The sequence below is a fragment of the Camelus bactrianus genome, chromosome 1 (genome assembly GCF_048773025.1).
Source record: "Camelus bactrianus isolate YW-2024 breed Bactrian camel chromosome 1, ASM4877302v1, whole genome shotgun sequence".
Taxonomy (NCBI): Eukaryota; Metazoa; Chordata; class Mammalia; order Artiodactyla; family Camelidae; genus Camelus; species Camelus bactrianus.
Genome location: NC_133539.1, coordinates 7817331 through 8104859, shown reverse-complemented (window position 1 = coordinate 8104859; position 287529 = coordinate 7817331). Strand labels below are relative to the sequence as shown.

At 43.5% G+C, this 287529-nt stretch overlaps 7 protein-coding genes, 1 long non-coding RNA gene and 1 pseudogene across 27 annotated transcripts; 7 read left to right on the top strand and 2 right to left on the bottom strand.

Annotated features, from left to right (window-relative positions):
* Positions 1–20971: 20971 nt before the first annotated feature.
* SETD4 (SET domain containing 4) lies at positions 20972–42401 on the bottom strand. 12 transcript variants are annotated; one of them, XM_074358332.1, is made up of 11 exons: positions 42278–42401; positions 40298–40465; positions 36298–36393; positions 33336–33373; positions 31140–31228; positions 29165–29594; positions 26971–27145; positions 25462–25543; positions 24629–24709; positions 21988–22111; positions 20972–21192 (listed from the first exon to the last, which is right to left on the bottom strand). In XM_074358332.1, exons 2-11 carry the CDS (start codon positions 40368–40370, stop codon positions 21058–21060), a joined length of 1323 nt encoding a protein of 440 aa, XP_074214433.1. In that variant the 5' UTR covers positions 40371–40465; positions 42278–42401; the 3' UTR covers positions 20972–21057. The 12 variants fall into 12 exon arrangements, 10 of the variants coding, with proteins under 10 accessions (XP_074214433.1, XP_074214223.1, XP_074214284.1 ...); XM_074358122.1 differs by lacking the exon at positions 42278–42401 and adding an exon at positions 41827–42087; XM_074358183.1 differs by lacking the exon at positions 42278–42401 and adding an exon at positions 41603–41820.
* On the top strand, positions 22928–23047 carry LOC123617353 (5S ribosomal RNA; annotated as a pseudogene).
* A 7566-nt stretch (positions 42402–49967) lies between the features above and the next one.
* LOC105070208 (carbonyl reductase [NADPH] 1) lies at positions 49968–55753 on the top strand. Its single transcript, XM_010956524.3, has 3 exons — positions 49968–50384; positions 50965–51072; positions 55050–55753. The coding sequence occupies exons 1-3, from the start codon at positions 50096–50098 to the stop codon at positions 55484–55486; spliced, it is 834 nt and encodes a 277-aa protein (XP_010954826.2). The 5' UTR covers positions 49968–50095; the 3' UTR covers positions 55487–55753.
* A 533-nt stretch (positions 55754–56286) lies between these two features.
* Positions 56287–62383, top strand: LOC141579046 (carbonyl reductase [NADPH] 1-like). Its single transcript, XM_074373553.1, has 5 exons — positions 56287–56291; positions 56968–57139; positions 57205–57320; positions 57920–57993; positions 61947–62383. The coding sequence occupies exons 1-5, from the start codon at positions 56287–56289 to the stop codon at positions 62381–62383; spliced, it is 804 nt and encodes a 267-aa protein (XP_074229654.1).
* Positions 62384–104204: 41821 nt separating this feature from the next.
* On the top strand, positions 104205–110701 carry LOC105070206 (carbonyl reductase [NADPH] 3). Its single transcript, XM_010956523.3, has 3 exons — positions 104205–104798; positions 106243–106350; positions 110219–110701. The coding sequence occupies exons 1-3, from the start codon at positions 104510–104512 to the stop codon at positions 110653–110655; spliced, it is 834 nt and encodes a 277-aa protein (XP_010954825.1). The 5' UTR covers positions 104205–104509; the 3' UTR covers positions 110656–110701.
* A 5164-nt stretch (positions 110702–115865) lies between these two features.
* On the top strand, positions 115866–211857 carry DOP1B (DOP1 leucine zipper like protein B). 5 transcript variants are annotated; one of them, XM_074357761.1, is made up of 37 exons: positions 115877–116042; positions 121513–121677; positions 145636–145817; positions 146196–146366; positions 152672–152861; positions 154549–154647; positions 154993–155116; positions 156806–156915; positions 157490–157604; positions 158758–158878; positions 160391–160510; positions 162830–162932; positions 163533–163724; positions 165765–166449; positions 168174–168445; positions 173345–173497; positions 174175–174275; positions 175588–175778; positions 178349–179978; positions 180460–180571; positions 181182–181370; positions 184074–184196; positions 186206–186340; positions 189801–189856; positions 191301–191405; positions 191504–191570; positions 193367–193511; positions 197562–197644; positions 197878–197987; positions 198111–198257; positions 199251–199312; positions 199827–199955; positions 207114–207250; positions 208866–208918; positions 209143–209304; positions 210582–210711; positions 211215–211857. In XM_074357761.1, the coding sequence occupies exons 2-37, from the start codon at positions 121540–121542 to the stop codon at positions 211464–211466; spliced, it is 6894 nt and encodes a 2297-aa protein (XP_074213862.1). In that variant the 5' UTR covers positions 115877–116042; positions 121513–121539; the 3' UTR covers positions 211467–211857. The 5 variants fall into 5 exon arrangements, 3 of the variants coding, with proteins under 3 accessions (XP_074213862.1, XP_074213803.1, XP_074213919.1); XM_074357702.1 differs by having other exon boundaries at positions 197559–197644; XR_012504089.1 differs by lacking the exons at positions 210582–210711; positions 211215–211857 and having other exon boundaries at positions 115870–116042; positions 197559–197644; positions 207184–207250; positions 209143–209227.
* An 8840-nt stretch (positions 211858–220697) lies between these two features.
* Positions 220698–222282, bottom strand: LOC123617321 (uncharacterized). Its single transcript, XR_006725421.2, has 2 exons — positions 222141–222282; positions 220698–221569 (listed from the first exon to the last, which is right to left on the bottom strand). It is a non-coding gene; the product is annotated as an uncharacterized LOC123617321 (long non-coding RNA).
* MORC3 (MORC family CW-type zinc finger 3) lies at positions 222210–259202 on the top strand. 3 transcript variants are annotated; one of them, XM_074357957.1, is made up of 17 exons: positions 222210–222350; positions 230610–230682; positions 232469–232601; positions 233511–233725; positions 234287–234434; positions 235705–235852; positions 237499–237627; positions 237826–237948; positions 241250–241347; positions 245348–245452; positions 246897–247019; positions 247126–247200; positions 248209–248254; positions 249816–249979; positions 252696–253581; positions 255043–255200; positions 257732–259202. In XM_074357957.1, the coding sequence occupies exons 1-17, from the start codon at positions 222312–222314 to the stop codon at positions 257883–257885; spliced, it is 2817 nt and encodes a 938-aa protein (XP_074214058.1). In that variant the 5' UTR covers positions 222210–222311; the 3' UTR covers positions 257886–259202. The 3 variants fall into 3 exon arrangements, with proteins under 3 accessions (XP_074214058.1, XP_074214111.1, XP_074214086.1); XM_074358010.1 differs by lacking the exon at positions 222210–222350 and adding an exon at positions 222789–222829; XM_074357985.1 differs by lacking the exon at positions 222210–222350 and adding an exon at positions 223047–223300.
* A 7625-nt stretch (positions 259203–266827) lies between these two features.
* CHAF1B (chromatin assembly factor 1 subunit B) lies at positions 266828–285950 on the top strand. Of its 3 annotated transcripts, none has more exons than XM_074357568.1 (14): positions 266828–266946; positions 267733–267868; positions 268318–268450; positions 269975–270092; positions 270478–270581; positions 273975–274071; positions 275255–275339; positions 276744–276837; positions 278116–278185; positions 278286–278377; positions 280389–280530; positions 281317–281748; positions 283275–283369; positions 283902–285950. In XM_074357568.1, the coding sequence occupies exons 2-14, from the start codon at positions 267743–267745 to the stop codon at positions 283991–283993; spliced, it is 1680 nt and encodes a 559-aa protein (XP_074213669.1). In that variant the 5' UTR covers positions 266828–266946; positions 267733–267742; the 3' UTR covers positions 283994–285950. The 3 variants fall into 3 exon arrangements, 2 of the variants coding, with proteins under 2 accessions (XP_074213669.1, XP_010954821.1); XM_010956519.3 differs by having other exon boundaries at positions 280383–280530; XR_012504037.1 differs by lacking the exon at positions 283902–285950 and having other exon boundaries at positions 280383–280530; positions 281317–283021.
* The last annotated feature ends 1579 nt before the right edge of the window (positions 285951–287529 follow it).

Below are 287529 nucleotides of genomic sequence, written 5' to 3'. Positions count from 1 at the left end.
AAAAAGCCCCCAATTTTTCGACAGGGAAATGATTTTGCATATTAAGATCAACCTTCACAATACCCCAGGCAGCCACGAGATGTACACAAATAAATTGTGATTAATAAAAATTTCACAGCTCTGATATAAAATTATTCCTTCAATCATTTAGAGTGGATTTAATGTTACCCCTGAAATAATGTCATTTTTTTAATTCAAGAAATAACATTGCACTTTTATTTAAAATTAAAAAGTTGGGTTAAAATGAAGAAGTGATGTCTAACTACCTTCCCCTCTACTCACAACCCAAAAGCCCACAGCTAACAGTTGTGCGAACTGCAAGTACTGTTTGATGGGTGTGGCTTTATAGATTCTGTTGTTCTCTTCTGAATTTCACTCGGGAATATATTTTCAATAAGAAAGACATCAAGCAAAGACTGTGTGGGCAGCCCCTGTGTCACCGGTGAACAGAAGGCACCATGCCACTGCTCTTCGCAAGCCAGCATGCTGGAGGCATCTGCGGTCCAGCTGTATTCATTCTTCTTTACTTTTTTCCAAAACAATTATTTCAAATTTACTTTCAGGCATGTGTTACCAAAAGAAATCAGATGGCTTGAATATGACTGTGTCCCTCATTAGCAGGGAAAGCCACCTGCAGATCTCACCTTACTCATAACACTCAAAAATCTGTGAATTCCATTTATTGTGATTTTTAAGAAAAGTGGTCATTATTTAAATGTATTTATTATAGGATATGCCTGCTGAATTGTCTGTGGAATACAGAAGGGGAACAAAATGAATGCAAGTTTTAAAAAAATAATCTGCATTTTAAAATGCATTTTAAAAATAATTTTCAACAATTACATTAGCAATGTTAATTTCTTGCCTGTAAAATGACTCATTTTTGAGATCTTTACAGGCTGCTCCACTCAACATGTGGATAAACGTATTTCTAAAAGTCACCCCAAAAAGGCACAGTGTCATTTGCTTTATCTTCCTACAAGATTTTTTTATATTTTCTAAAAATCGGAGTTCCTTCACAGGATGTGATTATATCAGATTATACACAGCTATAGAGCTTGGATGTGAATGGCATCCACTGTATGTTGCAGTGGGTTGAACAGTGTTGGAAGGCGTCAGAACATGCCACCCCCAAATAAGCCACTTTTGACACAAGGACTCTTTGGAGCTGAAGGCAACTGAGAAACAGCAAATGCAGGAGAAACTCTCTGCCCTCCTCCTTTTTGCCTAAAATCAGGGCGTAAACTTCCAAGCGTAAAGGTAACCCTCCCCCTGCTCCCATACCAGGACTGACTCTTCGTCACCAGAGACTCCATCACTGGAAGCTGCCAACTTGGTCTGCATAACAAACCCTACTAACTGGCTCCTATCTTCCATTAGTTTCCATATACATTTACCTTCCCACAGTTTACTCTTCCCCCAGAAGCTCAAACCCCTTTTCCTTTGTCTAGTCACTTCTCTACAATTTATCACCTTTTAAAAAATAGCATATAAGCTCTGAAACCTAACTATGTCTTGGGATTTTCACATGTAGCTGTTATATGCATGCAAAATAAATCTTTCTCCTGTTGATCTGTCTTTTGTCAGTTAATTTGCAAGCCTCAATCACTGAACCTAAGAGAGTAGAGGAAAAGTGTTTTTCTCCCCTACAGTGTCCTCCTCCCAACAACAAAAGAAATGTCCAAGTCCTAAGCTCTGGTACCTATGACATGACCTTATTTGGGAATAGGTGTTTTTACAGTTTTACAAAAGCAAAGGATCTCAAAATGAGACCATTCTAGATTAACCAAGTGTACTCTAAATGCAATGACAAGTCCTTCTAAGGGAAAAGAAGCAGAAACAGATACACAGGACTCCAGCCTCCAGGACTGCAAGAGAATAAAGTTCTATTGCTTTAAGCCACCAAGCCTGTGGTTTTGTGTCACGGCAGCCACAGGAAACTGATACACATGTGTTGTGGCAAGAAAGAAAGCGCTGGCACAGCGCTCTAGGTTTTAAGGGAGGTAAAGAACAGGGCCTCCTCACTGTCAGTCCAGCCCCTGGAAGAAGAGTTTGCATTAAGGCCAAAAGAGTTTGCCTGTGGCCAGAGCACGCCCACTGGGGTTGCTTCGTGGGTACCAAATACCAGATAAATAACTAGGCCTTGTTCAAAACCAGTGACAATCCTCCAACAGAACCACCGGAGGAAGTACACGTTTGATTAGATCTAAGCGGAGTCAGCAAACGTTTTCTGTAAAGGGCCAGACAGTAAATATTTTCCGCTTTGTGAGCCATATAGCCTCTGTCTCAACAATTCAACTCTGCTGTTGTAAATTCTGCCACAGTCAATCGGAAAACAAACAGACCCGGCTGTGTCACAATAAAACTTCATTAACACACTTGTGGGCATATCCCCACAGGAAGGGAAAGCAGAGATTCAGATACCTTCACATCCATGTGCACAGCAGCATTATTCACAGAAGCCAAGAGCCAGAAACATCCCAAGTGTCCACTGACTGACTAATAGATAAACAAAACATGGTATATACATGCAGCAGAATATTATTCAGCCATAAAAACGAAGGAAATCCTACCATTAAACTACAACATGGATGAACCTTAAGGACGTGTTGCTAAGTGAAATAAGCCAGACACAAAAGAACAAATACTACATGATTCCACTTACACGAGGCATCCAAAGGAGTCAAGCTCTTAGAAACAAAAAGTAGATTGGTGGGTCCCAGGGGCAGAGAGGAGAGGGAAAAGGGGAGGTGTGATTCACTGAATACAGAGGTGAAGGTTTGCAAGATAAATACGTTCTAGAAATCTGTTGCACAACACTGTGAATACAATCAAACACTACTGACCACACATTTCAAAAACGGTTAAGATGGTAAATTTTATGTTTTTACCATAGTTTTTTTTAAAAAAAGCAATGATGCAAAGTGAGTAAGTTCTGAAGATCTAATGTACAAACTGTGACCACAGCTAACAGTACTGTATGGTATTCCTGAAATTTTCTAAGAGGGTAGATCTCAAGTGTCCTCACCACCAAAAAAAAAAAAAAAAAAAAAGGTAAACTATGTGGGTGGATATGTTAATTAGCTTGATTGTGGTGAATCTTTCATAATGCATATCGAATTACCAAGTTGTACACCTTACATATACACAATATTTGATTGTCAATGGTCCCTCCATTAAGCAGGGGGAGCAGTGAAGTAATAACACACAGTATAATAGATGATCCTCAAAAACATTGTGCTAAGTGAAATAAACCAGACACAATAGGACAGATGGCGTATGTTTCCACTTCCATGAAATATCTAGAATAGGCAAATTACAGAGACATAAAGTAGATTAAAGGTTACTGGGCGCTGGAGGGGGAGGGGAGAACAGAGAGTTACTGTTTAATGGGTGCAGAACTTCTGTTTGGGGTGATAGGAAAGTCCTGGAAATAATGTGCTCAATGTCACTGAACTATACACTTAAAAATGGTTAAATGGCCAGTTCTATGTTATACCTATTTAAGCATAATTTTTTTTTAAGTCTGCATTTAGAAAAAAAAATTATTTACAAAAATAGGGGCTGGCTGACACCTGATCTAGAGTTTTCTGTAACACGTGTTCTGTAACATGTGTGTGTTGTTACTCCAGAATCATCTGGGCGTAGTAGATACGAGGTGGTTAAGAACCTCCTGCGAGCTCTGCAGCCCTGGGTCAGTGAGTTGTGCCATTTCCTGATACGTATTTACATACACACATGGGGAACATGGAGAAAGCCACATTTATTTACGTTGGGTTGTGTGACCTTCAAAGGCCTCCAAACTATGTATTTACACTATGCTTCGTACCTAAGAAGGTAACGCTTCATACACTGTGAAGACTTACGGTTCGGGAGACCCATCATCATTCATTTCCTGGCCCTCCAACGTGTCCTTTCCCCTCTCTGGGACTCAGTTTGATCAGACGGTTCTAATTTGCTGCTTACACAATGTCCTGCCCCGGAAAAGCCTGTAGCTTCCAAAGGAGCCGGAGTGAGCGGGCTCCCACCACCCCGTGGACGACTGCCACCACCCTCAGGCATATTTTCATCCAGCAGGATAAACATCCAAGTAGAAAGAGACATGAAACACGAAGCTTGAAGTCATAACTCAATGTGTAACAACCTGTAAACCGGCGCAGGCTTATTAGAAGGCTAATAAAAATAAATCATGGTCGTGTCTTTAAAAAGACTTCGCATGTGTTGTGGTTCCTTCTCTGGCGTACTGCAAATTAACTGTGGAGTGCTACTTCCTGTTGGGGTTTTTTTCCCCTCAAATATAAAGGGTTATAAGGCTAAAGAATGCAGACATGCATCATGTCTTCAGAAATCATTTTAAAAAAAGATCAAATGTAATATTTTCTTTCAACGTGGACAACTGCTTTGAGATTTTCCATTCAAGCAGCCTTGAACACAGCCTCCAGCGTTTGCCAATTACTCCTGACAAATACCATTTGGGCCTGAGTGATGTTGTAAGTGAAATAAAACAGTGGGAGGAAAAAAACCAGAACATGATAAAAGGCATTTTTTTTGGTCTGCTGAGAACTTACTGTAAGTTATACATTCATGAGGGAAGGCCTCGCTTCCTGCCAGTGACGGGTCCCCTGTGACGGACAGTTCTAAGGTGACTTTTGTTTGACAGTAATAGGAAGAGAAGACAAAACTCAGTTTTCATGTCCCTTCAAAGGGAGTCAGCTCTTTTTTTCTCTCACAAAGAAAAATATGTCTATAAACAAAGGAAGGGACACCAGGCGCTGTTACCAACCCCCCTTCCAATTCCCCATAACGAGAGCTAACGGGGGAGAGCAGAGCCGTGGAACCGGCCTGGCCCAAAGCTACCGGCCGCCCCGGCTGGCTCGGATCTGCGCGCGGAGCATGTCAGAACCTGCAGGGAACCGAAGCCACAGGAAAGCGAAGGCACAGCCAGTTCCGAGGGCAGTTGCCTCGTCCTCCCCTTGCCGGATCCCGCCTGAAATTTCCTCCTCTTCTGAAGTCTTCCTGTCCCAGAACCCACGGATGGCCTAAGACGAGCGAAGTCTGTCCTCACCCCGACCGCCCCCGTCTTCAAGACTCCAGGGAAATGCATCACTACCCTCGACCTTAGTGTCATAGGGAATCAGAACACAGCTCATGGAAGTGGCCAGAAAGAAGCTGTGCGGGCATAAAGCCTACCAGGACTGTGTGCAGCCCTGTCTCTCCTCGAGCGTGAAGGGGACTTCGCCTCCTGGCCCCCTGACCTGAGCCATCCCCACGTATCAGGAGGAGGAGAGTGCACGGCGGGGATGAAACCGAGTCAGGGACCGTGCTGGCCCCTAGAAAGCACGCAGGCCCCGGAACTGCTAAGTAAACACGTGGCCCAGTCCGAAAGCCCCCGGACTCTTCAAGTCAAGGCCCACCAGCCCCCAGGCACCTGCAGTGGACTAGTGAATCCATAACCACATCGCTACACTGGGATCTGTTTTGTCCCCATGAACGTGAACCTCAGAAGTGTGTGCTAGGGAGACCGGGGTTCCACAGCCTACTGCCCAGCAGCACCCAGCACAGGGTGTGGGTGAGGAGCGAGGTGGCTTCTGGCAGGCAACCTCCCCTGGCACTTCAGAGATATTGGGGAACAGCCATCCCCCAAAGTACAAGGGGCAAAACTATGATACTCGCTGAGAAACTGGCCACGGGGGTCCTCCCAGCAGAGCCCCGGGGCCCCGCCTCACTCTCTGTAGGTGAGTGGCTCCAACGGCATCCTCGTGTTAAGGACAGCTGTCCCCCAACAGTGCTAAATGGCTTGCTGATGGTCAGACTGACTGGTCCAGGAGGCTGGTAATTCTTTACCAAAATGGTTTGATCCCTAGAGCCAGCCCCACTTCTGAGGCACTGCTTCTCCCGCAGGCCCAGGGTAGGGCCTGTGAATCTGCATTTCTCACAAGCTCCTGGGCGCTGCTGATGCTGTAGGTCTGCAGATCAGTCTTTATGAAGCAGGGTTCTAAGGCAAGTGACCCTAATAAAAGACGCTGACAGTGCTTGTTTAGTTTCCTAAGGGATATTTTTGGTGGCAGTGGCCTCTCCCACAGACTCCTGCCACTAGGAAACTATAAAAGAAAGACGATGGATTCTAATGGCTGCCCACTACCAATATTTTGCACTTACTGGTATCAGAAGCCCTGCCTTCTAAATATAGAGACAGAATATTTCCTCTTTGACACAATTTTTGCTGATGGCTGTGTCCATGTGAGCCATGGCTCCCAAACTAGGCTGCGGGGTGGCTCCCTGGCCTGAATATTGAACCACAACAAGTCACAAATAGCTCATTATCCCATCCTGAATACTCTTAAGCAGGATCTGTGCCCCAAACAGCCAGCCACCAGCAGTCAGGTAACTCCACGCAGAGAACAGTCACCAGCACTTTTCTCTACTCTTCCAATTAAGGGGGAAAACGTCGGAACCCTAGTACCCGCCCCAGCCAGGTCTCCCCGGCGCGCTCTAGCTGAGGTACCAAAAAGAAAACAAACACCCACTCAGGGCAATGCTGGAGTGTGTATAAATAGCAAGAGGTGTGGAAGGAGGAGAGAGTGAGAAGGGAGAAACCATTACAGGAGCTCCCAGATCTGCAAGCTGAATTAGGCTTGATCGAAGGACAGGTAACAGAGGCAGCGGGCAAGTCCAGCGGACCAAAGAAATGATTTCAAACGCGGCCCCCCGCGCAGCCCCTATGCCATGTTGTGCTGGGTCACCTTCCTTCCCCAGGCGCTGGGTTCTGGAGCCTGTCAGTCACCTGCAGACAGAGCAGTCCAAGGACACCCTGGCATTGTTTTCACTCTACCCTGAAGCTCCATCCTCAGACCAAACACACGCCTCTGACAACAGACAGGCAGCCCTCCTGTCGGTGGGGAGAAATGGCGCCTTTCCAGCTCGCCACACATGGTACCACTGTCTAATTCTACACACGTCTGGCAGAAGAGGGGTTGCAGGAGTGGACCCCTTTCTTTGTGTGGGTGGTCAATTTAAACTCCTTTAAGCGACCCTTGCTCTGTTTGCCTGCATGTCAGGGCTTGTCTACCTGCTACCAAGGATGATAGAAATTAAAACCTGCTACCTGGTGTGAAAAATTCTTTCCTTCTCAAAACAAAGTGCTAAATAGCACATCTATTCATCGCTTGTCTGTAGGCAGAGACCAGGCAGTTTCGGCAGCTTATCACCCACCGCCTCCTCTCTCCTCCACCTCTGAGCCCATCACACCTGGCCAGGCCTGGTCTCGGGCAGCCATCACCTTGAACTAATGTTTACCTACCTGCCTATGTTTCTCACCCAAGGAGATCCAACGGCCCACAAGAGAATATCAACTCTGCATTTTATGCCAGTAGCAGTACACGGAGTTCTTTTTGCCTTGTCTGGGTCCTACTAACATCTGAAAAAAACGACACTCTTGCCTCATTTTGGCTGTATGTGGGTGACCGGACTCAGCATTCTCAGCTCAGCGGTCCTCTTACACCACCTAGTGTACAAAGATGGAAGTGTCTCAAGTTCACTGCAAAGTACCACAGATCAAAAGACCCATCTTGTATTTTTCAGGCACCCACCATAATCCTTACAGGTGTAGCTTGTTTTCAAAGCAGCTGCATGAAAAGAACTAAAATGTATTAAGCACCTGTTGTGGTCTGGCCACTTATATTTAACTGTACTAGTTGAACCGAATGTTAAAGCATTTATGCTTTGGATTAATCTGTACTCGACATGGATTGCTACTATTTTTTTAATTACTTAGGTAGCATAAGCTTATGTAAAGGTATAGCAGTTGGAACTCTCTACCCTGCCTCCCAAAACTGTTGTAACTGTAGGCTTGAAAATCCAGAATGTTCCAGCTGGGAGAAGTTAAAGGGGCTTATTCCTATAGCCCAGAGACTCAGAAAGGGAACTTTGGGGAACATCAAAGTCACCTGGGAACTTTAGGACCACCAGGTTCTTGGCACACCCAAGACCAATTAAATCAGGCCCTCTGGGGTGAGACTCTGGCATCAGTAGTTCTTAAAGCTCTGCAGGTGAGAGGGAGGTGACATCAGCCAGCAGAGGGCTAAGAGGTCCCAGAGTTCATCTCACAAAAACAAAAAACAACTACAAACCAACAAAAACAGCCCAGGGAAAGCGCTGGACTACAATGAACCTGCAAAAACCCTGCAGAGCTCAAAAACCGAGGATGGCCATGCAGAAAAGTACAGGAAACATTCCACCTGTGTCACCCATCCTCAAGTCAAGAGTGGTTGTGTGCCAGGGACATCCCTTCAGGGGAATTTCACCTTCCGGAGGAAAGGAAACAGGAGAACCCCAGCAAGCCTCACTCCTGTGGATGTCTGCAGCCTCTGCTGCTACGGTCTCCCCCAGTCTACACCAGTGCTGATCCAGCTGACGGAGCTGCCCCGAGTACCCACCACTGCGTCCACTCCACAGGGGCCCCATTCACTGCTGAGCCCCACTGTCTGGGATCAGGACCTCACAGTGCATCATCATATACAAGATGGGCGCCCCCACTGCCCTGAGCCCCGCCCTCTGGGTCCCAGGTCTCACTGTGACCACTACCAGTACCACACTGCTACTGCCCTGATCCCCACCCCCATGACCCAGGTCATCACTCTGAACCATCACTTCCAAGCCACACTACCAATGCTCTGAGCCCTGCCCCTGGGTCCCAGGTCAAAACTCTTAACTGTCATTGCTCAAGGAACTGCCACTGCCCTAAGCCTTGCTGCCCAGATCCTAACACAGGGTTTTAATAGGCCGCGTCAAGGACGTGTTGCCGCTGTCCTACAACTGCCAACTGGGGCCAAAGCTGGGACTTCAACCCACATCCACAGGCCGTGCTGCTACTGCACCCTGTCCCCTGAGCCCTGGGACCAAGCCACAGCTGCACTTTGTCATCCCAAGGCCTGTGCCACTGTTCTGTCACCCCCCACCCCCGGCCAGAGTCACTGTGGCAAGACTCAGAGAGCCAGACTTGGTTCCACAGGTGATGTGCACCTGTCTACACCTTAGACACCAGGGCCACTGCCTCAGCAAGTGGTCCCAGGATGCCAGCTCTGCACGCCACACCACAGCCAAGAGGGATCCCATTAGCTAGAACTTCCTCCCATGGGAAAAAACTGAACAGCAGTCTCCTGCAACCTTCACCTTCAAGGCTCCCAAGGCCTTGGCTGCCACTGCGGCCCGCAGGACCTCTGGAGTCTTGGCCACAGAAGACCCTGCAGTCTGCACCTACAGTGACCTCAGCTGGCAGAGCTGCATGGAGACTGTGCTGCTGTGCCTTCCAAGAATGAAAGACATCGCATCCCACCGGGCTAACACCTTTGCAGCCACCTTTAGGTGGAAGTCTTTCCCACTGATAGGTGAATGCACCCTCAAATGCATGGACATCAATGCAAAGCCATCGGAAACATGACACCACCAAAGGAACATAACTTTCCAGTAACCAATCCCAAAGAAATGGAGATTTGTGAGTTACCTAAAAAGAAATTCAAAACAATTATTTTAGGAAGCTCAGCAAGATTTAAGAGAACGTAACTTAGGGAACTCAGGAAAACAACACATGAACAAAATAAGAAGTTCAACAAAGAGGCAGAATCATTAAAAAAAAAAATAGAAATTCTGAAGCTGAAAACTACAATGAATGAAATGAAAAAGACAATAGAAAGCTTCAACAGGAGGCTCAATCAGGCAGAAGAAAGAATCTATGAACTCAAAGACAGATTTCTTCATATTATCCAGACAGGGGAGAAAAAAAAGTTAGATCGAAAAAGAGTGAAGAAAACCTATAGGAATTGTGGGATGCCATCAAGCAAAACAATGCCTGCATTATGGATGTCCCAGAAAAAGAAGAGAGGGAAAAAGGGACAGAAAACATATTTAAAGAAATAATAGCTGAAAACTTCCCAATGGATAAATGGATAAATTCCTAGAAACACAACTTACCAAGAATGAATCATAAACTAATAGAAAATCTGAACAGACCAATAATGAGCAAGATTAAACAGGTAATCAAAATCTCCAAACAAATAGAAGCCCAAGAGCAGATGACTTCACAGGTGAATTTTACCAAACATTTAATGAAAAATTAATACCAATCCTTTGCAAACTCTTCTAAAAATTGAATAGCAAGGAAAACTTCCAAACTCATTTTACAAGACCAGCATTACCCATATACCAAAACCAGACAAGGACACTACAAGGAAAAAAAATTACAGGTCAATCAAGAGAGAATAAACACCGATGCAAAAATCCTCAACAAGATACTAGCAAACTGAATTCAAGAACACATTAACATGATGACACGCCATGATTAAGTGGGATACATCCTTGGGGTACAAGGATAGTTGAACATATGAAATCAATAAATGTGATATATCACATTAACAGAATGAAGGATAAGAATCATATGATCATTTCAAATAGATGCAGAAAAAGCACTTAACAAAATTTAACATCCTTTCATGATAAAAACTCTCAACAAGTCAAGTATAGAAGAAATGATCCTCAGCAAAATAAAGGCCATATATGAAAAGCCCACAGCTACATCATACTCAATGGTGAAGTGCAAAAGCCTTTTCCTAAGATCAGGAACAAGACAAGGATGCCTACTCTCGCCATTTCTATTTAGCATAATACTGGAAGTTGTAGTCTTAGCAATTAGGCAAGAAAAAGACATAAAAGGCATCCAAAACAGAAAGAAAGAAGTAAAATTATCTGCTTGCAGATGGCATAATATTATACATAGAAAACCCTAAAGACTCACCAAAAATCTGTTAGAACTAATAAATTCAGTAAAGTTGCAAGTTCAAAATCAACATGCAGAAATCAGCTGCACTTCCATACACTAATAACAAACTATCTAGAAGACAAGTTAAGAAAGCAATCCTATTTATAATAGCACCAGAAACAATAAAGTACTTAGGAATAAATTAACCAAGGAGGTGAGGTCAAAGACCTATACAATGAAAACTATAAGACATTGTTGAAAGAGATTGAAGAAGACAAAAATAAACAGAAACATATTCCATGTTCATGGATTAGAAGAATTAATATTGTGAAAATGTTCATACTACCCAAAGTGATCTACAGAGTCAATGCAATTCCTATCATAATCCTAATGACATTTTTCACAGAAATAAAAAAAAAAATTCCTAATATTTGTATGGAACCACAAAAGACCCTGAATAGCCACAATAATCATGAGAAAGAACAAAGTTGAAGGTATCACACTTCCTGATTTCAAACTATATTCAAAGCAATAGTAATCCAAAAAGTATGGTACTGTCATAAAAAAAAAAAGTCTCATGGACCAATGGAACAGATCAGAGAGACCAGGCATAAACCCACCCATATACACTCAACTAATAAATGGTGCTGAGAAAACTGGGCATCTACATGCAAAAGAATGAAACTGGACCTCTATCTCACACCACATACAAAAAATAACTCAAAAGGATCTAAGACTTAAATGTAAGACCTGAAACTATAAAATTTCTAGGGGGAAAGACCTTTGACATTGGTCTTGGCAGTAATTTCTTGGATAAGATGTCAAAAGTACAGGCAACAAAAACTGAAATAAACAAGTGGGACTGCATCAAACTAAGGCTTCTGCACAGCAAAGGAAAACAAGCAATAAATTTAATCCAACCTATAGGATGGAAGAAAATATTCACAAAACATATATCTGATAAGGAGTTAATATCCAAACTATACAAAGAACTCACACAACTCAACAGCAAAAAAGCAAATAATCCAATTTTAAAACGGGCAAAGGACCTGAATAGACATGTTTCCAAAGAAAACATACAAAAAGTATATGAAAAGGTACTCAACATCACTAATCATCAGGGAAATGCAAATTAAAGACACCTCTCACCTATTAGGATGGCCATTATCAAAAAGACAAAAGATAACAAGTGTTGATCGTGTGGAGAAAAAGGAACCCTTATACACTGTTGGTGGGAATGTAAACTGGCACGGCCATTATGGAAAACAGTATGGCAGTTCCTCAAAAAATTGAAAATTTAACTATCATATGATCCAGTAATCCCACTCCTGGGTTATATCTGAAGGAACTGAAATCAGCATCTCAAAGAAACAGCCATACACCCATGTTCACCGCAGCACCATTCCCAATAGCCAAAAAGTGGAAACAACCTAAAATGTCCTTCAACAGATGAATGAATAAAGATGTGGCACATATATACAATGGACTATTACTCAGACATAAAAAAGAATTACTCAGACATAAAAAAGAAGGAAATCCTGTCATTTGCAACAACATGGGTGAATGTGTAGGGCATTTTGCTGAGAGAGAAGCCAGACTGAGAAAGACAAATACTGTATAATTTCACTTATACTGTACAATTTTAAAAAGCCCATTTCATAGAAAGAGAGAACAGAATGGTGGTTGCTGGGGCTGGAGGGAGGGGAAGATGTCAGCCAAAGAGTATAAATTTTCAGTTATCAGAAGAGTAAGTTCTGCAGATCTAATTAACGCACAACATGGTGACCAGTGAACACGGTATTGTGTACTTGAAAGTTGCTGAGAGAAACCCTTATGCATTCCCACCACACACACACACACACACACACACACACACACACACACACACGAGTCAACTATGTTAAATTGATGAGGTAATGGATGTGTTCATTATCGTGATCTCCGTAATCATTCCTCAATGTGCACATCTATCAAATCATGTTGTACACTTTAAATATATACAATTACGTTTGCTGATTATTCCTCAGTAAATTAAAAAAAAAAAGTAGCTCCACATGGGATTCCAACAGCTAAGGGTAGGAACCGCTGCTCCCACCTTCACTGTCTGAGTTTCAGGAGGCCTGTCACTCAGTGCAGTGGGTCCCAGAGGCAACCTGAGAATCAGAGGTCTGTGCTGTCCACCTCTTCACACCCTCTACTTGTCCTGAATGCCCTTTTCTCCTAATCAGCTCAGAGTCTCCCTTTGTGAAAAGGGCAGAGTGAGAACTGCAATTGTTAACTGTCCTAGAAACTGCTAGGTAGACGCCATGCAGTCCTAGGTTTGGGCTCTCCGTCTGGCTCCAGGCACCAGAAGGCTTCCAAATGCTCAGGGCCAGAGCTGCATGGCTGGGCAGGGACCCTGGGGATAACGGGAGGGCCAGAGATCGCCCAGGGACAAATTCCTCAGGACAGGAGATGCCTGCCTTGCGTGATCGCCCTCCTCTTCCTGCCCCTCTAACAACATCTGTTGCTCTTTATGGGATGTGGGTCTTCACGGTGACTGGGAGGGGCTGGAAAACTGAACTTTGACCATAAAAGGTGAGGCTGGAGGGAGAAGGCTTGGCCCACAGGGACTTCTGGGCAGGCCTTCTTTCTTCCCAAAGCTCAGCGCTGCCTGGTTCCTTGTGGGCAGGGAGGTCACCCATTATAACACAAAAACAAGACAAAACCAAACTGCTCTGAGGTGACCCAGCCCCACCCTGGACCCTAGGCTGCCCATCTTTGGAGGCAGAAATAGGTATAACTGACAAGTGGTAGACTTGAACTCAGATACTCCTGGGGTCAAATCCCAACCGTACGATGTGAGACACGTCACCTGGCCCCTCTGTGCCTCAGTTTCTTCGTCTCTAGTAAGAGACGTAATACCACCTTTCACTCCAACCCTCTGATGCTGCACATATTCAAAGGCCCACGGTCAGAATCGCATGATCTAGGGTCAGGTCTGCCTAACACTTCACCTCAAGAGCCCGTGAAACAACCATTAAATGCCTGGGACCAGGGGCAGCAGTGGGGGCTCAGGCCCTCCGTTGGCATGGTCAGTGGTTTGCAGACAGCGAGCCCTGAAACCACCCAGGGGTTCACTGCAAATGTACATTCCTGGACCTACCCCTCCACCGGAGAGTCTGATTTAGTGGGTCTGGGCTGGGCTCCTACAACCCGGCCATTTCTGACGCCAGAGGGAGGGGACCCCGTTTGGCAAACATGCTCTTGATAAAGGCTCCACCTGCCTGTGACCCAGGACAGCCCCCTCCTCAGCCCGCATCACTCCACGCTCACCTGTGGAAGACTCTGGGCCACGTTACTTCCCTCCTCTGAGCCTGCTTCCTTTTCTATAAATGTGGCTAATAACCCCCTTCCTCAGGGTCAACCTGAAGACAGGATCCCTGGGCCCTGAGTCTGCTCCCCCACGTACCAAGGAGCCTTTTTTCCTGTCAAGAGCAGGCAGTGGTCGCACCAGAAGGGGGCGCACTTAGACATAGCAGGACTCCAGGACCTCAGCCCTCCCTCCCAATGTTCTTCCAAGGGCGACCATTCCAGCTACAATTTGATTTGACACGGTCCTAATCAGGTGAGGTCAGGTGCCCACCTAAGCCTGCCTGTCTTGCACAAACCCAGCCACAGGGGCAGGAACATTAGGAACGTGGGGCCCAGAGGATGACTGAGGTTTGAAGCCTCAGTGTGTGACCTCAGCAAGAACTCTACCTTTTCCACAGTTTTGTTTCCACATTTACAGAATCACTGATCCTTGTAAGGATTACACAAGGCGATACATGTAGCACGCGGGGCAGAGGGCCTAACGCTGCCAAGGCTTCCCCATCGTCCTCAGATCAACAAACTAGACCTGCCTGTGAACAAGTGTTGGCCAAGCATGGGAAGAGGGATATAATGCTCCAACAGGAACTAACCCTACTTTTTTTTAAAATAGCTTTACTGAAATACAACTCACATGCCATACAATTTGCCCGTTTAAAGTGTCTCATTCGATGGGTTTCAGTATATTCACAGAGTTGTGCAACCATCACCACCATCCATTTGAGGACATTTTCATCACCCTCAAGAGAAACCCCCTCCGCCTTGGCCATCTCGGCCCAATCCCTCTAGCCCCCACCCCACCGCAGCTACTGACCTACCTTCCATCTCTACAGATTTGCCTGTTCTGAACGTTTCATGTAAATAAAATTCTATGTGGTCTTTGGTGACGATATTCTTTTATTTGGTGTAATGTTTTTAAGGTCCGCCCCTGTGCTGCGTGTCAGTACTTCGTCCCTGTCTACAGCTGAGTAATAGTCCATTTTACGGGGAGCCCACGTCGTTTATCCATTCATCCACTGGTGAACATTTGGGTTTGGGGCTGTTATGAATAACACTGCTACGAAGATTCAAGTTCACGTTTTTGTGTGGACATAAGTTTTCAGTTCTCTCAAGAATGAATCTAAAAGGGGAATTCTTGGGTCACAAAATAACTCTATGCTTATTAACCTTTTGAGGGGCCGCCGAACTGTTTTCCAAAGCAGCTGCACTGTTTTACTTTCCCACTGGCAGTGAATGAGGGGTCCGATTTCACCATGTCCACAACGCCACCTCGTGCTACCCACCTCCTTTATTACTGCTGTCCTAGTGGGGCTGACGTGGTCACCTTCCATTTGTATTGAATTTTTTATTTTGGGGAGCATTGTTTTGAAATTTACTCATAGCCTAATGTTAAAACTACATGGAAGAAAATAAAATTAAGTAAGAAAATATCCCCTCAAGGAAAGGTTACAACAGAATGACAGAGACAGAGAAGTGCCCCCTGCAAGGCAGGAGGGAAGAGCCCCCGAGCGAGCAGACGGCACTGTTGTACGTGGGACACTGCAGTGTTGCCTGTGGTACCATGACACTGGGGTCTGCGGCACCTGGCAGGGATGGAGCAAAGGACATCAGGCCTGCTTCTTCCCTCCTAATCTTCCTGCTCCCTTTAATTCACACATGACTTCCTGGATCTGTAAAGCAAAGCTCTTTTCCAAGTAAACCAACATGGCGACATCCATAACAAAGCTCCACATTCAAATGTCAGCCGACAAATGAAAATAGGTTTGTTATTCTTTCTCCTCAGGACAAACTCTACTGCCCAGCACTAATCTATCACCCAAAATGTAGCTGCTGTTGACCAGCTGAGGAGCTAAAATAAATTCCCCATTTCTGTCCCCCACTGGCCCCTCTAAGAGGGTGTCCAGGTGCTTCAGTGAAAGCCATGTTCACAAAAGTACAGCTCTGCTTTTCTAAAAGGTTATTATCAGTCTCCACCTTCAGGCAGAGGCACTTAAAGTGCCCCCGTCTGAGGACGGCCTCCTCTATTTTTAGCTTGAAAGATTCGAGGAATGCCTCAAATTATCCCTAACTTCTTGCTGTCTGTCCCCTCAGGCCAACTCAGCAGCTGGAGGTTTACCACCCACAAACTCCGGAAGCAGATACCAGCAAGGTGGATGTGTTAGGAGTCTCAGACAAGCCCAAGGCCTCGTAAAGAGAAACCAAAACACAGGAAGAAGGAGAAAAATGGCAATGGGGGCGGGGCGGTGGGTCAGAGAGGGGAGCAAGCAGTCCTGCTGGTAAAAGGCCTCGCAGGCTGCCCCGCTGCGTGGGCGGACACGGGCTGCTGGCCCTCGCAATCGTGCGCAAGGACAGGCCAAGGGAGGTGGTGTGTGGCCTGACTGGGGTTTACCCTGAGGGCCAGCTTGTCAACCCACACGTTTCTTGCAAAGAGTCTGAATGCATACATACACCAAGCACTGCCTGCAAACTGAAAGTCTTACACCGCTGTTTTCAAATAAGCCTGGATCGGTTGTCGATGATGAAACGCTTCTCATCTTGAGTAGTTCCTTTCTGACACTGACCACTTTTTCTAATCCCAGATGACTGAAGTACAACGATTACCACGTGGGTCTGCGAAGTTTTTCGTGTTAAGGCAGGGCTTTACTTTGGAAAGGTGTAAATCACCATCAAGTAGAAATTAACATGTTTAGGTTGTAGAAAAGGGAACCTTCCTACACTGTTGCTGGGAATGTAGTTTGGTGCAGGCATTATTGAAAACAGTAAGGAGATTCCTCAAGAAACTAAAAATAGACTTACCCTATGATCCAGCAATCCCACTCCTAGGCATATATCTGGAGAAAACTCTATTCCAAAACCTAATGTTCATAGCGGCACTATTTACAATAGCCAAGACATGGAAACAACCTAAATGTCCATTGACAGATGACTGGATAAAGAAGCTGTGCTATAATTATACAATGGAATACTACTCAGCCATAAGAAAGCTAAAATAACACCTTTGCAGCAACATGGATGGACCCGGAGATTGTCACACTAAGTGAAGTAAGCCAGACAGAGAAAGAAAAATACCATATCACTTATATGTGAAATCTAAAAAAAAAAAAAAAGGACATAAATGAACATATTTACAAAACAGAGACAGATTTACAAACATAGAAAACAAACTCATGGTTACCATGGGGGAGAGGAGGTGGGGAGGGATAAATTAGAAGTTCAGGATTTGCAGATACTAACCAATATATATAAAATAGATAAACAGCAACATTCCACTCTATAGCACAGGGAACTATATACAAGGCCAACTTGTAATGGCCTATAATGAAAAAGAATATGAAAAGGAATATATATATGTATAAATGAATCACTACGCTGTGCACCAGAAAATAACACATTATAAATCGACTAGACTTCATTTTTAAAAATTTGAAATATGTGCATATTTAGGTCCTAAATGCCCACCAATAGGGGACAGAAAAAAATAAACGATGTTGCAGCACAAGGTCAGCACACTATGGCCAGTGACCTGTCTTGGTGAATCAAGTCTTACTGGAACACAGCCAAACACGCCTGCATATTGTCTACGGCTGCTGTACCGTGCAGCTGGGACCAAGACTGTATAGCACGGAAAGCTTAAAATATTTACTATTTGTCCCTTTATAGAAAAAGTTGGTGGACTCCTGGTATAGCATATCATGAAATACACTGCGGCTACTTAAAAATAAAGTCAACACCAACTACATATATGAACAGGGAAAGATGTTCAAGCTATAATAATGAAGATGTTTTATTTCTAACTCTGACTCCTGAGGTGAGCGGGCCGGTTCACTTGTTTTTGCTGCCCCAGGAGAGGAATTAATTCGCGTTCTGGGGAAGGATGGAAACCTGGCAGGGAAAGCAGGAGGGCTCTGGGCAACAGACCCATGGGGCTGGGGCAGCCTAGCACAGTGAGGGGCCGTTGCTCCCCAACCTGAGCGCCCTGGTTTCTCTGCAAGGCTCTCCCCAGCCCCGCAGGCCGGCCAGGGGTCCCCCAGGCCAAAGACTGTCAAGGGCTGAGGAGGCAATACCCACCCCATTCCCACCCTGGTTCTGAAAAGGATAAAATATATATATATACTCTATAGTAAGTAAGGATCCAGGTCCAAATATGCCCGTGGCCTTGGGTCGGTCTCCCTACTCGGAGCCCCAGAATCAAGCAGGCGTCAGCAGACGCACAGCTGTGCCGGTGGGGCCGGGCCCCCCAGGGGAGAGGCCCACCCAGGAGAGACCCCAGGAGCCGAAATGGAAGCGCTGAGCAGGGGGCCAGTCCTTCTCCCCGAATTAGCAGTTGGGTAAGCCCTGCCTCAGGGACGCCACAGGCCAGGAGCTCGCTGAGGGGAACCGTGTCCTCCTGGAAACCCCGAGTGTCCCCGAATCCCCGAAGGCTCCTCCGACACCCACCTCAGCGCGTCCACACCGGGCAGGCACGCGGGCCCAGGAGCTGTGTCCACAGAGCAGGAACGAGGCCCTCGCTTCCGGGGTAGAAGCCTCGTCCGCCGGACCAGCCGACAGCGCCTGCGCGCTCCCGCCATCCTCGGGGAGGGGCCGCGCGCGGACCAGGCCCCTGCCCAGGTCGCGGGAGGAGGGACGGGCCAGCGACGTTTCTAATCGAGACTCTTACGTCGTCGCACCGCAGGGAGAACGAGGCCAACCCGTCTGCAGTCCCCTCAGGGAAACCTGCAGCCAAGCGGCCGACGCCCAGCAATGCTGGGGTGCGAGAAAGCGGGGAGCTGCCTTCTGCACGCGGGCGGACGCCAGCTGAGGTTGGAGGAACAGGTGTATGCTCGCGTCAGGACGGCAGGGGAAATTCTGGCCACAAACACACCACAGCTGTGAACCGTGTCCCTCCGAGTCAGGTGGAGGGGCATTTTCACTCCACCACGTCCTAAGTTTGTGATCTCGGGCCATTTCTTCACCTCTTTATTTGTAAAACAGGGCAGTTGTGAGGCTTCCATGAAACACTGCACATCAAGGCTGGAGCAGAGTGCTGTACTCAGTTAATATTAACGTTATGGAACCAAATTTTGGTCTGCTCACTTACACGCAGTGAAGCCAAGCTGCTGACACCGGGTTGTGGTGAAAGAAGGTGCAGTGTTTACTGCAGGCACCAGACAAGGAGTCTGGGTAGCTAGTGCTCAGCCCCAGCTCCCTGATGGGTTTCAGGGAATGGTTTTTAAAGACAGAGTGAGGGATGGGGGTTGTGGGCTCCATGATGAGCTGATGAACATTCTTCTGACTGGTTGGTGGTGAGATAATCAGGAGTCAACATCATCAGCCTTCTGGTTCCAACCAGTCTGGGGTCTACCTGCTTGTAGGCAGCATACAGTTAACTTCCACCTGGTGGGGGTTTCAGTAGCTGCAAAACAGCTCAAAGGACATGGCTCAGAATATTATCTAGAGCCCTTGAGGAGGAAGGAAAATCTTTGACTTTGTTTATTGGCTAAACTATCATTTTGTGTTGCTTGGCTGTTTTCCTTTTTGTTCCTGCATTTTCTCACTTCTCTGGTTAAATTTACTCTTTGGAACTTGGGGAAGGCCTAGGAAGCTAAAGTTTTTCTACAGACAAGAGGCAAGCAAAAGACATAGTGACAGGGGGTGGGGCTGTTTGTTCTGGGAAGACCCCACAGGGTCCTGCTCAGTGTCACCAATATTTAATAAATGTTACTATCACATGTTTTGACAATGTCCAGCTTCTATATTAAGCACGTATTTGTTTCTGTGATGTATGGTAACACATGCTCTGACCCTTCACAGTTAATTGGCAGGCATGAGAACACTGTGAAAAGTATAAATCCAGAGCCAAGATCTAAAAAGTACTAATTAGAGCACATTTTATATAAAAACCATACTCAGAGTCAAGTTGACAGACTGAAGTACATTTATTATTAGGAAAAAAAGGCAAAGACTCTTAACTCAAAATGACCAACTGAGCAAAACATTATCTCCTATTCCTCCTAATACCCGCATTTAAATAACAGAAAAGCAGCAGAATAAGAGCTATCCACCCCTCCAGCCCCCCAACAAAAAGATGGTAAAGGGGCATCGGCTGACAAGAGATTTAAACACATTCTGGAAAACTGTCAATGCGGGAGGACTGGAGAGGCTCCACATGTCTCCTGTTTAACGACATCAGCCTAATTTTCCATGCACAGAAATCTGTCAGCCAGCACTGGACGGTCCCTCTCATGATCTAAGCCCTGGTCCTGACAGCAGTGAGGCAGAAAACAGGAGGGGCAGCACCACTTGGGCCTCTGCCTGATGCAGGTGCTGGCTCCTCAGCCCTTCTGCTGGGTCAGAGCACGAGGGACCCCCTTTCCAGCCCCACAATCTCATTTTCAGATGGAAAATCAAGGATGAAAACTTCAAAGTGAGCCGCTTTAGCTCAGAGCAGCTGGGGGTGGAGCCCGGCTGGGACCCAGGACTTCGGTGCGCCCCTCCCATTCCCCTTTCCAAAGCCACCCACCGCCACAGGCCCCAACCCCTAAACCTGCAGCATCAGAGCATAAAACAGCACGACTTCTTGCCCTTTTACAGCTGCTGAGTCAGATGAGAAGCAGGACACCCAACAGAAGACCACACACAGAGCCCCGGGCCAACTCCTGGCCCCTCACAGCCTCCTCTCCTGTTACAGTTGATACTTTCCTCAGACTGCTTCCTCCAGGGCTGTTTACTCTGAGAGCACCTGAAATGCCGTCAGGACAGCACACCCATCCTCACCTGCAGGTACTCTCCAACGTCCCGAGCAGCCAGCACGCCACCCCGCAAACAAAGAAAAAGCAGAATAGGATTAAGTATATAATTGTTTAATAAAAACTCTTCATTGACTGTAAATAATTCTATATAAAATAAACTTTATTTTAAAAATGTTTAAGAAGTCACACCCAGCACAGGAGGTGATCAGATGCAACTGGGTGAGGTTACGTAAAAGCTGTTTGCAAACTGCTTAGGATCTCAGCAGAGGCCTGGAGAATCTTCAGCTCTTCTGTCCACAGCGTTTCTACCAAAGTTAATTGGTTTATCAAAGCCGATTCTTCATCTTTCATATGAGAAACCTGGAAGTTATTATTTTTATTTTTTTAGTGTAGTAAAATATACATAAACATGAAATTTAACATTCTGACCATTTTTAAATGGACAACTCAGTGGCACTAAGGACATTCACAACGTTATATAACCATCACCAGTATCCCATCCCCAGAACTTTTTCACCATCCCAAACAGAAACTCTGTACCCACTGAACATAGCTCCCTACTTCCCCTTCCCCAAGCCCCTGGTAACCTCTCTTCTACTTTCAGCCCCTATAAATCTGCCTATTCCAGGTATCTCATATAAGCAGAATCATACAAAATTTGTCTTTTAGTGCTCTGGTTTATTTCACTTAGTACAATATCTGCAAAGTTCATTAAAATTAGTTTTTAATCCCAGTAATGTCTTCATTCAAATAAGCTGATTCTTCATTTAATTAACAAATCACTAAATGAAAAGGAAAGAGTGCCTTAAAAATTTACTACCAAGAATTCATGCAATAACTTTACCTATTAAAAGGTATAGATACATGTTAACAGTCAAAAATCACAGAGATTCAAATATATGTATGTATATGCATGACTGGGACATTGTGCTGTACACCAGAAACCGACACATTGTAACTGACGGTACTTCAATTAAAAAATTTTTCATTTTTAAAAAATTAAAATGAAAAAAACACAGAGATTATGTCAACATCCATTTATTAAGGCATTAACAGCACCCTAATAAGGTGGACTATCCTTATCCAACAAGCACAAAAGAACTTCTTAATCAAAACACCTCTTTAAGAAGAGAATGCAATATTCCAGAAGCATACCTTTTGGAGCACAGCATTAGTCTCCTCTATGAAATAATGACATATTTTCTGGGCTATGTCCAAACTTGTCTTCTCATTTGTATCTGAAATTATTTCCCCAAGAAGTACTTTTTTCCAGCATGTACTAGAATCAAAATATTCAGTAAGATCATTTCAGCAGGTTCTCAAAAAATAAAGAAGGCATTTCCACTTCAACACAATGCACATTCTCGTCTCCTATTTTTTTCAGAAACATAGTAACTCATTCCATCAGCACATTTCCTCAAAGCTCCCACCACATGTGGTTCTTGTGTTGAAGCAGACAAGGTATTTAAGAAAGAAGAGGGAACCCTGAGGATAAGAAGAGAAGGGCCTGGTGCTCCTGGCAGGGACTGAGTGACAGCATCACAATCCTGTGTCTGGCACGTAAGTCAGCAGAGTCACATGCCCTGGTCACGGGACTAGAACAGGGGACAGACAAGGGGGTGAGTCCACAGCCAAAGGACTAAAGACCAAAGAGCAAAGGCAGCAGTTTTCCTTTTCTGCAAGCGAGTCTTTCCCAAAAAATGGCAAACTGAACAGGACATGTTCCACAAAGTAAAATGCTCTGCACATGGAAGGAGGGATCTACAGTGAAGCCTTTCTCTCCATGCAGGTCATTCCAATTTTATACTAAAAAAGTCTGTAGGAAATGGGGTTCAGTGGGCTGGGGGGGCCAATTCTCTGCAGGCAGAAGAGGGCAGGCATCTGGGGGTAGGCAAGAGGGAGCCACAGCGCGATGCCGAGTCAGAAGGCAGCCAAGCCAAATCTACAGTCTGGGGAGAAGCACCAACCAGGGAGGCGGGCAGGGAGGAGGCACAGAGTCTGGATGCAGAGAATCTGGACACGGAAGTGGTTGAGGAGGGAAAGGCCAGGGGTTGGCCACACCATCCGAGTAGAGGTCACAGGGAAATTCAGAACAGTCTACGGCCAAACCACCCTGAATTTACCCAGTCTCATCTGATCTCGGAAGCAAAAGCAGGGTATGGCCTGGTGAGTACTCAGATGGGAGACCACCTGGGAATACCAGGTGCTGTAGGCTTTAAACAAAAAAAAAGAAAGAAAGAAAAGAAATTCAGAACATCAGACAAGCCACACAGGAAGTCAAGTCTTAGAAGTCTTTAGTTTTAGAGACGATGGTGGCAACCCCAGAACAGAGGGGTTCTCAGGAAAAGAAGTAAGGAAAGACATTAGTCTGTGCCGGGCACAGTGTTCTACGTGCAACCACTATCTGTTTTAATCTTCACAACTGCCTAACAAAGAAAGCACTGTTATACCCACGGTAGACACAAAGAAACTGAGAATCCACAACAGTGAAGAACTCACCCTAAGTGACAAAGCTAATGAGAGGGAGAAACAGCATCACACACCCATCAGGCAGAATCCCAAACACATGCTTTCCCTGCCACACCACTCCAGACAGTCAGGAACAACTCAATGGGAAGAAAAGAGGCCTCGGGGGGACCTCTGGCAAACATCCAGTAGTTTTAATTTGAGGTTGACGTGTCTGAAAAGGATTCATACCTTTTCCCAAGAAGGATTTAAAGAAGCTGACGTGGCTACACATGAGATAAAATAAAATGTAAGATGAACAGAGAGAGAAAAGAAGACAAAGGGAAGATGAGAGCAGGAAAGATGAGGTACAGCCAGCAAAGAGTCAGTGACAAACTGCATGCCTTAAAATGCTGCACACTTGGATGGACCACAGATCTGCCTCTGAGTTTTCTAGCGAGCAATAATCTGATCTGAAACGTATCAGATACAGAAACCACAGTGTCTGTTACACAAAAACACACCGCCTGCTGAGAAGAGACACAACTATTTTTCGTGCTGAGACCGGGCAGTAGTTTTTCTCCCTGAGTCCCTGCAAAAAAAGGAAGCAAGCAATGTCATCAACAGTGACGTCACAGGCAGGACTGAATGGGCACCAACTACTTCTAGGCATTATCACATCTAATCTCCCCAACAGCTGGAGGATGGGGTTCGACCACCTTCAGGAAGTCCTCCCTGAGCTTTCACTAAGTCGTAGGCATTATTCCCCCAACTCCCTGACCAGAACCCAGGCTGCAGGAGCTCTAGGGCTGGGCAGTGCTCAGCTCTATGTGCTGATGGTCCTTCCCACGCTGAGGGGAGGACCGACAGCCTCTCGGGAATGCTAAGGAGCCTGACCAGGATGCACATCTCCACCAGGGGCTCTTCCACCTGCCAGCCCCATGGAAACTTCCAGGCCTCTCCCTGAGCAGGGGTCAGGGTGGTGCCTGTGGTCAGGAGCTCTGTTTGTTCCCGGGAAAAACCCACCTACTCAAGAGACTCTCCTCTGCACACGGCCAATGCCCATACTTTCCAAAGTGTTTACCCTGAATGACGAGCTGCAGGTCACCAGGGGGAAATATCTGAGTACAGACCAGTTCTCAGGACCATGTACTCTGATTATGACTAAAATCAGAGTTCCAAAAACAGTGGAAACAGAAGAGACACACAAGATGGGCAAGCTACATCAAGAATAAGCAACCCCAGTATTCAATGGCATTCCTTTCTTCTCTGAAGTTGGGCATTTGAATGTAAGCCAAAAAAAGCCAAAGTTATGTCCAAATAGTTCATGACCAACACACACGGAACTTACAATTCTTCAGCTTCCAGACATAACAGCTTAAGAGCTGTGAGTAATCGCCAAGACGGTCCATCCCAGCCAAACGTCAAATTTCTAAAGTAGGAAAACGAATCTGTCACTTGGTACATCTTTAGACCATGGCAAATGGCTAAAAAGCCAAACACTTTTTAAAAAGGCCACTAAACGTTACCACCATCTTAGTCACAAAGACAAGAGAGAAAAATAAGTCTGCAAATACTCAAGAATAAAGCCTGAGTAACAAAAGGTTCTTTGTGTTAAGAAAAAAAGGAAAACACTATTTTTATTGGGTAAGAAGCTGAACTTGGATAAGGGGACCAGGCTGAGATGAATGATGAAGAATCTAGATTATCCTGAGGCTCAAACGGTGGCCACCATGCTAGCTGGCTCTCACACCCCTGCTGTGTTGTTTAGATAATTTTATCTCTAGAAGAAAATTTGAAAGGAAGGGTCTCAAATCCCATTTATTGCATTTGGCGCAGAATCGCCCAGGCACCCCCACCCCAAGAGCCCATTGCTGGGTGACCGACAGCCAACCTGAGCTGCAGTAGCCCAACGCCACACACACCTATCAATCCAGACGGGGCTCTGCTGGAACCATAATTTAATATTTCAAGCGTATATCTTATGTCCCCAAAAAAGTGTCCTGACAGGCATCTCACACTCCTCGTGTGCCCCATAACAACCATCACAATGGACTGCACATAAGTCCTCAATAAACAGCTACCTGTCACCTGATATGGGTCAGGAGGTAGCTCACATCTATGTAAGGAAACCCTAACCCTCCATTTTTTTCATCAAAATTCCTTAGAGTGAGAAGCACTTACTCTATAAAGTCATGATCCTTTAAAATGGAAATCTTTTTGTTCATCTGCTTATCTGTCGATGGAAGATATTTAACAAGGGTATCTACATAAAAAAAGAAAAAATCAGCCTGAGATTTGGGGTATAATTCAGACCGTTCCTTCTCAGCTCACCTTCTTGCCGGTCAGCAATCAAGGCACGTGTAAACAATTTTACCTAATTCACACCCAAAAAAAAGAAATCTATTCTTCAAGTCCAACTCAATGAGAGCATCATTCAGCCCTTGAAAAGCTACAATTCCAAGGCAGGGGACAAGACACCCACTGCCTCAGCTCCCACTCCCACTAAGCAAACCAACCGGCAGAATCAGGGAGTGAAGACACCAGCAGGACGGCTGGGAAGTCACGGCCACTGTGCAAAGTACAGGCCCTGTGCAAACAGATGTTTCCAAGATCAAGTTTTTAAAAGTCAGAATTCAAAACTCTCTGAGTATTAGTAATTGTAATCATAAGCAACTGAAAATGGATATGTAAAAATTAACAAAGTTCTTTGGGATAGTAGGGTAAGGAGGGATTTCCTCTTTTAAATTTCTTCTTGTATTTATTTTTTAAATGCAAAAAATAACTAAAGTGTAAGTTTTGTTCAAATTATTTAATAAATCAGCATTTCACGGTCAATACGAAAGTTATTTCAATAACACGAGGCTAATCTCAAAGCTCTCTTTCTAAGGGGCCAGCAAGACCCAGTTTTCACTTTTCTATTTCATTTTGAGAAACAACATTATTTCTCTGCCTATAGGATAGAGCAGTAACTCCTTGACCAAGTTTCTATTTCCACTAGAACTCATATTAAAACTATTATACAGTCAGTAAATCTCTAACCATTTCTTCAATGCCTAGAAAACTGTTTCTCTGCTGCTTCAAAAGAAAGGGGGAAGAAACCAGCCCTCTGGGTACTACTTTTAATACTGTATTTGGAGTTTTCATAGCATAAACTTGATAGGCAAGTCATTACTTTAGAAAGAGTAATACGAATGATGACGGTGGGTAACAAAAGACCCGGAATTGAACCCACGCTTTATCACAGCATTAACCAAACAAGAACTGGCTACCACCACACTTCTCCTGTGATCCGTGCGGTGCCTTACGCACAGTGGGTGCATAAGAAATATGTTTCATTTGCTGCTCTCTAATCCTATTCTGTCTGTAGTGACAGTGTCTCGGTACAAAAACTTCCGTTTCTTTCCGTCTGTTAATACTCTAATTCCCCTAGCAGTCCTCCTCATCTTCCATTCTATGGTCTGCCCTGATGCATAATAATTTTCTCAGTTCTTATCCTCAATATCGAGCAAAGCTTTGTTGTTTTCACTTCCACACTGAAATTACATGGTCAATAAAAATTAGCTTCGCCTTACCTAGGAGAAAATACGATATGCATTTTAAGAGTTTGCCATTTTTATAAAAACTTAACCACAGATGGGGAAGAAAAACTGTATCATCTTAGTGATAAAATGATACAAAGTTAATTCTAACCTTCTGAGACATAAACACAAGCATGAGGGTTACGGACAGGAACAAATCCATACTCCAGGAGCAGACGGTGGTTATCGTGAGGACCATAGCAGATGAAGACCTCTTCGTGTTTTCTACAGCTTGTAGCCGTTCTAATTTCATAACAGCGAGTTTCCTCATTAAATGCTGCTTTTACCTAGAAAGGAAAATTGTAGAAGAGTTTTTTAAAGCAAGGTAGAAAACTAAACAGATTGAGTGATGGTATAAATTTACGCCCGATGCAGCTTTCAAGCACTCGTGGGGAAATGATCTCCATGCAGAAAAAATGCCACGTCCGCACATCCGCCTCTTTTATTGGCCTCGACTTCGCCCCATCAGTGAGAGAGGGAGTCCCACCTGAGGGCTCTGATGGCCGGACACGTGACACCTGACAACGGACAGTTGAGTGACAGCAGTTGTAGGTCACACGTACAGCCCAGGGTAGAGGGGAGGACATGGCAGGCCATAGGAGGGCTGCGCTCAAGAGAAGAGTGACCAGCAGGGGCCACGGGAAGCAGGCTTGAAGGAACAAGAGGTGACCCCTGGTTCCTGTGGGAAGATGTGATTTGCTTGTTTGAATAGTTTCGAGGGCTGGCAGGGAGGTGAAATCCATCAGATGGAGGACCAGGTGGCATGCACCTAGTCCAGCTGACAGGGCAACTAGCCAGGTGGGAAGCCTTGCCCGCTGGGAAATACCCAGTGACAGCAGAGGAACTCACAGTCAGGGCTCTGGGGCCCTGCGAGGCCCAAAGATACCAAGGCCGCACGTGAAATTCCAGGTCCTACAATACACAGCCCTTGGGCAGCACGGTATTGGTGGATACCGTCACATGGATTTAGTGACGGTTTTGTTAGTTAAGAGACATAGAGGAAAAGACAAAGAAGACCTAACTGCTCCCACAACAAGGAGTGGGTGCAAGCACCAGGGCCTCCTTACTAAACAGCAAATCCCAGCGAGATAGAACTCCTTCCTTGCAGCACCAGATTAGGGCCACGGTTTGGAGTGTTATGTCAAAAGCCAGCCGTGGCGCACCTTCCACCAGGGGTTGGCAATCTTTTCCCATAAAAGGCCAGAGAGTAAGCATTTTAGGCTTTGCAGGGGCCCTGGGACCACATGCCCACAGGCTACACTCAGCTGTGAAAGCACTGGTTTAGAAAAAATGCACTAACAGCTGGATAAAAATAAAGTCACACCCATGGGGACTGAGTCCCTGTGTCCAGCACCCTATGTACTGCAACCCCTGACTTTATTTCATCAACATCAGCCACAGAAACACCCATCTAACTTCAGGCTCCTCTGCTTAATTTTGTTAGAGATGCAGCTTTCTACAAAAGTAACGAGCGGACAGGCAAGGAGATGGCCCTAGCCGAAGAAAGCAGTAGGGTCTCCCCACGCTCTCCTCTCACAGGCACGTGGTTAACCAGATGGCTTTGACCTTCATGTGGGTCGTGAAGAGGACAGTGTGAGTGCGGGTCCCCGCCAGTGTGCCTCCCAGCACACCCTGAACAGGTTATGGGTTAGCTGATACACAGACATCCACTGCCCCAAAGCCAGACCTTGACCCCACTGTGTCCTGCAGATACAATCACCTCCTTAATGTGCCAGAGGGGAGATCTCTGACTCCCAAAGCAGGACTCCTTAATGATGTCCCACAAATATCCATCCATTCAGAAAATATTTAGCAAACGCCTACTAGGTGTCAGGCCGTGGGGTTACAGAAAGGAACAAGGCAAGGTCCCCATCCTCTAAGACTGCAGAGCGCCCGGCGGAAGGAGTGAGTCTGTCAGTGATCACAGCAAGGGTCAATCCTGACAGCGATGCCACCACGTGACACAGGGAAAGGGACAGGAAAGCAAGCGAGACTTTACTCCCATGTATGGAAAGAGGAAGGGGGCCGCTGCACCATGGCCGGGGGTGGGGGATCAGGTCGGGGGAGCTGCTGGTTCAGGCCATCCAGGGAATACAGCACCAGGCTCTGTGGGCGTGGAGAGCAGAAGGGGAAAACAGGGCAAAGGAACAAAGCCCTGGGAGGAAGGACGGGAGCACACCTGACGGCGGGAGGTTGACCAGCGGCACCTTTCCCTGGGGTTTCGCTTACGATTCCACGTCACAGGTTCTACACGTTAGAGTCCCTCCTACTGAAACAGAACACGGGTCCCCTTGTTAGCGGCTCACCTGGACGCGGGGGCTGTGGTTCAGCAGATCCAGGTAGGGGGCGAGCGCGTAGGTGTCTGGCTCTGCAGAAAGGCAGGGCCTCGGCGGGCGCTTCATGTACACAGCCCTGGTGTTGACGGTGCACCAAGCCCACAGGAGGGCGCTGTGGCTAAAGATGCTCTCGACAGCCTGGGAAAACAGAGGCTGCAGGGAAGAGAAAAAGCCTCTGGAGGAGGTAAAGAACTCCCGCACATGGGTTCTCTGCTCTCTGGCCTTTGCTTTCAGAGGTCTGGGAAGAAGATTCACCACTTCCGGCTCCAAACAAACAGGGCAGGTGTAGGCCTCTGGTAACACCTCCAGGTAAGGCTTCCAGGGCGACTGATTCCCAGCATGCTTTTCTGAAACCAGAAAGGCGCACAGAGCCAGCAGGGGAGACGGAGGAGGCTGCCACCTTTTCAAATGAAAAGCCAGAGATTAAAGGGATTATTTTCATTCAAAATATGGAGTAAGCAAAAGATACAGACATCTAGTGCCTAGTTCTGCCCCCAGAGGGACTGTGGCCAAGCTGGCAGTACACTCCAAGTTTACTTACTGCACCCAAGAGAGGGCCTTCCTTCCTCAAGGCCTCCCTCCCTGGACCGCACCCCAGTACAAATGCTGTGAACAAGTCACAGTGATACAAGAACGGCTTCAACTAACCCAAGTTCCAGCTTTGTTGGCAAGAGATTCTTTTTCGAAAAACCTCTTTGCTTCCAACTTGGTTCTTCAGTTTTAAAGCTTCTGCTGAAGTCCACGTGTTTCTCTTGGTTAAGGGTATAAAACTTGGGAGGGCGGGGGGCAATTGGTGGAAAGAACCTAGAAGTGACCCCTCCAACACAGTAACCACTGGGTACATATGGCTATTTCAATTTTAATTTTTTTAATTAAATAATATTGAAAATTCAATTCCTCAGTCAAACAAGCCACATTTCAAGTGCTCATCAGCTACATGTGGCTGGCTAGTGGCTACCACACTGGACACTGCAAAGTGAAACATTTCAATCACTGCACAAAGTTCTATTGTACGATACTAACCTAGGCAGACATCTGAATATGCTCATTATATACTTGTTACAGTTCTAAAGCTCTTGTCTTAAATTTATCCATCCTATTGCAAATTATACACTGCAGTATTTTTGTTACCAATAAAAAGATCTCATGTTGCATGAATGTATTCAGAAAGGTTTTCATTAATCCTTCAAAGTACAGATTCCATGCATTCTATCCAAAATTTCAGAAGGATACAGAAAATGTTAATACTATGAGCACCCTTGCCTTTACTCAGGCCAATGAAAATACATCAGCCCTCTTACCAAAGTAAGCCAGGGGGAAAAGGGTCCAGAACTTACTCTGGATTGAGAAACAATACAATCTTTCAACCCTTCTAATTTAGAAACCCCTTATGCTGAGAATCTCACTCGCTCTGTTCTCAGAAGTCCCCCAAAACGGAGGCCCGCTGTAAAAGAAGCCAGAAAATAGTTCTCAGCTCCCACATTGACCTCCTCTCTTCTATGCCAAATAAAACCAACTCTTTCATACTGTCAACAGCTCTTCATAGCTAAAAGAAATTTCAAGTAAGTACAATAAGGGTAAAAATTAAAAAGGGTAAATAACATTCGTCAGAACCTACTCTGATGGAGGACAGTACCATGAGTCAAGGCACTCAGTCATCATTTATGTCTATTATCCCATTTAATCCTCATTTTCTAGTAAGGTTAGATCAGGATTCAAACTCACGTCCCAGGCAGCCTACTAAAAACCTTAAAAATGCAGTTTACAGTGAATTAAGAACCAATTTCACATAACAGAGTAAACCTTTCAAATCACTTCAGATACTGATCAGCTATACACAGGGACTGTGTTCTAACGAACCATGTCTTGGATGATATATTTGCCAATGACAGAGACTTCAAAGGAGAAGCACTTGTCCCAGATGAGCAGGTGTGCAGTCACTTACTTAGCAATGTACGCCCCTAAGTAGCTTCTAATCACGGTGTCTGTGGTCAGCAGGCAACTCTCAGGCAACGAGATAATCATCTGTCCCGCCTTACCAAAAAGAAAGTGAAGTTTAGAACATCCATACTTTGGGAAGGACCTGTGTGAGTCTGTTAAAGGCCCTGATTGCACAATCATCTACTAAGAACGCAGGAGAGCCCAACCACAGACCACCAGAGACTGGCTCCCCAGCCTCTGAGTCAGCAGATGCAGGCAAGGCCACTCCCACGCCAGGTACCACCCCAACAAGACACCCATCACCAGTCAACCTTTCACCAGAGAGGAACATGTAAATACTCTGACAACTCAAATCATATTGTTCCTTCATGTTCTTAGGCCAGGAAATAGTATGACCTACAGGCAACAGACAGAAACTACTCAAAAAAATTCTTCCAGGGAAATCCACGTGTCCAGGATTTGTTCCCAGCAACGGCCTGCCCCCCATACAACCTGCGCCAACTAGCTGAAGACAGGGCAGCCCACCCAGCATCAGGGTCTCATTTTACCACCTGCAAAAGCATAATTTTCAGTTTCTCCCACGGAGATAGAAACATAGAAAGAAAAATTAAGATGTCAAGGAATAGACACCAGAAACAAATCAAGCACTCAGAAGCCAAACATAAGGGATCCTGCTTTTTATCATAACTGACATCTAATTTCGTTAAAAATCTCAGCCAAAAATCCTCTGGGTTCAATCTCTGGTCTCCTCATTTGCAAACAAGGACTGAGCTGGGATGACCACTACAATCCCTTCCTGCTCCGGGATCCCATGACTTTCCGATTCAAAAAACGGCCATTTCATAAAATGTCCTATACCTTGACTGGGGTAAATTTCTTCATCGTCAAAACTCATCAAACTGGACACAATATCTGTGCATTTCACGATGTGTAAAATATGTCTGAATCTTCAAAAAGTCTTAACAAAAAAGCCACATTTGAAAGTACTGGTAAAGCAACTGCCAATTATCATTTCATGATCCAAATAAAAACCACACACAGTCACTGCTCTATTCACGAGAGGTATATTTCTCCTCCCCAAATTCTGCTACAGAATAAAGTCATATACCTCCCCTCAAAAACCAAAATATTGCACAACGTGAAGTACTTAATACTACCGAACTGTATACTTAAAAATGGTTAAGGTAATAAATTCTATGTTATGTATATTTTACAAATTAAAATGTTTAATAAAAAAAACTAAAATAGCATAACCGAATTACCACACTGAAAGCTACCACTCTTTAGGCTAAACATACGTACATAGCTGGATTTTATATAAATTAAGGAATTAAAAATAATTAATTTTTTGAATAATAAATTAAAATAATTAAAAATAAATTAAGGATCTAATTTCTAGCTCTAAAAAAATTGTACATCAGGTGTCCTTTAAATAGCACAGAAGAACTAAAAGAGACCTTGGGGCGCATCTGCGTCATTGACCTCCTCGCTTACCGGGTGAGGAAACAAGCCCAGAGGCTTAGGAGCCTTGCTCGGCGGAAGGCAATCCCAGGAAAGGCTCGAGGGCCTCCTCCCGCTGCTTGCTGGGTGGCTGGGCTCCACTTACTACATGATGCTCAGATGTGAGCAGCTCCCCCTCCACCCCACCCCCAACACATTTAAAATATGATCAGATTTACAAAACTTCTTGTGCCAGACTGCTGACTGCCTACCCAAATGGGCCCTCTCTCCTCCTCCACCCTAACGCGACCCCATCTGAAGGGCATGGTGCTTCCGCAGCCGGCTGGGGCTGTGCACCTGGTTGCCGGTAGATGAGACAGAGCTGGAATTTCCTGGATGAGAGGAAGTGTGCCCTTCTTCACCCCCTTGCTCTGTCCTGCTGCTCAAGCTCTGGGAGCTCCAGCCTGGACTTGAGGGTGCGGGGCTCCCTCTAAGGATGTGCACAGAGATGGGTGGAGTCCCTGCGACCCCCACACCAGCCAGGTCTGCCTATCCAGGCTTGTTTACACCACAGCAAAGTAAACTTCCGCTCTGTTACTCTGGATTTGTCTCATTAATGCAGCAAGATTTAATTCTAACTGACAGAACTATACTCAAAAAAAAAAATCCTGTATGTCTAAAATATTTTTACTTCATGTGATCTGAACCACAAAAATTAAGCAGCAAAATCTACTTTGGGTTTGAAGAAAGAAACTCTCACCTGTAGGGATGTTTTGCTCATCAGGCCTCTTCCTGTACCTAGGAATGCAAAGAAAGAAAAAGGGTAAATCCTACTCTATCTTAAGATCTTAAAGACACTGTTTTGAATAAAAAGATGTGGATGAACTTCAAAATTACAGTAAGCCAAAGCTGGGAGTCTCGAATCCTTTGACTCCCAGGGGAAACAGAGGATTAAGAGGTTGTTCTGGAAAACGTCCCGACCTCCTTTCCGGCTTATAATCTTTGAAAGGCAAAGTCAGCTTCAGTGTTGGCATCTAAAGATTGTCAACTTTATACAGATCTGCTGCTGGGTCTCTTACAGGAAACTTTAAGCTGGACCCTCCCCCGGGGGGCCTACCTACCCCACCAGCTGGGGTTGAGGCTTCCTCCTCATGCCCACCCAACCTCAGAGGCTGGACCCTCAGGCCACTTTTACCCACTACCAGACCCAGCTTTCCCCAGTAGTGATCTCCAGTCTTTGACTGACTGCCTAGTAAAGCCCACTCAGGTCCCACAAAGCCTGCTGACCACACCCACCCCTCCCCAACCAGGCAACCCATTAGCCACGCTCTCTTTGAAAGGATGAGCTCAACAGGGTAGGTCCAGGGCCAGCTGCTCCCTGCAAGCCAGGGCCTTGGCCAGAGCAGTTACAACAGAACCTTCACCAGCTGTACTGTCAACGCCACCGACATGCAGAAGTTCACCCCTCCCACGCCCAAGGCTGCCCTCCTACTGCACCGTCGGATATGGTTTTCTGGCAGGCAGAGGTCCAGTATGACCTACAATTATTACAGGGAGTCTCTACTCCTCAAATTCATAGTTCTTGACTTTCTTCTCTCGGCTGGGAGGGAATACAATTCTGCAAAGATCAGTGCCTGCGGGACCAATGGGAGCTCCTGGTTCTTGGAGAGAGTGCCCGCCTCCAGTCCTGAATCAGGTGTCTGGCGAGTTTGATTTGATGAGTCATCTCCCCACCTAGAAGCATACAGTCTGCTCAAACACAAGGTTTTGGTTTAAAGAACTTATTTAATTTCTTCTCTGTGTCCCATGATGGAGTTAATCAGCCCAGTGGGTCAGAACCCTTTCTGAAACCAATTACTAAAGGGAGGGTTTTTCTCTGCGGGATCATCCTTTAAAAAATTCATGTGCTAATTTATGTGGAAATTTCTCTCTGAACAGATATGAGAAGAACTTAGCATATGGAATAAATCTGGAAGATACCTATATGTCTATAATATAATGCTCAACAGACAGAAAACAGATCACAGTAATCTGCACCTGCTAAGGCAAGGTGGGAAGAGGCCATTAGGATCTTACAAAAGTAAAGCTTATTACAGACTTCTCACTGCCTTATGATTCTGCTATCTGGGAGGATTTGGCCAGTGCTTTTGGCCAGTGCTTTTCCTTTTGTTAAAAGGAAATACTCAGCCAGTTCCCAAAGCATAAATCAGGTCAGAGTCTAGAGACTGAATCTTGCCTGCAACTTAGGAGCCTTGCCCTGCCCTCCGCAAACTAAGATTAATTCCCTAGAATCCTGTACACTTTGTCAGACTGCCATAAACATTGCCTCCAATCACACTCTGATTAAGAGCTAGAGATACAGGAAGCACTTAGGGAAGGTGTTGTGGACTAAATGTTTGTTTCCCCCAAATTCAAATGTTGATTTCTTAACCCCCAATGCAATGGTATTAGAAGGTGGGCTTATGGTAAGTGACTCGGTCATAGGGTACAGCCCTCATGAATGGGATTTAGTGCCTATACGAGAAGAGAGAGGAGAGCCTGCTCCATCTCCCAGCTCTCCACCACATGAGGACACAAGAAGACAGCAATTTACAAAGCAAGAATCGGTCCTCACCAGATGCTGAATCTGCCCGGACCATGATCTTGGACTTCCCAGCCTCCAGAACTGTGAGTGAGAAATTGTTTAAGCCACCAGCCTATGACAATTTGTCACAGCAGCTCAAGCTAAGACAGGATGCTCCTTGCCCCCAGAACTGTAAGCACTGGGTTCTGAAAAGCACTGGGTTCTGACCACTGCCGAACCACTTTGCTTTAGCTCCTCCATGACCACGAATCTGGAGACGGGCCCAGAGAAAGCTGTTTCCACTTTTAAAACTGGTAACTTTTCACTGCTCCAAATTATAGACAGATTACTTACTTTCAGGCATTCCATTTAAACCACATGCCAATTCCTGCTTAATGATTTTAGATCTACCCTTCTTAAGGCAAAGTGACATCCACGCAAAGAGCAGGCAGGCCTTAGGCACAGCGAGTCCTCTCCTGACACAATTTCCTCTTGGTCATCTCATTAAAAACTCCATCTAGCAGATACTGACCACCATATATAAAACAGATGAACAACAAGTTCCTACTGTATAGCACAGGGAACTATATTCACTACTTTGTGGTAACCTATAACGAAAAAGAACATGAAAAGGAGTATATGTATCTACATGTATGACTGAACTATTGTGCTGCACACCAGAAACTGACACAGTATTAACTGTCTATACTTCAAGGAGAAAAAAAAAGAAAGAGCTCCATCCAGTAAAATGTAAAAGTATGGTTTTTACTTACTGTTTCTTGACACACAGAAACAGAAAGTTAAACACTCTGTCAGAGGCTGACAAATACAGTTCACCACCATAAAGTACAATCATAAAATCATATAGCTCTGTTTGGTATCCTCATCCCCGCCTTCGTCTTATTTGTCTACTCTCATTTCTCTTTTTTTAACTTTTAATTTCATTTCACCATTTTGGAATTTCTCTCCACGAGCCACGTTAACTCATTTTTAGAAAAAGGTAACGATTAAGTAAATATTACAGCTACAAGGCAAGAAGCCTAACACGCAACAGAAGATGTGCTCCCAGAGAGAACACAGCCCACGTGCAAGAATCACCCCCACTTTCCCATCACCTGTGCCCACGTCTCTCACGTGCGAGCTGAATGCCAGACCTCACCTGGAAAACGAGCAGGTATTAAATTTGCATCTTCAAACTTCCTATCTTTCAGCCACTTCTTAAGCTCTATAAATTCAGGCTTGTAGCTCTCATTCACTAATCAAGAGCGGAAAGAAAAACTGATGATTAAAATCACTATATAATTAGCGTTTCACCGTATAAAATCACAATATAATTCCTTTTCACCATTTAAAAAGTAAATCTCTGATGAACCGTCTCAGTCATATAATAAATGGGAATAAATTTTAAAACATGCACAATTAATGTAAAGTAAAATAGAAAAACCATATGACCACCTCAAAGATGCGGGAAAAGTGTTTAATAAAAGCTAACATTTATTCCTGATAAATACTCGCAGCAAACAAGGAAAAAAGGGAACTTTCTCAATCTGATAAAAAATTTCTAACAAAAAACCTACAGATGACATATTCAATGATGAAAAACTAAGTGCCTTCCCTCCAAAATCAGGAACAAGACAAGGATGTCTGTTCCCCCCACTTCTGCTCAACACTGCACTAGTGGTTCTAGCCAGTGCAATAAGGAAAGAAAAATAAATAAAAGGCATCTATTATGAGTTGAATTGTGTATCCTAAAATTCATATGATGAAGTCCTAATCCTCCGTACCTCAGAATATGACCTTATGTAGAGACAGGGTCTTTACAGAGGTAATCAAGTTACAATGATGTCATCAGAAGGGACCCTGATGCAGTATGATTGGTGTCTTTATAAAAAGGGAAAATTTAGGCACAGGCATAAACAGAAGGAAGATGACAAAGGAACAAAGGGAGAAGAAGCCAAAAAGAGAGGCTTAAAACAGACCCCTCTCTTACAGCTCTCAGAAGGAACCAATCCTGCTGACACATGCTTCATAGATAAACCCTAAGGGCATTTCAATAATTTTCAATAAATGAAATAAGATGTTCACAAAAAGACAAATGCTGTATCATTCCACTTATATGAGGTATCCAGAATAGTCAAGTTCATGGGACAAAAAGTAGAATGGTAGCTGCCAGGGGCTGGGGGGAGTGGGGCATGTGGGGTTATTATTTAATGAGTATAGAGTTCCTCAAGAATTCTGAAGACTGGCTGCACAACAATCTAAATGTACTTAACATTATTGAACTACACTTTCAAATTGTTAAAATGGTAAATTTTATGTTACGTATACCTTAATACAATTAAAACTAAAAAATTTTTAAAGCTCTTAAATGAATAACCTAAGCAAATGGAGAGATACATCTTGTGTACGGGTTGGAAGATTCAGTATTGCTAAGAAGTTAAATCTCCCCAAACTAATCTATAGATTCAATACAATCCTAAAGGAAATTCAAGCAGGCATTTTTGGAGAAATTGACAAGATGATTCAACTATTCACATGGAAATGCAAAGGACCTAGAATAGCCAAAACCACTTTGAAAAACTGAGTTCAAAACTTATTACTATAAAGCTACAATAACTAAGATTGTGTGATACTGTTACCAAGACAAAGAAGTCAATGGAACAGAAAAGGCAATCAATGGAGAAAGGATAGTTTTTTCAAGAAATATTGCTTGGAACAGTTGGATCTCCATAAGCAAAAGAAATGAACTTTATCATATCTTATACAATTTACAAAAAACAATTCAAACTGAATCATAGACTTATAACACTAAAAATACAGTTACCCTATGATCCAGCAATTCCACTCCTGGGCATATATCCAGAGAAAATTCTAAATCAAAAGGATACATGCAGGGGGAGGGTATAGGTCAAGTGGTAGAGTGTATGCTTAACATGCACGAGGTCCTGGGGGTTCAATCCCCAGTAACTCCTCTAAAACTAAGTAAACCGAATTACCTATCCCCCCACTGCCAAAATAAAATTAAATTAAAAAACAAAAGGATACATGTACCCCAATATTCATAGCAGCACTATTAACAATAGCCAAGACACGGAAGTAACCTAAATGTCCATCGACAGATGACTGGATAAAGATATATCTATATAGAAATAGATTTGTGGAATACTACTCAGCCATTAAAAAGAATGAAATAATGACATTTGCATAGATGGACCAAGAGATTATCATACCAAGTGAAGTCAGAGAAAGACAAACATCATATGATATCACTTATATGTGGAATCTAAAAAATGATACAAATGAACTTATTTACAAAATAGAAACAGACTCACAGACACAGAAAACAAACTTATAGTTACCAAAGGGGAAAGGGAGGAGAGAGAGAAACTAGGAGTTTGGGAGTAGCAAATACAAAATACTATATATAAAACAGATAAACAACAGGTTCCTACTGTTTAGCACAGGGAACTATATGTAATATCTTGTAATGACCTATAATGAAAAAGAATATATATATATGTATGTATAACTGAATCACTATGCTGTACAGCTGAAACTAACACAATATTGTAAATCAAGGATAATTCAATTTAAAACATAATAATAATAATTACAAAAATGCACACTATATGATTAAATAAAACCATAAAACACAGACAAATCAATAGTGATAGAAAGCAGATCAGTGGTGGGCTGGGCATGGGGGGAGAGAAGGTTCAAAAGGGGCAAGATGAAAAGATCACAAAGGGAAACAAGGAAACTTCTTGGGGAGATGAATGTTCATTATCTTAATTGGGGTAATGGCTCCCTGAGCGCATACATATGTCAAAATTTATCAAATTATACACTTTAAATATGTGACATTCATTCTATGTCAATTATACCTCAATAAAGCTGTTTTCTAAAAAATGCATGATCCAAAACACAAAGCTCCCAAAATATTTTATCACAACTTAGAGAACATATTTTACAGTATGAGTATTTAATCAATGAGCATTTAATAAGCAACTACTACACACAGCACTATGTTAATCACCGTGGAGAACATTCAACATATTCTCCATCCTCAATAAGTTAACATTTTAGTTGAGAAACAAGACTTCCACGAAAAACAACTGGAAAACCAGTAGGTCTTAAAGAATAAGATCCAATATGCACAACAGCAGAGTGACAGCAGTGAGAAAAGGAAATGGCATGACCAAACATAAGACCTCAACTCAGTGAGAGAGAAACTGAACAAGCAAGGAGAAGGGAAAAAGGAAATGGGGGGGCGTGCTCAGAAAGTGGTGAGCAGAGAACATAACTTCCAACACACGGAGTGGCAGGGTGGAGCCAGGTACCAAATGAGCTGATGTCAGGCAGGAGCTGGGATAGCAGACAACAGGGAGTAAGAATTCCTGGAGGCCCCTAAGCCAAAAAGGAAAGGAGACACCAGTCCCTTATCAAAGTGAGACTGACAGCCCCAAATGGAACAACCAGCAGGGAAGAAAAACAAGGATGTGGTAAACCAGCAAAGAGCCAGCTGAAATCACCCCTGGGTGGAACACAGAAGGAAAAGTTTACTGAAGAAAGGCCAGGTGAGGGGTGGGAGCGGGTATCACTCAGTGGTACAGCGTGTGCATTGTGTGCACGAGGCCCTGGGTTCAATCCCCACTACCTCCATTAAGCGGAAATAAGTAAAAAAAGAAGGAAAGGCAGGTGAGAATTAGTAGAACCTGGGCTACAGAAGGCAAAGGATAGTCAAAGATTACCTCGAATGGTGCTGCCATGCTTGGGGTCAGCTAGGAGTGTTATTAACTTTTACCAAAAGTAACAACTGCATTTATGTACTACTTTCTAGTTGGCCAAGCACTTTGACTAGTTTCAGACTAAGTAACACTGAACTTGAAATGATAAATTTATCTCCAAACATTGATATCCCATAGGTAGTTAGAGGTTAGGAGAGAGACGAGGACCGGAAACAGAAACCTGGGAGTCAGCCCCAGTGAAGACATAGTTGAATTAAGATATCCATATTCCCACAATACAAGGGCACTATTAAAAAGAGTATTCTTTAAGAAGTGTTCTCTTTCAACATTGCCCATGTGCCTTTGGGAAAAGCTACGTGTGTCTGTTAAAGCCAATCAACAAACGATCCCTTTTTTCACCACAAACTATACCTCTGCTAGATTCGGGGTTTCTCAAGAGTTTTCTTCTTCTGATCCGGCTTGTTCTGCCTCCTCTTTTCTTCATACTAAAATTGCAGTTTGTTTAATTGCCCAATCTAAAATAAAAAGCATTTTCTTTGCCTTCCTTTCCAGTTGTATGATAATCACTGTTCTCTGTACCTATAGGGATTTAAACATACAAACGTGTATTAGTTGGTAAACCATCTCTCAGAAGCGTTTTCTGTACAAATTGTCTATACCGTGAGCTAAATCATGACCCCTGGTGCAGTAACTGAGTGCCCATTATCTTGGTCTCTCTAAAACAGTTTTATCTTGAGGTCCTACTAAATGTTGATTAATCATGGAAATCCTCATAACTCATTTCTTAATTGTGTGCTTTGGTGACGTACACATCTCAATGCAAATCAACACTTACTGCATCAACCTAAATGTACTTTGAATATAAGTAGCCATGAAACCCCCATCTGCTATGAAAAAAGAAAATCCTCCCTCAGTGTAAAGTAAATAAAAGTTTGTTCTTAAAGCCAAGATCCTGAACTAAATTTAATTAAACAAGCAGTTTGCCAAAGATTTGGGAGAAAATGAGAGCCAAGGGAGCAGATAAAGCACAGAGATAATTATAAAACCTAAAATGACTATTAGTTTCTACATGTGTCTTTCTTGGAAGCATAAAATTCACTAAATACACGGGCATAATACACGTAATAAAGTATTATGAAGCCATTAACAGGAAATAGGTGCTAAGAGGTAAAAATGTCCAAGGGGTATTTAAGCGAAAAGATAAAGTTGCAGAACAAAAATTCAATGATCCTTTACGGGTTTGCTTTTGAACACATTATATATGTTTATAAAACAAGAGGATTTAAGGAAGATATTCAAAAATGTGCAAGGGGAAATGGCTTTTACCTTTACTTTGTATTCTCCTATTCTGTGACTTACATATGTATGAGTACATAAGTACCATAATATGAATACTATTTATGCGCATACATGTGCGTTTTAACCATACAGTTGTTTTGAAAAACTGTTACTAAAAACTACCAGACAGAAATGAGTAACAGGAACTCCAGGCCCTGCCACTATCCCACTCCAGCACTGGAAGGTTCAACGATCCACCCCAAGTTGGCTGCGCGCGGGTCCCGGGTCCGACAAGCCAGCCTTGCACGTGGAGCCAGGGTGGCAGCTCGGCTAGCGGCACTGACTGCCCTCGCTTCGCAGTCCTCAGACCCCGGAGACACCCTCTGCACCTCCCCGCACCCCCGCCGCATTCCGGCCGCTGCCGGAGAGGCCTCAGACCCCGCAGGTTACAAACCCCCGGCCTGAAGCTCCTTCGCGTCCCCGGAGCGCCTCCACAGCGGCTTCTCCGGCCGACATCTGCCAAGTGAACGACTCCCAGATGATGAAGGCCTTAATATAATGCGCAGCATCATGCCAGGACTGGTGGGAGTACGCTATCCGAACTCGGTTCACCTTTTCACACCAAAAAATAAAACAGAAGGGGCACAAGCCGCTCCTGTTACCTGGGCAACGGGAGGCCCGCCCCGGAAGTCGCCAGGGCTCAGGGAGGCACAGCTCCAAGACGGCGGCGTCAGTAGGTGGGCTCAGGTCACGTGGAGACGCAAGCCAGCACGCTGGTTTTTCGCAAGTTAAAGAAGTGCACCCAAGCAGCAGAGGGACAGGCTGAGCTCCGTCAGGCCCGCCTCGAGTCCCCTCTGACCCACGTCCTCAGTCGCCAGGCGGAGCTGTCGCTCTGCAGCGGGCCTCTGTCCCACCCCCCCGCCACAATCCCAGCCCCCAACACCCACACACCGGCGTGCGCATGCGCACTGTTTTCCGGAGCCGCCAAAGTGAGCCGAGGTCTGGCTACTCCCAACCGCGGAGCTGAGGGTTAAAAAAAAAAAAAAAAAAAAACAGTGGCCTGTGTAAAGATAATCTGCGCTCTAAAAAGTGGACCTACGGAGTCTTTCCTACCGTAGTTCCAGGCTAGGAACCGCCAAGTGCACGCGTCCCAGGCCTGACCCCAAGGGCAGACCCCACCCCGCCCAACTTCCGTCTCGCCCTCTGGCCTAGCAAGCCTGGGCCATTCCCCGCTTCTTGGCTGACTTTGCCTCGGCCCTCTGCCCTCGCCTCTCCTCGGGGCGGGGCTCGGCCTCGCCCAATTGCTGGGCAGCCCAGCCCCACTTAACCCTGCTGGCCCTCTTGCCCTAGCTGTCAGAGGATCAGCTTTACAGGAGAATTCCAATTGGCTATGATTCAACTCCTCCCTGCAGGAGGTTGGTTTCTGCCCCCTCCTACCCCCCCCCCCACCCGACCTTGATTATTGACTTACTTCCAAAAGAGCCCAGTGGAAAAGTACCTTTACAGTGTAGAAATATGGCAAACACTGCCTTGACCAAGTGGTTAGAACATAATCAGTGATGAGTCATGGTGATAGCATGTTCCCCAGATACAGAAAGGGTACTTCACCTCTGTGGTATTACTCTCCAAAATCCATAATCCCACTTGTGTAACAGAGAACTAACCTGACTCCAAATTGGAGCTACACTTTTCACTCTAATTTTTTTGCTCTGTTGCCTGTGCTTAGTCATGCTGACTCTACACCTTTGTGTCATTAAACAGTAAACAAATGTTATCTATAGCCTGAGATATACCTAACAGCCTTTTCTCAAGGCTCTGCCTCCCAGGCTTGAACTTTAAAGGCATAGCACTTTTCATTCATATAGAGATAAAAAGTTACAGAACAGAAAATAACATTTGTCTTGTTGAAGGTATACAGGAGCATCATGACCAGGACTATGTGGAGAGCTGCAAGAACAAAGGATTAACACATCTCCCCCGGAGTGTGTTCCTACCAAGAGGTCTGCAACAACCAGCCACACCCCCTCCCCTTTTAGTATAAAAGCAGCCTGAATTCTAACTCGAGTGAAATGGTTCTCTAGTATACTAATCCACCATCCTCTCGGTATGCTGATTTTCCAAATAGTTGCTATTGTTTGCCCCAACACTTAGTCTCGCAATTTATTAGCCTGTTGTGTGGCTAGCAGTACGAGCTTGGACTCAGTAACAGTTCTTCCTGGAAAATAACATCAGACAAACCCAAAAGCACCTAACCAGTCCAGCCAGCCCTTGTCTGTGGATTCAACCAATTGCAGATCCAAAATATTAGGGGAAAAAAAAAAAAAAAAAAAAACTCCAGGAAGTTCCAAAAAGCAAGACTTGAACTTGCTGTGCACCTGCAACTGCTTATATAGCATTTACGTTGTATTAGAAATTATATAAGTAATCTATATACTGTATAGCACAGGGAAATATATACAGGATCTTGTGGTGGCTCATGGTGAAAAAGAATATGACATGAATATATATATATGTTCACGTGTAACTGAAAAATTGTGCTCTATGCTGGAAATTGACACAACATTGTAAACTGACTATAATTCAGTAAAATAAAATTTTAAAAATAGAAATTATATAAGTAATCTAGAGATAACAAAGTATTTGGGAGAATGTGCCTAGATTATATGGAAATACTAGACCATTTTATATGAGGGATTTGAGCATCCTAGGATATTGGTATCCAAGGGGGCATCCTGAATACCAAGGGACAACCGTACTCATAAAAGCTGTCAAAGGTCATGAAAAACAAGTAAACACTGAGAATCTGTCATAAAGCAGAGGAAACGAAGGAGACATGACAGTTAAATGTAATGTGATATTCTGGAGGGAATCTGGAAATAGAAAAGGGATATTAGAGGGAAAACTAACGAAATCCAAATAAAGTTGGAGTTCAGTTCACGCTACTGTTCCAATGTTGTTTCTTAGTCATAACAAATGTACCATCATAGTGTTACCAAACTGAACTTGGGTCTGCTCATCCCCAGCAAAGCCAATTTAGTGAGCCCGGGTTGTGGTGAAAGAAATTATACCATTTATTGCAGGGCCCAGCAAGGAGTATGGACAGCTCATGCTCAAAAGACTGAACTCCTCAATGGTTTTCAAGGGAGCACTTTTAAAGGCAACATTTGTGGTGAGGGCTGCAGAATTCATGTCTTTCTTCTGATTGGCTGCTGATGCTTTGGAAATCTCAATCATCAGCCTTCTTGTTCCAACCAGCCTGCTGTCTAGTGCTTGTGCTCAGCCTGTAGGGGTGGTGAGTGGGTGTCTTAGTTTCTGAAGAACAACTGAAAGATGTCTGTCAGATTCTTACCTTTGAGGAGGAACTGGGACTCTGTTTTATCAATGAACTATTCTCACTTTCTCCTTTGTTTTTCCTTTATTTCTGCATTCCCTAACTTCCCTAATTAGTAACTGTCTGCTCTTTGGAACTCAAGAAGACCTAGGAGACTAAAGCCTTTTTCTACAAACAAGAAATGAGGGACACAGAGGAGCTTTTTTACCTGGGAGGGCCCCACAGGGTCCTGCTCAGTTTCAATAGTAAGATGTTGATAACAGAGGGAATTTGATGTGGGGTATTTGGTAAATCTCTATACAACATTTGCAACTTTTCAGTAAATCTATTCTAAAATTTAAAGTTTATTGGGAAAAAAAGGGGGGGGGGGCTGGAAATAGATGGTCCCAGATTTGGACCCAAGATTCACTAATGTCATTAAAAATCAAAGCTGTTCCTGATTTTCCACAGTACCATCCTCAGAGAGTCAGCAATTCACCACTTAGTTTGTTTCCTCATGATCTGAAGATAGCTGCTGCAGCTCCAGGCATCACATTCTCACACAAGTACATTTAAGACAGGAAGAAAAGGGGCCAATGAAACAACCATTTTCCTTTTATGAGAGAGAAAAATAATGTATACTCCCATTTTCCAGATGGGAATTGGCAAAGATTCTCTTCTTGACCAAACTCTAGCTAGGCTCTTCTAAGCCTTCTTTCTTCTTGAGTAGAACTCAGCCTGGGCCCATAAAATCTACTGACGGAGCACAACTGACTTCATCCACTCCCCTCCCCCTACATTAAAAGATGTGAACATTAACATAGTTTCTACAAGCTCAGTGCTGCTTGCCTAGGATGAACTCAGCCCCCTTAATGAGCTCCAGGCTGCCAGAAGAATTTACTATTTGTTCTAGCCAACAGCTAACAATAGGTCCTTTACCACCCTGTCGTAGAGCATTTACTAAACAGGACTTAAAATCTGTGAATTCTTCCTCTGTCCATTTGAGATATAGCTATATCTCCTACAACTCAGGACCTGAAAGCCATTCCTTTGAAATGAAATTAGAAAGGATAGGGCCTCTGTGTCCCAGATTCTGTGGAGCCCTGATGGGCATTTACACTTACCAGCCCTTTGTAATTTTCCCCTGACTCTACTCAAGCCCCTATATCCCCCTCCACTCCTTCAATCTCCCTTTAAAACATCCAGTCACCTCTGTAAAAACCAACTTGAGATCAATTCAAGCTGGAACCCCCTTCCCTACTACAATAATACAGTACTGATTAAAATCTGTCCTTACCACTTTAACTAGTTTCTGACTTTGTTTGATAGGATTAAATAAATTACTTGGAGTTAGAGATCTACGGAGCAGCTCAGCCACAATTTGATTCTGGGACTCAAAGTCCATGCTCTTACCCTTTAGGAAGACTTATTAAACAACCTAAACAAACATAAAGTATAAGAAAAGCCAGGGTCAAGTAGAGTTCTTTAAGGTTAAATAGCCAACGGCAAAGGAAATTATAGGCGCCATGGAACTGTGTACCTTAGGACAAGTGTAATAACTGCTTCAAAACCAGTAGGTAGTAAACATGTGCGTTTATTCCACAAATTAATAGATGTGATAAAATTCTCCAATGATGAAATAAAATTCATATTTTATGGCAAGATGAGAAAAATTTAAACATAAAATTTTTCTCTGCCCATTTGGCCTCCTCCCTTTCCTTCAGTGTGTATCTTGCACCTGCATTAACCAGACCTCCTTAGGAGATAACATTCCTTCTTAATCTTTCAAGGGGCCACGATAACCCATAATCCTCTACTCCCTTTGTAGATCTGGGTTTTGAAAACTGTCAATAATACGTCATTTAACGTACAGCCCTCTGCCTCAAAAACTTATGTAACTGTTTGGACTTCTAATGGGCAGAACAGTTCTCAGAGCTTTCTGAGACACTATTCTCAGGTTCAGATCTCAGTCTGACTGGAATAAAATTTTCCATTTCTTTCTTAGATCGACTATTAGACTTTCTTAGTTTGACATCATTGACACCATATGGCAGACAGGATGATCTCAGACTTAACTCTGACAACTAAGAAGTATCTAAGTTAGCCATTAGCAGTGATAACAATGATCTGGGATTTCCATCTTTAATCTTTTGTTTCATTTCTCAAATTGTTCAGAGCCCAGACAAGGGGCTTTGTATGGGAGGGGTAAGGGGCTCAAACACACCACCAGGATCAAGACTCAAATTTGACAGATGGGAAAAAAAATAATAAAAAATCATCCAAGGAGACCTTACTTCACTGGCCTTAAATTAGCATGTTTTTCAAAAAGTTTTCCATAGTGAAATCTGTCAGTTCTTTCTTTTGTGATTCTTCTCCTGTTCTTATGCATACAGAGTCATTTTCCCATACTGAAAAATATAAATTTTACTTACATTTCCCTATACTTGTTTTATGTTTTCACTTATAAAATGATAAATTTTGAAAATGAGAAATCACCTTCTGTCTCTCTTTAGAATTTAATTGGCATATATTTTAAGGTGAGTATCTTCTTTTGTTTTCCTTTCCAATCATTACTCTCTTTCCCCAGTACTGTTTCTGCGGAAGTTCTTTCTTTCCTCCTTTAACTGTTAGTGCCGCTTTGATCATGCCAACTAAAAACTGTCACTTGTCATCTTGCTGTGGAAGAATGAAGTCACTAACCACTGCAGTCACTCACCTTCAACATATATGGAAAGGAGTTCAGGGTGGAGATCAGGAATGACGTGTTCTGTGCTCTGGGGAAAAAATAGCAGCGTAGGCCTCCAGATAGTTAGATAATAGGAGAGGATTTTATAAGCCAAATTTCTTGCAGTATCTCGTACCTAGAAAAGCACTAAAATCCTTAATGGAAATATCTCCTCCTTGTGACTGGCAGCAACCTTCTTATGACCGGCAGCCACTTTCTGCCAAAAAGTGTGCTTGGTTGCACGTAACCCCCTTCACCCAAATCACATATATACTGACCTCCCCACTTACCTCTTCGGGGTAGTTCTTCAGAGCTATCTGAGAGGCTGTCTTTTGGGCTATAGTCCTCATTTTTACCCAAATAAAACGTAACTCACAGCACTCAACTTGTGTGGTTTTTTTTTCAGTTGACAATCATATACTCCATTCTTATTACTGCATTATATTTAACATACTGCATTTTCTGGAGCATTCTGCCCCATTGATCTGTCAATCCCTGTGTTGGTACCAGTGCTAAAATGATAGATAAATCAGGCTGAAAATCAGGATTCATGACCCTCTTAAAATTTGCCATTTGAAACAGCAGGCCCCTCACCTTGCGCAAAATTCCCTGCACACCATGTGCTATCGCTCAGTGCTTCTGTTAAGGAACTTAATACACCCCGCTTCCTTCTGACACTGACTCACCCCAGCTATGGAAGAAAGAAGCTAGTGATGGGGAAAGAACAGCAAGTGACAGAACCACAACACATTTGGATCAGGGAACAAATCCTAAACAAAGCTCTTCATTATCCTGAGTGAAAAAAAAAAAAATGCCACAAGTTTACATAACGTACCACAAGATCTATGTAACATTTTTGAAACAAAAAAATTTTAGAAATGGAGAACAGATTAGTGGTTCCCAGGGGATTGGATTGGGAGGAATGGGGAACAAGAGAGAGGTATCGCTGGTTATGAATGAACAACAGGAAGGATCATTGTGCTGATGGAAATGTTTTCAATCTTCTTGAGAAACAAGTCTCCATAGGTGATAAAATGATACAGCTACACTCACGTGCGCGCACACACACACACACACACAAGTGAAACTGAGGAAACATTAATATGTTTGGTGAATTGTTTTATGTAAATTTCCTGGCTAAGCCATCATACTGTAGCTTTGCAAAATACTATTTGTGAGGAAAACTGGGTGAAGTTAAGGAATCTCTGTGTTATTTCTTACTACTGCATGTGAATCTACATTTATCTCAATACAATTTTAAGTCAAAAAAAGCAAAGATCTTTCCCTGATTCTTAGTTTTGTGTTTTGCAACTAATTGGAAAACTGCCTTCAAATTGCAACATAATTGGAAAGAATCTAAGGCATGGCTGGTTCAACAGAACTTTCTGCTCTGATGGAAAGAAATATCATACAGGCACCTGCATTGTTCAATACAGCAGTCACTAACACATGGGACCATTTAGCACTTGAAATGTGGCTAGTGCAACTAAAGAACTGAATTTTAAATTGTATTATTTTGATTAAATTTACATTTGAATGGCCACTTGTGGCTACCAGAAGTGTGTGGACAGTCACCTGCCATTTCAGGAAACAAAGGATGTTGGGGCCATCAAGATATCAGCCTCAGCAGTTGCCCCCAAAGGTGCACCCTGAGGGGATTCAGGAGGGTGAAAAACAGGATACTGGCCCTAGGTAGTTATGCTGCATATCAAAGGAATAATTTCAATGAGCACAAACTCCTGCATCTTCCCATACATTGAAAAGCACTAAATTCATTAACTTCGGATGTCTGCTTTTCTTTAATTAACAGTAACCTTTTGAAGTTCGAACTACCTGGGGTGTTTGGCTTTTTCAAAAAAATAAAAATAAAAATAAAACTCCTATATATCCTGGGTCTTCCCTTACCTCTTCAAAACAGTCCCTTAGGGCTTTCTGAAAGGCTGTATCCAAAGCTTAAGTCCTCATTAAGTCCCCCAGATAAAACGTAATTCCCAACTTTTAGGTTGTACATATTTTTTCAGTCAAAAAGAGATGGCACCAAAATGAAAATAATCTCATAGGCCTCTAATTCTTCAGTTTAAGTAGTATACAGTAAGGAAGGAAATTAAGTTCTCGCCACTGAACTAATTTATGAACTTTCTGAGGATCCATTTCCTCACTTTAAAATGGGCAGAATCAGATGCATTCTGGTAAGCTGTTCCAAGCCTGAGAAAGGACCACTTCCCCCCTGCACACTGGGGGACCTGGATACAGGTAATGTGACGACTCTGCAAGCGTCTAGGGAGGTAACCCTGCGATGGTTAGTAACCACTCTCCACCAACACGTGAAAATGCGCGGAGGATAAGCCAGTGGTTTTGCTGTCACATACTAACAGGAGAAATCAACACACATGTGATCTCTTCTCATGTTCTCAGCTTATTCCACAACTCTAGGTTCCAAAAATTTCAGTTCGACTTACATTTTTTTAAACACCAGTAAAAAAAAGTCCGTAAAAATTAACATTTCCTCAAGCGCAGGTGGGATTAGATAAATAGTTGGGTGAATACGAGGAAACCCTCTTAGAGAACAGAGGATAAGGGTTCTGTTTAAACACACTCAACAAGGCCAATGAGAATGAGTCTCTGCTGCCAGGCGGGCAGGCGCCCTCAGCGCCTCTTCAGCGGGACTGACGCGCTCACTTCAAAGGTCTCCAGAAGCTCTCCGCTCCCCTGGGAGGTCCCCCGGAGCCCTGGCCTGAAGGGGCGGGGCTGCGCCTGAGCCTGCGCCTGCGTACTTAAGCCAGGAGGCTCCGCCGCTGGGTCCAGCCAGGGCACGCTCGGGAGCTGCCGCGCGGTTGGGGAGAAATCAACCCGGTCCGCTCTGCGAGCGGCTGCACCGCTCGTCCTGTACCTGACTATGTCGTCGACCACCCGCGTGGCACTCGTGACCGGGGCCAACAAGGGCATCGGCTTCGCCATCGTGCGCGACCTGTGCCGAAATTTCTCGGGGGACGTGGTGCTCACGGCCCGGGATGTGGCGCGTGGCCAGGCGGCGGTGCAGCAGCTGCAGGCCGAGGGCCTGAGCCCGCGCTTCCACCAGCTGGACATCGACGACCTGCAGAGCATCCGCGCCCTGCGCGACTTCCTGCGCAACGAGTATGGGGGGCTCGACGTGCTGGTCAACAACGCGGGCATGGCCTTCAAAAGTAAGGGACTGGGAGCTCACAGGCAAGGCGGTCAGCCCCGAGCATCTCCCTCCAGGAGATCTGTCCAGATCTGTCGGGGAATCGCTGCGGTGGGGCTTCTTCCGCCTGCCCGGTCCAGAATGACAACCTAGGGAGGGAGATGGGAGAAGGGGTGCAGCTAGAGCAAAAGCTGCGGGGAATTAAACGCTTTCTAGACAGAGGGAACTTTATGTTTCTTAGGCTCTGAATCCTGGGGACCTTTGCCAGCTTGTCCCACAGCTTCTTTCTGATTGGACTTTAGGGCAGTTGGATGAATTTTTAATGCATTTTCAAATAAACAAGAAAATTGCAAAAGCTGGTTTGCAAAATTGTAAAAAGAGATCCCATGTGCGCACTTTTTGCACAGCCTCCCCCAGGGCATCACCTTACAAAACTGCAGTATCAAACCCAGAAATTCACATTGGCACAATGCTATTAACTAGCATTCACAATTCAATACGACAAAATTCAATAGATTTCACATGCAGTATTTTTTTATATGATTCTATGGAATGTTACCCCATGGCTAACCATTCACTCTATTTTCCTTCTCTACTGAAAGCTGCTGATACCACACCGTTTCATATTCAAGCAGAAGTGACCATGAAAACAAACTTCTTTGGTACCCGAGATGTGTGCACGGAGCTTCTGCCTCTAATAAAACCCCAAGGTAAGTCTGACTGGAGCCCAAGCTGCAGTGTTTCCGACCTCCAGTTTCATCTGCTGCTCCCCCACCCCATCTCTCATACTCATCTACACTGGCCTCTGTGCTGTGTCTCCACCTGGCCAGGTGCCCATCTGGTGGCCTCAGGTCCCTTCACACACTTGTCCAGGTCATTGGGGTTCTCTGTCCTGCTGGTTTTGTCCAGCTGGCCCTTTTATCTCTTACAGGTCTTAAAGATCTCCTCCGGGAGCCCCTTTTCTTGCTCTCTGCCCATCACAGGGGGAATTCCCTTAGAATCCCATACCAGACCATCTCTCCCCACTCCCCCTCTCAGTGATCTTACTCAGGCTAGTGGAGCCTATGTTACCACCACTCATGAGGCCCCCTTAAAATCTGTCACTTGCCTACAACATTCCCAGAGCTCCAGACATACAATTTGTCTTCCTGCCTGTCCATCTTCTCCTCATTCTCACCCTTCCTCCCTTGAATCCCCCCATCGACAACAGAAATTTCCAAAGACTCTCATCCTTTCCCCAAATCATCTTGGCCACTGACCCCATCATCCACCCACCAGGATCCTGGGGGCCACCATGCCTGCCCCCAGCTGTCATTTACCAGGTCTTAAGAGTTGTCCTACTGAGTTTCTCCTCCATCCCAGCTCTAAAACACGCCCGCAGCTGTCATTTCCAGACAGTTGTAAACACTCCCATGAACACCCCCCCCCACCCCCGCAATGAGTCATTTTCTTTCTGCGCATCCTCTATATACTGTGCTCTCACTCCCCGCCCAGAAATCGTTCAGGAGCGAAACCCAAGCCCTCAGCATGGCTTGTAGGGATCTCTGATATCTGACCTGCCTAACTCCAGGTACATTTAGCTGCACTTCAATATGTTCAACGTTCCAGACAAAACAAATGCTCATACTCCTTTCGTTTAGACTACTGTGATACTTACCCCAAGGTAATGGGCCAGAGGGGAACCACCACTTTTAGAAAAGTTAAGGAGTGTGGCTTGAAATTGAGTGCATGCGTTTACAGTTTACAGTCAGCTTCTGCCCTCCTTTCCCCATCCTGTCCTCCTGGGAAGTTGTACTACTTCTAAGACTTGGGTCACTGGGGCCTCAAGTCAGCTCTTTAGAAGGTCACCTTATCCCTCCCCTCGTCCCAACACTTGGGGGCAGCAGTGAGTTCCCGGTGTCACCACTGCACCTGCTGGTCCTCTTGGACCTCCTACTGATGACTTGACACTGACCATTTCTCCGACTTAGCGGGGCCATTTCTTGCTGTGTCTGGACTTTGTCCAGGAGGAGGAATGGGTGCTCTCGGATTTGCTGAGGCAGCCTCTGTTTAACAGTTTATCTTGCCTCATGAAAGCCAGAGTTATTGGAAATTTAAATACATGCTATACATATAGTAAGAGCACAAGGTTTATTTACCTTTTGAAATAGGAGACTTCTTCTATTTTGTTGGGGAAAAAGCCACAAGGATTCATCTTATCCTGACTTAATCTAGCGTGTGATTCTGTTCTGAGTAGTCAGACCAGAAGGGTCAACATCTCACCCAGCTGTGGGGAGCGGGCTCCACGTGCTGCTCTAATCCTTGGGGACGTGGTCGGTGGGAGGGACTGGCGTGGTGCACACTGGAAGATGAAGCAGCCACATCCAGGAGTTTATTGCCTCCAGAGAACTTTGGATCTGCTGATCAAGCTTCCGTAATACGAGTTCCTGTTTTCGCCACTGACTCTAGACTTCCTGAGATAGACTGCTTAATACAGAATGAAAAAGAGGCTGTCATTTGGTCAGTGATTATAAGCAACCTAGAAGAAGTTAATAGCGTTTCCCTATCGACTGCCCAGGTGCAAGACACAGGAACACATGTCAAGGCCCTTTTACTAGCATAGCTGCGTTTCCTGTGTACCCGTTAACCATTCTGACTTCCTCTCCTGCAGCTTTCTTCTTTCTGTTTTGCCTCTCCAAATTTTGCGTTTTGGAGTCATGAGATATGTCATTTTTGTTATGAGAGAGGCTGATCATAATTTTGAGAGTGAAATTAAGTAGCCTATTTATAGAGGCTCTGAATGGTGCTCACTGCAGCATTCTGACAAACTGGTTCCATTCTGTCTTAAGGACAATGGCATGTCTATGAGTTTCCTAGTTGCTTCTTACTCCTTACATCTTCCAGGTTAGACGAAGGACATGGAATAATTGACCCCTTTCTAACGTGTCCATCTTAGAAGAATGCCTGGAAGATAATAAGACAGTTTCTCTAAATCACTTCATTCCGGAGGATCACTGAGTAGCAGTCCGAGAGCCATTTACTATCTGTTGATATTTCCTGAACTCCCAAACCTTTAGTAGGATGGAAATCAGTGAGCCACGCAATTTCTGTTGGCACCTCTTTTCCCCATGCATGGGTCACAGGTTCACATTTTCGCCCGTGCCTGGCATTTTTGGTTGGAAACTGGACAATGCAGGATTTTATAGCTACTCCTGCTATTAGACATTCCCTCCCTCAGGCTTGTGAGTGTTCATTGCTATTGTTCAGTCAGTGGCTGGATTACTTTTTGCAGTCAAGTCTCCACCCGCCTCCGCTTGCAGTGGGTGAAGCCTCTGATGTCGCATCTCAGAAGGTACAGCCTGGCTCAGACCCGCAGTCACCCCGGATGACAGTGGGGTTAGCAGGGCTCTCTTCTGCTGTCGCTTTCCTGGACCACACCCAGAGCTCGTAAGCTCCACTGCTCGCTGGCTGATCGCCCTACTGTTTTGAACAGTACACACCAGAAACCGCTCCTCAGATTGATCCTGACCCAATTAAATTCAGGCTCTTTTGAAAGGGTAGTTTCTGTGGTCTGTGTTTGAGATCAGTTCTCAACCTAGGAGGGCTCTCATCAGTATCTCTCTCTAGTTTACTGTGGCCAACCTGCTGACTCATGTGATTTAACTCATATTTCTAACAAAGCTCCCGGGCTCCCCCTAATTGTTTCTCAACACAGCTGCCATTGTTTCTGAGAGCGCCCTTAGGATTGAACTTACCTGTACACTGAAATGAAATGACTTCCTTTTGGGAGGACTGGAGACCGCTCAGCATTTATGTCCTGCCTCTTTCTCGTGTGCAGAATCTCTCAGCCACTGTCTGAATTAGGGGAGGGGACGGGGGCACACTTCTCTCTCAGTGGCACTCCTGCTGTAGGAGCTGGGAGGGAGGGGTGGGCATCTCTGGTCTTAGCTCGCCTCCCTTTGCGTGATCCTTCTGCCTTACAAACAAGCTGCGGCAAGGGCCGTCTAGGCCCCAGTGTTCTCACTATGCCCAGCCCAGGGTAGAACCTTTGTCCCACAAGTGAGGGCCGTTAGGTGAGCTGAAAGTGGAAGCCCTCACCTCCTGGATGCACGTGCCAGGATCTGAACTTCTGCTACAGGTGGCTGAGGAGCAGGATGAGAACGCTGATGTCCCACCCACCCTGGGAGCACACCACAGCCCGGCAGGTGCTCGGATGCACCATGAAAGTGTGGCCAGAAAGGGGGAGGGGACAGAGCAGGCCATGCTGGAAATACCAGAAACTCTCTATTCTGACCTGACTTATTGTAGATATTCTGGAATAAATGTTTCTTCATTTTTGCTGCATGCCCTGAGGACCATTTCCACAGACTTTAAATAGCTGAGTTTTTTAAAATAATTTTCACAAGTTTTTCTGGGTAGTAGATTCACAGAACTCTTTCCCTTGCCATTATTTATTTATTGAGTTCAAGTGAAATATTTTATTCCTATAATTTTTCAAACAATAAACCCCCAGATCCTTTCAATCCAACGTTAGAAATAACAGGTTGTTACAATAATCAAACAGATAAAACCCAGTGAGTACCCCACTCCCAAAATACGTTCTCATCCTTCCCTCACATCCTCTTACAAGAAGAAAGTCCTGTCCCAGATCGGGTATTCATCCTTCTTCCGCTCGCTTTTCCATGTAACGATGTGTGTTTTATCTCAGGCAGAGTCGTGAATGTGTCTAGTTCTGTGAGTGTCATGGCTCTTAAAAACTGCAGCCCCGAACTGCAGGAGAAGTTCAGAAGTGAGACCATCACAGAGGACGAGCTGGTGGGGCTCATGAACAAGTTTGTGGAAGACACAAAGAATGGGGTGCACAAGAAGGCGGGCTGGCCTGATACTGCATATGGAGTGACCAAAATTGGTGTCACCGTCCTGTCCCGGATCCATGCCAGGAAACTGAGTGAGCAGAGGAGAGGGGACAGGATCCTCCTGAATGCCTGCTGCCCAGGCTGGGTGAGAACTGACATGGCCGGACCCAAAGCCCCCAAGAGCCCGGAAGAAGGAGCAGAGACCCCGGTGTACTTGGCCCTTTTGCCCTCAGGTGCCGAGGGGCCTCACGGCAAGTTTGTTTCCGAGAAAAAAGTTGTAGAATGGTGAGCTCAGTCACAGCCCTGCCCATGGGGCCGATTACGCTGCCTGTCCCAGTTTCACCAAAAGGACACTTACACTGTCAAAAATATCCCTATTCAAAAAAAAAAAAAAAAAAAGAATCAAAATATCACTATCAAGTCCTCACTGGGAGATGGCTACTAGTTTTCTGAAGCCTTTTGTGATTTCTTCTGCGATCCAGAGGAAGGAAAAGTGGAACGGAGGACAGATAATGAATAAAAATCAATAGATGAATAAATGGTTTGTTGCAAAGGACCGTATGTGCAGACTGGTAAACGCTGAACCGTCTCATTGATTCTTAAGTGTTGAACCAGGCTGGGTTGACGTACGCGGGTCTAGTATTCCGTCAACTTTTCTCTTTGAAAGCTTTCAAGACAAACATCTGGAACCAAAAAGTCCTGCCTCTGCCACCTTCCTGGATGGCTTTGAGCAAAACCCAGCATCTGCTGTATCCCCTCAGCTGTAACGTGGGGATGATAGTCATAGGGTTGCTGTGAAGCTTACTTGCACGATTTGGGTGACAATGTTGAAAACACAGTGAAAGTGCCGACTGTCCTCTGTCATGAGTCCCCTGGGTCCAACACCACCCACAGCAGTGACCAGAAGCTTCGTACTGCCCATCGCTCAGCCTGGCTTCCCCAAGGCCCCAGGGATTGTCCACCAAGTTCCCTGCCCTCCCAGAAGCACACCATGGAAAATTCCCTAAAAGTAACACATGATTAGATGTACCACTTACTAACTTCACATGAAACAAAACCAAAGTGTAGGCACCTTTAGCAATCCTGAGGATGATGTAACTATTAAAAAAAAATCCAGCTACTGGCTTGGCTTCATAAACAACATCCCACCGTGGGGACACACAGGGAATTCCAGTGTCAGGCACGCTGCCCACCAAGACAGTCTAATCACGGGACCATTTCCCCCAGTTCCCTGTCTGGAATTACTCTTAACAGATGTGGGGGAACTACATGCTCAGAAGCAATCACCCTAAGTACTTTTTTTGCATTTTAGGAAAAAAAGCAACCATTCCCATTCTGCAGTGATTGATGCATCCAACAAAACACAATTACTCTGCATTCCTTTTTCTCCTTTTGGAAATCTCCCTAATAGTTTTGATCCACAGCCAGAAATCCCTAGCCCCCTACTGACCCTTAGCCAATCAGTTTTGCCTGGGGGGAGCACACCTCTTCACCCTGCAAACCACTGCGCATCTCAGGGGTGGGATCAGAATATAACCCTGTCCTGGTTTGGCTCAAGATGGAGCACCAGGGAAGGGGGCAGACAAAGAATTTGGTCTTTAGAAACCTCCTGGAAGACGTGGCCCCTCCTTGGAGAAAGGGCAGGAGGCAGAGTTTATTTCTCTACGAGCCATAGCACTAGATCTTACAAATCAGCTCTTCCTGGCTTTGCTAAGTTTTACCCAGCCCCTGCCCCTTGCCTTACACACCAACCGCCAAACCCCTGCCCAGCCCCAAACCAGCCTCTGCTTGCCCAACAACAGCCCTGCACGTCCTGAAAGCAACCGTGTCATCCAGCACCCCCGTGGTGCCAGTTACCGGGGCCAAGAAGGGTATTGGCTTCGCCCCTGCGCACAACCTGTGCCAGCAGTTTCTGGGGGACGTGGTGCTCACGGCCCAGGAAGTAGTGCGGGGCCAGGGGGCCGCGCAGCATCTTCAGGCCGAGGGCCTGAGCCCACGGTCCACCAGTTGGACATCGACGACCTGCAGAGCATCTGCGCCCTGCCCGACTTCCTGCGCCAGGAGTACAGGGGGCTCGACGTGCTGGTCAACAACGCGGGCGTCGCCTTTAAGAGCACCTGGATGTGGGCTCAGAGGGCACAGCTCCCGGGAGGGCGTCCAGCGTGGGCGGGGCGGGGCTGTTGCCTGAACCTTGGCTGTGGGCCCCATAGCTCCCGTGGGACCTAGAACCCGCTCCCAAGGGAAGGAGGACGGGCTGGAAGCTACAGTGACCTCTCTCACTGGGAAAGCAGAGTCTTTCGAGATTTGCAAGCCTTTCCAGCCACAGGGCCTTTGCAATACCTTTGATCAGATTTTTAAGGATTGCCTCCATGTTTTGGTAGTGTCACTTAATTGGGCTTTGATGCAGTTTGGAGAATTTTTAACTTATTTTGAAATAAACAAACAGTTGCAAAGAAAGCTGCATAGAGATCCCATTTGTGTTCCCTTCACCCAGCCTCCCTTGATGGTGCCACCTCACAGAACTATAGCACCAGCAAACATGGAAAGTCACATGGGAGCAACAGTGACAATCAACCTCAGACAATAATTAGATTTCAACAGATCTGACAAGGAATAAAATCGTATCATTCTATGCATTTTTACCCTATGGCTCGTACTTATTAACTCTGTTTTCCTTCGGCCCTAAAAGTTGACAATCCCACACCTTTTCATATTCAAGCAGAAGTGACCATGAAAACAAACTCTTTGGTACTCGAAATGTGTGCATGGAGTTTCTGCCTCTGATAAAGCCCCAAGGTGAGTCTGATTGGAACCCGAGCTGCCGTGTGTCTGGAAAAGTCTGGGCCCTGCCCACCTCAGGTTTCATCTATAGGCCCCCCTACCTCTGGCGCTCAGCTACACTGGCCTCTGTGCTGTGTCTCCACCTGGCCAGGTGCCCACCCAGAGGCCTCAGGTCCCCTTACACATGGTCCAGGTGATTGATGCTCTCCGTCCACCTGCTTCTTGCACAACTGGCTCTTTCTTCTCTTTCCAGTTTTAGCTCAGAAGTCTCAACTTACAGGCCCTGTGCTTGTTCTGTGTCCATCACAGCTGGAGTTCCCATAGGATTTCATCCCAGACCTTCTCTCCTCCGACCCGCTCTCAGAGTGACCTGATTCAGGTTTGTGGAGCCTAGACAACCATCAGTTCATTAGCTCCCTGGAAGTTCTTCTGTGTCTCATCAGCTGGGTTTGTTTTTATCCTACCCTTATAGTGCGTTATACACACTGGTTTCTAGATGCTAAACCATAGTTTGGTCTTTACAAGCTCAGGAGGTCCCCAAACCATCCTCAGATTCAGTAATTCACTAGAAGGACCGAGAACTCAGCAAAATGCTGTCATGTACAAAATGTCAGTGAATTTAGAAATGTAGAGGGATTCAAATCAGCTATGGTAAAGGTCTCATGGCACAGGGTCTAGGAAAGATCAGACTTGGAGCTGCCCGAACAGATCCTGGGGACAGCACGCATGCCTCCCCAGTAACGTATGACAGTACACGAGGAGTACTGCCAACCAGGGGGCTCACCCAAGCCTTGATGTCCACTATTTTTGGTGGGAGTTGGTCACATAGGCATGGCCCACTGCCTTCTTGTCTGACCTTATCCTCGAGCCCCTCCAGAGGTCCAGCTGGTACCAGGCACCAGGTACCAGGCACCACCATAATCACGTGTTAACACAGATTATATACCCTGACCCTAGAACACCAAGTCAACAAGGACAGTCTTCTCAGGTAGGACATTCTAAAGGTTTAACATTACCTCCCGGATACTCGGGCAAAGGGCTGAAGCTTCATTTGACCAAGCTTAGTCCTTTGCTTACAGAGACCATCCCCTGGGTCCTTCAGCAAGGCTGAGTCCTTCTTAGATACTCTCCAAGCAGAAGAATCATTGAAGATCTAAATTTACTACAAATTTTTTTTAAAACAAATACAACAATTGTGTTAGAAATATACATAACGTTTGGAGGAGCCAGTGTGGGGGAGGGGTAGCTTTTAAGCAGCAGAGTATCTGTCCTGTAAAGCCAATCCTCACATTTTCATGTGTGAGGATTCACAGGTTGGTCACTTGGTGTTTAGACCTTTTTAATACAACTGTTTGTGCAGAACAACTTACTATTGTTTAGAGATAAACTGAGGCATACAAAATTTTAAGGTTTATCTGAGAAAATATCTATTTGAATCGGGAAGTGCCAAACGAGCAGCGGTGAGGATGGCTTCAGCAACAAGTACCCAGGAAGAGACCATCGTGAAGAAAAGGCTGAAGCAAAGTAAGGAGATGATGGATTGTCTGCAGTTCCTGGCCTAGATGGCTGTTTGTGTCTGGTGGTCCTTAGGTTTTGATTTTGGAACCTTGAGATGTTTACAGGCTTAGATTTTGGTTGGCTTACATAGGCCACTAGGGTACGAGAGCCACTCAGTCTAAGGGCCTCCTTGTTTAATTAATTAACAGCATAGAAATTAATTGATAGTGAGCTACATCCAGTTCTCCATCGGGCCAGTCATCTTTCATCACCATTACATCCTGATGACACTCTAGCTCAGGCTCCCCAGTACACATGATCATCACGATCAGTATCATCCAGTGATTCCGTGCCTCCAGTTTACCTATGGTGGTTCAGTATAATGCAAGGCCAGTGACACTCCACAGGATGGTACTACCTGTAACCTAAGAGAACATGACTGAGGAGTTGCTGGCACATTGCTAGAGTCCTGCTCAGTTATTCACAGTTGGTTCAGTTCATCACTGCATCCTAGGACCACATCTCAGAATGATGCCACTCAGATTCCAAGGCTTCTGTTCAAGCTTGTTAGGTCCCAAAGCAGAAATGGTGTTGACAACATGTGGCTTCACCCTGTCAGGCATCTGGTATAATTGAGCTAAGAGACAATATTATCTCCTGCTCTCAGCCCCACCAGGCACCAATGTGGTAACGATTTCTCTTGTTGCATAACCCATTTAATCATTCACCCTCATTTCTATTTCCTCCTGCTCCCCACTTATCCTTAACATTTAACCAAACTTTCTCACCTTTTAAAGGGATGTTAAGTTTGGCCACTCTGCTCCTCCTGATTGTCCACAGCAATACAAGTCTAACAGTGTCTTCCCATACTCCACCCCCATCATGTAGGTAGGGTTACCCAGGCCCAGAACTAGGGGGTTCCCTCTACCACTAACTAGTCAATTCAGCTGCATTTGCTGTCATTCCAGATCTGCCAGATGGGCTGAAGACACAGTCCACTCCATCAGGCCCTTAGGAATTCTGGCATAAATATTTAAATCTATAGGTAAGTTCCTTCCTTAAGGATTATCCCCTGACTTCCATATCCACAATTGCAGCCCTTGTCCCTGGACCATGATAACAGGAGGAAAAAAGAAACTTGAGGTGATGTGGGGAAAAACTGTGGGTTAGCCCCAGCATCCTCCCCACCCCCCCTTCCTCAGATCCCCCAGAGAAGCAGAGCGATCCGCCCAGTGGGGACTCTTCAGAGGCCCCCCTCATGCTGAGTTGACCATATGCCAATGTTCATCCCTAACTGGTCATGTTTGAGACGACTAGTTTCATTTCTGTGTCAAACCACTACTCTGTGGATGCAAGTGTGTTTCTTGGCCTGAGGAATTATAACTTGTCAGTCCAAATTGGGGCAGTGTCTTCTGTTCCAGTCCCATTAGAACACTCGCACAAGTGGATCCACTGCCAGGCTGCCAAGCCAGGTCCCGAGACAGCATCTAATCTTGTCAGGACACGTTTGTGGCTTCCCAGGGCTACTGCCTGCAGCCAGACTTGCCAGCTCTGGGCCAGGCCTTTGCTTCAAGGATTCTGTCACTGACCCAAGGCAGTCTTTGTCTCTATTGCTGGCAGACAAACTGGTCCCTGGCATTTTGTGCCTCAGAAAATGCAAGAGTCACAAATAGCAAGTATCCCATCCCGAGGTAACTACAGCACCCCTCACCTCATGGACCCAAAGAGCCACTTCAAATAAGCACCCTGAGTATCTACTCAATGGCTCCAAGCCCCTGGCAACCCAGGAAGTGGTTCTGTTGATGGGCATTAACATGCCTACCTCAATTCCTCCCAACTTCCCACTTGACTTCCACAGTGCCGTGCTCCTGTGGGTGGCCCTCAGATAGTCCGGTGTCCCCTGCGCCTCTCTGTGCTCACACAGCCAGGACTTGAGTTACCACTTCGCAGTTGATGAAAACCCAAACCCAGAGACAACAGCATGCATTCAGCCCCCTGAGCTGATTCAAGTTCACCTTCCTCCCTCCAAGCCTCCCAAACCTGATGCTGTCTGTTCCTCTTGGAACCACCACCCATAAACCCATCAGCTCTTTGCTGGTCAACAGAGACCTGTCAGAGAGCACTGCCCAAGGGACCAAAAGATCCTCAGATGGTCCCAAAGGAGGCCACTACTCCTCAGTGCAGTGAGGACTCCTAGTCCCTGAGCATCTTCATTTTCATTTCTCACAGAAATCTGGGCACTGCCCTCCCCATTAGAGCATTTCTTTCTCTGACATCACCCTAGACATTAAGGCTTGGACAGATTATGAGACCAGTTCCTGTCCCTCTCTCATAGAGGCAGCCTTAATTCATCTCATAGAAAACTGGTAATTGGCTCTCAAATGGACATTTTGCCTCCAACATCCCAGCGAGTTGGGTATTCATCATTCTTGTACATACCTTTCTACATAATGATTTGTGTTGTGTTTTAGGCAGAGTTGTGAATGTGTCTAGCAGAAAGAGCTTCGTAGCTCTTGAAGACTGCAGCCCTGAACTGCAGGAGAAGTTCAGAAGGGATGCCATTACAGAGGATGAGCTGGTGGGGCTTATGAACAAGTCTGTGGAAGACACAAAGAATGGGGTGCACAGGAAGGAGGGCTGGCCTGATACTGCATATGGAGTGACCAAAACTGGCGTCACTGTCCTGTCCCAGATCCATGCCGGGAAACTGAATGAGCAGAGGAGAGGAGACAAGATCCTCCTGAATGCCTGCTGCCCTGGCTGGGTGAGAACTGACGTGGCTGGACCCGAAGCCCCCAGGACCCTGGAAGAAGGAGCAGAGACCCCTGTGTACTTGGCCCTTTTGCCCTCAGACGCTAAGGAGCCTCATGGTCATTTTGTTTTCGAGAAAAAAGTTAAACAATGGTGAGCTTAGTCACAGCTCTGCCCATGGTCCTGCATATATTTCCTGTAGATTTGACCAAAAGGACACTTACAGTGTCAAAAATATCTCCTAAAAAAAATCAAATATTTCTATTGAATATTCAAGTATCACTTTGAAATGGCTACTAGTTCTGTGAAGTCTTTTCTGATTTCTTCTATGATCCTGGGGAAGTAAAAGTGGGATGGATGACAAATAATGAATAAAAATAATTAGATGAATAAAAGGCTCTTTCTAAATGTCCACTTGTGGAGACTGGTTATATGCTGAACCGGCACAGAAATCTAATAGACCAAAAGGTAGGTCTAGAGAAGTGACCTTACAATTCATGTGCACAAACATTATAGGTAGTAAGGGCAGACGGGAAATATTTTCAGCTTTTCAGCTTAGTGGTCTCTGTTGGAACTACTCAGATATGCTCTCATGGCATGAAAATTACATGAGACAATATACAAGCCAATGTGCACAGCAAGATTTGGCCTGCCAACTTTTGTTCCCCAGCCTCCAGTATAACATGGACAACGCCATCAAGAGGAGACATCCGCTCTGGTGTCTTTAAACACCAGCGGCATTGTGCTTGTATGAAAGATACAGCCTCAGGAGAATGTGAGACGATGGGGAAGTTCAGTGTGGACCAGTATTGATGGATATGCGAGGTTACTGTCAGATCTCTTCAGGGTGAAGGTGTTACTTATGTGGGGATGAAGTGCCAGGAGGTCTGCAATATTAACCAGGTTCTGCGTAATATATGCAGAAGATAAACACATAAGAGAGTAACATATCCATAATTGTTGGACCTCGTGTGGAGACATACTTGTGTCCACTTAACTTTTGCATTTGAAAGTTTTGAAGACGAACATCTGGAATCAAAAGGCTCTGCCGCCCTCAGGCATGACCTTAAGCAAAATACTGCATCTGCTCTAGCCCCTTAACCGCAAACTGTAAAGGCACTTTTAGCAAATTTGTGGATTGTGTAACCATTGAGTAAAATATTCCAGTGAATGACTTGGCACCCAGTAAACAACCCTCCCACCTCGGGGCACACTGGAAATCCCACAGAGCCAGGTACTCTGTCCACACTAAAGTCACAGGACCTATTTCCTTTAAAACTCTCTCCTGCCTTTCTCTTAAGAGAGCAAGGGAAGTTACATCTTCGGAAGCAGTTGCCCTAAGCAATTTCATTGCCTCTTGGGGAAAAAGCAACCATTCCCTTTCTGCAGTGGCTAATTGTCCCATTCCAAAACAATTACTCTGCACTCCTTTTTCTCCTTTTGGGGTGGTCCCTAATGGCTTTTGTTTATCTGCCAGGAATCCCTAGCCTCCTATTTACCCTTCATCACCAGTTGTTCTTGAGGGGAGTACACTGCTCCACCATGCAAACCTCTGTGTGTCTCAGAGTTGGGATCAAAAGGGAGCTGTGTCTCAAGTTTGGCTAGGGTGCAGCCTCCGGGAGGGACATACCCTGGAATTTATCATTAGGAAGCTTCTGGAACATATAGCCTCTCCTTGCAGGGAAGGAAGGAGGCGAGATACCGGATCTGGGGCACCCACAACTGGGAGAAGCCCCAACCACAGGCGCAGAGGCAACCAGGTCCTGGCGTGGAGTCTAGGTGGGGCAGCCCTAGGCATTGTTGGCACTTACTCAAGCAGCATACCAGAAGCAGCCCAGATCTCTGGCGGTGGCTACTCCACCACAGTTATCTCCCGATATATGCCAAGAGTCCATGCTGACTCCACCTGCCCTGCGGTGTGGCGGAGGCTGGGAGCAGTGATCAGCTGTGAGGGACAAATGGGACTTGCACCCAAGGCTGTGTCTGAGCAGAGTGAGGGATTCCATCGCAGGCACCTGCACAGGCATTGCGTTAAGTCAACTCGGACTTCTGTCTGCAGCCCACGCAAGCTGAGAGCCCACTTGCTTCAGGGCTCCCCACTTCTGGGGCAAGCGTACTGGTGTGTGGAGAGGGGAACACACACACTTAAAGGGAACAGACCCAGCGTGGGCCCAACCCTCACGACTTCTGCTCCAGCAACTTGGGATCAGACCTTGCACCCAATAGTGCGGTAATGGCCACCTAGCAGAGGAAAAGTCCAGCCTGGCACCCTGGCTCCAGCTCTAGCTCCTCCATCTCTAGCCCCACCCCTTACCAAGGTGATAGTTCCAGCACACTCTGCGGAAAGACGTGACCTGCGCCCACATCCAATCAAGCTCTCCCGCCAAAGGCATCGGGCACACACAGTCTATGCAGCGATGCTCCCGTGTAAGAACCACAAGAGGCAGCTGCAGTCAATTTCACCTAAATTGATAGAGGCAGAGAAAGCTAAGCAAACTGAAAAGGCAGAGGAACTTCTCTCAATTGAATGAGCAAGATAAAACCCCTCAAAAAATAAATAATGAAACAGAACTAAACAATTTACCAGATAAAGAATTCAAGGCATTGGTCAAAAACGTAATAACAGAATTAAGGGAAAGATTAGATGTACACAGGGAACACTATAACAAGGAAGTAAAAAATATAAAAAGACCCAATCAGAAATGAATAATTCAATAGCTGAAATAAAAAGTACACTAAAGGAATGAGTAACAGACTATGTAATACGAAAGAAAGTGTAAGTGATCTGAAAGATGGAATAATGGAAATCACTCAATCCAGAACAGCAAAAAGAAAAACAAATTTTAAGAGATTCCCTGGGGTAACATTTAGCGTAGCAACATTCATATTATAGGGGACCCAGAAAGAAAAGAGAGAGAGAAGGGGATGGGAAGTGTATTTGAGGAAATTATAGCTGGGAATTTCCCAAACCTGAAGAATGAAACAGAAATTATTTTTAATTCATTCATCTTTTAGTTTTTACACTAGAATTGTGGTTTACACACCACCATTACAGCATCCCGGTATAATGTATTTGTCTGTACATTTACCCACCATTGAGTTTCTTATGTTCATATGCTTTTATGTTGCTGCTCAGCATCCTTTTGTTTCAACTTTAAGACCTCTCTTTGGCATTTCTTGTAAAGCAGGTCTAGCGGTAATAAACTTCCTCAGCGTATTTTGTCATTATCTCTCCTTCATTTTTTAAAATTGACGTACAGTTGATCTACAATATTGTGTTAGTTTAAGGCGTATCTCTTTCATTTTTGAAGAACAGTTTTTCCAGGCATAGTATTCTTGGTTGGTAGTGTTTTTTTTCCCCAACACTTTAAATACCATTCCACTGCCTCTTACTTGCAGGGCTTCTGCTAAGAAGTCTATTCAAGGGAGACTTATGGGGGCTCCCTTGTATGGGATAAGTTGCTTGCTACTTTCAAAATTCTAATTTTGACAATTTGACCACATTGGGTCTCCATGCAGAATCATCCCACTCTGGGTTCATCCTATTTGAGGTCTTTGGGGCTTCATGAATCTGTATATCCATTTCCCTCCCCAGATTTAAGAAGTTTGGGGCCATTATTTATTTAAATAAGCTTTCTGCCTCTCTCTCTCTCTCTTCTCCTCTTGGGACTACCACCGTGTGGATATTGGTTTGCTTGATGGTGTGCTGTGGGGCCTTTCCTTTCTTCACTTTTTTCTTTTTGGTCCTCTGACTGGATAATTTCAAGTGACCTTCTCTGAGCACACTAGTTCTTCTGTTTGATCAGGGATGCTGCTGAACTCCCTACATAAGATACTCGTTTGTATTCTTCAGATCCAGAATATCTGTTTCTTTTTTTAATAGTTTCTATCTTTGTTAAACTTCTCGTTCTGTTCATGTAGTGTTTTCCTGATTTCATTCATTGTCTGTCTGTGTTCTCTCGTTCACTGAGCTACTTTAATATGATTATTTTCAATTCTTTGTCATGCAATTTGTATATCTCCCTTTCTTTCGGAGGTTTATTTTGTGCATTTGATTATGTCATGTTTCCTTGGTTCCTTGTATTCTTTGTCACTTTGTATTGGTGTCTTTATTAGAAAAAATAGCCACCTCTCCCAGTCTTTGCAGACTGGCTTGAAAGGGAAAGACCTTCACCAATCAACCTGCCTAGAGATTCTGGGAGCCTGTCAAACTTTTTCTATGAATGTGCTTTCTCTGGACTCGTATGTGTAGATTCCAAATTAGAGGACTTCTTGGTTTCTTCCCTGACCCCCTACCCACCCAAGAACCTCTCTTCTCCCTCTGAAGTCTGACTACTGTGCTGTGGCCACAGTGTTGGAGGCATGATCCACTCCTCTTCCCTGTGGAGAAGCTTCTGTTTCTGCACCTTCTCTCAATCTCACAGAGCTGTGCCAGCCACAAGTCCCTGCCCCTTTCCCTTTGTCCTTAACTGCACCCAGGTGTCTAAACTATTCTGCTTCCATCAGCAGTCCACGTGAGGCAAGAAAGAAACCGGGCCCTTGAAAAGTGCACTGAAAGACCAGAACATTTGAGGCACACTCCACTCCATCCTTCCCCACAAGGAGAATTCAAGGGCCATGGCACTCTCTCTCAGTGCTGAGCTGTGCTGGCTTAGGGGAGGGCCGACACGGGTAAGGTGAAGTTGCTCTCCTTGCTCATTTCACTGCAGCTTCTCTCAGTTTTGTGCTCATCTGGAGTATTGAAACTGCTTAACCAGATTCTGGACCCCGGTCAGATTGGTGTTTCTGTGGAGGAAATGAGGGCGGGGGCTCTCTATCCTGCTGTCTTACTGCTGTCCCTCTTGAGCCTGCTAGCCTACTCTGCTGATTTTGTCCTTGACAGCCTCCATAACTGTGTGAGTCAACTCCTTAAAATTCCTTAAAGTCCCTCTCTCCCTCCTCCCTCCCTCCCTCCCTCCCTCTCTCCCTGTCTCTTTCTCCCTCCTCCTCTCTCTATATGTACTCACACACTATTGGTTTATTTTCTTGGAGAATCCTGACCAACTGAATAATTACATGTGGCAACAGGCGCGATTAAGTTAGGATTCTGAGCAAAGGCGCTTATCCTGAATCACCCAGGTGGGCTCTAAATGCCATCACATGTGCCCTTGTGCAATAAAGGCAGAGCAAGTTTTGAGAAAGAAGAAGAGGAGGCATTGTGGCCACAGAGGCAGTGACTGGAGCGATGCAGCCCCAGGCGAAGAAACACCTGCAGCCCCCAGAAAGTAAGACACCCATATCCCTAGGATTATTGGCTGTACCAATGTGTTGCTATTGGAGAATAAGTAGCCCAGAAAGTTCCTTGCCTTCAGCCAAGGAACACAAACAATCAGCAATGTCTCTTCTTTTGTGTGAGCTCTTGGTCTACGTGGTAGGGTTCCCACCTCTCCCTGCAGATAGAACATGCTATCCAGTGGTACAGAGCACTGCTGGCTCTTCAGACAGTTCAAGAAAGGAGAGGCTACCACGTGGACCTCAGCCCAAGAGCAAGTGACTTTGAACCACCCACAGGAAGGTGGGCTGATCTCTCTTGACCACCAGTGACCTGTGCTATTTCTGAAATACAGGACCTAAACAGAGTGAATCGACTGTGAGGAAATCAAAGAGAAAGAAGTGGTAGGAACAAGAGAGGTTTTGTGCTGTGCTGGCTGAGTTAACAAACATGCTACAGCAGCAGTGTATCAAAGAGGTTGTTGGCGGAGCCACGTGGACAACGTGGTGATATAACAAAAGCAATTTGCAAAATTGTTCTGTAACTTGTTCTGGAAATTCTTAAAAAGCCGGAACCTCTGGCTTCTGCTTGAGTTCGGCCAGTGGAGCCCCAGCTCCTCCCCACTGGGCCCAGCAAAAGCTAGCTCGGTTTTGTGCTCAAGAGAGAAACTGTGGGCACAGACTATTTCAGCAACTGGTCTAATTTACAAATTTTTATCAATCTATGCCCACATCCCAGGCTTAATAATTCCTGCCTTTAAACCCCCTGATGACTACCTCTTCCACAAAGCAGAAACAAAGACAAAGACAAAAAAATACTTCATAAAACCCAAGTGCTCAAACTATTTGGAGAGGCAACTTGACTGGATTCATTTGCCCAGTAGCACCCTTGCCTGGCGAGTTTCTAATAAATTCAGCTTGTGGGTTTTTTTTTTAATCTCGAACGTTTTTATGGTGGCTTTTTATGGGGAGCTTTAACAGACTTGGAGGTCCTAGTGACTATCTAGCCAAAATCTCCTCCTCCTTGTTGGCCCAACACTCCACGTCAGTAACAGCATACATCCTAAGACCCACTGGGTGCCCTGATCTGAGGTCCTCAGACGTCACCGTCAGTAAGTCTTCAACATCACGTCCGGGCTCCCATTCGTTTTCATCGAGCTGAGATTATTTTAAATCCAATCATTATCCTTTAGGAGTTGTTTAACTTCCTATACCATTCTATTCACATTCCTCGTTGGACATCTGACAAAGCATTCATTTACCACTAATCACTCTTTTTGCCTCTCTGCCATAGATGTTTCCTGTCTAGAAGAGGAAGATTTTAGGGTGGGAGGCATACATAGTTCTGACAAGTCTACCTCCAAAGTGGCCCTGAGGATAAATGGTGAAAGGTCTGGGGAGTCTGGCTTCCCTTCCCATCTTTTTCTTGGGTCACCCATTAAAACTTCACAAGTGCTTTCTTTAGTCTCATCTATATGTAAGAAGTTGGCTCTAGAAGAAGTCTTCTCTTACCACACTCCATCTTCAAGGGCCATTAATTTGTCACATCAGTGACTGGAACTGGCTCAACTTCAAGTTGAGGGGCCCAAGACATGGGTTACACGTCCTCCTGACTGCTAGCCAATACCTACTAACAAGACTACCATTCTTCCCGGCAGAAGTCCTGACGCCTTCTTACATGTAGTTTCCCTCAATCTTAATACCTGCTATTGTCCCTGTATTATTTCATAATCCCACCAGGGTAATATGGATTTGCAGTGGCCACTTTGAAGAATTTCTGGTATGACAAAAATTGACCATCTAAAGGGTACCCTAAAACAGAGACAAACCAAAACCCTTCATAAACTTGGTCAGCATTTTTGATCGGTGTGAGGAAACTTCAAAAAGAAAATCAGATCCAAACGGCACCCTTACAATATAGCTTAGGCAAAGATAATGACAAGAGTGAAAAACTTACAACTGTGTATTCATTCGAGTCACCATGAGCAAAAACCAATATGTGTACCCTGCATAAAAATCTACCTCTTCCTCCCTTCTCTGTGTCCTCCCTAGCTTCTGCTCTCTGCCTGACTCTGACTCCCCTTTCTGTCCCTCTGGTCCACCTGAATCACCTAAATCTCAGTAGTCCCTTGGAGTCAGACAACTGGAAACCTTCAAATAGATTTGAAACCACTGCATGCATTAGAATTCAGAGCCATTAATGATTCTCCTAAAATTTTACTGAGAAACCCAGAAAAGTCTTATGAACTTATAATCCTGGACTGCCAGGCTTATATCAGGTAGTTCACACACTGGTGGGCTCCCCAGATGCTAAATGGAAAACAGTCACTAGCATGAGGTTACAGAGAACTTCAGGGACCCTGAGTTCCACGGGACAGCCAACAGGTCAGCAGGCTGTCACAACAGGACATACTCTTCTAAAGATCACATCAGAAATGTTCCCTGTAACAATTTCCTGGGCTTTTAGTTTGGTGCAGCCACTGTGGAAAACAGTATGGAGACTCCTCAAAAGACTAGGAATAGACTTACCATAAGACCCAGGAATCCCGCTCCTGGGCATATATCCAGAAGGAACCCTACTTCAGGATGACACCTGCACCCCAATGTTCATAGCAGCACTATTTACAATAGCCAAGACATGGAAACAGCCTAAATGTCCATCAACAGATGACTGGATAAAGAAGATGTGGCATATTTATACAATGGAATACTACTCAGCCATAAAAATGACAATGTAACACCATTTGCAGCAACATGGATGCTCCTGGAGAATGTCATTCTAAGTGAGGTAAGCCAGAAAAAGAAAGAAAAATACCGTATGAGATCACTCATATGTGAAATCTAAAAAAAAAAAAACAAAACAACAAAGCATAAATACAAAACAGAAATAGACTCATAGACATAGAATACAAACTTGTGGTTGCCAAGGGGGTGGGGGTGGGAAGAGATAGACTGGGATTTCAAAATTGTAGAATAGATAAACAAGATTATACTGTCTAGCACAGGGAAATATATACAAGATCTTATGGTAGCTCATGGAGAAAAAAATGTGACAATGAATACATATATGTTCATGTATGACTGAAAAATTGTGCTCTACACTGGAGTTTGACACAACATTATAAAATGATTATAAATCTATAAAAAATGTTAAAAAATTTCCTGGGCTTTTATTCAGTTTTGTAAACAAGATAAAGATGAAACCATCGGGCAATTCAGAGACAGATTAATGAACGTATTTCACAATAGTTGGCATAGACACTGGAGTCAATTTCACTGTAGATCTTTTTCTGTCATTTGTAAATGGATTAAAAACTTAATCGATTTGCAAAAGCAAGTTAGAATGGAAAATAACTCCCTTACCTCAACTACAGCAGCCAGCAGAATACTTTTAGAAGGAAAGAGATCAAACTCAAACTCAAACTAAAACTCAGAATAAATGGAAGATTCTCCAAGTTAAACAATGACATGTTTTCCACAGAAGTAACTGCTGGGACCCATAAATGGGGAGATTACTCAGGTAAGTGCAAGCAAAAAAGAAATGGGAAAAAAATAACTATCTTGTATTAGCTATGAAATAACAAAAGAAAATTAAGATGCCCAAACAAAGAATTCTCTGACAAAAAAACAAGCACCCAGTTCCCTGCTGATGCCTACTCTCGGGAAGTTCCCTGGTATTCATCAGGGTCCCACTGTCCCACTGATTTCTCCTCTAAGAAAAGGCAATCTCTAGACCTCTTAATTCAAGAAAAAGAAAACGTAAGCCTCAATTTAAAACCAGAAATCTTAACATGGTGGGGCGGGGACAATTCTGGGCTGCTTTATTCTGTCTTCGGGCATATCTAGCTTACGCCTTAAAGAAGGTCTAAGAAAGGGTGCAAATAACCCTGCATGGTGTGGTTCAGAGAATGACAGGAGAACCAGACAGTGCCACTAAGGCCAACATCTCCTTGCCTGAGAAACTCACAAGATTGGACAGGCAATGGGTTAAAAAAAAAATATATATATAGCCCTCCTGGACAGAGGAATGCCTTCTCAAGGCAGAATATGTGCAATTGTCAGGGAAGAATGCTGTTATTTCCATCCCTACCGTCTTTTCAATGATCTTTGTCATTAATTAAAGAGATCTGGAAAACAACAGCATGAGAAAAGTTCATAAAAACAAGGCTCTTCAAATTGTTTTCTTGGCTTAATTGGGTACACTTGGTTCTTGGTCTAGAAATAGACTATCAGCTCAGTGTTTGTCAGTGTTGCAATGATCAAATACGTGGTTCCAAAGAACCTTAAACATTGCCATGTAGCTGCTGTTTTATCAGATGATCTTATTGACAGAAGCTATAACACCTACTGAAACTCAAGTGACCTCCACCATAACCCTCTACTTAACTCAGTGGTGTAGGTATAGACTGGCCATCTAGGCTAGGATGTGGGCTGTCCCATAGACACGGTTGAAGTATGATCCGATAATTGTGACTGAGAGAGAGAAATGTGAAGCAATTATATCTCGCCAACTAGATGCAGAAACCAAAACCTTAAAAAACAGAAAGACTGAGCTCAAACAGCTCAAGCAAAAATTTGCTTGGTGGATTCATGTGTTTCCAAAAGATAAGCTAAGAAATAAACTGTACAAATACAAACCATTCTGGCAACTCTCCTAATTTACAAATTCTGACCAACCCCAGTTTATGTCTCAATTTCTAATTCCTGCCTCGTGACTTATAATCCAAGCAAAACCTTGTGAAACCCAATAGCTCAAGACCTTTGCGCAATCTATTGGATGAAATTCATTCAACCAGTGGCTTCCTTGCCTGACAAGTTTTTGAAAAACAGAGGCCTTTTATTATTATTTTTTTGGTGACTTATCCATCTTTGTTATTTTTTTTAATCGAAGTAGAGTTGATTTACAATGTTGTGTTAGTTTTTGGTGTACAGTAAAGTGATCCGGGTATACATACATATATTCTTTTCCATATTTCACATTTTCCCTTTAGTAACCATAAGTTTGTTTTCTATGTCTGTGAGTCTATTTCTGTTTTGTAAATAAGTTCAACACAGATTTCTCGGATGCTCCTATATGGGGTCCTTGACAGCTCATTGGGTAATATTCAGGAAAAAGTAAATAGGGCTTTCTATCCTCTTGAATTTGCTTTCCTCTGTACTATTTATAGCCAGTGATTCTGGGATGGGGACTACAAGAATGAGGAAACGGTTTCCTCAAACAGCACACCCCCTTACTTTCCCAAATTCTCTAACAAGATGCTGCCATGCAACTCAAAACTGAGACGCAGAAGTACAGTAGCCACTGTCAGTAATGGAGCCATGATGCTTCCACCAGGAGTGCTGGAGAAGAGTGTTGAAACCACCAGCTTATAAATCACCAACGCAAACCCACAAATGTAGGTGGTAGGAAAATAAGTCAGCATAACTGATTTTTTTAAACTAAGATTTCAAGAAGTACCTCTCCAAGTCACTGCTCCCATCTCTCTCCCATGTGATATGACCTGCTTCCTGGGTGGGTGAGAACTCTGTGTGTGAACCAGAGGAAGGACACACAGGGTGGAACCATCAGAGGTAGCAAGGTCACTGGAGGTGGGGTGAGGCAACATGGTGGTGTGCAGCCTGAAGCCACCATCACTGTCCACATTATTAGTGCTGTGGATGCTGGTTCCCACCCCCACCCCATGTCCAAATTCAGCATCCCTAAAGCACTGCTGTACTTCATGCACATCCACTCCATGCTAAAAGCTTTGAAGGGCAGCTACCACTGGAAATATAACCAGGCCCTTGGCAGGGCTGGTCTTTGGACAATTATAAAGGACACAGAAACAGACTGCTTCTAGAAAAGTGTTGGTTTGCAAACTGGCCCCCATACACAGAGGGCAAGGAGGAACCAAAGAAAGAGGCAGACCATTCCAGGTTGGTAGGTGGCAGGTTTAATAAGCAAAGCAACTCACCTGTGAGGCTCGCCTTGGGCCGTAAGATGAGTAGACCTCTGCATTCTCCTGACAGTACCTTGAAAATTTCTGTAGAGACCTTAACTGGGTTCAGTCATGTGCACAGACCAGATGATCTCAACGCCTTACTCTCTCAAGGCTGTGTCCTTGAAAACAGCTCCCACCGTGGGAACGGTGGGCAGAGCAAGCAGTCCAAGGACAGGGAGGGGTAGAGAGCCTCCAGTTGCCTGGGTCCAGCTGGAAGGAAGATCAGCTGGTGGTCACATCACGTCAATTACCTTCTCCAACAGAAAGCTGCGAGAATTCTTGAATTCTTGGAATCTGTGCATTAACTTACATCTCCAAGAAAGAGAAGACGACCAAGCTCTATCCTGGTGTTCAGGAGGAAGATCACAAGTTTCAAACAGAAGACACAAATCCAGGACGCAGTCTACAAGAACGTATCTCCTGCAAGATTCCAGTTGCTGATTTTGGAGAACACAACTCTGAACCCAGCTTATGAAGTCCACCTAATGGTGTGGACCCTCATTCACTACAAGGTGTAGAAAACTGACAAGGAAAATCACAGGACTCTCAGAATTTTTGACCAATAGGAACTGAAGTTTCAGAAAAATGTTCTAGGCTCCAAAGGACTCCTGACCTAGCCTGTTGCCATTTGGGTCCAAGAAACATCATAGTGACAGCATTGCAGTTGGGTCAGAGCGACCTCATTCTCTGAAGCAGGAACATCTGCTTCAGTGCAGGTAATCCCACAGCAGAATTCAGGTAGTTGATTTGAACTCCAAGGGTCACTTTAGGTCAGCACTGTCAAGACCAGCTTTTGGGAGGTCTTGGCCTCTCAAGGCATCATCCCTGACGAGAAGCTCCTCCTCCAGATGACCAGTGGACAGAGCTCCGCAGCAGCCAGCTTCAGCTGGCGCAAGATATCTTTGATTTCCCAGCAGGTGGCATCTCACCACAGATCCAGGGATCGCTGCTGCTTGAGACCACCTCCCTGGCTCCATCAAGATGCACAGGCTGGAGACTCAGGATGGGAAAGCACAGGACACTGGCCCCCAGATGGCTAAGGTGCACATTCAGAGGAATGATTTCAATGAGCCCAGGCTCCTGCATCTTCCCACACATAGAAAAATGCTAGACTCCTTAACTTGAGATATTTGGTTTTCTTTAACAGTAACCCTTTGATGTTCTGACTACCTGATCTCTGTTGCAAAAATTCCTATATATCCTGGCTTCTCCCTTATATCTTCAGAGCAGCCCCTTAGAACGATCTGAGAGACTGCCTCCCGGGGTTGAAGTCCTCAGAAAATCCACCAAATAAAACATAATTCTCCAAAAAAAAAGCACAGGCTGACCTGAGCACAAAAATGACCATTCTGACATTCACAGGGTCCATCTCCAGCAGCTACTTCCCCACAGACCAGAGGCACCAAGGGGGTTTTCTGCCCAGGTCTCCACGCTAACAAGGTTCATGTTTTCAGCACTAGATGGAGATCAGGGTCTTCAGTGCTAAGGAGATTCCAGGGGTAAAACCTGGAAATGAAGTCCAGGCCCCAGCTGTGCTGGCCTCTGTGAAGTATGCCTCGGGCTGCCCGCTTCCTCCCCTGCACAGTCAGGGTCTCCAACCCTGCAACCAGCAGTCCAGGGCCTCTGCCGACAGCTGTGACATTATCTGCCCACATGACCACGAGGCTATCACCATCCCAGGCATGGTGGCTTTTTCAGAATCAGTCTCTTTCAGCCCTTCTTGGATTCCTCCCAAGCCACATTCTTCCAGATCTTTGTGCTGCTGGCTGGGACTCCGTGTTCTCATTGCCCCAGGATTTTGCCACCCACTGGGGCTCTGCTCCCATAATCAGCCTGCAGCACCACCAGAACCCTTCTCTAAGGCATCTCCAACCATGTTGTGCCTCCAGGGTGTTGTGAAGCCAGCACACCCTCCCCATTAATCAGCTCAAAAAGTCAAGTAGATAAACTGAGTCCCTGCAGGGACTTGCATGTCTCTGATCACAGTGACACCCCGAGTCCGTGTCAGAGCTGGCCCCAGGACACTGAAGCGTCTCTTGATGCAGATTTCACTGTCATGTCTGTTTCGACAGACCTAGAGCTTGGTCATGCTCATTAGCTTATTTTTATTTGTAGGCGCTTGAAGATTGTTTTCCTTTATTGAGTCTTAGGGTCTTAGATTTGCCTCAGATTTGACCCACGATTGGCTGAGACTTCTGGCCATGTGCAGAACTTCTTCCTCGATTGCTAAAATCTCCTCCATTACCCTTTCTAAAAGCTCTACTCAGAAGTTTTCAGCAGATGAAATGACTGGGGTCAGTCTCAGAGAAAGGACTGACTCTGTCATTGTTGGAATTCTATTTCTCTCCAGGGAAAACTATTTTCCCTACTCTGGCTGAGAATTAGGGAAGAGAATAAACATGAACTTCAGCTGTCCTGAAGGAGCTCTCATCATCAACTCATGGAAACTCAAAATGCACGGCACAAATAAACCTCTGTTCTCAGCTTCATGGCCAGATGCCAAAAAGCCACATGAGAGTAAAGAATCAAGCTTTTTTTTTTTTTTCTGTCTTTTGGGCGAGTGTGAATCAAGATGTCTAGCCTTCTCATTTCATCCTTTGGTAAGTTGCTAGGGCCTTGGCCAGGCCCCTAGTGGTGCAGCCTGTACCCAGGGAACCCCATTCTTCTCTCTCATCACAGAAGAGCATCTGGAGTTGTCCCCAGGAGACTTCACTTGCTGTACTGAGAGGCCACCGTGGTCTGCCTGTGAAGGAAGACGTGGTGGTACGTGTCGGTCTTTTGATACAATTCCCAGCACCTCCGCAGACCCAGGCCTCCCAGTGCCATGGTGTGGGAAGGCCTCACTGGCAGGCAGCTCCCAAGGCTGCAAAACATTCTAGACAGCTTCCCGGCTGGCACCAGACCTCAGCTGGCTGCCCACGCACAGAGGGAAAGGCTGGCCCAGCGGGAGAAGCCTATTCTCCCAACAAGGAAGGGCTTATTCGATGGAAGGGGAAGAAGAAGAGACTAGAAGTTTCCCTCTCTTCTGGCTCTTCCTCATTCACAACCTCTGCAGTGTTCAGAGAAAGGCCCTTCTGTTCTGGGATGCGGAAGAGCCAGTGGGTGACTGGCCGTTCCTCACAGAGCTGTGGCTCTCTGCCTGCTGCCCTCAGGAGGATCTTGGGGCCCAGCCAACCACCAGAGTTGGCAACAGAAGGAAGCTGGTTTGTGATGGTCCAGGGGATTCTTGAAGACAAAGTATAAAACCAATCCCAAATTCCTGGAGCTAAGCTACTGGCTCTGTCTTCTAATGCTAGACACACAGGACATGTGTAAGAGCTATTCTATTTGTTTTATTTAACAAATCTCTATGACAGGCTTAAAAATGACCCTCCAAAGGTATATTCGCTTCCTAATTCCCAGCATCTGTATTGCCTTATGTGGCAAAAGAGTGACAATTACTTACAGGACAAAAGATGTCATTAAGCTAAGGATCTCTAGAGAAGGAGCTTATCCCACATCATCCAAGTGGGCTCCAAATGCCTCCAGAGATGTCCTTATGAAAAAGAGGCAGAGGAGAAAAAGAAGTAAAAGGTATCCAAATTAGAAGGGAAGAAGTAAAACTGTCACTATTTGCAGATGACGTGATGCTCTATGTAGAGAATCTTAAAGTCCCCACCCAAAGTCTATTAGAGCTAATAAATGAATCCAGCAAGGTTACGGGATGCAAGGTTAATATACAGAAATCTGTGCATTTCTATATGCTAATAATGAAATATTAGAAAAAGAAAGTAAAAAAATAATCCTGCTTAAAATTGCATGCAAAAAAATTACCTAGGAATAAACTTAACCAAGGAGGTAAAAGACCTATACTCTGAGAACTATGAAACACTGATTTAAAAAAAACTGAAGATAATTCAAAGAAATAGAAACATACCCCATGCTCTTGGATTAGAAAAATTAATATTATTAAAATGGCCATACTACCCAAAGCAATCTACAGATTTCATGCAATCCCTATTAAAATACCCATGACATTTTTCAGAGAACTAGAACAAATAATCCTAAACTTTATATGGCCTCACCAAAGACCCTGAATTGCCAAAGCAATCCTGAGAAAAAAGAACAAAGCTAGAAGCATAATCCTCCCAGACTTCAGCCTATACTACAAAGATACAGTGCTCAAAACAGCATGGCAATGGCACAAAAACAGAGTCACATAGATCAATGGAACAGAATAGAGAGCCCAGAAATAAACTGACATACCTATAGTCAGTTTGTCTACGACAAAGGAGGCAAGAATATACAATGGAGAAAAGACAATCTCTTCAATAAGTGGTGCTGGGAAAACTTAACAACTACATATGAAACAATGAGATTAGAACATTCCCTTACGCTACATACAAAAATAAACTCAAACTGGTTTAAAGACCTAAATGTAAGGCTTGAAACCATAAAATTCCTGGAAGAGAACATAAGTGAAACACTTTTTGACATAAACTGTAGCAATATTTTCTTGGATCAGTCTCCTAAGGCAAAAGAAATAAAAGCAAAAGTAAACAAATGGGGCCGAATTAAACTTAAAAGCTTTTGCACAGCAAAGGAAACCACTGAGAAAATGAAAAGATGACCTATGGAATTGGAGAAAATACTCGCTAACAACCCAGCCAACAAGGGGTTAATATCCAAACTATATAAACAGCTCATACAACTCAACATCAAAAGAACAAACAATCCAATCAAAAAATGGGCAGAAGATTTGAATAGATATTTTTCTGAAGAAGACATGCAGATGGCTAAGGCACATGAAAAGCTCAATATTGCTAATTATTAGGGAAAGGCAAATCAAAACCACAGTGAGGTATCACTTCAAACCTGTCAAAATGGCCATCATCAAAAAGTCTACAAATAATAAATGTTGTAGAGGCTGTGGAGAAAAGTGGGAATGTAAATTGTTGGGAATGTAAATTGATACGGCTACTATGGAAAACAGTGTGGAGGTTCCTTAAAAAACTGAAAATAGAACCACCATATGATCCACCAATTTCACTGCTGGGTATATATCTGAAAAAAATGAAAACCCTAATTCACGAGAAGATATGCTCCCCAATGTTCACAGCAGTAACATCTATAACAGACAAGACACGGCAGCAACCCAGGTGCCCATCACCAGACGAATGGATGAAGAAGATGTGGTACATGTGTGTGTATATATATATAGAGAGAGAGAGGGAGGGAGTAATATTCCATTGTATATATATTGTATATAAAATGGATAAGCAACAAGGATATACTGTACAGCACAGGGAATTATACCCATGATCTTGGAATATAATCTGCAAAAATACTGAGTCACAATGCTGTCCACCTAAAACTAATGTAATGCTGTATCGACTATACTTAACAAAAGAGGCAGAGGGAGTCTTCACAGACACACAGAGGGGAAAGCCATGCGAAGACAGACACAGAATGAACTGTGGCACAGCCACACCTAACTTAGGCTGCAGAATGTGGTCTTGAGCTGGGCACCCACATGCCTATCTGAAACCTAGTTGGTTTTTAAAAAAACGTTCTATGACTGAAAGAAATAATACTCACCTCTCCAACCAACAAGGGTCCCAGCCAGTCGCTGGATCCAGCAGCAGGAAATAGCTCCCCATCACTCAGGACCTGGAAGTGAGTTAACAAGTTACATCTCCCACTCAACACTCACCGATTATGCAATCATGAAATACAAACAGGGAAGCCGTGATCAAGATGCCCAGTGGGAAGCGGGAAGAAAGGGAAACTCACAGAGGCCAAGACACAGGGCCATAGCAATAGAAAAAAATCTGGGGCAGAAACCGTGAGGATTCCAGCCCTGACAATGATTCAGCCCAGTTCCGTACTCAGAGATGTTCTTGCTTTTCCATCCCCCGCCTCGGCCACATCAGAAGTGACCGTGGGGGAGGACGCTCCCTTGGAGGTACTGCAGCAACAGACCACCAAAGCCTTTTGCAAGCGGGGCTTCTCGGTTTCCTCAGAATACTGTTCCTTCAAAACCTCAGTGGCTTCCAGAATACGGGGTCCCCCACCTAGAGTCTACACCTGCTCCTGAAAACCACATAGGCAGAGCTAGAGGCCCTCTCGTGGTTCTGGCTGGGGAAGTAATGCATCACACACACCTGACCCTAACCGCCACCAGCTTCCCAAAATACCAGCTAAACACAGCAAAAAGCTTGTCCATCGATAATAAGCTATCGTGTTACAATGAAAAACACTTAACACAGCCTAACTGCACGGCTCTTAAATGCATTCTTTTCCATTGTAATGGCTTTTCTCACCTGTTTTACTTCCTTATCCTCCATTCTAGGCTGTTCTTAGCTTTTCCAGGACTAACTGCACAGCTCAAGGCGAAAAACAAGGGCTAAATACGGAAAGTACCGCAGAGACCCTGTGAGGACGAGCACTCGGTTGCAGAGAGAGGTTCACACCAAGGAAGACACCGTGACGCCTCCTTTGGCACCAGCTACATCCAGAATGCATTCTTCAGGTGACCCTTGGCGAGCTCCCCAGAACACCTGCACAGGGTTCTGATGCTCTGCCAAGGGCATGTGACTGTCACCGGAGACTCTAAGGGACCATGTACAGCAAGTGTTTATTGATTTATGAAAATAAATATCCTTTATCCTGATAAACATTGGCTTATCTAGAAATGAAGAGCATCATTTTCTATGCTGTTTGGATATTAAAAACCAAGAAGGACTTATACAAAAAAAAATGTGAACTGGGCATTGTTCTATGGGATATGGCTTCTTTTACTTCTGATTAATTCCATGTGGCAGTGACTATCCCAAAGATATCTTCTGGTTGGAATTCTTAGACCCATGCAATCTCTTTCAATATATTGGTTTCCATATTTAGCCCCTCACCCTCTTCAGTGAATGGCATTATCTTGGTGGGCATTCTAAAAAGTAAGAAGCTTGCCGGGAGGGTATAGCTCAGGGGTAGAATGCGTTTTTTGCATGCATGAGGTCCTAGGTTCAATCCCCAGTACCTCCATTTTAAAAGTTTGAAGAAAAAAAAAAAAGAGGCTTGGATGGGAAAATATCCCTAATATGATGGATTTCTCTTTAATCTTTTTTCTCTATCATGTGACAGTCAGAGGGGAGCCTCCAAATTTCAGGACTCCCACTCGATTTATGTTGGAAGCTACAGGCAGAGCCCTCCCTGATCCAAGCTCCATTCCCTTTCTGCATGTAAACTTGCCAGTTACTGCCTGGGCTCATGTCTTAGAGGATTTTGCTAACAGCAGCCCCCATCCACCAATATTCTGAGGTTGGTGATCCATGATCTGCTTTCTAAGTCATCAGAGGGCACAGTGTATTGAATGTTTTGCCACAGCGCAGCAATGGTCATCGGCTCCACAGACATCGTCTACCCACCCACTCGGCTAACACCAGCTATTTCGGCATTTCTACAGAGCATGCATTTCTGGTGCCAAAGTCTGAGCTCGTTTGGGTGCGGGCTAAGCTGATGTAACAAAGAGCTGTAATGCAGCTGCTTAAACACCACAGGCATCTATCTGTTGCACATGCTAGCACAAAGGTAGGACAGGCCGGGAGCCTGGGGCCCTGTGGTCATCCCAGGTCCAGGCTGGGGCTGACTCTGCATCTCCAAATGTGGTTTCCACCATCTACGTCCAAGGTTGTCACCACCCCTGTTGTATTTTTCCCACCAGCAGCAAGATGGAAGGAAGATGCCCTGAGTAATGACTTGTTATGGCTCATAATTCTTCTAATTATCTGGGTGGCTACTGGGGTCTGGGCCAGCCTGGCTGGGGCCAGGGAATCTGGGAGGCCCCACTCCCCGTGTCTGGAACTGTGGTAGGGTTTCTCTCTCCATGAGGTCTCTCAGCCTGAGCTTGTATCCCAACTAACATACATATTTTAAAAATTTTATATTTAAAAAACATCACATATTGACTCTCACAACTCAATAATGAGGGCAGACAATGCAATTAAAAGTTGATCAAAGGTATAGATGTATAGATGTTTCTCCAAAGGAGATGGACAAATGGCCAATAAGCACGTGAAAAGATGCTCAGAGTTATTAGCCACAGGGAAATGCAGATCCAGACCACAATGAGATGCCACTTCATACCCACTAGGATAGTGAGGGTGAAAAGACAGACAATAAATAACAAGTGATGATCGTGCAGGGAATCTGGAGCCCCTACACGTTGCTGGTCGGAATGTAAAATGGTACAGCTTCTGTGGGAGACAGTTGGGCAGCTCCGCATAAAGTTAAGCATAGAATCACCAGAGGACCCAGTAACTCCAGTCCTGGGTGTACACCCAAGAGAGATCAAAGCATGCATCCACACAAAACCCTGTGCATAAATGTTCACAGCGGCATATCCATAACAGCCAAAAAGGAGAAATAACGCCAGCATCAACTCCAAGTGTTAAATGAATAAATAAAATGTGATATCCACACAATGGAACATTCCTTGACAATAAAAAGAAACCAGGGACTGATACTTGCTATAACACAAACAGACCTTGAAAATACCGTGCTGAGTGAAAGAAACAAGTCACAAAAGAGCACATTGCATAGTTTCATTTGTGCTGTGTCCAAAATAAACAAATTTATTGAGACAGAAAATAGACTGTTGCTGCCTAGGGCTGGTGGAGTTAGGGGGAAAGGGGGAGTGACTGCTACTGAGTACAGGGTTTTTTTTGTGGGTGATAGAAATGTTCCAAAGTTGATTGTGCTGATATCTGTGAATATCTGTGAATATACTAAAAGTCACTGAGTTGTATACTTTAAATGAGTGAAGTTATATGATACGTGAATTATATATCAGTAAAACTTTGTGTGTGTGTTTTTTTAATTCAATGAAAGGTAAGGTTAAATGGATCAGAAAATGGAAGAAGGAAAATTGCTCAAGAGTTGACAACTGGTAAAAGCAACTGATGTATGATGAACCACATGTTCCCCTGTGTCTCAGGTTTTATATACATTTGAAAAACCTCCGTGATGAAAACTTTAAATAAATGAGTTTCTATTCTTGAAAGGAAGGAGAGAATATTGTTGGAGAGAGTTAGCAAGATGTCACGATAACAGAAAACAGAACTTTTCAATACAAGTTAAGTCTTTTATTCTTCAAATAATCACCTTGGCAAGCCATGCACTTACCACAGGACTGCGTCCCCAGGTCAACGTTTTTTTCTAGGCTATGTCAACCTTTTTAATTTCACCAGATGTGGGGAGTCTATCTTTTAAGGATAAACTTAATCTTTTAAATTTTATTTTTTATTGAAGTGTAGTTGATTAACAATGTTAGTTTCAGGTGGACAGCAAAACAATTCAGTTATACATATACATAAATTTTTTTCTCAGATTCTTTTCCGTTATATGTTATTACAAGAAATTGAATATAGTTTCCTGTGCTGTATGGTTGGTCCTTGTTGTTTATCTATTTTATATATAGTAGTGTGTGTCTGTTAATCCCAAACTCCTAATTTATCCCTTCCCCCAATTTGATTTTTTAATGTTTAGTTTTTGAAAACATTTAAAGCAGTTACTGTACAGAATGAGTGATCAAGTCAGAAAGTACTATTATGAAAGATTAAAAGGTTTCATCTAAAACATACTGCAATTGGCATGTTGTAGCAATGAAAAACCTGCGGCCATAGGTGAGTTATTTAACTCCTACTTTTCAATTTTCTCATCTATAAAATGGGGGCAGTAACAGTTATCTCATAGAACTGAGGACTGAATGGAAAAATGCTAAATATTTAGCCATTATTACGTTATGACATACCACTGATAAATTATAAACCACTAGGTCTCAGCTGACTACATCTGACTGCAAGATCTTTTCTGAGTTTCAGTATAAAGATCATCTGTTTTTATGCCTAAAATCTTATTTTCTGTTGTTTTAGGAAACTGTTTCCCATTCTGTAGGAAAGTAATTCTTTAAACTATGCAAGGGTTGTCCGTTAACTTTTGTAAATTATGGACTGTAAGAAGTTGGAGGAAGAGAGAACACATACATACATTTAATGAAAACCGAATCTGCATGAATCAACTGATAAAATTAGTACGTATTGCTGGGCTGGGTTGAAGCACAATTTAGCAGAAGTTTACTTCAATAAAGTTGGATTAAATATCTAAAGATGGCATTCCTTTCATTCCAGTTCCATGTATCTTTATTATTTTGTTCCTCAGTCCACATGCTCGCATCTGAGTCTGTTCTCTTTTTCTATCGCCTGGAGCTTCATCCTGCCCATCCCTTCCCTTGGGCGCTCCTGTCAGGGTGCCCTGTCGTTACTTCTGCAGGGATAAGAGGGCCGTGGTGTGTGACTGCAGGTGTGCCCACGTGAGTTAGTGTGTGCACTTCACCTAAAGGAGGCTGAAATCACGGGCTGTCTGGTTAATTATCTACTTAAGATTCAGAGAGCATATTAGAATTTAAGATGTCCCAACCATAAATCATAAAAAGAGAAAACCAGATCTCATGACCCCCCTGATGGAAGTACACATATATTTGAAATAGCCATACTAAGTAATTTAACCTGGATTGGATCTTGCCTGTTGATATAGAACTATTAGTTTATAGGAAATAAAGGAAGCCAAAGAATACAGAGGCAGCAACAAGCAAACTCCAGACTGCGGGAAATTCTACAGGACAAATGACATGCTTCTCTCTCTCTCTTTTAATTTAAAAAAAAAGTTTAACTAAAGTATAGTGAGTTACAATGTGTCAGTCTCTGGTGTACAGCACAATATCCCAGCCATGCATCTACATACATATATTCGTTTACATATTTTTTCCATTAGATGTTATACAATACATTCCCTGGGCTATACAGAAGAAACTTTTTTTAAAATCTATTTTTATATATAGTGGCTAACATTTGTAAATCTCAAACTCCCAAATTTATCCCTTCCCACCTGCTTTCCCCAGTAACCATAAGATTATTTACTAAGTTTGCGAGTCTGTTTCTATTTTGTAAATGAATTCATAGTGGCCTTTTTTTTTTTTTAGATTCCACATATAAGATATATCACATGGTATTTTTCTTTCTCTTTCTGGCTGACTTCACTTAGAATAACATTCTCCAGGTCCATCCATGCTGCTGCAAATGGCATTATTTTATTTTTTATGGCAGAGTTGTATTCCATTGTGTAAATATACCACATCTTCTTTATCCAGTCATCTGTCGACGGACATTTTGGTTGCTTCCATGTCTTGGCTATTGTATATAGTGCTGCTATGAACATTGGGGTGCATGTATGTTTTTGCATTAGAGTTTCCTCCAGATATATACCCAGAAGTGGGACTGCTGGATCATATGGTAAGTCTATTTGTAGTTTTTTGTCCCTCTCTCCTTTTTTTAAGTGACAGGAGAGCATTGGTGAAAGAGACTTAAAACATACTAATGAAACACAATATGATTAATCCTAGTTTGAACAAACCTCTAAAATGACTGAGACAATCAAGAAAATTTAAGCACTGACTTTTTAATCAATACAGATTAATTACTAACTTTGGGTGTGATCATTGTATTTTTAAGGAGAGTCCTAATCTTTCAGAGGTACATATTGGATATTTAGGAGAAAATAAGATGGCTTTGACTTTAAAACACTGGAATGGAGGAAGGGGTAGAGAGAGGTATTTATGAAAAAAGATTGTCAATGTGTTAATAGTTCCTGAAGCCAGGATGACAGGGCTATGGGTTTCCTTACATAACCAGAAAAGGAATTGACTCTGTTTTCAAATATCCATAATAACTTTGCTAAATATTAACCATTAACCGGAGAACGTTGTACTAATTAGCCAATTCTGCTAGGAGAATATTTTTATTAAGCTTATCCAAGTAAGGTAAAAACAATCAAGCCAATAGCAATTAGACTAGTCCTTGGGTGGGTCTTAAGTCAAGAAAAAATAAGAGAGTACAAGTTTTAAAATAGGACCTTCATTTGCCTTCCAGATATGAGGAAGGCAAGATGGGACAGAGTGGAGTCCAACTGTCCCCTCCTGCCCACCGACTAGAAATTCCCTTGAGCCTTGATTCAAGAGTATTTCCTTCAAGTCTGCCTGTTGTGGAATTAGCTGGCTTTGAAGAATTCAAAAGCCTCAGTTTTTGAAAGATACTTTGAAGATGGAGTTCCTAAAAGATTTAGGTGAGAATGGATAAAGAAGATGTGGTGTGTGTACACACACACACACACACACACACGAATATTACTCAGCCATAAAAAAGAATGAAACAATGCCACTTGCAGCAACATGGATGGACCTAGAGATGATCATAGAAAGTGAAGTCAGACAAAGACAAATTTCATATGATATCACTCATATGTGGAATCTAAAAAAAATTGATACAAATTAGCTTATTTACAAAACGGAAATGGACCACAGACATAGAAAACAAACTGATGATTACCAAAGGGGAAAGCTGGAGAGGGGGAGGATAAATTAGGAATTTGGGATTACCATATACACACTACTATATGTAAAATAAACAGCAAGGACCTACTGTATAGCACAAGGAACTATATTCAATATCTTGTAATAATTTATAATGGAAAAGAATCTGAAAAAGAATACATATGTGTAACTGAGTCACTTCACTGTGCACCTGAAACTAACACAACACTGTAAATCAACTCTACCTGAGTTAATTAATTTAAAAGATCTAGGCAGTGTTGGAAAGCCTGTTGGCAGATGACAAGAAAACGTTTGCATAGCAGGACCACAAAAAATGGAAATTGGACTAGAAACCACAAAGCAAAAGACTGATTTGGTGCACACACCTGTTGGGGATTTCTGTGTACCAAGGAAGCTGCCGAAACAAAAAAAAAGACACAACAAAACACTGGGGAAAGCCTTTACAGCCTCAGGAATACAAGTCAGTATCCTTAATAATATAAAAAGCTTTCACAAATCAGTAAAAAAAAAAAAAAAAAAAGAAGAAGTGGGGAGGGGAAGGACTATGGTGGACCTGGTGACTAGCGCTTGGAACTTCTTCCAGCCGGTTTCTGCGTGCCTTCCTCTTAACTACAGAGGCCAGAAAGGGAGAAGTCACTTGACAACTCAGCTAATGCTGGGTAACAAAGCACCCCCATACTTAGTGGCTTAAACTAGCAACCGTCTATCATGATTATAAAAACATCTCTTTTTTCCGATTTTAAAAATATCTTAGACAAGCATCATACATATATTTGGGTCAAGTGTTAAACATCTCGGATTGCTTGCATCTCAACATTTTAAGCTTGCCTCTCAGGACCCACCACCTGCTGTCTTCAAAAAATAAACTGCTACAAAAACAAAAACTGCAGCTGGAAACATAGCTTAGGAGATTTAGGCAATTGTGATGTATGCACCTTATTTGGATCTTATGGCAAATTAAATATTTTTAAGTGAGACCATTGTGGACATTTAAACATTGGCTAGATATTTGGTTAAGAACTGTTAATTTCCTTAAGGTAAGATAATGGTATTGTGGTTATGTTTTAGCATGCGTTATCTTTTCCACATTAAAACACACACAACTCCACTGAGTTGCCCAACAGACATTTTACTATGAGTATACAGAGAGTGAGCGGTGATGTACTGAGAAAGAAGAAATGATGAAAGCTTTCCAGGAAGGAAATTATATATTTGGCCGGAATCTATACCAAGTAAGCTGAATGATCAAAGAGCTGACAGAATGTCCTTGAATAAGGATCAGTGACAACCAAGTCCCCAGGCTGACAAAAGTCCCAGAGGACAGAGTGGGGTGGCATTTTCTGAGCCCCTACTATGTGCTGTACCTTTCCTTCTGCCTTCAATTTCAGGTCCTGATACCTGCGCTTTTTCGCTTTTTAAAAACTACTTTCTGATGGATTTCTGATTTTCTAGTATGCCTTAACTTTATTTGTTACGCAGCTTGGTTTTGTGGAGTTGGGAAATCAGGGTGTAGATCTACAACGAAGTATTTCCTGTAAAGCTAAATATACAAGGTACGGTTCTTTCTTACCTGAAACAAATGTTTGCAGCAGCCAAAGACTGGTAAACTGGGACACAGCTGGGAGAATTAGCGAGGAAACTCCCCAGCCAGGGAGGTGGATGTTCATATCAGTAGCTAACATTTATCCAAAACTATGCAGGTGTGCCTTTTTAGACATGTTTATGCAGGTTTTGTATAATTTTCATAACACTTCCATGAGCTGGTGCTATTATGACCCCTATTTTACAAAGGAGGAAACAGGCTTCAGATGTAATAGGATTGTAAAGAAATTAGTGAAACGCAACGCACCTGGTCTGTGTGCTGAAGCCTACCATCCATTCACCCTTACTGGGTTCAAGATAAGTGAACCTAGTTAAGGTGAAAACCCTGCCACCAGGGTGCACCAGAAAGAGTGAAAGGGCGCCATCTGGTGACCATCTTGGTAGTTGAAAGCATTTGTTGGTTTTTAATTACATGGTGTTTAAGATACATAAGACAAACAATACAACACGGATCAACCACCACACAGCCTAAAAGCTTTAAATTTTTCTTTACTTATTTTAGATAAACACACGCACACTGATTAAAAATCAAAATGAACAGAGGGATATATGCAGTGAGAAGTCGGCCTCCCCATCCCCCGGCTACCCAGTTGTCCCCAGAAGCAAGTGCTGTTACCAGTTTCTTATGTGCCCTTCCAGAGTCTGTTTAAATCAGTATTTTATACAAAATATTTTATTTTTTATATAATAGGCAGAATAATGCCTCCTCCCCAAGAGACCCACTTCCTAATGCCCAGAACCTGGGGATGTGTTACCTTACGTGACAAAAGGGAATTTGTAGATGTCATTAAGGGTGAGGGTTTTGAGGTGGGAAGATTAGCCCTGATTATCCAGGTGGGCCCAGTGTCATCGGACTAATCCTTAACTCTGAGAACTTTCCAGGCTGGAGTCAAAGGAGATGTGACTATGGAAGAATGGTCAGAGGTGAATGCTGGTGGCTTTGAAGATGTAAAAAGCCAAGGAATGCAGGCAGCCCCCGGAAGGTGGAAAATGGAGGAGAAGGAGAAGGAAGACATTCTCCTCTAGGATCGCCAGAAAAGAATGCAGCCGGACTGATGCCTTGATTTCAGCCCAGTCAGGACTTGCACCAGATTTCCTACCAAGAGAACCGTGGAATAATAAATCTGTGTTGTATTAAGCTGCTAAATTGGCAATAATTTCCTGCAGCAAAAGCAATAGAAAGCTAATATACACCCTATATGGTACAATGCTTTTCTCATTTAATATATATATATTTTGCATGTACATATATTTATTGAAATATAGTCAGTTTACAATGTTGTGTCAATTTCTGGTGTACAGCATAATACATGAACATACATATATTTGTTTTCATATTCTTTTTCACTATAAGTTACTAAAAGATATTGAATATAGTTCCCTGTGCTGTACAGTAGGACCTTGTTGTTTATCTATTTTATATATAGTAGTATCTGCAGATCTCAAACTCCCAATTTATCCCTTCCCACCCCCTTCCCCTCTGCTAACCATAAGTTTGTTTTCTGTGTCTGTGAGTCTGTTGCTGTTTTGTAAATAAGTTCGTTTGTCTCTTATCATTTCTTATATTTTGAAGCCTCTTCTCTCTCACTGCATTTAGAGTTGCCTTATTCTTTTTAATGGCTACATAGCATCCCATCATTTGGCTATTAAACCACTCATTTAAGAATAATCATTAGGCTGTTTGAGTCTCATGTAAACGAGTTATAAGTAAGTCTGTGATGTAGGACTTCCCAGTTTGTCTCATCTGATAGCACACACAGATATGCTCATGTTGCTGTAGGACATGGAAGGGAATTGGAGGCACTGAGGCCACACACACTGAGCTTTGATAGAAAAGATGACTATCTTATATTACATAATTATAAGGATAAAATACGAAGCACTTGGGAAAATATTACACATTGAATTTGTATAGAACTTCCAGTCTTTTCAATTTTTTAAGCAAGAAACTTGATTTTTTTCCTTCAATTTTTTATTTTTAATATCAGACTGAATGCTTGCAACAGAGTTAATTCTCATTGTTCAAAGTAGTTATGTTCTAAAAAGTAGCTGCAAGCCACCATGGAAGACAGTATGGAGGTTCCTTAAAAAACTAAAAATAGACTTACCGTACGATCCAGCAATCCCACTGCTGGGCATATACCCAGAGGGAACTCTAATTCAAAAATACACATGCACCCCAATGTTCATAGCAGCACTATTTACAATAGCCAAGACATGGAAGCAACCTAAATACCCATTGACAGATAACTGGATAAAGAAGATGTTATATATATACAATGGAATACTACTCAGCCATAAAAAAGAATGAAATAATGCCATTTGCAGTAGCATGGATGCTCCTGGAGATTATCATATAAGTGAAGTAAGTCAGTCAGAGAAAGACAAATATCATGATATCACTTATATGTAGAATCTTAAAAACATAATACAAATTTTATTTACAAAACAAAAATAGACTCACAGACACTGAAAACAAACTATAATTACTAGACGGGAAAGGGCAAGGGAGGGATAAATTAGGAATTTGGGATTAACAGATACACACTACTATATATAAAATAGATAAACAACAAGGATCTACTGTATAGCACAGGGAACTGTATTCAATTTCTTCTAACAACATGTAATGGAAAAGAATCTGAAAAATATATATATATGTATATTTATAACTGAATCACTTTGCTGTTCACCTGAAACTAACATTGTAAATCAACTACACTTCAACAGAAAATAAAATTTTTTTAAAGTAGCTGCAAATACTGAATTAGTGGATACTGAACTATTGCTTCTTGGGGCAGTTTCCTGCAAGCCTCTGGTCAGAACATTTTTTCACCAAAATTCCATCTGTGTTACATGAGATCATTTGCCAACCTCCTTGTAAAACAAGGCAGTTTTATTAACATTGAAAACCTGCTCTTCCACGTAACCCTTTCCTTTCAAGGCCTGCAAGCCAGCAAGCGCTAGCCAAAAAGGACTGAACAATTTACGTGATCCTGCATAATGTGACTGTAAATTTCTTTGGCTTTCAGCCTCACAATCACGCTCTCCACTACACTTTAAAAAAATCAGTCATCATCTCTCAAACCCACGAATTTAGCCACCTTTCCATCTTTTCCTTAGAACTTCATCACATAATGCAGGTGTTACCTGAGCACTTTCCAGAGCATCCTCATGCACAGGTCGGTGAATTTCCTCTCCCTTTTCCTGGATGTACCATATTGTTGATCCAATAACATTGGACTCACAGTATAACATCCCTGAAACTTGAAGGTGGCAGAATATGCCACTCCAAAATACGACCGAAGGCATTCGGGACATGCTACCCCAAAATGTGCCACGTTGGTAATATTGATCAGTTGTAGCTGCAGGCACTTGGGAAACGGCAAATGTGAGAAGAGGCTTTCTGTGAATTTCCCTTATTCAGACAGCCCCTCCCAAATTGTCCTCAGTCTCCTCCCGGGAAGACTGACTCTCGTCCCAGGAGAGGAGGCTAGCAGTCGGCATCTCACCCGGACAAATGTCGTAAACCATCACACCCCGATATCTTCCCTAAAAACGACTTACTTTCCCCTTTGAGGCCTATATCCCTGTATCCCTCCTTCTTTATTAAGATGGTATTTAATCCTGAATTCTTACTCATCTTCTCTGGGTATCTCCTATAAGGGGGCATTTTAATAAACTTCTGTTCATTTTTCTCCTGTTAATCTTTTATTACAGGGGTCTCAGCTAAGACCCAGAAGAGAAGAGGGAAAATTATTTTTCCTCCTCTACAAACTCATGCCTGAAGGAAACCTATCTAACACGCGTATTTTCTCCATAAGGCACCTTAAAGCCTCCTGCACTTGGGAACATGAGCAGCACTTCAGCACTGTGCCTGGGCCACATCACACAGAAAAATCCACAACAAAAAGCACAAAAATGCCAAAAATATGGCAGTTAGTAAACCATGAAAAGGACAATTATTTACAGTATGAGAGAAGAAACAAGAAGGCAGAGTTCCCCATTTCTCAGCCTCAGCTGGAAACCTGCATGTTGGGCGAATCAAACTTTTCACCATCCTGGGCATGTCTGCAAGCGACCGTGAACGCACTAAGCAGGACTGGGGGGCGGGGGGTTTACAAACAGATTTAAGCAAGTAGGAAACTTCACACATAGGGGTCCACAAATAATGAGGACTAACTGTAGGTGCAACTCCTGATCAAGATGACTTTTTAAAGATGATCTCTTCAGGTTTTTAGAGTTACCACTGATGAGGGACTTCTTTTGCACAAGCAGGTAGTAACAAACAGGAGACAGCTCCTCCCCAGTTTCCAGAAATTGTCTGTTCTCACCATTAACGAGATTTCAGATAATTCAATCTCTTTGACTCATAGTTTCAGGAGAACAAGCTGTCCTTTAAATCTAGTGGCTTTTGTTTCTATTCATCGATTTTCTTATGATATTACAAATGGATTTTAAATCCAATCAAGCTTTTCCATTCCAAATCAGCACTCTCCAGAAGAAAGAATGTGAGCCACAAAAGCTCATATAACTTTAAATTTCGTAGTAGCTACGTTCAAGTAAAAACCAACGGGTGAAATTCATGCTAACATTTTATTTAACCCAACACAACCAAAATACCATCACTGCAACATGTAATGAGAATAAAAAATCACAGTGAGATCATTTACAATTTTTTGTACTAAGTCTTTGAAATTTTAACATGGATGCCACATCTCAGTGCAAACCAGCTATATTTCAAGTGTTTGATAACCACGTGCGGTCATGACTGCCATACTAGACAGCATAGTTTTATTTCAAAATAATGATGCAGTCCTTCCTGAAGCATGTGACGATACTACTCTGCTAACTGTATAATTCTTCTTTAGGACTCAGTTTATAAGACTGACTAGTGACTGCTAGTACACAATTTCTAAACTCTAAAAAAAATTTTTTAAATGTCCTTTTATTTTTTAAATAGAGGTACTGGGGACCTCACTCATGCAAAGCTCATGCTCTACCACTGAGCTGGACCCCCCCCCCAGCCCCTCAACTCTTTTTTAAAAGCTGAGTTTCTGCTTTCAATGCACAAACATTTTCATTATACATTTATATATGTACACTATAAACCAAAATTTCAGAAGCAAAGAACTGATTGAAATAAAGAGGCATTTATTTGAGGTTTGTTTGGACTGCGGCCTGGGAGAGATTCAAAATGCACTTGAATTGTGTTCCACTGGACTACAAAAGGGAGGAGGTTTATAAAGGCAAAAAAAGTAAGGCCACAGTTAGTTACACAAACTGACAAGAATTATGAATGGAACTGGGAAAAAGTGAGATTGCTTATTAAGCAAGGACAGTTTGGGGTGAATGGTTACAAAGTTACAAGGGGGAACCTTGAGACCATGAGGTTGTAGCCAGCAGATGTGCCCTTAGGTTTGGTACATTTCAGAAAGTTCAGGTTCTCAGGGGTGTGGGGACGTGTCTGAGACCAGGTCCTCAATGGCCTCTCTTTACCATTTTGTATGCCTGAGCTATGATTCATCAATTATGATTTCAACCTGTCATCAACACACCCACATATAAAGTATATTTTCATACAGTCCCTGAAATATTCTTTCAGTTCAAGTGTTCAAATGCCAATTAACAAAAACAAAAACTAGAGTTGACCCAATCTTTACCTAATGATTGACTTCAGATTATTTTTGGACTGTCAGTCTGGGGATTCAGATGACTTTCCAGCTCGTAGTAGCCAGCCAAGACTGTCACCTGACCCCTGCCTCTTATTCATTGCCCTTTGTAGGCTCCTCCCACATGAGATCAGAGTTGGCCTATGTGACTGACAGACACGGCAAAGCAATGTTACGTTACTTGTGAGACTAGGTCATAAAAGACACTTTGGCTTCTGTCTTTCTCAGTGTCCCCTGGATTGCTCGCTCTGGAGGAAGTCAGCTGCCATATTTTGAGGATGCCCAAGCAGGCTGTGGAGAGGTCCACTTGGCTAAGAACTGAAGCCACCAACCAAGAGCCATATGAGTCAGCCACCTTGGAAGGGGTCCTCCGGCCGCAGACAAGCCTTCAGAGGGCTGCAGCCCCGACGGGCATCCACCTGCCTCCTCATGAGCCTTGAGCCCGAACTACCAGGCTAACCCATGCCCAAATTCCTGATCTACAGAAACTATGGAAAAACAAATGTTTCTTGATTTAAACCACTAAGTTCTAGAGTAATTTGTTATGCAACAGTAAGCTTCTAATACACAGCTTCCATCTTACAATTAAAATTGGTAAAGGGGAACTTATCTGTAATATTCTGTTTATATCTAAATTATTTAAGGGATTGGAGACTTACAGCTTCAGAAATCTGCTATTTCAAAAAATATGTATATTTTACATCAGCCACTTAACACTTTAAATAATTTTTAATTAAGCATAGATGAGTAAAACAGAATATTGAGATGTTTTATTAATTAAAATTCTGAAAAACTGCCAATATTTGCATTTATATGTAGTTTTGAATAACTGATTTCTAAAGCCACAAAGTCTATAATGGATTTATTGTATCAATTTTACTATGTTCAATTAATACCTTTAGAAATAAATATTTCTATGAACTATACGCTCATTATAAAATTCCATCAAAAATCAGACTTGCTAAATGTGAAGTCCAAAAGCTAATAATACACTACAACATAAATAAACCTTGAAACAGAATGATATAAGTAAAATAAGTCAGTCACAAAAGAACACATATCTTATGATTCCATTCATCTGAAATGTTCAGAATAGTCACATTACAGACAGAAATTAGGTTAGTGGTTGCCTAGGGCTGGGGGAATGGATGTAACTACTAATGTGTATGGGGTCATTTGGGGCTCATGACAGTATTCTAAAATTGTGGTGATGGTTGCACAATTCTGGGAACATACTAAAACCATTGAATCGTACACTTCAAATGGGTCCATTATTCAGTACGTGAATTATCTCTTAATAAAGCTGGGGGTTTTTTTAAGGGTAAGTTCAAAGAACAGGAGTCGCTAAATAGCAGAGGGTAAATGTATCTTTTGACAGCAGCACAAAGATTCTTTCCCAAGGAATACAATGTCTCTGGAAAATGGTTGCTAAAGAATCCTCTCTTCTATATACCACTGATAATTCGGTGTACCCATCACCAGTTGAAACAGAGAGGAGCAGAAAGCAGTGAAAGTGTGCCTACCTAGATGTTTTTAAAAAAGTCCACTTTCAAAAGGGGTCCCCCAAGCTTGGCTCTACAGTGTAGCAAGCCTTGTGTTAGTGCTAAGAGCTTAAGATTAAAGACAGAATCTTTAATTAAAGATTTAGCTATCTTTTTTTTCAAGACAGGAAGGGACAAAGGGAAGAGAAAGTTAACAATCCAATCAAGTTCTCTTTAGAGGCACTTAATACCAGATAACAAAAATAGTAAAGCTATCATATGTAATTTCTATGATGATAGAAAAAAAGTGTGACTATAGGAACAAATTATAGCAAAATAAAATTAAATGTTATGTATGTAGGCAAGAATCCTTATTCGTGATGAACAAGTGGGGACAAAGCCGTTGATTAGACTAACTGAAATGAATCAACAGAAAGGTTAAAGATTCTGTGGCAGGTTGGATAGTGTCCCAGCAAAATTCGTGTCCTCCCACAACCTCAGAATGTGACTCTATTTGGAAAAAATTCTTTGCAGATGTAATTAGTTAAGATGAGGTCATGCTGGATTAGGGCAGATCCTAAATCCAATGACTAGTGCCCCTTGAAGAAGGGGAGAGGACACACAGAGACACATATGAGGGTGGAGGCAGAGATTGGCGGGACGCTGACGTCAGCCAAGGAAATCCAAGGACTGCTGGCAACAAGCAGAAGCTGGAAGAGGCAAGGAAGGGTTCTTTGCTAGAGCTTTAAGAGAGAATATGGTCCTGCCAACATCTTGATACAGGACTTCTGGCTTCCAGAACTGTGAGAAAGTAAATTCCTGTTGTTTTAAGCCACACGTTTTTTGGTACTTTGTTATGGCAGCCCCAGGTAAGATACAGATGGCATGAAGTGTAGCCAGCAGACCACCAGAGGGCACTGTCTTCTGCCACATACTACATACTTAAATTTGGGTGCAAATAATTACTGAGGTTTACAGAGAAAGGCATATAAACAGTGTTCAAATATAATTTAAACACGTGTACATTTTCAGTGATGGTAAACAAGCTAAAATTTATCACTTCAAATAATTTGCAACCATTATTGTCTTGTTAGGTAATTTGTGACCTTTGCAACAACTTGGCTGGCAGCTGCTTTTAAGGAACATCCTTGTCTGGCCATCATTTCACACCCACAGGAAGTTATCTGTAGGATAAATTACCCCAACAATTTCCCTTCCAGGAAGAGGTGTGTATTATTTTTATGTTGGATGAAGTTTGGGTACGTGGGTAGGGGCGCAGTGGTAATTAGGCTTTTTTTTTTAATGGAGATACTGGGGATTGAAACTAGGATCTCATGCATGCTAAGCACACACTCCATCACTGAGCTATAGCCTCCCCCCTTAGGAGGTGTGTATTTTTAATTGCAATAGATAGGACCTAATTACTCTCCAAGGAAGTAATACTTATTACTCATGAGGAAAGAATAAGAATGGCTGGTTTCCCAGCCTTGGCAATACTGTTCCAGAGCAAGCAGGGACGCCCTTCGACCCACACTTCCCGCCTTGCCAGCTTGGGTGCTTTACCGGCCTCCCAGGAACCCTTCCCCAGCCGAGCATAGGCGTGGCTGATTCCCCTTCCGGGCAAGGAGCCCAGCTTTTCAGATTCACACTGAAACCGGTTCACACCACATCTGCAGGAAGAATGTCTTGCTCCAAGTCAGCAGTGTTTACAATAAGCAGCACCGCTTTCCCCTGGATCACCATGAACACAGAGGCTACAAACCAGGTCCAGGGCGCCAAAGGGACAGACACCATGGTGGCCTCAAGAATAGCCCTCTTACTCACATGTGTACATTCGACTCATCTTTGACAAGAATACTCACTGGAGAAAAGACAGTCTCTTCAATACACAGTGCTGGGAAAACTGATTATTCACATGTTTTTGAAAAATGAAACTAGACTCCTAGCTTACACCACTCACAAAAATTAGCTCGAAATGGATAGGGCTTAAATGTAAGCCTGGAGGCCATAAAACTCCTAGAAGAAAACATAAGAAAAAAAGCTCCCTGACATGAGTCTTGGCAGTGATTTTTTTTTGGATTTGACACCTAAAGCATAAGCAATAAAATAAAAACTAAGCCAGTGTGACTACATCAAACTAAAAAGCTCCTGCACAGCAGAGGAAACCAACAACAAAATGAAACCTACAAAATGGAAAAGAAATTTGCAAACCATGTCTCTTATAAGGGGTTAAAATCAAAATATGTAAAGAACTCATACAACTCAAGAGCCAAAAACAAATTATCCAATTTAAAAATGGGCAAAGGGCCTGAATAGACATTTTCCCCAAAAAAAGATACACAAGTGATCAACAGGTACATGAAAAGGTGCTTCACATCACTAATTATCAAGAAAGTGCAAATCAAGATCATGAGCTATCACATCACATGGGTTGGATGTCTATCATCCAGGATGCAAGAGATAACAAATGCGGAGAGAGGGAACCCTGTGCACTGTCGGTGGGAATGTAAATTGGTGCAGCCACTATGCAAAACAGTACAGAGGTTCCTTTAAAAATTAAAAATAGAACTACCATATGATCCAGTAAATCTACTTCTGGGTATTAATCCAAAGAAAATGAAAACATTATCTCAAAGAGATGTGTGCACCCCTATGTTCATGGCAGTACTATTTACAACAGTCAAGACATGGAAACAACCTAAGTGTCCACTGATGGATGAATGAATAAAGAAACTGTGGTATATGTTCAGTGGGATATCATTCAGCCATGAAAAAGAAGGAAATCTTGTTATCTGTAATAACAACAACTTTGAGGGCATCATGCTAAGTGACATAAATCAGAAAGAGAAAGAAAAATCTCATGGAGGATGTCATATGTGGAATCTAAAAAAAAACCAGATGCATAGAAATAGAACAGATGGTGGTTGCCGGTTGGGGGGGTGGGAGGGAATGATGGAGGGGGTCAAAATGTACAAACTTCCAGGTATAAGATAAGTAAGCAGTGAGACATAATACACAGCCTGGTGACTGTAGTCAGTACTGTATTATACGTCTGAAAGTTGCTCGGGGCGTAAATTTTAAAAGGGCTCATCTCAAGAAGAAAAATGTGTAACCATGTGAGGTGATGGATGTTAACTAAATTTAGTGTGGTGATCACTTTGCAATATATCAATCAAATCGTTGTATTGGACACCTTAAACTTATGTTGTTTGTGCATTATATCTCAAAGCTGGGGAAAAAATATAATGACCCTCCTGGATGGTTTAATAGTAATATGACATGAATGGACCTGCTAGTGGTTCTAACCTTGGTACAAGTCAAGACAGTGATGCAGTAGAAAGAAGATTAAACTGGTACCTTGAAGACTTGCTTCCATCCCCATTCAGGCATCGACATGCAGCATGAACACTCATGTGCAAAATAACTGAGTTGGACCAGATGATTTCTGAGATCCCTAACAATAATCCTGCTTTAAGAAGTACTATAAACATGTCCACGGCAGTTGCAGCATCATTCACGAGAGCCCTGAGGCACAAGCAAACTAAGTAGCCACTGACAGACAAAAGGATAAAGAAACATGGACTGTACCTACAGAGGAATATTACTCAGCCTTGAGAATGGGAATCCTATCCTACGCTGCAACCTGGGTGAGCCTTGAGGGCATTATGTTAAATGAAATAAGCCAGTCAAAGAAATACTGTGTGATTCCCACTGGGAGGTGTCTAAAGGGGTCAAATTCAGAAAAGCAAAGTAGAATGTGGTTGCTGGGGGCTGGAGAGAGGGGGACTTGGGGAGTTTTGGGTCAAGGGGAAGAGTGTCAGTTATGCAAGGTGAGAAAGTTCTAGAGATCTTTCACAATGATAGGCACATAGTTAACACCGCTGTATTGCACACTTAAAAGTGGTTAAGATGGTATGTTTTATGTTACGTGTTCCTTACCACAATAAAGGATAGCCAGCCCACACCTGCTTGCCCTGCCTCCTCTCTGACTAGGTAAGCCCTGCTGGGACCTTGGATGGCCCCGTGCTCTGCACTCAGATGTGCGGCACAGGGAACAGGAGGGTGGGATGGCAGCGAAGTCGAGATTTGCCTTCTCCCCGCCACCTCCATGGCACTCCCAGCCCCATGGTTCTGACCCTGAACTACTGTATTTTCCACCCCCAGGAAGGGCAGGGGCTGAAGAACTGGGGATGAATAAGAGGCAGAGGGCAGCTGCCATCTGTCTGTTGACCTCTTCATTTGGGGCAGGAGCCTGACCTTAACCTTGCTTCCAGGAAGACAACGGACCCCATCCCTGCTCGGGCCCGCCTTCAACCGCCCAAATGCCCTGAGGAGTACAGAGTCCAGAGTGCTTCCTTTACGGAAGGACGGGAGACGGGTTTTCCTGTCTGCACCTCTGCCCTCATGGTCAGCTGCCCCTAGAGAAGAAGTGATGGCTGAGTCATGGCTGTACTCAGCACCCCTCCCGTTATCCGCAAGGACCTGAGTAAGGGCTGTAAGCAACGACTGTGGTTGTAGATGACCACCCCCTCCCCCGCACTCCTGTCTAGCACTTGCCAGTACTGCTCTAAGCACTTTTATAATGTTAACTCATTTAATCCTTACCAAATCCATAAGAGTGAAGCACTATAATTACTCCCATCTTACAAACGAGCAAACGGAGGCACTGAGAGGTTGAGAACCTTACCCAAGACCACACAGTCTGTAAGCAGCAGAGCTAGGAGCAACTCCATGGGGAGCTTTCCCCCTGTCTGTTCTCTCTTGTTCACACTCCTGGAACCTAACAGGTGCTCAAATACTCACTGGAGGACGTGGATGAAGGAATGCCATGGACGTCCAGTGCCCCAGATGGCAACACATCTTTTGGACAAGAGCCCAGAACATACCATGTTGCTGGTGAATGCTTTGCTTCGAAACCTAATGATTTAGGAAACACAAAGGGATGGTAGCCTCACTGAGTGAGAGCAAAGCCAGCTAAAATAGTATCACAGTTATCAAAACCCGTCAGAACCCATGACTTGTGAACAGGTGCGCAGAGCTGTTTAGATGGCTGGAATTTGGATCGGACACAAGACCTTACTCGTCACTTCTGCTCTGGTCCACCAAACAGATCAGATTTTCTAGGAGAGGAATGTGTCAAGCAGATTTTCCCCGTTAATTCATTTCTGCTCAACCCTCTGGAAAGTATCAGTTTTCTTCCTCAAAGCCGTTTTTTTCTTAAGATTTGTTCACAATTCAAATTCTTTGTGGGATGCTGTGCTGGGCACAGGTGAAGGGCGTTTTCACTCAGTCCTCGAGGCGAGGGGGGACTCCTCTGTGTTATCAGTACCAGTTTCTGGTTGCTGCCGTAACAAATTACCACACATTTCATGGCTTAAGACAACACAAATTTATCAATTTACAATTCCAGAGGTCAGAAGTCCTAAAGTCAAGATGTCAACAGAGCTGTGCTCTTTCTGAAGGTTCTAGAGGAGAACCCATTTCCTTGTTTTTTTCCAGCTTTTGGAGGTCAGCCTCCCTGGCCCCTTCCTCCATCTTTAAAGCCAGTGATGTGAGCATCTTCAAAGCAGTCTCAATCTCAACCTCCCTCCCTCTCCTTGCTTTTGTCTCATATCCCCCTCTGCCTCTGACCTCCCTGCTTCCTTCTAATAAGAACATTTGGGGTTACATTGAGCCCGCCAAGATAATCCCAGAATATCTTCCCATCTCAAGATCCTCAATTTAATCACATCTGCAAAATCCCCTTTGCCATACAAAGTAACATTCACAGATTCGGGGGACCAGGATGTGGACATCTGGCAGGGGTGGGGGCGGGGGGACAATAACCGATGCCATCTCCAAACCCTTTCTTCTCTTTTCTCGCAAAAATCCCAGCTCTTTTTTGAAGATTGTATCACTTTTAACCAATTAACTCTCCTCATTATATAACCCAATGGCTCCCAACCTTTGCTGCATTTTGGAATCACTAGAGAGATTTTAAAACTCCCAGTGATTGGGTCACACCCCAGCACAATTAAATCACAGTGTTTGGGGACAGAGCCACTTTTTTAAAGATCCCCAGGGGATTTTAACATGAAAAATTTGGGAACGACTGATATGAGCAACAGACTTTCCCCCAACCACCCTACATGCCCCTTCATTGATAATTTGTGGGGCCCAGTGCAAAATGAAAATAGGGACCCTTCCTCGCACGCGCATGTGTGTACACACACACACACACACACACACAAATCAAGAATTTCAGAGCAGTGACAGCAGGGAGCGCACACCTTGAGGCCAGCACTTTGCTCAATATCTCCTTCCCTCCACGCCTGTCCTTACCTAGGAGGTCAGTAGCCACATGCAGGATCCATCCAGTATCCCTTGACCTCCTTCACACCAACACAATTTCCCTGTCCCCTTCATGCGGTTCATCCCTGCAACTCTGAGACCCCAATCTCAAAGCATCCCACACTGACCCCCAGGACCCAGATCGGCTCCAGTCTCCAGCCTTCCCCTCCAGGGCTGCCCTCTGTTCCATCAACTCTACTGTTTCCCCCTTATTATGAATCTCCGAACTCCTAGTGTCCTTACTTCTAACCTTAGAGGCCACAGCCCTACACTACAATCTGTTCTTTGCAAACACCTTTCACTGTGTTGTGTGACCCTGGCAAAACACTAGCCCTCCAACTTCACTGGTTGCACAGGGGGCCAGACGATGCTGGGGGGGAATTGCAAGAGGCTGATGGTGCTGTCTTGACATTTATAACCACAGGTCTCAAAAATGCTGGAGAGGCTGTGGAGAAAAGGGAACCCTCCTATACTACTGGTGGGAATGCAGTTTGGTGCAGCCACTGTGGAAAACAGTATGGAGATTCCTCAAAAGACTAGGAATAGACTTACCATATGACCCAGAAATCCCACTCCTGGGCATATATCCAGAAGGAACCCTACTTCAGGATGACACCTGCACTCCAGTGTTCATAGCAGCACTATTTACAATAGCCAAGACATGGAAACAGCCTAAATGTCCATCAACAGATGACTGGATAAAGAAGATGTGGCATATTTATACAATGGAATACTATTCAGCCATAAAACGACAACATAACGCCATTTGCAGCAACATGGATATTCCTGAAGAATGTCACTCTAAGTGAAGTAAGCCAGAAGGAGAAAGAAAAATACCATATGAGATTGCTCAGATGTGGAATCTAAAAAAAAAAAAAAAAAAGAAGGACCTAAATACAAAATTGAAACAGACTCATAGACATAGAATACAAACTTGTGGTTGCCAAGGGGGTGGGGGATGGGGAGGGACAGAATGGGAGTTCAAAATTTGTACATACTGACAGGCATATGTAGAATAGATAAACAAGATTATACTGTGTAGCACAGGGAAATATATACAAGATCTTGTGGTAGCTCACAATGAAAAAAAATGACAATGAATATATGTATGTTCAGGTATAACTGAAAAATTGTGCTCTACACTGGAATTTGACACAACATTGTAAAATGACTATAATTCAATTAAAAAATGTTTTAAAAAAAATAACCACAGGTCTCAAATGGGCCCCCAACTCTGCCCCGTGATGCTGCCTAACTCCCTATTAAAGTCAGTTTCCCACTCTGCAAGATGACTGTTTTCCTCAACTCTCCCAAAACATTCCTTCTTGTTAATGATCTCAAATCACTCTCTTTCAAAGAGAAAATAATGCCCTCAAGGGAAGCCACTTATGGGGGTGTATAGCTCAGTGGTAGAGAGAACACCCAGCACTCATGGGTCCTGGGTTCAATCCCCAGTACCTCCATTAAAATAAAAAAAAAACAAATCCCAGTTACGTATGCCCCTCCATAAGCTAGTTAAACAATAAAAATTAAATATTTTTTTTTAAAAAAGGAGAGCCACTTAATGTCCCGCAACTCAACCCACACACGCTGCCTTCCCTCCTGTACAAGAGATGCCCTGCTTCCAAGGCCAAGCCCCATCTGAGCCCTGGACCCCATCTGCATTCACCTGCCTACACATTTTGCTCTTGAATTATTCTTTTTGTTTCTGTCGCCAGTTTTTATCTCTCTTTGACATTACTATTGTATGAAAATATGCTTTCACCTCTCTCTCTCAGCTTTAAAAACTCTTTTAAAAGAATTCAAGTCATACAAAGTATGTTTCCTGACTACAACAGAATTAAGAAATCAGTAACAGCAAGATTACTAGAAAACCCCCAAATCCTTGGAAGCTAAAAAAGATGCTTCTAAATACCCTTGGTCAAAGAAGATATCAAGAAGTATTTTAAACTGATTGAAATTGAAAACACAACATATCAATGTTTACGGGAGGCCACTAATATAGTACTTACAATGTAGCACTATATTAGAAAAGAAAGATCTCAAATCAATCATCTCAGCTTCTGTGGTTAAAAAAATAAAAGATATTTTTGAAACTAGAAAAAGAGCAAATAAAATCCAAAGTGAGAAGAGAGGAAACAAAGATTAGAACAGAAATAAAATCTGAAAAAAAATCAAGAAAAATGTCAAAAACCAAAATCTTCTTAAGGAAACAAAAATGATAAAGTTCTAAATAGATCGGGAAAAAAGTGAGAGACACAAATTACCAATATCAGGAGTGAGAGAAGTAACATCATTACCCATAATCAGGATTGATAAGGGCACATTATGAAAAACTTCATGTCAGGGTCAACAGCCTAGTTGAAATACACAAATTTGTTGAAAAACACGAATTAAGCTCACTCAAGAAGAAACAGAAAAGCTGAATAGCCCTGTATCTTTATTATAGAATTCCAAATAATCTTAAGGGGAAAAAAGAAAATACTGGCTGAGTCACAGCAGGGGACGACACACAGCAGGTGCCCACCTTTGTGACCTCAACTGTCACCGTGATGGAGTCAAGGTGACAAGCCCAGGCAGCTTAGCCAGCTGTGCCCTGGAAAAGCTGAGTCATAATGAGATCACAGCTCTCCATAAATCTCAAGGTCCCTAATCAAACATATTTGGATCTTTTTTACGCTAAAGAAGGTGGATGAGGGAGTTCTAATTTCTTGTCCACATCGTGACACACCTTTGGGGATTCACTTTCAGTTGAATTTTGTTGGCACAGAGTTCACTGAAAGAATATATATATATATGTATCCTCTTTGGACAAACCTAAAATGCACACTTCGCACCCACAGGAGTTATGTAAGATGAATAAAAAACATTCGGATAAGAGGATTGGCACACAGTGACAGTTGCATAAACATTCTCTCCCACTTGGGGGCGCACGGGGAATCCCACAGAGCGAGGTACCCGGCCCACACCTGTGCATCTACTCATAGGATCCTTTTTCTCATTCCCTCTTGAGTTTCTTTTAAGCAAGGAACGGCATCTACGTCCTGAGAAGCAGTTGCCGTGTCGAAATAATTTCACTGTACTCAGGGAAAACCAAACATTCTCATTTTGCGGGCGCACGCCCAAGAAAATTACTCAGCACTTGTTTTTCTGCTTTTGGGGTTCTCCAACAATAGTTTCTTCAATCCAACTGCAGTGAAATCTCTAGACGCTATCGACCCACCACCGTTGTTTTGCTTTGAGGGAACCACCTCTCCAACCCCAGACCACCGCTTGGCTCAGACGCGGGAACAAAAGGGCGCAACGCGGGGAGGGGGCGGACCCGGGAATGGGGCGTTACGAAACCTTCAGGAATAGACAGCCCCTCCTCGGAGGGGAGGGACGGAGGACCAGAGCCTCGTTCTCTACAAGTTACAGCGCTGGATCCTAGAACACAGCTCTTCCTGGCTTCTCTGCCTGTGGCCGGGCCTCCGCAGCGCGCACCGCCGGTGGCCCACAGTCCAGTCTGCTCTCCACCCAAGGGCACCGCGCGCCGGGCACCCAGCCATGTCATCCTACACCCGCGTGGCGCTGGTGACCGGGGCCAACAAGGGCATCGGCTTCGCCATCACGCGCGACCTGTGCCGGCAGTTCTCGGGGGACGTGGTGCTCACCGCACGGGACCCGGCGCGGGGCCGGGCGGCCGTGCAGCAGCTGCAGGCCGAGGGCCTGAGCCCGCGCTTCCATCAGCTGGACATCGACGACCTGCAGAGCATCCGCGCCCTGCGCGACTTCCTGCGCAAGGAGTACGGGGGTCTCAACGTGCTGGTCAACAACGCGGGCATCGCCTTCAAGAGTAGGTGCGGGGTTGGGAGGCCCCCGGGCGCTCCGAGGGTGCGGGGCAATGAGCCGCAGGAGCCCCCCCAGCCATCCACTTGAGTGATCCGGAAAGGCAGCTCCCGCCCTCGGGATGCTTGCAGCTCTCGCCTTCCGTGGCGGGTTCTCGCTCTCCGGAGTCCCGGGAGCAGTCCGCCTCGCGCAAGACCGGCGCGGCTGCCGGGCACAGCGCGCCCCGCCCGCCCACTGGCCTGTGCGGGCCTGTGCGCAGCCTAGGGCCCTCCCAGAACTGTCAACTGCTGCGCTTTGCTAAAGAATCGGTCTCCAGGGAGGGGACCACACCCTGCTAAGCTCATCAGTTTTCTAATGCAAGAAACATTTTCTCTGCCAAGGGTCTCCACACTCACTTTGCGCTTTCGCTTTCCTTGAAAGGGCGCATTCACAGACACCGGGAGGCATCTGCTCCGGACAGGAAGTGAATCTCGGAGACACAATTAGCGCGCACTTGCACGTTAGTGGACTTGAGAGTGTTTAACGGAGAGCTTTGATAGGCTCCGGCAAAAAGGAAGCGAAAGTCGTTCCCACCCCCAGGGAAGCTTTATTTGTTGTCAAACATAGAAGTGTGGTTTTTAGTAGCATCTTCCCTTGGGGGGGGGGGGGGGCGGAATTAGAGCTTACTTAGTCTGCTACTCAAGTAAGAAAGTTATTGATCTGCCAAGTGATGGGGGTAGAAATAAACAGGCCAGCCTCACTTACTGCGTAGTGGGGAAGAGAAACCCAAGAGGCAGAGCGTAGGGAAATGAAGCATTGTGAAGCGTTAAGTTCATCCCCTTGGCCTTGGGCACTCGCCAGCGCTGTGCACCCGCAACTCCGTCTGGAGCGCAGCGGGAGGTGGCCGGCACCCCACCCCCAAGCCGACGGGGCTGAGGGATTGGTGGATAAATACCCGGCTTCCTGGACACCGCACGGAGAAACACTCGTGTCAGCTGGAAGCTCTCGCCGCTCCAAGTGTGGGCGGTCGACCCGCCGCACCCGCTGGAACTGCACAATCTCCCGCCTTGCCCTACACTCGCGGAATCACAATCTGCCTAATAACAGAATCCCCAGGTGCCTCCCATGGCCCTTCAAGATTGAGAACTCCTGGCTTTGATCACTGCTGCTCAAAGGGTGGCTCCCAGAACAGTAGCTGTAGCGTTACCTGGGAACTCGTTACCAAAGCAAATTCCGGAGCCCCACCCCGGACCTTCTCGAGCCCAAACTCCGGGGGCGGGGCCCAGAAAGGTGTGCGCGCACCCGCCCTACAGGCGACTGAGATGCACGCTTGAGGGCTGAGACCCACAGACCCAGAGATTTAAAAAATCACTTGAAAGGTAGCTTGTTCTGCCTTCAGTTAGAGAGAGATCCGCTTTGTCAATGACTTTCCGGGGGAAATGCATGACTTTGTTTTCTTCTCTTTTTGAAAGTTGATGATCCAACGCCGTTTGATATTCAAGCTGAGATGACGCTGAAGACAAACTTTTTTGCCACGAGAAATGTCTGCATAGAATTACTGCCGATAATAAAACCTCATGGTAAGTTCAGCCGTGTTGACTGTCAGGCTGCATCCTTGTAGCAAGGAGTGAGCCCCTGGGCGGTCCCTCAGGAATCACCCAGGGATGCTATTTCTGTGTGTGGGGGGGGGGGGGGACATAGAAAATTGCATTGTTTTCTCATAGTACCTGGCTCCCTCACCTGAACGTTTCAGCTCTATTGAAAGATATGTGTGATACATGGCGATGCTCTTAGGTCCTGTGTCATGAACTCAACCCTAGAATGATAAGGTGTTGCAAGTCCCAGAAGGCCTCTTGCCTTTGAGCAACTTCAGTGAGTCCTTCTCGGCTCCCCAAGGAGATGGGGAAAGGGTCTGTTCTAGCATTATTATGAATTTTCCTATATTCCTTTTTCCTTGCACCAACATTTGTCAAGCTGATTCAGAATATCCCCCCCCCCCAAGAAAATTTATTAGGAAATATCTTGCCCATGCTTTCAAATATTCAATAAATAACATTTACTACTTTTCCACAAAGATTTGAGTGCCTACGGTAACCCAGGCATCACGCTGGGTGCCGGGGATACAGTAGGAAGCATTGTGGACACAGTCCTGTCCATGGAGCACTGAGTCCAGTGGGGGAGACCATCGCTGACAAAGAATCCTAAGTGTGTAAATGACAACTGTGCTGGCAGGTGGGGAGAGAAGGCTTGCTTCCTTGACGATTTTCTTTCCCAAGAAGTCAACTGTGATTCTTAGGAAGAAAAACTCTGTGGTTCTTAGCAGAAATGTGCTTTTCTTAATTTAACATTTTGAATAAATATGATCTCTAGTGCAAAAATATTTAAATCTAAAAAAGATGCATGGTGGTGGGAATAGCTCAGGACTAGGACATATGCTTAGCATGCATGAGATCCTGGGTTCAATCTCCAGTATCTCCATTAAAAAGAAAGAAGGAGAAGGAGAAGGAGAAAAGGAAAAACTTTACCAAAAAAATAAAATAAAATAAAAAGACGCATGGTGAGAGTTCCACCCATCTACCCATCCACAGCCCCCCACAGATAATTCTCTTTATTGGTTTCTTAGTGGGATGGGATCAGAAAGCCCATAGGTAGAGTTGCAGGTACTCACTCAAGGAAGTTTTGCGTCCAGGGACATGGAGTCGATGAGTGCCCAGGGCCGAGGATGGGGATTTTAAACGGAAATCTAAGCAAACTTCAATGCATATATTTTTTTGCTCCCCTTCTTACAAAAACAAACAAACAAAAAACCAAGAAAAAGGACATTAAGAACAATGTTTGCCACCTTGCTTTCTTCTCTTATTACATCTGGGACTCTTTCCAGATCAGGACAGAAAGCTGTCTTATTCTTCTTTACAGCTGCATAGTATTTCCTTGCAGGGTGTCTTTTACCAAGTGTCAGGAAGGCTTCCCCCTCTGGATTTTAAAATCACAGAATTTAAAAGCTGCAAGGTATTGAAGAAAACTTACATTCCTACACCTTCACTTTACAGAGAAAGAAGCTGAAGCCCAGAGAAGTGAACATGGCCAGGTAGTAATAGAGCTGGAAACAATACCCAAGTTTCTTGCCTTCAACCTTCAATCAAATCAGGAGAGTTAATTCCAGTGGGGGAAGGATTACAGAGCCAAATGATTGCAAACCAAGCCACTTCGAACGATAAATGAAGGCTTTGGGGAGGGTGGGGGCCCACGGATCAACCCAGAGCTGGTGAATAACTGTCTTTAACCAGTTTTGCATAAGAGTAATTCCCAAAGCGAGAATCTGGCTTACAACACTTGAAAATATTAGTGAGTTTTCAATAAACCTCATGTTTACCTGGAGAGCAAAACGCTGATCACCGTTGCCTCCTGGTTTGTAGGCAATCATCTTCTCCCCATACAAAGCTGATTTAAAAGCCACTCTTTATTTAGCTTTATAATCGCTTTAAAGAAAGTTATCCAGCTTGCTTATTGGTTCAAGACTGAGTGAATAGGTTAATCCACTGTTCAGCCACTAGATGGAGCTACTTGCCCACCTTTCCCAGAACGCGGAGAGGATTGTTTCTGGACCTCAGCAAACAGTGGTGGTGGTGGTTTGGGCTCAGCTGGGCTGACTGAACCCATTTAGCTGTTGCGACTGACTGTCACCCCTTTGCCTCCGCCCTAGAGGTGTGCCCTGAGATCAAAAAGGACACTTCTTCCTCTTAGGAATTTTTTTAGTTCCACTGAAAGCATAGAATAGCTCCTGTAATGTGTTTTCCTTTACTTCCTTTCCTCACTGAATTTAATTCCTTGTAGCAGCCAAGTGCTTGAGAACAAAGCTGCATAGAAAGTAATGAAGAACACAACATCCCTGAAGCAGAATTCCTGGCCAAAATATTGAAGTGAATCTACCATAAAAAAAAAAAAAAGCCAATCCAAATTGGGGGAAGTACTACAAAATATCGGCTTAGACTCTTTAAAAAGATCACTGTCACCTGCTCCAGATTAAAACAGACTAAAGAGATAGGACAGCTAAATGCAATCTGTGGTCCCACACTGGGTCTTGGATAAAAACAAACCAAAAACTTATCCAGGAAGATTATTGAGACAATTGGGGATATTCGAATACAGACTTCAGACAATAGTGTTGTACCCTGATAAATGTCTGGAGTGTGACCACATTTTCGGTTCTGTAAGAGAATGCCCTGACTTACGTACACTACAGGGTTTAGGGTGAATGTTTTCGATGTCTGTCTACAACTAAGAGAAAGAGAGAAAGCAAATGTGGCCAAGTGTTAACAATTGGTGCACTTAGGTGAAAGGTAGATGGGTATTTATTAAACTATTCTTGCAACTTCTCTGTAGGTTGCAAAGTTTTCAAAATTAAAAGTTGGGAAAGAACTTATGTTTTACCAGAGAGAGGGAGAGAGAGAAGGAAGGAAAGAAAATGCTAAGAGTCTTAGGTACCTGGGGGCTCAGTGAGAGGCTTGTGTTAAAGGACAGAGTGAGGGCATCCCTGTGTCAGGCTGGGCCCACAAGGATATCTAAGCATGCGTGGAGCTGGGGGAGGTACCCTGCAGATGTGTCCCTGTGGTGAACACCACTTAGAAAATGAGATAAAATCCAGTTACCCTATTGGATGCAGAGGCTGTGGATTCAGGATAATATGTGAGAAAAGAACCCTCCAAATTTGGTGTTTTTTGATGTTGGACAAAATGTAAATTTACATGTTTACTAGTTTGGGGATTTCCACCAATGCTTCAAATTGTTTTATGGGTTTTGGCCTGTGATTTTTATTTTATGAACAGAACCATCTCTTCAGTAGCTGTGAATCATTGTTAATATCAAGAGTAACTCATTAACTAATTATAGTTAATTATTTAACTATGGGCTTAAAAAAGCAATGAAAATCAAAACCAGGATGGAGAATCAACCCATTCCACATGTGAAGGTACCATCATTAAGGAGATGTGTGTGTGTGTGGGCAGAGGGGGCAGGATGTGTTTTATAAAACTACCTAGTAGGGGTGGGTATGGCTCAGTTGGTAGGTAGAGCACATGCTTAGCATGCACTAGGTCCTGGGCTCAATCCTCGGCACCTCCATTTAAAAAAAAAAAAAAAAAAAACTGCCCGGTGATTCTCCCACAGACCCACCTCCTGCGCACCTAGTGGAGAATCGTTGCTCTTTAGCACTTGTTATAGACGAAAATGCGTTCTTCCTTTTGGCAGGATAAGGGACAAAACGTTAAAACCCACTGGTGCCTTCCTGAGTCATGTCTTACTGCCTTTTGGAGGTATTTTTTTTGTGCCGTATAGAGTTATTTTTTTAATCAGCAAGTAAACATGCACCATGACTCAATCACGTGTTTGTCAATAGTCAACCAATGATGGTTTACTTGTGCCATGCTTCCATATTTTATTTTGTTTCAGGCAGAGTGGTGAATATCAGTAGTTTACAGGGTTCCAAAGCCCTTGAAAACTGCAGTGAAGATCTTCAGGAGAAGTTCCGATGCGAGACACTCACAGAGGAAGACCTGGTGGACCTCATGAAAAAGTTTGTGGAGGATACAAAAAATGAGGTGCACGAGAGGGAAGGCTGGCCCACCTCAGCTTATGGGGTGTCCAAGTTGGGGGTCACAGTTTTATCAAGAATCCTGGCCCGGCGTCTGGATGAGAAGAGGAAAGCAGACAGGATTCTGCTGAATGCATGCTGCCCCGGGTGGGTGAAGACAGACATGACTGGGGCTCAGGGCTCCCGGACTGCAGAGGAGGGGGCTGAGACCCCTGTCTACCTGGCCCTCCTGCCTCCAGATGCCACCAAGCCTCATGGCCAGCTAGTCCGTGACAAAGTCGTCCAAGACTGGTGAATATCTGCTTTGACACTTGATGTTTAATAAACGCTTGTGGAATGAACGGATGGATCCTGGCATTGTGGTTCAATTCTATTTCTGTACTCAGGGACCATCGATTAGAATCTCCCTGTGAGGAAGTGTCTAGTTCTGGACTGGAGCTAAGCAATTTTGCTATACCCAGACGCTAGCCTGAGAGGGCGATGAACCTAAACCAGTGGTTCTCAAATATTAGAGGGCGTCAGAATCACCTGGAGGGTGTGTCAAAACATTGCCCAGAACTGGGGCCCAAGAATGTGCATTCTAACAAGTTCCCAGGAGCTGCTGGTGTTGGGATGGCACTGACAGACACACTAGTCTAGTGAGAGGTCTCAGGGCTGGGGAGCACGTCCCAGCCCTTTTCCAGCTGTCCCTTGCTGTTTCTAGGTTGTCAACTCGGTAAAAACAACAAGTGATTCTCTGTTTCCTTAGCTCTGTGAGCCTGCTTTATGTCTCATTCTGTTTTATCATATTTGAGTACATTTAAAATGGTTCTTACACTTATGAGGTTGTATAGCTTGAAGCACTCTTAAAGGAGGAATGTCCTTATTTTGTGGGGATATGATTTCTTCCATAATGGGCATTTGGGTTTTGCCTTCCAGAATGTCTGCGAGATTGCCCTGCCACTCTTTTCATCTTGTTCGTGCGAGGAGGGCAACTTTGTCCAGGCCATCTCCTTGCTCTGACTCATGCGTGTTCTCTCCTTAACCTGTTTCCGCTCCCCTCTGAGCTACAGCCCACGGTGATCTTTTCAGATGCCTCCCTGAGCCCCTTTTGTAGTCCCTCTGACAACAGGCAACTCCATGCTCACTGCTTTCAAATGGGATGGGTTTTGCAACCAGCCTCCTGGGTTCTGGTTATACCCTGTAGAAAAAAAAAGAAGACTTGGAGACCAGAGGACCTTATGAAAGAGAAGAAATATACTTGCAAGGAAAGTCTGCAAGGGATTCAAGACTCCAGAAGGTATGGCTAGCCAAACAACAAAAATACGACAGGTGCACAATGGGCAAAATACAAATGAAAGATGTCACAGATTTACCCAGTTTGCGATGGGCTGTTCAGTAGGAGAGAGCAACTTTGTCATTTGATTATGACCTCAAAGGTCACATTGAATCTCATGACAACAGCACTGTAGAAATAAGGGACAATGCTGTTTTCCATTTGGGGATCAGTAAAGTATGGAAATGCTCAAGGCTTCATTTTGGTAGGCAGGACGACACAGGTGACACTGGTATTTCTGGTCTACCACAGGGTGGGAGGTATTTACATTTCTTGACTCTGACTTGTGATGGCAGCACGGTGAAGTGTCAGTCTAGCTCTCCCAGCCCTCACACTTTTCCGTCCACTTTGGGGGAAGTCTGAATCCCATCCAGACTGCATTTCACTTCCTTTAGCCGTCTCCCAACATTGCTTGATGAACGCCCCCATGCGCTCACGTTTGTCTCAGACCACAGCTCCTAAGACATATTCATGACTTCTTGTTCAGCTCTAAAAGCATTTCAATGGCTTTCGATGTCTCCTGAAGACCTTTCATACTCTCGACTTCCTCTGCCACCAGCCCCCAGCCTCCCGCCTCCCGCCAGGGACGGGCAGAAGCACGGGGACCGGGGGGCACTTTCAGGCTCTGCCTGATGGAGACACAGACAGGAAGTGTACGGGTAAACAGGCTCATCCCTTTCGTTTCTTCTCCTGTTTTTGTCTCTAGCCGTTTCCCACCTTGACATTTTTGGATCAGCAACTACCCCACTTAGAAGACCCTTCATTGTAAGCTGCTGATTGGAACAGCATTTCTCATTTTTATGGAAAGGTCATAGGGGGGCCCTTAATGGACGGTCTGCTCAGCACCCTTTTCCCAAGAATTATCTCCTGGCCCCTTTCCCCCCAGCTTCTTTCCCATGTTTGCAGCTGTGGCAGCCGCAAGGTGACTTTGTCCTCTGTTGACTGTTCCAGCTGTGGACCCTTCCTCTGAACAGCAGGACCAGCTGGACTGGATCAGGGAAAGCTCAGAGCTGCTCCTGTGAGTGGCCATGCCCCACCCTACGTGGTCTAAGGTGCAGAGGGAGCCACGCATAGCCAGTGATGGAGGCAATCGACTCTCAAGAGAACCAGTTACAGAGTGGCCCAAAGGGAGACAGCTCCCCTCCCCACCGCGGCATCCATTCCCTGGCCTCAGACCATCCCTGTGAACCTGGATTCTAAGAGATGCTCCAAGATACCCTTATATCCTTAAAAGAAATCTCCCTTTTCCTTAAGCTAGTTAGAAGTGGCTTGTTGCTGCTTACAACCAAAAGGAATCTAACTAACAGAAGTGCATGAAGACATTTCTATGGTATGCTGTAGAGGAAAAAAATAATTAGGCTTGGAATTAGAAAGAAAAAGCATCATGAATTGAGAACCCAGGGCATACTGGGCTGGATGCCATGCTTAGTACTTTGCCGACATTGTTTTACATAATTCTCACAACCATCCTTTGAGGTAGGTATTAATGTCATTTTACAAACTAGGAAATAAAGGCTGGAGAGGTTGATTAACTTACACAGTATCGCACAGCTAAGAGGCAAGAGTCAGGATTGTGTCCCGGACTGTATGATCACAAAATTCCTGGGTGCCTAGTGCTTGGGACGTCCAGCTTCACTGTTACGAGTCTAAAGACCACAGGCAACTTCCTTGGTGGAAAAATTAAGGAAGATGATACAACGAATCTAAGGGATTTGTAACCATATGGTTATTAGATCCCCAAATCAGCCTCTGGGTGAACTTTTCCATAAAGTAGATGAATGAAATACGGTTTTCAAGTGGTACATTTTAAATGGATTAGTTCATAGAACATGTTTTTTAGGCACCAAATGGAGCTTCTCTGTGATAACAATTTTCTAGGTTGACACACGTGTAGGAAACCCAAACACAGGATCAGCTTCAGACCTGACCCTTAGACTTCTCCCTCACCTACTGAACCACAACAAGAATTGGGACAAGAACCTGAACGGTGACACAGTGGAGATGAAACAGGTGATAACAGCGATCCTGACAAAGGCTTACTTGTTACTGCAAGTCAACTACAAAGTGGGCACAGCATCAACCACAGAACTAGGCGAGGCTTCCCGCCAGGTGGGTGGAGAGAGATGGGCTTACAGGGTCACTGACATCTACCCGTGGAAACTCAGAACGCGCTCACCTGGCCAATCTCCCTAGTAGGTGGGCCGGCCTGAGCCAGAGAACGTGGTTTCCTCTGACTTAAAATACCTTCTTTATTGTCCAAGGGGGTAAAGTTCTGATTGAAATCAAACCTGAAGCACCCTAATTAGTTTGAGTGTCATTATGCAAGGAACCTACTCTATGTCTTCAACAGATGAACATAGGCCAGTAGATCAAGGGTAACAAGACAACTTGACCCAAGTAAACAGATTGCTTTCAAGAACAAGCTTTCAAATCTTAGTGCTCTATGGTCAATCATGATTATAAGTGGAGTTGTTCTAAGGGTTTACACTACCCTTATTTGTCAAAGTTAATTTAAATTAACCTCCCACACACCTGGCATTCTTTAGAGCTAGGTGACCTAACTACAAAGCACGTGTATTATTTTATCTAAATGCATTAGGAAAAGAGCTGTACATGGTGGTTTTGTACAGACAGGCTGATTCTCTCTCTTGTTGATGGTGGGTATTAAACAGTTCTGTTATCTCTATTAGTTCAGTGGAGTGTGGCTAGGATTTGAGGAACGTGGGGAAAAAAAAAAGAAATCACCTGGTTTGTCAACTTCAGTTTTGTATAAACAGACTTTATCATATCTTCATTAGGAAATCAATTTTCATGAAATTAACTCTTTTTCTTGCTAAATGCTCAATCCTTTAGTGTTCCTGTTTCCACTTTAAGACCATTCCTAGAATTGACTATTAGAGGATTTACATCTGGGACACATGGCGTATGCCAAATAGATGGAGATGGAATCAGAATAAGAAGCCTCGCCGGGCAAGAGGTCCAGCATCCCAAACTGTTAAAATATTCTTGGTGTTTGGGAGGAGGTAATAGATCCCCTTGGGTATCTGATACAAACTCTATACTGTTTCTTCAGAAGCATACATATACGCAAAGTATTTTACACAATTTCAAAGTGTTCATGGACCCACCCCCCCGCCCAACTCCCCCCTCCCCAGAACTCTTTCATGGATGGTCGAGCATTCATGATCCCCAGACTAGATCTGAAGATTCCTAAGGACCCATGAGGGGCTAAACTGCTAGAGGCCTCTACAGAAACCACACCTTCAGCCAACAGGTGGCACTGGTCTGGTTGGCTGGGAGTCCTAGCTGGTGCAGTCAGGATGCTCAGGTGACCTTTGCCTGAGTCTCGTCATCAAGGCTGTTTTTGCTCTGCAGCTGTCAGGCCAGGTTGGGTGGGTCTGGACTGTCCAGGCCCAAAGGCTCCCAAGGATGACAGGAAGCAATTAGAGTTTATCTGGAAATATTCATGCTCTTTAGACTTGATGGGAGGTCTCCTTTCTGAGCCAGAGCCTACATAAAGAAGCTCATTCCAGGAATTAATTACCTCAACTCTTCTGATGCCGAGGGTCAGAAAAGCGCGGCCTGTGGGGAAGGGGCACCTTATTCAGGGTCTCCAAACCTCCTGCGGCCTGAGTGTGTATGGAAGGGTTCATTCTGCTTCCTCCCCAAAGGTTTGGGTGTGGTCCCGACGGTCATGTGCCATGGGCCGCACCTTTCTTGGGTCCAACGAATCTCCTCGTCTGTAACTCCAAACCCTCCTTGGGCCAGCTGGTTGAGTGACCGATGTCCCCTTTCATTTGGGTGTGTCTGGGAAGGCCTAGATGAGGGGCGAAACAACCCTCCCACCTGTGCGAGGCCCGCCCAAGAGCAGACCTGCGGCGAGGACGGGAGCTAGGTGCTCAGGCTGAAAGCGACGCCTACCACCGGGAAGCTGCGAAAGACTTAGGGTGCGACCGGGGCACTCGGCAGTCGGCGCCCAGGATCCGCCCCAGCGCGCCGAGGACCCGCCTCCCGGCCCCGCCCTCCTAGGTCCCGCCCTCGGCCCAACCCCACGCAGCGAGGGCTCGCCCTTGGCCCCGCCCCCATGCGCCGAGGGCCCTCCTCCCGGCCCCTCCCTCCTAGGGCCCGCCCTCGGTCCCGCCCCAGGCACTGCGGAGCCGCCCTGTCCCCGCCCCCACTCGCCGAAGGCCCGCCTCCCGGCCCGCCCAGTGTCCTGGAGCCGCGGCCGCTGGGGCTCGGGCGGGGCTCTTCTTCCGCGGTCCCAGCTCTCGCCCGTGCCGCAGCTCCCGACCACTCTACCCGTCGCGTCCAGATCGGCTCCTCCGCGCTTCCCGTGGGCGCGCCGCCGAGAAAGGCCTTCTCCGCCGGTAAGTCAGGCCCGCGCCCTCAGTCACCAAGCGAAGCCGAGGGAGCCGGGGCGTCTCCTCCCGCGGGCCCGCGAGCGGCGGGGGCATCCTCCCCGGGTGCACAGGGTTCGGGCGGTGCCGTGGGACGGCTCCGGGGTGCAGGTGCCTCCTCCAAGCGCCGCCTGGGCCCGCGGCGCTCGCTGCTGCAGTGCGGGGGAGGCCCCAGGGAGGCCGCGAGTGGGCGTGTGCTCCGGCCCGGGACCCCCAAGGGGCGGCCCCGGTTGCTGAGCAGGGTCCCCTCCCACTTCCCCCGGCTCCTCGCGGCGAAGAAAGAGCGGCCGGACTCCGCGCGGCCTCGCGTCCGGCAGGTGGAGGTCAGGTGGGTCACGGCCCGCCCTCCCCTCACCTCCTTCGGCAGATGCCGAAGATGCGGCTTTGTTTGACCACGGTCTTATTCGGGAAGCAGGGCTATGGATCCAGACCTTTATAAGATGAAGGCTTTCCTGCTAAGAGAAGACCCCGCAAGTCTTCCAGATTGTCCCCAGGAGAAGGGATCCGAGCCGCAGTATGCTCTCTGCCCGCCTGGCCCCTGCGTCTTGCAGGATTGCCGGCTGCTGCTACCCTGGATGGTCCTTTAGCAACTCACAGTGCGGCTGCTTGTGGGGACTGTTACCGCAGGGGTTTCCCTGACCTGGGAAAGATTTTGGTAAGGCAGTGGAGGTCTCCTCTCCCCCTAAAGCCTGCACCAATTGATGTCTTACATTTTTTTTTCAACTGCATTTTAATTACCACTCTGAACAACCCGATTCAAAATAATGTGCCCTAGAGTTGATGAAACTGATTGCAGACGAGTGTTTCTGTGCTGTGGACTAAGGATCATTATTACCTATTGATAAGTGTTCTCACTCATAGGAGGGTGGCTGTTTGACATTGTTCACTGGTCTCCATTTTCATCTAACTCAGAAACATTCCTTCGTGTAAACATCTCTAAAATTAACTTCTTGTGCATCTGGCTGGTTGGCTTTTCGCTTAACCTTGTTTTTCTAAAAAAATTAAGAATGGTTAAGGTGAGACTCTTCCTGGTGACATTTTCCATCTTCAGGCGGTCACGTCTGGTCCGGTATGCTTGTTGATATGACTGCTTCCATGTGTAACTAATTGGTAGCAGGCTGTAGAGCCCAGTTTGAGTGGGAGGTTGAGTCTCTCATAGAAAAGGCATCCAGAGTAGATTGCAAAATCATTGTCAAAAGAGCTCTTCAAGGGCCACGCTGTTAATTCCACCTGTAGCATAATGTGGTAGAGGCTCTGTGGCATCTGGCTGGCCTGAGCTGGATTCCTCATTCTGTCAGTCGTTTGCTGTGTGAACCCAGCAGTTTTCTGGAGGGTCTGATTCCCCAGTATCCTCATCTGAAAGCTGATAATACCCATCTCTTCTGACTCCTGTGTGTTGCCTGAGAGAAATACATGCATAAATCCGGAAGACTTGCTTCATAGCACAGTATCAAGTGCTGTATTTTGAAATAAAAGAGCTTGCTTGAATGCCTATTTCCAAACTTCTCACCTGTGCTGTTAGTTACATCGAATAGTACTGTAGTTCTTAGCGCCTCGGGTAACACTGAACTGCTCCAGTTACCTGCTCTTACCTGGCTGACGCCTTCGTTGCCACTAGCAGTGGTGCCCCTCTGCTACCCCGCCTCCTGAGCACACGGGTTATTGCCGATGAGGCTCTCTTCCTGCTAACAAGTGCCCACACCTGTGGACTTTGAGGATGTCTCTGGTGTTAGCTGGGCCTCCTCCCTCGCCTTGCCAGTGTCCCTCTGTTATGTCAGCCCACCCTCTGTCACTGTGTGTGCCCTGTGAAACTGAAATGATGTGTTTAGGTATTTCCTCTTTTATTAGGCTCTGAGCTGTGAGCGTGGAACCCTGCCTTGTTCATGTTTCTTTCCCCAGTGCTGAGACACCTAATACAGTGGACAGGCTCCATGGAGTATTGCAGTGGTTTGGACACACAGAATTTCAGACTTGTGTATTACCTGGAATTGAAAAAAAAAAAAAAAAGAACTTATGGACATGTTGGAATGTCCTAAATTCGTATGTCTTTACTTGATAAAAGAAACCACCCCTCTCATTACCATACTTAATATTTTCAAGGTATGAAGGCTGTTATTTCAGAAAAAGGGAAGACTTTTCCACAAATGAGCAGACAGTCATACTGTGTGGGTGCGTATGCACAGTACAGTATGTATGTATTTGCAGAGAGGCCCTTCGTGTGCGGAGGCTCTGCGGCAGGATGAGTCCATCTTAGGCAAGCAGAGTGCCTTGAGGAGAGAGGCAGGTGGAGCCTTGTAGGCCCCAGAGTGGGCTGTGGGGGAGGAGGGAGTGTGGGCTGATTGTAAGCGCAGTGGGAGGAGTGTAAGCGTGGTGGGGACTTGGAGCGCTGGGTGAAGGTACTTTGTGTTGGGGGGAGAGTGAAGGAGGACCCTTAGGAAGCTTCTGCAAGCTTGTGGGAGAAAGATGGCTTGCACAGAGGAGATGGGGAGCAGGCGAATCCATGGGTATTTTGGAAGAAGAGCCAACAGGACTTGGGTTGAGTGTGGCAGGTGAAGAGGACGAGGAGTCCAGGACGATGTCAAAGGCCCCATAGGTAGGAGGGCCACTTTCTGAGGAAAGGAGGACCAGAAAGGGAGCATGTTGCACAGATAGAATCGAGAGTGGAGGGTTTTTTAAAAAGTGTTGTTGAGGTACAATTTACCAACCATAAAATCCATTCATTTAAGTATACAGTTCAGTGATTTTTAGTAAATTTATAGAGATGTGCAGCCATCACCATAATCTAGTGTTAGCACATTTCTATCACCCCCTCCGAAAGATCCCTTGTGCCCCCTTGCAGCTACCCCATGACCCCCTCCCCACCCTAGGCAACCACTAGCTAACCCACCTGTCATCTCTATAGGTTTGCCTGTTCTGGGCATTTAGTATAAACGTCATCATACAGTACGCGGCCTGTTAGGGCTGGCTGCTTCCACTGAGCTTGTACTTTCCAGCTTCATCCACACTGTCGCAGGTTTCAGTCCTCATTCATCTTCATAGCTGAATAGTGTGTCGTCGTATGGTCAGACCGCATTTTGTTGATGGACACCGGGGAGTCTAGTTTGGGACGTGCCAAATTTCAAACACTTGTGCCATTTCCAGATGAAGAAGTCAAGGGGCCATTTACATGAATTTGGGCCCTGGATGGGGCACTTTGGGTGGTTATAAATCTGTGGGTCATTGGCAGAAAGATGGTATTTGTAAGTGAAAGGAGTGGAGAAATCACTGAGGGTGGAGAGAGAAAGAGGGCCCAAGCTTGGTGTCTGGGAGTGTTGGGCAGTCAGGTAGCTGACGGTGAGCCTGCAGATGGGACCGCACAGCGGAGGGGTGGGAGGGGACCAGCATGGGGCCAGCGGCCTGGAGGAGTGTGGGCTCAAAGGAGGCTGTTTGGAGAAGGAGGAAGTGGTCTGATGCACAGCCCTCCTGAGAGGTGAATGAGGAAACAAGAGTCCACTGACGTTGGCGACTTGAAAGTCGTGTTGGCCTTGAGAAGACTGGAGCGTGCCCAGAGCAATGGAAAGCGAAGTAGGAGGTACCATGGGAGCCCTGCAACTGCCCCAGGTCCATCTGTGAAGGAGTCAGGCTTGAAGGACACATTGTACCTGCAGTTCAGTTCGTTCTGTCTGTGATGTTTGCCTTTTCATTTGCCTGACAACATGCAGCTTGGTTAGCAAACTAGCCGCAGCTCCATGGATTTAATCAGATCACCATTGTTCCATGTCTCTCTCTCAGACTGTGTGCTAGGGAAATATTACTTAGGCTCATAAATCGATCAGGATTGTGTTTGGTTGTGAACACCAGAAAACTCGACTGAAGGGTAGAACAAATGAGCTCTTCTGTGCAGAAAACAGTTAAGTCCAGAGGCAGAGCGTCCAGCATTGGTCTGGTGCCTTCTGGGCCCTCAGCTGCTCAGTCCTTCCCCTTCCATACAGAAGTCATGTGCTAAAGATGGCTCTTCCCTCTTGGTTGAAAGATGTGGCTTCAGTTCCAACATCATACCTTTGTTCCAGGCAGAGAGAAGGGGAAGGGTGAACGACAAAAGGCCAGAGGAGTCTCCACCACCAGCTTCTGTGGGCGTCTCATTGCCCAGAGAGGTCACACGGCCACCTGGCTGCAGGGAGGCTGGGAACCATAGTGCTGCCCGAGCAAACTGAGGGTTCCCTTAGTGTGGAGAAGGGGGAGAAGGAGTTTGGGGGAGGTGCCTGTCACTCTTTAAATAGATCTTAATCAGGTGAAACCTAAAGAAGGGAGGCAGGCGGGAACCCTCAGGTATCACTTTTGAGAAAACTTTGGCATATGGAGCTTGGTGACAAGTCCAGGGAGTGATTGAACACTTCCATGTCTTGTGAAGTACTTTTCAGAGCTGTAACTTGTTTGAATAGACTGATGGGTTGACCTTCAGATTTTTTTTTTTAATTGAAGGAGTGAAAACAGAACTTAAGCATGCATTTCTATATGTTAAAATGTAAAAATGATGGATGTTTTCAAAAACCCAGATCAGTGCAGCATCTCATGATGTTCTTTGTTTCCTTTTGTCATATTGGGGATGAAAAGAAGACGAAGGGAAATGGTTGCTGTTGGCATTGGGATCACGCAGTCTGTGTCCCAGGCTTTGCAGCAGCTGCAGTGGTTCATATATAATGAATGCATCTAGCCACAGAAAAAAGTAAAAGAATCCATCAAAGCATATACACGGGCAAGAATAAAAAGATGACTGCTTGGGCCCTGGTATAACAGCAGGTGTAACCTCCATCCAGACGCTGCACCCGGAGGAGGCCCAGAGCTGTCGGGGCAGCACCCTGTCCGGGGCTCGACAGGTAATTGGCGCTTAGGAAATGAACAGGCATGTGGTGGATTTCTGCCAGCACTGCTGTCAGGCACTTCGCTCTTACATCCTTATGTTCTTTAGCTGTTTTTTCCCCACATGACTTTCTTGTAGGATATTTCCAACCCTCTATCCAAGTCTGGTTGTAGAGGGCTGGATTGCTAACCAGACTGTTCAGTTAGGAACCACAGATCTGCTTCTCTTTAGGTTTTGTAAATGCCCTACACTGAGAGGGACCATCTGCGTTCAGAATTACCAGTTGGCAGCAACTTGCAGTTAGCCACTTTGTGAATTTTGCTTCTCAAGTGCATTTTGTCCATTAAGTGGGACCCTAGCATTTCACTTCTTTCTGCTCCGTGCATTTATCTCCCTCCGAGTCCAGGAGGTCCGGAACTGTTTATCTTTTATCTCCCCTAGCTCCTGGCTCAGAAGCCTTGCTAAATATTTGAGTTGGACTGCCCAGCGAGCTTGTGCACAATCGTGTTTGTGGACGCGTGTCCTCTGGCGCTCTGGGCTGGGGACGCGTCTCATCCTTGAAGAGCTGCCTCATTTGTTTATTCTTTGATTCCCTTTTAGGTACCTTCTCTGCTGCAAGAATGTAAGATGGAGCCAGAAGAGCAGGAACTATTGAATGATTACAGATACAGAAATTACTCTTCAGTGATTGAAAAGGCCTTAAGAAATTTTGAGTCCTCAAGTGAGTGGGCGGATCTCATCTCCTCCCTGGGCAAGCTCAACAAGGTATGTGGGGCTGGGAGCATTGGGATTGTGTGGGGGCGGGGACACAGCTGCCCTTTTATTACTTCAAGGACGTGTCTTTTTCATATTACACTACATGCTGATTACAGCCATCAGATAAGAGGAAACACCTGTAACTCTGTCGCCCAGAGTTACCCACTGTTAACCAGTCAGCGTCCGTATCTCCTTCCAGCTCTTTTTCCCTAAGCACAGAAGTACAGTGTGGGTACAGCCAGTAGAAGAGCCGAACAGCCTTTTTCTCAACAATATTTAGGTCTAAACAAGGTAATAAGTTTTTAAACTGTGCAGTTATGCAAAGATGAATCATTCTCTGTGTAGTGCTTAGGATTTTTATGACTTTTTCTTACCCGGTCTACTTTTTTTCACCATTTTAGTGCCAACTGGTAACTCCTAGAATAAAGGATGAAATAAGTACTGAAATCTGCCCAGAAGTTGTGTGTGTTTGGACAGGGGAAAATGGGGCGGGGCAGGTCTAGGAAGACCAGAATTGGTTGCATGTGGGCTTGACCTTGTGTTCTAGGGATGGGACCACTGTATTTTCCCATCCTGCCCAAAAGGAGGGTGACCACTGTGTCCTGTAGGAAGCAGATATCTGGGCTTGGAGAGGCTGTGCCTGGCTCCCCATTGCTGTGTGGCCAGGGCTCCCGGCTGTGACACCTGACACCTGTGAGCCTGAGTGCCATATGGAAGCTGGGAGATGCCCATCCTACTCTGGGAGGTCCCCACTCCCCAGTGCACACACACCAGGGGACTCGAACAAACCTTGCTAAAGAGAAGGAATTTGTCTTTTTACCTTTTTAAGGAACGGGGGGGTGGGGGAGGAGTTAGAATGCGAGTGGCCTGACCACGGGGACAGCGTCTGGGCAGCCTTCCAGCACCAACTGCCAGAAGGCAGCTGTCAGCGCTCACAGATGGCACAGTGGAGACAGGCAGTTATTACAGGTTGTGGCTGGGAAACTGCACGGTCTCTGCAAGGTGGATTTACAACACGGGAGCATCGTGGCTGGTGCTGGCAGGGAGGGAGACCTGTAATAAAACAGCAGATAAGAGTTTGAGAGTGCTTTGGTTGTAGGGCTGTAACTCAGGATTTTTCTAGCTGACATTCACTGTCTTGCATGAAGGTGGGTTGCTTTTTTAGGGGAAAACAAGGAGCCCTGGTGTGGGATTTGGGCATATTCAGGTTTTTCTAACTGTGTCAATAATTACTATTTGACTCTCCTGGAATCTAAAAACAGCATCCTTTTTTGGGGCGAGTGTATTTAGTTTTTTGCTCTTGAGTTAAAATTCATGCAACCATTCAACCATCTTTAAGTATACAGTAAAGCGGCTTCTTGTTCGTTCATGCTGTTGTGCAGCCATCACCCCGGTCTAGTTCCAGAACATTTTCACCCCCTCCAAAAGGAAACCCCCGCCAGCCCTCCCCTTCCCCAGCCCCTGGCAACCACTAATCTATTTTCCATGTCTACAGATATTTCATATAAAAGAAATCGTACAATAACATGGCCTCTTGTGTCTGGCTTCTTTCATTTAGCGTGTTTGCAGGGTTCATCGTGTTGTTATGTGTGTCAGTATTTCATTGCTTTTTATGGCTGAATAATGTTCCATCGTGTGACTGGGCCACATTTTGTTTATCCATTGAGTTTCTACAGTTTGGCTCTTGCTGAATAGTACTGTATGAACATTTGTGGACGAGTTCTTCTTTGAACACCCGTCTTCATTTCTTCTGGGTATATACATAGGAGTGGAGTTACTCAGTCATACGGTAATTCTGCATTGAACTTACTGAGGAACCACCAAACTGTCTTCCTCAGTGGCTGCCCCGCTGTGCATGCCCACCAGCAGTATATGAGGGTTCTGATTTCTTCTAATCCTTGATAACATTATTTTAACCATTAAAAACCATATTTTAACCATAAAAAATATTTGTGGTTGTTTTTATGTACCTTCTAGGTTCAGGCATTATTGTGGAGGTTGTTTCTAGAGTAATTAAACTCATATTACTTATTAAAAAACACTTTTTTCAGGGTTTTTTTGCTGATAGCCCTCTTAGTGGGTATGCAATGGTGTCTCATGGTTTTGATTTTTATTTCCCTAATGACTAAAATTTTGAGCATCTTTCCATTTGCTTATTGGCCATTTGTATATCCTCCTTGGAGAAACTTCTATTCAAGTACTATGTCCGTTTTTTCACCATGTTGTTTGTCTTTTTATTGTTGATTTGTAAGAGTTCCTTATATATTCTGGATACTGGCCCCTTATTGTATATATATTGGGCACATATTTTTTTCCCCAGTCTTTGGGTTGGCTTTTCACTTTTTTGATAGTGTCCTTTGATACTCACAATTTTTAATTTTGATGAAGTTCAATTTGTCTGTTTTTTCTTTTGTTGCTTGTGCTTTTGGTGCATAGCCAAGAAACCATTGCCAAATCCAAGATCATAAAGATTTACCCCTGTGTTTTCTTCTAAGAGTTTTATAGCTTTAGCTCTTACGTTTAGGTCTTTGATCCATTCTAATTTTTTTTTAATTGAAGTACCGTCAGTTACAATGTGTCAATTTCTAGCGTACAACACAATGTCATTCTGAGTTAATTTTTTCACATGGTGTGAGGTGTGGCTCCAACTTCATTCTTTTGCACGTGGAAATCCCGTTGTTCCACATGTGAAAAGCCATCTGTTGAAGAGACAGTTATTTTCAAGGGTCTTGGAACTCTTGTTGAAAGTCAGTTGACCATAGAGAAATGGGTTTACTTCTGGACTTTCATTTTTTTTCCCAGTGAACTATGTGCTTATCTTTATGCCAGTATCACACGTTTTGATTATTGTAGCTTTGCAGTAAGTTTTGATACGAGGAAGTGAGAGTCTTTCAACTTTGTTGTTCTCTTTCAGAATTGTTCTGGATTCCTTGAAATTCCATTTGAATTTTAGGATCAGCTTTTCAATTTCTGCAAAAGCCAAGTGGGATTTTGAAAGGGATTGCCTTACTCTGTAGATGGCTTTGGGAAGTCTTACCATGTTAACAATATTATGTCTTTTAATCCGTAAACACAGAATGTCTCCCCATTTATTTAGGACCATGTACATTCTGAGGTAGGTAAAATTATAAATTTGGAAAGTGCAGTTCTTGAGCAATGAGGTATTCTATGAAACAAACTTTGTTTCAGTAGCCCTGAAAACTTTCAAAAGTTTTTAATCATTTTAACCCGCCTTTTAGAATGCAGGTGATCAGATACGGTTGAGTCTTTCTTTAAGGAGCTTTGAAAGCACTGGCCATTCGTTCATTCATTCATTTATTCAGTAGCCTTCTGAGTGCCTGAAACATGCCAGTAGGTAAGTGCCAGGGCACAGCAGAGAACAGAACTGACAAGACCCTGCCCTCACTGTAGCGGGGGTGGGGGAAGCTGTGTGATAAACACAATATACATGCTGTTAGGTGGTGATGAGTGCTGTGCCAGGAGTGGAGAGGGGATGGGACGGTGAGTATCAGGGGAACACTGTGATTCAGTGGGGTCATCAGGAAGCCTTGCTGAGTCAGTGCCAGTTTGAGACACACTCAGGCTCTGGTGGCCAGGGAGGTTGTCATGAAGCAGGCAAGGAATGGGGAGATCGCAGGAAACAAGGCCACAGAGGGGAGGGTTGGGGGGCATCTGATCTTGAAGGTCCTTTAAAACCGGAGTCTGACAGTGGCCCCTAAGGGGGGAAGCTGCCTGGCAGAGTGATGTGGCCCGGCCTCCCTTTTAGGTGCTAAAACCATTTCCAGCTGCTCTAGTGAGGTGGGGTCAGGCAGAAACAGGGAGACCACTTAGGAGCTGTTGCTGTAACACAGGTGAGCCAGCGGGGAAGCGTCTGTTTTCGGAATAGACTTCAGAGGTGTAGCAAATGGGCTTTGCCTGTGGATCAGATGTGGGATATAAGGGAAAGGGGAATTGGGTACGACTTGCAGGTTTCCTCCCAGGTCTTTAGCTTGAGAAGCTGAAAGGGTGCGATAGGGAGACAGGAGAAGCCGGCCCCGTGGGCTGGGAAGGGAGGCCAGGGGTTCCCTTTGGGACGGATTAGTTTGCGCGTCTGGTGGATGTCCCGTGGCTGGTGAGATGTGAGTCGTATGGGGTAAGAGTTTAAAAAGACAACTTTGGTTACGGTCGTTACCCAGTTGCATGTAACCCCACTCCTGCGTCCTCTTTGCTCCAGCTTCCTGTTCTCTGCGGCCACAATTAGGTAATGAGGGAGAGCAGCCCCCTTGATGAACTTGCAGGAGATCCACGGGATAAGGGTGACACGTCTGTCCCACCCTCAGCCTTGCTAATGACAGCGGACATCATAGAGAGCCTACTGTGTGCTGAGGACTCAGTGTGCATAGTTATATGTACTTACAGCGTGGCTGGAGATTGGACTCAGACGCAGCAACTTGTGCAGGATCACAGACAGCAAGCAGCAGAGGGAGGACCCAGGTCCTGTCTGCCGACCTCCAAGCTTCATGCTCTGGAGCGGGGCCCCCCGACTGTTTTCATGTCAGTGTCTGTACGGCTCACATAAGCGGACAGGAGAGACATCTCTCTGCTTTCTTCATTACCAAACAAGGTAGAGCTGATTATTAGCTCCATTTTACTGGTGAGGTTAGCTAACTGCCCGATCTCATATGGCTGCTGAGTGGTTGTTAAGGGTTGAAGTGTGTCCTCCAAAAAAAGACTGGTCCTGACCCGCAGTATCTCAGAGTGTGACTTACTTGAAGATCCAGTGTTTACAGAGCCGGTCAAGTTAAAAAGAGGTCATTATCCAGCATGACTGTGTCCTTATAAAAAGGGGAAATTTGGACACTGACATAGTCATGCGGAGAGGGAAGATGCCATGTGAGGATGAAGGCAGAGATTGGGGTAATGCAGTTAAAAGCCAAGGAACCCCAAGATGGCCAGCAAACTGCCAGAAGCGCAGCCTGGAGCAGAGTCTTCCTAAGCCTCAGGAGGCAGCCGCCCTGCCGACTCCCCGCCTCCGTTTCTGGTGTTGTAAGCCTCCCCGTGGGCGGGGCTTTGTTATGGCAGCCCTAGCAAACTGATACCAGGGTATTCTGAACACTTAGGTGCCAGGGCCCAGCCTTCGACACACGGTTCCTGCTCTCATGGAATGTAAGGCTTTGCTGATGGCAGACAACGAATAAATACGTGATGTCAGGTGCTGAATGCTACGAAGAAAAATAAACCAGGAAAGTTGGTAGCAAGGAAGGAGGATGGGGTGCTGGCTCAGACAGAGCTGGCTCTCTGATAATGTGACATTTGAGATTTGAGCAGAGGCCTGGAGGCAGTGAGCTAGCTGGCTGGGAGGCCATCTGGGGCGCAGGCCTTTGTTCAAGGTACAGCAGGGGGTGGGCGTGGCTGGAGAGGGGAGGTGATGGGAGGTGAGGGAGGAGAGGTAGCCAGAGCCCAGCAGCACGGATCTCCTGCGATGGAGGGAAGCCACTGAGCTTCCGGGAAGGCTTTGAGCAAGGTGACCCATAGCTGCCTTTCTCACTGGGGGAGTTTCTCTGGCTGATGTGAGGAGTGAGCCTGATCATGGGAGCCTGTCGGGTGGAGGTGGGCAGCCTCCGTACCCGGATCAGAGTTTCTGGACACGGAGGGTTTGGGAGGGTGCTGGAGGGAACAAGCCTCAATCTGCTTAGCAGTGACGCACTTCTAGGAGACTCGCAACTTCTGCATCAAGTGTACCTGGTAGTTGATGTGAATAAAGTGTTTTAAGGCTTTAGTGATAGTCAGATGTCTTGGACTCATGCATGGACATAGAAATTCAGTGAGTGAATTAGTGATGAGTTAGTAAATACTCTATAATGCAAGTAGAAACAATATTGTGGTACGCAAAGTTGGGTCGCGGTGCGTTCTAATTAAGGTAGTTGATTTCAGATTCTAAAATGTAAACCATAGCCTCACAGCAGAAGTTGCTTCTGGCTCAACTCTTGATAAGAGAAAACTGAGCCCCGAGAAGCCTCAGGCTGTCAGACTATAGGCAGATTCTAATTGGATCATTTTAAAAACTTGCTACACTTTCAGTATCATTTTTAGAATTTTTCCGTATTAGAAAAAAGTTTATCTTTTTTTAGTTTTTATGTATATTGACACGAATAGGATAATTTCTGCTTCATTGTTTATCTGAGGCCACAAGCCATCACCTTTCACTGAATATTTTTAGAGAAGTGTAGATCAGCAAGTGCATTTTGAGCCCTTGTGAACCCAACCATTGTACCAAGGCTGGATTACAACTTTGATTAAGGAAATGAAGGAAATAAGTAGAAATAAACTCTGTACATTAGGAAAAAAAACCTCAACACTAAAGCTTCTTTTTTAAAACAAAAGTCGTAATGGTTCTAAATGAACCACTTTTTTGCTGTTTTTATTCAATATCCTACTGTTTCACAAAAAGCAGATGGCGTGAGTAGTAGGAGGAGCTGGAAGTCTTGGGTCATATTAGGTGTTTCAGCTCCTAGTCCTATCGCTTAGTGACGAGCACCTCCTTTTTAAAGCAGAGCAACTTGTGACATTATGGGGACGTGGCCAGAGCTTGGAGACCAGGGGAGCTGCTCTGGCCCTTTACACATCAGCTCCAAGACCTCTTCTGCCCAAAAGCTCGATGAGTCTGAGCTGCAGCCTGATGCCCACCCTCACCCTGATCAGCTGCTTTTCTCCGTGAAATAGTATCAGTTCAGATAAAGCCGCTTTGGTTTGAGGTCCGTGTTAGTTTGCTCGGCTGCCATCACAAAATACCACGGCCTGGGTGGCTGAAAGAACAGAAACTGATTTTCTCACAGGTCTGGAGGCTGGAGGTCCACGATCAAGGTGTCAGCAGGTTTGGCTTCTTCAGGGGCCTCTCTGCTCGGTTTGCCGGCGGCTGCTTCTCACTGTGTCCTCTTCTGTGCGTGGGTCTGTCCTGATCTGCTCCTCCTGAGGACACCAGTCATGTTGGACAGCACCTGTGTGACCTCCTGTCACCTTAGTTACCTCTTCGGGGGCCCTGTCTCCAGATACAGCCCCGTTCTGAGGTCTGAACTCTGGGGACACAGTCCAGCCCATAGCAGGGTCTGATAACGAAGTGCACACTCTCCCTCCTCATATCGACTTTTAAAAAAGCTTTTTTGTGATGGAAGCCCAGACGGCTCTTCGTTGCCGGCCTTGGGTAGAGCAGCGTTTTGCTTGTTTAGTCTTGTTTTACTGCTCAGGAGCGCAGGGAGGAACTCCGGTTCCCGAGCGTGTGGTGATAGAATACGTGCCCGGGCCTCCGAGTCACTCAGGGCGGCCTTCCCGGCCATCTCAGTCCACGCCAACTGCTGTAACAAAACTCCACAGGCTGGCGGCTCGTCAGCGACAGACATTTATCTCTCGGTCCAGAGCCGGGAAGTCAAGGCCAGCAGATTCGGTGTCTGGTGACGGGCCTCCTCCTGGTTCACAGCTGGCCATCTTCTGTTGTGTCCTCACGTGGTGGAGGGGGCCGGGAGCCCTGTGGGGTCCCTTTCACAAGGGCACTAATCCTGTTCGCAAGGGCTCCACCCTGATGACCTGATCACCCTCCAAAGGCCCCACCTCCGAACCCTGTCACACCGGGGAACACATTTAGACCAGAGCCCTGATGATTTGTGCCCCACCTGATTGCACCTCACCAGCTCTGCACCAGCTTCTTTGTGGGGGCCGTTTGTGGGGTGTTATTTTAGGGGAGTTCATCCCTGAAGGAAGGGGTTGGGCTTCCCCATGTATCTCCCTTGCAGTCCTCCTCCCCAACCTCCTCCTCCTTCCACTGAGACACAGTTTAAATTGCCACCCCGATCCCCGCTGGACCCGACTCTGCCTAGTGGGTGACCTGGATAGGGCTGTGGGCCCCTCCCAGCCTGCATGATGCGTGGTTCCACCTTGTCACCTCACTTTTGGGGTCCTATGTGGTAAAGAAATGGTGTCTCAGTTTGGGGCAATTAGTCATTTTCTAGCAATCTACTGTCCAGGGTGGGGACCTTGAAGCTACAAGTTTTCAGATAAGTTTTCATATTGGAAAGACATGGGCCTGAATGCCTTCTGAGAAGAGACCAAATTGGAAGGGCGTGTTGGCAATTATTGACTCTTTTCCCTTGTAAATAAAGTAGATCCTGCACCTCTACAGGGGAGTGCTGAGCACAGGACCCATTTGTTCCTGGCAGTGTTGTGATTCTTCTTGGCACCAGGACTTAGGAGATGCCGCTAATAGAATGTCAGGCAGAACTCTCATCCTCGTGCGTGGTGAGGGCTGCCGAATCCACTGTTCTGCCGTCCTTTTGGTGGGGGATGCCCTGGGGCTCATGTGACATTGTTGCTTCTTTCCCTACCCTGCGTTACCCTGAAGGAGCTGAGAATTGGCAAGGGCATTGCTGTTCAGGTTGAGAGAACAGCCTTGCTGTGAGCCACTCAGACACCACAAGGGCAACGTGGTCCTTTCAGAAAGAGCATTTCTCTCTGTTGAAAAGAGTCTGATATACACCTGATGATTGATAGTTAGGACAGTCTATTTATTTTGCATCTGAGCCAAGGATATTTTTGCTGTTCTTCCTTTCAGATCTGCTGGAGGGATGGAAATAGTCCAGATTTGGACAGGTGAATTATTCCTCCAGTAATCTAATGACTATAGCTCATCTGATTTAAAAAAAAAAAGCTCATCTAGCAGAATTGAGTTTATGGATAAGAAAAAAGGGGTTCACTTATGTTTTGTAAGTACTATCAAGAAAGTTAAGAAACCAGAAACTTCATGTCAGGCTGTGGAAAGAAGGTGTTATGGACTGAACTGTACCCCTCCGGGCCTCCCCTACCCCAAATTCACATGTTGAAGCTCCAACCCCCAGCGTGACTGTGTCTGGAGGTAGGGTTTTCAGGAGATAAGTAAAGTTAAACAAGGTCGTGAAGGTGGGGCCCTAATCCAATAGGACTGTGGCCTTAGAACAAGGAAGAGTTCTCTCCCCTCTGCGGGAGGACACAACAGGCAGGCACCAGCTGCAAACCGGGAGGAGAACTGAGTCAGCGGCACCTTGATCTTGGACTTCCAGCCTCCAGAACTGGCAGAAATAAACATCTGTTGTTCAAGCCGCCCAGCCTGTGATAGTTCGTTTCAGCAAATTGATAACAAAAGGAAATAAGTTAAACTGGGCTATTTTTCAAAAAGGATGACTGAACATGAACATCAATATTCAAGCTTATGTTTGAGTCAATTACAGGCATTCTCATTTATCTTTTTCAAATGGTCTCTTCTTTTTCTGTGTTTTCAAAAAAAATTTTCACAGCTTTGTTGTACAATAAACTGCATGTGTTTAAAGTGTGTAATTTTGATGAGTTTTGACATCGGTATAGCCCCATAAACCATCACTGCATAAGACAATGAGCAGGTATCCGCCCCCCACCCCCACCCCAGAGGTTTCCGCGGGGCTTTTGTGGTCCTCCTCCCTCCCTCCCCTCCCTGCTCCCATCCCCAGGCAACTACTGGTCTGCTTTCTGTCACTATTACTAGTTTGCATTTTCAAAAATTTTGTATAAGCAGACTCATACAGAACATACTCTTTTTTTTTCCCCCTCCTAGTCTGGCTTATTTCACTCAGCAGAACTGTTTTGAGAGTCATCCAAGTTGTGTATATTGATAGTTATTCCTTCTTACTGCTGAGTAGGATTTCATGGATATATACCATTTATTTGTCCATTTGCCTGTTAATGCACATTGGGTTGCTTCCAGTAGGTACATATTTAACTTTTTAAAAAAACTGCCAAATTGTTTTCCAAAGTGGTTGTATCATTTTACACCCCGCCAGCAGTTTTGAGAACCTCAGTTCTTCTGTATTCTTACCAATGCTTGGTATGGGTGGTCTTTATTTTTTTAGTTGACGTATAATTGATTTACAGTATTATGTTAGTTTTAGGGATACAGCATAATGATTCAGTCTTTTTACAGATTATACTCCATTGAGAGCTATTACAAGATAGTAGCTATAATTCCCTGTTCTATACAGTATGTCCTTGTTGCTGCTCAACTTCATATGTAGTAGTTTGTATCTCTTATTCCCATTCCCCTCATTTGACCCTCTCCCCTTCCCTCGTCCCTTTGGTAACCACTAATTCATTTTCTGTATCTGTGAGTCTGTTCCTGTTTTGCATATACATTCATTTGTATTATTTTTTAGATTCCACATATCAGTGATATTATACAGTATTTGCCTTTCTCTGACATATTTCATTAAGCATAATCTCTAGGTCCATCCACGTTGCTGCAAATGACAATTTCGTTCTTTTTTATGGCTGAGTAACGTATATGTACACACACACCACATCTTCTTTATCCATTTGTCTCTCGATGGGCATTTGGGTTGCTTTTGTAACTCAGTGCTGCTATGAACATTGGAGAGTGTGTGTCTTTTTGAATTAGTGTTTTCATTTTTTCTGGATATATACCCAGGAGTAAAATTAATGGATCATATGGTAGTTCTATTTTTAGTTTTTTGAGGGACCTCCATGCTAATTTCCATAGTGGCTGTACCAATTTACATTCCTACCAACAGTGTACAAGGGTTCCCTTTTCTCCACATCCTCTCCAACATTTTTTATTTGTAGACTTTTTGATGTTGACCATTCTGATAGTCGTGAGTTGATAACCTCAGTGTTATGATTTGCATTTCTCTAATAATTAGTGATGTTGAACATCTTTTCATATGGCTGTTAGCCATCTGTATGTCTTCTTTGGAAGAATGTCTGTTGAGGCCTTCTGCCCATTTATTTTATTTTATTTTTTTAATATTGAGTTGTCTGAGGTCTTTGTTTATTTTGGATATTAACTGCTTGTTGGTCATATCATTTGCAAATATATTCTCCTAGTCCATAGGTTGTCTTTTTGTTTTGTTCATGGTTTCCTTTGCTGCACAAAAGCTTTTATGTTTAATTATGTTCCATTTGTTTATTTTTGCTTTTCTTTTCTTTGGGAGACTGACCCAGAAAAATATTGCTACAGTTTATGCCGAAGGGTGTTCTGCATGTGTTTTCTTCTAGGAGTTTGACAGTTTCAGGTCTTACATTTAATCTGTTTTAATCTTCACTCCATTTTGAGTTTATTTTTATATATGGTGTGAGGAAATATTTTAATCTCATTGTTTTACCTGCAACTGTCTAATTTTCCCAGCACCAGAGGCTGAAGAGGCTATCTTTTCTCTAGTATTTATTCTTGCCTTTTTTGTCATAGATTAATTGACTGTAAGTGTGTGAGTTTATTTCTGGGCCCTCTGTTCTGTTCCATTGATCCATATGTCTGTTTTTGTGCCAATACCATGCTGTTTTGATTACTGTAGCTTTGCAGTATAATCTGAAGTCTGGGAGGGTGATACCTTCAGCTTTGTTCTTTTTTTCTCAGTATTGCTTTGACAATTCAGGGCCTTTTGTGGTTCCATATGAATTTTAGGATAATTTGTTTTAGTTCTGTGGAAAGTGCCTTGGGTATTTTGATAGGGACTGCATGAAATCTGTAGGTTGCTTTGAGTAGTATGGCCATTTTAACAATATTAGTTCTTCCAGTCTGAAGGCACAGGATAGCAGTCTTTTTACTTTTGCCATTTTAGTGGTGCTGTAGTGGTATCTCCCTGTGGCTTTTGCATTTCCCAAATGACTAATGATCAGAGAGTTAGTTCATGATCATTGTAAATTTGTTTTAATCCTATGGAAATACAACACGAAGAGAACTCTAAGAATCTACTTCACTGTATGTAATAGAAAAAAAACTGGAAACAGCCACCCTTGGTGAGACTGGCTGTAGGATACAACATGATACAACAGTGTGGTGACATATATGGCATCCAAATAAAGTAGACTTGTAGTTACTGACGTGAAAATGCTCATGATAAAATAAGGGGGCAAAAAAAGGCAGATTGAACAGCTCACATGTAGCTCTGTCTCGTGTGTGTGTGCGTGTGTGTGTGAGAAAAAGGGAGTAGGGGTTCTGTATAGGGGTGAACAAGATCTAGAAGCCCTTTATTGTTAGAATGGTTTACTTCCAGTTTTCCATAATCCTAAAGGCAGTTGTAGTGAATGTCTTTCCACCCGTGGCTGTTTTTTAAGGTGTAATACCGTATTACCAGAGGTGGAGTTGCTGTATCAGTGAACGTAGACTTAAACCTTTGGACACGTGAGTCTGCCTGTGGATGTTATTTTGCTCCATTCACCTGTCTGCCTTGCTGCCAGAGCCATGCCTCTCAGCTGCTGTGCTATGTGACGTCCGTATCTGGCAATACCACGTTCTCCACCCTCACTAACCACTTCTCTGTTTCAGAATTTTCCTACTATTCCCAGGTGGTTTTCTTCCAGATGAACTTCAAAATCATTTGCAAAGTTAGAAAAAAATTTATGGGAGTTAGTTGGCATTAAGTAACAATTATTGAATATTTTGGGAAGAAATGACATCTTCACACACTTGGGCCCTCCTTCCTCATAGAAATGTGATGGTCTCCCCATGGATTGAAAGGCGTTCACTTTGGTTCCTAAGCATTGAATTGCTCTTATATAAGTCCTTCCTGTTTCTTAAATATATCATTTTATACATGTATTTTTGCTATTATCAGTGGGATTATTTTCCACCACATTCCAACCAGTTTTAACTGGTTGTTGGCATGTAGGAAACTATCAATTTACAGAATTTGGAAACTGACCATTTTAATGAACTTATTTCTAAGTTTTTTCAGCTAATTGTTTTGAGTTATTTAGGTAGACAGGCATATATATCATCAGTCAGTACTGAGCTTGTGCTTTTTCCCTGATATTTGGCTAGCATTTTCTAGAACATGATTAACTAATGATGATACTATCAGTGTATGAATTACAGTAACGTTAGCTGCTGTAACAAACAAGTCCAAAAATTCAATGTCACCGTAAGATTGAAGTTTCTTGCTCATGTATCAGTTCAGCGTGGTGGTCCAGAGTGGGCATCTCTCTTGTATTGGTCATTTCAGAGACTCAAGCCAGGGAGCCTGCCATCTTTAACTCATGGCTTCCAGAGTCTCTTCCACAGGAAAGGGGACGAGCACGTGGGAGCATGCATAGACCTTAATGGTACGTGCTACTTCCACTTTCCCTTCAGGGGAAAAGCTTATTGCAGCCGTGGCCCAGCTGTGATCCTCGCCACAGAAGGGGACTTGAGTCAGGTGGGCGGTCCCTGTCACGGCCCCTTCCTGGCCTGCACTGCTCTTAGTGGGAGTGCCTCCAGCGTTTCACCACGGTCTCAGCGCTGCAGCTCCATCATGTTGCTTGTCTCATCAAGGATCAGTTTGCTCCTTATTTACTAAACTTAATACTTTTTTATCTTTGTATGGCAAGAAATGTATGTCATTTCATTACTTGCTCAATTTGTAAAATATTAATTGCTTTTTTCCAAGCAACATGGTTTTGCCTTACATTTTATTCATGTGCTTTTGGTGATTATTGTGCTTAAGCCAGATTCTCCCAGCACCTGAGATAAGCCTTGGAAGTAGATATGTTGAAAGGTTGCTAACTCAGGTGCTGTGGGATGAAGGAAGGAACACTGAGCTTGAAGGAGGAACTCCTGGGTTCGTGGTCAGGCTCCCCACGTCTCATTTCGGGGCAGGCGTGCTGGTTGCCCACCCACTCATGCTCTTCCTTCTCGTCAGAAGGACCCGGTTATGTCCAGGGATCAGGTGGTGATGTGCTGCAGGGTGGTGGCCCCCATCTTCCAGGCCCAGCCATCCACGTCATGGTTCGAGGACTTAATCCTAGTATTCTGTTTCCCTTGGGATTAATTTAGACATGGGCAAGTGACCTTCTCTGACCATGAGATGTGGCCAGCTGGCTTCTGGAAAGGATTTCCTCTAATGCAGGGAGACAAGAAAGGAAACCAAAAATTTTTCTTTGCTTCTCTCTGTGGTCATGTGAGAATTTAGTACCTGGTGTTTGTCAGGAGGTTATGACAGGAAAAGGCTAAAGATAAGTCAGTTCACCATTGGGACCACTTAAGCAATGAAAAAGCCTGGGTCCTTTTAGGCTGTCTTTGGGCCCTTGCATTAACCAAACTCAGAAACAGGCTCCTCTGGACCGGGGTTTCTCAGCCTTGGCATCACCTCCTGTGATGGGATGGGGGTGCAGTCCTGTGCATTGTAGGAGGTTTATCAGCATCCTGGCCTTTTTGCCCACCAAATGCCAGCCCCGCTCCCCCCATGACAGCCAGAAATGCCTCCAGACATTGCCAAGTGTCCCTTGGGGGAAAAATTGCCCCAGTTTGAGAGCCACTGCTCTAGACTTTGGGTTGTGAGGTGGTAGGTGCCTTCATTAAGACTTGTATAGTCAAATATCCTATTCTTTACATCCAGAAGCTATTCTGTAGCCTTAGACCATCCTTAACTCATGGGAGCACGTTTCCTCTGTGGGCTGATGCAGGCACACTTCTTTCTTGACAGTGGAGATGTTTGTGTGTCCTTAAAAGGTGCAGAATGTCCTGATCCGCACCTTCACCGTTGGCATTCATGTGGCTCTGGCTGGTGTCAGGCTTCTGTGGAGTGACTGTCGAGGACTTTCTGTCTCCCCGTCTGCACAGGTTTCATCCTAAGTACGGACCCTCCTTGTATTTCTGAGGAGGTCGTGTTCTTCCAGTGCCTGCTTTATGCCGGCCACGCATTCTGCCTCTCGGTCCTGAGCACCCTGGGCAGTCTCACAGCTGGTGGGCTTTGGAGAGAAAAGGCAGGTTTGGGTGAAATTGATCTGGAGAGAGTGAACCAGGCTCTCATGCCTTTGTCACCATTTCTGCGTGATCATTAGTGACTCTGCCACCTAGACCTTGTTTTTTCACTGTTGCGGATTTGTGCAGAAAGCTTGTCTCAGAGACGGGAGCGCAGGGGAGTGCCCGGAGGAGAAGGACCGAGGGTCGGATTCAGATCTGATGGAAAGGACAGTGCCTCATGGGAGAGGTGTGTTCCTCGCCTCCCAACTTGAGACCGAATTACATTCCTTGATGCTGTCGCTGTGCGTGCTGGTCACACGGTCCTGGTGCCTTCTGTTGCCTGAGGCCCTCGTGGGCTGGTGGAACCCGAGCACACAGGGAGGACGCGTCCGGGCTCTGAACCCACTCTGCGCTGGCAGTGCGGATGGGGACGTGCGGCTGGGAGGGTGCCTAGAGAAGGCTGCTGTGTGCGGAAAGGCGCAACGATGAGTCTCGCTTGATGCCGGTTCTGCCCTCCGGGGTGTACGTTTTGCAAAATACCAAGTTCTACCAGTAAAACTTAGAGGGCTGAACCTTGTTTGGGATTTGTAGTGAGATTCTGTCCCCATGATTTTCATTTTTCTCTCCTGGCTCTTGACTTTTAACAAGATGGTTATTAGGCTTTTGGTTTATTTGTTAAATATATCATTTATATGTGGATTAAAATAAGTTTAAAGGAAGGAAAAATAACATTTCCATACATTTTGTTATCTACTATCTGAATAATGTGCTTCCTTTTATTATTGTATCTATTGCACAGAATGTGGTTATAAATCCTTACCTATTTCAGTATTCTCTGCATCGTGTGTTTCAGGATTTAGACTGTATCCTGGAGGGTATGTTTGCCCACGGGTTCGTTTCCCTTTTGTGTGGTTTACTGTAGAGCTCGGTGGCCTGGACCTCCCCCATCATTTTCCATCATGAGCCCTCGAAAATAGAGTGACTCCCTTTAGTGAGCCCCTGATACATGCTTCTCACCCATTACTTTTCAAACCTGGAATCCTCCAAAGTCAGTGCCATTCAGCTCCTTTTACTGATGAAGACACTGAATGAAGCTCAGACTTGCTTGAGGTATTTCCCAGCTCTACATGCAGTGTTTCAGCTCAGCCAGTGCCCCGCACAGCCCAGGAGGGAGGGGGACATGTGGACGAGAGGGAGGGCTGAGGACGGGCACTGCTCTCGGCAAAGAATAAAGCCTGGAAACATGGAAAGTGCTGGAAAGCATCACGGTAGCCCATGAAGTTTCTCTGTGGGGAGACAGGGGAAATAGGTGTCAGTGGTGTCAGTCAGTGTCTTTTACAGTCTAAAGGGAGTAAATTCAGAGGTGGGGAGTTGAAGAGTGATATTTGAGCACGTGTGTTGTAGCCTGCCTTCTGTGAGGCGGCGAAGTGTTTGTTGTAATGGCTTAAGAAGCAGTTTTCTGACCTAGTGTTAGATTCCCAAGTTGTGTTAACCAGGAGGTGAGATGGCCCCTGGTGCTGTGTCCTGTGTGTGTGCACGTGCATTCATGTGCATTCAGTGGTGATCCTGCTGCACCAGGGAGCGGACGTGGAGTGAGCACCCCGGATGCTCCAGCTGCCTTTGGAGTCTGACCCGCAGGACCAGCCTGTGAGCGGTGACAGCACGTTTCCTGGGTGAGAAGGTGGAGCGTCAGCTGGGCGGGCCGTGCCTTTGCCTTTCAGCCATGCTCTCGGAGGTCTCCAGGCGTGTAGATGGTCACTTTTTAGTCATCCTCCTGTGCAAGCAGCATGGTATTCAACATAAGGTAAAACTGAGCAAGAGACATAAAGTGAAGTTTAAGACATTTTTAAACAACAAAAAATATATCCTAATGGGTCTCTAACTGCTGTGGGTGGTTGAGTCAACCAGAGAACTCTGTGCCCTGCTGGCAGCTCTACCACGGGCTGGGACATGGATGTTGTAACCACGCTGAGAGTTGGCTGATTGGGTGCACGGCTCTGCAGGTTTGCTCTAAGCGTTCAGCAGGAAGCAATATAGTGACCCTTCCGTCAGTGACCTTTTTGAGAAGGAAGCTCTTCCTTTACAAAGGAGTTGTACTGGTGTCACTGCCCTGGTTGAGCCAAAGCTGGCCTTGCTGGCTCCCTGTGAATCCCAGCTCCCTGCAGTGGCTTTCAAGTGCCTTGATGACATGTCTGTTTCCCCCACCAGCCTCTTGCCATCCCCCGCCCCCCCAAGCTGGCGCGGTGGCCAGGTCACTGCCTTTTCAGGGACGGCCTGACGCTCTCCGCCGTCAGCATGGCCTACTTTAATATGGGACGTCTTGGCCCGTTTGTTATTGCTCAGTGTCTGTTCTGTCTTCATTCTATCTGAAGAGCACTGTTGGTGTCCCCTGGCAAGTATTTAATGAGAGTTCAAGCCTGTGCCACCTGGTCGGTCTGACTCACTGTACAGCTTCGTTTTTGTGGCATGAAATGAACATCCTTATAAAAATGACCGACTTCCAGTAGGAAGACATGCCAACGTCTTACTATTTGCTTGATGAGAGACAGGCTTTTAAATTGGCGTCCTTACGTTCCTTTACAGACAAGCATCTGGCATTCTGAAGCCGGTGTTACCACTCTCTGCACGAACAGGTTTGGGCGAGCTCTTCTAGGAACGTTTAAAGGAAACATTTAAAATTTTATTTTACAGGCTTGAACATTTAAAAATTTAATATAACTCTCCTCCATTCGTATTGTTAAATTATCTTAAAAATTTTTTAAATTGTGATAAAATACAACATAAAATGTATAATCTTTACCATTTTTAAGTGTATTAAGTTACTTTTTGAGTCCACGGTCTACCCTTTTGGAATTTTTAATCATGTTTCTTGCATAAAACTGTTCTAAATCACGCTGGGTGTCCTGGAGAATATCAGACTGTCAGATTGTGTCATGACAGAGCAAAACAAAGTGAAACACAGACACTACCTTGGGTGGGGCAAAGTGAGACACTTCCTGGTCTTCATTAGGGGAGCTCAGATGTGCTTCAAACCTTTTTTCTCAAATTTATATTTTATTTTTTATTATTTTGTTCCAAGTTCAGCGTGCTGAGCCCATGAATACAATGAGATTAAAAATATTGTAATTATATCGTAATTATAGCTCAAGGAATACCTTTAAAATTCTATAGTGTCTGAGTGAAATAAATAAGGAAGTTTAATTTCCCGTCTAATCATGTTTTTCCTTTCTGGTTAGCACTTTAAATAGTAATTTTGAAAACATGGCCATTTTTTCCTTCCTAATACGTCTGTTTCCCAAGATATTTATTCTACATTTGTAGAAGAACATTTCTCTTTCTCTCTTTTTTTTTTTTGTATACATCATTTTTATTCAGTGTTTAAAATATATATAGAGATTATATTAAGCTTTCTGGCCAGTCATTTTGAGTTTCTGGCTTCCTGAAAAACACAACCCAAACAATGAAACTTCCCTGGAAACGTCCCTGAGCTTATCTCACGGGAGAAAGGGTCTTGCCAAAACAAAGGCCGGGATGGAGGCAGACAGAGGACGGCAGAGCCAGGGTGGCCCTCCCTGACCTGAGCCAGGGGCCGGCCCTGGCAGCTCTTGAGCAGCTGGGAGGGGCAGGAAGAGGAGTCAGGCACTTGCAGGCGCTGGAGGGTAAGACACAGTCGAAGGGGTTATTTTGCTAATTAAGGGTTAAAAACTCACACTTAGGCGAGGCTGGACTGAGTCCCTGGGTCCTTTCAGGATTTGTTAAAAGGAGTCCCTTTGTTCTGTGCTCAGGAAAGAGTTTTCAGTTAGTCCAGCGTGTGAACAGCACTCAAGAGTTCACGGCCCTTGCGGCTCAGCCAGCAAGAGCAGTTGGGTGACACAGTGTTCGTTTCTCCTTTCTTTTTTGGCGGTAAACTACACATAACATAAAATTTACCATTTAAACTATTTTTGAGTGTACAGTTCAGTGGTATTCAGTGTGTTTCGTTGTTATGCAACCATCACCACCATCCATTTCCAGAACTTTTATGTCTTCCTGAGCTAGAAACTCCATATCCATTAACTACTCACTCCCCATTCCCCGTCTCCCCAGCCCCTGGTCACCACCAGGAACCTCATATAAGTAGAACCATACAAAATTTGTCTTTTTGTGTCAGGCTTATTTCACTTAGAACAGTACCTTCAAGATTCATGCGTGTGGTAGCCTGTGATTGTATTCCATTGAATATATAGACCCCATTTTGTTGATCCATTCATCCATTCGTGGGCCTTTGGTTGGTTTCCACCTTTTGACCATTGTGAATAATGCTGCAGCGAACGTGGGGGTGCAAATACCTGTTTGAGTCCCTGCTTTCAGTTCTTTTGGGTGTGCATCCAGAAGTGGAATTGGGAAACAAATCAAATGTTTAACATTTTGCACCCTTTTACATTCCCACCTGTGGTGCGCAGCACTCAGCGTTGAAACCTCCTAGGGCAGGTCTGGTCCAAGTAGAGTGTCATCTTTTTCAGAAGCAGTGGCAGCTGTGGGCATCAGGCTTGACCCCACCTCTCAGAGAGGATGCAGCAGAATCCCTCCAGTTTCCTACCAGAAATGTGTTTGGGAGCCTGAAGTGGGCTGGCCACGTTGACCAGGCGCTTTGCTCACGCCCAAGGGGGCTAGCTTGCAAATAGGGGAGCTTCTGAATCCAGGGTGTCTGACTGAAGAAAGCCACTGGGCTGAAGCAGCACATGGAGCTCTGAAATTGTAGCAGCCTGAGAGGAAATGAATCATTAGATAACTCTTGCCCTCTTTTAAAAAGTTTGCCTTAAAAATCATGGAGCTGTTCTCCTTGTAAATAAAAAATATTGCCTGCCATATCAGTAAACAAAGGATAACGGATGTTGCAGCCATCAAGCCATCACTTTGCAGCCATCCCAAAGGTGAGCCCTGAGGGAACTCAGGATGGAAACTGAATGCCTGGCCATCACGCCCTCAGCCACTGCAGCACCCCCGGCAGCACCCCCGGCAGTGCCCCAGAGGGGACTCGGGTGTGGAAGAATGGGACACTGGCCCTAGACAGCTAGGTGCACATCGAAGGAATGATTTCAGTGAGCCCTGACTCTTACATCTTCCCATACATAGAAAAACGCTAAATTCCTTAACTTGAGATACCTGGTTTTCTTTAATAGTAAAGTCTTTGTTGCAAAAGCTCCCGTATATCCTGGCTCCTCCCCTGCCTTTTCGGAGCAGTCCCTCAGAGCGATCTGAGAGGCTGTCTCCCTAGCTTGAAGTCCTCAGAAAGTCTGCCTAATAAAACATAATTCTCAACTTTTAGGTTGTGCCTTTTTTTCAGTTGACACCCTTGTGGCCCATGGATTAATCCTCAGTGAGACAAAGGAAGAGTCTCAGGAAGGTAGAATTTGAGGTGCTGCTTGGTGCTGCTCACGTGGAAGGGGTTTTAAAATGGGGTCCACACCCCATTTCCCGTGTAGTTAAGTCACACTGTGGGAGGTGGAGTTCTGTCGAGGGGAATCCTTTGCTTCTAAAAGAGCTTTGGATCTGTTACATGGAAACGTTTTCACCCGGCTATTCTAATCTCCAGTCTTAGCCACCTGCAAAATGTTTCTTTAGAATTTTTTTCATTAAATATCCTTTAAGAAATAAAAATAATTTTTCCCTTTAAATCTTAAATATTAATTACTATGTACCTTTTCCTTTATCATCTTAAAAGGAAATTTCAGGTTCTTCAGCTCCACCTCTCATTATATGCAGTTTCCCTTTGACTTCAGTGTCTCTCAGAATTCTCATCATATTTTGGGTCCACGGTTGATCTCACCTCCAAATATACAACAATTTGAGTTTTTCTTTTTCTAGGACAATATATTTCTCGACCTTTCTCATAAACACATCTGACTAGTGTCCTTGTTTGCTTTTGTGACATAAAGGGCAATATTTACAAATGATTGGATTTCAGTCACTTCTTTTAAAATAAGGTGCATTTCTGTCTCCATCTTTAAATCTGGCGCTTAGTTTTCAGCTTGTCATTATACTAACAGGAGATGTCTGTTGATTACTTATGCTGTGGCAGGCACTGTGCTAATTTCTTTACATGTGATGTCTCATCGGATGCTTGCAACTCCGTGCGGCATCATTATCCATTTGAAACCGCAGCCCAGAAAAATTAAAGAATTTACCCAACAGATGACAGAACTGGAACTCCAGGCTGCGACCTGCAGGCTCACAGACTTAAGCCAGGCATTATAATAGCCTCACTCTTGTGTGTTTGTTCAGCCTCAGTTTTGAAGCATGTGGTAGGTGCCAGGCTATCTATGGGAAGTGTGATAACAAAATCATTATGACCCAGACACAGGGGAATCAGATGTCTTAACCAGTTCAAGGAGCAGGCTCGCAAATTCTGTCTGCCCAAATCCTGACTGTAGGTTTGATAAACCTGGTTTGTGATCTCTGGGTGTCTCTGCTCTACTTCTGAACCTGTGTGCTTCCATCTAACTTGCCAATCTGATGGGTAAAAAGGATGGCATTTCCTAGTAGTTTTAATTTGCATTTATTTTTAATCAGAAAGGATGAGTATTTTCTCATTTTTCTAAATGCTATCGGATTATATCTTTTGTTCTTGCGTTTTCAAGTCAGCTACTTTCATCTTCAGTGTACCTTTCGGTCAAGAGGCACTGACTCCCCGATTCAGACACACTGTATTTGCTTGGATTAACATGGGCAGCATACAATGAACAATCCATTCCACATGTACTGGTCACTGGTTATGTTTCCTTTTCTAGTTAAGTGGAATGACAAATTTAAATGAGAAAGAAATAGCAACCAGCCTCGTTCCTTTGAAATGAATGGTTGTGGTTCCTTGAAATCCCATTTATATGGGAAGAGGTGTATCAGTCAGCATAGGGAAGGTTCCATCATGGTAACAAACAGTCCCCACACTCAGTGATTTTTACCACTTGATTGAGTTCTGCCTAGGTGTAGGTCAGCAAGTGGTTTCTGTTCTCTGTAATTTCTCAGGGACCCAGGCTGGGAGGGACTTCAGCTCAACCCACCTCTAGGGTGGGGAAGGAGAGCCCCATGGGTGAGTAGGAGTGACACATCATTCCACTCATCTCGCTGGCCAGAGTGAGTCATGCTGCCCCGCCTGTGCTCAAAAGGGCAGAGGACTGGGATGCTGCTACTGCCCAGCCCGGGGGGACCAGACACTTGTGAATCCCAGGTGACCACCTTAGCAGCTGCAGCACAGCTTTTACACAGCACATAGCAAAAGTCCTTAGAATACACTAAGCAAAAATGAGATCATGACTTAAAAAGCAAAAGCCCTGCCTGACCGAAAGAACAGGTGAGCACAGAGTTTCGTTCTCCTCCTCTGGATTTGTGGAGAAAGCCCACCACCGCACCCACCTCCGCATTATCGATAAGCCAGGTGAGCCCCAGACATGGTTTCCAAAAGCTGCGTCTTCAGGACTGGCCAGCTGATCCTTGCTGAAGCTGGGTGATGGGTCCGTTGCTGTTCGACATGCTTTTCTGTATGTTTGAGAATGTCCGTAATGCACTGTTCCCTGTGAGCTTCCCACAGTCATTTCCTCTCTGCCTGAGCGTCTCAGTTCTTATTTTCTGTTACAGTGTGTATTTTTGGTCACCACTTCAATTTTCTGTTTGACATAAGCACATTAAAAAAAATTTTGTTGGCTTTTCCCTTTGTTTTAAGCTATCAGACTCTCTTAAATAATGTTTTAAGGTATTCCTTGATGACCTCTAGGTGTGGCTGGTTTTTTTAAGATACAGTTGCATTGAACTGAGAGTTCAGTTTGACCACATGCTCTGATGAAAAATATTACTTTCCCTCTCATCCCTCCATCTCCTGCAAACCTCAGTGTAGGTTTTAGAGGAGGATCGTTTTCTTTGCTCATAGAGAGAAAGCCATCACGGCCCTACGATCACACCGTCCGGGGACCAGCGGTTCTGACATGCGTGTCCTGTGACGTTGTCCCAGGATGCCTGTCTCGTGGGAGGCGGTGTGCAGAGTGCTGAGGACAGCAGAGGAAGGAGATAGGCCTGGCCAGCAGGTTGCTCACCGCCTGGGTCAGCCCTGAAGCAGGCGTCATTAGCACAGCAGAGTCAGTGACAGACGTGCACGCGGATCCCGGCAGGGCAGCAGCTAAATGAGTGTGCCCTGCCCGGAGCTGGGACCATTCTGCCCGCTGGGAGGGGCTGCTGAGCTAAGTCTCAAGTGAGGAACATTAGCACAGCGGAGGGGAGGGACGTCCTGGCTGAGGGCCAGCGAGGGGCGGGCTGGAGTGCAGGTGGATCTGTGTTGTTAGAAAGTTTGAAGCCGAAGCATGAGAGATGGAGTGTGGGAACTGGGCAGAAATCACGCTATAGCAGCCTTTGAGTGGCTTTTTAAGAAGCATGGACTTTACCCTGCTGGCTTTCTGTAAATATTTGTGCGAGTTGTATGGATTGTTCCACTGTAATGACGACACTTGGTATCATAAGATTGAGTCTCGAGGACCCACCCAGTGCCCTCCACGTGGTCACCTGCAGCCATGAGGGGCAGCATCCATCTGCTCATGCCCCTGGCAGTATTTCCTGGGTGCGGCAGGTGCCCAGGATGCTCTAGTGCAGACAAGGCCTGTGTCCTGCTGGAGGAGGCCTGGCACGGGAGGACTGCCACTCGGTGCCAGCACGGTTCTGGTTTTCTCCTGTGGAGCCCACTGGTGAAGATGCCAGGAGTCACAGCCCAGAAGTGTGCCCCCTTCTTTTCTGTGGTGTCCCTCACTCAGAGCCACTCGGCTCTGATGCCAAGCTGGGAGAATGATGGGGAGATCTAGGGCTTCCACGCACACAAACAAGAGTCTTTGTGGGGACAGGAGCTCTGTGTCCTGCTTAGTCTCATGTGTAGACCAGAGGCTTCCCCAGACAGAACCACACAGCCCTCACTGGTCCATGGGCTTCCACGTGTGGCCAAGAAGCCGACCTGATTGTGACAAAATCCCTTTGGAGGAATGCAGGGTTTCCTCTGCCCTCAGCTCTGGTGCCTGCCTCATCTCCAGCATGGCTGGGGGCTTCCTGGCCCCCCGGCCCTGATGCTGGCTCGTGGTCCCCACCGCCTGCCCCCCGTGCCGTCCCTGTGTCCTCCTGTCCTGTCACGCCCGATCTCTTCCAGCCACACTGGGGCCTGCTGGTGTCCCCTCAGCCCCCGCAGATGGACTCTCCACCGTCAGCGTCACCGCCTCCTTCCTCACGTGTTTCTCCTTGTTTTCCAGGCTCTGCAGAGTAACCTGAGGTATTCCTTGTTGCCAAGACGGCTCCTTATCAGCAAGAGATTAGCTCAGTGCCTACATCCTGCTTTGCCCAGTGGTGTGCACTTAAAAGCCCTAGAAACCTATGAAATTATCTTTAAAATTGTGGGGACCAAATGGCTGGCCAAGGATTTGTTCCTCTACAGGTACAGTAGCTGCCCCACCACATTCCTTTTTTATTACCTGAGTAATCCACATTTCAGTTCCCAAGATAAGACAGTGATAAACAAGAAACATACAGCGGGCATGTAGAATGGCTCCCTATAAATCCATCACAGGAGGAAACCAGAGCTCACCTTCTGGAGTGTGTCCTGCCTGACTTTTCTTTAAGTTGGAGTGTCCCGTCCAGACCTGTCCCCTGTGCTGTGCTCAAGGCACGCTGTGACCGTCTCATGACGAGCAGGCATCTCCATCACCAGCTTAGATGGTTGGCTGGCTGTTTCAAAGACCCCATTGGGCTGGCTGATCATTTGGAGCTTCCAAGCAGGTGTCTCATTATCCCCTCCTCTTCTTCTGTCCCCAAGCTGTGGGTTGTTCCCTCTGCTGGCGCATGCAGCCATGTCGGTGCGGCCCGTGCTGCTCGGCCTTTACGAGAAGTACTTCCTCCCGCTGCAGAAGCTGCTGCTGCCCAGTCTCCAGGCCTTCATCGTCGGCCTGCTGCCCGGCCTCGAGGAGGGCTCGGAGATCTACGACAGGTGGGTCTCGTCCAGAGCTCACGGCCGTGCCCGTCCAGGTGGGCGCGCCGCGTGGCTCGGGTTGCATTCCGCCGCTTTATGAGAAATGGGGAAGAAGTGCAGAGACGTGCGGGGGAGCAGGACAGGTGCAGGAGTCGAGGTGATGCTTACATTTCTGTGCTGGGCTCCGCCTGGCACAGTACCCGGTGCCCCTGGGAACTCCCTCCGTGTCCAGGTGAGGGTCAGGAGGCAGGAAATTCCCCAGAGTCGCACCAACAGTGGGTGGCAGAGATGGGATTCCACCCCCGTGTCAGCTTCTGAAGTCCTCCTCCTTCCTGTTACACTAGGCTGCTTCCAAATAAAAGGGCGTGGCCAAGTTCCAGTGGCAGGTAGGGCACAGAACGGTGTGCAGCTAAGGATAGCTTGACAAGTTTCAGTAGCACCTTGGAGAAATTTGTAAATCTCACACGGTAGTATTTATCTGTTTGTTTCGGTCACTGCTTAGGTCCAGGAGAAAGCTGGTATCCATTCAGACAACTGAGGATACAGAATGTCCTGTTTTTCTGGAGAATTACAGTGCAGGAACTCACTTCCCATGTATTAACCATTCTAAGTAATGCCACAGTGACTAACTTCAGTTCATAGGACCTGTTTTCAGAGCCCACGCACAGCCTGACTGGAGGTTTAGGAACCTTTGTGCTTGCGAAAGTTTCCATCTGGTTACACAAGGCACTGCTCTTCCCGCCAGAGGCCCCAGCCACACCACCTTTGCCTGTTGGGTTGGCTGTGACTAGGGGGGTGGGGGGGCAGGGGGTGTGGAGTGGAACTGAAGGATCAGTCCAGGGTCTAGTCAGAACGATCCCCTCAGGGAAACCAAATGGTCAGAATGGTTTGCAGGATTGTCACTGGTGACCAAGGACGCATGCACATCACGAGCATGTGTGCTGGGATTTGATGTGCACTTGGGCCATTTCAGGCTTTCACACAGAGCAGGTGGTGGCTCTTGACTTTCCAGTGGGGAGGGAGTCCACCTCAGCAGTGCACTCAGTCACCAGGATCCACTTCCCTGGGAGGCAGGGCCTGTCTCTGGACCAGGACCGTGCTCTGCGAGGCTGGGTAGGTGTGTGGGTTAAGGAACGGTCAAGGTCACCTGGGGTCAGCAAGAAGACCATTACCAGACTCTGTCTCTTGATTCCTGGTCTTAGGCCCTTTGTAGAAGTTCTGGTCCACTTATATTTTCCTAACAAGTGTATGTGTGTGTGTGTGTGTGTGTGTGTGTAAATACTTTTCTCCTCGTCTGAAGTTGAACACATCAGTTCCTAAAGTGTTTTGCAGGTTTTAAATCTGCAAGAGTGAATCACACCAGAAGTGTGTCAATAGCAGTGTGTTTCTGTGTGTTCTCTTAGTTGATAAATGAGTGTTCATTTGAACAGTTGCTGAAGTTGCTTAACACAAGTGTTTTCTCCTAACATTGTAATTTCTTGACGTTGAACCAAGAGCTGAGTAAAGCTGCATGAATCACTGAGTAGATGCAGCTGTGACAGAAAACCCAGTCCAGCGTCTGCAGCTCTCAGAAGCTGTTAGTGACAAGCTTTCCGAGGCAGAGGCCAGTCAAGGGTTGTGTAGCCTGAGCGCACCTGTACAGGCAACAGCAGTTAGGTGACTGCATGTATCCGTGTTAGTTTGAGAGAGTTTGGCAACAGTTTCTTCCCCAATGTGCTTAGGAATTGAGTCAGACCCCACACACCGCCCCCAGTAAATACTGCGCAGAGAGACAGGAAGGGAGAGCCTGGGGCGGGGGTCACAATGGCCAGGTTGGTGGAGGATGCTCGGGTTGGTGAGGCGGGTGATTCACGAGTTTCGTGGAGGCGGGGACTGTTCCTGGTCTGTGCTTATTAGTGAACCGTAAGGAATGGAAATTTTGGCCAGTGTTAGGACTCATGATTCATTCACCCTGGCTTTCTAACCCTTTGATGCCTGAGAATCACTGCCTGCCAGAATTCCTTCTTTAAAGTGCCCTAGAAGTAGCCACATGGCTTTCGTGTTTTGCTGTACTGAGAAAACAGGATTAGCTGGGGCAGGTGGACACTCACCTCCTATTCTAAGAGGACGGAGGAGAGAGAGGCGGTTGTTTTCAGTGGTCAGTAAGCAGGCAGAACCAGCTCACCAGAGATTTCTGTGATTTTTGTCCCCCAGGGGACATTTGGCAATATCTGGGCACATTTTTGGTTGTTATAACTGGGGAAGGGAGGGTGCTGCTGGCATCATGGGAAGGTGCACGAGGGGTGAGGCTAAACACCCTTCAACGCACACGTTTGTCTCACAGCAGAGGATCCAGCCCCAGGTGGTAACAGTGTCAAGGCTGAGAAACCCTGATTTAAATAGTAGTTGAAAAGTGCTTATTGACCTTTCTTTCTGTTGATGCCAGGCACCATGATGAACTCTGCTAGTTATAGAATTTTTTGCTGCTTATTTGGCATCTGTCTGTCAGTGATGGTGCAGGGCGCTGTTGTCACATCCCTGCTCATTCAGATGATCACACACCAGGCTGTTCAGTCTCGTGACAGCTCGGCAAGTGGCCGCACAGCCAGAGTTGTGAGATGCTTAGGACTAAAGGCCCGTGTCACTCACTTCTGTCAGTTGAGCAGAGAAGAGTGTCCGTTTTGGTAGAGTGAGCTTGTGTTTGCAGGGGGCACAGGAGAGCAGCGGCCAGCGTGGCCAAGGAAGGATGGAGAGAGTGGAGGTTGGGGTTTGGTGTGTCTCTTTTGTTTTGGGTTGTAGGGTGGTTTTGTTTTTCTTTTGGTTGTTAGTTTTGAATAGAAAAGATTACCATTCTGGATGCTAAACTGAGCACACGTAATTTGGAATTTCACAACTGAGATGATGTAATTCTTCTGTAGTAGAAGTTTAGCTTCTAACCCCAGTTATCTTGCTGTTTACTCTGCTCTCCATAGCAGTCCTGTCATAATTGCCATTTTCTGAACTGTAGTATCATTTCAGTTTTTAATATCCATTAATATTTTAGGATAAAATAGGACTTTGTCTGTTTATTTAACGCTGCATTTCTTTCATAAAGAAAACCAGCCAGTGCTCTCTGACTCCTGAAGGAGGGAAAGTGTAAGGGGTGTCCCCAGGCTCTTTGACAGCGGAACCACTCCTGTGGAACAGCTCAAGTGGCCGGTGTTCCATGGGACGTACTTTGGGAATACGCTGTCCTAAGCAAGGGGGACGTGATAGCAGCGTGAGCACTAAGGTGTCTGCGCTGGGTTTTATCTAAGTGTTGGTGTTCTTGTGATAGGGATCCTGGAGAGAGAGGACCATTCCAGGGACTTCCTAAGTTACTCTGTTGCTGTGGGAATCTTCCTAGCTCAGGACCATCCGGTCTGTCCAGGGGACACAGGGATCCATCTGCCCGATTTACGACAACTGCTGATTGGAACTTCTGCCCAAAATTAGGGCCTTTGGTTGTTTTCAGAGCTGGGCAGAGATAAGCTCCATTTGTTTGCTCAGCCTTGATAGGAGACCAGTTGATACCTTTAACCACTAAACCATGTCCTTGTCCTAAACGTTTGGCTGTCCCTCCTGCTTCTCCATTTCGTTTGTTCTGAAAAGATGATACTCTGCGTCATTGGCTACAAATGTTTTATGAGTCCAAATGGTCCAGACTAGCTTTAAAAAGAACAAAATTCATTTTTAATATCAAAAAGTAGTTGACATTTTTTTTGTATGCAGTGTTTTTTTAACATTTTTTATTGATTTATAATCATTTTAAAATGTTGTGTCAAATTCCAGTGTTCAGCACAATTTTTCAGTCATTCATGGACATATACACACTCATTGTCACATTTTTTTCTCTGTGAGTTATCATAACATTTTGTGTATATTTCCCTGTGCTATACAGTGTAATCCTGTTTATCTATTCTACAATTTTGAAATCCCAGTCTGTCCCTTCCCACCCTCCGCCCACCTGGCAACCACAAGACTGTATTCTCTGTCTATGAGTCTATTTCTGTCCTGTATATGCTTTGTTTTTGTTTTTGTTTTTTAGATTCCACATATGAGCGATCTCATATGGTATTTTTCTTTCTCTTTCTGGCTTACTTCACTTAGAATGACATTCTCCAGGAGCATCCATGTTGCTGCAAATGGCATTATATTGTCGGTTTTTATGGCTGAGTAGTATTCCATTGTATAAATATACCACATCTTCTTTATCCAGTCACCTGTTGATGGACATTTAGGCTGTTTCCATGTTTTGGCTGTTGTAAATAGTGCTGCTATGAACATTGGGGTGCAGGTGTCATCCTGAAGTAGATTTCCTTCTGGATACAAGCCCAAGAGTGGGATTCCTGGGTCATATGGTAAGTCTATTCCTAGTCTTTTGAGGAATCTCCACACTGTTTTCCATAGTGGCTGCACCAAACTGCATTCCCACCAGCAGTGTAGGAGGGTTCCCCTTTCTCCACAGCCTCTCCAGCATTTGTCATTTGTGGATTTTTGAATGACGGCCATTCTGACTGGTGTGAGGTGATACCTCATTGTAGTTTTGATTTGCATTTCTCTGATAATTAGTGATATTGAGCATTTTTTCATGTGCTTTTTGATCATTTGTATGTCTTCCTTGGAGAATTGCTTGTTTAGGTCTTCTGCCCATTTTTGGATTGGGTTGTTTATTTTTTTCTTATTGAGTCGTATGAGCTGCTTATATATCCTGGAGATCAAGCCTTTGTTGGTTTCACTTGCAAAAATTTTCTCCCATTCCGTAGGTTTTCTTGTTTTACTTCTGGTTTCCTTTGCTGTGCAGAAGCTTGTAAGTTTCATTAGGTCCCATTTGTTTATTCTTGCTTTTATTTCTTCTAGGAGAAAATTTTTTAAATGTATGTCAGATAATGTTTTGCCTATGTTTTCCTCTAGGAGGTTTATTGTATCTTGTCTTATGTTTAAGTCTTTAATCCATTTTGAGTTGATTTTTGTATATGGTGTAAGGGAGTGTTCTAGCTTCATTGCAGTGTTTTAATATACACTGAACTGATTATTTAAAAAGTAAGCTAAAGACAGTTTGAGTGATAATAAAAGAGAAAGAGTGACGTTCATCTGACCGTTTTTTTCAAGTACCAGCTGAGTGTCAGACACCCATCTGGACACCCGGGAGTGTCAGCCAACGTAGCGGACCTTGTGGGGATGGTGGGCTGTGTGGTCCCAGCACCAGCTCTCTTCTCCTGGGCTGAGTTTGTACTCAGAGACTGTCATGCATCTCACGACATTTCATCTCTTTTCCTTACCAGAGCTGGATGCCAACACGCACAGAGGTTTAACTTGTCCTCGGCACCACTGCTGGGAAGGAGATACAGGATTTGGATGCCAGGGGCCTGACCCCAGAGCCCTGTGCACTGCACTGGGCTTGTCTTCCTGTAATTCTTCTCTATCGTCTTTGCAAATAGGAAGCATGTGAAAAACGGAGTCACTGCAGATTTTGAGCCAGGTCACTCCTTAAGTGACAGCCCGCCTTGGGAGTTTGCCTCCCTTGTTTTATTGACAGGTGCTGTCACCCGGCCCTCAAGCTTTGGTTTCACAGTTGGCAGGAAAATGCCCCGTCAGCTGCAGGTGCACCCCGAGCAGAGAAGGACCAGGCTTTGGTCAGTGTCAGCGGGACACAAGCTGAGACCCCCCGATGCCCCTGCTCCTCTTAGAGGACGTCCATGAAGTTGCTGATGTCACGTCTGGGCAACCAGAAGATAAGGGATGAATAAATGCAGGTTGTCAGCAGAAGGGCCTCCCAGAGTGGGAGCCAGTGCACAGAGGTGCTGTGGGCAGAGTGACAGGGAAACACTTCCCCAGGCTTTGTGGACGTGCCTTGGAGTGGGAGGCCAGGCGGATTTTGTCCCCAGTGCTTCTGAGGTCCACTGTCACTTGGCACATTTTCGGCTGTGCTCAAGTGAGGGGTATCTTTCTCTTTATTTACGTCTCCAGTCACATCAGCCTTTTATTTTTTTTTTTTGACACCTTAATGACTCTTCATGCTTTTATGTAACGTGGATGATCTGTGCAATGGGACTGCCTCCTGTAAGTACCGTGGCGTCCACAGCCAGGCCAAAGGCGGAGGTGGGTCTCTGTGCCGCAGTGGGTGACAGGACCAGGCAGGCGCTGCCTCTTGGTGGAGAAGCTGCACCTCTCGGTGACATTTGTTTTAGCAAGTTCAGTTGCAGTGGCTGCCAGCAGGACAGACACAGAAGGAAGACAGGTGGCAGCAGCTCAAAATGACAAGGAAGCTGGTGTCTCCAGGGCCCAGGGGCAGCGAGCCCTAACCTGTGCTCTCTCGTCCGCAGAACAGACGCCCTACTCCTGAGGCTGTCCCTGGTGGTCGGCAAGGAGGTGTTCTACGCCGCCCTCTGGGGGAGCGTCCTGGCCAGCCCGTCCATCCGCCTGCCTGCCTCGCTCTTCATGGTGGGCCACATCAGCAGGGGCTCGCCCGGCAGGGAGCAGAAGTACATGCTGGGGACAGACTACCAGCTCACGGTGGGTGGGTGCGGCGGGCAGGCCCGCTTCCCCACAGGGCGCCACTGGGCTGCAGGGGGCTGCGGGAGGTGGTGGCGCCCCGAGATGGGGCCAGCAAGGAGGCAGCATCCGTGTGCCACCAGGGATGGCAGTGTCAGTTTCTATCATACGCATCACAGTTGGTGTATTCAGATGAGTGTTGTTCACCTGAGGACGGCCCTTCCCAGGGCCCTGCAGCTTCAGCGATACGGGGCTGTCACGGTACCTGGAGAACCTCGCACCAGGCCTGCTGCTGGGCTGCAGGCTTGTTTCTGCCCCTGTCCCCGCCTCCCCGGCACACTGCCCACTGCCCACACTGGAGGCCCCCTCCTTCTCCTCCAGACTCTGTCCGGTCCTGCTTTTGCCATCACCCTCTCCTCTGGCTGCTCTTACACCTGGATTGTCGGGGCATCTGCCCCAGGTCCCTCTTGGCTGGCAGCAACATGCCTTCCCATGACCTTGAGAGATGGGCATTTCCCAGACCTGCCTTCTCCTGAAGCTTAACAGATTGTTTAATAGCCTGCAGTCTATCGCCACCTAGTGGTGGGCCCACACTTCAAACTTAAAATGTTCAAAGCTGAGTTCATCCTTAAGAAAGTTGGCAAAAACAACTTGAGTCCATTCCTCTGCAAGTGGGAATAGTAGCTCTTCCTCACGGGGCTCTCGGAGGAAAAGAGTGAGGAAAAGGACCACGAGCAACGCTTAGGACATAGGAGACTCTCATAAATGCGTTCCCTTCTTCCCAGCCCGTCTCTCTCTGTTTGCACCGCCCTGCTTCAGCTTCTTGGGTCTTCCTTCTGGGCAACTGATCAAGTGATTTTCTAACCGATTTCTCCCCCTTTCCTTTCCGACTGCTAAGAGATTTGCCTTGTATAGCTTTGCTCAGATCTGTTCTGTGCTTGAAAAACACCTGGCTTCCTGTTGGCCTTCAGACCAAGTCCAACCTCAATAGTATCCTAACAACCTGCTCCCAACCCACTGGATGCCTCTGTTCCCCCCTTCAGGGCTCTGCGCTCCCGGAGCTGGCTGCCTGGCCTCCCCTGGCGCATCTGTGATGCTGTCTTTGCTCCGGCCAGTCCCCTCTCCCACGCTCCCTGCCCAGCCCTCTTCTCTGTTGTCTCGGTGTATCTCCTCCTCGTCTTTCAAGTTCAGCTTTCCCCCAAAGCTTCGCTGTTTTCTCCAGCTGAAAGAACGCTCCCTTTCCTCTTCCGAATTCTTAGAGCTTTTGGTGCGCATTTTTCTTATGACTCTCATCCATTTTGCAGCTGTACTACGTCTGTATGCACTCAGAAAAGACACTCAGAGTGTGTACTGAATTGGTTTGGAATCCATATGACTGAACGTCTTTGGAGCTTTAGTTTAGCTGTAAGTTCCTGTTGGAACCTTAAGACTTTCCTTTCTGGGATCAGAGAATTTGACGTCTTAGAACCTGACCATCTGGTCCAAACCCCTCCAGCACTCAGGAGAAACAAGCGGTCCATCTTCCTGGTATCTCAAAGCCCCCCTAGCGTCTGGGGCTAGAACCAAGTCTCCCATGTTTATACTTTATGTTCTGTTCCACGTGAGTTAACACAGTGGTTTCAAGACTCCCTGGAGAAAAAAACAGGAGCCAGCACGTGGTGTTCAATGTCTTGGGAATGAAATGTTCACGGTGTTTTGTTGTCTACAGGTGAAGTCCTTATGTGCATCACTGTTGGACTCAAACGTTCTGGTGCAAAGAAATAACCTGGAAGTTGTTCTGTTCTTCTTCCCATTCTATGCCTGTCTGGTAAGCGTTTGTGTTCTTCCAGGGGAGTCGCTGGCCCTACCCGAGGATGTGGGGCAGCGGCATAGGTCCGACTGGTCTTGTCCTGAGTGGGAGGGTGGCCCCTCAGGGATCACTGTTCACTCTCAGTGGATTAAAGGTCCTTGTTCATTTTTGTGAGGATGGTGTTTCCACAGCATAAATTGAATAGCTTCTTTCCCTGGGCAGTGCGGGAAGAACCAACTGCTTTTGAGAACTCCCTCTTTAAGATAAGCTTTGTAGACCGTGGTAAGGAGGGCTGCGTGTCCGGAGGTCAGTAACTTACCGTGTCATCTCCCTGCAGCGAAGTTCTCTGTGTCCTCCTCATAGGATTCCAACGAGAGAGCCGTTCCCCTGCTCAGATCCGACGTCGTCCACATCCTCTCAGCCGCCGCGCAGACCCTCCTGAGGAGAGACATGTCTCTGAACAGAAGGCTGTACGCCTGGTTACTAGGTACTGAGTGATGCAGTGGTAGAAAGTCTAGGTTAATGTGAAAGCTCTGAGTGCTGATCGTGGACTAAGTTTCAGTATCGGTGATACATTCCTGAATCACGAAGTATGGCGAGAGAACGCGGTGACCGAATGGACGCTGGTCAGCTGAGTCCTCCCCACGCCACAGCTTTGCTTGTTTGTAGCCATTCCGTAAAACATAGGGGAGGGACGGGAGTTTTAAATGTTAACTGAATTCCATTTTAAGAAGCTTGAAATACCCTAGAATGATGGTAACTAGACATTATTCAAATAGAAGCCTGTTGCTGTGGAGAAGTTTCATGGGCTGAGAGTGCGTGTGAGAAAAGCGCGTAAACGTGGAGGTCCTGTGTGGATGGGAGCGTCTGTCTCATCGGCACGTTTGGGGAGATCCTGGGATGCCTTTGGCGGGGCGCGGGAGCCCTGTTCCATGTTTCTCTGCACGTGTGTTCTCGTGGAGCCTGTAAACCTGTAGGGAAAGAACCCTTGGCTGTTGGTTGGAAGGCTTCATGGGGACAGAGCCCAGGCAATCACAGGGCTTACTTTCTGAATTTTCTGAATTCTTTCTGAATTTTATAAATTCCCATGTTCACGTGCCTAAGAGAAGGTGGTGCACAGGGCGATGGCGAACAGACTCCATAGCCTTTTTTTTTTTTTTAAGACTTTATATGTATTTTTTAGAGCAGTTTTAGGATCACAGTAAAGCTAAGAGAAGGTACAGAGATGCCCCGTTTACCCCTCGTCCCCCACATGTCCAGCCTCCCCTCCTCCATCATCAGTGTCCCCCACCAGAGTGGCATGTTTACTACAACTGTGGGCCTACACCAGTGCATCCTCATTACCCACAGCCCACCATTTTCATTAGGGTTCTAGTCAGTGTTGTGCATTTCCTGGGCTTAGACAAACGTATAAGGATGTGTGTCCACTGTCATCGCGCCACACGGACTATTTTCTGCTTCACAACTTTTTTTTTTTAAACCCTCAACATAATAGGTCTTCTATCCCAATGTCAGAAAGTCCTCTTTACCCTTTCTTCCCCTAGTTATAAAACTTTCAGAAGTCATAGCATAGAAACTGATAATGGATTTCCTGAAGGGTATTTACAGGCTCTTTAAGCACTTTTGTTAAAAGGATGATTTTGTTAAATGCATACCTCCCTCCCGGTGGGTCTCGACTTGCTGTGGACAAAGAGGACCCGGGACCCAAGTTCAGCCCCAGCTCCAACTTGCTCAGCCCCGACCCCAGGAGTCCAGGCTGTCTGTTTAGAAAGATGCCGTTCCTTGCCCCAGAGGACCTTAAAGACTTACCCAAGGTGCAAAATGAGGGCATGTAGATGAGAATACCGATTTCACATAATGCCGTACGAATAAACACTGGTTTTAAAAAATGATACTCATTCCGTTAGACCCCCTATAATTATACTTGTCAAGGACAATTAGAATGAGTTCTTGGGATAAACTCAACTGATCCGTGTTGAGATGGAATTCTGCCTGTCCAATGCCTGGCACACCTCTGTCAGAAGAAAATGTGACTTGGTTTTGCTGGATCAGATTTTGATTTTTCTGTTGGAGGAATTCTGTTTTTCAGAATGTCAGAGTGTGAGCCCTCTGCACGATACAATGTACTTTAAGGGTGTAGATCTCTTCACAACTCATGGTGCTTATTCTTTTATAGGTTCAGATATTAAAGGAAATACTGTTGTGCCAGAATCTGAAACCTCAAATTCTTATGAAGACCAGTCCTTGTATTTCTTTGAAAAATATTCGAAGGATCTTTTAGTTGAGGTAAAGGAGCATTTCTGGAAAGTAGACCCCAATTAGGACATTCCTGATCAGGGTTCTTCAGTGGAGTTCCTTGTGGGGCTGCAGAGAAGATTTTGGGGCTGTTCCTTGGTACATGGTGGGGAAAATTCCATGTATGGAGGGGGATTGGTTCCATTACCCTCCCTGGACCCCCGTGGATACCAGAATCCCCAGATGCTCAAATCCCTCATGTGTGCAACATGGCCGAGTATTTGCATATAACTTACAGACCTCCTCCCACATACTGCAAATCCCCTCTAGACTACTTACAGAACCTAGTACAGTGTAAATGCTATGCAAGTAGTTGCCAGTGCATGGCAAATTCAAGTTTTGCTTTTGGAAATGTTCTGGAATCTTTTTTTCCCAAATATTTTCGATCTGTGGTTGTTTGACTCCGTGGACATGGAGCCCCAAATACAGAATGCCAACTGTTCTCATTTCGTGGTCTGTGACTGCTTTTACTTCTGTCCCAGAGTATTTAAGAATTGAAACAACTGATAATGTGATACTGTGCTTTATATAATACCCTGATACGTGGCTTAAAAAACAACGACAGGGGCTGGCTGAGATACTGCACCAGAAGCTCCCGGATGCTGACGCAGAGGAACGCCATCACGCGTACCTGAAGCCTTTCCGCATCCTCATCAGCCTGCTCGACAAGCCGGAAATAGGTAACATTAGATGCGCTTTGCCATCAGATGCCAAAGACGGACCACCTGTTTTGGGGGATTAAAACTCCATGAGATACAATCGACATGTTGTTTAGAATATGATTTAATCTTTGGAACCTCAGAACCGTGCAGTACTGGAGTCGTGATGTGAGGTTCACTTGTCATTGTCCGGGCACCACTTAAAAGTTTTGTGCAGTAACCTGAACGTTCCTGTTAGGAAAATAGCCTTTGAGCTCCAGATTGATAATAGAGACCAGAGGGGCAGGACGGCCAGTCAGTCTCATCTGTTCTTTTCCTAGCAGGCTTTAGCCACTTCCTCATTTCTTCTCCTTGAATCTCAACCACGAGCTTGCCTTCACTACTGAAAAACACTCGGCACGCTTCTGCTGGGGCTTGTCGTGAACCAGAGGCAACGAAACGGAAGCATAAGAGATTCGATTATTTGCTGATTCCTTTTTACACAGATGTGTTGACAGACCTTTTGTTTTCTCTGAATCATCCTGTGTTCATTCCTCTGTGTACAGGGGTGGGAGGTCACTCCCTTCCTGCTGGTTGAGGTCTGTGGAGCAGAAATGTCCAGCCGCCTTCTGCCCGCCTCATTGGCAGCTGGTCCAGTTCTTTTGAGCCACCTTAAGCTTTTCAGGGTTGGTGGTGTTTCTTTTGTGTTGTTTTAACTCATCATTAAAAGAATTCAGAATAGGGAAGGTTACCCTGCTGTCTTGGTGTTTATATTGAGTGAACTCTCTGGCCCTGCAGTTTATACACTCTTAAAACATGTGACACTCCCTGCCTCGGCCCAGCAGAGCCCGCCTTGGGCCAGCCGCTCAGCCTCCCAGCCCCAGTCCTCTTACCTGTAATCAGGGCAGCAGAACAATACCTGGTTAAATGGCTGTCCCGAGGATTAAATAAGTTAGTAGTTTTAAAATACTTAGAATGGTGTCCAGCATGTGGTAAGGCCTACAGAAGTGTCAGTGGAAACTGTTTCACCAGTGTTATTCCCCAGCTGAAGGTGTCATTGTCACTCCTAAAGTTTCTGTATGAGACTGCGTCAATTGTCCATAGGGTTGCTCACGGTATGTTTTATACGTATGTCATTTATGGGTTTAAAAGTGGACTGTTCATCTTTCTCTGGCCATTTTCTTCTTCATTGCAGGGCCTCAGGTGGTTGGGGATTTGTTTCTGGAAGTCATCCGGGCCTTTTATTCTTACTGCAGAGATGCTCTTGGCTCTGATCTTAAACTTAGCTACACTCAGAGTGGAAATTCCCTGACAAGGTATGGGCTTGGCTTCTAACTTCCCTCTTTTCCTTCCTCCCTAAAGCCATACTGTTTTTCCCTCTGTTTACTGTAAACCGTGAAGTGCCTCAGAAAGTGGAGGTGTAGCAGGTCAGGCCTGTGCTCTGAAATCGATCAGCGCGAATTGACTTTTTCCTGTTGAATACTGTGAAGAGTTTAAAAGGAGTTTGATCTTGTCTCTGCCCCAGCCCGGGAAGTATAAACCGTGTTTATTGATCAAGTGTGAAAAGTGATTCAACAGCGGCAGCCTGGTCTAGTGTATCCAAACGGCCAGTTACAGGGAGGAGGGCAGGCGGAGATCAGGGCAGGGAGTGGAGCCTGTGGGCACCAGCCTTCAGGGAGACCCGTCAGAAGAGGCGGAGCAGGTGAGGGCTCCCCAAGGGCACATGCCCTATGACCCTGGAGGCAGGGTGAGTGGGGTTTGGAAGACAGCAGACAGGTTATCCATCAACCCTGTGTTTTGTTCTGCTTTTGTTCTTTTTAAGGTAGTACAGCCTCTTCCCTTTTACTTTTACTCTTGATATAATTTCCTTCTCCCTGAATTGGCATTGGGTATGTTGAAAATTTTAAACAATTAGAAGTTTTTTCTCATTTATTCATTGTAAGTGTGCCAAGAGTTTTTAGTGTTTGCTTTTTCTCCCAGAATGAGAGTAGTTTATTGTTTTTCTGGGCACGAGAGGAATACCTGTTCGTTGTAGAATATACCAATATTTGAAGGTATCAAGAAAAATAGATACCGTCCATAATCCCACCGCTCTTCAGAGCACAACGTAAAACATTTGCATTTCTTTCCAGACTTTCAATGCATAAGTACATAGATGCTTATCTTTCATTTTTAAGATGGAATTACAATAACTGTTTAGTTGCCTTTTTTTTTTTTTTTAAAGCAAGGTGTAAATGGCTCTGCTCTCTTCTCCTATGAACATGAAGTTGCCTTAGATTCCTCAGTAAGGCTTTATCACTTCTGTAAGAAATCCTGACTGACCAGTCTCTTATTGATTGACTTTTGGGTGGTTTCCACTTTCAGTATTTTAAAATGGCGTTGCAGTGATAGCCTTATGCCTACATCTTTGTGTGCCTCTGCAAGAATTTCTGTAGGATAAATCCCTGGAATAAATTCCCTGAGTCAAAGACGATGCACATTTAAATGTTAGCCAAATTTCCCTCCTAAATGGCTCTACTATATTATTTCACAAGTGGAGTATGTAATTACCTGTAGTTGGACTAAACTGGTTTTCCATGTCACATCCTTTTTCCAGGAGCTCTTAAGCTTACTTCTGAGAGAATGTATCAGTGTAAATACCGTTTAGGACAGCACAGTGCATACTCTTCCCTGCGTAAGAACAGATACATTTTAATCTGTAACTGAGTTTGCCAATCTCTCTAGAAATAAGTTGTAAGTGGTAAAATGAATTAGTTTTTCAGACATGGCATTCTTGTCATACAGGGGTTTTCCTAGATGCGTTTATAAATATCCCTCTTCCCTTACAGTGCAATAAAAGAAAACAGACACGCCTCTGAGATTGTTAAAACGGTGAATTTGCTGATCACTTCCCTGAGCACAGACTTTCTCTGGGATTACATGACAAGGTGTTTTGAGAATTGCTTCAGGTAAGCTTCCGGTTCAGGACGGTGAGGGTGTGGGAAGGAACTGAGGGCTTCATGGTTTTGTAGCTGCTGTTGTGGTCAGACGATACTTAACTGGCTCAAGTTGAGTGGTCTCTGCTGAAGACACGATTGGAAAGAATTCGTTTAAAATTACAAGAGTATTGAAAACGTTGCCATTTAGAAGATTCGCATAATTCTGAAGCTTCCTTATTAGAGGCAAACTTTAGGAACTCTTCTGTGCGTTTTCTAATCGGCTTTCTTCACACAGGGCTTCCTTGGAGGCCCGATCTATTAAAGAAGTTTAGTTTTGTGGCCCTGGGATTGGCTAGAGTGTTTCTGAAATCATCAATTTTCTTAAATTCTTATTGAAATTCGTGGATACCTGGTCGGTTGAAAGTATTCGTGTCTTCAGCGGCTGCAGTCAGCTTTACTGCCACTTTCAGTCTGGCGAATTGCACCACCCCAGAATTGCAGGGGGTGGTGCACTCAGGATGGCAGGCTTTCCCGCAGGGCCCATGCCCATGATTCTCCCTGTAAAGGAGGACTGAGGTCATCTCTCACACCCCATTTTGCCCCGTGGGTCATGCTCTAAAACCTCATTCTTGTCACCTCCTTTGCAATGCCTGGTGTTGTCACACTGCCTTCGGTACCTGCAGCTGTAATCAGAGCGTTGCTTATTAATGTTTGCCGTGGGCCATCCCCTGGACACCCCCGGGAGAAGCAGGCGCTCCCATCACGTAAGAAAGCCGGAGCTCAGAGACGTGAAGTACCTTGTGTGATACTGCACAGCAAATTAGCAGCAGCTGAGATTAAAACCAGGCCTGCCTGATGTCCCAGCTGCTCCTGCTCTGCCGTCTCTAGTGCCAGGCCCCAGGATGCATTCAAACCTGTGATGAATAAATTCATCGTAATTGGATCCATGGGGACAGCAGGGCCATGTTATACTGAGACCGGAAGGTATTTGGTCAGCTTATCTCCATTTCAGAGTTACAAGGAGTGCTTTCTTTAAAGAGAAAGAGTTAACGAAGCATTGCAGGTGTAAGAGAGGAGAGGAAATAATGTCAGACATATATCACCTGTCGCTGAAATTACAGGTGACGCTTGATTGTTGTTTTTCACGTCTTTCTTTTATTTATTCTATTTTTGGACATTTACATTATTTATTTACTTATTTATCTTTTGTTGAAGTATATAGTCAGTGTACAGTGTTGTATTAATTTCTTGGGTATAACATAGTGATACCTTCATACATATATATATACCTTTTCATATTCTTTTTCATTATAGGCTATTATTCACATTTTTTTCTTTTAAAGGAATAAAACGTTGCTACCCCAATAGAGCTAACTGCCCACCGTCCCAGCACTTTTCTCTCCTTTCATCCCAGTATTAATCCCTCTCCTGCCCGTGATGTCTGTGTTTTTATGCCAAGTGTGTATCTTTCATTCATCGTAGGTGTGGTAGTCCAGTGCGCAAATAAACCAGTGTTTTCACTGTTGTCCATAGTACTGTGGTGACCACACTTGCCCCGTCTCTTTACACACAGACACACGGGTTTCTTCAAAGTCGACACCTATAAGCAGAACCTCCGGGATGTAGTGGTTGCAGGTTTTTAGTCATTCTCTTACCAAGATAAACTCTGAGATAACTAAGCAATAATTTACAACGAAGAAGATTAACTCAAGTTGAATTGTACTGTGATAGCTAGGTGAATCCAAAATTATTCTGTTTCAAGAACCGGTATATACTTTTAAATTCATTTATCCAGTTGCCTTCTTATTTAAAAGGAAGTGTTGACTTTCAGTATAAGATAAGCAGCTCCTAATGGAACTGACCGGTGGAGTTACACTTCTCTGAGGAAACTGAAGAATTCCGAGCACCTCACGTGGATGAGCTCACGGTGACCCTGGGGAGCTGCCTGTGGTTGCTCCTACAGCAAGTCAAACAGCTGTCCTGTGTTGTCCCGGAGCCCGGCTCCCTCCCTCGGAACATGCCTGTGGTTTGGGGTCGTTGCTGTGGGCAGCTCCAGCTCTGCTCGGTGTGGCATTCCACGTGAGCCTGGGACCACCTTCATCTGACTCGATGAACTTCAACTCAGCGTGAACCCCTTTTGTGGCTGAGCAGATTCGAGACACTTACTGATTCTTTTATGTGTGCGATAGTTTTAGGCACCAAAGCTTAATTGTTAGTACTACAGGAGCTCTTTCATTATATTTGAAATAGAATTGAAATAGAATAAGTCACGTTATTGGGAATCATAGGAAATGCTTGAAATTATTTTAAGAGAGTTGATTTGTTTTTCTTTTCCTGGGACTCACGCAGACCAATGAAGCAGAGAAACGCTCTCGGGAGAAGCGTCGGCCCTCCCCCGACGGCCTCAGAGATCTGCACCCTCCTCGTGTTCATTCTGGACGTTATCCCCCTGGTGGGTCCCTTGCTGTAAAGAGATGGCTCAGTGCTGGCTGTTACTTACGTTCTTCTGAGTGTTGTCGGCCTTTGTAGAAACCAAAACTTACCGAAGAGTATTATACATAAATATGTAGCACCCCTTCCGTGTTTGTTTCAGCAAGGAAGCTGTAGCCGGGTGTGATCTCTTATGTCTTTTATGTCCTTTTAATTAAAAGGGTTATAACTTTTGAGCCAGTTGTAAGTGGGCCGAGCTGAAGTTATGAAACCAGATGATGAACTGGGTGTCACCCCTGTACAACAGCTATTTAGGAATGAGAGTAAATGTATTTCCTAGTTAAAATTGTGCTGTTGGCTCATTTTCTCAAAGGAAACTAATCTCCTTAATATAGAAATAGTTGTGGCAGTTTTTTTTTTACTAGAAAGAATAAAGCTACCTGAACGGAGAGGAAGAACGTCCATTGATTTAGATCAAAAAGAAATATTGTTTTGTTTTCTGACTTGGAAACTAACATGAAACAAATTTATGCTCTAAAAATATTTGGATTGTCTAAGGGGCCGTTTTCTACAGGGTGTCAACTGGAAACACGTTAGTTAAAGCCGTGTCTTTACTTCACAGGAACTTTACTCTGAGGTGCAAACCCAGTACCTCCCGCAGGTGCTGGGCTGCCTGGTGCAGCCTCTGGCTGAGGAGATGGACGCGCTCAGCTTACCTGAGTTCACGCACGCCGTGAAGACGTGTTTCAAAGTGCTCAGCAAAGTCCAGATGCCCCCTTCCTACCTGGACACGGAGCTTGCAAGTGGAAGCTCGGTAGGTGCTGGGAGGAGCGGAAGTGGTTCCCTGGGCTGAAAGATCCTTGTGCCTTCCCGGGTAGGAGTAAAGACCGGAAGATGTATCGGCAATGTCTAAAATACACTTCTAACGTCCTCTAACGCTTTATCAAAGCTTTTAGTGTGGAAGTCACCCTCCGTGTCACCCCTTCTCTGGTACTTCCTGCAACAGCCCATCACTAAGCTCACAGTTAGACGTAGCTCGCTGTCCAGACCTTCTATATGCATGTTTGTATATATGAAATTTTGCTTTTTTTTTTTTTTAATATAAGTGAGAGATTAGTTCCTGAGGCTATGGTAAAAAAGTGCCACACTGGGTGACAAATAACAGAAATTTACTGTCTGAAGTTCTGGAGGCCAGATGTCCGAGGTTAAGGTGTCAGGAGGGTGATTCCTTCTGAGGGTTGTGAGGGAGAATCTGTTCCACGCATCTCAACTGTCTTCTGGGGTTTGCTGGCCATCTTTGGATTCCTTGGCTCGTAGACACGCCACCCAGTCTCCGCCCTCCTCTTCACACAGCGTCTTCCTCACGTGCATATCTGTGCGTCCAAATTTTGCCTTTTTATAAGGACACCAGTGATGCTGGATTAGGACCCACCCTAATGACCTCACTTAACTTGATCTTTGCAAGGACTCTATTTCCAAATGAGGTCACATTTATAAGTACTGGAGATTAAGACTTCCAACATCTTTTTTAGGGAACACAGGTCAACCCGTAACGTACATTATTCTCTGCTTTGCTTTGGTTCTCATCCAGGCCACATCTGGGGACATCTGTCCCGATCTGTGCGTGTGGAAGTATCTTATTACACTTTCTAACTTCTGCGTGACAGTCTACGGTATGGCTATAATTGCTCTTCCCCCGTGGACGTTATTTCGGTTATTTCTAGTTTTTCACCGTTACAGTGCCGCAGTCAGCATCCTTGCACAGACCGTTTTCAGGGCTGCAAGGGTTTCCGAGGGATCAGTTCCTCGAAATGGGTTGCAGTCAGACCCATTTCTTTTTAAACTTGGAGAGACCCTGCCAAATTGTTCTCCAAAAAGACTGTAACAGTTATGGTTCCACAAGCAGTTTGAGGCCCCACGGTCTTTGAATTATTTTTGTTTTCTACTTTGTTCAGTGATTTGAAAGCTCTGCCCTTGAAATCCACTTGGTGCAATGGTGGGCAGGTGTGCGAACAGACTGAGGAAGCAGAGTGTTGCGGGACAGGGGCTGTGTGCTGGTTAGGGCTCATGAGCTGCCTATGGGACTTGATTGTCAGTTTGCAGACTAGTTACAGATTGTTACTTCAGTTTCAAAATTAGGTCTTTTTTTTTTTTTTTGGCTACCTAATACAGCTATTGGAAAAAAAATCCTAAAAATAATATAAGATATAAAGTTTAAGCATGTGTAGTCTAGAAATATAATTAACAATATTTCAAAAGTTGCATAATATTGCTTTGTTCTTCCCCAGAGAGCACAGTGGGCTAAATGTTGAATGTTGAAAATTTTTCAATTTAACGTAATATTATCTGAGTAACAATATAAGAGGTTGATTCATTAAAGATTGAAGTGTCATCCTTTTGGAAAAGCTGCAGAATATATATGCACCTGTGTGAGTATGTAAAACGTACACATGGTTAAATACTTTGTTTTAGCTTTCTCCTCTTTCTTCATGCCTTTATTTTACATTCAGTCCAATGTCCTCATTCATATTTTTCAGTCTGTCAGAAGCTGTTTTTAAATAATCTTTTTGAACCCTGAAGGGTCTAAATAAAACATACAAAGTGGGCTCAAAGGCAGCCCCCCTAGAGAGCGTGGGGCTTTGTCAGCCTGTCTCCGGCCTGCTGTGTGCTCTTTTCATTTCAAACACGTTTGTACACAGGGATTCTCTTGGTGTAGAGAATTATGATTTCGAAAAATAAGAAGTACACATTTATATCCTTATTCAGCTGATGTTTGAATCCCGGGGTCTTACCAGATACACACTACAAACTTCCCTTGTGTCTTTTTTCTTTTTTTCTTTTTTTTTCTTTGCAGAGTCCAGTAAAAGGTGAAAACAGTGAAATAATCTTAGACCCAAACGCAGTGCTGCCCGGTGATGAAGATGCTTCGTTTCCTCCGCTGAAATCTGAAGACAGTGGGATCGGGCTCAGTGCCTCGTCTCCAGAGCTCTCTGAGCACTTGAGGGTTCCCAGAGTTTCTCCGGATAAAGACGACGTTTGGAAGAAGGGTGGGAGCATGCAGAGGACGTTTCTTTGCATCCAAGAGCTGATTGCCAACTTCGCCCACAAGAACATTTTTGGAGTCCAGCTGGTGGCATCTGGAGAAGAAACCAAGTTGGAGGAGCCCGCCGGTCAGAGGGACGAGGGCGGGATGCGCGGCGCGGCGGCCAGCGGCGCGGGCAGGAGGACCCCGTGGGAGGCGAAGCCCGTCAGCGTGCCCCAGTTCAAGCAGATGCTCTCAGACCTGTTCACCGCCCGAGGGTCTCCATTTAAGACCAAAAGCACGGGGTCGCCTCCGCCTCTGCCCAGTAGCCCCGGCCACCGGAAGGAGGGAGAGTGGGCCATGGGCCAGGTGGTCATCAACCTGGGGAGCTCCAGGGAGGGCTGCAGGGAGGCCTTCGCGGCTTCCTGCCACCTGCTGCTGGAGTGCGCCACCTTCCCCGTCTACCTGTCCGAGGAGGAGACCGAGCGGCTCTGCGAAGTGCTCTTCCAGCTTCCAGGTGAGAGGGCAGCCCCACCCCACTCCCTGCTGGGGCCCACCTGGGGAGTCATGTGACTCAGGCAGTGGATGCGTGTAGACCAGCTAAAGTCACATCAGCTGAGAAGGAACAAGTTGCCACATTTGTCTCCTTCCTTGTTTTGTGATTAGTGCGTACAGTTTTGATTTGTGTCTCACCAGATGCGAAGTTGGTGAGGCTGGGTCTGTATTTTTAAACTTTGGGTGTCCAGCATAAAGATCTGGGACATTAAAGCTGCTTAATGATAGTCAGGAAATAGATGATTTCATGAGACCCGCTGTTAAAGCTTCGTCCGTTAGTTTGCTAGGGCTACCATAACAGCCACAAACTAAGGGGTTTAAACAGTAGAAATGTATTGTCTCACGGGTCTGGAGGCCAGAAGTCTGTGGTCAGCTGTTGGCAGGGTCATGCTCCCTCTGAAGGTGCTGGGGAAGGATGTGGTCCAGGCCTGGGAGCTCCTGGGCTCGGGGGCAGCCTGACTTCAGTCTCTCCATGGTGTTCTTCCTGTGTACGTGTCTATATTCAGATTTCCCTTCTATCAGGCCCCAGTTATACTGGGTCAGGGCCACTCTACTGTGACCTCATTTTAACTAATTACATCTACATTGATCGTATTTCCCAATGAGGTCACATTCCAAGGTGCTAGAGGATAGGACTTCAACATAAGAATTTTTATGAGGACACAGTTCAACCCATAACAGGCGGTATCTTAGCTGGGGCTGCCATAACAAAACACCGTAGACTGGGTGGCTGACACAACAGAAAGGTATTTTCTCGCAGCTCTGGGGCTGGAAGTTCGAGATCAGGGTGCCCGCAGAGTTGGTTTCTGACGAGACCTCTCCGCTGGGCTACAGACTGCCCCCTTGTCCCTGTGTGCTGACATCCCCGGGGGTGGTGTGGGTGGGGGCGTCTCTCTGTTGTCTCTTCTTACAAGGGCACCAGTCCGATCATGAAGGCCACACACCCAGGACCTCTTCTAACTAGACCTAATCACCTCCCACAGGCCCCACCTCCAAACACCATCACATAGAGACTGGGGCTTCAACCTGTGAATTTTGAGCAGATACAACCGAGTCCGTCACAGACAGTGAACACTTCAAAGAAAAAAGGGGTAGGAGGGAAGGTGGAAAGCAAGAAAAAGTGATTAAGTTGGCAGGAGCAGAGGATGAAGACTTCCCCTCTTGTAGTCATTATCTCAAACTCCCCACTTCTCTCTTGGCTCCATAGCTGCACCTGACCGCACGCCGGGAAGAACTGCATTTAGTATTGATATCCTCAGTATATTTTTGCCCTCTTTTAAAGCTAATGCCGTGTGCCCTACTACCAAGAGAGCTTCAAGAACACATTTTGAACTTTACACCAAAAAAAAGTGACTCTATATGTAAATTTCAAAAAGAACGTGTAATGCAAATTTTACTGTATGCAAATTTTTAAATAAAAGAGAAGCAAACATTTTGAATCATCTTAAAACCCCGAGACTGACATTTGCAGAATTTGAATAATCTGACAAGCACATGAAACCAGACTTGGTCTCACTTGTCCTCTGGCCCTGAATGGGGACAGCATATTGTGTCCCCACCAGAAGGATATCACACTGCTGCCCAGGTGACTTGCCAGATCTAAAGGTGTCTTAGAGTCTGCAGGTTGGTGAGCCAGTCTCATGTGGGTGTGTCTGTCTCCATCCTCTCTGGTTGGTTTCCTTGCAGGAGATGGTGATTTCAGTTTTCCATCTTGGCTGAAATCCCTCATGACCATCAGCTGCTGCGTGACTGACTGCTACCTCCAGCACGTGGCCATCTCCACTCTACTCGAAGTGATAAACCACTCCCAGTCCCTAGCGCTCGTCATTGAAGACAAGATGAAACGCTATAAAAGCTCTGGACACAACCCATTTTTCGGGAAGCTGCAGATGGTGACGGTTCCGCCCATCGCTCCAGGAATATTGAAAGTCATCGCAGAGAAAACAGACTTCTACCAGGTAGTTCCCACCAGGAAGAGGGTGGATGGGACCCTGGGACCCTCTTCCCAGACTATTTATTTGTTGTTGTCCCTAAGATTGTAGTGGCAGTGACGGAATACGGTGTCTCTGGTGGCAGCCTGTGAGGGTTGCTGGGGACCTGTGCCTGGCTTGGCCATCTCTCTAACCCAGGCTCCTGGCACAATTTCTGTCCCCGCAGCAAGTGTTCAGTAACATTTGTGTTCAGATTTAGGCTGACTAGACCCCATATGAGTGAAGATTGCTAAATTATCTAAGTATACAGAAAAAGAGAGCCTGTCCTAATTTGTGAGATTAGAGGCTTTGAGGTTATTTAACCTCAGGAAAAATTTAGTACTTGTCAGATTTAAGAAAGATTATTCACTAAAGGTGGTGAGCATGTGTTGTCCATCTTTCTTGGGGACAAATTAGGAAAATAAGGTATCATAGGGCTCATGTAATTGCAAGGAGCTGAAAGCTACTCCAGCTGCTCGTGAAAAAAAAAAAAAGTGAAGTTTATTATGACGATGGGAGAGCCCGTGGAAGTCAAAGGGCGGGAGAGGAATGCAGCTGGGTCCCCTGGGGGCTCACCTGGGAAGCCATCACATCCCAAGGCTGTTTGCTCTGCACATCTCCCTGCCAGCCAGGACCTAACTTGGTTTCCACTTGACCATGTCTGCCTCAGGACCCTCAGACCTGGTTCTCATAGCTAATAATGCTTGTATCTCTTTCTAACAATTCCGAACTAGCCTGTCACAGCTATTAAATAGGCAGCCAGTGGGGCACCCTTGGGTCAGGCAACTTCTGCTCATCCAGGTGACCACGGCAGTGACCAGCCAGAGGCCCAGGGGGAAGCAGCCGTGTGGTATAGACAGGGACAATCTCACTCACTGGGGCCTGTAGATGGAAAGCGTTTCCCCTGTGGGTGGTGGGGGTGGCAGGCACCCTGCAAACCCGGAGACACTAAGGAAGAGACATGTTAGATGTTTCATGTGGGAATGAGATATCGGAACTAAACTATCCTTTTAGGTCTTGACAGCCCATCAGCCCGTGAAAGGCTTTCAAAATGGGCTGGCTTTTCACCTGTCTGGAATGAGCTCTTCTCAAGCAGGTCATATAACTGAGGCCACCTCTCAGCTTTGTTTCCCTTTTTTTTTTTTTTTAAATAACAGCATTATTTAGATATAATTTACCCATTGAAAGTATACAATTCAGTGGTTGTACTATATTCACAGAAAGGTGCCATTTTCCTTGTTTTCTATTATGTTTTATCTTTTCCCACCTATTTCTCCTTTACTACTTTTTCATCAGTGAGTATTTTCCAACATAATATTTTAATTCCCTTAATGATTTTTTCAACATATTTTTGGAGGTTTTGGTTTTTTTTAGTCGTTGCTGTAAGGATTACCATATACATTTTACGAGAATGGAGTTCACTTTCCTCCGAAATTCTGGAGAGATACAGAACCATCCCTCCTGAGTAGCTCTGTTCCTCTTCCCCTTCTCGTGTTATTACTGTTACGTATCGTACATCTGTGTATGTTATAGGCCAACATTACATGGTTGCAGTTACACTTTTTATAGTTTTATGTCACTTAAAGAAGTTGGAGAAGAAAGGAAAACAATTGGATGTGTTTATAGAGTTTGTCACGTTGGCCTTCTTGTTCATCACTCTGGCTCTCTTCACTTGTGGGCTCGAGGAGCATCTGGTGCCATTTCTTTACTCCAGTATGTCTTCACTTGTGCTGTTATTGTCAGCTGCGTTTCATGCGATAGGCCCAACAGTGCAGTGTGTGCCTATTATTTCACACAACTGTTTTTTAAGTCAGTTGAAAGAAGAAAGGAGAAGAATTATGCATTTATACCATCTTTTTATAATTGCATAATTACCTTTACCGGTGTCATTTGCTTTTTGTATGGGTTCAGATAACTGTCTGGGATCAATTGCTTTCACGCTAAACAACTTCTTTTAGTATTTCTTTTTTTTTTTTTAATTTTTTTAAAAATTATTTTTTGTTGAAGTATAGTCAGTTAAAATGTGTCAACTTCTGGTGTAATTTCTGGCACAATATCCTGGTCATTCATATACGTACATATATTCATTTTCGTATTCTTTTTCATTAAAGGTTATTTCAAGATATTGACTATAGTTCCCTGTACTATACAGAAAAAATGTGTTGGGTTTTTTGAATGTATTTTTATATATAGTGGCTAAATAACATTTGCAAATCTCAAACTCCTAAATTTATCCCTTCCCACTCCCTTTCCCCTGGTAACCATAAGATTGTTTACCATGTCTGTAAGTCTGTTTCTGTTTTGTAGGTAAGTTCATTAGTGTCCTTTTTTTTTTTTTAGATTCCACATATAAGTGATATCATATGGTATTTTTCTTTCTCTTTCTGGCTTACTTCACTTAGAATGACAATCTCTAGGTCCATCCACGTTGCTGCAAATGGCATTATTTTATTCTTTTATTTTATGGCTGAGTAGTATTCCACTGTATAAATATACTTTTATCTAGTCATCTCTCGATGGACATTTAGGTTGCTTCCATGTCTTAGCTATTGTAAATAGTGCTGTTATGAACATTGGGGTGCATGTATCTTTTTGCATTAGAGTTCCCTCCAGATACACACTCAGAAGGGGGATTGCTGGATCATATGGCAAGTCTATTTTTAGTTTTTTGTGAAATCTCCATACTGTTTTCTGTAATGGCTGCACCAAACTACATTCCCACCTGCAGTGTAAGAAATGTTCCCTTTTCTCCACACCCTCTCCAGCATTTATCTTTTGTGGATTTTTTAATGATGGCCATTCTGATGGTGTGAAGTGATACCTCATTGTAGTTTTGATTTGCTTTTCTCTGATAATTAGTCATATTGAGCATTTTTTCGTGTGCCTATTTTCCTTTAGTATTTCTTGTAAGACAGGTCTGCTGGCAACAAAATCTCTCAGTTTTTATCTGGAAATGTCTTTATTTCTTATTATTTTATGTAAGGTAGTTTTACAGGATACAAGATTCTTGGTTGAGTTTTTTGTTTTTTTTTTTTGCCTTTCAACACTGTGAATATAAGAATTAATATACTTTAAAAAAGGAATAAATATACTTTAATCTTCCCCCACATGCACTTGAATATAAAATATTTAAAGCAGCATTTGTTTAATAATCCGTAACAAATGCTCATCTAAATGTTTGAGTGAACTTACATTTAAATTAATTGTTTGAATATGTCATCCACCTGTCTTCTGGCCTCCTTTGTTTCTGATGAGAAGTTGGCTGTTAATCATATTGGGGTTCCCTTGTAAATTATCGAGTCATTTTTCTCTTGTTACTTTTCAAGATTTTCTCTTTGTCCTTTATCATTTCACTATGATGTGTCTGGGTGTGGGTCTCTTTGTATTTATCTTACGTGGAATTTACTGAGCTTCTGGTATATGTAGTTTAAGGTTTTTCATCAGGTTTGGGAAGTTTTCAGCCATTATTTCTTCAAATATTTTCCTATTCCTTTCTCTTTTTTTTTCACCTGGCATTCCAGATATGTGTAGGCTGGTGCACTTAATGGTGTGCCACACATTTCTCCAAGACTCCACTCATTTTTTACTATTTTTTTCTCCGTATACTTCAGATTACATAAATCCTGTCAATCTTTTTCACTGATTCTTTCTTCTGCCAATTCAGATAAACTGTTGAGCCTCCTCTAGTGAATTTTTCATTTCAGTTATTGTACTTTCAACTCCAGTGTGCCTGCTGTCCACAGTGCAAATGAGAATGAGGTCAGCTCTCCCAAGAGTACCCTGCCCTTTCTAGGTGGTAATTACAGATTGTCAACCACTAGGAAACTGTCCAGAGCACAGGGATTGTGAAGGCTAGGACAGATGAAGGAGCAGGTGTGGATTTTGTGATCCACATCAAGTCTCAAAAAGCCTCCAGAAAACTTTAAACCTTTCAGATGGAGCCTCTTAGATATAAATTTGCCATGGGGACTGCAGGTAAGGGGACTACTTTACTTAGTCAAAAGTTTCGTATCAGAAGTTTAACTTGATGATTGGACACCACGTTCCTTTTGATAAAAAATAAATAATGTTTAGGGACTCAGGCCAGTCAGGGGTTAATTTGATTTGTGCAGAGAAGACAATTTTGTCAAATAGAAATAAATGGGCCAAAAGAAGTTCTTTGATTTAAGATGTACCTATGAGACGCGGTCTTTTTCCATGACCTGGAAAAATGCCTTCAGAAACTCCCCTCCTGGAAGTGGGGACCAGCCTTCCTTTTGAGTCTTGAGCTGTGGCCATTTGCAGACCTCATATGTTTAAACAGCTAAGATCAGGGCAGGGGAGGTGAAACACTTGATTTGGGATACAATTTGTGTCCTGAAGGTGAGCCAGGCATCTGCCACGGCTCAGAAATGGGAATGAACAAGTTTGTGGAACTAAAGCTGAGCTCCAGTTTGAGGCAACCCTAGGTGGTAAGGTTTGACAGCGACTTCGGGACAGTGACCACTGCAGATCCACCCAGCTTGCTGGAGGGCACGTCTCTAGAGCCGTAGTGCGGGAGCCTTGGTGTGTGCTTGTTGAGAGGATGCCTCAGCCGATAGGTTCTCACTTCCAGGTGGTGCCCCTCTGAAAGTGGAGTTCTGGGCAGAGCTGCAGTGTCCTAAGCTGGTCACAAACCTCCACATTGAACCTCTATACTGCTCTTGCCTGGATGACTCCTGGGGGGATCTGTAATGTGGTTTGGGTTTAGTTTGCTTTGTTTTGTTTGTCGGTGGTGTTTCTTTGGGATATTAAGATTCTCGCACAGCAAATGTAGGCAGAAGCGAGTACCTCGGGGCTGGCACTGGGCTGCCACAGGGGAGAGATGGGAGAACACAGCCTGTGTTCACACGGTCTCCCCTCTGTCAGAGGGTGGCCCAAGTGCTGTGGAATCAGCTGAACAAGGAGACCCGGGAACATCACATCATGTGTGTGGAGTTGTTCTACCGGCTGCACTGCCTGGCCCCGACGGCCAGCATCTGTGAGGACATCATCTGCCACGCCCTCCTGGACCCCGACAAGGTGAGTCTTTGCAGCCGGTAACCTCCATCCAGCAGTGGTCAGACTCTCCGCGCTCAGGCAGGCTCACCTGTATCTGGTGGGGGTCTTTCTGGGGCTCCGTGGACATCCCAGTTAATGAGCAGGCATGGTGCATTAGGAACATTTTAATAAATCAGTAATTTCAGGACCAGAAGGCCTGCAGAAGCATGAGCCATCCCCTACAGAGTCATATCAAGGCAGGGAGATCTTCCCAGGCTCCCATGGTGTTTGTGGGGCTTCTGGAGCTATGGGTGAAGTAGACAGTCGTAGAGAATGTGTTGGCCTTTGAAGCCCCAGCTCGTCTTTGCCGTCAGGTCGTGTCCTACTGTCTAAGCCGTTCAACCTGGCACTACCAAGGAGCATGAGGGGGCCAAGCTCTGTGTTTTCCTTCAACCACAGGCCTACATGTGGCCCTGGACTTGGGCCAATGCTGAGTCTGTAATATGCGCTTTCCTAAAAATGCATCCATGTTAAAGTGAGGATGCGGGTCCTCCTGTCCTCCAGGTCCCACCAGGCACTAATGAGACTCCAGCATCTCTGCCCTGGTTGCTGCCTTTCTCCTGAGCTCCTGTTTGATATTTAAACTGGATTTGCTGCCACTGAGAACAGTGTTCTGTTAAGAAATCAGGTTCCTCACTCTTATTTCTGTCCTAATCAAGGGAACAAGATTGGAAGCTCTGTTTCGATTTTCTGTCATCTGGCACCTGACGAGGGAGATCCAAGGCAGTCGGGTGACTTCTCACAATCGCTCCTTTGACAGGTGAGCGAGTCTTCATTGTAACTTGCCCTTAGTGCAAAAGGCCACTTTGCAGAAGTTCTGGGTCAGCGTGTCAGGCTGGTGAGGGAGGGGGATGTGTGAGATGGAAAACATGACCCTGTGCTCTTGATGCAGAGCAAACAATTCCTGTGATCCCCTAAGTGAATTCAGACCAGATAGGTGTGAATACCTGGTAGGAATTTCCTTAACTTGGTCATGGAGGGAGGAAGCCCAGCACATGTCAGAATCACCCAAGGAGCTTGTAGAATGTGCCCCACGAGGGAGCTTTGCAGGGAAATGAAGATGGTCTGGATCTCGATTGGACGGCAGGAACCCCGCGTGTGTACGCTTGTCAGGTCATCAACCACACCCTGAAGACGTGTGTTCTATTGCAAGTGCATCCTACTCCATGTTGTTTTTTTTTTTTTTAAATTCCCTACCTTGTTTCTGAAGTTGGAGATGTGGGGTCAGACAGCCTTAGAGAGATGCCAGCTGATTCTGACGCCTGAGCTCCCCAGCCCAGACTTGGGGTGAGGCTTGGGCATCGGGGTTTTATTTTTTATTGAAGTATATTTGATTTACAACGTTGTGTTAGTTTTTGGTGTACAGCATATTGATTCAGTTATATATATATTCTTTGTCATTACAGGTTATTGCAAGATACTGAATGTAGTTTTCTGTGCTATACATTAGGACCTGTTGTTTATCTCTTTTACATACAGTAGTTTGTATCTGCCAATCCCAAAACTCCTAATTTCTCTCTCCTCCTCCATCCCCTTCGGTAACCATAAATTTGTTTTCTATGTCTTTCTATTTTATGAATAAGTTCATTTGTATATATTTTTTAGATTCCACGTATAAGTGGAATCATATCATATGATATTTGTCTTTCTCTGTCTGACTGACTTCACTTAGTAAGATAATCTCCACGTCCAATCATGTTGCTGCAAATGGCATTATTTCATTTTTTAATGGTTGAGTAGTACTCCATTGTCTACATATGTACACCACGCCTTCTTTATCCAGTCATGTGTCCATGGACATTTAGGTTGCTTCCGTGTCTTGTCTGTTGTAAATAGTGTGGCTATGGACATTGGGGTGCATGTAGCTTTTTGAATTGTAGTTTTCTCCAGGTATGGCATCAGAATTTAGAAGCTCCCCCAGTGACTAGCTGAAGGCAAGGTTGAGATCCCTGGTCCTTCCTGCCTGGGTCCTCAAGCCCAGCCTGGATGAAGCTTTCTGAGGGCATCCCAGCACACGGGGCCCTGAATGCCGGCCTGACGGTGTGCTTCCATACCCCACCCCCACCCCGCAGGTCCCTGTTCGTCGTGCTGGACAGCCTGGCCTGCACGGATGGCGCCATCAGTGCTGCCGCCCAGGGCTGGCTGGTGCGGGCGCTCTCCCTCGGCGACGTGGCGCGCATCCTCGAACCCGTGCTCCTGCTTCTGCTCCAGCCCAAGACCCAGAGGACCTCCATTCACTGCCTCAAGCAGGAGAACTCAGCAGGTGAGCACACCTCACGGGCTGGGTGCTGGGCCAGCTGTGTGTCGCCAGAACCCTGGACTTGGGATTGAGGAAGGGCTGGCGTGGAATCCAACCTCCCAATGTGACAGTCAGGGCACTTTGGCCTACTTGGTGGTTTTGCCAGATTCAAAAGGTACGTAGGTACTTTGTAGGGACGTTTAAATCCTAAGGCTCAGATGAACTGGCACTTAGGAATGCCAGGTAGCGAGTGTGTTGTTTTCACTGAAAAATCTAATTTTTTTATGTTATAAAGGAAAATTTTAATAAAAATTTACAATAAAAATAGCTGAATCTTGATTCTTTGGCTAGAAAAAACAATTCAAGGGCATCTAAGGTAGGAGGAAGGGAAAGCAGACCATCCACCCAGAGGTCTCTAAGACCAGCCCTTCACTCAGAGAAGTAGTCTGATGTCTGGCGGGAAGTGAAGTTTGGGTTGGCCAGGCTCGCAGTTCTCAGACCTGGGGCGGGAGAGCTGAGGTTGCCCCCAGGTCTGAACGATCAAGAATGTGGAAATTTGCATGAGGTCTCATCCGTTATACTTGACCTATAAAAATTACTTCTGCTTGGAACCCTCAACAACAAGGTAAGTGGTTTTTTCCTATCCACTCTCTAAGGTTCTTTCCAGCTGTTAACAGCTAATCAGAAACACAGAAGAAGTCAACCTTTGGGTTCTGAGAACTTTGAGAGGCATCTTTAACACAAATTTAAAAGAGTCAAGGTAGAAAGAAGAAAAGAAAGAGACTAAAATAAAACTGATGAGTTCATTGCGTTTCAGTGTTTAATACCTAGCACAGTTTCTGAACTGACGTTACTTCTCACAGTGGCTGTATTTTATGACTTCCTGCAGTTTTCTAAGTGATGGTTTTACAAGTTTTAATTAGTTTGTTTGGCTCACTGGGTTGTAAATACTCACAGTCACAGTCTTATCTTACAGAGAAAAGCTGCCTAACGCCTAAATAAGCAAAGATTTCTGAGGTGGCTTCCTCTTTACAGGGCTCCTTGCCTAGAGCTATAACTTGTGGTTTTTCTGTAGAGGGGAAAGCTGGCTGCCTTCTCAAAGAAGAGACGTTTTATTACTCCACATCCTAAGAAAGTAAAATTCAAAGATGTTTAAACTAAGCACCTTCTTAAAAGTTTGGCTTCCATTTATGGCAGCTAAATTTTTAAGTGTTTCCTTGTTGTAAGAAGAAAGTTTTAACTCCACGGTTCGTTGAGTTTTGAAGGTCTCTTGGCACCTCCTCTAATTCCTCTAATCGAGGTTTAATGCTACCTGCCTAATGAGAGAAAATGTGTTTTCTCTGCCATGCTCTTTCCCTGGAAGCAACTAGACGTGCTTGCCCTCCACACTCCCTCTGTAATCTAATTTTGAAATACTGTTGTACACATCAGGCAGCTCATCTATTTCTAATATCTTAATTCTCCCTTCTTTCCTAATCTGGCTTAATATTCATGGACTAGATCTGTTGAAAGTTGCATATTAAAAATGTTTGGTAACACCAAAGATGCCTGGCTTTTCACTCCTTTTTAAAAGACACCTGAGCACCTTAAAAGATTGTGTATTTTCTGATCGCAGAGGGACTAACATGCTTGTTTTATAAATTGGAATAATTGGAAAGTAAAAGTACACGTGAAAGTCCTTGTGATGCTGGCTGGTACAGCGCGTTACCGTTAATGGTTCAGCAGATACCCTTCCAGACTTTTTCACTGCTGCGTATAATTCCCTCCTGTAAATGGGCTCATCTATACAGCTGGATTCTTCAGCTTGGGTTTTTTCTTTTACTTAATATATCATACACATTGCTCCATATCAGTACATGTAGCTGTATCTTTAAAAAACCCAAACAGTAAGTAGCATGTGCTGTGAGTTTGTCAACCCGCCTCTTCCTATGGATACTTTTATTTGCTTTCCTGTTTGTTTTTATATAAGATGTTTCAATGATACGCTTTTAGCTTTGAAAACCTTCTGCTGACGTTTCTGTAGGATAACTTTTTTGAAAGGAAACTCCTGGGAGAAAATGATAGGCATTTTTTTTTAAAATAACCCTCCCCCAAAACTTGTGATATTTATATTTTCTATGACAGTGTAACTAAATTATCCAATTTCTTGAACATTTTAAAAGACCTGTTCACTTTACATGTCTGCCTTCCTTTGGTAATGTAATCTAGACTCTAGTGATGTCATTTCATGGGAGAATTTTATTTTGTTTTATTGTGTTGTTTTTTTACAATTTTTTATTAAGGTATAGTTGATTTACAGTATTACATAAGTTTCATGTGCATGACATAGTGATTCACCATTTTTAAGGGTTTATAGTTATTATAACATATTGGCTGTATTCCCTGTGCTGTACAATATATCCTTGTAGCTTATTTACTTTATACATAGTAGTTTATACCTCTTAAACCCCTACCCCTGTCTTACCCCTTCCTCATGGCAGAATTTTATAAATATTGATCTTTCTGCCTGGCTTTAAGACAAAGATCACTCTGGAACTGACTTATCCTAAGTGATCTTCCTGTTCTGAAGTCGTCTGTCATCTTGTAATTTTCAGAAGACTGGCATCGTTGGTTTAACAGGAAGCATACATCTTGCAAAGAGGCGTGGGGCGTGCCTGACCTTCAGGAGGGCAGCTCTGCAGAGAGTGTGCCCCTGAGCCAGCTCACCACCGTGGACCGCGAGGCCATCTGGGCCGAGGTGGAGAAGGAACCAGAGAAGTGCCCGGCGGGCAGCGATCCAAGTGAGGAAGACGTTCCCTGCTCCTCAGACCTGCTGGACGGGACGGCCTGCAGCACCGTGGACAGCAGCGAGCATACCGAGTCTGCGGACGCCGAGTCCGGCCCCACGGACAGCGAAAACACGTCCTCCCTCTCCTCCCCTTCCCATGACCCACAGGAGCTGAGCAGTGGCGAGCAGTGCTGTGCGTCCATCCCCGGGGCCGGCAGGGGCCCCCACAAGCGCTCCACTCTGCTGGCGGCCTTCCAGGCAGAAAGCCTCAAGTCCAACGCCAAGTTGAGCCTGACGCGCGTGGACTCAGACAAGACCCAGGCTTCGGAGTCGCTCTCCAGCGACGAAGAAGCTGACCTGGAGCTCCAGGCCCTGACCACGTCCAGGCTGCTGAAGCAGCAGCGGGAGAGGCAGGAGATGATTGAGGCCTTATTCAAGCACATCCTGCTCTACCTGCAGCCCTACGACTCCAGGCGAGTGCTTTATGCCTTCTCCGTGCTGGAGGCCGTGCTCAAAACCAACCCCAGGGAGTTTATTGAGGCTGTGTCCGGGACCAGCATGGACACCAGCTCCACCGCGCACCTAAACCTCATCTCCAACCTCCTAGCTCGCCATCAGGAGGCCCTCATTGGCCAGAGTTTCTACGGAAAGCTCCAGACCCAGCCTCCCAACGTGTTCCCCCACTCTCTGCTGCTCGAGCTCCTCACCTACCTGTGCCTGAGCTTCCTGCGAAGCTACTACCCTTGTTACTTGAAGGTCTCCCACCGAGACATCCTCGGCAACCGGGACGTGCAGGTCAAGAGCGTGGAGGTGTTGATTCGAATGATGACGCAGCTGGTCTCAGTGGCCAAGTCGGCCGAAGGGAAGAACGTGGAGTTCATCCACAGCCTGCTGCAGCGGTGCAAAGTCCAGGAGTTTGTCCTGCTATCACTGTCCGCGTCCATGTACACGAGCCAGAAGCGCTATGGGCTGGCTACATCGGAGCGAGGCAGGGCCCCGCGGGAGGACAGCATTTTTGAGGAGAGCCTCATCAACCTGGGCCAGGACCAGATCTGGAGCGAGCACCCCCTGCAGATTGAGCTGCTGAAGCTGCTGCAGGTGCTAATCGTCTTGGAGCACCACCTGGGCCAGGTGCAGGACGAGGCCGAAAATCAGCCGGACCTGTCCCGGGAGTGGCGGCGGACGCTGAACTTCCAACAGGCCATCAGCGCCATGCAGTACGTGCAGCCCCACCCCCTCACCTCGCAGGGGCTGCTGGTCTCGGCCGTGGTGAGGGGCCTGCAGCCGGCCTACGGCTACGGCATGCACCCCGCCTGGGTCAGCTTGGTCACGCAGTCCTTGCCGTACTTCGGGAAGTCCCTGGGCTGGACAGTGACCCCCTTCCTTGTCCAGATTTGCAAAAACTTGGACGAGCTGGTCAAGCAGTATGAAAGCGAATCGGTGAAGCTCTCCATCAGGTATGGTGAACCCTTGGATGCATTCCTGTTGCTTTAATGACGTCTTTTGTCACAAATGGCTGATTTGCTCTAGAAGCCAATTGGAGGGTAATTTCAACCTAATCAAAAGCCTAGTTAGCCTTGTCAAGAGGGGTAACTAAATGGTCAGCTCTTTTATTTTTAATTCCTCATGGCTATCCAGGCTAGTTTTGTGTTACAGGACAAGTCAGTCACTGTCCATTATTTTTGCAAAACAGAAATAAAAATGTGAATCCTCATCACAGAAATTCTAAAACATCTGGAAACATTTTTCCAAAGTGACTATAAAAATGTAAATCAGCACAAAAGATGCCTGTCATTATTATAACAATATCCCATTATGAGAGCCCCAGGTTCTTCTGAGTGATATCTCTCTGGTTTCTATGTTTATATGTAGGATGAAAAACCTTTATGGCCTTATTCTTAAAAGTCTCAAAACTAGTTTCTCATTTCTTCACTAAAGCGTAACCTCCAAGAGGGAAAACATTTCTCCGGATTATCCACTCACTCTTCTGGAAGGTCTGACAACCATTAGTCATTTTTGTCTTTTGGAACAACCCAACCAAAACAGAAAGGTAAATCATTTTTTCCTGAGTTCAAGACAGTTCTCGTATACTGTTTTGTCTTCGCTGGGGTTATGTCTGTTCAAATAAGAAATGTATTTATGTGAGTAATACAAATGAACATGCAAATGTTAATGAAAATGAACACATGCAAATAATGCAAATATGTATGCAAATATATGTGCAAATATGCACAGGTAAGTAATGCAAATGTGGTTTTGTTCTTGCTGGTACTCCCTGTAGGCAAGTGTAGCTCTCCACCAGGAGTGGATAAAAATGTATCTTTTTTCCATGTTATTTTTTCCTTGACCTTGACCTGTAGGAAGACATTTTAGCTATTGATGGTTCTGTCCTACCTGGGATTAAATTTTAGACTGCAGCCTGTGCTTTGGTTGAGTGACTGGAACAGTTTGTAATGAGGGGTCTCAGAGTCACAGACATCCATACATCTTGGAAAGAAAGTCTTGGCTTTAAATGCTCAGGGAGGGAGGCATTTTACTTCCAGACCCCATGTGGGACTTGCTTGGAAGAGCGCACCAGCCCATCCCACCATCCCACCTCATGGAAAGGGAAACGACACCACAGATGCAGCCGAGTCTCATATGTTCATTTTCATTTTTAGACCACTGCTATGAGTGACCCTACCAATTTGAAAAATGCCAAGAATGCTATTCTGGAAGAACTGCCTCGAATTGTTAACACCATGGCCCTTCTCTGGAATGTTCTCAAGAAGGAGGAGACTCAGAAGAGACCCGTCGATCTCCTTGGAGCCACAAACGGATCCTCTTCCGTTTACTTTAAAACCACCAAAGTGAGAGAGCTTCCTCTCTGGTTTTATTATTTCCTTTTCTTGTATTGTCCACCGAAAGTTAAAATATGCAGGAATATATACACACTTAATCAAACCTAATGTGCTCAGTGAATCCCAAGTTAGAAGTAAGTCGGAAGTAGAAATCTCCAGTTTGTTTATTAGAATAAGTTTCCTATTCATAGAAAGAAACGCTTTTTGAGTTGTTTTGTTTATTTTTTCCCCTTTGCCTTTCTTTTTTTAAAAACAAAAGTAAAATCCCTGGGGGTTCCAGGTGGGTTACCTGAAGTCTACAACCTGTTTCTCTCAAGCATGTCTACTAAGACAGTTTCGCCCTTACATTCTGCTTTTAGTGATGCCTTGAACACATTGAGGTGTCTTTGAGTTTTTTTATTGAACCAGAAGAAGCACACAGCCCAGGACAGTTCTAGTTCTGTTCCCTAACCAAACTTGGGTCCACTCCCTTGTGTGCAATGAAGCCAATCTACTGGGTTTTGGTGAAGGAAAGTGCAGCATTTATTGTAGGTGCCAAACAAGCAATGTGTGCAGCTGATGCTCAAAAAACCCCAACTCCCCAGTGGGTTTCAGGGAAGAGCTTTTAAGGCACATGGTCATTGTGCAGTTAGCTTCTTCCATTTGGTGAGGGTTTTAGTGTCTGTAAAACAACTCAGGAATGTAGTGAATGTAAAACAACATCAGATACTGTCATCTGTATACTTCAGGGAGCAACTAAAGATTCTGTGACTGCCGCGTGGCTGACTTACTGTTTAAATAGTTACCAGTTCTCCTGGCAAAACTACTACTTTTATCACTACATGTTCACATCCTTTCAATCATTAACTTTTGAACCAAGCTTCTGTGACCAGGGAGGCCTGGGAGACGACAGCTTTTCTACAAACAAGAAGCAGGCAGAGGACGTGGGGAGGAGTGGTCTGTCCTGGGAAGGCCCCACAGGGTCCTGCCCCATTACAGTTCACTCTCCCTTGGAAGCATCCAGGCACGTGACTCAGTCTCTAATTGCCGCGTCTAGTAGCTAAGAATTATCTGGCCCTGTCTCACATCAGCTGAGCACCTGTCGGTGCCAGGTGGTGTCCTCAGGGCTTACACTGGCATCTGGCAGCCCCGGTTAAACAAAACAGACCAGAGCACAGGGAGCCAGCTCACCTGGGTTCAGCCTCCTGCTCAGGTGCTTTGTGGGACTTTGGACAAGTTCATTAACCTCTCTGTACTATGGTTTCCTCAGTTGCAAGCATGATGCCAGGCATCATCCGGGTGCCCTATGTTTATTGGCATATTTAGTCTTCACCTATGATGGATGTACTATTATTATTCCCTGATTACAGATGAGGACATTGGGGTGTAGAGAGACTAAATGCTTTGCCCTCAATTGCACACCCATAAGCAGTGATGCTGGAATTAGACCCAGGCAGTCTGACTCCCAGATCGGCGTGCTTTTAGGTTCTATAACTCACAGGTAGGCTGCAAAATGTTCTGTCAGTTCCAGGAATGCCCTCTAAGGGGATCTGCTGTATTCCAAGCTGCCACAGGAACCTGCTTAAATTAAGCTTTAAAAATAAGTTCTAAAAAGGTTCAGAAAATCCGTAGGCACTCACCCTGAGCTTCAGTTTTCTCGTCTGTGAAATGAGTCTGTTACTAGTAGCCTGCCTCAGGGGGCTCAGGGAAAGATTCATTGTGATAATGGCTAACATTTATTGAGCACTTAACTCAAGCCCTCCCTGAAGGACCCGAGGCCTCCAGCTGAGACCCCCACAGTCTCTCTAGAGCAGAAACCGTGGTAGGAGGGAGAGGACATCTCCATCCCACGCTCATTTGTATCTAAGGTGATTCTAGACAAAGACAGTGGGGACAGAGCCCAAAATAAATTCATTCATTCTACAAACATTTGTGGGCCTGCTGCTGCGTACCAGGCCCCGTTTATAGCCCAGTGTTTAAGACAGAGGAAGTAAGTCCTCGTCCTGCTGGCAGGCACAGGCACTGCCAATGTAAAAGCAATGCTGAGAAGTGCTACAGAGAAACGAGGGCACTGTGACAGCGTGCGACCCAGGAACCTGACCTGGGCTGGGGGTCGAGGCGGCCTTCCCGAAGCAGAGTGGCTGAGCTGGGACCCAGCTTGCGGGGCGTTGATGGGGTGGGGGGTGTTAGAGGCTGGGGGACACGCAGGATTTACAGAGGGAGAAACGAGGTTTCGTGAATGAAAAAAACCCATGTGTAGCAAAAGGGAGGGTGACGGGTGCTGTCCAGGGCCATGTTGCGGGGTTATTTTTAATTGGTTACATAGTGAAATTAGTTAAGTGGTACTTATTCCTGGAAATTGAAAAAACATCCTTCCTGTTGAACATGAGCCCTTCCTGGGCTGGTTGACGTGGGGGCTTTCAGGGTGGGAACAGTGCTGGCCCCACTGTTTGGTCCCCTCTTTCTCACTGTGTCTGCAAGGCTTCAGGTGGCTGCTCGAAGGTGGTATTTATCACCTCCCTGGAGTCTCTTCTTGCTCAGCTCAGATAGCATCTGCCCGTCCACCTGCGGGCCCCCCATACTTCTCCTCCAGCCCCTCCCCTTCCAGGGACTTGCTAGGCCTGGTGCTGGGAGCACTAAGATGGACCCCAGGGCTCCCAGGGTTTACAGGTGGCGGTGAAGCATGTCGTCCGCCGGAGCCCTGATTCCGCTCTTCTTTTCTCTATTTTCCAGACCATACGACAAAAAATTTTAGACTTCTTGAACCCCTTGACAGCCCACCTTGGAGTCCAGTTAACTGCAGCTGTTGCAGCCGTGTGGAGCAGGAAGAGGGTGAAACACCACAGTAAGACGAAGGTAAAGCCGGAAAATCAAGGCGGTAGCTAAACTTACTCTGACAGAATACCAGAGTCACGTGTCATCAAAGGTGACGTCAGAGACCAACACGGGAAACTGTGAAAGTAGTTCCGCTGCTTTAAAAGCACGCAGTCAGACAGCCATACCTCGTGACACCGGGGTTGGATGCTGGGTGGGTGGCGGTGGAACTCGCCCCAGCTTCTGTTTTCTGACTTTCTTTAATGACTCCATTGTACTTACGGTTCACCTTTTAAATCTGGCATCTAATAGTATGCTTACAAGAATACACATAACATGTACATTTTAAATAAAGACTTTATAGGGCAGTTTTAGACTTACAACAAAATGAGAGGAAGGTGCAGAGATTTCCCATATTTCCCCGGCCCCACACGTGCACTCACTGCCCCGTTCAACATCCCTGTCACAGAGGTATGTTGTCTCCGTTGATGCATTTGAGACGTCGTCATCAACCAGGATCATCAGTCTCTTTTAATTTATAGAAATAATACTTGTCCATGATGGTAAAGAAAATTTAAATCATCACGTTCCTATGCCCAGACTTCAGTTTGCATTTTGTCTGTTCTTCCTCCACCAACTGGTCCATCACGAGGTCCTTCAGGAGCTCAGTTGACCTGTTTCTGCAAAACCAGCACAGCTTTCTTCCTTGGTTCCCTCTTCGACCATGCAGGCTCCTGCTCATCCCTCCCTCAGAGGGTCTGCCCCACCCCCGAGTGCTGTCTCAGTGCCCCACATGGACACCTGTTCCCTGAGAAGGCCTGAGAGGTTGGTGGCCCTGGCCACCCAGCTTAGAACCTGTGAGGGCTTCCCTGACAATAAACCTGATCCTTCCCAGTGCACATGACCACCTTATGCAGACTCCTTTCATCAAGTATACCTCCCACCCTGGGGTTTTCCTGCCGAGGCCAGCTAGTGTGAATCTGGTTTACGTGGTTTTCTTACTGTCCTCATGCTTTGGGGACTGTCTCTTGATATCAGCCTGTTTCCTTCAAATTAAGTCTATCTGTTTCTTAAACACTCTCTAAGCTTGAACTAACTAGAGTGACTGCCCCATCATCAAATGCACCTTTTATTCCTAATTTACAGCAGAGACTGATTACGTTATTGTAATTAAATGCCTGCCTCACTCTTTGTCAGGACCAACAGAGTCCTTTACTCAGTTTTCATTTAAATATTTGCTTGAAAGATTAAAACAAATCTCTTTCTCCAGGAGCAAGTATTATAGAGCACTTTCTGTGTGTAATTCTTATTTTTGTTTTCTCTCTGTGAGCTTTAAAGGAGTGATTTTTTACTTTTTTTTAAATTCAAGTATAGTCAGTTTACAATGTTGTGTTAATTTCTGGTGTACAGCATAGTAATTCAGTTATAAAGAATATATATATTCATTTTCATGTTCTTTTCATTATAGGCTATTAAAAGATAAAGAATGTAGTTTTCTGTGCTATACAGTATAAACTTGTTGTTTATCTGTTTTGTATACAGTAGTGTGTATCTGTAAATCCTGAGCTCCTAATTTATCCCTCTGCCCTCTCCTTTCCCCTCTGGTAACCATATGTTTTCTATGACTGTGAGTCTGTTTCTGTTTTGTAAATATGTTCATTTGTGCCCTTTTTTTTTAGACTCCACATATAAGTGATATCATATGATACTCTTTTTTCTATGTCTGACTGACTCCACTTAGAGTGGTGATCTCCAGGTCCATGCATGTTGCTGCAAATGGCATTATTTCATTATTTTTTATGGTTGAGTAGTATTCCATCGAGTATATATACACCACAACTGTTCTATCCATTCATCTGTCAGTGGACATTTAAGTTGCCTCCACGTCTTGGTTATTGTAAATAGTGCTGCTGTGAACACTGGGGTGCATGTATCTTTTTGAACTAGAGCTTCCTCAAGATATATGCCCAGGAGTGGGATTGCTGGGTCATAGGGTAAATCTGTTTTCAGTTTTTTAAGGGATCCTAAAGGAGTGATTTTCATTTCTACAGATTGTCCCCGTGGCGAGCGCATCCCAGCTCACCCTCGTCGACCTGACTTGTGCGCTGAGTACCCTGCGGACGGACACGGTGCTGCACCTGGTGAAAGAGGTGGTGAAGAGGCCCCCGCAGATCCGAGGGGACGAGGTCAGGAGCCTGGGGCCCCTCCAAAGGAGTGCGTGCCTCTGACTCCGCGTCTTATACAGTGTGTTTGGGAGGGAAACGGGTCACAGGAGCAACTGGGAATTCGGGGGCTGTAAACAGAGGTGTTTTTACCGGGCTTTGCAGGGATGGTATGAAATGTGCCTCATGGACTTCAGTGCTCCTGTTTTGGGGTGGGGACTGCTTGGGTCAGGGACCACTTCCATCCTTATGTCCCGCTGCGGGGCGCTCTGCAAGGACCTACTGTGTGCTAAATAGAATAAGTCCTTTAGGGGGAGGCAATAGCACTTGCCTCAAGCAACTTGCAACCTAAAAGGTGTCAAAGATAAGCAAAGCCGGATAATAATTAAAGGTGGAAAAGACCGATTTTATTCAGTAACAACTGCAGCAGGGGAGAGAGCAGGGCCCAGTTCAGATTTCTGCAGAGGTAACTGGGTGTTAGAGGCAGAGAATGAAGGGTAGGGAGGGTGAATGAGCTGAGGCTTCCACAGAGTCGGGGGCATGGAAAATGACAAACAAGCAGGAAGGGGGTTGGTGGATATAATTAGTCCATTGGGTTTGCAAACTGTAATGCAGAAGGTAGGTTCCTACACTCCCACGGAGACTGGGAGACAGGGGCCCTGTCTTTCTCAATGATGATAGTTCAGAAGAATGGCTCCTGGGTCTTTTGAGAAAGGCATTCCCGGGTTGTAGGCGACATACATGCATCTCAAAGGGAGAGGAAGAACTTATAACTATAAGCTTCTCTTAATACATGCTCTAAGGTAGGGAGGTCAGGAACCTGTCAGGTATTGGCTGAACCAACAGCAGATTCCTTCAGAAGCCTAGTGCTTTCCTCCTCGGACAGGCATTTTAAAGGGGTTGGGTTCATCACCCTAAGGATGTGGCTTTGAGCTGCTGGAAACCATGCCAGTGTTTGTTCACGTCTCCTAGTGTGTGGGGTGGATGGAATCTTTGTGCTAAAGGTACAACCTTGTGGACCAAGGTTGAGGCCTAGTCAAGAAGAGGGCTCGGAGGAGCCTGACTGGGCTGGGTAAAGGAGAGCAGCTTTGTCAGTGGATGAGTTAAAACTTTGCATAATTTTTATAAAGGTACAAAATTCACATCATAGGACTTAACTCACACTGGACATTCTGAGAAAGAGGAGATTTCGTCTGGCTGCAGTGAAGGCAGTGGCATTTGAAGTGGCATGTGATTGAACGATGAAGCTCCTCCAGTTTTTCTGCTCAGTGTCCACGTAGCAGTTGAGGGGAGCCATGCTGCTCAGATGCCTTTTTGTTTATGCACAATGATTCTGAAACTGAACAGATTTCATGGTTTAACAGTTTTATGCCTTAGAGATTTTTGTTTTTACCAGAGCAGATCTCTTCCTTGAAAGTATTAGAGCTATTTTATTCTTAAATTGATAGAAACTAGGGATTTGTTTGAACCTTGAAATTATTGCCTTCTATCAGGTGTGGTAAAATTATACAGTTAGGAAAAATTTAAGGTTAATTCCAATCTAAGTGAAAATTAATGGAGTGGACATAGTGATTATTAAAAAAGTTTTACTCAAACAGATATTTGTGCACCAGTGTTCATAATAGTGTTAATCACAATACCCAAAATGTGGAAACAACCCAAGTATCCATTCACGGATGAATGGATAAACAAAATGAAGTATATACATGCAGTGGAATATTATTCAGCCTTTAAAAGGAATGAAATTCTGATACTGCTGTAATGTAGGTGAACCTTGAAAACATTGTGTTAAGGGGAATAAGCCAGTCCAAACAGACAATGTTGTAAGATTCCACTTATCTGGAATACCCAGTAGTCGAGTCCATAGAGACAGAAGGTGGAATGATGGGGTTACCAGGGGGTGTGGGGGAGGAAGAAATGGGATTTAGTGCTTAGTGGGGACAGAGTCTGAGTTTGGGAACATGAAAATGTTCTGGAGGTAGTAGTGGTGGTGGTTGTCCAACAGCACAAATATACTGAGAGCTCTTATACCTTAAAAATGTTTAAAATGGTAAATTTTGTTAAGTATATTTTAACCAAAATAAATTTTTATAACAAGTAAAAGAAATCTCATACTCAGGATGGTGAACAAAAAGCTGGACCTTAGAATCAGAGCTGTATTACCCCAGAGTGAGAAAACTGACCGAGATGATCTTTAGTGGTTTTTGTAGCTCTGCCAGCCTTGGAGGAGAACTCCCCACTCAGGGCTCCTCCCTGAAAGGGCCTCTGGCACAGGGTAGCCCTCTGCAGAAATGTCCACGCTGGGAAGGCCTTTGGGGCTTCTGACCACTCAGTTATACTCAGGGCTCTAGTCCCCTTTCTTCAGTCCTGTGTTAATTGAAAAGTATGTGCATCCAAGGTGGGGAGTCCTGAATAGTGAAACTGTCCCCGCCCCTGGTCAGCCTGTGTCCTAGCTAGGGAAAGAAGATAAGCCAGCCTAAAAATGAACACTGCGAGGCCACGATTATGGAACCAGCGAAGTGCTTAAGGAATCGGACATCAAATGGGCACAGGCACCTTCACCGCAGCTGTCGGACGTCTGCCCCCAGGGCTCCCAGTGCCTGGTGGTCTTGTCGCCTTTTGCTCCTGAACGTGACTGTGAAAGTGATGAGCCCTGAGGAGAGGGGCCAGGTGGAGGAGCCATCAGATCTGGAGTGGATTTTCATTTATGAGTCTGAGCAAGTCTCAGGGGTCGGGAAATGGACCTTCCTCGCTGCTGTTCAATCCCCACAGATGGCATTCTGGCCGCAGCCCCAGGGGAGCTGGCCCTGCGACAGCTTTATATACAGAGCAGGCGCTTCTTGGTTTTGCTCCTTCACGTTTGAATTTTTACATGTATCTGCAGTTCCTGGGCTAAAAAAAAAAATCTAGACGTGGTCTGGCTGACTAGCTTTTGGCTGTTCCCATAACAAAATGACATTTTGTGGTTAGTATAGTTAATTGGCTCAACTTCTGTAACTTCTATAAATAGCCTTTTACAAGCAAGGAGGGGGAAAAAATTGTGTTTTGGAAACCTATTTCTAAGTAGTTCCAGCCATGTGGGATTTTGGAAAGTTGTCTGGGCTGGGTTTGAGGGAATTCCTGGAGCTAAGAATTAGAATTTTGTATCATTTCCTGTCTGTAGCTCGTCCTGAGGTCTACTTTGGCCACCAACTTTGTGTTTGGGGAGGTTCCGTTACGATGCCAACACTTCCCTAAATACTTGTTAAGATTCTGGAGCGGGAAGTAGGTAAACATGAAGGAGTGGCTCTGGGACCTCATAGGGTACATTTGTCTTTGTTTCACCTGGGAAATACTTTCACGTCTGTTATTATATTTGAAAGACTCTTTGGCTGAAAACCTTTGCTTTGTTAGGACACAGAATCTGTTTCGCTTCTGTATTTAAATTCTTTTTTAGCCTCATTTCCTACCAGCTGGGATTAATTGGCTTTGCTTTAATTTTCAGAAATCGCCCCTCGTGGATGTCCCTGTGTTGCAGTTTTGCTTTGCTTTCATCCAAAGGTAATGCAGAGACATTTCTCAGTTAGAGGTGCTATTATAATATTATAAATACTTACTCTGATTGTGTGTCTTGATTACTGGAGAGCCTTAGTTCAGAAAGGATCTGAGTGGAGTCCTGATTTCCTCCCGAGGCATGGGAATGCCCTGATGATCTTACTTTTCCTTCATCAGAGATCTAATCTGACATTTTAAAGTCCACGTGCTGAAAGTTGAACTCTTGATGTCAGCAAAGCTTGATATGAGGCCTGGTAAATTCGAGAAGAAACAATTTGCGTTAAGTTGATACCCAAAAAAGGGGAGGAGTACTTTAAAGACCTCATTTAGAAAAAGGAGAAGTGATTATTTTTGGTCCTGTCCTCAGTTTTTTCCCCGTGTTTTCTGCTGGGTGTCTTCTGCTTGGGGTTACTGAGCTGAGTGTCCAGGAGCAGCCGTCTCCGCTATGGGACGAAGTGAAGCGGGTCCCCAGGCAGCACTTCTCTGCGGGGGAGGGGAAGCTTGGCTGGGCCTCCTTGAGATCCTGCAGGAGCCTGTCCCCAGTGCAGTCCCAGGCCCCGGGGCGCTGGCTGCTGCGGGGAGCCTCGACATCCTCACGTATCTCAGGAGTTTCACAATAAATAAATTTGGCAACCAGCGGCGAGCTCCTTGGTTAACAAGTTCACGTTGCGCAGGGAGATAAAAGGAGGGTCATAGTGCCTGGAGTCCCTGGGTCTGAGGTGGAGTTCAGACCAGCTGTTCACCCTTCACCACAAGCAGCATTGTAGTTCTTTCTCTAGGCGTTGACGATGAGTCGGTCACATCCCTCCTCGTGGTAACTAACGCATATTGTAACATGAGCAGGCGCCGGTTACAGTGGCCTCAGTGATGCCTGGGCCTTCCCAGCAGCTGCAGGAGCTGCATCCCCCTTTTATGGATGTCACTCAGCAGGCAGTAAATCAGGGACCAGGACTGAACCTGGGACCTTTGGCTGTGGCTCAGCTGCGGCCTCTCTCTGTAGCAGCAATCCAGAGTCAGCCTCATTCCCCGCGAGCCCTGACCTGACAGCTACTGAGGATCAGCTGCTGGTGGGTGACCCCTGATGTAGCCCTTTGCGACCTTCTGATGGCTGACTCTGTTACCAACAATGTTGGAGAGGCCGAATGTTGGAACCAGACAGGCCCAGAGAGCAGACAGCCTAGTACGAGGCTTTACTTTATAGACGGGGAAACCAGGAGCATCTGACCTGTCAGCAGCAGAGTATCACATCTCCAGACTCCAGGTTCTTGCCAGAATTCCAAAACTTAGCTTGTGTGTATTACAATTTTAAAAAGACCTAACAGGTCAGGGAGATGGGCCATCTTCCCTTATGCTTTCCAACCACCTGGGTCTAAAATGTGCTTATAAACAAACATTTTGCTTTGACCTATTCGTGGTTGGATTTTTTTTTTCTGTTTTTCTTTTTAAATAGGCTCCCAGTAATAGCCTTGCAAGAGAACTTTCCTTCGCTACTGGGTGTGTTAAAGGAGTCTGTGCAGTTGAATCTTGCCCCCCCTGGGTATTTTCTGCTTCTCAGGTATGATGTCGCAGCACTCACGTTACTGCATTTTTCTGCTGGAACGTACTCTTATTTCTGCAGCATTCTCAAGTCTGAAGCTGCTTGTCTCTCAACAGCATGCTGAACGACTTCGTAACAAGAACTCCCAACCTGGAGAACAAGAAAGATCAAAAAGACCTGCAGGTCTGTATGTGCAAGTTTGGCAGATTGTTACTGTTCCATTGGCAGAACCAGATCTTAAATTTGCGTTTGTTCCCATGTCTGACTTCCTCCGTTACTGTCTTTTCTGGGCTCAGCAGACTCGGGCCAGGCTCTCCTGCTGAAGGTTCTCGTGTTAGACTTGAGTGATCCACCGTAGAATTCACAGGGTGCCCTCTCCCACCCTGCTATACGCAAATGTGGGTGGAGCTTACTCTTCAGCATAGTTGGAATAGTAAATCTATCTTTATACACAGATTTCTTTCCTTATAACCTCCCCCCACTTTTTAAAGCAATATATACTCATAGGAAACTTCAAAAACGCTGAAAAATTAAAGTAAAACTCACCCAGTTGAGAAGGAAAATCTTCTCCATTGAGTAGAATACCAACTAAGAAGCAGAAGTCGTGATGGAGCTGAAAAATCACTATCTTGCAACCGTTGTAGTCATTGAGTGAGGAGCTTTTTGAGTCAGTCTTTAAACTGAGGGGTGTTGTTTATGGCTTTGGTGATATTACTGCTAATTGCTGTGATCCCGGCATTTGTGAAAGGTCTGTCCAATTCTTGATTCCGAACCACCAGTGTTCTGTGTAAAGCCAGTGACTCCTTTGGCTCAGCTGGTGGAGAAGAAAGCCTTCGCAAGGTGCAGGCGCTGCCCCAGCACTTGGGTACCACTTCCCAAACTAGCCTGGCAAGCACCCCCTTTTATGGCCAGCTGCCAACCGTGGCCCCTTTCCCTTCAGTCCATCTGGGCGGAGTTTGGCCACGGGCACCACCTCCACCGGTGCAGCTGGTGCACCTTGCCTCTGTCCCTGTCGGCAGGGGGCCAGGCAGCACCCTACTTCCACCCCGTGGTGTCCCAGCCTCAACAGACTCCTTCCTCCCTTTTCGAGACACCCTAACTTCCTCCCCATCCACTTACTGCACTTGAAGTGGGAGCTCCGCTAAGTCCTCAACCCCTTTTCTTGATCTTCCTCGCTGCCATCGTCCACATCAGGCCTCTGCCCGGGCTTACTGCGGGCACCCTCCGGCTCACCCTCCTTGCCTCTGGCAGGCAGACGTGCTCCTGCTTCATGCCTGGTCACAACTGCTGGGCTCGTGGTGGAAGTCAGGATTGTTCTGTTCTCAGACGTCAAGGACGTCCAGCCACTCTGAGCTGGTGATGTTGAGGATACTGACTGGAGAAACCCGCTCAGTGTTTCCACCTCTGACCCAGCTACTTGACCACGTGATTTCCTGATTATTCTCCTGACACAGATGACGCCTCACCCCACCCTCATGCAGTCAGTTTAATTTATTCAGTTTTGTCTCTTGTTGTATTACTGCAGGGTACATTGCTAGCAAGAACCCATGGTCCTAAAGAAACCAGAAATCTAATCTGCCAAGTGCGTTGTGCGGCTGTGACTTCCTGTGTCTGTTTTACCCACACGGGCCATATGGTAGCCGTGGGCCACGTGTGGCTGTTGAGCTCGAAATGTGGCTTGTCTGGGCTGCATGTGCAGGAAGTGTGACATGCACATCGGATTTCAAAGACTTAGCACAAAAAAGTGCTGAATCTCACTAATAATTTTTATACTGATTATGTGGTGAGAATATTCTGGACCTACTGGGTTAAATGTTATGAACTTGTTCCTTGGAATGTGGCCCCTGGAGAACTTGGTATTACCTATATGGCTCACAGATGTGGCTTGCCTTGTATTTCTATTGGATGGGGCAGTTTTGGGCACTTAGGATTCTTGTCCTTAACTAACTCCCTTTCCCCTTCCTCCCGATTCCTCTCAGGAAGTCACTCAGAAAATTCTAGAAGCTGTCGGGAACATTGCTGGCTCTTCCTTGGAACAAACCAGCTGGCTAAGCAGAAACCTGGAAGTGAAGGCCCAGCCTCAGATCTCTCTAGAAGAATCTGACGCTGAGGAAGATTTTCACGGTAGGTGTAGACGGGTCAGAAAGTAATGGTGCTGCCAGCTCGTGGGTCTGGTCTGCCTTGAACATAACTGGTTTTACTTCCTACAACATGAGTTGTACATATAATAAGCAGTAGGATTCCACTGGAAGTGTCCCAAGTGGCTCATTGCCACCGTGTTAAGCCCTCACTGAACCCAGATGGGGGCCCAAGAAAGTAACTTCCCAAGATAATTTGCTTGGACTCAGTGATAGAAATCTGTGTGGGGTAAAGAATAGGAGAATGTGTGTTTTTCTTTTTGTGGCTCTGTGGAAAGAAAACTTAGTAAACCAGCAAGCTGTCATCAGGCACGTGATGTTATGTTTCGTTTCTGGCCAACACACCCCAGCCTCTCGGTGGTCCTGGTGTTCCGTCATGCCCGGGACATGAGGAGTTTGTAATAGGCATCATGCGGAGTAGGCTCCCCCAGGCTTATTGTTAGTTACAGCTTCCTAGGAAGATGGTCGGGAGACCCTCGGAGGGGACGCATCTGTTTACTCCGAGGACCGCTGATCAGCCAGGTACCCTTGAGTCTGGATTAAATGCAGCAGTGTGGGCTGTTCATTGCCAGAGCCCTAAGGACCCCAGAGGAATCTATCAGTCAAGCCAGTCTCAGGCTATTAGACCTGCTGTGTCAAGGGGGAAGCTTGACAGAGGCACAGGGGTGTCTCAGTGGGGACATTTGGGGAAGTATTTATAGGGTTGTGGGGCCTTGGCCAAGTTGTTTGTGGCAGATCTTTCAAGGTGGGGACCTGGGTGAGACTGAGTGATAAAATAGCTTTGCGAAACCTTTTGGCTCAAGTACGTGAGAAGCCCAGGCATCAATGCCTGGCTTTCGGCATAGCAGGAACCAGGCGTTCAGATGAGGTTTATCAAGTCTCATATGAAGATTCTGGATGGCTCTTCTTGGGCCTGCAGCTGACCCAGGGGAGGGCGGGAAGAGGGCTGGTGCCCCGGAGCCACGAGGAATGGACTTCCACCCGGGAAGGGCTGCTCTTCCCAGGAGAAGGAAGGATGCTGTGGTTCCCCCGTCCATTACTTCCGCCGCATTCACTTGAGAGCTGGTTTTGTGGCTTACTTAAGAAAAATAATTACACTTTACTCTGTAATGAAGATCCTACAACTAATGTGCTATCATTTGCTAACTTAAACCAACAGTTATGCTTTCTCGGGCTGCTGTGGTTATGGTTACAGTTGTGGTTCTAGGGAAAGAGAACATCTCCTTGGCTAATCGGTCTTTAGTTGTTTCTGTCGTGTGTACTGCTGTGTGAATTACACTGCCGCTCCACCCCCAGTGTGGCTGCGCTGTGTTGAGTCAGGTGGTATCGGGCCTGGCTTTTGTGCAGTAATTGAGTTTAAGCTCCAGGCAATACTATTGTAAAATAATTAGCTGATTTTTATTTTAAAAAAGAAATCATAGACTTCCAAAGCTAGAGATGCTTTTGGGCTTCTCAATAAGACTGACTTAGCAAATTACAGAGTACCAGAAGGGTCTCTGGATCGTAACTGTATTTCGTGTTGGTCTTGAATAAACTGAGCATGCATGTTGGCCATATAAGGCATGAAACAGGATGAGGCTTCCAATGCTGCGTTTTCCTCCGCTGAGAGTTTTTATGCCGGCAGTGGATGTGCAAGGTCTTCCTGTATCTGTGTGTCTGGCGTGGGCCACGCCCTGTGTTCTAGGTGCTGGTGCTGCAGCAGCAAACACAGTAAGCGGGGCCTCTGCTCTTGTGGGGCTGGCACGGAAGGTGACAGTCCAAAGTAAAGTAACAAAGGTACCTTTCAACTCTTCTGAGAATCCAAAATCACTCCAAAATGAAAGTTTTTTAATGGCCAAAAGAAAAATAAATTACCAAGAGAATTTCAGGTGCTTCTTAGTACTGTGAGGAAAATCAGAGTACTGTTACAGGGGTGACTGGGGTTGGGGGGGTACTGTAGGTGTCCCCAAGGAAGTGACAGTTGTGCTGAGAAATGAAAGATAAGAGGGCAGCCATGTGAAGACCTGGAGGAGATGGAAAGTCCTTGAGGTGGGAGTGGGCTGAGACCAAGAACCTCAAGACCAGCTTGCCTGGAGCCTAATGAGCAGTCATCCAAGGTCAGGGGGAGCGGGAGGCTGAAGGCTGTCGGGCGTGATACAGAGTGTGCTTAAGAGCTTGGTTGTCTGCCCACTGCTGCAGAAACCCATTAAAGTGTTTGGAGCAGTAACAGGATCTTCTTGAGTATTTAGAAAGCATCAGTTTGGCTGCTGGGAGCCATACGGGCTCTGGCAAATGAGAGCAGAAACTGGGAGTCCTTTGCAAGGATTTCGTGGTGCTTTGGGCAAGAGATGATGTTGACCTGGAGGCGGGGGCGATGGAAAAAGGTGGACTGATTTAAGTGCAGGGTCAGCAGAACTTGCTGATGGATTGGACGTAGTAGTTACAAAAAAGTAATCAAGGGTGACTTTGGTTTTTGGTTTAAACAATTTATTGAGGTGGAGAAGACCGAAGCAAGAACATTATGAAGAGGAAACTCAAGGGTGGGTTTGCAAGTGTTAAATTTTGAAATGTCTGGGAAGGTACCAGGAAAGGTCACTGGGGTAGAGGAAAACCCAAGAGAACACAGAGTTATGGAAACTATGGAGAAGAGAGTGTTTCAAGAAGGTGGGTGGAGGAAACCAGCAGAAGCCTGCTGAGAAGTGAGATAAGGACAGATACTGGATTTGACAAGATGGAAATCATTGCGGGTGGGAAGACGTGGTTGGAGTAGGTGGAGGAGAGGATGGCGATGAGGAAGAGGAGACGATGGATGTTGATAACTTAGTGTCAATAGGATAGTAATGAAGTAGTGCTAAGGGCCAAAGAATATCTTTCACTTGGTTTATTTTTCAGTTGGTGTATAGCAAAGCATGTTTGTATGGTGATGAAACAGTACATCAGAGAGGAAGAAATTAATACCAAAGAGAGAAAGAATAGTTAGAAAGCGAAGTCTTAGACAGTCCTAGGGCCAGGATTAATATCATAAATGGAATTACAGTTCTTTGACAGGAGCCAGGAACATGTCTATCAAAACAGGACACATGGTAGAGAAGACAGACATAAATGTTCTAGATTAATAGCTCATGGTGGTCAAACTGAGGGAGTTCCTACTGGTTTACATTCATTTTCTCAATGAAATGTGGGGTGAGGTTACCAGCTGAGAAGGGACAGGTACTGGTGGTTATCAAGAGGGGAGGTGAAAGAATTATGCTGGAGAGTGGGAAAGCCAGCCTGCCCCGAGGGAATGGGTAGGGTTATCTAGTAACATCAGGCCCTTTTTGAGATTCAGCGTCATGAGGTCAAGTGAGATCTGTTTCATAGTGGTTTGGTTTCTTCCAGAGCATTTAGCTACGCAGAACTCCATGGGCAATTGTTGGGTTTAGCCAGCTTTGCGTTTTCCTAGGTGAGTGCTTCAGTGGGAGAGAGAAGCAAAATGAGTTGAGGATGTTTGAAGGTGGACAATAGACCGTGCGTGTGGGTGGGGTGGGGGAGGAATGAAGACTTGAGGGAGTCAGTGGGTTGTTAAGGTGGTGAACTCAAGAGCTTAGAGGCCTGTACAAGGATTCAGGAAATTGTCAGAGCAGGGTTCAAGGAGTAAGTGAGCAGGAAAGATAAGATGTGGTTACAGTAGGATGCTGGAAATGGAGGCTTTGGGAATCGGTGAGGTCAAGGGTGCGATGATGACAGTGGGTGGCTGAGCTGGAGCAAAATAAAAGATGGTCGGAAGGGAAAAGGTTAAGGGGCCCAGAGGCCAGGGTGTTAGACGAATCGTCCAAGGGGTTGTTGAAGTTCCAAGAATGATGATGAGAAGTGGGGAGGAAGACAGCGAGTTGGTGCTCATTTATTTGAGCACAGTACTGAGATGCTTCGTTGCTGAAAGTGAACACATTAACAGAGAGGAACACGTAACATATACTTCATACATAATCAGTGTGAACGGTGGGGTTCATGACTCACGTTCATGTGATGTCTCAGGGGCAGAAATGATGAAAACACAGATGCCTCTTTCTATCAGCAGGTGCCGCTGCCGCCGCTTCAGCAATGGTGTCCGCGTCTGCCCCTTCGGTGTACAGTGTGCAAGCCCTCTCCCTCCTGGCAGAGGTAAATACACATCTGACTTGTCACCCCTTACGGAGGTAAGTCTCTGCAAAGGCGTTCATTCTCAGGTGCAGGGCGCACTGGCTGCACCGTCCCAGGTGAGCGCGTAGGTCAGTCTTGGCCTCTCACTGCACCGTGGAGTTTTCTCGTTAGGCTGTAGATACCCCGAGGACTGAATTTTGTACTGCCAGCTGGCTTGAGGAGATTTCTGTTTTCTGGCCATCCTTCCCTTTTAGGTTCTGGCAACTCTCCTGGACATGGTTTATCGAAGCGATGAGAAAGAGAAGGCAGTGCCGTTGATCTCGCGTCTGCTTTACTACGTTTTCCCGTACTTGCGCAACCACAGGTAGCTCTGCCTTCTCCGGGGTACGCCGCCCACATGTGGAAAGAGAGGTTACGGGAAATGCATCCAGCGCGTTTCCTCGCACAGCCTCTGACCTTGACCCTTTCCCCTTCGCACCCCATTCAGCGCCTACAACGCCCCCAGCTTCCGGGCCGGAGCCCAGCTGCTGAGTTCTCTGAGCGGTTATGCCTATACAAAACGGGCCTGGAAAAAAGAAGTCCTGGATTTATTCTTGGACCCTGCCTTCTTTCAGATGGACACTTCTTGTGTGCAGTAAGAAATGCTGTCCTGATAAAAACGTGCCCTGCATCGTTGGAAAAGTGTGTGGGGTTTCTGTAATCAGTTCTCACACCCGAAATGGGAGCAGAGCTAGCCTCAACCCAAGTCATAGGCCATCACTCGCATGTTAACTGTGTAGTCCTGGGAGAGGAATCCAAGCTTTAATGCCTCGTTTTTCTAGTCAAGAGGAGAGTTTCAAATAAGAGCATATTATCCCTAAAGAGCATGATCTGGAGTTCCAGTTGTCCTCAGTCTAGAACTACTTTATCTTGTAATCACAAATACTTGACCAATGTTAAGATGACAGGGCCTACTGGTGACACTGCCATGCCCTTATCCCACTTCTTGGCTTATGCTCCTTGAGTCCTGACTGAGTCCTTGTGGCTGGCCAGGCTCTGCACGGGCAGCGGAAATCCAGGCTGTTACAGCTGCAAGACGAATTTCCTGTGCCTTTTTCTTGGGAGGTCAACAAAACTATGTGTAACTCTGCCCCTGGCTTGTCTGAACACTCCTGTATTCATGGCAGGATAGAAGGTGGAGACTGGTCAGCTTTTCTGTACAGCCTGAGAGTTTGCCTACCACCCCCAGAGCCCACGGCTCTCACCCTGTGATGCTGTTGCCCTGGCGGGGAGCCCATTGAAAACTAGTGGTCTTTGTCTCCACGACCCCCGCTTCTTTCCATCCACACAAGTGCATGGACATCACCTGTGTGAACATATTTAAGGGCAGCCCTTGCAAAAGCCAAAGTACCTTGACACTTGGTGTTTTCTGTTGTGGTGAGCTCTGTCATTCATTCCCTAGGTTAAGGTTATAAATGAAAAGTCTTTTCTTAGCTTTTCCTTATATAAAAACTATTCATTCGTTTCACTAACTTTTCAGAAAGCAGTTTTTAATAGATCTTATAGGAACATCTTCTTTTCTTGAAGCTTTTAATCAGACTGTCACCTTTTGCATATTTAACTAATTTTGCTTTTATTTAATATCCAGTTGGAAGTCCATTATTGACCATCTTCTGACTCATGAGAAAACAATGTTTAAAGATTTAATGAGTAAGTTCTTCTATGTTACGTGCACATAAGTCACACTTTGAAGGACCGATGCTTTTGGCCATAGCTTTTGCTGCGCATTTCAGATCCCTGCTCACACCTTTTACGATGCCGTCTCAGCCGCAGGCTGCAATATGATGTACGTGATTTGCCAGCAGTAAATTGATGCGCCTTCCTAGTTCCAGTCTGTTGGCAAGAATGCCTTTAACAACATTTTCTACAGTGTCATGGTGGAGAAATGCTTTGGAAAAGTAATGAAAAGTTGACCATAATTTGTTAGGAGTTCTTTCCTGAACCTTATATCCTTTTCAAATACCAAATCATTAAGTGTTATGAAAGTAATAAGTCCTTTTATAAATGTGAATATCTGAATAATAATAACTACATGCCCTTACTCCATCAAGATTGTGATTTTTCACCAGGGAAGGTAGGAATTACACCAGTACAAATTTCCAGTCACTTACCTCTCATTGTAGTTTTCTCACTAAAGGGAACGTGTTTGCTCTATTTCTTCTAGACATGCAGAGCAGTTCTTTAAAACTGTTCTCCAGTTTTGAGCAGAAAGCCATGCTGCTAAAGCGCCAGGCTTTTGCTGTCTTCAGTGGAGAGCTTGATCAGTACCACCTTTACCTTCCTCTGATCCAAGGTAAGAAGGCCAGCCCCTCCCCCCCAGCCCACCCCCGACACACACACAGGTCCAGAGGGGATGAGAAGGCTGGCCCACAGCGTGTTTTGGCAGAATGGTTGGATGTAAAATGAGGAGTCAGCAGGTGTGAATGTAGAACTTAGGAAATATATCAGTAAATCTGAAACTTCATTTTAAAAATCAGTTATTGCGGGGGAAGTGTATAGCTCAGGTGGTAGAGTTCATGCGTAACATGCTTAACATGCTTAACATTCAATCCCCAGTACCTCCATCAAAAAAAAAAATTAAATAAGTAAACCTGATTAATTCCCCTGCCTCCCCAAAAAGAAACTTTAAAAAATCAGTTATTATATATAAGGCCATTAGTTTCTATAGGTAGTTTTTTAAAGTCTGGGATTTGATACAACATTGTAAACTGACTATACTTCAGTAAATATATATGTATCCAAAAACAAAGTCTAGCAGTACTTTCTCAGCACTGCTTCTCCTCGATTCCTCCAGCAGCCCAGACACTTTGAGTTTTCAATACTGAGTGAGGCTGATGAAGGAGCAGGATTTTGGAGAAGTACCTCACTTTTCCTTGGCAGCCTTTTCTCTTCTTCATACTCATGTTATTCCTTGTCTGCTTCAAAAAGGAATGATTGTGGATAATGGTACATGATTTTGGAGGTTTTTTTTTTCCTCCTGATAAAATGTTGAGAGGGCAGAGTGAACATTGTGTTTTAATTCTCAAATAGGAATGTGTTTTCCTTAAGACTCATAGCCTGAATGGAATATAATAAACAAATAATCTTTCAAGATTTGTATTAAATATCATAAAGACTAGTGTAAGAGATAGTTTTAAAAATATTAGAATTACGGTATAAATCCTTTTTGAGGGGTCAGTTTATTAAGGTATAATTTATATACAGTAAAAATCACCTTTCTGGTTTATACAGTTCTGTGAATTTTGATAAACACATATAGTCATATAACCACCACTGCAGTCAAAGTACAGAACATTTCCATCACCCCAGAAAGTTCCCTTTTGCCCCTCCGAAGTCAGCTCCTCCCATGACCCCCTGACCCCGTCAATCACTAAATCTGATTTTGTTCGTATAGTTTCATCTTTCCCAGAATGTCCTATACATGTGATTAGACGGTGTGTAGCCTTTGAGCCTGGCTTCTTTGACTTGCATGATGTATTTGAGAGTCGTTCTTTTGTATTATCAATAGCTTATTCCTTTTTATTACCACTTATTTGTAGTATTCCGTTGTGTGGTCTGTTTACCAGTTCACCAATGGAAGGGTATTCAGGTTGTTTCCACACAGAATTATGTCACAGATCTCTTACCCTGCTCTCTTAAAAACTGTAACTGACAGTTTACAAATCACTTGCCTCTGTATTGTCATTGTCCCCAGGATTGTTGATAGGCCCAGCCACTGAGGTCCTGGGGTGACAGAATTCAGAGTGTTCTCTGACAGTCTTGGGATGTTGGCCCCATAGAGCAATGACGCCCAAGTCAAGGGAGCAGATGCATCCAGAAGCTTATAAGTTGCACACCCTCGTAAATAGTTCAGGCCTAATCAGAAGAGGCAGGAATGGGGAACGTCTGCCATTTCTCCTCTGGGATTCCATCTAGGGTCCTTTTCCCCTGATTGACAGCGCCATCAAGTGGCCCCAAGGAGGTCAATCGATGAGCACAGGGTGAGGAAGTGAGCAGCTCCGTACACCTTGCCTTATAGTGACAAAGATTTTACATTGATCCCAAAAGAAGCTGTAAATAAGGTTAAAGCAGTTATTACTTTTTTAAAGGAGTGGGAGGACAACAAAATGCTGCTTGTCTAGGATGAAAGGAGGACAGGTATCACTGCCCCCCAACAAAGGCCCCTGATGAGGGGATCAGAAAGGTCTAGAGGCAGCGCTCTGTTCCCTTTAAGCTGGATGAGTGTAGCTCATTCCAGCTCCACTGGGGTACTTGCCATCTTTTATGTCTTCCTCATTGTCCTTGTATTAGCTCCATTTTTACATCAGGATTCTGATCCTCAGAGAGATTAGTACCTGCCCCTCTGGCTCCCAGCGATAGGCTGTGGTCCTCAGTAGGTGCCCTTCGAGACAGGTGGAGCAAGGGGACGACTCTAGTTCTACAGGTGGGAAACAGACTCGGTGAGATTGAGCGGCCAGCCTAAGCGAGGTTCCACAACCTTGACGGTGGTACGTGGATGCTGGCTCAGGGCTTTTCCAGCTCTGTGCTCACAAGGACTCCTTAAGCCTGTAAGGTTTATCACTCAGCTAAGAAAGGAATATTAGAGATTGAGGAAAACTAGAGCTTCTGAAATAGATCATCTTAGCTGAAGAATGATCTCATGAAGTTAGCTTTTATTTGAAGCATCAATATAAAATATGCCCTATGTGTGCCAACCACTTTTTTTAATACTCTATTTTGAAATAGATTAAGACTCACAAGAAGTTGCACAAATAGTACCTCATGTTCCTGTTAACTATTCCTCCAGCTTCCCCTGTGATCTCATCTCATATAAACCTAGTCCATCATCAAAACCAGCAAGTCGACGTGGGAATATTACCATAACCCAACTAGAGACTTTTTCAGATTTCACCAGTTTCTGCACGTACTCTTTTTGTGTTCGTGTGTATGTCTAGTTCTGTGAACATATACAAATTCTTGCAGCCAGCACCACATCCAGGATAGAGAACTCACTACAGAACAACTCCCTCAAGTCACTCCTGCTTTATATAGTCACACCCTCCACCAACCCTAAACCCTGGAATCTGCTCATCTGTTCCCCATCACTTTAATTTTGTCACTTTGATAATATCCTGTAAATGGAATCATATAGTATGTCACCTTTGGAAATTAGCTTTTTTCATTTAGTACAATGCCTTCGAGAACCATCCCAAGGCAAGTGGGGTACATTCATGGATGTATCAAGAGTTTGATCCTTTTTAATGAGTAATAGTGCTCCATTTTATGCATGTACCACAGTTCATTTATCCATTTACCTGATGGACATTTGGGTTGTTCCAGTTTTTGGTTATTGCAAAGAAAGCCTCCATGATAAATCATTCATGTACCATTATTGTGTGGACATAAGGTGTCATTTCTCTAGGATGAATACACAAGAGTTTGATTACTGCGTCGTATGGTAAATGTGTGGTTAACTTTACAAGAAACTGCCAGACTGGTTTTCAGAGTGGATGTGCCATTTTGCATTCCCACTTACACAATAATTGAAGTGTCATTACCCCTTTGCTGTCTGTAGGGTCTGCAGAGATTTCCCTTCTTTCATCCCTGATATTGGTAATTTGCCTTCTCTCTTTTTTGGTCAGTCTTTCTAGAGATTTATCAATTTTATTCTTCCTTTCAAATAATTAGATTTTAGTTTGATTGATTTTTCTCTATTTTTGTTTTGTTTGCAATTTCATTTATTTCTGCTCTTTATTATGTCCTTCTTTGTACTTGTTTGGGGTTTATTTTGTACTTTTTCTAGTCTCTTGAGGTACAGGCGTAGATTATAGATCTGAGTGCTTTCTTATTCTATAATGTAAGCATCTAGTGCGGTAAATTTCCCTCTCAGCAGTACTTCAACTATATCCCACAAAATCTGATATTATATTTTAACTTTTTCATTTATGTATATTTATTTTTATTTCCTTTGATACTTCCTCTTTAGCCCATATCTTATTTAGAAGTTTGTTAATTTCCAAGTGTTTCCAGTTATCTTTCTGTTATTAATTTCTAGTTGAGTCTGTTATGGTCAGAGAACATTCTTCGTACGATTTAAATTTGTTGAAGTTACATTATATCGTAGATCATAAAACAGCCTTGGTGAATGTTCGATGAGCCCTTAATGAGGGGTGTTCTGCTGCTGCTGTTGAGTGGAGTGTTCTGCAAGTGTTGATTAGATCCTGTTAGTTGATGGTATTGCTCAGTTCTTCTGTATCCATACTGACTTTTTTCTTATGCGTGCTATCAGTTATGGGATAGGGATGTTGAAGTTCAACTATACTTGTCAGTACTTACTCTGGTTGAGTTCCTTCAGTTCTTACTTCATGTATTTTACACCTCTGTTGTTTGGAGCATAAACATATAAAAATATTATAGCACAGGGAAATATATACAAGATCTTGTGGTAGGTAGCTTACAGCGAAAAAAAATGTGACAATGAATATATGTATGTTCATGTATAACTGAAAAATTGTGCTCTACACTGGAATTTGACACAACATTGTAAAATGACTATAACTCAATAAAAAAAAGTTTAAAAAAAAGAGGAAAAAAAATTTAATATTATTAATATATCTTCTTGTTGAATTGACCTTACCACTATGTAATGTCCCTCTTTGACCCTGGTACTTTTCTTTGCTCTGAAGTCTATTTTGTTTTGTATTAATAGAGCCACTCCAGTTTTCTTAAAATTTTTGCATAGTGTATCTTTTTCCATTCTTTTACCGTAAACCTACCTATATCATTACATCTGAAGTGAGTTCTGTGTAAGATAGCATATAATTGGGTCATTCCTTTAATCCGTTCTAACAATTGCTCTCTTTTAATTAGTATGTTGAGACAGTTTGCCTATAATGTAATTATTGCCATGTCAGGATTTATTAATGCCTTTTTATTTATTTTCTGTTTGTTCCTTGTTTTTCACTCCTGTTTCCCTCTTCCTATTTTCCTGAGGTTACTTTCACGTTTTTTCAGCATTCCATTTTGATTTACTTGAAGTGGTTCTGGGGTATATCTCTTTATATAGTTTTTTGCTGTGGTTGCTCTAGAGATTACAGTAAACATAAAATGTACATACTTACGGTGATCTACTAGTATCAACATTTTACCACCGTTTTGGATGCTTTTCTCTTCTCCCATATGATAGTTGTCTGAAATACTACCTTTATTTATGCTGGGAACCTCAAGTGGTAGTGATACACTTTTTGCTTTCACTGTCCAACATAATTTAAATACTCAAGAGGAAAGAATATTATTTTTACTTGTGTATTTACCCTTTCTGTTGCTCTTTAGTCATTCCCCATTTTTCATGTGTCCTACTGTTATTTCTTTTCAGTCTGAATAACATCATTTTGCTGTTCTTTTAGTGCAAAGCCACGGGCAACAACTTTTCTTAGTTTTCCTTCATTGAGACTTCTTTCCCACCCTTATTCATCTTGTTTTGGTTTTGTTTTTTTCCTCTCACCTTCATTCTGGAAGGATGTTTTCACAGAAAATAGAAAATTCCGGGTTGAAGTTCTTTTCTGTTAGCACTTGAAAAATGGCTGCTACTTTTTGACTCTGTAGTTTCTAAAGAGAAATCTGCTACCATTTGAATTATTGTCCCTTTTAGGTCATGTATAATTTCCCTCTGCTCTCAAAAATTTTTCTTTGTCTTTAGTTTCCATAAGTTTGATTATGTGACTGAACATGATTTCTTTGATTTTACCCTCTTTAGAGTTCACTTAGCTTCTTGTATTTGTAGATGTATGTCTTTCACCAGCTTTGGAAAGTTTGCAGTCATTTTTTTTTTCAAACGTTTTTTCCAACCTTTACTCTTTTTACTCTCCTTCTGGGACATTGGTGCACAAATGTTAGATCTTTTGTTGTCCCACTGGCCCACGAGACTGTTCATTTCTTTTTTCTGATGTTTTTCTCTCTCCTTTGTTCAGTTTGAGTAATTTCTGTTGATTCTGTCTTCAGTTTCCCTCTTCTCTGTCATCTCCATTCTGCTGTTGAGCTCATCAGTAAGTTTTTCCATCTTGGTGATTCTATTTTTTAGTTTTAAAATTTCTATTAACTTTTCTTTGTATCTTCTATTTCTTTGCTGACAGTTTCTATTTTTCACATGTTTCAAGTGTCCATAATTGATTATTGAAGTATTTTTAGATAGCAGCTTTAAAATCCTTTTCTAATAATTCCAACTTCTGTATTATCTCTGCATTGGTGTCTTTTGGGTATCTTTTCTCATTCAAGTTGAGACTTTTTTCGGCATTCCAAGTTATTCTTTTCAATTGCCTAGGCTGGGATAAAATTAAAAATTAAATTAAAAAAAATTTAAAAAACCCAGGGAACCCACTTCCAGGTCATTCCTTAAGTTCTAAGGAGCCTACCTAGTCCTGCCACCTTTCCTTCACCTGTTTTCTGATACTGGTTTATGTCTTTTGTCCAAGGTTTTTTGGTCCATTTCTTTGCAGTCAGAAAAACAGGATGTAACATACTTACTCCATCTAGTCCAGAAGCACAAACCACTCTTTAAAAAATGCCAACTTGTTTGTCAAATACCTGAGCTATGCATGCTCTTTCATTTGGTCAGAGTACTTTTAAAGGGAGAAATAAAAACCCACTTAAATACCTCAAATAAAGAGAAGTTCGTTACCAGTGTGCTACAGTGAATCTTCACTAGCATGACTGTAGTTCAGCTGTTTGCTATAGCAATTTGTTATGTTCCTAAGAAACCTCAGATTATGGGGAGGGGGACATCACAGTTCTGCAAACAGTTATTTCAGTGGAGAAGTGAGGAAATCTGTTAGGGACTAGAGTTTAACCCATTTTTTAAAAATTTTTTATTCAAGTGTAGTGGATTTACAATATTAGTTTCAGGTGTACAGCAAAGTGATTCAGTTATACATATGCATACGTATACTATAACTTTTTTATTCCTGCAGGAATTCAAGTTTTTGCCATGGCCATCAAATCTAAACTTTACTGAATATTTCTATTTTATTCGCTCACTCCATTTGCCACTCCTCACCCCCGAAATATAGTGTCATCTGGCAACCAGTCTATGCTGTCTTATAGTTGCATCACTCACCAAGGACTGTCTTTGGTTTCTGTGTCTTGTTTCATATTCTTAGAAGAACATTCACTTGATCATTGATCATCCAGTGGATCTCTGGCTTGAGTCAGAAGCATGTGCCTTTCTACTCAGTTGTAGCAGAAGAATCAGAGTCACTTGGTTCACTTCCTTTAAACAAAGGCCATGAACTGCTGCCCCTCACAAAGAAGCAGGCTGGGGGCAAACAAGGGGCACAGAACCATTCTCCCACACCCATTTCACGTACAGGGCTGTTGTCAGATGTTGAAGCAATTGCAGTTTTGTTTTTCCTCTTTGTCGAATGAGAAACTCCAAACTGCCTATGTGTGTGACATCTCTAAAATCTTCTTCCCTTAGAACGCCTGACAGACAATCTCAGAGTTGGACGGACATCCCTAGTTGCTGCTCAGATGTTTCTTTTTTTCAGAGTTTTGCTGCTAAGAATATCTCCTCAACATTTGACTTCACTGTGGCCAATAATGGTCTCTGAATTGGTAAGTACGACTATTTTACTCTTGAAAGCAAAGATGGAGCTTTTAAAAATGCTTCCTCAGCAATAATATATTATTTAATACATATCTAATTTTATCTGCAGAACTTTTAATCAAGTTTGTAGCACATAGCTCTTGGTTAAATAGAGATATTTTATCCTTTAATCATACTTGATCTCTCAACTATCCATTATTTCAAATAATTTGTACTGTTTGATATTATTTGCTATTTTAAACTTTTTTTCCACTTTTATTGAGGTATGTGACATACAGCACTGTATTAGTTTAAGGTGTACAACATAGTGATTTGACTGAAACATCATGAAATGATTACCACAATAAGTTCAGTTAACATCCATCATCTCATATAGATACACAAAGAAAAAAACAAGAAAAAAATTTTTTTCCTCGTGATGACAGCTCTAAACTTTCGTATATAACCTACGGCAGTGTTACCTATAGTCCTCATGCTGTATGTTACATCCCTAGTATTTATTTATAACTCAGGTTTGTACCTTCTGACCACTCTAATCCAGTTTCCCTCCCCTTACCCCCTGCCTCTGGTAACCACAAATCTAACCTCTTTTTCTATGAGTTTAGTTTCATTTTGGTTTGGTTTTGTTTTTCAGATTCCAATTATAAGTGAGATGTGTACCGTTTTCATCTTTCTCTTCTGACTTATTTCACTTAGTGTAATGCCCTTAAGGTCCTTCTATGTTGTTGCAAATGGCAGGATTCCTCCTTTTTAATAGCTGAATAATATTCCACTGTATACATATACAACAATTTCCTTATCCATTCATCTGTCCATGGACAGTTAGGTTGTTTCCATGTCTTAGCTATTGGAAATAATGCTGCAGTAAACATGGGGGTGCAGATATCTCTTTGACAGTATTTTCATTTCCTTTGGGTATATTCCCCAAAGTAGAATTGCTGGATCATATAGTAGTTGTATTTTTAATCCTTTGAGGAACCTTCATACTGTTTTCCATAGTGGCTGCACCAGTTTACAATCCTACCAACAGTGCACAAGGGTTCCCTTTTCTCCACATCCTCACCAACATTTGTAATCTCTTTTTGATGACTGCAGCTCTAACAGGTGTGAGGTGATAGCTCATTGTGGGATTTAAAAAAAATTTTTTTAATTGAAGTATGGTTGATATACATTGTTTCAGGTGTACAGCAAAGTGATTCGGTTATATATATATATTCTTTTGTGGATTTTTTCCATTATAGGTTATTACAAGATTCATTGTAGTTTTCATTTGCATTTTTCTCATGATTAGTGATATTGAGCATTTTTTCATGTACCTATTGGCCATTCATATATTGTCTTTGTGAAAGTGTCTATTAAGGTCCTTTGCCCATTTTTTAGTTGGATTATTTGCTTTTTTTTTTTTTTTGCTATTGAGTTGTATGAGTTTTTTAAAAATACATTTTGGATAGTATCCTCTTATCAGATATGGTTTGCTAATATTTTTCACCCATTTCATAGGCTGTCTTTTCATTTTGTTGATTGTTTCTTTTGCTTTATTTGCTATTTTTATGGACATACAAATTTTGAACATTAAAGTACGTTTAATCTCTCTCAAATAGTAACTTCACTTTTTTTTTTAAGGTTCATACATTCATACAGCTTGAAGAAGATCTGAAGGAGGATGAATCATTGAGGTAAGTAGTGCAAGGGTCTGTGCACGTATGTGAGGTTAATGGGCATCACTGTATGACGTAGATTAATAATGCTAAACAGTATTTTTTCGAAGTATATGTGAGGGGTCAGTTGCTATTCTGAACATTGCTTGAAAGGAAAACCTTCTTAGGGGACGTTGCAAAGGCAAATGGGTTCCAGAAGATGTGAGTGAATTTATAACAAGAGTTTCTTTGCAAATTTATAGAAACAGCAACAAAATCAACAGAATGAAAGTTTCAGTCTCTGATGGAAATGGGCCCTCGGTGGGGGAGATACCCCCGAGTGAACTCATCTTATATTTATCAGCTTGCAAATTCTTGGACACAGCACTTTCTTTTCCACCTGACAAGATGCCATTATTTCAAATGTAAGTGTGTGTGTGTGTGTGTGTGTAGGTAGTTTTTGCTACTGGGGGCTTATAAAACACTCACCCGCTGGTGGTCCTCATTGCATTTGTGTAGGTTTTTTTGTCTGTTTGTTTTTAATTAAATAAATTGAACACACTGTCTCCAATTCACTCTGTCCTTGTTGGCTCACATTTCCTGTAGGCTTAACACAGCTGCTCATATGTTTAATTTCATGCCTGGCCCCAGATGCCACTTCTCTCTGTCCTGTCCCCCAAAAGAGAGCAATCATGTAGAAAGGTTTGTGGTTAGAAACACTAAGTGAAAGAAGCCAATCTGAAACAGCTGCATACTGTATGATTCCAATTATTTGATGTTCTGTAAAAAGCAAAACTGTGGAGACAGTAAACAGATCAGTGCATGCCAGGGGTGAGGAGAGAGGGAAGCTGAGCAGAGAGGATTTTTAGGGCCATGAAACTACTCTGTATGATACTATAATGTGGCTACATATCATTACACATTTGTCCAAACCCAGAGAATGCACAATGCCAAGAGTGAACCCCAAGGTAAAGTAATAGTGATAGGTGATGAGTCAGTGTCAGTTCATTGATTGTAACCAATGTACTGGTTGGAGGTGTTAAAAGTTGGAGAGGCTGTGCATGGCAGAGGGGAGCAGGGGCATATGGGAAACCTCTGTACTTTCTGCTCAGTTTTACTACGACCTGCTCTAAAAAGTGTTTTGGTTTTTTTTTTGAAATGAGTTCTGATGTACATGAATATGCATAGCAGCATTATTCATAACAGGCAAAAAGTAGAAAAAACCTAAATGTCCATCAGTTGACAGATGGATAAATAACATGTGATATACAGTGAAAGATTCCACAATAGAAAGAAATGAAGTACTGACATGTGCTGCACCATGGATGAACCTTGACAGTATAATGAAAGAAGCCAGTCACAAACAGCCACATGCTGTGTGATTCCACTTACATGAAATGTCCAGAATAAAAAATCTGTACAGACAGAAGATAGATTAGTGGTTGCCCAGACAAAGGGGTGTAGTGGATTGAATGGCTTGATAGCTAAAGGGAGCAGGGATTCTATTTGGGGTTATGAAAATATCCTAAAATTGATTATGGTGATGGATATACAATTCTGTGAACATACCAAAAAACTTTTGAACTGTACACTTTAAATGGGTGAATTGCATGGTATGTGAATTACATCTCAATAAAACTATTTAAAAATCTTTAAGTGGGCTCTGAGCCAGCATGCCTGATGTTGGATTTTTTTCCTCCAGTTATAGGTGGGCATTTGTTCCTGAAGTGGACACGGAGGGCCCTGCCTTCTCATCAGATCTAGAGGAGAATCACCAAGAATGTAAACCCCACACTGTCCGGATTCTCGAACTTCTAAAATTAAAATACGGGGTAAATGTTTTCTCTTTTAAAATGGATACTTGTGGCAGAGGGGAGAAGGGCTGAGCAGTGAGTGAAGTACTCCATACTCCATTTGATTTCAATGACTTTGAACAGTTTTCAAAATGTCTTCTTATCTGAGTGTTCAAACTGGGAGGTGTTCATAAATTCCATCTTGGTTTCGTCATTTGTATGTGACTTTGTCATCCCAGTTGCTAGGAGGTAAAGCTTCCTGGGTGACAGTGTCACATAGAAGTAGTCAGGCGCACAGAATCCCTGTGTTACTTGGAGGCTGGACCGGCAGGAGGGGTGGGCAGGGGCCCTGGTCAGGGGACTTGGGGCAAATCCTGGTGGAATACGGCAGCTGAAGACCTGGGATTTGAGTTCACACTGCTGCCAGCAGTGCTGATGGTGACTTTTCATGAAGGGCCTGTCCCAAGCTTTTGCTGCCTGCACGTGCTCCACGTGCCTCTCTAACTCTTAGCAAGGCTGAGTGATTGTTGTGTTTTTCGCAGGAAATCGGCAGTTCGGATGAGATGACCATGAAGAGCGAACTCCCTCTTCTGTGCCAGCATTCTCTTTCCAGCATTAGGCAATTGATACCGTTCTTCAAGACACTAAATTGTGCTTTTAAAACCCAAAATAAACTGCCTGCTGACACCCAAGGCCCTCCACTCATAGAGTTCCCCATCGCAGACGGCCCAAAGGTCCTGAAACAACTGGAAGAATGTGTTGAATGTGATTTTTTGGAACATCTGGAATGTTAACCTTGTAAGACAGAATGTATTTAATCCACTTACTGCTGCTTCGATGAAAACCAGGATAATATTCCAGACAAGAAAGGAGCCAGGATATACTGCTGTTAAACAAGTCTATTTCAATTTTGAAAGTGAATTTCAGATAATTTTCTGGTGGGCAACAAAACACGCCTCCCTGAATGCCTTGTAATACATTTAGATCTAATTTTATGTTTCTTCCTCAATTTATGTAAAGAAAATAAAATTAATATATCATCTAACGGTGGCATAAAATTTGTAATATGGAGTAAAAGGCGAAGAGAGTGAAGAGTTGTTTTCTTTGTTGATGTAGATAGATGGGTCTGTGTGTATGCATTTCTCTGAAAGTGTAAACCTATTGAATATTATTTTTTTAACTTGTCATACATGTCCCTTTAAGCATTTATATTGGTACTGCATTTTTTAATGAAAATACATTATTTTCTGAAAATACTAATTGCCCGTGACCATTGACTATTCAGCAGAGGCGAGAGTTGAAGATATCTCAGTGTATTTAACCCTCGCCTACTAAAAGCACGTGTTTGCTCTGTTCTGCTGGGTAAGAAAGACACAGTTTTCAAACCTCTGACAGCTGTAACCTTAGTTGTGTACCAGAATGTGCCTTGCCAGCACTCTCCATTTAACATAAATCAATCAGCGTGGTCACGGAGCCGTTAAGGCCCGGAACTACTATCAGGGAAGTTCACTCTTTGGACTCCTCCTTATTACTCTGTCCTTCTGGGATCTCTTCAAGCGTTTTGCAGCCATCGCTGTTCATTAAAATAATCCATTCCTCGGCACAGACTCCTCCAGGCTGACAGCATGTCTTCCCATTCTTTTCAAGCCTCTGTCTTACGCCAACCACCCTATTTAGAATCCCGCCTGGCGCCCGTCCTCCGCGGGGGGTGCTCACTTTGCACCAGTGCGCGGGGCTTACCTGCCAGACCTGCCTGCCTCATGTCCGCTTTTCAGCCACCAGGGCCATAAAATCACTTTCCAGGTCAGATGATGCGTACTGTCCTAACGTGTGCTCTCAGATCCATCCTCTTTTAGACGGGGTGTTTGGGAATTTGACCAACATTACAGGTTAAGTTTCTCCTCACATCCTCTTGCTTATTAGTATGTGTGCAGCGCAGAAGCAGTTTGTGTCACTAGCCCCCATATAGGATTCGGGCAGCACAGAACCACTTGGTTCCCTAAATAAGGGCTAAAAATCAGAGTCAAAAAGCACTAAATACACGGGTATTCATACAAATGTATGTTAAAAATTAGGTGGAAACTGTTGGTTTTGTACATAGAGGGTATCTTTAAAATCATTTGCAGGTTTGGTCACTAAAATGTTAAATCTTGAAATGTAGAATTATAAATTGTATGTAACTTATATGAGGACTTCCCCATAATTCAGATTGTAAGGAGATAACCATATGCTGATTCATAGTTAACATCAGGGTGGGTGCATACAGTCACCTATCAAAATTAACAAAACTAATAGCTTATTTATATCGTCAGTAGATATTATGCTACAAAAGGTAGTTCTTGTATCTGTCCTTAGGTTTACAAAGTTTGTTTTTCATTTTTTTTCTCTCCAGTATCTAAAACAACTTAATGGTCTCTGTCAATGCCATATGTAATTTAATCTTTATTCATTAAACAGAAATCTTGAAAGGGATTCAACAATACATGTTTACCACAGAGCACTAAAAAAGTCTTATTGGGGAGAAGGGTGTAATTCAGCGGTAGAGTACATGTTCAGCATGCACGAGGTCCTGGGCTCAATCCCAAGTACTCACGTTGGAAAAAAAAAAACCTAACAATAAATAAATAAATAGACCTAATGCCCCCCCCCATATAAATGTGATGGACGTCTAAATCCCTTGTCAGCATACATACTACAGTGCTTGAGGGCACAGGCTCTGAAGTCAGTTTGCCTAGATTGACTCTTCAGCATTCCCCACTTGCTAGGCTGGGCAAATCCTGTGTGTCTCAGTTTTCTCATCTATAAAATGGAAATATCAATGGTAACTACCTTAGAGTCGGAGCAACTAACCACCCCTGTGCTACCTCTGTGGTCTGTATAAAGTTTTGATCGTGCACCCATCAGTAAAAATGAAACTTGTGCCCACCCCTCAGTGTCGCCAAGCCTGTGTGTTACATTAATTAACCTGAGTACTAACATATTGTGTGTTCTACAAAAGAGAAAATGGAGGTTTTTTAAGTATGAGGAAAAACAAAATTAGCAATTCTTTTTTTGTTCTTCCCAGTGGAGACCCTTCTGTACCCCACTTTGAAGACAATGCCTCTGACTCAGTTCCTCCCAGAAGAAGTTAAGCCAGATGTCCAGCCCAGGGACCAAAGTGCCACTGTTCTGAGGGCAGAGCATTGGGACTGGTGTTCTGACAAAGCAGAGCTTTTAACACACAGCTGCAGGACGTGTGGTGGGAACGGGGTTTGCATGTGTGGTCCTTCCCACTGCAGTGCTTCCCAGGGCCAGGCGTGGTGCTGCGTGTGTCACGTGCCTGATTTCCTAACCCCCTTAGGAGGCAGGGACTGTTACTCAATTCTATAAAATCAGCAGAGCCAGGAACCGAAACCCAGGTTTGTCTTGCTCTAGAACGTGACATTCTCAACCGCGGTGCGGAGAAAGTGAAACAGGAAAACCCCGAGAGGGCTGCTGCTCTTTCATGATGTGAAGAAGAGTTTCGGTGCTACCCCACCCAGTGGGCTTCCTGCCAAGCCAGCTTATCCTGGAGCACAGCACAGAGGTGGCGGCTCCTGGCTCTCGAGGAGTGGTGAGGTGTGTTTCAAAGGAGATAAGCCTTATTTTCCAGTATTTGTGTTATGCCCAGTTAATTTACAAATAGAAGTAACTAGGTTCATGGAAATAGTTGATGAAGCCTGTCGTTAAAAGTTTTGAACAACAACTTGGGAGACCAGGCAGGATCTGGCCTTTGGAATTAAATGCTCTGATGTAGGACTATGCCTTCTACCAGGTATTACTTGCATTTTCATAGGGCACACAAAGTGATGAACATGCAAAAGTAAAACCATCAAAGAAGAGAATACTGTGCATATGGACGTGGGCCAGTGAAGGAATCCACCCATTCCTTAGTAAGGGGCAACTGAACCTTGTGAGAATCACCACAGTAGTGTCTTATCATGCTTACATATTTTGTTAGATTGTGTAGTAATCATTCCACAACTTGTATTCCATCATCTTCAACTGGACTTTGTGCTGTCTCTGAAGTTCAGAGCAAAGAGACCCCTTCACGCGTTTTTTGGAATGCTTATGAGGACCCTGCAGTTAGAAACCTGTCAGTTGTGATTAGAATCCAGCAAAGCAACATTTAACAGGGGTCCCCACTCCTGCATGTGAACAGACTTATCCAGAGAGCTTGCTACCTTGCAGAATGCCTAGCCTCCTCTCCAGAGAGTTTGGATCAGTAGACAGGGTAACACTGGGAATCTGTGTGTATAATAAATTGTTTTTCATGCCAGTGCTTCCCGGACCACTTGGAGAAACATGAGTTCGCAGAGCAACGCATTCACAAAGATGACAGTTCTTACGTGATCGAGGAGGAAGCCCTTGAGGCTAAAGCTTGTCTGGTTCTCATCCTATACAGGTAGCTCTTTCCAAGTGGTTCTCCATCTAAATCAAATAAGCCCACCTTTAAACCAAGGGGGGAAAGGACTTTAAAATTAGATCTGGGAAGGGAGTATGACAGTTCGTCAAAGAGTTTAAAATAGAATTACCCCTCTGATCCAGCAATTCCACTAAAAACTGAAATCAAGTTCAGGAAGAGAGATTTGTACTCCCATGTTCATGGCAGCATTATCCACAATAACCAAGAGGTGGAAATAACCTGAATGTCCATCGATGGATGAATGGATAAACAGAATGTGGTATACGGTGGAATATTCAGCCTTAGAAAGGAAGGAAATTCTCACACATGGATAAATCTTGAGGACATTATGCTGAGTGAAATAAACCAGTCACAAAAGGACAACTACTAGATTCCACTTATATGAGGTACATGAAATTGTCAAATTCATAGAAAAAGGAACTAGAACAGTCGTCACCAGGGGCTGGGAGGAGGAAGGAAGGAGGGGTTAGTGTTTAATGGGGACGGAATTTCAGTTTGGGATGACGAAACATTTATGGAGATGGGTGGTGCTGATGGTCGCACAACAATGTGAATGTAATTCATGTCACTGAATTGTACACTCAGAAAGGGTTAAAATGATCAATTTTATGTTCTGTATATGATACCACAATAAAATCTTAAAACAGTGAGGACAGAGGAGATAGCCAAGGCTCCTCCTTACCTAGAGAACAAACATCTGTGCTATCCTGAGTTCCCCCCAAAATCAACCAGAGCAGATGGGGGGTGGGAAATTAAGGAGAGAAACTTGCCCCTCAATGCTTCAGCTTTAGAAAAAGCTGTTGCTTAATATTTTACTCTAAATTGAAATTGTAGTAATGACCCCGGGGGCCTCACTGGGCTTTCCAGCCTCCTTCCTAAAGGCCTCGGCCATCTCTCCTGTCTCCTCCAACCACTCAGGGCTTCTCACCTGCATTTCTTATGTATGTTCTTTCATCTGCTTGAAGCTATTTTCTCCTTCTCTTTCACCTGGCGAAGTCCTGCTCAAATCATTTGTTGGTTTACTTAGCAAATATGTAGGAGCGCATCTTTGAGATCCAAACTCCTCAGTCTTGCATCTCTCTACACTTCCTCAGGCACAGCGAGTGGCCCTACGGATGCACCTAGTAATGCAGTGGTCCATCACTGGTACAGGGCAAGGGCCCTTTTGTGGAAAAGGAAGAGCCAGCATCTTCGGTTCCTTCAGTGTCTGGCATATACAGGCAGCTAGTAGGTAATTGAAAGAAGACTGCAAAGGTTGATTTATCTGTTCAAGGTGGTGCTGGAAGGAAGAAAAAGAATAGTAAATCAAATGAATGAATTTGTAGGACTAGAGAACGTAGGCTCAGGGAACAGTGTATTTTCAGCCCTAATCTTGGACTCTCCATCACTCTAAGAATCCCCTCGCTGAGGTTCCTGTGGTTTTGCTGAGCACCACTTCAGACACACGAGAGTGCTCTGCTGGGCATGCTTTCCTCTCTCTTTCCTGCTGGTCCCAGAACTGCCTGATTAGGTAGATTCAGAGCCCAACCTGCCTGAAGCATCTCTGTGAGGACTGCTATGTCTTTACTGGGCTCGTCCTTGTTTCTTACTGGACCTTTTGACAACCAAGCACTTCCATTCTGTAAGGAGAGGGAACACTGGACTCTGTGCATTAACTGTACTGCTTGGAGAGCTCTGTGTCATATTAAAGATACCACGGTAACTAATAAGCTCTTGGTTGTATATTGTTGCATGTTTTCCTTCCAATTATCTTCTGTTTGTTTCTGAATCTAAGCCAGGCTAACAATCTAAATTCCTTCAGGAAGCAAACAAGTTGTTTAATACCATTGGTGGGGTGGAGCTTGTGGCCAACTGAAGAGTATGACTGGCCTAAAGGCAATAAATATATATAATTGACCAGTTATGAGCTGGATAAAATCCCACTTCCAATAACAACAATAAGAAAATAGGGGAAAAAACATTTACAAGAGCTCCTTGAAGGCAACACTACCAAAGGAGAAAAGAAGACTTGGAGCTAAAGGAAAGATTTACTAGGTCATGAAGAGGAAGATTCAACATCATAAAGTTGTAAAGTCTAACTAAAAGAGTAAGTTCTAAGTTAAAGAGTATTGAAGAGAACTAACCTGAGATCCTTAAATATACTATAAAACTGAAATAATTGGCACCAGTGCAGGAATGGACAAGAGACCAATAAACAAAATAGAAAGTCTATCAATGGACCTCTATACCTAGAAAAATTTAGTATGTAATAAAGGTGGCACTTCAAAACCATAGAGGGAAAGATGTCTTATTCAATAAATGGTGTTGATGGGAGAGGGTAAGCCCTGTGGCAGAGCACATGCTTAGCATGCATGAGGTCCTGGGTTCAATCCTCAGAACCTCCATTAAAAAAAAGAGAAGGAAAAAAAATGGTGTTGGGATAACTGGGTAACCAACAAGGGAAAAAGCTGGGTTCATATCTCACATCTTTCACCAAAATAAATTCCAAGCAGATCAAAGATTGAAACCATGAAGAAGCCATGAAAATGCTAGAAGAAATGAAAAGATATTTACATAAACCAGCAATGAGGATGATCTTTCTTAAATGAACATAAATTCTAGAAGCCTAAGGGAAAAGTTCTATCATTGTGACTGCATAAATTGTCTTTTTAAAATTCTATGCAACAAAAGTCTTCATAAGCAAAGTAAAAGACAAATGGCAAACAGAAAAATATTTGAGACATATTACAAAGGGCTAATTTCTTCAGTACTGAAAGATCTATCAAAAGTAATAGAGAAGTGGGCAAAAGATGGGGGGAGGGACAAATTGGGAGTTTCAGATTAACTTATATAAAATAGATAACCAAAAAGGCCCTACTATATAGCACAGGGAACCATATTCAAGATCTTGTAATCACCTATATTGGAAAAGAACCTGAAAAAGAATAATTTACATATATATATATACACACACACTTATAACTGAATCACTTTGCTGTACACTTGAAACACTGTAAATCAACTATACTTCAATCTTTTTAAATGAAAAAAAGTATTAGATACAGGGATTAGCAGCATATTAAAAAAAAGTGGGCAAAAATATAAACAGGGAGTTCACACACACAGACACACACACAAACAATTGGGTTTTACAAACGTAAAAAGATACCTAAACTTACAATATGAGAAAAAAGTTTAAATTGCTCTGAGAGATTATTCACTGACCATTTCGGCAGATATCAGTGATAGCAGGAAATCAGGACTTCCCCTACACTGCTATAGGAAATAGAGATCGGTACAAGCTCTTTGGAGAAAATTGGACAGTTTCTACCAAAAGTAAAAAAAGTGGCTGTAATTTTGATCCCACAATTCTACTTCCGGAAATTTATCTGCTATACATGCATATGTGTAAAATGACTTACATACAAGTTATTGATTGTAAATATTATTGATAATAGCAAAAAGTTTGGAGACAACCTCAGTATTCATCAGTAGGAGACTGGCTAAATAGACTACAGCAATATAATGAAGTGTCATGAAGTTGTAAAACAATGTGAGGAAGCTTTTCATGTACAGCTATCGAAGGATCTCTGGGATACACTGTTTCATATAAGTCAAGATACATAACTGTATAGGTTTGTGAAAGCAACCAGATTTCACATTGTGTTTAATTTCAATCAGAGATTTTTATTTTGTGGGACCAATGTTCTAACTCTTCTATGGAAATTTAAAATTTTTCTTTTTCTGTCTTAGTCATTTCGGGCTGCTAAAATAAAAACACCATCGATAGATTGGGTGACCTAAACAATAAATATTTATTTCTCACAGTTCTGTTAGCAGGGAAGTCCAAGATAAAAGCACCTTCCTGGTTCTTCCTGCCATGTCCTTACATAGCAGAAGGGTTGAGAGACCTCTGTAGGTCTCTGTTACGAGGACACCAATCCCATTCATGAGGGAGCCACCCTCTAGACCTAATCACCTTCCCAAAGCCCCCCCACCTCTAAATACCACCCCCTTGTGGGTTAGGATGTCAACATACGAATTTTGAGGGGAGACAAACATTCCGTACACAGCACCCCCCCAAAAGAAGATAGTTTTTACTATAAAAAACATATCAAACTCAGCTTTGACATTTTTAAAAATAAAGATTTCCAAATCAGCTTGCGTTTGTATTACACAAGCACCAGAGGGAAACAGCAGAGTATTTATGTTCCTGGAAAAGCCCCATTTATACTATCTGGTTTAAGTTAAGCCTGTACACATTCACCTCATATTTCTTACATATGAGTAAGCCTTGACAACGTAAAATTCCACAGTGTGCACAATTAGGTTAAAAAAAAAATTAGAGCCTGGGAGGCAAGAATTTGTAGGTACAGTTAAGTATTTGCTTCTACACGAATAGATGGTTGTCTATTTCTATTGCTGCTCTAACAAATTACAACAATTTAATGTCTTAAAACTGCAGAAATGTATTCTCTTCCAGTTCTGGAGACCAGATGTCTGAAATGAGCTGAAACCAAGGTGTCTGCTGGGGATCATTCCCTCTGGAAACTCTAAGGGCTCTAGAATAGTTTCCTTGCCTTTTTCAGCTTCTGGAGCTGCATTCCTGGCATCCTTTGGCTCATGGCCCTTCGCCATTTTCAAAACCAGCAGCATCATAGCATCTTCAAGTCTCTAGAGAGATGCTTCCATGGCTACATAGCCTTCTGTGGCCAAACCTCCCTCCTCCTATGTCTTATATTATAAAGACACTTGTGATTGCATCTATGGCCCACCCGGATAATCCAGGCTAATCTCATCTCAAAATCAACGTTGTTCTTAGAAACAATGAAAAGTACATATATGTAAATTTTAAAAATATGTGCAGTGTATTGTATATATGTATTTACATGCAATACATTGTATATGTGCAGTCAAATTGTAACAATTCTACCTAATAAAACTGAAAAATGAAAAAAAATCAACATTGCTAAACATCACATAGCTAAGAAGTGAAGAAGTTGGATTTAGGCACAGATAGACATTGCACTATACTATTAAATTAAAAGTCTATTCTTTTTTTTTTTTTTTGACAAAGCACTCGCTAATTGAGACTCACCAGACTGATTTCGTAACTCACTAATGAGCCATAACTTATTTAATAAACAGCCACCAGACTGTAAATTCCACAAGAGTGGCAACCTCTATTTTACTCATCACTGCATCCTTAGAGCCCTCACTTTGACAGACACAAAGTAGGCTGTCAATAAACAGTTGATGAAAGAGCCTCTTACATAGCAATACAGTCTTACAGCTGGAGGAAACTAAGAAATTACCCAGTCCAGAGCATTGCAAACGGCATTAACTAACACTCTTACTTAGATGATTCACATTATGTCATTGGCCCTGTGGACAAAGAATGTCCCTGCCATATCAGTAAACAAAGGATGCTGCAGCCATCAAGTCATCAGCCACTGGCGCCCCCCTCACCGCAATGTGCACCTTGAGAGGATTCAGGAGGAAGAAAACCAGGATACTGGCCCTAGGGAGTTAAGGTGCTCATCAAAAGTGCTTTCAATGAGCCTAGATTCTTGCATCTTCCCATATACAGAAAAGCACTAAATTCATTAACTTGAGATGTCTTTAATTAACAGTAACCTTTTGATGTTCTGATTACTTGATTTTTTTGCAAAAACTTGTATATATGCTGGCTCCTCCCTTACGTCTTAGGAGCAGTCCCTCAGAGCTACCTCCGTATGTCCGCTGAATAAAACGTAATTCTCAACCTTGAGGTTGTACACTTTTTTCCAGTCAACAACTCAACAGTCAGTGGTAAGGGTGACAACAGAACAGAGGTTTTTGCTTTGTTTTGTTTACATTTCCTCATTCATTTATTCAAAATTATTTGGGCACATATAAACCTCAAATTGAAATAATTAGATAAAACAAAAATGCAAGTTGCAGAGAAGGTCTAGTTCCATATTGTAAATAATATTTAGCTTATAGTAAATCTACGGTAATGTACACCAAATTGTTTATATGTTTTGGTAAAGGGATTGGGATAAATTTTATGTTTTATATTTCTGTATTATTTGAATTTTTACAAAATGTATTACTTTTACAATTACAAAAATGCAATGGATATTTTTTAACCTTTTAATTCTTTAGCTGCAGTACCTGACAGCCTTTGACTTACTCATTTCTGTATCCTACTAACATAGCCCAACGCCCAGCTCAAAGTTGACACTGAGTAAATGTACATGACTCAATAAATTGCATGCAAGGACGGACTCTATCAGGACGAAGGATGGTAATTTTCAGGGTAAACCCCAAAAGTACAAAGTCTTCAATTCATTAATAAGGTTTCAAATCATGCTGACAATGGTGGGCATGTGATGGCTTTTTCAATGTAATTCAGGTCCAACCAGGTCAAGCACCCTGAGTGCACCTTTTTGGGTCACCAACGCCTGTGGCACCAAACTCCAGACCCTCAAGCTGCAAAAAGAAAATAAAAAGATTTGGTATTGCTAAGAGAGCTCTCCAAAATGGAGTCAGAGGCCATTGAGGAAGTTTGACTTATACATGACTCAGCCCAGATAGAATCTGACCTTTTGACCACTTATCGTCTAACACAGGCATCCAGAACATCTGTGCAATGTTCCAGAAATTACAGATACTTATCAAGCCCCTACACTAAATAACTCGTGAGAGTCTAGCCCTTAAGGACAAATATTTCCTTTTTGTATCAGAGTCAATTATAATTCGTGCAAGACAACTTTAACAACCTTGTGGGTTTTGCCTTTATAATCCCCTGACTCTTTCCCTTCCCTGAACATTCTTTCTATTTCGTTGGAACCTCTGTGTCCCTATTGCAATTCCCAATACCCGAAAGAAGCTCTTTGCTCTTTAAAGCCTCAGTACTGGTTACTACTTGACAAAGCCTCCAGACCCAGTTAATGCAGCAACCCGTTTGCCCCTGCTGCGCCTCGCGCATGCGCCCTATCCCTCAGGGACGGGAGGTTCCAGCCTAGCTCTCCCGCTGTCCTAAAGCCCGGGGGGAATTTACCTTCCCTATACTCCCAATTCCACTGCGCCGAGAGGCGGAAGTAAGTGGGCGGGGCCACCCGCGCGCCCCGCCCCGGAAGTGGGCGGAACACAGAGGGCTCCACTGCGATACCCCGCCGCCTCCCAGTCGAATTGCGGCTGAGGCCGGTCCTGGCTTTGTAGCTCGCTCAAGATGGCGGCGCAGCCACCCAGCGGGATCCGCCTCAGCGCGGTGAGCAGCCGCGAGGGGTGGAGCGGGCCGTGTCCCATGAGGGCGGGCAGGCGGGCAAGCGAGGGGGGGCCGGCAGTGGGCGGTGGCGACTCGTCGGCCCGGAGCGGCGGCTTGGGCCGCGGCGGGGCCGGGGGAGGCGGCGGCCATCTCTCTCCCGACGGCGAAGCGACTGGGCGGCTGGCAGAGCTGGGCCGGGCGGCGCGGGCCGGGCTGAGTTTCCTTTCCCCGCGTTAGGTTTCTGTTTTGCCTCTGCGGTTTCGGGGCGGGCCGGGGCCACGGCCCCTCCTCCTGGCTCTCTTGACTGCCCCGCAGCTGTCGTCCGAGGGCGAGGCCTCGGCGGCCGGCCCGTCCACCCCTCGGACCGCGGGGCCCCTGACCCTAGCGGGCCTGCAGATCTGCGGGGCGTCCCGGAGCGGGAGAGAGGGCTTCTCTGCGGTCAGAAATTCCCAGCAGCCTTGACCTCCTGGCGGTGGGACGGGGTAAAGCTAGATGGGACTAGTCTTCCTGTTTCTTGTAAATTCCTGCCGCTTCCCTCCAGTTAAGCCCAAATCTCGAGGTCACCGAACTCTCCTATTTCGCCTCTTGTCTCTTGGTCTCGTGTTTGTTCCGGAGCGTCTCGGGTTCCTAGAAATCCTTCAGCATGTTTTGTATCTTTGAATCTTCAGTGCGAGGGAGCGGTCACACTCCGTGAATCAAAATTTTCTCACCCTGAAATGTGGGCGTGGCCTCTCTACCTGATTGTGCTTAGAAAGTTGGCGTTGTTATGCAGAAACTTGCATCTCCTCTTGAGGAGAACTCCTGCCTAGGAATGGCTGCACCAGTCTCATTAAGTTTATCATGCCGAATGGTAGTACTGTTACTTTAAAAATGGTGCTTTGCCCTTTTACTTTAATTCGTTCAGCCAGATTCCTACCAACACCTGGTATCATCAGATTTTAACGTTTTTCCTGGTGAGTGTGACATGGTATCTGGGTTTACTTTACATTTACTTTACTTTGTGGAGTTGAAAGTTTTTCATATTTCACCCTTTTTGGTTTTGGATTTTTAAAAAATTACTTCATATCCTTTGCCCATTTTTCTGTTTCCTTTGGAGGGGACTTGATCTATGAATGTTCTTCACATATTCGGAATAAAGGCTCTTTGGTTACGTAACTGGTTTATTGAATGAGATAGTTAATACGTAGATGGAATACTGAGAGCAACTTTATTCTTTCTTACCACGGGCTTTAAACATTATTTGCTAACTCACTGGGGTGAATCTGAGCAGATTCTAACGCTTTCCATTTAGCCTCAGGTAGTGTTAAATCTGACCTTAACTACTTTGAAAGCTCTTACTCGGTTTAAAGCCTGCTCCTTCTCAGATTGGGCCAAATTCTGTCCCAGAAAACTGGTGAGGAAAAGGAGTGAACTTATTTTTTTTCCTTGCTGTTTCTGCAGTTGGATTCTCTTCTCCCTTCCCCAGCTCTTCCCAAGTTGCCGTCTCTGTCTCTTCAAGACTGAGAAAACAAAGGGAGCAAGGATAAGGGTCAAGATAGTTTTAAGAGACTAGTGTTGTTAGCTGGCTCTCTGGGTGTAGCAGCTGTCTATGTGCTATATCTGTCTTTTGTGGGTAATATGGGCTTTTTGGAATCTTATTGACAGAAATCTCCCATCTGCAGTTTATGGACTGGCATTTCCACTGGTCTTTTGCTTTAGGACAGGAGTTGGCAAACTACAGTTTATGGGCCAAATCCAACCTGCCACCTGTTTTTGTATGGCACACTATCCTTAAATGGTTGGGGGGAAAACAAATCAAAGAAAAGTATTTCGTAACGTGAAAATTCTGTGACATAGATATTTCAGTTCCCATAAATAAAGTTTCTTTGAATAAAGGCATGTTCGTTCCTTTGTTGTAGCACTCAAATGCTTGCATTAGGAGAGGACCTAGGAATTAATGAGCTTATGCATTTGTCAAAAGCCCTAGAACCTAAGGCACAAAAGGTGAACCACAATGTATGCAAATTTTAAAAAATCATTAGGAAGTCTGCGGATCCCGGAAAGGAACACAGAGTGACAGAAACTTAAATTTTTGTTTTTTGCCTCCATCTTTCTAAGTAAAATTCTGATACTGTCTTGCTGTTTCACAGAAATCCTGCTGTAGATTTAGCTGACACATACACTCTTCACCTCCTCTCAGCCTTCTAATGTGTATGTCACTTTTTTTTGGTTGAATTACTATATGATTGGTTAACACTCTTCACATTATTCACAAATGAGCCAACCAGAACTATGGTTGCATTTTCTTTGCTATATAGCTTTTTGTTTTCCCTGAAGTTACTAATCAATTTGTATTTTGTTTAGTTTTTCTCTGTACTGATCACTATTTCATCCAAACTTTCAGAGAACTGGAAAATCTTTTCCAGGTGTATTTAAGCACACCCAATATTTTGTCAGTTTGGTTGGCTCAGTTGTAATTTGGGGACTTCCCTTTATCATTTTTGGAGGGAAGTTTCCTTCCCCTTTTTGTTCTGTCTCCATTCCACCACATATTCCGCTTTTGGGGGTTACTCCTTTGGCAGGCAACAATAAATTAGTGACTTGAGAGTGTGGGTTATGGAACCCTCCCTGGATTCAGATTCTGACTGACAACTGGATGTGTGACCTAAAGGATGAGAGTAACAGTCTTACCACCTAAGGGGTTGTTTTAAAAATTAAACCAGCAGATACATTTAAAGGTCTTATAAAGGTCCTGTGTGTGCCATAAGCACACAGTAAATATTTGCTGTTTTTGTTACTGGCAGCAGTGAATCCTTTCTGTTTTTCCAAAAACAGGTATAGCGTTCTAAGAACAGAGTTCATGGGAAGTATATTCTTACGTCTTTTCTTGGGAATATGTTTATGCTGCCCTTGCTCTTTCCTTACATATAATTTGGCTGGCTTGTAATTCTAGATTAGGAATGATTTCTCTCAGGATGTTAACGGCATGCTTGATTGTTTAATAGAGTGCTATGCTTTGTACTGGTGCTTAGGCTGGAAAATCAAGTCCTTAATATCTGGAGATTTTTCTTTTTTATTTGACAAAAATTTTCCCTCTATTTTTCTGTTCTCATTTGTTTCCTGTTTTCCTTCCCATTGCTTTTTCTTTTCTTTTCTGGGAGATATCTCCACTTGATCCCCTAGCTTTCTCTTATATATTTTATTATTGTAAACACTGTCTTATTCTCTGAATGTCTTTTTAAAATCTCTCTCAACAAAATATTTGTTCTTACCACTGGGCATATTAATCATAGTATTTTTGAAGTGTCTTTTGCTCATTGCATTGCCTCTATTTATGTTCTTTTCACTGTGTGTTGTTTTTGATTCTAATTTTACACATTCTCAAGTGTTTGGAGGTGAATAGATTTCTGCTTGTATTTCCAAGCGAGACACTAAATGTTGACCGAAAGATGTTCATACATGGGTACAGTTAGTTCTTTGGTGGGCGTCAGTGTTGGGTGATTAGGGGGAAAAAGCCAGCTGTTGTTGGGGCACCCTGTGGCAGTATCTGTTGACCCTAAAGAATGGAAGTGCTAGACTGTAAAATGAGTATGTTTGAAGTAACTTAAAACTTTTAAAGTAAATTTTTTAAAGTGGTGGAGGGTTGGAGGAAGCTATTCAGAATGGCCTGACACTGTTGTAAAAGAACCAAATAGAAATTTTAGAAATTCAGTTTTCCAGAGATGAATTCTACCTCTAGTCTCCTGCCATGGCATATATAAACCTGGCTGCTAGTTCTGGAAGCTCAGCAGAGGAAAGGAGATAGGAATATCACATTGTTCAGTTTGCTGACTTCGTTTTTATTTGTTTATTATTGTGATAAAATACACATAACATAAAGTTTACCATCATGATCATTTTTAAGTGTGCAGTTCAGTAGTGTTAAGTACATTGACACTGTTGTACAGCCAATCTCCAGAACTCTTCATCTTGCAAAATTAAAACTTGGTACCCATTAAAAAATAACTCTCCATTCCCCCTTCCCCCAGCTCCTAGTAGCCACCATTTAACCTTTTGTGAATTTGACTACTCTAGGTATATCATATAAGTGGAATTGTATGTTATTTGTCTTTCTTGATTGACATATTTCACTTAGCATAGTGTCCTCAAGGTTCATTCATATTGTAGCATGTGTCAAATTTTTCTTCCTTTTTAAGGCTGAATAATATTCCACCATATGAATACACCACATTTTGTTTATCTATCCAACACAAGTATCCATCAGTGGACGTTTGTGTTGCTTCCACTTTTGTCTATTATGAATAATGCTGCAATGAACATGGGTGTGCAAACGTCTCTTCAAGACTTGCTTTCAGTTCTTTTCAGTATATAAACAGTATATAACCAGAAGTAGACTTGTTGAATCATATGGTAATTCTATATTTAATTTTTTGAGGAGCCTCTGTATTGTTTTCCACAGTACCTACACATTTATATTCCCTCAAAGGATGCACAGGAGTTCAGTTTCTCCACAGTTTCCCTAACACTTGTTATTTTCTGGTTTTGTTGTTGTGTTTTTGTTTTTTCGGTTTTTTAAATAATAGCCATCCCATTGAGTGTGATTTGGTATCTCATTGTAGTTTTGGTTTTCATTTCCCTAATGATTAGAGATGTTGAGCATCTTTGGAGAAATATCTATCCAAAGTCTTTGCCCATTTTTTAATCGGGTTGTAGTCTTGTTGTTGAGTTGTAGTTCTTTGTATATTTGGCATATTAGCCCCTTATCAGATACTTGATTTGCAGATTTTTTCCCCATTATTCTGTAAGTTGCCTTTTCACTCTGTAGATTGTGTCCTCTGATACACAGAAGTTTTAGATTTTGGTACAGTTCAATTTATTTATTTTTTCTTTTGTGTCTTGTGCTTTTGGTGTCATATTCAAGAAATTTGCCAAATCCAGTATAATGAAACTTTTCCCCTATGTTTTCTTCTGAGAGTTTTGTGGTTTGAGCTCTTATGTTTAGGTCTTTGATTCATTTTTGAGTTAGTTTTTTTGCTTATGGTATAGGGTATAGGGTAAGTGTACAGCTTCATTCTTTTTTATAAATACCCAGTTTTCCCAGCACTATGTGTTGAAAAGACTATCTTTCCCTTATTGAATGTCATTCCACCCTTGTGAAAAACCATTTGACCATGTATGAGAGGGTTTATTTCTGGACTATTTGCTGAGTTGCTTTTAACCCACCTGCTTTCAGTTGTCTCTGAGTCCGCTGCCATCAGTTTCTCCAGAGAACTTCAGTCTTAACATGGTTTGCTGAGGGTAGCTGAGGGTAAAAGATGAGTCTGGAGAATCTTAACTGCTTCTTTCAGAGACTTTCAGTCTGTCTGTTTTCATGTAACTTTTAGTACCTTTGACTTCAAAGGTATAAAAGTCTGGGGTTGCCAACGTTCCTGGCCTGCTTGTTGGTTTTCCCATGTCCTACAGGCTTTGAATTTAGCTCTTTCCAGGCTAATAAATCAGTTATCACGGGTCTGTGCTTTCCAGTTTCTGAACTACTAAGTTTGTCTACTGTTATTACTCACTTCTTTGATTCTTTTGGTTCTTTTGGGTTTATACCTCTTTTCCCATCATTGTAGAGTGGTTTCAGGAGGGAGTAGAGGTACACTCCATGTGTTCAGGTTTTCATGTTTATAAAGTTTTATATTTAAATGATTTTTTAAAATTTGTAACTATGTGTTGAGTCTAAAAGTTCTGTTGATTCTTTAAAATAACTGTGTGGCCTTCATTGCATCTCATTTTTATGTGCTTTTTTGCTGGGGAGAATTCCTTTTTAAGTGTCTAGTTATTTCCCTAATTAGGGATTTCTATTAGGGCTGATAGTTCTTTCACCTAGTGTTTGTGGAGGGTGGAGGGGGAATCCTAATACTTATGTATCTTGTTGACTAATGTTTTCTTCTGATAGATTGTTTCCTTAAATGTTACTTTAGATTGTGTACTCAAATATTAAATTCTGACCTGGGGGAATCCTATGCAGTCTGGTCGAGGCTGTGTCTCACAGTAGTTCTGCATGTTGTATAAATTGAAACACTGAACCCAAGTGAAGGCATGCCTCTTTAAAGGACTTTATGTTAAATTTTTTTTTTTTAAACCCAGAATCCAAACAAAAACATACAAGCTTCCTGTTAGGCATAGGGCCAGTTACTTCCAAGTGCCACCTTCTCTTCTGCCAGCCATATCTTCTGTCCCTAGGCACCATTAAAATTGAACTCTTTGTATTCCAGTTAAGCACCCCACTCTGATCGCCAGTGCATTCCCATTTTCAAATCTTATTTTTGTTTTTAATTCCTTCTTGAGGCCCTTAAAGATTTTTTTATTTTTACATGAGCTCAATTGTGCTTTTAAAGGTACACTTTTTATTTAAACACATGCTTATTATGCTTATTATGTCCCAGGTGTTCTTCTGAGCATTTACAAATATGAAATTATTTAATTCTTTTAACAACTGGGTAAGCTGATACTATTATCACCCTCATTTTTACAGATGATAAAACTTGAGGCACAGAGGGTTACATTTCTTGCTCAAGATTACACTTCTAGTTAGATACTCCATAGTCTGCCTGCTATGTGTGTGTGTGTGTTGTCTGTTCAAGGGTGTTTTTCTTTCCAGCTAATTACACGTTCTAGAGATGAGACTTAAGAATAGTTGAAAATAATGCTTGTGCTTAATTATCCCAAAAGCCACTGTTTAGATTTATTATTTCCTACTGATGCCTTCTTTGCTTTGTTCCTCTGGGACTCAGTTTGGAGTTGGTGTATAGGATGAATTCATTAAATGAATTGACATTGACATTGGAATTTATTGACATAAAATTGACATTCCTGTCCTCATGTGAAATCAAAGTATTATGATATGGACCAAAATACCTCATTTCTAATTCCATACTTCACATCTAACAAATGAATAAAATAGAGGCAAACTAAGGGTTTCGAGTGTTGATTAATCATTTTCTCCCTTGGTACCAGAGATTTTTACACCCCAAGGTCATGCCCCATAGAAAGATTGAGAATCGTTGAGGAATACGACATTCTTTTTTAAATGGGGGGATGATAGTTGTGTAAGGGGAGGAATTGGGACAGGAAGATCTTCCCAAGGGCTGACCTCAGGTAAAATCTCAGATAAACGAATTTGAAAAAAGTTTTCTTGTGCAGTGTGAAGTTTTGGAAATTGATTTTCATTGTAAAAGCTCTTTGTTTTTAGAAAATCTCAATTACTTATACTCCATTATTACATAATGTATGCCATATTACATGTTTGTATACCATAGAAAGTCCAAATTACATAAACTCCAGTTTGAAGACCACTCTTCTACCGAATACCATTTCTCACATGTGTACTCTAAACACATGCTTGGGAATTGTCTAAAATCAAGGGTGAACAGAGAAAAGTAGACCTCTTTCTGACACCTTGTGGCAGCAGCTGAACAATACAAAGACAGCTGGTTCAATTTATAATCTTATCAAATTTCTAGGGCTCTTCACAGGAAACACTTAAAGTGCCTCCTTTTTCCCCTTAAATATGAGATAATCTGTTCAAAATGAACACAAAAATGTCCTCATTCCATGGAGATACTCCATATTGAAATCTTCAAGCCTCAGCCTTTTCAAACCATTCTGTACACTTTTATACATTTGATGTCTATATTACTCAGAAATTTAGTTTCCTATAGCATGAGGTTGATTGACATAGTCTTCCATACTGTATTACCATGTAAAATCAGACATAAAATGGAGATCAAGAAGTTTCGTTGCATTTGAACTGTTGTTTGACATTGTTTGAAGGCTTTATAGATATATGTGATTTCACTGCCACAAGTTCAACTGTAATGAAGTTGGAGAGACCATGAGAAAAGTCCATTGATTAATAAGCAAAGCTAAGTTTATTAACTCTAATGCACTAAAGGAGAAAACACCTCTTTGACAAAGTCTTAGTTTTATCTCATGGTAATTTTGAGGTCGGGCTTCCAGGGTGGATAGCATTGGGGCTGGGCACTGTATGATATGGCTCTGGACTGATAGACACAAGGAGGCAAAGGTTTTGCAGCAAATCTTGATGAGAAACTGTTTAGTTGATTTACAGCCATATCTTCCAGGAATCTAAGCTAGGTTATATCTTCCAGGTATATCCTGAGGCAAACAGCTAAGTTTTGCTTGGTCTCTGTTAATACTGAAATAGAAAGTCATTTTGGCTTCTTTTCTCAAAATTAAGACCTTAATTAATTTATGTGAATCATTGATTTGTTTCAGCTTTGCCCGAAGTTTTTACATACAAATTCTACTAGTCACACTTGGCCATTTAGTGCGGTTGCTGAATTAATAGGTATGTAAAATGATGTTTCATATCTAATCTGTTGCTTGCAAATTGAAGTTCTAAAAAGTTTTTATTGAAAAGTGTTATGCAGATGTGCTTTTTTAAAAAGCCAAGTGTATCTCAGTGATAACATTGGTAAAGCTTACCTAGTGTAACAACTGTTCAAGTGGATGTCAAATTAATCACTGCTCAGCCTTCCCTATACTATTATCAAATTATTTCCCTGTACTCCTATCAAATCAAAGTATTTTAATTTGCGAAGTTCATATGGCTTTTATGTTGAAAATATTTTTATTCTGATTATAAAAGAAATAGGACTGTTGCCAGAAAGTTAGAGTTATATATTTTTTTAATAGTTGGAAAATATTTATAACGGTGGATTCATTTTTCTGTTGTTAGTAAATAGAAGGATTAATGTTATATGTTAGATTTGTGATAATTTCTTGGTTTTTCCAATAGATAGAATGATCAAGATATAAGATTGTATTTAAAAATGTTTTAATGAACATGAGAAAAGCAAGATTGTGATCGGATTTGCATTATAGGTCATGATTTTTTCTTAATTAAATTGATATACATGAATTTTAAAATTTAAGCCTATTTGAGAAACAGATAATAAAGGAAAACTATATCCTCAGGAATTCTTAGATATAGATTCTATATCAAAGAAGGGTCCTATGTTGGATGTGTAAGAAAAGGAAAGAAAATTTCAGGACCCTTCTTTTCTTCGATATAGCTAGATATTCTAAAGTCTCACAGCTAACGTGTGCTGTTCACATGTAAACTCTGAAGTGCACATTAAATAACGTTGCAGCTTTTCATGTTCATTCTTTTTTATGGCAACCTGGAGGAGCTCCTCAGCCTGGGATTGTTCATTCATACATAGTGCTTCTCTAGCTTTGGATTAGAGCAACTGAAAGTCATGGTGCTCTTTGTGGTGTATCAAATTTTAAGCTTTTTTTATGAAGTTAAAGTGATTGATGAAAGGTTATTTGATTTTAATTGTGGTCTTATGGAAGGATAATTTGGGAATCATTGTGTTATAATAAAGACTTCAAAATATGTCTCAAGAAGTATTTTTAGTCAGTTAGGGATATTCAGATCTTAGTTCACAAGTTGATTTTATTACTATTAGCTATTGCTGAACTTTTGTTTGTTTGTTTTTCTGTCATATATTCCTTCATACTTAACCTATTCTGAGAGAAACAAGTATGCTAGGCAAGGGTGTTAAATGTGAAGGGGTACAAAGATGAGAGAAATGTACAAGCCATCAGAAACTTTTGTTGGATTGAAAAGGGCCACAATTTGAAGAACTGTATACAGAAGGCAAACCTGCATCTGCGTACGTAGATGAGCATACTTTTTCCCCATTTATTCAGTAACCACATTGTGGACCTTCCATGTCAACTTGTAGTGCTGTTGACACCCAGCTCTCAGTTTCCCTTATGATAGCTAGGCTAGTTCTTCGGGCAGAAGAAGACCTTCCTGTCTTGTTCATCTGTTTAGTGCAGTGATACTTCTTGCTTTACACTTTTTCAGTGTAGTGGGTACCAGCTTGGCTCTCTATATAACAAATGGAGGGCTTTGGATAGAATTAATTCTGTAATAGTCAATGAATGATATATGGCACAGTACAGTTTAGATTTCATGTTGTAAAGTCTTAGGAATTCCTAAACATTTCAACTTTCAAATTTCCTTAAAACACATTGTCCTGTTTCTTGTTAAAGGATTGTTCAGAACTAATTGCTCTTCTTTAAATGCAAAATCAAAATTTCTCAAAACTTCTGGTTCCCAGATAATGCTTATGATCCTGATGTGAATGCTAAACAGATATGGATTGACAAAACAGTGATAAATGACCATATATGCCTGACATTCACTGATAATGGGAATGGTATGACCTCAGACAAATTACATAAAATGCTAAGGTATGTAAAAGTGTCACACTTGATAAAATCATTTGCTTTTACCTTGTTCAGGTGTTTCATGTGTCATACGTATTGCCTGTAGTTATCTTTTAAACATAAAATGTATACCTGGTATGCTCTATTCTCTAAGTCTTCTGTCATTTTCTACTGCTGTTAGATTATTAGGCAATCCCTGTCATTCTCATCACCCCTCCCCATGTCTGACTTACCTAAAATTCCACTGTTCCTTTAGAGTTGTAGCACATTAACATCAATTATTTATGCTTTTGTGGAATTAGTTTGAACTAATGAAACATAATACTTTGGGGAAGGGGGACTGGTAATTTTTGAATGAGTCAGAGGATGAGGAAGTAGCATAGGCATAGGCCTTGGACTCTAGAGTCACAGAACAGAATGTCAGGATGAAGCCAAATGTGCCTGAAATGGAACCTGAGATACTGGTACAGGTACAGGGTAGAAGGAGGATTTGGCAGCAGAGACCTTTCTCCTGTCCCTCAAATGCTCCTTATACTGCCAAACAGTCACATTGACTCCATCGGTAATCATAGTACAGCAGGCTTGCTGAGAATAAGAGAATCATTCACACTTAGAGGAAGAGACTTCGTGGGGTGTCATCTCAAGATCACAGGAGCCTAAATTATAATTCGGCCATTTAGCCAGGATGTGCCAGGCAATGAGCTCCTGTTCATTATGTGCAGTCCTTGCATCCCTGTGATGTGGATTTGGTTTCCTTCATTTCAGAGATGGGAAAACAGATTAAGACAGATTGATTAAAAGTAATTTACCCAAGATTATACAACTAGGAAGGATGAGGCCAGCATTCAAATTTAGGCTTGTTACTTGATATTACAGCTTTTGAATTGAAATAAATGAAGTTTATACCTATTATTTAATTTTTTTTCTTTTTAGCTTTGGCTTCAGTGACAAAGTCACCATGAATGGTCACGTCCCAGTTGGATTGTATGGGAATGGCTTCAAGTCAGGTTCTATGCGTTTGGGTAAAGATGCAATTGTTTTTACCAAAAATGGAGAAAGCATGAGCGTGGGCTTCTTGTCTCAGACCTACTTGGAAGTCATAAAAGCAGAACATGTTGTTGTCCCAATAGTGGCATTCAACAAAAACCATATCCTTTTGATTTCGAAATTGAAACTCTGAAGAAATATTATGAACCATTCCATCCTTTGCCCTCCCCTCCAGATTCTTGTTTTTCAATCACGCTTTCCATTCTAGCTCTTGTTCCTATCCACTGCCTCTGCCCTACATCTGAGGCTAAACATTTATTCTTTTCTGTTCTCTGTTGGAATTGTGCCATGGAAATCCTTAACATAAAGTGATCGCATTTTATGTTGAGCTTCCCGTAGCTCTCTTCTTCATTTCAGTCTTACCGTGGTCTATTAAGACTTAACGATCTGACTCGAAATTTTCTTCAACAACCATGAAAAGCAAGATATCTTTAGGAAAATGTCTTCTGTATAAACACATTCAAATATTGGAAATCATTAAATTAGTTAAGAATAATAATAGGCTTGCTCATATTTTATTCTTCTTGGTGTTCAGTTGAAGTCAGACTATCATTGTAAAACTTAGAAAATAGTTTAGGAAATGATTTTTCTGTTTGTGTTGGTTTCCATATTATAATTGTGAAAAGTATGTCATTGGTCTAAGTCTTTAACTTAGGATATACGACAGATAATTAATTCGACAGAATCAAAAGCAAGCCTTGCTGCAATTCTGGAACATTCTCTGTTTTCTACGGAACAGAAATTACTGGCAGAACTCGATGCTATCATTGGTAAGAAGGGGACAAGGATCATTATTTGGAATCTCAGAAGGTAAATGTTCAGCTAATTGTTAACCATTTGGGAAGTAAAGTGCATGTGTGGGAACGACTTCGTTACATCCATCCATTGTTACACAGAGTAGAAACATCGGATGGTCCTCATTTTATGGCATAGTTAATGAAAGTAATACAGATGAGACTTCTGTGTTCCTAAGTCCTTGTGAGGATAAAATCCTTTGCAAATAAGGTTTTAAAATTTAGGATGAATGTGATATTGAGAAATCTAAGAAATATTAGACCATAGGAATAAACTACAAATAGTGATGTCTAAAATTCTTTAATTCTTGTGCTTTTCTGAGCTTCTGTATTCTTTTTCTTTTGTCTTTTTTCATTTGTCTCCCCTCCCCCCACCCCATTTTTAAAAATTTTTTGAGATAATTGTAGATTCATGTGTAGTTATAAGAAATACTAGATCTCATGTACCCTTTACCCATTTTCCCCCAGTGGTAACATCTTGGAACACTGTAGTACAGTAGTACTATTGATATTGACATTGGTACAGTCAAGATACAGGACGTTTTCGTCACTACAGAGATCCCTTTTCTGTCCATATCCACTCCTTAATCCCTGGCAACCTCTAACATGTCCATTTCTGTAACTTTGTCATTTTAAGTATATTATATAACTGGAATCATACAGTGTGAAACCTTTTGGGATTAGGTTTTTTTCATTTAGCATAATTCTCTGCAGATTCATCCAGGTTCTTGTGTTTGTTCATTTGTTTTCCTTTTTCTTGCTGAGTGATACTGCATTGTATGGATGGACCACAGTGTGTTTACCAGTCATCTGTTAAAGGATATCTGCATTGTTTACAATTTTCAGTTATTACAAATAAAGCTATAAAATATGTGCATACAGGTTTTTGTGGAAATACGATTATATTTCTAGGATAAATGCCCAAGAGTGTAAAATTGTTGGGTCACATGATAGTTGCATGTTTAGTTTTTTAAGAAACAGTCAGAAAGTGCTTCTACCACTTGACATTCCCACCAGCAGTGTGGGTGAATACACTTTTTCTGTACCTTCCTGGATTCCTTTTCTCTTCTCTTCGCTTCTTTTTTCTTCCTTTTCTTTTTTCCTTCTTTCTCTCTTTTTTTCCCCCTTGCTTTTGTTCCCCCAACTACCCTGACCATGACTCCAAGCTAATGAAAAAGTTGGATGTCAATTAACAGTAAGGTTTATATCTTTGTTAACTAATAGTTATTTGCTTGCTTATGGTGAAGTTAAAATTTAGCTCTTTTAAAAAATTATTATTTTTATAGCTACAAAAGTGCAACAGAGTTTGATTTTGATAAGGATAAATATGACATCAGGATTCCAGAAGATTTAGATGAGACAGCAGGAAAGAAAGGGTACAAGAAGCAAGAAAGGATGGACCAAATTGCCCCTGAGAGTGACTATTCCCTAAGGGTATGTATTCCACTCTCTTTGTGGGAATGAGGAAATCATCAAATAATGGAAATTATGTTACCCACTTGTGTTATAAATGCTGCCAGCAGTCTCTTAAGTGAAAGTATCTCAGACATGAACCCATTTATTAAATTTGTCATGTGTGCACTGGTTGTTTTATTTACTTAGAAACCAGTTTTTTAATTGCAAAGTTATCAGGTCTAACAGTGCTTATAAAAGTTCTTTCATGATGTGGTTAATTATTTGAATTGGAAATACTAGAATCAGTATATATCCTGTGATGGCCATATTGATTAATTCAATCAAAACGTAAAGTTACTCTAGATAAAAAATTCAGAGTATGTCTCTTTTTTAAAATTTAAAATATTCTAGAATCTATACATACACACACACATTAATTGCTATCTTAAAGCAATAAATTATGTATAGCCTACAAATAATGTACGTTAATATAATTTTGTGATAAATATCTCTGAGATTTGACCTTAGAGATGGGCATGTTTTTAAGATTGAAGACAGTAAGATCTCAGTGTGATAATGTTGATATGATAATAACATTGTCACTATGATGACATACACTAACTTTTCCCCTTTTTTGTGCTGAAATTTTTTCATAACTCCAAGTTGAGGATACATTTGACATTTACAAGTTTCCTAAGTAACTTCTTCTGAGATGCTAGCAATTAAGTGGCAGGTATTACTATTCCATTATATACCCCCGTTTGTTGGTGAAGTATGTCCTAGTTGTTAAGGAAATCTTGCTCAAGAATATCCAGAGGCGTCTAGAGCAGATGGTGTAGTTTTAGTATAGCATGACATAAAATGTTTTGAAATATCATTAATGAATTTTGTAAATGACAGAACCACTAATTTTGAAATCAGAAGTTAGGGGGGAAGAAAAGTAAGAGATATGTACAAATTTTTTTTTGTGTTGAAATTTCTGTCTATCCTTATTGAGTTACTCAATTCATCTCCTTCAGAGACTTCTGATAGCTTGGAGGCAGGCACAGAAGAGCATATTTTAACATGTTTTAGGATGCAGAGTTTGGTCAAGATTCTAAAGTATCTAAACCTTCATTCATTAAGAATTAAAAACACATTTAGATGACTGCTGATTGTTACAGCTCAGCTTTGAAAAAGTGCTGTTCTGCTTAAATGTTGGTGCATTATTTATGATTTTTTTTCCTTTGGAAGCTTATAATAGTCCCTTATGTTCATATTAGATTTTGCTTATTTTTCCCCAAATAAAATTTATTGATGCTTTTAAAATTGTAATAGCAGTATATGTATTGACAGAAGAGTCAAAATATAGTACTTTTTATTATACACAGAAACATTTTTTTAAAATTAAAATGAGATCATACCATACATGCTTGTTTTGTAAGTTTTTTTCACTTAACATAACATCTATGTAGGTCAGTAGATTGTTTTCTGCAAATCATTTTTACTGGCTCTGGTAGATTGAGTTTATTTTTAATAAAAACTATTCAGATATTAACTAATACACCTTTATAGTATTTTATTGTCTAGTTAATTGGTCCTTTATCCAAGCAAGGTTGTAGCTTTCTTTTCAAATACATGTGTATGTTGAACAAATCCACAGATAATTATTTGGAAAGGACAGATATTGTTGTGTGTCTTTGCAGGCTTACTGCAGTATATTATATCTAAAGCCAAGAATGCAGATCATCTTACGTGGACAGAAAGTGAAGACCCAGCTAGTTTCGAAGAGTCTTGCCTACATTGAACGTGATATTTATCGACCCAAATTTTTAGTATCCTTTTTATGATGCTATATAGAAATAGATGTCAATCAAGTATATTTCCCTTCCCCCTTTCTCCTTTTATCCTGATATAGAATCTAATCCTTTCTACCTTTGCCCTTTTTTAATGCAGCTTTGGACTCAAATAATGAAATAGAGTGATTTGAAGGGAGTGAGGTGGTGTGTTCAGAATTTTCCTTAACATTTAAGACTAATAAAACAGTGAGAATTACTTTTGGATTCAACTGCAGAAATAAAGATCATTATGGGATAATGATGTATCACAGAAATAGGCTCATCAAAGCTTATGAAAAAGTTGGATGTCAATTAAGGGTAAGCTTTATATCTTGAAAATGTCTGTAGCTTTTATAAAAGTTAGGATAACATGTTACTGGGCAAAATGTGTTTAAATGTCAGTGTTTTTAATAACATTGGTATGGAACCTGAACTTAAAATACTTTTATACTAATTTTTCATTTGGTCTTGAATAATCTGATGAGGAGGTCAGAATATTTTATCTCTGTTTTACAAATGAGGAAATTAGGGCTAATAAGTTTGGTAACTTGCTCCAGACCTAGCAATGAGTGTGGATCTCAGGCACAGGTGCACATCTTTTCACTACGTTTAAATAAGGATCCTTGATTATTTCGTGCTGGAATGAAATTGGTTCGTTTTAAGTAGTGTTGACTCAGTAGCCTAAGAAATAATACCAGATAGGTGATTTGCTTTCCTGGGTTAGTTCTGAATATGTTAGAGTGTTCATTCTAAACCACTCCCGTTATTGTGGGATTCAGTTTAGGATGACGAACATTGCCCACTGTATCAGTTTATCCTTTACACAGAAAGGTTTTTTTTTTGGTATGTGTGTGTTAAGAATTTAGTGATAAATTCTGGAATTGATCTTTGTTAAAAGTTTTAAGTCTAGACATATTTTGTTTTCCAATTCTATGATTTTCATTTTCTATTCATTTTATTTCATTCTAAATTTTTTGTAGAACGATAAGTGCTCTACACAGTATAATAGTGTGGGTGTATCTTGAATATTATTCAACAGGGGTTATAACTCTTACACATTTTATGTGTTATGAGCCCAGAATATATAGCATTCTTACAAGAGTAAATAAATAGAACTCCCATATGATCCAGCAGTTCCACTTCTGGGTGTATATATCCAAAGAAAATAAAAACAGTATCCCAATGTTCATAGCAGCATTATTTACAATGGCCAAAATATGGAAGCAGCCTAAGTGTCCATCAGCAGATGAATGGATAACAGTGTGGGTATGTACACACACACACACACACATACACACACATGGTGGAATATTACTTAGTCATAAAAAAGAATGAAATTTTGCCATTTGCGATTAACACAGATGGACCTGGAGGGTATTATGCTCAGTGAATTATGTCAGACAGAAAAAGACAGATACTTTTTGTTATATATATATGTAATCTGAAATAAAACAAGTAAATGAATATAACAAAATAGAAATAGACTCACAGATAAGGAGAACAAACTAGTGGTTACCAGTGGGGATGAGGTTTGGTTGAGGAATAGGGGTAGGGGATTAAGAGGTACAAACTACTATGTGTAAAATTAATAAACAATAAGGATATATTGTACAGCACAGGGATTTTATATTTTATAATATTTTTTAATAACATTAGATGGAGTACAGTCCATAAAAATATTGAATCACTGTGTTGCATACCTGAAACTAATATAATATTATAAATCAACTGTACTTCAATTAAAGAAAAATAGTAAATGAGCTTTGGGCTTTTCTTTTTAGTTGCTAATTTCAATCAAAAAATAAAGCCAGAAATCTGACACCCATGATATGAGCTATCAGTAACTTTTATTTAAAGTTCTAATTTTCATTTGTAATTGGACTAGTAAATTTTGCCAGAAATACTCTATAATTAAAGTTCTGAATTTCACTGGTCATTGGAAATGCATTTTTGCTAATAGACCTTATTTTTTCAATGCTTTGAGATTCAAAAGAAACAGTGTGTCTGCTATAGAATATGAAATTTTTTTAATGAATTTGACTTCAGTAAGATACATCGCTCATTTTTCCAACCCAGTTAAATTTGCGTTATAGATAATTTCTAGTTTAAATTTGACTTTGTTATAGCCAACTTTTTTCCTTTTTTAATTGTGTGCTTAATTTACAATGTTGTTAGTTTCTGGTGTACAGCAAATGTTTCAGTTATACATATATATATAATCTGTTCTTTTTGAGATTCTTTTCCATTATAGGTGATTACAAGATATTAAATACAATTCCTTGTGCTATTCCGTAGGACCTTGTTGTTTATTTTGTATGTAGTAGTGTATATTTGTTAACCCCAACTCCTAATTTATCTCTTCCCCCATCTCCATTGGTAACTATAAGTTTGTTTTCTATGTCTGTGAGTCTATTTCTGTTTTGTAAATATTGATTTTTCCAACCCAAGAAGTTCATTTGTGTCATTTTTTTAGATGCCACGTATAAGTGATACCCTATAATATTTGTCTTTCTCTGTCTGACTTACTTCATTTAGTATGATCATCTCTAGGTCTATCCATGTTGCTGCAAATGGCATTATTTCATTCCTTTTAATGGCTGAGTAATAATCCGTTTGTGTGTATGTACACCCCCACACATTTATCCATTCATGTGTTGATAGACATTTAGGTTGCTTCCGTGTCTTGGCTATTGTAAATAGTACTGCTGTGAACATTGGGGTGCATATGTGGCTTCCAAATTGTATGAAATGAAGAACCACTGATAGTTTTTAGTAGAGTAGCATTATGATTAGGTTTGTGTTTTTTTCTGTAGGTGTAGCTGTGAAAATTTTCATTTCATTTTTTCTCTTTGTATATCAGTTCAGTTACAGTTGTGAACAAAATACATGTTAATCACATGTAGATAATCAGAATATGACTATGTACTTTGAGTTCAATGTTTTAGCTAACAGATTTTAAAAATTAATTCAGCCGACCTAGGTTTTTATTTTATCACAATTTGCAACTGTATGTATAACTTCGGATAGACAACTTTAATTTTTTTAAAGAATTTCTTTTGTTTGTTTTTTATTTTGTTTTTATTTTTAATTTTTGGGGGGAGATAATTAGGTTTATTTATTTATTTAATAGAGGTTCTGGGGTTTGAACCTAAGACCTCCTGCATGCTAAGTGTTCACTCTACCCACTGAGTGATACCCTCCCTCTGATGACTTTGATGACTTTAATTTTTATCTAGCAAACTTGTGAAATATTATGTGCCAAAGCTTCTGCTACACTGTGGATGTTGGGAAGAGTTAGTTGTGGTTTCCACTGTCTAAGAACTTGCATCCCAGTAGAGGTGGTTCTTTTTCTCTTGTACAGAATTGGGAATGATAATAACTGTCTTGAATGAATACCTAACAACAGTGGAAGTGGTTTTGGAGGAAGACTTTTACGTATTTAGGAATTACCTCCCAGAAAAGTAAATTACCTACCAGACACTGCTTTTCTAAATGCCATGAGAATCATGAGATAGAATATAGGAAAATGTTTTGTGCAGATCTTAAATCTTTGTGAAGGGGTCATTGTTTTGAGCATCATGCCTTACGTTTAAAATGCCAGTTTCATTTTATTTTTCAGGCAAACAACATGGGTGTTGGAGTAGTGGGAATTATAGACTGTTATTTCCTAAAGCCAACTCACAATAAACAAGATTTTGATTATACGAATGAATACAGGTATGTTACCTATTTAAATTATTGAGTTTTTATAATTTATTTTGGAAATACTTTCATAACTTTTTCTAAGCTGAATTTCTTTCTATTTTAAGGGAGCTTGCATAGAAAACACATTTAGTCATCTTCTTCCAACCTAGGGATTATATTCTACTCCATCACAAATAGAAGTACATTCTCTTCTGTCTTTATTGATGAAGTATTTCTGAGATTTGTAGAAAATAGAGGAAGTTTCTGCTTTTTTGGTAGCAACATTTTTTTGTGTGATATCCAGAAACTTTGATCTTAGATGGGAACTTGAAGATAATTTAATCCTATGTTCTTTAGACAGAAATACTCATATCTTTTAAGAGTGGTCAGAAGCCATAAAATAAATATGATTATCAGTTTTACCTGTAAATTTAGGAAGGACAAACCGTTGTCCTTATGAGTACATATTGTGAAATAGAGTGCAAACTTCATATAAATATTTGTGGTAAAGACAAAGATAAATGCTATAGGCTCTTCAAGTAAAGAACAATTAAAGTGGAAGGAGGGAAATGATAAAGGTAAGAGCAAAATCAGCAAGTTAGGAAACACAATAGAGAAAAATCAATAAATATGTCATTCAGAGTACAGTCCTGAGACAGAAGCTACCCGTTATTTCAACAGAGTAAATACAAGGAATTGTTAACCAGGATAGTAGGAGGTGATTACTGAAAAAGGTAGAAGAGGACAGTAGATACCCAGAACTAGCAGACAGAAAAGAGCAGCTGTTACCTCTAGGTTGAAAAGAGTAGACAATAAAGGACCTGGGAGAGGGCCCCTGGTCCCCAAAGTCGGAAATTCAGCTCTCTTTGTAGAGGTCATGACCAGCGCAGGAACAGGCTACCTGTTGTGGCAAGAAACTTGCCAGGAGGCCTGTCCAGTTTGGGTCTGTAGATGGGGCCTGCCTTTGGCCAGGGAGTCGGCTGACTTGGGCTGGAGCTGTTCTGCAGAGGAGACCTGACTTTGCCCAAGGGTGTGAGTATGTTGGAACTAGTTTCTGTTGCTAGAGGTCCTGGGCTGCTGGAGCCAGCAGCAGACCATGGGAGGGAAAAGCGTGGACTGAGCACAGCTGGAGTTCCTCTGGGAGGCCATGGGCTCTGGCCAGATAAAAATGGAGTACCAGACCTGAAGGGCCCGTGTCGTGCTGCTCTCCCCTGGTAGGTTCCTTTCCCTGTTGACCCAGTGTAACTTTCCTCAGGCTGGCAAAGGATAAATTTTGACAGGATTAAGCTCCACTATCACAAAGAAGAGTGAATTTGAACCTGAAGACAGTAAATCAATAATTGACACAGTCGAAAAGCCCAAAGTTTGTTCTTTGATAAGATCAATGAAGTCTGTAAGCATCTGGGGAGACTAAGGAAAAAAAGGAGAAAAGCAGTAATCATATCAGTAATGAAAAGGAGGACATTACTACAGATCTACAGACAGAAAAACATCAAAGGGATAGCGTGAATATGTTTCTTTACCATTTAAGATATGGATAATATTTCTTTGAAATTGAATCACATTTTTAATTCATATTAAATTCAGACATTTAAGGAAGTGGTGGCACTAGTCTTACCCAGTCATTCAAGGTTTTAAGAGACCGTATAACTTTGGTAGTGAACTCATGAATGCATTACAAGAAAGAAAATTTATGTCAATGTCTCTCATGATCAAGATATAAAATCTTAATTGAATAGCAGATACCATCCAGTGACATGCAAAAAGGATAATATGTTAAAACTAAGTGGATTGTATTCCAGGGTGGCGTGAGTGGTTTTTAATATTCGGAAATCAATGTAATTCATCACACTGATGTTAAAGAAGAAAAATCTCATGGTTGTTTTCATAGGTACAGCAAAAACACTTGATAAACCACAATACCCATTTGTGATTTGGGGGGAAAAAAAAGGAACTCTTTCAAAACCAATAGCAGAAGGACATGTTAGCAATTCAAAGTATTTACGAAAAAACACCAGTTCCTGATGGTGAATTGTTGATGGCTTTCCTCTTAAGAATGAGAATGAGAATGAGATAAGGATATTAGCTATTTAGTCACCATTGTTCTTAAGGAAATAACCAGTACAGATAAGCCCCCCCCAAAAAAGTTCTAAGGATTGGAAAGGAATAAATTGTTTTCTGTAGATGACAGTATCAAGTATATAGAAAGTCCAAAATAATCTGCAGAGTAATACAGATTCTAAGGTTGCTGGGTGAGAAGTATTCAGAAATCAGTTGTATTTCCGTTTACCAGCAGCAACAACAGAACAGAACATGAGATTTTTAAAAATTCGTACGTAATAACATCAAAAAAATCAAGTGCTTTGGAGTAAATAGAATATGCAAAGACCTCAATATACTGAAAACGATGCAACATTGTGGAGTAAAATTTCAAATCTAAATAAATAGGTATACTGAGTTCATGAGGAGTTGGTAAGCTGAATATTATAAAATGTCAGTTTTTCTCCTAAATAGCTAAATACAATTCCAGTTAAAAAAAAATTCCAGCAGGTGTGAATGGGTGTCACTATTAATAGGCTTATTTTAAACTTTATGTGCAAAGTAAGAAGACCAAAGATAGTTAAGACAATAATTAAAGAACAACAAATCTAGAGGATCTATGCTACTAAATATCAACACTTAAATAGCTGTAGTTATATATATATATATGTATATGTATACCTGAATCACTTTGCTGTACACCTGAAACATTATAAATCAACTATATTTCAATTTAAAAAGCTATAGTGACTAATAAAGTGTGGTATTAATGAAAATATAGTCTAGAGAAACAGAATAGAGAAACCTAAATCTCCACTTTTTATACATATAGTCAGCTGATTTATGAAAGGTTTTATTATAGTGTAGTGGGAAAATGATCATCTTTCTAAAAATGCTGGGTCAGTTCCCTGTATAGATAAAGTGAACTTTTCAACGTCTACCTCTCACATGAAGCAAAAAATCCCAAATGGGTTTCAGACCTAAAAGAGAAAGGCAAAAATGAAGTGAAAACCAGAGTACTTTAGTTTGGTAAGATGTACAGCAGTGGGAGCTCCTGTACATTGTTGATGGGGGTGAAAATTGTTGATCATTTTTGAAAACCATGAGACTATTGAGTAAAGCTGAACATCAGTGTCCACCCCTGTGACCCTTCAGTTCCACTCCTGGGTATATTTTCCACAGGATGGGTGCAGTCTCATGGATTGAAGAACAGAGGTGATGAGGAAGAATTGAAAAAGTGATAGGAGAAGCATGTTTGGGAGGGAGAATGAAGTGTTCTTATTTGGATGTTTATGTGTTATAGTGATAATGGGGCTTCCTGGTGGGGAAAAATAGGGACAGTGAGTGGGGATAGATATGTCTAATATTAATCTGTCAGTACAAAATTTGAAGTCTTGATTTTTAAAAGCTGTATTTTAAATTTAAAATGTTACACTGTATCTTGTGTGTGCGCACAGTAGGTGCTTAACTCATTAACAAGTGCTTATTTGGTTGTGGCCCTAGTCATATTTATCTCAATAGGTACTGTTGATTTGCCTTTTTTTTTTTTTTTTAACTGACATTATTGTAGCAATGTGAAAGTCTTAATTGTGGGACAGAAGCTATTTTGAAGTACACTTTCTGGTAATGATGGTGTACTTTTATAAACCAAACAGCTGAGTTGTAATTTGTATTGAAGCTCATAAGTTGGTTGGTTGGAACCAGAAAGCCTGTGGTTCTCCTTGTAATAGATCTGCAACATTGTTTCTCAACAGAGAACCCAAACTATTAGTATTTGGTGTCTTGTTTCCTAGATGATCCTGGCTCTGTTATATGAACTTATAAAGGTCCTTATAGAAAATTGCCATTATTTTGAGTTTCTTAATTAACTGTACCTTTTGGCGCTCCCCGTTGTGTTCATGTGATCATTACTAGGTTATGTTTTCTCTGTGTTTGGTGAAGATTTTATTTTTATTATTTTTTTCCTTAAATTGATTTTATAATTTTTTTTAAGGCTTACAATAACAGCACTAGGAGATAAGCTCAATGATTACTGGAATGAAATGAAAGTGAAGAAAAATGCAGAATATCCTCTAAATTTGCCTGTTGAAGATATACAGTAAGTACATTTAAAAATAACTGACTGTAATGTCAAGATGTGATATTGGTGGTGATTGTACTGTGTAAACTTTTTTTAATGGAGGTACTGGGGATTGAACCCAGGACCTTGTGCATGCTAAGCATGCACTCTACCACTGATCTATACCACTTCTTGCGTAGGGTGCGTAAACTTTTTAATCTAACCCATAGAAATAAATCCTACGGCTCGAATCAGCACACTGTAAAATGAACGAATGAATATATACATTTACACATATACACAAAAGTCATGAAACAGCATTTACCCATATTTGAAAAAAATGCTGGTCTTTACCCATTAAACTGATTTCATGATCCACTGATGGGTTGCATCTTATAGTTTGAAAATTCTGGAGATAGGATCAAGAGTCTAAAGCCAGATTTAAGTTTAAATTCTAGTTCTGCTGCTTAAGTGGCTGTGTGACATTGAACATGTTACTTGACCTCTTGTAAGCTTCCATTTTATCATTTGTAAAATGGAAACAGTAATAGCACTTACCTCCTCAACTTGTAAGAATTAAAGATAAGCACTCAGTAAAGTATATAGTATGTAGTAACAGTCCTCTGAAATGATAACAACTCAGGGTGCCTATGGAAAGATGTCCAAGATACGTAATGAAAAACAAAAAGGATGCAACTCAGTGTATTAATTTCCTGTTTTTTTTTAAAGTGTCCGTATACACATGCATAATTCTATAAGCATAGAAAAAGCCTGCCAGGATTAAAAAAAGTAACAGTAGTAACCTCCTGAAACAAGTTTATGTTTACTTTACAAATTTCTGGATTGTTTGTTTTTTTTTAATAAAATGTGTAAATGCATTTTTTTTAAACTAGAGTTAAAATTATTGGTATTAAGATGAAGTCGTTAAATGAGTCTACATAAATTCTTTTCAGGATCATTGTAATTTTCAAATGATAAACATATGAAAGCCTTTTATAAACTAAAAGAATGTACAAATTTGGGTTATTCAGAGAGATGCTATCATAGAGTTAAAATGTCATGCAATTATAAAAATTGCTTAAATTGTAATACAACTTGCCTGTTTTCTGTACTTGACTAGTTTATTGTGTTAATAAATGTATTAGATTTGACACTGCAGGTGCTAACTGAATATAAATTTCAGAGCAAGGCGTTTGTATTATTTTCTTAGGTTTGAGTTTTTATTATGAAACAAATTTAACAGTATGCTATTAAACAAGATATTTAAGTATCTTTGTTTAAATTGGTCTGTCACCTTTAACCTTCGAAGGTAACCAGAATTGTTTTTAAAAACTTAACTTACTGACCAACATAAATAGTTATGTCACGGAATTTTCAGGGACAGAGTTAAATAAAAGGGGCACTTTGTGGTAGAAATGATATGGAAGGTCTAATGAAGTACTTAGATCCTATTTCCATGCTAATATTTGTTATTTTGTTACAGGAAACGTCCTGATCAGACATGGGTTCAATGTGATTCCTGTCTAAAGTGGCGAAAATTACCAGATGGGATAGATCAACTTCCGGAAAAATGGTATTGCTCCAATAACCCTGACCCACAGTTCAGGTACCATATAGTTGGTAGTACCCTTTTGGGAAAGGCAGAAAGTACTATTCAGGATGTATGAATAGGCGCTGGTGACGTGTTATTCCCATGTGATTTTTCTGATTAGAAGTTGTGATGTTCCAGAAGAACCTGAAGATGAAGATTTGGTGCATCCCACTTATGAGAAAACCTACAAAAAGAAGTGAGTGTTGTATTAATGTATGGTGGGAGAATAATACCCAAACTTCAGCAGTGATGTGTATGCAGCATTAGTTGATGCTTCTCCAAAATAAACTTAGTACAGCCAAAAAAGGTTATGACCCCTCCAAAAAAAGATTATGATGTGGAGTGCATCACATTGAGTGCTTTTTAAGTTTATACTGTGGAAACCTGCTGTTTTTTCACCTGCTCTTTATTGCTGTCCTATCTGCAAGAAAGATATTTTGCATATCCAGTATAATATTTGTCTTTGAACTGCACACAGATGAATCATAAGTGAATACAGCCCTTTATGAGCTTATAGTCTAACAGGGAAAATGAGACGTGTATTACCAATTAGAAGTTGACGACTACCATAAAAGGCACCGTCCAGTCCTGTTAGGAAGCCTGTAAGGAGAAATTATTTCTGGCTGGGGATGGAAAAATGGATAAGGAAAATTTATGAAGGACATTTGGTAATAGGCCTTGAAGGGTGGGTAGGATTGGGTAGGAAACAATGATTTGTTCAGCTTAATTAAAGTAAATATGTGATGTGCATAATGGAAGATAGAGGTGAGAGAGAGAAAGCTGGGTAATGATAGTGAACCATGGTGAACATTAAGCCAGCATACTGCACACGGAAGGCTGAGTTCACAAAAACCATCCTCCATATGGTTTTGATTTACAGTGCACTGTTTTTGAAGATAAATCCAGTAGCAGGATTAGAAGTAAAGAAACCAGTTAGAAAGTGTGATACCCTTCTTCAAAGTCTGAGAATAATGCTGGTGGGTATGGAGAGTTTGAGGCAGACATCAGGGTGTAACTGAGATGAGATGGGAATTAGTCCCCTGCCTAGGGCTTACCACTGATTATAATGAAATTGAAGCAGAGGTCAGTTAACATTATCTGAGTGACTTAGTTGTGAAATGGCAAGTATGTCCTTGGAAAACAATTAAAAATAATAATGCAATAAATTTAAATATGTTTCTTTTTTCTTTCCTTTTTTTTTAAGAGACAAAGAAAAATTCAGGATCAGGCAACTTGAAACAATTCCTCGGGTAATTAAGCCTTCCACTTTATAGCTGTGTCTTATCTTGGGTTGTAATTAATTTAACAAATACTCAATGTTAAGCTTGGGAGTTAACATAACGAATTGAAGCAATCTCGTTCATTCAGTTCACATTCTGTCTCTCTTTTTTTTTTTAATTTTAGTATAGTTGATTTACAATATTGTGTTAGTTTCTGGTATATAGCAGTGATTGAGTTTTTTATATATGTGTGTGTGTGTGTATATTCTTTTTCATTATGGGTTATTACAAGATATTGAATATAGTGCCCTGTTTGCATATCCCATATAATATTTGTCTTTGAACTGCACACAGTTGAATCGTAGGTGAATACTGCCCTTTATGAGCTTATAGTCTAACAGGGAAAATGAGACATGTGTATTACCAATTACCTGGATATACCATAGGACCTATCAGCAGGATAATATCTGCTAATCCCAAACTCCTAATTTACCCTTCTCCACCTTTCTCCTTTGACAACCATAAATTTGTTTTCTATATTTGTGAGTGTTTCTATTTTGTAAATTCATTTGTGTCATATTTTAGATTCCACATATAAGTGATATCATGATATTTATCTTTGTCTGACTTCCTTATTATGATAATCTCTGGTTCCATCCATGTTGCTGCAGAAGGCATTATTTGATTCTTTTTTATGGCTGAGTAATATTCCATTTGTGTGTGTGTGTGTGTGTGTGTGTGTGTGTGTGTGTGTGTACGTGTGTACGTACACATACACCGCTTCTGTAGGTTGCCTTTTCATTTAGTTTATGATTTCCTTTGCTGTGCAAAAGCTTTTAAGTTTAATTAGGTCCCATTTGTTCATTTTATATCTCTGTTGCTTATCTATATTATACATAGTAGTTTATGTCTTAATCCCATACCCCTATCTTTCTTAATGCTTAATGCTTTCTGAGTGTATGAGTAGGTAGTTGTACTTCTTGTGTAAGTTTTGGTCTGCTGCAGATGGGTATGTGTGCTTGTAATTACACTGAAGTGTTTTCTTGTATAAAGACTGAGGGTTTGAGGATGAGAACAGAACTGGGAGAAAAGAATAGTGGGCTCACTTTGGTTTTTAAAGGCAGTATCTTTATTTATTTTCAATTTCTTTCCATTAGAAAAATAAGTTTTTATTATATCTCTATAAGCTTTTTTTTTTTTTTAATGGAGGTATTGGATTTTGAACTCAGGACCTCTTGCATGCTAAGCATGTGCTCTGCCACTGAGCTGCTACCCTCCCCATCTCTGTAAGTTCTATATATAGTCCAGGGTCAGCAAATCTTTCTATAAAAGGCCAAGTAGTAAATATTTTAGGCTTTGTGGACCACATACAGTCTCTGTGGAATATTTTTTCTTTGTTTTCTTCATGCCTTTGAAAATTCTTAGCTCATTTGCAGACTGGATTTGGTTCAGGTGACAATGACTTTATGTGCTTAGGGTGATTCTCAGTGCCTTCTGGGATAAGGGGATATGAGAAATAGTATCTTGTGTTTTAGACATGGCACATTTAAAAAAATTCCTTTAAGAACATTTTTCTTTTTCCCTTCAACAGATTCCTGCTGAACTATTATTTCCAACAAATCCTGTGTCAAGTCAAAGCTTTTCTCCTGTTAAGGAAGGTATTCCAAGAGGACACCTTTCAGAAGCAGCAAATACTTATGCAACAAGACTTATAAATCATCGAGGTTCACCCCAGTCTGAACCTGAGAATAACAGGTATGGGGAATGAGTATTAAACACAGCCTTTACGTGACACTTCTATGGCAGTAATGTATTTCTAAGTAAGTGTAGTTTATATGCATATAAAAGATCTTAAGGGCACATTACTTTGCTTTTATTGTCTAAACTTACCTCCGCTTCACTTATGCCACCTATTTAAATCAATTAAAATAGTATTAGTTGTATTCATTGTGGAAGTTATCAACTCTTTGAAATTCTGTATAGTATGAAAATTCCTACTTTTAAAATTAGCATTATCTGAGTAAAGAAAAACATGAAGTGGTTAAGAATACGATATTGTAACGTCAGATGTGACCCATAAGTTCTTAGTCTAGCCAGTGCCATGCTGTGTACTTTGGGTAAGTGGATGGAGAAGGAAGAGAGATGTATAAGTGGTGTGAGTTGAATGGTTAGCTCTCTTGACTGGAATGGCCAGGGAAGGCTTTATGATGAGGTGGTACTTAAGGTGGTTCCTGAAATTCTAAGAGCAGTACTCTGCCCAGGTGGCCCCTTCAAAGGGATTAGAATGAACACAGGTGAAGAAGAAAGAGCATGATGCCAATAAACTAGTACATCAGACTGACTACATCTGATAGTTGTTGAAAGAGAAACATTGATACAAGATTCTCTGAAATAGTGGGGTCAGATGTTCTGAGAGGTTTTATAGCCTTCATCAGATTCTCAAAAGAACTTTTGAAGATTCAGAAAAGATTAGAATAACTGCTCATATATATAGTAAATGTATTGTGTACCTATGTATCAAGGAAAGCATGTTTTTAAATAGTTTGCTCTTTGTAGCCTACATTTTGAGGATTTGTTTTCTGGCGCATTGCTGTTTAACTGAGAACATATGTGAATTTTTTTTTAACTCGTCCTCATAATACACTTGGCTTTTCTTTATAAAGATGATTCCAGACAAAGTAAGAGAATCTCTAGCGTTTATAGACAAGATAATGGAACTTATTTTTAAAATGGAAGAAGAAAATAGAGGGAAATTATTCATTAATTTTTAAAGCCAGCATTCTCAAGTTCATAGAGCTTAAGTCTCTGGAAAGGTGGTACCTAAAATAAGTCTTAAGAGAGACAAATAGGAATTAGCCTGGTAAGAAAAATAAAAGGGCAACTTCTAATTAAATGCTTAACTCCATAGATCCCTAGGCAGTCTCAGAATTTGGTTGGATACTTCTGACGGTAGAAAATAGAGGTGACCACAGGGGCTTGTATGAACATTTAAGGAAGAGTAGTTCCCTAAACCTCTTTCTTATCTGCAAAGTCCGGCAATGCTGCTTCTCTTTCTCTGACAGAAGGTAGGAAATTTACTTTCTGGAGCAATTTTTGCTGCTGAAGATGTGAGTGAGCCACTGTTTTGGAAACAGAAGGAGTAAGGGATGAATAACTGAATGATGAGAAATCCTCTCCCTTCATTCCCTCATTGGGCTCCCCAGAGGCTCCCCAGAGAAAAGCCCTAAACAATGATGACAGCTTGAGCACCCTTGGAATCACACGCTCAGACCTCACTGCTTCCAGTCTGAAATATAAATATAGCCAAGGATCCCCAGATGTACAAAAGTGAAACAAAGGGAGTAGATGGAACCATGTGAAATTTATTGGGAGGTGGGTAGATACTGAACAAATAAATCTCTTAGAAGGAAAAGATACATAGTTGAAAGAAATACATAAGGGGCCAACATCTGAATAAGGAGATTTCAGAATGGGAATCAGAGAACAAAGGGGAGGAAATAATATAAGAAAGATTTAGTTTATGCTAAATACCCAGCATAATGTCTGGAAAAAGATAAGAAATATCATCATGAAATTTTAGAGCACCTGAGAAGAGAGGTTTTTTTCCTTCCAGAAAGGAAAAACCCAGGCTACATGCAAGAGATCAGGAATCGGAGTGGGAAGAACAGTGAATGACAGATGACAATGGAATGATGCTTTTAAAGTTTTGAGAAAGTGATTTCTAACCTAGAAGTCTATATAAAAATCAAGCCAGCAATGAACTTGAGAGATGAATAAAGATATTTTCATCATGGAAAATTTCACATTTTTTATGTTGTGTGTACCCTTTCTCAAGATTTTATTGGAGATTATTCCCTCTCCATATAAGAAAGGGGAAACTCTTGAGAAATAAGGTCTAACACATAAAGTCCAAATAACAAGCCCTCTGAGTGGGGCAAAAAGTAATTAATTGGTGATAAATTCACGGAAAAATTAAGCAGATGAAGAAAGTGAGGCAATTTTTAATACAGGGGAAATTGTTTTACATGAAAGGATAGGGCATGCAGGTTTACTTTGTGGCTCACCTTGGATCACTGAATGTTGATTAAGAAAATACTATGGAGGGCAAACTGGAATGGCGGTGCCACTCACTGAGCTCTGGGATTCAAAGAGCAGCCTGGGATGGGTGGTAGCATTCTGTTTGCACATGTGTAGACTGAAATGCCGGAGGACATCAAATGAAGAGATGTTTGGCAGTATATGGATCTGATACTTAAGAGGTCTCAATAGTCTGTTTCTTCATCTGTAAAAGGAGAAAATACTGTCTACTTCATTAAGTCGTTGGGCAGTACTATGAGATACATCATTTAAAAAAAAAATGAACATGGGCATTTCTTAGAATTTCAAGATAGTTAGATTACTTCAAGGTCATCTATTTTTGTCCATGTCTACATTTTATAATCTTACATTTTATACTTAAAATATTTTCTAGCCTGAAACGGAGACTTTCTACTCGTTCATCAACTTTGAATGCAAAGAATCGAAGATTGAGTAATCAAGCATTTGAAAATTACAAAGATGACGATGATGATGAAGATGTCATCATCTTAGAAGAAAACAGCACTCCCAAGCCTGCAGTGGATGATGATATTGAAGTGAAATTGCAGCAGAGTCACCTGGAGCAAAGTGGAGTTCAGATCGAGCCTGTGGGTGACAGTGAAGCTTGTGGCCAGACTGGTTCAACAGGCACTTCAGCATCCAGGTGCGATCAGGGAACTACTGCAGCCACCCAGACTGAAGTACCAAGTTTAGTGGTTAAAAAGGAAGAAGCGGTCGAAGATGAGATAGACGTAAGAAATGACACGACTCTACTGCCGCCTTGTGTGGGGGCTGAAGGAAAGACACATGAAACCCAGGAAACATTTGATAAATCTGCTGGTGATGCTGGTTGCCAGTTAAGTGAACTGAGAAATGAGCTGCTTCTTGTCACCCAAGAGAAAGAAAATTATAAAAGACAGTGTCATATGTTTACTGACCAAATCAAAGTGTTACAGCAGAGGCTGCTGGAAATGAACGACAGATACGTGAAGAAGGAAACTTGCCATCAGTCTACTGAAACTGATGCTGTATTTTTACTTGCAAGTATTAATGGCAAGTCTGAAAGTCCAGACCATATTGTATCCCAGTATCGGCAAGCTTTGGAAGAAATAGAAAGGCTGAAAAAACAGTGTAGTGCTTTGCAACAAGTAAAGGCTGAATGCAGTCAGTGTTCCAATAGTGAGAATAAAAGTGAGATGGACGAAATGGTTGTGCAGTTGGATGATGTATTTAGACAGCTGGACAAATGCAGTATTGAGAGGGACCAGTATAAAAGTGAGGTGAGTTATATCACTCAGCATAATGGGAGTCATGAGGATCCAGGGGTATCTAAATCTTAACTGCTATTGGCTAGATTAGAATAAATCACTTAATATTTCTGTTTATCGACTATCTGCTACTCCACTGGTTCTCACCTGGAAATGGTCCTCCCTGGGGGCATATGGAAATGTGTAGGACGGTTTTGGAGATGGACATTGCTGGAATTTAATGGATGGGGACCAGGTCTGGTAAATGTCCTGTAGTGTATAGGACATTGCTGTGCAGTGAGGGACCATCTTTCTCATTCCCACTTAGATGCTTACTTACTAATACCATGGGAGTTCTGTGCCTGTTATTAATAAGTCTTAAAATAACCATCTGAGGTGGATGGTGATACTTCATTTTACAGATGTATCCTGTATTGGTTATGATCAGGTTCCTTTGCAGGTGACATAAAACCTCAAATAATGATAGCAGCTGCACAGCCATCAGAGACACAGGCTCCTACTTTGTTGCTTTGCTTCTCCACCTGCAGTTGTGATCTGAGATGGCCCTTGGGGCCCAGCCAGCATATAGCTACATTCCAGGTCGCAGGAAAGAGGAAGGTGCGATTCCTAAAAGGTGCTTACATGCCATCTGTCAAAACTTAGTCACCTGGCCAGTGGATAACTTGGAAATATAGTCTTTTTTATTATTATTATTTTTTATTTTAGGGGGTAGGTAATTAGTTTTTTGTTTATTTATTTTAATGGAGGTACTGGGGATTGAACCCAGGACCTTGTGCATGCTAAGCATGCACTCTACCACTTGAGCTATATCCTCCCCCTGGAAATGTAGTCTTTATTCAGGTGTTCTTTTACTGAGGAAGAAAGGAACCCCCAATTCAAATTTGGGTAGCTCCTTTTAAAAAACATTTTATGTATTATATTTACATGGTGTTCGAAAGGAGAGTTTTTCTGCTAAAAAGAGTTTGGAAACGACCGTATAGTACTGTATTTCCCCTTCTTCCTGGCAGTGATACCAACATATCTGCTCATTTAAACATTTCTCCTGATGTGTTGGCTTAGCTAGATGACAAAATACATAAAAATCAATACAAGCTTTCTGTTTTAACTTTTTTGCTGTTTTAGCTTTAGCTAATGAGTGTGCAAGAAATGAAAGTCATTATGATATCAACATAATTTAGACATTTTTATCTTGTTTTTTTTGGTTTTTAGGTCCCACTTGTTTTAGTCATGCTTTAATATTTTTTTTATTCTTTTAATGTGGAAAGACAGAGGTGAAACTGAACAAGTGAATCTTTATAGAAAGCTATTGCTTTTTTTGTGGTGTGTTTTTTGGGTTTTTTTTTTAATCTGATTTTTTTGATGGTAATTTTCACCAAGCAAGATTTTCTACATTTCTTAGCTTACATCTGCACTTTGACAATAGTATTTTAAAATTTTACGGTTATAAAATTAATTAAGTAATTTTTTTGTCAGGTTGAATTATTGGAACTGGAAAAATCACAAATCCGTTCACAGTGTGAAGAGCTGAAAAATGAAATCGAACAATTAAAATCTACAAGTCAACAGATGGGAGCAGATGTTTCAACTTCAAGTAACATTGAGGAGTCTGTAAATTATACTGATGGGGAAAGGTAATATTAAATGAGGCATTTCTCTAGGTCTACAGTTCTGGTTAGCATGATAACTTAGTTGCTAGCACACATCAAACAGATTGTTCTTTCAAAGGAAGTTACTGACTGAAATTCCTTTCTATCTGCTAGAAGGTTGCTGCCCTATTCGAATGAATTTTTGCTCAAATAAACTCAAAAATAAAAAAAAGTTAACTGCTGTGGTCCCAACATTATGATAGACAGTTACAAAAGAAGTGCATGTCATCATCTGTCCCTTCAAGGAACTAACAATTTAGGCTCAACTTAAGTGGAATAGGAATGTCAAAGGAATAAAGCTCTTGACTGGTCAGAGTGATTTGGAATGCTTCTTGGGGAAAAGTGAAAATTGAACCAGATACTGAAGAACGGGTTGAATTAGGCAGTGACTAGAAGACAGTGGACTGTTTCATGAAACTTACTTTTTCACCGTGATTTCCTTTACTTCTGTACTTGGCACCATTTCATTATGGTTTGCTAGCTCATTTTACTACATGCCCTCCTCAATTTTAACTTTTAGGAGATCACAGAATTACATGGTACAGGGGATTAATTAGGAAGAAGTTCTGTGAAAATAAGAAAACAGTAAATGAATGATAACCTTCTCTGAGTAAGATTTCAAATGGGCTTGGGGTTCTGACAGTGTTGGTGGTCTGTTGATAACTTACTATTCAGAAATTGTCATTAAGGGCTAAAATTGTGCAATTCTTCCTGCTAATATAAGACTTCATACCTAAAAGGTACTCTTGTTGAGAAATAATCTCCTACTATCCTCACTTGACATTAGATATATTATTACTTGGTTTTTTAGCTTAAGTTTTTTGAAGGATTTCGTTAAATCTGTTCATGGAAATAGAAAGGATAGAATAGTACCTATCAGCACGGAAGGCAGGGGGTCAGAAAAAAATCCTAACTGGTGTTTCTGAAAATGGGAACCACAAGCATCTGTGATGCTTATAAAAATGCAGATCCTTGGGCCCTGGAGTAGTTTATTAAATTGGAAACTTTCAAACAATCAACTAGATGATTCACTTGTACACTAAACTTTGAGTAACTCACGAGCTTTTAGACCTGTGCTTTTTCCGAAACAGTATAGCCACATTTGGCTGCTGACACTTGAAATTTAGCTAGTCTGAATTGAGATGTGCTTTAAGTGTAAAATACATGCTGAATTTTGATACCCTGGTATTTAAAAAAATAAAATAAAATACCTCAGTATTTTGATTATATGATGAAATGATAGTATTTTAGCTACATTGGGTTAAATAAAATATGTAACAACATTTATTGTTTCATCTTAGTTTTTAATGTGGCTATTCAAACATTTTAAATAGCATATGGAACTCAGTATTTCTCTCAGTGCTGTTCTATACACTAACATAGGGATCTGTGACGTGTCCCGCAGACAAGAGGAATTAGCCAGGACAGTCAGTAGACTATGAAAGGATCATACTGATCTTTTTGTCTACTTGTCATATAGAAATGGGCCTCTGATCGAAGATGAGTGGGAAAGCTTGGACAAGAAAACCACTGGTATGGGAATGATGTAAAATTTTATCAAAGACCCAGTGGAATCTTAAGCTCACAAAACATGCTTAAAATAACATTTTTGTGCCTTGTCAACCCAAAGATGAGCATCTTGCCCCATCAGAGATTTCCACCCTGGAAAGATCAGTATCTAAAATAAAATGGACTTACATTTTGAAGGGGGCAGAATAAGAGCATACGTTAACACTTGATCCACGTGTTTCACTCAGCTTCGAAGCAAAGGCTGCTGTGTGGCTGTAGGTATTTAAAGTCTAGAATGTTGATACTCACATACATGTATGTGCACCAGGAAGGAATGATAATCTAATCCAGGATTTCCCAATGTTTATAATAAATGCATAGTAAAATGGATAGTCAGTGAACTTTAGCATATGATAGGTTCAAAGAAATCCTGCATTTTAAAATAAAGTCCTGTTTAACATTATTTAACCCAAAGTTTTATAAGTTTATTTGACCACAGAACCATTTCTTTTTCCTTTTATACAACTATGGATATCTCACAGTACATGTTTTAGTGAATAATTCAGTTTACTTTCCTCAAAAGGAAGCTGAAATTCAAAGAGATGCATTCTTGTTCAATGTTCTCACTTAGTATAATATCACCATTGTTTTCCAGGTAATAACAAAATTTTCAGTTGTAAATAATGTATTGTAATAAATGTATTTTACCAGTCCACATTTTCTCCAGTCTCATATTAAAATTGTACTAGTTGGAACCAAATAGAGTGATTAGTTTTATGAAACACTCTATTTATCAACTGATAAATTCTTAATTATTAGATTAAATTATGAATTAAGTTAAATGAATTATTAAATTCTGTTCTCTAGAGAAGTTTTGCTTTTCCTTTAGTTGTATATCATTCTACAGAGATTCAGTTTTAATGTTTTTCTTAAATATTAAGCCCTACATGACTATTAAACTGTTATTTATAATGTTCATCTAATAGGTGAAATATTTGTATTTGCAGCCTCAAACTTCGATCTCTTCGAGTTAACGTAGGACAGCTGCTGGCCATGATTGTACCTGATCTCGATCTTCAGCAAGTGAATTATGATGTTGATGTAGTTGATGAGATTTTAGGACAAGTTGTCGAACAAATGAGTGAAATCAGTAGTACTTAAAAGTATGTTCTATGTGAGATAATAAAAATACCTGCTCAGCCCTTCTGGTTGTACAGCTTTCAGAGTGTAAACAACTTTGTTACAGATATGATAGGTAAACAGACTGAAGAACCACGATCTTTTCTGTATTCTATGCATTCAAGTGTGGACACAAGTATTGTGGACACATTATCCCACTTTTGAAATGCCCATGAATCATTGGTATTGAGCAGCTACTTAGCCAATTCATGATTTTGCTTTGAAATGTAAATATTTGTAATTAAGTCTGCATATTTTTTTATTACCCTGGAGGACTCAAGTGTTTTTCACCATAGGTTTTCAGGTTGCCCCTAACCTTTGTGCAGTTTTCTGGTTCCCCAAAGTGTATTTTTCTCTGAATTGAGGGCTGTGCCATAACACAAATGGAAATGTTCCCTTTGATTTTCTTACAGAGAAGTTTAAAACAGGGTTTTTAAAAATGGACTAACAGTCCTGATAAGTTGCAAGTGAATTGAGCATTAATGCTGCTTTTCTATAAATTCTTACCTCCTGAAATAAGGTAAGTAGAAACTCTATCCATTTTGCTAGGATTTTTTTGTGCTGAGATTGCCAATCATGGTTAAACAAAAGTGTTTTACAGAAAGAAGAAATGATCTTTAGTATAAAAAAAAGTATCAAAAGTATTTTATGTCCCGCCACATTTACTTTGAAGCCCATTTTTGGCTTAGTCCGCATGGAGTGGGCACAATAATTGTTTAACATTTCTTTTTGTGAAATTTCCTGTACAGCCTTTTGTAGGATTACTACAGGTTAATGTGAGTTGAGGAAGACAGTCTTTCTCCAACAGTACTGCAGATCTTTATATTATATTACAGACCTAAGTGTTTTATATCCAGGAGTTAAGCAACAAACTTCCTAGGATCATGGTATTACATGCCATAAAAATTATGCTTTATTGGTCCCATGTTTTGTGCAATTTGAAAGAGATGACTTTATTAAGTATAATTATGTATATATATATAATTAAGAATCATATTTTCCACAACTAAAATGTGCATTATTTTTTCAAAGTTTTATCATTGCTATTTATTTTTACTTTTGTTTCTGAACATTCAATATATGTTCTTTTTGTATGCTTAATTACATGTGTCATGTACAATATTAAATTTCTACTGTACATTAATTTCTTAAATAAGCAAATAAATGAAGATTGTTTTTATTTGCTTGATAAAGTAATTGAAAGTGTATTTTTGGTATGAAGCTGGTTTTCTGTCACAATTGTATCTGCTCAAATTTTAAAATATCTTGTAATAAAATAAATATATATATGATGGCTAACTCTTCAGGTACTACTTTAAAGGAATTCTACATTCAAGATACATTTTGAAAGTTAAAATTGTATCTGTTAGGACCTTCAAGTTGAGCTCATTCTACTATATTAATTAGAAGTTATAGTTAGAAGACTAATGCTATTTGTTTCCATTAAGACTACAACTGAGCTCACCTTGAGAGTGTGTGTGTACATTTTACGCTCAAAAAGAAACTTTTTCTTAACCTAAAGAAACCTTGCCTAAATGATAACTGTGTATAGCATGTCTAAGTTGTGAATATTTATGTAGCAGTTATTTCTGGAATTTGCTATTTTCTCCTTCCTTTTGGTCAGCTGTATTCTTGTAAAAATGCAGATTTTATATGGCTGTTAACTGGCTTAATGGAAAAGTTAATCATAGAATTTGTAAGAGAAACTTGCTTGCTAAAATGATTCTTTGGAAATACCTATTACTCACTCTTTAAGAAAATATTGCCAAGATACGATTCTTTGAAAATGTGGCTAACAAGGAGTTTAGCAGAAGAGTAACATGGGCTTTCATGGCATATGTAATTTTAAGGTAGAGATACCTTTTTTATTAAGTTAAATTTGTTAAAAGGCTAGTGTGGGAGGACAGTGTTGCTTAAACTCATTACTACTTTAAAACAAAAACAGTATGAGAATGTAAACCAGAACAGTCCACAGTCCCTCCAAACAGGACCTGCTTTAGTCAGCTAAGGCTACAAAATCAGTAAAACCTGTGTTCACATAGCAGGAACGATGTGGCATATCCATGTGTCCTTTATTTGGGCCTCAGATTCCTGATGTGGGTGGGTACTGCTGGTGACTCTGCCCACGATCTCAGACACTTGATTCTTACTGTCACACAGCCCATTAGGTCATTGTTTGTCCTGGAGGAATAATTAAAGTGATGGGTACCGGTGGTTCTCGCCACTGCCTACATTTTAGAATCACCTGGGGAGTTTTTAGGAACCCCAATGTAAGGATGCAACCCATACTAATTAAGAGTCTTTGGGGCTGGACCAAAGTATCAGGTGTTTTGTTTTGTTAAAGGCCTTCCAGTGCAGCACCATTGCTTAAAGCCATTGATCTATACCCTCCAGTGTTGAATATTTACAAGTGTTGAACTCAAGTGGGTCTTGAAACAAACTCAGGATCTGCATGGCCACTTTCTCACTGGGGAAAGCAAGGATGGGGAGAGGGAAGCGGAGCTGGTGCCCAAGTTAGAAATGTAAGTGCAGCAGAATCATAAGAAGTGAAAAGACTTCCCCACTGCCTCCCTAAAGGTAACCACTGTTATTTTTCGATGTCCTTCCAGAAAATATCAGCTGCATACACATACACATTCATATATATGCATTCAGTTTATATTAAATTTTATATCTTTATACTTGATTATATATTTGTATCAAATTTACACAAGTATTACACCATATAATTGGTAATTCCATATTACTCTTTTGAACAGCTTTAGTACTGATACGAGTATGCTCCCAACGCTCATTTATTTCTCATCTTTTGATATTACAAAAAATGCTGCTGTGAAAATTAATACATATCACAGGCTTTTTCAAGTATACCCAGAGTGTAAATTCCTTGTAGTGAATATTGGTAGGTCAAAGAGTGTATGCTATATTAATTTTAATAAATGTTGCCATCCAAAAAGGTTGTATTTATACTCCTATGAAAAACAAATGTTTGAGCGTGTTTTTTTCTGTCCGTCAAACTTGCTAGTCTGATATGTGAAAAAATGGGAGCTTGCACTTCGTCTCAGGTTGAACATATTTTCATATGTTTTATTGGTCATTTTAATTCCTTTTTTCTGTGTACCAAATCATCTCTGTCTATTCTCTTCTGTTGGGTTTTTTGTCTTACTGCTTTAAAGAAGCCAAATGCCCGTTATGTGGCCACAAACTGCCCAGACAACTCCTAGCTTTCGGAAAATCCACAGGAGGTGAAATTGTACTTTGCACAGTGTCACATAAACAGACTCATTGGATTGGAGTCAGAGACCTGCCGGATTCATGCCTTTATACACAGCTGGCCCTTGAACAATTCAGGGGTTATGGGTGCTGACTCCCATGCAGTCAAAAATCATGTATAATATGACTTTCCCCAAATTACTAATAATCAACTGTTGAGCACAAGCCTTACCAATAAACAGTTAACATTTTGTATGTCATATATGTATCATATACTATATTTTTTACAATAAAACAAGCTAGAGAAAAAAGTTAAAATCATCAGGAAAATATGTTTACTGTACTGCCGAAGTTTGTCATCTGTTAAGAAGATGGACCCTCACCTTCCTTTGTGGTAGCCTAGTGTAATCCATACAGTTGCTTCAAGGTAGCCTAGCTTGTACACTAGTCATAAAATTGTTACGGCATACAGTATTGCAGTCATATTCATAACACAGTATTGGAAACATTAATATTTTTAAAAAACGACTTGGCTGTGATGATAGGCTGATATGCATTTTCTCCAATTCTGAGAAAGGCATACTGTATGGTAATGTAATTCTTTGAAAGCAAACTTACAAAACAAAATTAATGCAGAAATTGTATACTAAATATCTTGTGCCTATGAAAGGTTAGTATCTACGTAAGTTTTATGCATTCATGACATTTACCTTTTTCTTAATTTTTTTTATTTTTCTAGACTATGTAGTTCATCTATTTTTTCATTGTAATCTCCCTCCAAAATTCCAATATATTTACTGAAAAATCTGCATGTAAGTAAACCCATGCAGTTCAAACGCATGTTGTTCAGGGGTCAGCTGTATTTGTCTTTTGGACATTGGCCGCAGATCACGAAAGGAATGCCATTACTATCCATCCACTTGGCATAGAGGAAAATATATATTATTTTTAGAATTAATTTTATGATCACAAAGTTAATTTACATATACTGGCCTCAGGAGAATGTCAAGACAAGAGAAGACAGTCTTGGTAAATTCAAGCCGCTCAAAGATAGGTAAGTGTGGTCATGGAGAATGAATTTAACCATTATGAAACTGGAGTGTGAACCACAAATAATTTCCTACACAAACGTGCTAGTAAGCATGGGTTGTGAGTAAATACAATTTCCTATTTCAAACACGTATAACAAGTTTAACCTCAAGGTTCAGTGTTAATTTCTTGCAAAGCAGTCAAGACTCAACATGGTAACAATATATAGAATAGACTCAAAAGAACTTTTTACCTCAATCTGGCTAATATGTGTCTTCAATATGTAAATACTATCCAGAACTCAGCCATACCTTCATAACAAAGTGTAATGGTGCTTTATACTCAGAAAGTACAAAGTGAGTCGAACAGTCTTCCTAATCTATGGGTTTCCTGTTCAGTGCTATTGAAAATTGTGGCCGGTGTTTTGTACTGTGTGGCCTATGTTTTGAAAGTTTGTACTGTGATCTGAACCGGGGCTGACGAAGTAATTTGGATTTACTTTCTTTTTCTATATAGGCAGCTGTCCCATGTTCTTGTGACTCCCTTAGTGGAGAATCTCTCAAACGTGTTTGTGGGGACACTTGAGACTAGAAAGCATTGTTCCCAATTTGCTGTATGACTTTATGCATGTCACTTCTGGGGGAAGTGTTCATAGACTGAAGAACGGAAACTTGCTATGAGATCCTCAGAGTTCCAGGAGTGTGAGTTGTCCAACTAGCTGCCAGCAGAAGTGACACAGTCTGACACATTGTTCAAGTCTTACGCTTCCTTGGTTAAATTTATTCCTAAGTATTATTTTCATGCTATTGTAAATGGAATTTTTTCTCAGTTTCCTTTCTGAATGTTCATTGTTAGTTTAGAAATGGAACTGATTTTTTATGTGATTTTGTATCCTGCATCTTTGCTGAATTCATTTATTCTAACATTTTTGTGTATGTGGAATACTTAGGGTTTTCTACATATAAAATCATGTCATGTTCAAAGAGATAGTTTGACTTCTCCCTTTCCAATTTTTATGTCTTTTATTTATTTTTCTTGCTTAATTGCTCTGGCTAGAACTGCCAATATTATGTTGAATAGACATGGTGAAATTGGGCATTCTTGTCTTGTTCTTGCTCTTAGGGGAGAAGCTTTCAGTCTCACCATTGAGTATGCTGTTAGCTGTGGGTTATTCATACACTACTGTTACCACATTGAGGAAGATTCTTTCCATTCCTGGTTTACTGTGTTTTTTTTTAAAGCTTATTTTATTTAGTATTTATTTTTATCAAGCTTATATATGCACATAGTTTAGAGAGCCAAACACTTTGCTGGGGGGGGGGTGGGTGGAATTGGATTTATTTACTTAAATGGAGGTACTGGGAATTGAACCAGGACCTCGTGCATGCTAAGCATGTGCTCTATGACTGAGCTATACCTTCCCCTCTGTTGTTGTTTTAATTATGAAATTATCTTGAATTCTGTTCAATGTTTTTTTTGCATCAAATGAGATGATAATGTGGAGTTTTTCCCCCTTCATTCCATTAATGTGGATGGCATGTTGATTGGTTTTTACATGCTGAGTTATTCTTGCATTTCAAGAATAAATCCCACTTGGTCATAGTGTATAATCCTTTTAATATGTTGCTGAATTTGGCTTATTACTATTTGGGTTTTTTTGCATATATATGCATAATATTATTGGTCTGTGTTTTTCTTTTCTTGTGGTTTCTGTCTAGCTTTGGTATCAGGGTAATGTCAGCCTGATAGAATAAGTTAGGAAGTGTTTTCCTCCTGTTTAATTTTTTGAAAGAGTTTGGGAAAGATTAGTGTTAATTCTTTAAATGTTTGGCAGAATTCACCAGTGACTCCATCTATCCAGGTCTTTTCTTTGTTGGAAGGTTTTTATTGAGTCAATTTCCTTACTAGTTTTAAGTCTATTCAGATTTTCTACTTCTTTGTGATTAAGTTTCGTAAGTTTTGTGTTTCCAGAAATTTGTCCATTTATATAGGTATCCAGTTTTCTGGCATACAATTGCTCATAACAGTATTCTATTTATTTCCATAAGAATAATCCTTTTTATTATAACATCACTTTTCATGTCACCACTTCCTTTTCTAATTTTAGTAATTTGAATTTTTTTCCTTAATCAGCCTAGCTAAGGTCAGTTTTGTTGATGTTTTCCAAAGAAACAGCTTTTGGTTTTGTTGATTTTCTCTATTGTTCTTCTATGTTCTCTTGCCCCTCCTATATTTTGAAGCAAATTCTACATAGTATATAATATCATCTGTAAATAATGTAGTGTTATCACTGAGTGAGATTTAAAATTTTTCATTTCAGATTTTAAATAGGATTTTAAAACACAAAAATAATACTGTTATTGTACCTTAAATATTAATCATCCTCCAATATCAAATCTATTTAGTATTCAAATTTCTTTGGTCATCTCATAATTATTTTTCCAGCTGGTTTCTTCAAGTTGGGATCCAAAAGAAAACATACTGCATTTGGTTGATATGTTTCTAAAGTTTCTTTAGATTTGTAAGTTGTTCTTCCTTTATTTTCTTTCTTTTTAGTTATTGAAGAAATCAGAATATTTTTCCTTTAGTTCCCTCATTTTGTTACTGATTTAATTAAAAAATCTCTTATATTTTCTATAAACTAGTAGTTGGATCTACAGAGTTAATCACATTCAAGTTCTTTTTGATTTTTTTTTTGAGTTCTTAGGCAGTACTATGTTCATCCTATTGCATCACATCAAGGGGTACATATGTGTATTTGTCTCTTTTTGCTACATTAAGATCAATTCGTGAGTTAGTTTTGTCATCCAAATCCATCCTTTATGAAGTTCCCTATCATTCTTTTACATAATGATTTTTAGCATTCATTAACAATCACCTAGATCCATTATTTTATTAGAAGCTGTGAAATGGTGATACTCATATTTTCAATTCCTTTTGAATTGCTGGGAAATCTATAGAGAAAACCTATTTAGTTATCCTCAGGTATATGATTCATATGGAATAGGCAGGATAAATGTTTGACTCAGGTATTGTTTCCCAAATATCTTCCAAAGGTAACCAACAAGGTTTTTGTTGTTGTTGTTAATAACATTGTCAACTTTTGAATTTAACATTTTATGTGTTTCAATCCATTGTGGCCATTTTCCAATGGAAAATTGTCTTGCTCTGGCTACAGGTCTCTTCAGATTGGCTCCTATGTCCTTACTACATAATCCTTGTAGTCTTTGGTGATTTTCTTGCTTTATAGGATAATAAGGTGTTTCAGGCTCATCTAATACATTTCCTGTTTTAGAGCTGAAAACAGTCATTTCTTCAAAATCCCCATTTTCCAGAGCTGCTTGTCAATAACTATATCACTTGAAGTCCATTTTAAATGCCTCCTTCTCTACAAACTTCCTTTGAGCCTTCAGATCGAAAATAACCTTGTCTTCAGAACTGTACAAGCACATTGTTCCTTTCACGCTCCTTTTCACTTTTTCTTTTTATTATTATTTGTGTACATGACTACAGGAGGTCCAAAGACTGTCTCTGTGTTTTATTTATTTTATTGAAGTATAGCTGATTTGCAATGTTTCAGGTGTACAGCAAAGAGATTCAGTTATACATGTAAATATTTTTTCTTTTTCAGATTCTTTTCCGTTATAAGTGATCACAAGATATTGAATACAGTTCCCTGTGCTATGCAAGAAGTCCTTGTTGTTTATCCATTTTACATATAGTAGTGTGTATCTGCTAATCCCACACTCTTAATTTATCCCTCCCCTCTTCCCTTTTGGTAACTATAAATTTGTTTTCTATGTCTGTGAGTCTACTTCTGCTTTGTAAATAAGTTCATTTGTATCACTTTTTCAATTTGTCTTTGACTTAACATTATGATCATCTCTAGGTCTATCCATATTGTTGCAAATGGCATTATTTCATTCTTTTTTATTACTGAGTAATATTCCATTGTAAATATACACCACATCTTCTTTATCCATTCATCTGTCATGGACATTTAGATTGCTTCCATGTCTCGGCTATTGTAAAGAGTACTGCTATGAACATTGGGGTGCATGTATCTTTTCAAATTAGAGTTTTCATCTTTTCTAGATATATGCCCAGGAGTGGGACTGCTGGATCATATGGTAGTTCTATTTTTAGTTTTTTAAGGAACCTCCATACTGTTCTCCATAATGGCTGCACAAATTTCCATTCCCATCAACAGTGTAGGAGGGTTCCCTGTTATGTTTGAAACACCAGTGACCTAGACATGGCCTGATACATTTGTCTAATATTCACTACACCAGTGAAACACTTCATAGTCTTGGCGCAGATGTTAGAATTACAGACTCCCAACCGGCCCTACAGGATGGCTCTTCATTTCCTTTTACCGGAGTGTCAATTTTCTGAGGGTAAGTCTGAGTCAGCTTTGCTCTCTGCTGTGTATTCAGGGCCAGCATAGGGTCCAGCTTACAGCAGGCTCTCAGTAATGTTTGCTAAAAGAATAAATCAACAAAGGAAGAAATGACTGAACAAATGAATCAAAGAACTCCCTTATTCTTCCACGGAAACGTCGGACCAGCAGGGAATTACAGAGCCTGCGGAAGCCAGCGGAAGCCAGCCCAGATTCGGACCACTCAGATGCAGGGGGATCGTCCTCGGCGGAGGGGGCGGGGCCTCCCGGGAATCCCGCCCGTGCGGAGGCGGGGTGTTTCTAGAGTCACGCCCACTCGGGGCGGGGCCTGCTTGCGCGGGAAGCGGCGAGCGCGGCGGCGGGAGCTGGCGGCACGGGTGACTGACCACCGCGTCCCTGCAGGTACGGCCTTCCCCGCGCTGACTCCCGCGTCCCCGCGGTTTCCCTTCCAGGCCGGGCGGCGTTTGAGGGTTCCGCTGAGGGCCAGCCGTGAGGACCCGGGATAGCTCCCAGGAAGCGCGCGTTCTCGCGGCTGGTCCCAGCCCGGGGCCCGGCTCCGGCTCCGGCTCCGGCCCCGGCCCCGGCCCCGGCCCCGGCCCCGTGCTGCCTCCTCCCCCACCAGGTTCGGTCTCGGCTTCCCGGGCCCAGAGCCCCTTCTCGAGCGGCGGAAAGGGGGCTCCCCTCTCGCCCGCGGTCTCGGACGGCTCCCCAGGTGGTCCTCTCGCCCGGGCGGCCTCCTCCTCCGGGCGGTCCTCTTACCCGGCAGCCCCCTCCTCCGGGCGGTCCCCTCCCCTAGGAAGGCTCCTCCCCCGGGGCTGCCGGGCTCCTAGCTGTCAGGCTCGCCCCCTAGCCTCCCCTAAGCCGCTGGGGTCGTGCAGCCTGATCCGGCCCCTTGATTTCCACTGCCTGAGTGAACCATTTTACTTTTCCGGACGTAGCAGGAGAATAAACGTAAAACTCAGCGAATCATTTTAGGTGGAACTTGCGAGGTGTTACGTCAGAGGTCAACATTACATCCTCTCCCAGTACAGCGTGCATTTTTAATGGTTAGCAGGGTTCCTCGCTCCTAATAAGCGTTTAGAACATCGTTCCTGCTGTAATACTCAACTCGTTACCAACGATTTTCAGCATTCCTCTGTCTTTGACAAAAGGATGGTTCCTGAGGAATTTTTTTTTCTCCCTTTCAAGACTCTAGAGGATGAAAGTCATCACTTGTGAAATCGCCTGGCACAACAAGGAGCCTGTGTACAGCCTGGACTTCCAGCACGGCCCTGCCGGGAGGATCCACAGACTGGCGTCCGCGGGGGTGGACACCGCTGTCAGGGTAAGCGGGGCGAAGACGGAAAGGCCCAGGCACGCACTACTGAAGCAGCATTCTCAATTCTTTTATTTATAACTAACGTCAACAAGCACACACTACTTAGTTATCTAGCCCAGAGGGATAAAGTCTCTGGGCTTTGAGTCAACAAAGAAAGCAAAAGAGAGCAGCTTTCTTCCTTGGGGCCTGGTCCCTAGACTGATGTAACTGGATGCTCATTATTTGAGAATCCTGAGCCAGGTTCCTGTTGGGGAACACTCTGCACTAGAAAGAGCGTGGACAGCAGGCAGTGGGGCTGTAGGTTTATGTTTCAGATAGGAGTTCCTCCATTTTTTTCATTTCAACAGAAAATCTAAGTTTTCTTTCTGAAAATAAGCATGGTATTGCTTTCGTATGCACGGTGTGGTGGGTGCTCACTTTATGTTTCTCTGAATGAAATGTTTTCATATCAACAGATCTGGAAGGTAGAAAAAGGACCCGATGGAAAGGCTATTGTTGAATTTTTGTCCAATCTTGCTCGCCATACGAAAGCTGTCAATGTTGTGCGTTTTTCTCCAAATGGGGACATTTTAGCATCAGGAGGAGATGGTGAGTATTTTACTTTGAAATTCTTTAGAAACCGAATACCTGTGTGTCTCATGTTAAATAGTGAGATTTGAGCTAGATATACTGTTTTATTGTAGAGGTCGCTTCTGAATCTGCCATTTAGATAGTTTAGTAAAATAGTGGTGAGGGGAGCCTGAAGGGGTGGAGGCCAGTGAGCTTAAACTGCAAAGACCTGTAAAATGAAAATGGCTTCTTTCCCACTTACTCCCTCCAGGCTGGTTGGAGACAACTGAGAAGGTGCTTAATGTTCTGTCAGGGTCCCAAAGCAACTGCTCTGGCCTTGTGGGACTGTTAGTTTAGTATCTGTAAGTGATCACAGTCCGTTCCATGTCTCTGTATAATTAATGAGTTAATAGGCTTAAGGAGTCTTGTCTAAATGACCCTCTAAATTATGTTTGTTTAGTGGAAGTAGATTGAGTCACATTTTCTACTTGTGCTTAAATGGCATCAAACTGTACAGAAAAAGTAAGTCTTTTTATCGTGCTTTAAAACTAGGATAGTCTAGAAGCCAGAATAAAAATAAAGCAGGAATCTCAGATGTTGTTTGCAGAAGGAGGAAAAGAGACCTTGTTAAATTCGGTGCCCTGAGGTCCAGTGTGTGTGCAGAGGGAAAGGCGGGGAGTGGGAACATCACCTGGGGAAGGCCAGCAGGCTGTCTTCTGTGGGGTGTACAGGGCAGCACAGGTCCTTTGCCCTTGAAGGCCCAGCAATCTGCTCTTAGTCAGCACGTAGAGAGTGTCCATCTGTCAGGGCCAACCTCATCTCAGCCAAGCTCCCAGGGTTCCAGTTAATTTAGAAGGAACACGTGTCCATAGAACCAGCTGATTCACTCTCCTTTGGGCATTCCTCAAAGGGAGGCCGAGTTGTGACCAGAAGGTTGTGTGAGGAGTGTGGAGTCAGAACGTGGGGAGTGGAGGACTCAGACACATGATGACATCAGACTAGGGTACCTGATGTGTCCATGATATGAGCAGCTAACACGTACACAGGCTTACTCATGCCAGGCATTGTGTTGTAAGTGCTTTATGCATATTAACTCATTTAATCCTCACAGTAGCCCTGTGAGGTAGGCATACCGTTATTCCCATTTTACAGGAGAGGAGACCGAGGCATCAGGATGATAAGTGACTTACTTGCTGTAGGTTACACATCTCAGAATGGTTTGCCAAGCCTTACGTCGGTGGCTCTGGTTTTTTTTTTTTTCCTGTTTAGCCACTTACAGGTTATGCTGTAGATCTGCAGTCAGTTGGTTTGCAGTGGGGCTTTGCTGGCCTGGGGACCCTTCTGTTTCAAGGCGACCTTGTGTAGCTCTAATCTGGTATGAGTTTGATTCTGGAGTTTTTGTTCAGAAGACAAACCTGCTTTTCCTGCCCAGATTCTTAGAAGTAAATCGTCATGACTGTAGCGTCTATCGAACAACATAGATACTGTTTAACACCCTAAAACTCCAGACGTGAAGGCACGTGCGGTAAAGCACGGCTTCTCTTTAATCGACTTGCTCCACAGACGCTGTCATTCTGTTGTGGAAGGTGAATGATAACAAGGAGCCGGAACAGATAGTTTTTCAGGACGAGGATGAGGCTCAGCTGAACAAGGAGAACTGGACTGTCGTGAAAACGCTGAGGTAACCCAGGGAGGGACGTGGGAGCGGAGTGTCATCACCGTCTGACTGCATTAAACTGCTGTGCACTTTGAGTTTCATATCTCGCTTTAAACTTTTCCTTATGCATGGCAGTAATACAAGATTAGTTTAAAAGATAAAAACACGATTAAAACGAATTTTCCTAGTTTGTGTTATAAAATTTTCGTAGTAAACTGGGATCGGTTTTAAAGATACAAATACCCTTGAAAGTCATAGGTTATAGTTACAGCTGAGATAGCTCCAGTAGAAATGTCTAAAATCCCGTTCTGATGTATGCTCGCTGAGTTTACCTTTAAATTTTTGACATTTTTTTCTCTCCTTGAGATAAGAATTGCTTTTTCTCCTCTTTTTCCTCTTTGGAGTCTAGGGGCCACTTAGAAGATGTGTATGATATTTGCTGGGCAACTGACGGCAATTTAATGGCTTCTGCCTCTGTGGATAACACGGCCATCATGTGGGATGTCAGTAAAGGTAGCTGATACATTTTTGCTATTATTGGGGGAAGGAATATTCTAAGTGTCTAAAAAGCCTAACTTTTAAAGGCTTCAGAAGAGTTTCTCTCATGATCTGAAATAAGTGTTTGGCTGGAGAAGTTAGGGATTAGCCCCTGTGTCCTGGAGCCACCTCATTTTTAAGGGCCCTGTCAGAACGTCTGAGGTTTGGCAGTGGCGTCAGGAGTTAGCAGAGCAAGGTAACTCCCACGTGCTGGGGATGCAGACCCAACGGGGACAGGGCTGGTCCCCGCCTTCATGAACTCAGGGTCTTGGGAAGATGATCAAGCCATCATAATCACAGTGGGGCACTGAGTGCTCGATGTTGGGGTCTGTCGGATCAGGCTTCCATTTTGGGACATTAGGGAAAGCCAAGGACACCTCGCTGCTTTGAAAGAACCTGCTCTCTAGTTGGAGGGACAGCAGACGTGTGAGAAGTCACAGTTGTGTGAAAATAGCAGTGAGATGCCAGAGGCCAGTGGTGCCTGGTACCTGCCCACTTTTCACCCCTGTGGTCCTTCACTCAAGCTTGATGTTTTCTCCCAGACCACTGCCTCGCCTCCTCTTTAGTGTGCAGGCTGCTGATTCTCCTGCCGCCCAAGTGCCCAGCTCAGGAGTCAGGAGGTGGCGTTGGCATCGCCTGGGGCTGCCTTGCTGCTCTGCCTAGTTTTTGTCTACACCATAGAAGCCCCTGTTCTTCTTAGGTTTGTGCCATCTGGCTGAACCGTCCTCTGTCTTGCCTCATCTCTGTCACAGTTTTTCTAATCGGTTCCCGATCTTTGGCAAAACGGAGGACCAGTGTCACTGTCTTCTTTTTCTCAAATCTGGCCACATATTAGATAATTACAGTGTCCATGGACAGTCCATCCAGCACCCTCTGAAGCCAGTGGTAATGGCCTTGAACATTGCCAGCAAGCTGGGCACTCTTGCAGGTGCTGGAAAATACGTGAACACAATGGCTACATTCTGTTGGGGCATCAGACGAGTGAACAGACGGGTATAATGCCAGGAAGTGACAGTGCTACGAAGGGTGGGAGAGTGATAGGGGGACTGGGCAAGGCTTCTCTGAGCACTTGGTGTTTGAACAGAGACTGAAATGAAGTCAAGGAGCAAGCCATGGGAGTTATTTCGGGGAGGAATGCTCCAGCCTGTGGGAACGGAAGGTGCAGAGTCCCTGCAGCAGGAGTCACTTGTGTCCAAGGAACAGGAAATCGACCGAGTGCAGGAGCAGGGGGACGGGAGGACCTGAGGCCGGAGGGGTGCGGAGGCCGGGCTGCAGCGGGTTATAGACCATGGGAAGGGTTTCTGGTTGTATCCTAAGTGTGACTGCTTGATGTTGAAGGGTTTTGAGCAGTAATGTGATTTTATTTATGTTTTAAAAAGATGTCTTGGGGTGGTACGTGGCAAACTGATCTAGGAGAACACAGAGGGGAGCAGGGGACCCTGTTGGTGTTATGGAAGTGATTCAGGAGAGAGGTGCCGACGGCTTGAGCTGGGGAGCTACTGATGGAAGGGGTGAGGAACGCCTCAGTTAGGGTATAATTTGAAGAAAGAGTTGGCAGGATTTGCCGATGCGCTGGCTGTAACTCCAAGCATTTTGACGACCATGTGAATATTGGTGGCATTTCCTGAGGTTAGGTACGCTGGAGGAAAGAACAGTTTTGGCCAGTAGAAATCAAGACCGCGTCCTAGACCTCTGTCGTGTTTTTAAATTGTATAACAGGCAAAATTATTTAAAGTCAGTACATTTTTACTGAAGGAATTTCACATGTTGTGACTGCCCATCACCTTAGTTCCTCCAGAGTTTTGAATCATAATCTTCAAGCTGGCCCTTTAAAAGGAACCCCTGCTTATTCCACCGTTGTCACGTCAGTTGGTCCACAGGGCTTTGGCTGGGCTTCTTTGAAGGCCTCTGTCATTCAGCTGCTCTGTCAGTGACATCTTAAGCCAGGTGTCCTGTTCTTTCACCAGGACCGTCTCCTCCAGGTCTCTCAGCATCCCTGCTTCCCACTCGTTCTCTTCCTGGAGCCCTCAGGTCCCCTGAGCCCTGTTTCCTAGTCTATTGGCCCCTCTGGCTCCAGTATTTTCTCTACCCAGCTTGCTCTCCAGGGTGACCACTTAGGAACATAGTCAGTTCCCTCGGGCCCTGTTCTTCCATCGGACCCACCAAGACAGACCCCAGCCCAGGATCGGCGTTACAGTACTGGTGGTTTCCGAGTCCCGAGCCGAGCAGCACCCTGCAGACTGGGCCGCTACAAATGCATCCTCACCAGCCTCAGGTGGGGTCCCGGTGTCCTCACTCCCTTTCACTTGTGAGGTCAGGTCCCCCTCCTGTTCTCTCAAGTAGCTCCCCCCAGACCTCCACGGGTCTTCACCCCCAGCTACCAGTCTCAGCAGACTCCCTGAAAAGGGCTTCAAGATGGGGAGCAGGGAGGAAAGTTAGCCTGAAATTTGTGCGGTACGTTTTACCTATGAAGGTCACTGGCAGGTCACTGGCAACTTTCAGGCTGGGAGATGTGGCCCGCGGTGGGGAGCGGAAGCCCACTGCGGAGGGCTGAGCGAGTGGAAGGTGAGATGGTTGGGGGAGTGAGTGGGGGGTGTAGCCCGCTCCCCAGAGAAGGCGGCTGTGGTTTTTGTTTTTTTAAGAATGGCCAAGGCTTCCTAACTCCCTCCTCTTTTTATCCAGGTAATCTTTGCGTGCTGCTGGTTTGACCTTCTAAATATTTTCCCCAAAGTAAACATTTTCCCTTTTCCATCCCTACTTGCATTGTTCAGGCTCTCATCTCTCACTTGGTCTCCCATCACCTCCCAACTAGTAACACTTTCTGTGCTCTTCTTAAAACATCAGCTTCATCTTTATAATGCAGGTCACTTCCCAGCTCAGCGTTCCTCTGAGCCACGCTTGAGCACCCAGAGCCCCTTCCTCGCACACACACTTCTCTTACCCACTGGCGGTCTCGGTTATGTGTCAGTGCTCCAGGTGCCTCAGCTGACGTTCACCCCGTGGACTTGCTCAGAATACCCTCTTCTCCCCTTCACTGGCCCCCTGCGTCCTGTCTGACCTGGAGAACTGCACTCAGAGCTCGCTTCTTCTTGACCCTCACCCCCCGCTTTGTCAGCGCCCCTCATCCTCCATGGCGCATTGCAGTGCGCATGCCTGGCGGTGGCTCTGTGCCCCTAGAAGCCGTGAGCTCCCTGGGAGGAGGGGCTGTGTGAAGTCATCCGAGGTCCCCAGGGCCTGATGGGGAGCTTGGTGCAGAGTCTTCAGCCTGCTGAATGATGGAATGGCATAAAGAAATAATCCTTAAGTTATAGTTTATACCATTTGTACTTGAGTAGGCTTTGGTAATGCTGTTGTGTGCTTTATTTGTAGGACAAAAGATCTCAATTTTTAATGAACATAAAAGTTACGTACAAGGAGTAACCTGGGATCCTTTGGGCCAGTATGTTGCTACCCTGAGCTGTGACAGGTAAGTTCATATTGGGCAAATTGTCTTCATCTCTGTTTGCCTGAAATTTTCTTCAGAGATATTTTTATTACAGCTTCACCAATGTGAACCATGGTTTAGCTCTGATTTTTTTTTTGTTCTTGCTTTCATATGAAGCATTTTGTTTTACTGTTTTTCTTACAACATAATAAGAAATTGGAAACTAATTAGGACAAGAGCATTACACAAAGTTAGTATGTAATAAATCTTTATTGAATAGGTGAGTGAATGCGGAAAGAGCTTTGAATTAAATTTGAATTTCCCGGCAACTTTTAAAGAAAAAGTCGTTTAAAAATAGGGCTTACTTAAGCAAGAAGTACCCAGTGGTAAGGTTGGATATTTATTTCATTGTTACATTAGAGTTTACTACTGCAGTGATTTTAAAAACTCCATTTAAATTAATATGAAAATAAGATATCTTTGTCTTTTCTGAAAGGAGATCTTTTTGCTGTATTTACTTGTCTAATTAAACACAATAATTTAACTGTGTTCTAGGAACGAAGAATTTTTTTTTTTTAAATGAGATGTACGGACATGTCACTCATCAGTCCTAATGGTCCTTTTGAACATTTATCCAACTATGTTTAACTGTAACAAACTGAATTTCAGATGGCCCTGGAATGAAAGCACTAAGGAAGAGTTAGACTTCATTTTTCATAGACTCTCCTGTAACATTCTAAATGTCATTTATTTTCCAATATGTGTGTTTTATTCAGGCAATAGGAGTGAAACAGTCTGATTAGCTCAGGGGATAATATGAATTACCAACAACCAATTTACCTGCTGGTATTTTCCTTACTCTTGCAAATCCCTGAGGGCGAGACTGTTCCACACAAAATTAACTTCATGGCAGTCATAAAGATAGTTGTGGGGCCATGTGTCTAAGACTTGAAAAGTAACGCCAGGCCTAAAGTTCATGTCACTTGACAAGTTGAAATATTCAATAAAAAATGAAAATGTGACATATTTCCCCACTTCATTAGTGATACCCTTTTGGTTGTTAATATTTGCCTCTGTCATTCAGTTAAGTGTGGAAATCATTCGTAAATGGGTTTGCAGGCCGAAAACCATTGAAGCAATCTTCAGTTTTGGCATTAGATTCTTTCTGTGTGAAACAGGATTCATTTACTAGAAGAGATAAATCAGACTTTTCTTCTTTGTTTAGGATCCTGAGGGTATACAGCACACAGAAGAAACGTGTGGCTTTTAATGTCTCAAAGATGCTGTCTGGAGTAGGTGCCGAAGGAGAGGTATACGATGTTTTGACATTCCGTTGTAGCAGTGCTTTCGCTGGGACTCAGGAAGTTGTGAGCTCTTCCATATCTTGTAGCTAAACTCCTGGTCTCAAGGACCCAAATGCCTGAACTACAGCATGACATCCTCTCCGACTGCCACGTCTCAGTGCGGAGGGCTGAGCTGGGTCTAGGAGAGGGTTGGTGGTGGAGGACAGTGGTTTCCAGCTCTGCCTGCTCTGTGGAATCACCCAGGAAGCATTTGAAAATATGGGTGCCTGGGTGCCACCCCCAGAGATGCAATTCATTTGACTTGAGGTTGGCAGGGCCTCTGGGGTTCTGTGGTGCAGCAAGGGTCGAGAACTGCTGGCTAGAAGTATCCTGGCACGAGGCAACAGGAAGGCGGGTGGGTGAGCATCAGGTGGTCCGGCCACAGGCAGTACCCCTTCTTGGCAGGTAGATGGGGACCTCTGACAGCAGAGCCCCAGCCCTTGGCTGGGGACTCAGGAGTAGGAAGGATTTTTATCTTTGAGAGAACTGGCAAATGAAGCTGGCACCCTCGTCCTAGAGGAATTGGGACGACAGAGGCAGGCACTTGGGTGAAAGGGAGCAAGCTGGGTGCTGGAACAAAGAAGGGACAGGGTGCAAATCCAGTCCCAGGGCAGTGGGGTGAGGCAGTGTGGTCTGTGAGCTGGCTGACGCCGAGGGGTCCCATGTGTGGTTAGGAGAGTAAAGCCTGGTTCCTCGGGGTTGAGAGTTAAATGCGTAACGTTTATAAAGTGTCAATACATGGTAGCAAAAACTACTCCACACAGGTGTTCAAGAAATGTTGTTGAGGGGGAAGGGCACAGCTCAGTGGTAAAGCGCGTGCTTAGCATACATGAGGTCCTGGGTTCCATCCCCAGTACCTCCATCAAAAACAAATAAATAAAAACCCAATTACCTATATACCCTCCACAAAATGTTTGAAAAGGTGATAGGATTTACTAGTTTAGTAATCAGCTGTTTTCTTTTTAAAAGGGGTTTGTTCCTATGGAAATTCTAAATATATACACACAGATAACCAGCAAAGGGCTCCTAGTCCTTTTCCTGCCTTTTCCCAGTCTCAGTCCCAGTCCCAGTCCCCAGATGAAGCACTGCTGACAGACTGGTGTGTGTTGGTACGGAGGTTTGTTTGTTTAATAATCGCAGAACCGCACAGGCACACACACACATAGAGCTTTCCTTATCAAAAATGGGTGATCAGTTCATGAGTGATCACTTTTGCAGTCTTGCGTGATTATTTGATTGGTAATAAATTTCAGTTTCACTTATTATGTTAGTAATAAATGATAACATGTAAAGAAAAAAAAAATAGGAATTGGTGAGCCTTTACTGTGAATGCAGAGACCTGGAATAATGTTTCAACTTCGTGCCCTTCAGGCGAGAAGTTACCGGATGTTCCATGACGACAGCATGAAGTCGTTCTTCCGCAGACTCAGCTTCACTCCGGATGGGTCTTTGCTGCTCACGCCAGGTGTGTGGACAAAGCTTCTGATCTGAGGGTATGGTGGCAGCGGTGCCAATGTCTGTGCGCCTGGTTCTGCGATGCCCCCGTGGAAGGCTGTCTGGTAACCGCTAAGTGCACATGCCCTTCAGCCAGTCCACCCCTCACCTGAGATTCACTTCCTGAAGAAATTAAAACCTAGTACGAGAGTATATGTCCAAGGATGTTTATTGCAAGCATGTTCGTAGTTGTAAAAAAAAAAAAACAAAAACAAAACAATCCTCAGTAACAAAGGATGGGTGAATCAGTTGTGGTATTTTCATGCTGGTGAGCATCAGGCAGCTACTAAAGAAAACACATTAGTGCCATACAAGTTAACTTTCACGAGTAGTTGACCGAGAAAAGCAAAATGAGCAGAAATAGAAATAATACCCCATTGTATAAAACAGACTTAATAAACCCCATCGTGTGATTATATATGCGATTGAGTTATAACTGCTTATAACAATTATGTGAGCGCGGAGGAAATAAAAATGACCTAGTGGTTTGTCGAAATGGATGGCTTGGGGGTGTAAGGATGGGGTAAGGTGGGGAGGGGGTAGAAAGACCACTGGCGCTGTCTGCTGCCTGCGTAGCGGGTGTGAACTGGTTACGCGGAGATGATATATGTGTGTATGTATCAGGAAATGTTAACATAAGACAGGGAGATGTTCCCAAGAGCAACTGAGTGTGATGGTCATTCTCTGACAGGGTCTGACCCAGTTCTGAGTACAGCCTGGGGTGAGTGTGGAAGAGCTCTCAGTACAGGCTGCTCCCCAGGGTGAAAGCAGCTTCTGCTGGGGCTGGAAATGTCAGTAGAGGGCTGGTCTCCTGGCAGCCTCCAAACTCTAGCAGACAGATGGGAAAAGGCCAGAATCACAGGCTTTGGGTGGCAACTGATGTCAGCATCCAGGGGACAGAGAGCTGGGGGTCTAACCACAGCGCCTCACCAGCAGAAATTGGCTGGATTCTCAGGTCAGGGTCCTCTGCGGCTGGGGCTCTGCTTCCTGCCCACGCCTGGAAGTGGCTCTGGGGCAGCCGAGCCCCTCGGGGAGGTGACATCAGGGGAGAAGACAGGTGGGTAGAACTCCGTAAGGGCTGAACCCACACAAGTGACGGTGCTGGTATTTGCTCTCAGTCACAAAAAGATTGTCCAGGAGATAATCTTTCAGGGAAAATGTTTTACCAACCAGAACCGGATGCTCTTGGGTCTTTGCTGGTGAGCATTTAATAATGCCTGGCCTTGCCTTCCTCTCCCCGCTTCTCCAGCTGGATGTGTGGAGTCCGGTGAAAATGTAACCAATACAACATATGTTTTCTCCAGGAAAAATCTGAAAAGGTATGCAACTGAAGAAATGTTTGCAACGTTTACCCTTTGTTTTTGTTTTGCTTTTGTTGAGTGATGGTGCCTTTTTCTAAAACCACGGTTCATCTTCTAGACCCGTTGCCCATCTTCCATGTCCTGGGAAGGCGACGCTGGCTGTCCGCTGCTGCCCAGTCTACTTCGAGCTGAGGCCGGTGGTGGAAGCAGGTGCGTCAGAGCCGTGGGGTGTGTCATGTTCTCTGAGGCAGGTCACTGGGGGATGGGGGTTGGGGAGAAGTGATCAGGTGGGTTGGTTCAGTTCAGTCTTAAGAGCAAAGACTGATGTTATCAAACTACATGTCAGTTTTTTGCCTTGTCTAGACTATACTTTCTTTGCTTAAAGCTACTTTAAAGGAAAAGTACTAGTTTTGTTTCTCAACGGAAGCAGATTGAATGTCGCTCATTATCAGTTTCCTATGCAGTAAAATTATGAGCTGGATTTTTGTTTAACTTTTTTCCCTCCACTGGCTGCTTTTAAGATTTTTCTCTTTGTCGTTGGCTTTGAACAACATATCTGATATGTTGTGCCTTGCTGCAGTTTTCTTCATGTTTATTGTGCTTGAGGCTCATTGATCTTCTTAGATCTATGAGTTCATAGTTTTCATCAAATTTGGGGATTTTCAGCAATTATTTCTTCAAATATTTTCTCTGTCATCCCGTCTCCTCTTCTTCAGGGACTCCAGCTACACATCTGTGAGGCTGTTTGAAGCTGCCCATGGCTTACTGCTACTCTGTTTGCTTGTTTTCTTCCTCTCAGGGCTTTATTTTGGATAGTTTCCATCGCTATATTGTGAGTTCACAGATCTTTTCTTCTTGGTAACCTGCCCTGGGTGCCGTCCAGGTACTTTCTCTCTGTGACAGTGCAGTTTTCATCTCTGGAGTTCAGCTTGGGTCTTTCTTACATATCTCTGCTTAACCCCTTCCGTCTTTCCTCTTGCTTCTTGAACACATGGGATACAGTTTTTGTATTAACTCTTTTAATGTCTTCATGTACAAAGGGTCAGTTCTTACTGATTTTTTTTCCTCCTCATTGTGGGTCACATTTTTCTGCTTCTTAGCATGACTGGTTAATTTTTTGCTAGATGCCAGCCAGATACTGGATTTTACCTTAGTGGATGCTGGATATGTTTTCATTCTTATATTCTTGAGCTTTATTCTGGGATGCAGTGAAGTTACTTAGAAACATTTTGCGTCTTAGGGGTCTTGCTATTAAGCTCTGTCGGGTGGGATCACAGGGGCATTAGGTCTAGGGCTAATCTCCCTGCTACCAAGGCCAAGCCCTGTGAGTGCTCTAATCGATGCCTGTGAACAAGGAGATTTTCCACTCTGGCTGATTTCTGGCCTTGTGTGAGCTTCGGGGATGGCTCTTCCTTTCCCGTGGTTCTCACTTCGACCCTGGTCAATTCTTCCCACGCGTGCACTGGTTAGCACTCAGTGGACGGCTCCAGAGGGCGCCAGCTCTCTGTCTCTGCTGCTCCACCCCGGGGGTTTCCAGCCTCCTGGCATCCCAGCTCAGGGCATCTGCTGGGCGCCACCTGGCTTCCCTCCACCTTTGCTGGGACTGGAAACTCCAAGCATAAGCAGAGGAAAGCATAGGGCTCACCTCTCTTGCTTCCCATCTCTGAGGGATTGCTGTCCTCCATGACCTGATGGACAGTGTCTTAAAAAACCTTGTTTCATATATTTTGTCTGGTGTTTTAATTGATTCAGGTGAAGGGTTAGTCAGGTCCCTGGCCGGATGCCGAAGCTGTTTCTAAGTTTCTCATCCTTTATGTGAATGACTGTAATCAACTTGACAGCATTAAAACATCACTTGATAAAATGTTTCTATGTGACTGATGTTTTCCTTATCAGGCAATGACCCCTCAGGGTGACCTGCTTCATTCACACATCTTTTCTCTCCTCTTCTTTTTGGACCTCAGGTGCCCATTGACTGTTGGATCATAACACAGTGTCCTCACTGGTTCATGCTTGGTTCTCCTCGATTCATATATTCCTATACAAAATCATTAAAAGAACTGAATTCTTTTGTAAAGCACATAGCAAACTAGTCTTTAGTAAAATTATGTCATTTATGTCCCCAGGGAAAAGGCTGGGGTGGGGGTAGAATTTGTTTTCTTTGGGAACGTGGCTTTTGCTTTACTTCCTCTGTCCCTGTTTTGCCTGTCACAAGAGCCAGGTGTGGAGCTGGTGAGCCTGCCTTACCGCGTGGTGTTTGCCGTGGCTTCCGAAGACTCTGTGCTTTTGTACGACACCCAGCAGCTGTTCCCATTTGGTTACGTGTCTAACATACATTACCACACCCTGAGTGATATTTCCTGGTGAGTGGCTGGTGGAGGGAAGGTGGATGGCGGGGTGCAGTGTACGTTGTCCTGGAGTAGCCCCTCAGGGCAGGGAGCATGTCATCCTGCAGTTGGCTCTTTTAGCCCTTATTTTACTTTTTTTTTTTTTTAAAGAATCAACATTAAAAGGAAAGCCATTCCTAACTGCTGTAACACTGCTTCCTGTTGTGGGTGTTGGTGCCATTCAGACTGCCCCAGGGGGTTTATCTGCTTCTTATCAACCAAGGAAAAGTCCCCAGTGCAACCTGGTTATTTGGGGACTCGCCAGGCCCTCCGAGAGGAGGCCCAGGCCTGCGGGCCCTGCTGCACAGACGAGGAAAGGGGCCACTCTGCCCTCGCCTTTCTGCCTGGGGTCCTCAGCTCCCCTGGGCTCCCTGATGCAGCCTCCCACTGCCTGCTCAGGCCCAGCCTGGGCCTGGCCACCCACCGTCTATTCCTTGCCTTTATAACTCTTTATCTTCTTCTAATTTTCTTTTTATCTTGGATGGGGAGGGAAAAGCCATCCCAACTTTATTCTGGTGAATTCAGTGACAACGAAGAGAGGTTGGGTCCCTGAGAAACTCGAGGTGGGTTGGGAGGGGAAGGGTGTGAGGAGGGAGCTCACACAAACCCTTTTTCCATCATGTTTTTCCCCTTGACTCTGCCTTCAAACAGAGCTCATGATTTTGCTTGAACTTCTATTTCCTAACTAGTAACGAGAGAGCTGAGAGTGACCCGTGGACTTTGGTAACGTTTTTAACTCTTTCTTCTGTTTTGGGAACAAAGGTCCAGTGATGGGGCCTTCCTGGCCATTTCTTCCACGGATGGTTATTGTTCATTTGTGACGTTTGAGAAGGATGAGCTCGGAATACCCTTGAAGGAGAAACCGGTTTTGAGTGTGAGAACTCCTGATACAGCGAAGAAAACTAAGAGTCAGACACACCCTGGGTCTTCGCCAGGACCCAGACTGGTAGAGGGAACCCCCACCAGCAGAGCCCAAGACCCCAGCAGTCCCTGTGCAACGCCCCCTCAGACGAAACCGCCTCCGGCCCCCACGGCAGCCAAGGACACCCCTGCGACGACTCCTAGTGCCAGAGGCTTCCTGGCGGGGCCTTCAGAGGAGAAGACCCTGCAGCCCAGTGGACAGAATGTGAAGGCCCACCCGTCCCGGAGGATCACTCTGAACACCCTGCAGGCCTGGAGCAAGTCAACACCCCGGTGAGAACTTGGACAGAAAGAGAAGCTGTCCTTGCGGTCACAAAACAGACCACAGACTGAGAGCCCCCGCCCTTCAATAGGTGACGTTCCACACTCTGCCAGAGAGGCGTTTCCCAGCTTTGAATCTGAGAGCGCCCCCTCCCTGCTTACAGACCTCAGTTGTCTGCTTCCTCCCTGGCGGCTGAGTCCAGGCGCCTGCGCGCGGCCTGCAGGCGGGTCTGCGGCAGCCCGCCGTCCAGCACGGTCACCCCGCTATCTTCCTCCCTGTGCCTTCCTCTCCAGCCTGACCCGAAAGCCAGGTTGCCAGAGCACGCTCGGCCCTTGGAGGCCTCTGTGCCTTTCCCTTCCAGGGACATCCTGGACACCTGCTCCCCTGGTGACACTCCTGAAAGGCCCATTTGGATGTCCCTTCAGCCCTTTTCTCTAGCACAACACATCACAGTCAACGGCAGATGTCTGATTTGTGCTTCTGTTTCCCGTTAGATTATAAGCCCCATGAGACAAGAGTATGTCTCCATTCTTTACCTGTGTTGTCTTGTCCAGAGCAGTGAGGGGCACTTTCCAGTGGGCAGGAAAGCAAAGGAACCCTTCCTCGAGGTGGTTTCAGCCACGTCCAGCAGACGGGCTCACGGTAAACAGTGGTCTGGTCTGAGCAGTCTCCAGGAGATGCTGCCTGTGTGTTCTTCCCCGCTCACGTCCATCTGGCCGGTAAACATGCCCGAGTTCGCGGCTGGTGCTGCAGACAGAGCTGCTCACCACGGTGCCCATCATCAAGCAGCAGTGAGCCTCCAGGTGTCCTTCCCTGGAAATCACCGACTCGGGATACGGCCTTCTCTGCCCGCCTCCCGCCACCTAGCCTGGGGAGGGGATGCGGCGGGAAGGGTGCGCGTGACAGACAGGAAGCGCTGTGTCTCTCCCGCCCTGTCAAAATCATGCAATTTCCTTGGCGGGCCCGTAGTACGGGTTAGGTCTAGTGTTTGGCTCTTTTTGAATCTTTCTTCAGACTAGCAATGTTTTTAAAAAAATTCTTTTTGTTTTTAGGTAGGGGAAGTAAATGGGAAGGTGTTCTTTGAAATATTTTTAGTATTAAAGTTTTTCCCCCTCTTAATTTCTTGTGATCTTCTTACAGTTATAATGTAAAAAAAATAGTGGTTAAAAGTAAAGACTGTGGACTTCAAAAAGAAACGTGTATGTTTTGGAGCTTTCCATGGTAGAAGCCATATCTGATAAGCTTATATATGAAGCCTTCAGCACAGTGTTCAGCGTATCATTGGTATGAACAAAACACAGGTTTTGAAACTTTTAGGTGACTGGTTAAGGTTTAAATTGACTACTATATATGTGATAGTTTAACTCAGTCCATGGTCCTTAGTTACTAAGTAAGTGGACAGATAAACACATTCAATGCCGTGTGTGGTATGATCAGCTGAAATTTTTAAAAATGTCACCTTTGGGTAGTTTTGAAATTTGATGTCATACACAATTCCTTTGATACTAATGACCTTTTACTTCTTTTTTTAATCAAGGAGAATAAACTTAAAACCCTTAAAGACAGGTACTCCACCAAATTCTATACCAACCACTATAATTTCCAGCCCTTCCACAGAAGAAAGTCAGTCAGGTAAGTGATATTGTTACTAGTTTAATATAATTAAAGATGGATTATCTTTCCTTTTGGAAATTAACGCCACCTAACTTTAAGTCAGTTCTGAAGCAGCAAGGATGCATCTTTAAACTCACTGGCTGTCTCTGTATTCTCAGCAGGGAGACTCCTCCTCCCGCAGAAGCGCTCACTGTGAGGCAGATGGGGGGTTCAGGAGGTGGTGTAGCCCCGGTTCTCAGCCTTGGCATCGCTGGTGCCGTGGGTGGGTCGTTCCTTGTTGTGGTGCCGTCCTGTGAACATAGGATGCTGGTACCCATTCCCTACCCCAACTCATGACATTCTAAAATGTCACCAGATGCTGCCCACTGTCTCCCGGGAGGCACGGTTGCCCCTGGTTGAGAACCACTGGTATAGATCCTTCCCCTTAGAGCCATGAAGGACCTGGCCAGGCAGTTCAGTTCCTTGTCTGGGCATGGAATTTATTTTATAAACGTCAGCTCTTAAAGAAATCTTCACTCACTTGCCAATTTTGTGTGTGTTCATGTTTCAGAGACGCTTGGAGACCCTCAGGGCAGTCCCCCAGAACTGAAACGGCCCAGACTCAGTGAGCACAAAGAAGGTACCCAAGGTCTGGACCCTTGATGAGACTGGTCTTATGCCCAAAGGCTGCCAGATCTGGGGACCCCCGTGTGCCCAGGGAGGGGTGAGGCCGAAGACACCTGAGACCAGTGGCATCAGACGGAGCCTGACAGACCCTTGTAAAGTGATTTCTGTAACAGAAGATACACGTGGACTGATTTCTCTAGAAATATGCTTGCTCTTGTATTCAAAATACATTTTTACCTCAGAGATGTGAACATTTTAATAGACTAAACGCTGTTTTTGACAAGTTTGTGGGACTGGAGCATCACCTAGTGTGAAAATCAGTAACTCCCCTTTGGAATGCTTGTATCAAAGTCCAGACACTTTACGGGTGGACTCCTACAGCCGGAATTAGAGGAGAAAGTAATTTAAGAAGACTTATTCTGTTGAATTTTAGAGTGTTTGATTATTAGATCAATTTAGCTTCCAAACAGTTGATTCCCTTTTACAAGTTTGTTGTATTCGCTTTCTGATTTTAAAGGTATAATGCTTATCCTAGAAAGTTAGTGAACTAGAGAGAAGTAGAAAAAACAGGATGGAGGTGGGAAATCACCCATCATCTCCCCACCAGAAGGACCACTTGTGACTGTTTTGGCATATTTCCTTCTTAAAATTTTTATTTTTTTTTTTGTTATTTTTTGGTGTGGCTGGGGGAAGAGTTGGGATTTTACTTCAGATACAGTTTGGTCTCCAAACAGGTTAATTTTTCAGGTTGATTTTTCAAAGCCAAAGAAGTACCCTTACTTAGCAGTTGATGCCTCTGCTCTCTCTGGTCCTTGGGACGATGGCACATTCCTTTCTGTCTTGGGAGTGGATGGAGCTTGTGGGCCGAGACGCGTGAGGTGCTGTCCCTGCAGCAGGAGGCACACGTTGGGAGTCGTCTCTCTGGGCGGGAGACGCTGGGTGATGGGCCAGGAGGGGGCGCCGGGCGGGACCCTGGAAGCCCCTGCGGCTGCCTCACAGGGCAGAGAGGTTGACAGCTGAGCGCTGGGTGCCGTCTCGCTGGCACAATGAACACGGTGAGTCACGCAGGTGAGGCCACACCCAGGGCCCCTCTCCGTCTGAACAAGATCAGAGAGTGAGTTCAGAACCGGCAGATCCAGGCTCTGACTCGAAGCCACTGAGGAGGGAAGAACGTGTTCGCAAGTCAGCAGCAAGGAAAGGAGCTGGAGAAAAGCATCACTTTGTTGCTTAATCCACAATCTACTTAACCAGAAAAAGTTTGCCTACCTTTACGTGGGAAAGTGGCAAACTGGGGACAACCTGACAACGTAGAGAGCTGGCCGGTGAGTGGATGCATGGTTGTAATAACGCAGGTGTGGGTCACCATCAACGTGAAGACAGTTAAAAATGTCCAGCAGCAGCTGTTGGACCAGTCGTTCTCAACCTTGAAGTCACGAAGAGCTGCCAAAAAGACCGACGCCTCCCGAGGGTCCTGCCTCCCGAGACCTGGCCTCCTCGGGCCGGGGCACGGTCTCAACCTCAGGATTCTTTAAGGCTCTTCGAGTGATCCTGCCGCTAAGCCAGGACTGGAGGGCAGAGTGGGGACGCTTCCCTGAGGCGGTCTCGGGGCTCAGCGCCTTTGCACTGAGCACGTCTTCCTGCTCCTCTCTGGTTTGTCACTGATTGACAGAAAAACGTCCTCACCAGGGCTGCTTGACTCAAAGGACAACGTGTAGGAGGTGCCATCAGCCCTCCAAAGGAAAAGGTCCTTTTAAATTTCCTGCAGCTGGAGCGAGGTGTGTCTGTAATGGTTGACCCCTGTGCAGATAGGAGTGACGTGGGTCCCCTGTCTTGGTGAGGGGGCCGCTTCCCCAGCCACACTCGGTGGAGGGGGGTCAGTTGGGGGGGGAGCACACCTTCAGCAGGAGCAGGTTTATAGGCACAGCTGCTTGTTTATCAGCTGTCACCTTGGCTGTAAATTATAGAATCAGTAATAAAAACGCAGGTGATATCAGCTCAGTGTCCTGACCTGAAGCCCCCCCGCTTCTATCTGGGTAGCTACTGGGGAGGCCTGGGATGGGAGCCTGGCCTGAGGGTCGGGCAGTATTCCTTACCAGCAGTCGCTGTGCATAGAAACTTCCTTGCCATCCCGGGTCTCTAGTTGGATGGGGTTTTGTTTGTTTTTTTGCGCGGCATCGCCAGGTGTCTCAGCATCTCTGCTGCCAGGTATGAATTCCTGCTGCTCGGTAGGGAGGACTGCGCGGAGATTGTGATGCGCGTTCGCTGGCGTCTGGGAGTGGGACAGTGGGGCTGCTGTGGCCCTGGCTGCGCATTGGCAGGAGGAAGGCAGAGGTGGAGGCTCTGCTCCACGCCGGGGGCACCGGGGCAGTTGGGGGCAGGGATGTGGTGCCTCGGGGCCCATGGTGGGTGACCAGGCCCGAGCCATTGGGAAAGGGGCCTCCTCAGGCGGGGTGTCCGCCACGGCAAGAGCCCTCCTGGGGAAAGACAGAAGGCGAGCAGGAGGGTAAGTCGATCCAGTCCTCCTTACTCATTTTTGTTCCGCTGTGGCCACCACCTCTGTTGTCCTTGCTGACAGTGCTCACTCCTGCGTTTTAATGGTGGTGTTGACCCTTCTTACCGAAATAATTATCAGTAGCCATTTAAATAGCGTAGGTCCCGAGTCCTTGTGGGGAGAATGCACTGGCCCACCCCCCTTTCCCAAGTGAACTCCCCACTTCTCCTGCCTCTTCCCTTTTGTGTTATTTTGCTCTATTTCAGTCTCAGCTCCCTGTCATCTGGGGTGGGGGGGGGCAGTGTGTGTGTCTAACAGAGAGACAGGACCTTGGACAAACTTCTTCATCTGAAGAAGTTTCTTCACAGCTCTAAACACGTCAACTTCGCCTACTCTGTCAGAGGGCAGGGGTAAGAGAAAGGAAAGAGGACAGAAGGCAGAAACAGAATTAAATGGCTGGAGGGTAAACCAGGTCCCACACCTTCCCGCATAGTGAGGGGACAGGCACCTGTGCGCACACGCACTCTCATGGCCACTAGAGGTCACTGTCCCCACTGGATCTGCCCAGTGGTAGGGCTGCCTCAGCTTGGAGTCTCTGCTGCTGGCTTTGCCCCACCTCCCCCGAGAGGTCCACGTCCCTGTCAGGCTTGCACAGTGGCCTTGAATGCTGGCTCCGCCCCCAGTGGCCAGACATAGAGGGGGCATCATTGAACACATGAGGGTGGGAGGGGATTGTGAAAGTAGCACAAGTCCTCATCCGTTCACTAGTTCCCCTGTTTATCATCATTCAAGAAATGTTTATCAAGGGGGAGGGAATAGCTTAAGTGGTAGAGTGCATGCTTAGCACACACAAGGTCCTGGGTTCAATCCCCAGTACTTCCTCTAAAAAATAAATCAGTAAACCTAAATACCTTCCCCACTCAAAAAGGAAAAAGAAATGTTTGTCAAACACGTGGGTCCCGGAGGAAACGTCAGGGAACAAAACAGACAAAGCTCTCTGCCCTCCTGGAACTTGCATTCTGGTTAGGGGAGACCCACAATAAGACTAGTAAACACACGTTAGAAGATGACTGTGGAAGAA

Coding starts and splice junctions, on each gene's coding strand:
- LOC105070208 (XM_010956524.3), top strand. CDS start 50,096: ATGTCGTCGACCACCCGCGTGGCACTCGTGACCGGGGCCAACAAGGGC. Junction 50,385..50,964: donor CGCGGGCATGGCCTTCAAAA/GTAAGGGACTGG, acceptor CTCTACTGAAAG/CTGCTGATACCACACCGTTT. Junction 51,073..55,049: donor GCCTCTAATAAAACCCCAAG/GTAAGTCTGACT, acceptor GTTTTATCTCAG/GCAGAGTCGTGAATGTGTCT.
- SETD4 (XM_074358332.1), bottom strand. CDS start 40,370: ATGAAGAAAAGAGGAGGCAGAACAAGCCGGATCAGAAGAAGAAAACTC. Junction 33,374..36,297: donor AATACCTGCTCGTTTTCCAG/GTGAGGTCTGGC, acceptor TTGCATTCCTAG/GTACAGGAAGAGGCCTGATG. Junction 21,193..21,987: donor CTAATGCTGTGCTCCAAAAG/GTATGCTTCTGG, acceptor AATAACTTCCAG/GTTTCTCATATGAAAGATGA.
- CHAF1B (XM_010956519.3), top strand. CDS start 267,743: ATGAAAGTCATCACTTGTGAAATCGCCTGGCACAACAAGGAGCCTGTG. Junction 267,869..268,317: donor GGGTGGACACCGCTGTCAGG/GTAAGCGGGGCG, acceptor TCATATCAACAG/ATCTGGAAGGTAGAAAAAGG. Junction 270,582..273,974: donor CATGTGGGATGTCAGTAAAG/GTAGCTGATACA, acceptor CTTTATTTGTAG/GACAAAAGATCTCAATTTTT.
- MORC3 (XM_074357957.1), top strand. CDS start 222,312: ATGGCGGCGCAGCCACCCAGCGGGATCCGCCTCAGCGCG. Junction 235,853..237,498: donor AGAGTGACTATTCCCTAAGG/GTATGTATTCCA, acceptor GTGTCTTTGCAG/GCTTACTGCAGTATATTATA. Junction 249,980..252,695: donor TCTGAACCTGAGAATAACAG/GTATGGGGAATG, acceptor AATATTTTCTAG/CCTGAAACGGAGACTTTCTA.
- DOP1B (XM_074357702.1), top strand. CDS start 121,540: ATGGAGCCAGAAGAGCAGGAACTATTGAATGATTACAGATACAGAAAT. Junction 179,979..180,459: donor TCGGTGAAGCTCTCCATCAG/GTATGGTGAACC, acceptor TCTTCACTAAAG/CGTAACCTCCAAGAGGGAAA. Junction 193,512..197,558: donor CGCTGAGGAAGATTTTCACG/GTAGGTGTAGAC, acceptor TCTTTCTATCAG/CAGGTGCCGCTGCCGCCGCT.
- LOC141579046 (XM_074373553.1), top strand. Junction 57,140..57,204: donor TGGTGCTCACGGCCCAGGAA/GTAGTGCGGGGC, acceptor ACGGTCCACCAG/TTGGACATCGACGACCTGCA. Junction 57,994..61,946: donor GCCTCTGATAAAGCCCCAAG/GTGAGTCTGATT, acceptor GTTGTGTTTTAG/GCAGAGTTGTGAATGTGTCT.
- LOC105070206 (XM_010956523.3), top strand. CDS start 104,510: ATGTCATCCTACACCCGCGTGGCGCTGGTGACCGGGGCCAACAAGGGC. Junction 104,799..106,242: donor CGCGGGCATCGCCTTCAAGA/GTAGGTGCGGGG, acceptor TCTTTTTGAAAG/TTGATGATCCAACGCCGTTT. Junction 106,351..110,218: donor GCCGATAATAAAACCTCATG/GTAAGTTCAGCC, acceptor ATTTTGTTTCAG/GCAGAGTGGTGAATATCAGT.